The 228,685-nt window shown below is 66.7% G+C and overlaps 4 protein-coding genes across 6 annotated transcripts; 3 read left to right on the forward strand and 1 right to left on the reverse strand.

Moving 5' to 3' along the window:
- Positions 1 to 3,125: 3,125 nt before the first annotated feature.
- CD81 (CD81 molecule) lies at positions 3,126 to 14,428 on the forward strand. Its single transcript, XM_037517383.2, has 8 exons — positions 3,126 to 3,234; positions 10,016 to 10,130; positions 12,380 to 12,477; positions 12,979 to 13,053; positions 13,227 to 13,337; positions 13,469 to 13,573; positions 13,803 to 13,889; positions 13,980 to 14,428. Exons 1-8 carry the CDS (start codon positions 3,169 to 3,171, stop codon positions 14,040 to 14,042), a joined length of 720 nt encoding a protein of 239 aa, XP_037373280.1. The 5' UTR covers positions 3,126 to 3,168; the 3' UTR covers positions 14,043 to 14,428.
- Positions 14,429 to 15,082: 654 nt separating this feature from the next.
- On the forward strand, positions 15,083 to 17,360 carry TSSC4 (tumor suppressing subtransferable candidate 4). 3 transcript variants are annotated; one of them, XM_037517372.2, is made up of 2 exons: positions 15,083 to 15,263; positions 16,087 to 17,359. In XM_037517372.2, the coding sequence occupies exon 2, from the start codon at positions 16,109 to 16,111 to the stop codon at positions 17,105 to 17,107; it is 999 nt and encodes a 332-aa protein (XP_037373269.1). In that variant the 5' UTR covers positions 15,083 to 15,263; positions 16,087 to 16,108; the 3' UTR covers positions 17,108 to 17,359. The 3 variants fall into 3 exon arrangements, with proteins under 3 accessions (XP_037373269.1, XP_037373267.1, XP_037373268.1); XM_037517370.2 differs by lacking the exon at positions 15,083 to 15,263 and adding an exon at positions 15,728 to 15,746 and having other exon boundaries at positions 16,087 to 17,360; XM_037517371.2 differs by lacking the exon at positions 15,083 to 15,263 and adding an exon at positions 15,860 to 15,946.
- A 497-nt stretch (positions 17,361 to 17,857) lies between these two features.
- On the reverse strand, positions 17,858 to 28,378 carry TRPM5 (transient receptor potential cation channel subfamily M member 5). The gene is made up of 26 exons (XM_054697545.1): positions 28,349 to 28,378; positions 27,728 to 27,789; positions 27,433 to 27,559; positions 27,011 to 27,191; positions 26,684 to 26,850; positions 26,051 to 26,234; positions 25,209 to 25,273; positions 24,926 to 25,117; positions 24,660 to 24,762; positions 24,160 to 24,278; positions 23,540 to 23,860; positions 23,306 to 23,485; positions 23,082 to 23,205; positions 22,712 to 22,857; positions 22,359 to 22,471; positions 22,110 to 22,196; positions 21,763 to 22,021; positions 21,488 to 21,606; positions 21,251 to 21,383; positions 21,003 to 21,177; positions 20,007 to 20,160; positions 19,570 to 19,751; positions 19,285 to 19,417; positions 18,882 to 18,954; positions 18,474 to 18,540; positions 17,858 to 18,258 (listed from the first exon to the last, which is right to left on the reverse strand). The coding sequence occupies exons 1-26, from the start codon at positions 28,376 to 28,378 to the stop codon at positions 18,158 to 18,160; spliced, it is 3,597 nt and encodes a 1,198-aa protein (XP_054553520.1). The 3' UTR covers positions 17,858 to 18,157.
- Positions 28,379 to 36,584: 8,206 nt separating this feature from the next.
- KCNQ1 (potassium voltage-gated channel subfamily Q member 1) lies at positions 36,585 to 206,311 on the forward strand. The gene is made up of 16 exons (XM_037517354.2): positions 36,585 to 36,961; positions 48,266 to 48,356; positions 64,662 to 64,788; positions 65,063 to 65,141; positions 65,943 to 66,039; positions 66,215 to 66,355; positions 70,773 to 70,883; positions 71,052 to 71,147; positions 71,455 to 71,577; positions 72,272 to 72,416; positions 102,736 to 102,856; positions 159,200 to 159,275; positions 160,028 to 160,122; positions 160,802 to 160,848; positions 161,508 to 161,569; positions 205,312 to 206,311. The coding sequence occupies exons 1-16, from the start codon at positions 36,585 to 36,587 to the stop codon at positions 205,528 to 205,530; spliced, it is 2,007 nt and encodes a 668-aa protein (XP_037373251.1). The 3' UTR covers positions 205,531 to 206,311.
- The last annotated feature ends 22,374 nt before the right edge of the window (positions 206,312 to 228,685 follow it).

Consider the following 228,685-nt stretch of genomic DNA (forward strand, 5'->3'; position numbering starts at 1 on the left):
AGCAAGCTCTGAGGGAACGTGAGGGCTGGCCGCTGGCAGGACGCTGCCTCCGCCGAGACACAGGGCTGGGGGCTTGCCTGGCCGTCCCCGCCCGGGGTCTCCCCGCCCGGGCAGCGCCAGCCCACAGTCCCGCCGGGCCTGGCCTCCGGGGCTATCTCCAGGTGGCTTCGGCTATTGCGGGCTGGGCATTTCCAGGCGAAGGCCAGGGTGAGCGTGTGGCGAGGCGGTGGGGCTGGGGCGGCTGCCGCAGCGGGTCGCGGAGCAGGTCTCTGACCCGGACCACGTCCCTGTGCTTCCAGCTTTAATTTCTCTAACATGTTTTGCAGTTTTTGGTGCTCAGACCGTACACTTCTTTGGCTACATTGCCCCCCGCCCCACAACGTCTCTCGGCTGCCGGCACCACGGGGGGCGTCCTCGTTTCCGCGGGCAGTCAGCGCTCGCGCGCAGAGGCCAGGCCGGCCTCGCCCACTGCTTGGCGCCTGCCGGTTGCAGCCTGACCCTCCGGGGGTGGGATTCTCGGGGACTCCCGCATGCAAGGCCAGTCACTCGAGAGAGAGCTCACTTCTGCCTCCCACACACCCTGGGGTCTCCCTGTCCAGGGCGCAGCGAGTGGACCAGAGCAGGCCGGGTCCTCGGCCATGGTGGGCAGCAGTGGTTTGGGGGCGTCCTCTGTCAGGGAAGGCGGCATCCTCGTGCCGGGTGCGGGGGAGCTCTGGCCCTGCGGGAGGTGGGCTGCAGGGGGCGCTCTTTGCGGGTCTGGCCCTGGGGTCACACCTGCCTTTTCCCTGGGGGCAGCCCCAGGCCCTGCCGGGGGAGCTCTGCCGGCGGCTGCCTGTCATTTGCCAGGTCCTCGTTTGTTTCCGCAGGAAATCGAGGCAGGGGCAGGGCGGGGTTCGGCGATTTCCCCCCAACAGAATGTGTGAATATGTGCCCGTGATGGCATGAGTCACCGGCCCCTGGCCCCGCGCCTGGCCGCGAGGTCCGCCCCGCAGAAGAGGCGATGGCTCCTGCTGCCCAGGCCGGGCCCTGCAGCCGCCACCGCCCGCACCGCCCACTGCAGCGGGAAGCTGAGGACATCACGCGGGGGGCCCGGCCCAGCCCGGCTGAGCAGCGGCTGCCGTGCTGGTCTCCGTCGGCCTCCGTGCCGCGGGCAGGGCGTGGGGTGGGTCTCCCGTGGGGTCAGGGCTCCAGCCCCCTCCCGGCTCGCGCCAACGCAGCCCATCTGGGTGCCTGGCCTGAGCCCCAGAGCCGGACTGAAGCGCTGGTGTGCAGAGACAAGGCGCCTTTCACACGGCCCCGGCGCCCCCCTGCACCATTATGCGCTCGCTGCCCGCGGGGCCACGCCGCGTGGGCATGACTGGCCTGGGGGCGTCCGGGACGGGATTCCAGGTGGGGCGAGTATTCGGGTCACGACTCCGTCTGTGGCGCGCCCTCCGGGTCCACCCAGGGCTGGCCGGCTCCAAAGGCGGAGGGGGCGCGGCTGGGACACCCCCTCTTCCACCCTCACCCGGGGTCGGACTGCCCAGACCCCGGCCTCCCGGGGGCTCCGCAACGCAGGAGCCACGTCCTCTCCCAGCACGTCCGCCCCATCTCCCGTGGCGCCTGCCTGGCGCGAGGTCTGGCTGATCTGCTGCCGGGCTCCCGCACGGCCTCCCTGGCCCCAGGCGGGGGGCTGCTGGCCCAGACACGGCAGAGGTGGCTCCCGGTGCGAGCCCAGAGGTGCCGGCCCCAGAAGGGCGCGTTCCCCCGCGAGCCCCCGCTGTGCGGCCGCCCCGTGTGCGGTCAGCCTGGGAGCCAGGACTTCGCTCCCTGCGGTCTCCAGCTGCCCTGGCCCCGGCGTCTGGCCGCCCCACCCCACCCCACCCCACAGAGCACGCCTGGGCGGGAAATGTCCCTGTCACTGTGGACGCTGGGGAGCTGCAGGGCGCAGGGACCCCAGGACGCGTGGACACCCGTGTGCTCAGGCTGGAAGCCCGCTCTGCAGCTGGCCTTTCGTGGAGACCCTTCCGAGGACACAGGGGCCTTCGCTACGTTCATTCCAGCGCCACCGGGACACACACAGACGCGCCCGAGGCCTGCGGGGCTCTCGCACACGCGACACGGGGAGAGGCCCCCGCGCCGGCAGAGCACAGACCAGCCCAGGGTGGCGGCCGGGCGTGCGCTGTTGGGAAGAGCCACGACGGGACCCGGGTCCAGGCCGCCCGGCCATGCTCGGCGGCTCAGGATCGTGTTCCGGGCCTGCTGATCCGTGGGTCGGCGTCCGGCCCTCTCTGGGCGGCGCTCCTCCTGCGGCCACCCCACTAGCCCAGGCCCCAGGCCGCCCCACCCCACAGCCTCAGGAGGAGAGCGGGGCCGCGTGGTGCCCACCAGCACGGAGCGCGGCACGTGGAGGGCCTCCCGCCGCGGGTGGGGCCTCTGGACGCTCCCTGAGCAGCCGGGGCACCCCCTCAGCGACCTTTCCAAACAGGGGCCTTCTGCGAGGGGTTGCAGCCCCTTTTCTCCAGGCGGGGGCTTGGCTGCCCGGAATCAGGTGTTGTAGGATCTTGGGGGGTCTCTGACTCTGGGCCTCCTTGCCCACTGGGGTGTCTCCCCCGGTGAAGCGAGCGCTGGCGGGGGGCGGAGATGGCGGGGGTGGGGGGCCCTCCCCTCGCCCGCCTGTGACCGGCCGGGGCAGCCACGCCGGCACCGCCTCCTCCGGGAAGCCCTCCGGCGGCCCCAGGGGGAGGGAAGCCGGGAGCGCGCAGGTCTCCGGGAAGCCCGGGGCGGGCGGGCCTCAGGCCCTGCTCGGGCGCCTCCGGGGCTCCGGCCGCCGCGGGCTCGGGGGCGCGCGTGGTGCCAGACCAAGCCGGGCCTGCAGGTCCCGGGCGCGGCGGGTCGACACCCCGAGCGCTCGCGGGGCCCGGCCGCGGGGGGGGGGGCGGAGGGGCGGGCGGAGGGGCGGGCGGGGGCGGGGCGCGGCGGGGCGCGGGGCGGGGCGCGGCGCGGCGGGGGGCGGGGCGCGCGCCCTGTTATTAAGGCGCACGAGCGGGGCGCGCGCCGGCCAGAGAGCGAGCGCGCAGCGGCGACGAGGATCCCGAGCGCCCAGGCCCGACTCCCGCGCCGGCCCGGCCCGGCCTCGCCTCCGCGCCCCCCGCCGCGCCCCGCGCCCCCCGCGCCCCCCGCGCCGCCATGGGGGTGGAGGGCTGCACCAAGTGCATCAAGTACCTGCTCTTCGTCTTCAATTTCGTCTTCTGGGTGAGCCGGGCGGGGGGCGCCGGGCCGCGGAGCCGGGGGCCACCTGTGGGCGCGGGCGGGGCCGGGGCTCCCCGCGGGGGCGGGCCGGCTCGGGGCGTCTGCGCGCGGCCGGCGGGGCTCCGGGGCGCCGGGGATGGCGCCGACCCCGCTCTCCGCGCCCGGGGGGGCTCGGGCGGGGCTGCGGGCGCCCCGCCCCGTGAGCTCAGCGCCGGCGCCGGGGGCAGCCGCGGGCGGGGGGGCGCGTCCAGCGCGGGGACCGGCCCCCCCGGGTCCCGGGCCGCGCCGCCCCCCCGGCCAGGCTGCCCCCCACCCGCCCCGGGCCTGGGCGGCTCGGCGCCCCCCGAGCTGGCCGGAGACGTGGCCGGAGCCGCGGGGGGCCGGCCCTGGGCCCCCCCCGGGAAGAGCTGCCCCCCGCGGGCCATCGTGGCGCGCGGAGGCTCCGCTGGGCCGCGCGAGCGGGCCGGGCCGGGCCGGGCCGGCGGTGGGGCCGACCCGAGTCTCTCCTTTGTGTGCACATCCTGTCGGGGCGGCCGGGAGGGAGGGGCGGGCCCGGCCCGGCCCGGCCCGCGGGCCCAGAACCCTCCGAGCGCCCTCCTGGCCGCCCCGGCGCTCCCGGCCCGCGGGCCCCGGCGCTCCCGGCCCGGGTGCGCCCAGGTGGGCCCGGGAGGAAACTTTTAAAATGGCCCCCGCAGCAGGTGTGGGCTGGGGTGTCTCCATGTGGACCCGGCCCGGGCAGGGAGAGGGGCCCCGGCCCCCCAGCGGGACTGGCTGCGGGTGGGGGCAGCCCCCCGAGTGGGCCCTCGCCCGCCTGGCCCCCCCAGCCCAGCCCGCGGGTCCTGGGCCGCCCGCCTCGCTGCTGTGGCTTCCCCAGGGCCCTCTTTGCTGAGACTGGAGGACACATGTCCGCGCCCCCCTCCTCCGTCCCAGCCTGCGGGGGGCTCGGGGGCTCGAGCTCCGTACCTGGCCCAGCGAGCCCCCCGGGGCCCCGCGCCTGCCGGGCCAGCCCTGCCCTGCTGTGGGGGGACAGAGCTGAGCCGGGGAGGCCGAGGTTCCACCTGGGGACCCTTCTTGCCCGGTGCTGTGGGGCTGGCTAGACACCTGTCTTGGCGTCCCCCCTAAAGTGGGGGTCCTCCCCCCACGTTGGCAGCAGGAGTCCTTGCCGGATAGTGGGGTTCCAGCCCAAGCAACGGATGCTGGGCTGGGAGACGGGGGGCGAGGGCGGGCAGTGCCTTGGGAAGGGACTTTAAGCCCCTGGGAGGCTGCCCAGGGGCCTGGGGGCCGGGGTGGGGGAGGAGGGGGCCCCAGGGCACCCCGGCCACCAGGCAGAAAGGGGCACTGAGGGTGAGAGCCAGGAGGGAAGGTGGACGGTGGGGACTTGGAAACGGGACGTTTTGGCGAGCGAAGGGGCTTCTTGGCCGCTTCCAGCTCCCCAGGCCTGCCGGGGCTCCCCAGCTGTGCAGGAGGCAGTGGGGGGCGCTGGGCCTAGGACGGGCAGCAGGGGGCCGAGCCGGGGGCACTGATGCTGCCCCCGCGGAGGCGCGAGCATAGCTTCCGGGGGCAGCGGGGGCTCCCTGGACCCTGTGGCCTGGCTGGAGTGTGCGGGGCCTGGGCACCCGCCCCGCACCCTGGCGATGGCCCCCCAGCCCTTCCGAGGCTCCAGGCCTCGTGGCGGCCCCAGGCCGGCTCCTCTCCCGCCTCCAGGCGGCACATGACTGTCACCGGCCGGCTGTGCCGCTCCTCCCGGGGGCTCTGGGTGGGCTGGGCTCTCCTGGGCCTGGCATCAGGGGCGGGGAGGGGGGGCACACCCCTGGCGGTCAGGCTTTGGGGGACGGGCTGTCGGCCTAAGCCCAGAAGAGGAAGCTCCTGGTCTGGCCCCGCTGGGCCGGGGGCGTGGCAGCAACGAGCGGGGCCCTGGTGCTCCCTCCCCGCGGGCCCACCCCTCCCACCCCAGCTCTCTGCTCTTGGGGGTGAGGTCACCCCAGTCCCAGCTTCTAACTGCTTCCAAGTCCAGGCAGGGAGCTGAACCCACCCCCACGCCCTGGAGCCTGTTGGGGGAGAATCGATGCGGCTCAGAGTCCAGGCACACGGGGTGCAGACGTCACCTTTGCTCCGCCCTGCGTCCTGGAGAGGCCCAAGGGAGGGCGGGAAGCTGGGCTCGGGTTCATGGCCCTGGCACCCCAAGCCCTGGCTGGTCCCCTGTTGGCCCTCAGCGCCCTCCTGCTGAGACCTGCCCCTGGGCCAGTGAAGGGCCCGGCCTGGGGCCTCCCAGAGGCCCCCCACGCTGCCCGCATGCCGGGGCCCAGCCGAGCAGATTCCCACGAGACCCTTGGGGCCCTCCAGGCGGGTGCCAGGTGCTGGGGAGTCCCCATGAGTGAGTGGGCAGCGGGTCTCCCTTGTTAGCTGGACAGAGCAGTGACCTCGGGGGTCACCCCGAGGGCTCAGAGGCTGGGGGCTCCGTGGGGGAGCCCTGGGGCACGGCAGTGGGCTTCTCTGAGCCCTTGGGGGATCGGGGCTCCCCTCCCCGCCCCGTTACTGTGGCAACGACCCAGAGGAGGTGAAGAGCAGGAAGCAGCCGTGGTGGGGGGGGCGGGGTACCTGGGGCCGCCGGGCCAGGGCTCTCCCTGGGGACATGTGAGGGCGCTGGGTGCTGCGCCGGTGCCGGCCTGCACCTGTGCGCGGCTGAGCGCAGGTGGCGGGGCAGGTGGAGCCCGGGGTTCCAGGCGCTGGGGGGCTGGGGGGGGCAGCTTGGGTCGGCACTCCTTCCCGCCCGAGGCCGGAGCCCCCACGAAGCCGCTGGTCTGCGGGGTGGGGTTTCTGGGCCACAGCAGCTTTGGGAACCCCCCTGCAGCCCCACCCACCCTAAGCGCCCACACAGCTGCTCCCTGGGCGGGCCACACCCTCTGGAGTCCTTGCTCTGCCCGGAGTCACGGCCTGCCCCGCGGCTGTTACCAGGTCCCCTGGGTGATCAGGACCCTGAGGTCCCCCGAGACCCCAGGAGCAAGTGATGGAGCAGGCTGGGGTCCAGCGCCCGCCCCCCAACCGCTGTGGTCTGCAGCCGTGTGGTGTGACCGCAGGGCTCCCCCAGCCCGGGGCTGTGTGGAGAGCTGGTTCCAGGGCCAGGCCGGGGCCCGACCCTCCTGGGCCCTCCCTCTGCCCCACTCCTGCGCCCGCCACCTGCGGCTCCCTCCCCAGGGTGCCAGCCCCGGCGCTCACTGTGGAGGGCCTGGCCGCCTCGGGGAGCTGAGTGGGGAACCCCAGAGTGGCCCGCCCGCTCCCTGGGCCTGCTCACTCTCCCTCTGGGTGGGAAGAGACGCCCCCAGCCCCAGGGCGCAGAGAGGCGCATCCTCTGGTTCCTATTTTTAGTCGGGCCAGGCGGCTTCCTGAGGCTTCCTGAGGCTCGGAGGGCGGCTTCCGCTTCCTGGCTTCCCGGCAGGCGCCGGGGGTCTCTGCCCTCCCCGGCCCGCCCCCCTCCATGCTCCGGGGGTCACCGCAGGTGGTGGGGCGGCCGTCCCCCCAGAGGGCCTGCCAGGAGGGGCCGGGTGTCGAGGGGGGTGAACAAGAGCGTCGGCCTGCAGGGACCCGACCCCCCCCCAAGGTGTCTGCTCCCCGCTTCTCCCGCCCTGGGCACGCGTCCCGCCTCTGCCTCACGACCCTCCTGGGGTCTCAGGACCTCCGCCTGCCGGGCCCCGTGGGCACTTTCTGGCCAGGTTTCCCAGCAAGCGTGGGGGTGCCCCCTGCTGCCCCAGCCGCTTAGGGTCTGGACCGGACGCACCAGGCCTGGGCGGCCCCTGTGGAAAGGGGTGTGGACACACTGGTCGACTCTGCGCCTGTACTGAGGGGAGCCTCGGGGCGGCCTCTTGGCCAGCTGTGGGGGGTGGCCCGACCCACTGCCCCTTCGTGGGTGCTGCTGAGGGAGCCCCCAGGATGGGGGCCGGCACCGGAGAGCAGGCCTGCCTGGGCGTCCGCCTCTGTCCCTTGCAGGGGCTGGGGGCTTGGGAAGGGGAAGGGCGGCCCGGAGGGCAGCCTCCCCGCCTGGGGGCACCCCACCCCCCTCTTTAACCGACACTGTTATTTATTCATCCTCGGGAAAGAGGAAGACCGTGCAGTAGCGGACTCCTCCGCCGCCCCCCAGCCCGGCCAGGCGGGCCGTGCCCTGGCGTGCGGGGGTCCCCGGGGAGGGCCGGGTCCCCGCCGGCCACCCGCTTCCACGCTCCTGCTGCTGACAGGTGTTTCTGCAGGGCGAGCCTGCAGCACAGAAACCCCAGGCCGGGGCCACCGACCCCTGCGCCCCGCGGGCCCAGCCCTGCTCCCGCACCCGGGCCGCTGCCTCCCCCAGGCCTCGGGGCCGGACCCGGCCTCGGCTTTTGTGGCCCCTGAAGCCGCTGGCCGCAGGCCACCTGCCAGCCGGGCAGCGCGCCTCGTGGGAGCCCCGTGGGTGCCGCCGGCCCGGCGTGGTCCTGGGGCCCGGAAGAGGCATCACCCCATTTCGGCATCACCCCACTTCGGCCTTGCTGCTCCGAAGCCCAGTCCTCAGGGGCGTGGGGCGGGGTTTTAAGCAGCGTCGTGGGGGTTCGCTGGCGCGGGGAGTCGCGCACACTTGGCGTCACCGGGCACGGTTTGACGTAAGCAGACGCCTGTGACGCGGGGGCCACTGAAAGGACACCCCGAGGTGTGCCCGGGCCCGGGGTCCCGCCTTCTTCCCCTACCGGGATGGCGGCCTCTGCGGCCCGTCTGTCGGGGTCTGCGCGTCTCACCTCTAAGCAAGTGGGGTGGGAAGGTGCGGCCTCAGCTCGGAGGCTCCCCCCGCCAGCGCCCGCCTTCCCGGCGCCCCTTCCCTGCCCTGCCCTCCGCCGCTTCTGGGCCTCCCGCTCGCCCCGCGTCCCTTCCCGTCTCTGCCCCCCGGGGGCTGGTTTTGGCTTTGTTTGCTCCTGAGCTTAGTTCCCTTGTCGCCCGCAGACGCGGAAGACGTGCGGTGTTTGTCTTGCTCCTTCTGGTGCTTTTACCACCATTCCCTGGAGGGCCAGCCACGTCGCCCCCATTTCCTGGCTGCGTAGTATTCCCCGGGGGGTGCTCAGCCAGCTGCTCCCACCGGGGCCTCTCCAAGGAGGGCTGCGGGCGTGTGCGGCCCTGGGTGAGGACGCGCGTGGGGTGGGCGGTGGCGACGGGGGAGAGGTTCCACCGCCGAGTGTCCAGAGGGGCCCTCCATGTCCTCCAGGCCCCTCTCTGGGCAGCCTCGCGGGAAGGGGTCCGCGGGGTCCCGTGTCTGTGCTGCCATGGTAGGTGGGGGGCACTTCGGGGCTCCCTTGCCGTACATGGGGGACGTGTCTTTTCAAATCATTCACCCGCTTTTTAAACTGAGTTGTCTTGCTGAGATTTAAAGGATCTTCCGGAAGTTGGGGGAAGCCCTGGCCGCAGGCAGGGTTGGGCAGGGCCACCCTTCAGGGAACGGACTCGGGGTGACCACGGGTGGCCCAGGGAGGGTGCAGGCACCGCACTGCCCCGCCTTCCCCAGCCCCCCCAGATAGCATGGAACCAGCTGGCCTGCAGCCTGCCCTTGGCCTGGGGTGGGGCCGGCGCCCCTGCTAGGCCCTTGCGCCCCCGACAGGCTGTGCCCCAGCTCCGGGAGCCAGGGCAGCCGCAGCTCAGCGCACCCCTCGGCTGAGGACACACTGGCCGAGCAGGGTCTGTGGGCGGCTCTCAGGTCGCTTCTGACTTGCAGGAGGAAGCCTTGTTGCCACGGCAACCTGCAGCCGCGCCTCCCCAGGAGTGCAGATGGCAGCCAGCCCTCTGGGGCCACCGCCCTGCCCCCGCGGACCCAGGGGCCCCAGCCCCACCAAACAGAACGGGCTGGGAGGCCGGCCCCGCGCGCACCCGCCCCTCCAGACCCAAGCCCAGGTTGAACCTTTGCTGGGCTGCCGAGGCGCCTGCTCCAGGGCGAGGTGCCAGCAGCCAGAGGGCAGGGAGTGCTCAGCCACAGCTCCTCCCCACCCTTGCCCTGGGGTCAGTGGCTGGAGGGTCTCGGGGTTGCCGGGGCTTTCCCTGGAGACCCAGGGGCTGGGGCGAGCCCTCAGCTGCCCACCTGGACGACCTCCAGGGGCACGCAGGCCGGGTGCTGGGGGGGCCTGGCGCTGGCCGTCGCCTGGGTGCACCCGCAGGCCGCAGCACAGACTGTGATGCCCCACAGGCGTGCGAGAAGACTGCAGCCGGCCCCTGCGTGCCAGGCTCGGGCAGGCCCCGCCTGCAGCTCTACCGCCTCCACCGGGGGAGCGCCCCTCCAGGGCTCTGTCCCACAGCCCCCCTCTCTGTCCCTCCCTCCGCCAGCCCACTCAGGCCTGGGGCGCCCCCAGGTGGGCTCAGGAGTCTTGGGGACTCCGGGGCCGTCACGCCCCCGTGGGGCAGGGCCCAGTGCTCCCTGGGCCGTTGGGATCTGCTGTGGCGTCAGGCCAGCTCAGCTGCTGACCTTGAGCTTCAGATAAACAGGGAGCAGAACGCCCCCTGCAGCGGGGGCACTTGACCCGGGGAGGCGGTGGTGGTTCTGACATGCGCTCTTGGCCGGGGCTGGCACCATCCCTGGAGCGTCAGTGGAGCCGGCGGAGGGCCCCACCGAGCCTGTGCCCTGGGACCCCATGTGGCCACGTGGTCCCCTGGGTCCAGGCCTGTGGGGGCATCTGGGCCCAGGGCGGCAGAGTGGGTGCCCGTGAGTGCCCGGCTCCCCGCCTCCGCCTGCTGGTGTGGCCTGGCTCCCGCGCCGGCCCCTGGTCACGCCGCCCGCTCTCCCCAGCTGGCCGGAGGCGTGATCCTGGGAGTGGCCCTGTGGCTGCGCCATGACCCGAAGACCACCAACCTGCTGTACCTGGAGCTGGGGGACCGGCCCGCACCCAGCACTTTCTACGTGGGTGAGTGGCCTCGGGGCGCAGGGCAGGCGGTGACACCCTGGGTTGGGGGCCGGCAAGACCACCCTCAAGGAGTCTGGGCATGAGCTCAGGCCCCGGGGAGGCGGTCCAGGAGGGCTTTTAGGAGGAGGCAGGGTCTGAACTCCCTGGGCCTTGCTGAATACTGGGGTGGGAGGAAGGCTCTTTGGGCGCAGGGGGAGACCGAGCTCGAGAGCAGGTGGGGTCACCCGGGGCCCCCTCTGGAGGTGGCCGAGCACCTGCCTGGGTTGGGCTCCCAAGGACAGCTGGAACTCCTTGGGGCTCTGGCTGGTTGGGACCCCCCGAGGACCCACAGGGTGGGGCTTGGCAGCGAGCAGGGCAGGGAGCAGTGCCCAGGCCTGGTACTTTGGGGGAGGCTCCCTGGGAGGGGTGGGGCTGGGTGCCTGGGCAGCGGGACCCGCCTCCAAGGCAGCTGGAGCCCAGAGCCAGGGTGGGGGAGGGGGGCGGCGGCAGGGGCGGGGCCACGGACACCCCGGCTGAGTAGCCGCCTTATTAGGCGTCCTGTTTGCCTCTGGCTGCCAGCTCAGGGCTGGGAGCCGGGCTGGGAGCCGGGCTGGGGGTGGGCGGAGCAGCACCCTCCTCGGTGCCCCGGGCCTGGGAGAAGCTTGGCTGCTGGAGTGGGTTTGGCTCGGGGCACCCGGGGCTCTGACCCCTCTGCCTGTGGCTTGGCCGTGAGGGCAGGAGACTGGCAGCCCGTGGCTCGGGGGGTGGTTCCCCGCCAGCGTCCCTGAGGAGGCCCCACTTCCTGCTGCAGGTTCCCAGGCCCCCGACTGTGGGTTCTAGTAGGGGAGCAGCGTGACCTCGCTCACCCCTCACGCGGGTCCTGTCCCTTGGAAGCTGGGGGTCAGGACAAGGTGCCCTCCCAGGGGGCATGTCTCTCCCGGACTCCGCCCAGGGTCTCCTCCCCAGGGGTCCGCCTCGCGCCTTCTCGGGCCCGCGGTGGTGGTGGTGGGCGAGCCCCGGCAAGGCGGCTTGAGAGGGCCGTCGCCGAGGGTCCCCCGCGTGCGCAGAGGCAGGCCACCCGCCCCCAACTTGGGCTCTTGCTGCGCCTGCCCCGTGGGCAGGGCCGCTCTGGGCCTCCCAGCCTGGCCTCAGAGCTTCCTGCTGGGCCTGCCAGGGAGGCGGGGGCGCAGCTGTGAGCTCTGACAAGGGCGGTTTGTCCACACGGGGAAGGGGGGCGCGGAGCTGGGCTCGGCATCCCGGGCCAGCAGGCCCAAGGGCTCGAGCCCGAGCTGGCACGGGGGAGGTCGGGGCTGGGCCTGGAGGGTCACCTCGCTGAGCCTCACGTGGTGACCCGGTCAGGGCCCCCGCGGTGGGCCTCACCTCCAGGAGGGGTGGCAGGCCCAGCGGGAGGGTGGGCAGCCCTGGGCTTTTTCTGGGCCACTTATGCCCCTCCTGCCAGTCAGGCAGAGGCACCTGCCCTGGTACCCCGCCCTGGGCACTGCTTCCCGGCTGTGCGGAGGGGCTCGGGCTGCCTGCCGTGTTGCCTGCCGTGGTGACGGGGGTGGGCCCTCCGGTGGGCCCTCCCGCTGGCAGGAGCAGGGTGTGGGAGGCCCCTGGAGAGGCAGTCGGTGTGGCCCGTGGGCGCTGGACCCTACCTGGCGGGCTGTGGGCCCCTGAGAAGGGCCGCACAGTCAGGCCAGAGGCGGCTCCGGGCCCCGGTGACCCCTTGATCCTTGGTGGCCCTTCTGGCCTCCTGGGCAATGAGGCCTAGCCCCCCAGGGTGGCGGCCAGGACAGATGGACCCCCGGGGGCCGAGTCGGGCTGTCCGCGGCACTGCCGCCGTGTGCCCATCTGTCAGCAGGCTCCAGCCCCGGGTTGGGGTGTGGAAGCTGATTTAAGCCCATCTCCCCAACGGGGCAGCCCCACCAAACCAGAACAGCCTGTCTGACCCCCCGAGGGGGGACGCTGAGGTGGCACCGCCATCAGGGGCACGGCAGACTGCAGCTCCCAGGCCAGGCAGGGGGCCGAGAAGCTGTGGGGTCTCACCCGGGGTTGTCCAGGTGAGCGCCATTCTCTGTGCACCACTGGCCCCCCCTTCAGTAGTCAAGGAAATGGGTACAGAGAGGCAGCCACGTGGCCTGGGCTGGCCTGGCACCGGCCCCCCAGGCCCGGCCATGGCGTGTGCGTGGCAGGAGTGGGGGGCCCTTGGGAGAATCCGCCCGGGGTGCGGGTCCTGGCTGGGAGGTTCACGCGGCCCGCCCCTCCCGCAGGCATCTACATCCTCATCGCCGTGGGCGCCGTGATGATGTTCGTGGGCTTCCTGGGCTGCTACGGCGCCATCCAGGAGTCCCAGTGCCTGCTGGCCACGGTAGGTGGCGTCTGCGGGCTTGTGCCGGGTGGCAGCGTGGGGGGCGACTCAGGAGAGGTGCTGGGCAGCCTGCCTCGCCCACACAGGCTCAGCCGGGCACGCAGGGGGCCGCGCGTACATCCTTACGCCTAGTTCCGAGCCTCAGTTCCAAAGTTGCTTTTTTTCACTTCAAGAAACAAACCACAGACCTAATGGGGAAGGGGTCCCGGTACCAAGGCCGTGGGCGTTCCAGGCGGGTCTGTGCCCCGTGAGGGAGCCCCTGCCCCAGGGAGAGGGAGAAGGGCCTGCAGGGCCTGCGCGTTTTCCCACCAGAGCCCCTTACTCCTCCCCCCACTGGCCTCCGGCCCACCCACGGGGCCCTTGGGAATGTGGCCTGGCGCTGCGTGGTCTGGCCTTCCCGGCTGCCGGGCCGGCCTGGGCCTGGGGAAGCCCTGGGCCCGCTGCAGGCCCCCTGCCCTGCCTGACACCCCCTCGCTTTCCTTCCCCACACTCCCCTCCCAGTTCTTTGCCTGCCTGGTGATCCTCTTTGCCTGCGAAGTGGCTGCTGGCATCTGGGGCTTCGTCAACAAGGACCAGGTGAGCCTGGCTTGAGGGGGCGTCCGGCCTGGCGGTGGCAGGGGCACAGGCAGCCCCACCCACAGACTACAGGGTGTGCTGTGGGGTGAGGGTTGCCACGGAAGGTCTTGTGGGGCGGCGGCCCCCAGCCCTGAGGGCGCTCCGGCTTGCCCGCGTTTCACCCACTCCCACAGATCGCCAAGGACATGAAGCAGTTCTACGACCAGGCGGCGCAGCAGACCGTCGCGGAGGATGAAAACGCGGCCAACAAAGCCAAGGCGGTGGTGAAGACCTTCCACCAGACGGTGCGTGGGCCGGCGCCAAGGCACCCGCAGGGGCTTCCTGGGTGGGTCCCCACGGGCGGAGGGCAGGCCCGGCAGGTGTAACGGTCTCTGGGTGGCCCCTTCCAGCGCTGACCCCTGTCCTGTCCCTGCAGCTAAACTGCTGTGGCTCCTCCACGTTTTCCGCTGCGATTAACAACATGGTCAGGCCCAGCCTGTGCCCCGAGGGCATGAACATGGGCAGCTACAATCTCTTCAAGGTGCGTGGAGGGGGGTGGGTCGCGCCTCCACTCCCGGCTCAGGCGGCTGAGCACCCTGGGGGTCGCGGGCACTCGGGGTCCCCTGTGGGAGAGGCCACAGGCCACCATCCCTTCTCCACACTGGTTTTCAAACGGATGTGAGGCTAAACCTGGCCAGGCCCTGGGCTGTCCAGACTTGGGGGCGGGCGTAGAGGCAGGGAGGGCGCCCCTGATCGCCCTGGCGCTGCAGGAGGAGTGCCACCCGCGGATCGACGAGCTCTTCTCCAGGAAGCTGTACCTCATCGGCATCGCGGCCATCGTGGTGGCAGTGATCATGGTGAGCAGGTGGGGGCGCCGGGCGGGGGTGGGGGTGGGGCTGGGGACGGCGTCCGCCGCTGACCGGCCCTGCTGACCGGCCCGCCCGCAGATCTTCGAGATGATCCTGAGCATGGTGCTCTGCTGCGGCATCCGGAACAGCTCCGTGTACTGAGGCTGCGCCGCGACCCGGCCCCGGCCCCGGCCCGGGCGGCCCCACCCTCCGTGTATATAGATCCCGGTATTACTCCGCTGCGATTATTAGCCTTTTTACTTCTGAGTTTGTCCTTCAGGCCCCGTCACTTGGGGGGGCTGACGTCACTGGCCGGTGGCTCCGGATGGGCCTTGGGGCGTCCGGCGGGGCCTGGGCCGGGGATGCCGGGTCCAGCCTCCAAGTCCTGGCTCCTCCCCTGCGCCTCCAGGGAGCGCCCGGGCAGCTCCGCGCCTCCGTTCACCTGCCCTTCCTAACGCTCGCTGTCCACTGTCATCCACCCTGAAAGCCACTCAATAAAGGAGGAAACCAGGCATGCCAACCAGCCGCTGGCTCCCTGTGTCGCGGCACCGCCCGGGGAGGCTGCGGGGCGCGGGCCTGGCGTGTGGGGGGGCCCGGGAGGCGCCCGCCTTGCTGCAGGCAGGCCCGCGGCCACCCCCGGCCTCGCGGGGGGCGCCCTGCGCGGGACCGGGCGGCTCGCGGAGGACGGGCTGGGGGCGCCGCCTGCCCCAGAGTCGGGGGCTCTGCCCTGCCCGGGCGCCCGGCCCTACGCTGGACCCCGCTGGACAGGCCCGTGGGGCCCCTTGAGACGAGGGTCTGGCCGGATCCACGGCGGGGGCTCCGCGCAGAATCGCAGCCAGCCCTGCCTGGGGCGCGCGGGGCCCGGGCCCGGCCGCGGGGGACGGGCGCTCCCTGCGGGGCGGCCCCCCGCCCACTCGGAGGCGGAGCCCGCCCACTCGGAGGCGTCCCGCCGGGGCCAGCGGCTGGGCGGCCGCTTCCGGCCTGGGCCGGAAGTTCCGCGAGCAGCTCGGGGCCGCCGCGCGCGCGCGATGACGCACTTCCTGCCTGTGGCGGCCGCTGTCTCGCGGCTGCCGGCAGGTGGCGCTGGGACCGGAAACTCGGGGCTCGTCCTTAGGCGTCGAGCGGCCTGGGGGTCGCAGTGCGAGCTCCCCCCCTCGGTCAATCACGAATTCCTTTGGCAAAATAAAACCGCTTCGAGGGGCGGAGAGGGAGCGTGGGCGCGTGCGCGGGGGCTTTCCCGTCAAGCCGCGGGAGCGGTGGCGCAGGGCCTTGTGGGGGATGTAGTTCCCGAGCGCAGAGGCCGCGGGGCTCGCCGGGGAGGACTCGGTTTCCCAGCGGGCCGAGCGCGGCGCAAGATGGAGGCGGCCGTGCGGCGGCGAGCCGGTAGGTTTGTGTTGGGGGCGGACGGCGGCGGCCGCCTCTCGGGGCCCCAAGCCTCGGGCCCAGCTCAGGAGCCACCCCCGCCCGTCCAGACCGGGCGCCTCCGCGCGCTCCAGCGGGCGGGCCCCGGCCCCGGCCCGCCCGCCGCCCGGGCCGCTTCTCCCCGGTGGGAAAGACGGGGCGCCCCTGCTCCGGGGGAGCTGCCGGCCGTCTCCGCGGGCCGAGGGCCCCCCGCTCCCCGAGAGCGCGACCCCCAGGGGCCAAGGCCTGGGCTGCAGACCCCTCAGGCTCCCGCGGCGGCCCTGCGGCCGGGCGGGCGCCCGGGTCCTCGAGCTGCGGGTGCTCCGGACCCCCGGCCGGCCTGGCCCCCCGGAAGCGGAAGGGGGCGGAGGCGCGGGCTGCCCCGGGGCCGTGGCCCGGTCCTGCCGCGGCCCCCCGCGGCCCGCCCGCCCCCGCCGCCAGGAGCCGCCAGGACGCGTGGATGAGGTCGCGCCCCGGGGCCTGACCCGCGTGGGGGGTGGGGTGGGGGTCTTGGCGCTGCAGCCCCCCGCGGCCCCGGCGTCTGACCCCGTCCCTCCCTCCCCGCCGCAGCCCCCTGCCCTTGAGCTGCTGAACGCCGCGAGTGGGGCGCGCTGCTGGGCTGGGGCCGCCACACCTGCCTGTGCAGCGCCGCGGCCGGGACGGAGGTGAGAGGAGGGCCCGGGCCGGGCGCGCGTGGGGGAGCCGCGCCTCCCTGGGTCGGTCGCGGTTCTTGCCGCTCTCCTGCCTGCACGGCCGGGGGGTCTGCTCAGGGGGCTTGTTCTAAACGGGGGCTGGTCCTGTCTAGGTGCGGCGTGATCGAGGGACACATGGCGGAGACGGGGCCAAGCCAGCCCCCACCTGGCTTGCAGCAGGTCGAGCAAGGGACGGAGTACGACGCCCTGCCAAGCGACGCCGTCTCCCTCAGCGACTCTGACTCGGACCTCAGCTTGCCTGGCGGGGTTGAGCTGGAAGCTCTGTCCCCGGAGGGGCTGCCTGGGGATGCTCAGGAGGATTCAGACCCTGAAGAGCCGCCACCACCTCCCCAGGGCGCCCCCCCAGCCTCCGTCCAGCCCTTCCACCTGAGAGGCACGAGCCTCCCCTTCTCCCAGCGCAGCAGAAACATCTTTGACTGCTTGGAGGGGGCGGCCAAGCGGGCTCCGCCCTCCGTAGGCCAAGGTGGTCTGGGTGACCTGGGGGGCTTCCCATGGCCCCCTGCTCCCGCTAGCCAGCCTCCAGCTGGGGGCCTGGGCAGGGACAGTTTGACCCCCGCCCCCCGGAGGGGAGCCCCCGTCCCTGACTACGTGGCCCATCCTGAGCGCTGGACCAAGTACAGCCTGGACGACGTGGCTGAGGTTAGCGAGCAGAGCAACCAGGCCGCTGCCCTGGCCTTCCTGGGTGCGCAGAGCCTGGCTGCACCCCAAGACTACACGCCCTCCTTCAACCAAGATCCCTCCAGCTGTGGGGAGGGGAGAGTTGTCTTTAGCAAGCCAGCCCGAGCTGGCGAGGCCAGGTCTGAGAGAAAGCGGGTCCTGGGGAAGGCAGGAGAGCCAGGCAGGGACACCCCTGGCCACCCGGGAGCAGCGGGGGCCGAGGGCCCCGTGGAGTTGACCCACCTGGCTGCGCTTGGGAGCCCAGAGGCCGAGGACCCGAGTGGCCCCCAAGGGGGTCTGCAGGAGGCGAGCACACCGGAGGGGGCCGAGCAGGCTGGGGCCGTGGCGGGGCCCCCAGCGGTGGAGACTGTTGGCTTCCATGGCGCCAGGAAGCGGAGTAGAGGCCACTTCCGGAGCAGGAGCAGCCGCGCGGAGGACCCGGGTGCTGAGGGCTGAGGGGAGGTGGCCCTGCTGGCCTGGGGCCTTAGGGATGGGGTGTGGGCCTGCAGGCTGCCTGCCGGTGATGCTGGCAGTCCTGGCTTTGGCTGGCATGGTCTCCGGGTCAGGGCAGCCCCCGGATCCTGGTCCCCAGGAGCGGAGACCTGGCCAGGGCGCAGCCAGGGGCGCCAGAGGCCGGGTGGCCGCGCGGGAACAGTAAAGATGGCTGTGACTCTTCAGTTCCGTGTCTCTGTGGCTGGCCCCGTCTCTGCTCCCCGCCCGCCAGGCCCGGCCGCCCTGGCTCCGCGGCATGGCCGCCCTGGTAGAGCGGGCTTTGGGGCGGGGAGCGGTTTAGTCACCTGTGGTCATTACCCGAAGCTCTTGCTGGAGGCAGCGAGGCTGTTCTTCGGCCAAAGCAAGGGGTGGCGGCCTGGGACGGGCGCCACTGACGGGCCCCGGCCACGTGTGAGGGTGACTGGTGTCCCCGGACCTACCAAGCTGTGCGCAGAGCCACTGCGTGCCGGCGGCTGGCGGTCTGGTGCTCCAGCGCCCCGTCCCCCAGGGCAGGGCGCCGCGGCCACGGGGGCTCAGCTCGCCAGCAGCCCTGACCCTGGCCCCCGCTCCCTCCTGCTGCACGACCTGTCACGGCCACGGGCTGCGAACCAGGCCAGGTGCTGGGCCCGTGTCCCAGCCACGCAGGCCGAGCGGCCAGCAAGCACCCAGGGTGCGGCCCGCGTGCCCCCGGGCTCCCAGCCCCGGCGCAGCAGAAATAGCAACCACCAGTGTTTGGAAAAGATGCGTCTCTTAGGGGCGCAGGCCAGGGATGGGGTGGGGTCTCCAGGGGCCGCTGGCCCGAGGGGGTGTCTTCCAGGGGTTGCTCGGGAGGGCTCGTCGCACCTCCGGTGCTCATGAGGGGTCTGGGGGAGAGGTGCCCTGTGCTCGCCAGCCCAGGGGTTCCCAAGAAGGTGCCCACAGGGCAAGGAGGTTTCACATCCCGCAGGTCAGAGCCGTGCTCTCTTGCCCGCCCAGATCTGGGCTGGGGGCGCTTGGGCTGACAGTCCAAGGGGTTCAGGTGTCTAGGGGCACCTGGCCAGCTTCGGGGTGCTCCCTGATGCCAGCACCGTGGTGAGCAGAGGCCTGTAGGTTCCCAGCGCCAAAGTTGCCAGCGTCTGGTAGGGAGGGAACACCCCTTCTCAGCTGCTGCGGGGGCAGGTGGCCCAGCACAGGGGAGGGGTTTGGGGGCACCCTGTGGGGCCCGCCAGGCAGTGCTGGGGACGCCAAGTGGCTGTGTCTCACCCCTGACTGGGAAGGGGCTTTGCCCGAGGGCGGCCGCTCCAGGTGGGGGAGGAGCCCGGGGCAGGGGACACGGGACGCCCCCACTTACTCTGGTGGGCAACGCCCTGGGCCAGAGAGTCGGCCATGGAGGACAGGAGCACCGTGCAGTAGTTGACCTGGTGGGGAGCGGCGTCAGGGAAGCCCCCGGCCCCACACAGGGCCCAGCATGGCAGTGGGCACCCACCTGCCCCTCTGGGCAGTGACTCTGCACCCTGGGACCCCTCACACCCCTTGCCGGCCACAGCTCGAAGGAAGGGGCGGAGAGCCTCTGGAGGCGCGCCCCCCTCTACAGCAGCCCAGCCCTAGGAGGGTGCCCAGAGCCTGGAAGCCCCGTGGAGGGTACTGGGAGTCCAGTCCCCAGGGTCCCTCCCCAGGCTGCCCTCCTGTGGAGCCCAGCTAGAGCACCCCACTGCTGGGACGCGGGGCGGGGCTGTGGGGGAGCCGGAAGGGCGCCCACCTGTGACTCCAGCCGCCTGATGCGCTTGTCCTGCTCCCTCAGCCCCCCCAGGTACTTGGCCACGAAGTCCACCCTGCGGCAGAAACGCCTGCGTCCCTGGCTGCTGACGGCCGCGGGGTGCTCCCGCCTCGGGGAGTCTCCCGTTCTCATCCCATCGCCAGGGCCTTCCGCTCAGCCGGCCCCGTGGAGGCTGCCGGGGCGCCCGAGCCCGGGCTGCTCTCGCCTTTCCCAGCTCGGGACGTGGGCACAGGGCACTGGAGCCCCCCCGGGGGTGGGTCTCCCCAAACCCCGCCCACAGCCTGTTTCCCCAGCTCAGGCCCCGTGCCTGCAGAGAGGGCGCACCCCAGCTTTACGGCAGCGCGACCCCTCGGTGACGGGCAACCTGGAGGCCGCGGCCGCGCACCTGTGGGCCGCCTTGCGCAGCAGCTCGCCCTGGCTGTCCTTCCGCCGCGCCGCCAGCTTGCCCAGGAGCTCCTCCTTCTGCACGGCCTCCCACGCCGCCACCTTCTGCTCCAGCGGCGGGGGCAGCTCCCGCTCTGCGGGGACAAGGCCGCTGCCGGCTCGGCGGGAGCCCGCTGGGCCTCAGGGGGGGCCCCACCCCCGGGGAGCTCCCGCCGCCTATGGGCCACGGTGGACACGGTCTGGGGCGCCGGGGGCTCAGCCCCCCTCCCCGCCGCCCCGTCCTCACCCAGGCGCGCCCGCTTCTGCTGGACCCCCTTCCTGAAGGCCCGCTTGAGCACCAGGCTCAGGTGGCTGAGCAGGATGAAGGGCGGGGCCAGGGCGGGGCGCTCGTGGTACTCCACGATCAGGTGGTAGCGCTGGAACTTCCAGAACGTGTCTGCGTTGCCCTGCACCACCTGGAAGGTGTAGCTGGGGGCCGGGGCCTTCAGCACCCGCCCTTCTCCGGGACCTCACGCCACCCGATTCTGCACGGGGTGTGTCTGGAGGGGGGCTCACCCGTCGCGGCTTCCGCTCCCCACCTTCACGGACACGGGGCGACTGCCCGGGCAGCCCCCCCCACCCCTCGGCGTCGCCCCACTCGGGGCCAGGCCCCTCCCGCCAGGGGTGAGCAGCCTGGCAGCCCCTCCCCACCCCGGGCAGGCCCGCAGGGCAGCAGGCGGGCACCTGAACATGGCGATGAGCAGGTTCATGAGCAGCACGTTGGTGACCAGCAGGAAGGCCGCCAGCAGCAGGATGACCAGCCAGTTGGCGTAGAGGTTGGGGCAGGAGGGCGAGCCTTCCAGCAGCAGGGGGTGCACAGAGCAGTTCACGCGGGCCTCTGGGGAGGCAGAGCGAATGGGCTGGGGCGCCCCCGGCCCTGGGGTGGGGAGCTTGGTCCTGGGGCCACAGGGTTTAGAGGATCGTTTGGCCTCCAGCCTGAACACCCCCACCCTGGGGAGCCAGAGCCCTGGAAAACCCGTGGCTCTGCCTCATGAGCTCTGCCGCACGCTGTCCCCTGCGGCCACGGCTGGGCCAAACCCAGGCCCCTGGGAGTGAGGACAGGACCCTACCACCCCGCAGCAGGGGAGCCAGTGCCCGCCGTCATGGACACCGCGGGGCGGGGGGCCTGGATACCAGCGCCCTGGCATGGTGGACACAGCCCCCTCTGGGCCAGGCCACAGCCACTCCAGAGAGCCCACCCCTGGCGGGCCAGCACCCCAAAGGGCCGTGTGAGCTGCACAGCACGCTCCGTCCCTGCCCCTCACTGTGCTGCTCCCCATGCCCGACCCGCCCTGCCCCCACCCCCAGCGCGTGGGTCTGGTGGCCTGGAAAGTCCCTAGCCCGGGCCTGTCTGTCCGGTGGGGCCAGGGCCCCTGTGGGGTGACATGTGGAGGTCAGGCGCCAAGGGACCAGCTGGAAGGGCCCAGACCCCAGGCCCCAGGCAGGGATGGACAAGGGGCCCCCGTGTGCCTCTCCTGTCCGTCCGTCCGCCTGGCCCCCAAGCTCGGCCCCCCTCAGCCTCCCCAGCAGGCCAGCCCCACACGTGGCTCCCCCCTCCCCCACCCCGCCCCTGGGGCCAGCCCGGGTCTTCTCCCCTCAGCCAGCCCCGCACCAGGGCCTCGTGACTGCAGCCCTGCGCCTCGGGGTCCGCCCGAGTGCCCCACCCGCCCACGTGCTGACCGTCGATCTCGTCCAGGGGGATCTGCCCGAAGATCTGCAGGTAGGGCCGGTAGAGCACTCGGCGGAAGATCCACTCCAGCCGGCTGTCGTGCGGGTGCAGCAGCGCCTGGGTGGTCACGCCGTAGGCCACGAGCCACACGCTCAGGAAGAAGAGGAAGAAGAAGACATCCTTCATCTGCGGAGAGGCAGGCCCGCGGCGGGTCAGCGGGGGGCCAGCGGCGGGCCAGCGGGGGTGGCGGGGGCCTCACCATCCGCTCCACGATGATGATCTTGGGGCCCAGCTGCTTGTGGATAGCGAAGATGTGGATGAGCCGCAGCGTGAACACCATGAAGTCCATGGCCAGCACCGTGCGGCCCGCCTCGAAGGCCGAGGGCAGCATCCTGGGGAGGACGGAGGTGGCGCAGCTGCTGTGAGCAGGCGGGGCCCCGGCGCAGCGCAGGGGCCAGCCACGCCGGCCCGCGGCCTCCCCGCAGCCGGCCCGGACCTGCAGATGACGCCCGCGACGAAGAGGAAGATGGCCACCATGTCGCACTTGTTCCAGTTGTCCTCCACGTAGAGCGTGAACTTCTTCACCAGGTGCGTGTCCTCGTCCGTGAAGAAGCCCTGCCGGGCACGGCCAGAGCGCTGTCGGGGCCCCGCCTCCAGGGGCAGCCGCGGGCCCGGCGGGGTGGGGGTGGCGGGCAGGCAGGCAGTGGGGTGGGGCCAGGCAGGAGCTGGGGGCGGGCGGGGGGGGGCCAGCGAGCTGGGCCTGCCACTGACCTGCCGGATCTCCTCCAGCACCAGGGTGAAGACCCAGAAGTAGAGGGTGACCTCGGGCCCCGAGGGCCCCTGCGGAGGCGGCCTGAAGTCCAGCAGCAGCACGTAGGTGAACAGGAAGAGGAAGGCGAAGTACATGACCACGTTCCCCAGGAACACCGTCACGGGCGCGCCCCAGAACTTGCGCCAGCGGGTGAGCAGGAAGGCGGCCCGTGGACCCTGGGCACCCTGAGCCCCGGGCTCCCTGGCTGGCTCCTTCGTCCTGGACATGAGGGGGCCACAGCAGTGAGGCCAGCAGCCCGGCGCCCCAAAGCCTCCTCGCTGCCCGGGAGGCCAGCCCCGGCCCTCACCCCGGGTAGCAGAGCAGGCTTTTCTCTGTATCCAGACTGTCCAGCTCCTGCAGGTCCTCCGGGCCCGTCCTCAGCGGGGCCTCCTCGCTGCGAGCACAGGGACCCTCAGGACCCAGGGCTGGGCACCCGCTCACCCTGAGTCCCCGGCCAGCGACGGCACAGGCAGCCGGGGCTGAGCGCGCGGGCCCTGCGGACACAGGGTGCAGAGGCCCTGCCGCTGTGCAGGGAGCCCACGGCCCGGGGACGGACCTGAAGGTGATGAGGTTGGTGTAGATGAGGGCCGGGCAGAGGAAGGCACCCAGCAGTCGCAGAATGGGGGTGCCCGAGGCCATGTCCCCCCACCAGATCTTGGTCAGGAAGGCCTGGAATAAAGACACGATGCTGGCCTCCCACCTCCACACTGGTGCCTGCCTGGCACCTGCCTGTCCCAGCCTCCCCGTGGAGAAGGAGCTCCTGACGGGCAGGCTCTGGGCTCCGGGCTCCGGGGCCAGGCGGGGCTCTTCCGGGGGGGGGGGCTTTTCAGGAAGGAGCCTCTCTGGGCAGCAGGGGGAGGCCGCTGCTGTCCCCCGACCCCCGCAGCCTGCCCGGAGCCCACGGCTGACCTGCACCCCGTCGTGGGCAAAGAAGGCCTTGGTGTCGGCCTCGGTGGCCAGGTGCAGGCAGGTGGTCCTGCTCCAGCAGCGGTTGCGGCGCACCAGCAGGGCGAAGGCGCGGTCCTGGTTGTTGCTGTAGCACTCGGAGAAGAGGTCTGCAGGCGCATGGGCTAGGAGGCGCTGCCGGCCCACGCCCCGCCCGCCCGCCCGCCCTGCCCGGGGCCGGCAGCCCTGGGACCCTGCATGTCTGCCCGGCTCCCTCCACTGTGTCAGGCTGTGCGGCCTCTGCCCCTCCACCGTCCCGGCCGGTTCACACAGGCCTGCCTCTCTGCCCTGGGACTCGGCCCCTGGGGTCGCCTGGCGCCGCGCAGTGGCTCACCCAGGGCCAGCTGCTCGTACTTGGCCTGGCACAGGGCGCTGCCCGCCTGGACCTGCGTCTCCAGGTGGGACATCTCCTTGAGGATCTTGCAGGCAGCGAGCGCGGCAGCCACGCCCTCCTGGCCCTGGAAGTTCGGGGCTGAGGGGCCATGCCACCCCGCCCGCCCTCCTCGGGGTCCACCCAGAGCATGCCCCCCCGGCTTCCTGAGAGGGGGGCTTGCTCACCATGGCCCAGAAGTAGGTGGCCATCTCGTGGCGGCGCTGCAGCACGGCCCAGAGGAACAGGTCCCTCCAGGGGTTCTCGCTCTTCTGGCTCAGGTCCAGCAGCCACTTCTGGCCCGCGGGCCGCCTGGCTGGGCCCTTCTCCTGCAGGGCCGAGGCGTCAGGCCACCCAGCTCTGCGGTCCTCTGCCCCGAGCTCCTCACCTCCCATCCGCCGGCCCCACCACCCGCTGACCGCCTGGTAGAAGCCGCGGCAGGCGTCGTGCAGGAAGTCCTTGAGCAGGCGGGAGACCTCGTGCAGCGAGAAGGCGGGCTGCCCCGAGGGGGGCTCGCGGGGCTGCTGGGCGCCCAGGCCAGCCAGCGTCAGGCGGCCCTCCTCGTGCTTGCGCTGCAGCAGGTCGAAGAGCAGGCTCTTGGGGGGCACCGAGTGGTAGAGCTGCTGCAGCCGCCCGTAGGTCAGGAAGTCGGCCACGTCCGCGCCGTTGTCCACAAAAAGCCGCACGAACTCGGGCTTGTTGCTCACCAGCGCGTCCATCAGCACCTCCTCCAGGTGGCAGGACTGATGGGCGCCGCGCGCGCGAGCGGGAGAGATGGGGTGAGGGGGGCGCCCGAGGAGGGGTGGCAGCCGGAGACCCTCTGCCAGGGCCAGGCCCCTCACGCAGATGGCGCGGCAGAGCCCAGGCCCCGCCAAGCGGGTCAGCCGGTCCTGCCTGGCCCCGGGATGAGGGGGGTGCAAGGCCTCCCGGGCCCCACCCCCGCCTTATCCGGGCCAGAAAGGACCCCCAGCGGCCAACCACTGCCCGCCCTGCCCCGCGCTGGCCTGAGGGAGGCAGGATGCGGCCGCTGGCAGGTGGGCACCTTCCAGTCCACGTCCCCGTTGAAGAGCTCGCTCCTGGCAATGTCCACACGGTCCCAGGCCACGGCCAGCTTGAGCTCGTCCAGATAGTCCTGCGCCTCCTGGCTGTGGCTCTTGCAGGCTGTGGGCCGACAGCTGGTGGGCAGGTCCCCCAAAGTGGGGCTTCTAGAACTAGGCGCTGCCCTGGCCCCTGGGCGCCTGCCTCCAAGGGGGCAGCACAGGTGGAGCATTGGCAGGGCTGGTCAGTGTCCGGAGTCTGGAGCCGAGGCCAGGCCCTCCTGATGCGGGGAAGGGACACCGCAGGGCCCGTCTTCATGGTGGGGCCTGACCTCTGGGCCAGGACCACGCTGACACTGTTGGGTTTCCGGCCCAGAGAGCCTCCGCCCCTGTCCCCCACTCACCCAGTGGGGTGCCAAGCCCAGAAATGCCCACAGTGCAGCAGCACAACGCCCAGGCTGAGGACCCCCGGTGGCCACGCGTGCAGGGCCCTGTGGGTGCCCACCTTTCACCAGCGCCTTGAGGATGACGGTGTCCAGCTCCTCGGAGCCCTCCTGCTCAAAGTCGTACACCGTGAGCAGGTGCTGGTGGGAGGTGATCGTCTGCAGCTGGGGCCACGGGGCAGAGCTGTCACGTGCCGGCCGAGGGCCCCCGGCCCTCATACTTGGCCTGGGCGGGTGCCTCACGGCTCTGCCCCACGTCCCCCCGGCCAGGGACCCGCCACCCCTGGGCCAGGGAGGGGTGGGCCTCGCCGGTGGGAGGGGCTCCTACCAGCTCGGTCCAGCGCACGATGTCCACCCAGGAGAACTGCTCCCCAGGGAACTTCTCCCTAAACTGCTTCTCGGCCACCTGGGGCACCAGGAGGTGGGGCTGGCTCATCAGGGCGGCCAGCACGTCGGCGATGCCCCCTGAGCCCGCCAGGACCAGCCACGGCGCCGCGTGTGCCAAGGCCCTGGAGATCCTCTGCAGAGTCAGAGGGGAGGGGCAGCCCCGTCAGCACTGCCTGGGCCCCGTGGCCAGGGCGCCCGGCCCTCCCTCCCCGCCGCTCCCCTACCTCCAGGACGCTGGGGTCCCCGTTGACGAGCAGGCAGAGCACAGGGATCTCGATGCTGCCGGTGCCTGCGGACAGCGCCGTGAGCGCCCGTGTCCGCGAGCCGCGGCCCGAGACCCTCCTTGTGGGGCAGACGCTGGCCGGCAGGCGTTCCCGATAACCGTGGGTGCCCGCTGCGCGCGGGGCCCTGCTCACCCCGCTGCCGGCGATGAGGACGCCCCCGGTCCACGGCCCGAGACGGCCCCTCGTGGCTGAGTCAGCACCCAGCGGCCCCTTCACAGCCGCGCCCGGCCCAAGGCTCGTCCCGCCCCCGCTCTGCCCCCGCCCTGGAGGCCCTGGGACGCCAGAGGGTGACCGTCCGCCCCCCGGGAAGCCAAAAGTGAGAGCCGGGGGTTGCTGCGTGGGGGCCTGGGCTCGCAGCGCGGCGCCCCGAGTGCCGGGGGTCCTCGTGAGTCTCGGTCCCCGACCGCGCGCTGGGTGCTTTGGGCGGTTCCTGATGGTCAAGGGCACCGTGCGTTTCCCTGGTGCTTCCTGGCACCAGCGTCCGCCGGCCCGCGGGCCAGGCCCGTCCCGGGCAGCACTGCCCCCTGGTGGCAGCGCACTGCCTGGCGCCGTGCACCTGGCCACAGCCCACGAGCTCGTCTGGAAGCCGGAGCCGACGGCCAGAGGCTGGAGCGCGGGCTGGCGGACGGGCCCTGCGGGTGCTGGGTCACTGCCTGGCTCCCCGGGCGCCCCGCAGCTCAGCCCGTGGGTGCTTCTCCCAGAGCACGCTGCCTGCCCCCCGTCCGCCAGTGGCCCCCCCGCCCTGCCCACACGGTGCCCCTGCGCCCCCCAGGGCGCCTCACCCCCGTAGCTGGCCCTCTGCTCTGAGATGTGCTTCTCCAGCCTCAGGCGCAGCTCCGTGGCTCCGTCCCCCGCCCCGGGAGGCCCCGGCTCCACCAGGATGAAGTGGGAGTGGCTGTTGTCCAGAGGGCACAGGGGGCCCTGAATGCCGCCGTCGTCTGCGGGGTACTGGACGGGCCTGTCCTCCTGGACACCGCGCACACCGTGAGGCCCGCGCAGGCTCCCGCCAGGCCTGTTCCTGACCCCAGGTGAGGGCAGGGCTGGGCAGGTGCGGTGGGGCTGCAGGCGGCACGCTCTCCCGCGCGCCCGGCCGCTGCTGGCCTGGCCTTACACCCCGGGACGCGGGCGGGCTGGGCCCTGTGGACGCGCTGGCCGTCCCCGCCTGCCCCCTCCTGCCTCGCCTTTCCTCCCCCTCCCTCGCTGCCCTTCTCCCCCTCCCGCCTCCCCCCCTCCTGTGCCAGCCTCGCCCGGCTCCCTCCCCCTCCCCCTGGCCAGGCACAGGAGGGGGCCCCCTGAATGATGAGGGGCCAGTGGGTGCGGTGAGGTTGTGCTGGCCTTGGCGACAGCTCGTGGGCCCTTCCTGCCTCCTGGCCCTGTCCCCAGCCCCAGGCCGCGCTGCTCTCCGTGGACCTCACCTGGGCGGCGTCCAGAAGCTGGCGGTGCAAGACGTGGGGCAGCGAGGCCATGCCGACGGTCACCACGCGGGCCTTGGAGGACGTGCTGGCCAGCGAGTGGTCGCGGACGGCCTGGCCCACATGGCGTGCGAGGCCCACCCGGAGCGCACTGGTCAGGATCCAGGCCCCTGTGTGGGGGGGGGTCGCTGTGCCATGCTGGACCCCGCGGGTCTGTGGAGACCCCCCACCCCCAGTGTCGGAGTCCAGCTGCTCCCCCGAGGGAGGGGGCAGCCCTGGGCAGCGCCTTCGGTCACGAGCGAGGCGCCGTCACTCCGCGGGGGGGGGCACCTGTGCTCTGCGCTGCCTTCACCAGCCCCTTGCGCAGGACGTCCCGCAGCCAGGCCTTCATCGCGAAAGGCCGCTCCTCGCCCACCAGCGACACCACCAGGTTGGGGGCCGGCAGGTGCCACTCGGCCAGCAGGAGGTCAAAGAGCACAGCGGGGGCCACGCAGCTTGGCACCTTCACGAACTGCAGGGCGGGGCGGCGGGAGCCTCAAGCCCAGGGAGGGGCACGGGGCGCAGACCGCGGGCCGAGCGCAGGGTCCGAGGCTGCAGACCCTTCCCGCGCGCTCAGGTGGCCAGGCTGGGCTGCCCGTGCCGGGGCCCCTGTGAGGCGCGGGGACACTGGGAGGGACCTGGTGTTTGGGGAGCTGGGCTCTGCGTTCGGGGAGCTGGGCCGGGCTGGGCAGGCGGGGGCGGGGGGCGCCTACCTTGCCTCGCTTCTTCCCAGACGCGCCAAAGTCGATCTCGCCCCGGCACAGGCGCGGCCCCCACCCTGCGCCCGCCTCCCCGGGGCTGCGAGCGCCGGTGTCCCTGGCGGCCTGAGCGGGGCCCTCCCTGCAGGGGTGGCGGACCTGAGCCCGAGCTGGGGCTGCCAAGGGCATCAGCCCCGGTGCCTTCCCACCCGCCGCCAGCCCGGGCTCAGGCCTGTGCGGGCTCCAGGGTCTCCCACACAGCTGACCCCCTCCGGGGCGGGAGGGCTCCTCCGGCTGCGCCCCTACTCACCCCGCCCGGGCCTCGGGCTGGGCGCTCCCGTCGCCACTTCGGCGGCTATGGCCTGGGGCTCCCTGGAAATCCCAAGAGATGCAGAGGGGTCCTGTGGCCTCGACACGCCCCCCGCACCTGGCAGCCCAGGTGGGTGGCCCCAGGGCGGGCCACACGCAGGAGGGTGGCCAGCCTGAGCGGGTGCCCGCAGCTCAGCCCAAGGTGTGGTCCAGGGCCGCCCCTCCTTGCCCAGGCACCCAGGGATCTGGGGAGGGTGAGGGGCCTTGCCAGGTGGTCCTGAGAGCCAAAACATGCGCCCCAAGGCCCCCCACCAAGTCAGGGCTTCGCCCCCAGCCCAGCCCAGCCCAGCCACGCGCCCTCCCGCAGCTGCGCTCAGGCCCTGGGGCCCGGCGTGACAAGGGCTCAGTCAGGCCCCTCCAGCCCGCCGCGTGGTGCCAGCCCTGCAGGGTCTCCCCAACCTGACCCCCACCTCTCCTGCTCACCTGCTCCACTGCCCGCCTGGAGCCCACCTTCTTTTCTCTGCACCCTCACTGGGGGCTCACCTGCCCTGGCCCCAACCCCGAAGTTCTCTGTACAGCCCTCGCACCCCGTTCTGGGAGACTAGAGGGCCCGCGCCCTGACCTGGAAGCAGCCCACGCGCTTCACGGCCATCGTGCCCAAACAGGGGTGCCCAAGTCGCCCCGTTCTGCTGAGCTGTTTCCCCGGCTTCTCCCCAGTCAGGTCACCCCCGGGCGGCGTGCGACGCCACCCCAGCCCCTCGCGAGAGTGGGGCCCTTCGCAAAACCCTGCGAGGCTCCCCGCCCCTCCCAGGCCCTGTCTGTCCCCAGGGCGTGTGCCCGTCCCCCTGGCAGACGTGATGACGTTGGGGGGCCTGGCGACCAGCGTCTCACTAAGATGAGGGGGTCGGCCATGGGGAGGCGAGTCGGAGGCCGGGCGAGGTGGCCACAAGCCCGGGGTCCCTGCCCCAGAAGCCGGGAAGGCAGGACGGCTCCCCTACAGCCCGGAGGGAGCGGGGCCCACTGGGCTGGGCCCAGGACTTCGGCCTCAGGAGGGCGCAGTCCCTGCTCCTCTCAGGGCCACGACTCCCGGGAGGCTCTGGGGTCACCAGGAGCGCCGGCAGCCAGTGCATGTGGGCCTGGGGGGCCCCCAGCTCTGCAGAGCCGGGCCTGGGAGGGTGCGGCTGGGGCCCAGCCCTGGGGGGATGCAAATCCTCCTGCACCCCTGGGCAGGGCAGGGGCTGGGCCACAGAGGGGCCTTTGTTTCCCAGGAGCTGGTGGTGGTGGATGCTGTGGGGCCAGGCCTGGGTGGGGGCATGAGGGCTCTGGGGCGGCTCTACCCAGCCCCCCACCCATCGGCCCTGAGCACGGCAGGGGTCGCTCTGCCCCAGCCCGGCCCAGAAGCCCCACATCCCGGGGTCCAAGGGCCCTGCTCCCCCTGAGCCTCCTGGGGAGCCTCCTTCCTGTCTCGCCTGGCCTCTGCGCCCCCACGTGGGGCCCACGCGCCTGGCGGGGACGCCGGCCTCAGGCACACCTGCCAAGACCCTGCTTCCGAGCAAGCCACGGCGTGCACGGTGGGGCACCCTCCAGCCCCACAGTACAGGCTCGAGCTGGGCCCGTGGGAGTCCTGCTTGAGCGTGGGGCAGGCTGGCCCCCAACCCCCGCCACCAAGGCCCCACCCCACCCCTGGCTGCCCCTGGGATCACCCGACACATGGCTGGGCAGACCCCTGCCCACGCCCAAGTCCAGCCGCCCCGCCTGGGGAGGGTCTTGTGGCCCCACCCGATGCCCTCTCTCCGCTTGGCCCATGCCCCTCCCCTGCTTGAGGGACAGCCTCGCCTCCCCTAGGGCCACAGCATCCACCCCTCACCCATGCCCCGTCAGGCCCGGGCCCGCCCTGCTGCCCAGCCCGGGCAGAGGGACGTGGGGCACGGTGCCCAGATGCCAGGCAAATGGATGGGGGGGCATGCAAAGGCAGGATTTGCATGAACAGGTGTCTGGGCCTTAGCGCCCCTTGTTCCTGAAGGGGTTGGGGAGCCAGGCAAGGGGGAATCCCATCCCACAACTCCCAAGAGGAGAAACAGGCAGAATCTTCCGCCTCAGCCGCAAAGATGCAGGGGCTCTTGTTGGGGGCAGACGACCCCCCTCCCCCGCCGTGAGCATCCCAGCCGAGACCCTCCCAAGGGTGCCCAGCGAGTGCCCAGACTCCGCCAGCTCCTGCCCTGCGGGCGGTGGGGACCCGGTGGAGGGACAGGGGGCCCCACCGAGTCTCCCCGGCGCGCGGCAGGCGGAGTGGACACCAAGTGGGGTGTGGAAGACCCAGACGGGTTGTCCCCCACCAGCTTCCCAGCCCCACCCGCCTCTCCCGGCTGCTGGGGGAGCTGTCCCCACATCCGGGGCCCGGCCCTTGGGCCGGGCCACCCCAAGCACTGACCGGGGTGCCGGGGCCCAGGGCTAGCCCCTTGCCAAACAAGCCGTCACCGCGGGGGTGCAGCCCCCCACCACCCGGGAAGGCGGGGTCGGCACTCCGGTCAAGGAAAGCGAGGCCCAAGCCCCCGACTCCCGGCCACCTACCCTGCCCCGCGGTGGGGCACCTACCTGCCTGCTGTCTCCCCGGTACCCCGACATGAGGCTGCTGGCAGGGTGCAGGGTGCAGGTGTGCCCGCCGCCCAGCTCCTGGCCCGGCAGCCAGCTCCCTGGCCCCGCCCAGCGCCCGGCCCCTGCCGCCGCCCCGAGGCTCGCTGGCCCGTCTTACTGCCCCCTCCAGGTGCCAGAGCCCAGCGCTGGCCCGCTGACCAGCCGCCGTCTTGCTGACCAGCCGCCGTCTTGCTGTCCTGCCATCCGCGGGCTCTGCCTGGGAAGGGCTGGCCCCAGTGCGGGCAACTCCGCCGGGCGGGGGACCTGTGGGCAGAGGCGGCCCCCTTCCCTTCCAGGGTCCTGCTGCCACAGGCACTGCCCCCAGTGCTGCCTGTGGGGAGTGGCCGTCAGCGGTCACCCCCTGGCCAGGCCCGCGGGAGCGCCGCTCCTTCCTCGGGGCGGGTGGGCCGGGGCGCGCGGGCTCTCAGCGTCCGTCCGAAAGGCAGCCTCCGGGAGCGCGGCGCAGGGCCTGCTGGTCCTCGGTGAGCCCCTCCCCGGGAGACCCCAGAAGCCCCCCTCACAGCGGCCCCTTTGTCCCCTGAGCTCGGAGAGGGCAGGGGCTGCGCCGGGCTCCAGCTGTGAGACCCCAAGTCCGGCCTTCCTGTCACCAGAGGGCGCCCCGGGACTGCAGTGTGGCTGCCGGCGCAGCTGGAGGTGGGCACTGGAGGCCGGGCTCTGGGCCTGGGGAACCGAGCTTCCCCTGGGGCAGGAACCCCACAGAGCAGCAGGCCTGCGCCCCTGACACCTGCTTCCAAGCGGGGAGCGCATCTCGGGGGCCTGGGCAGAGGGTGGGAGCCCAGTCCCGCCGTGGCCAGGGCTCCATGGGCCGCTGAGAGCCCAGCTTAGGCCGGGCCCACCCCCCACCTAGGGCCTGGCCATGTGTGCACGCGTGGGGTGTGCGCGTGAGCACGCGCAGTGCGTGTGTGCACACGTAGGCTCTTGTCCTGCAGGTGCAGCCGGGGCAGGCGCTCCAGGATTCAGGCATCAGGCCCGCGGGGACCCGCCCCGCGGCTCTCCGTCCTTCCTCTTGGGCCCCTGTGGGCGGCCTCCCTGGGAGGCCAGACAGTCGCCCGCCCCGGCGAGGCCCAGAAGATGCGCTGGAGGTTTGTCAAGTTGGGGCACCTCGCGGCCCCGCCCCCGCCGGCTCCCCGTTGGGCCCGCACAGCCGCAGCGAGAGTAAAGCGGCCCGGGAGAGCGAGGGGCCGAGGACCCGCGTCCGGGACGTTCTGCCTCCAGTGGGTGATGAGGGAGACACGCGGGGAGCTGCCCTGCAGAAGGCTCGAGGACGGGCGCCCCGCCCAGAGTCCCTCCCGCCGACGTCCACCCGACCGTCCACTCCTCCTCCCGTCCACCCGCCCGCCCATCGCTGGTCTGCTCCCCGGCCCCGCGGCATGTTTGCTCCTCGGGCCACCCGCCCCCACCTCCCCCTCCCCCTCCCCAGCCCTCCCCCCCATCCTCCGCCCATCTGTCCACTCGCACAACGCACCCCCTGTCTGTCCGCCTGTCACCACCTGCCTGGCTGCCCATGGTCCATCCTCCCGCCGACCCCCGCGCCTTCGCTCCTCTCTCCACCCCCTCTCGCGGGCAGACTTCCGGGCCCCGGGCTCCCAGAGCCGCGTGCGTCAGTCCTGGCCCCGGAGCCGGCCGCTGGTCCGAGGGCGGCTCTTCCGCCAGGGGCAGCCGTGGGGGCAGTGGGCTGGGCCGGGCGCGGCGCCGCGGGCGTCTCTCGGGCGGCTTCTCCCTCGGGTGCCCGCGGCAGGGACCTGCCCCTGCTCCAGGGCCAGCCCACACCTTGGCGGAGCCAGGCTGGGAACTCAGGGGGCGCCCGGTGACCCCGGCGGGCAGACCGAGTCCCCCGCCTCCTCCTCGGCTCTCGCCCGGCGAGCTGGCGTCGTCGCCCGCAGCCTCCCGGGCAGCCCCGGCCTGGCCCCTCCAGGTCGGCCCCCGGGTCGGGTGCCCGCCGGGTGGAGCAGCGCGGTGGGTCCGGGGCAGAGGCCGGCGCGGGGGCCCAGGTGCCCGGCAGCAGCACCATCAAGGCGTGGGGGGCCCTGGCTGTGAAACTGCCCGCCCCGGCCTTGCAGGCCAGGGACAGGCCCCCAGCCCGTGCCCCACTCGCTAGCCTTTGAGTGGCTCAGGGGCCCCCGGGTCCTCGGCAAGGAGCAGCCTTATCAGGCACCCCCGAGCAGGCACAGCCCAGCCCCCTGGGGTGTGTGGAAGCCTCGGCCCCAAAGGGCCAGCTGAGCGCTGTGGGGGCAGGGGAGGAAGTGGGCACACGGGACCCAGCCCCCGCCTCAGCCTCGGGCCCCAGCTGGCTCAGAGCGCCCTGATCTCACGCATGCGCATCGCACAGGAAAGCAGGGGGCCCTGGTGTGTGTCAGGGTACACATTTTAGGGGGGATTCCCCCAGAGAGGGCCCCAGCCACACACCCGGCCGGCTGCGCTGTCTGAAGTGATTCAGGTCCTGCTTTGCAGGGAGTTGGCGCCAGTTCCCAGCAACGGTCCTGGGGGCGGCCCCCGCGGGAAGCTGCCCCACCCCGAGGGGGCTGCCCGGAGCCAGCAGGACTCGGGGTTCCGAGGCTGGTCCCCCAGCAGCTGCTCGGAAGGGAGGCTCAGCAGCCAGTGAGAAGGCCCGGGGAAGCCTGGGTGCTCGCGGGCTGAGCACACCTCCGTGTTGCCCCCAGTAGCCCCAAACCTGTGGACCTTTTGTTAGAGCCGAGGACTGAATGGAGCTTCGGGGCGGCGCGGGGCGTCCTACCAGAGGCTGCCGATGGGTATCGGGGACTTCCGAGAACGGGCGCGACGCGACACTGGGGGCCCCGTGTCAGATGACCTGACCTCAACTCAAGAAAACTCGGCCTCCCCTCTGGGCACCAGCCGGACCCTGGTGCTGGCTGGGGCTGGGGCTGGTGCTGGGGGCAGGGGTTGGGACTGGGGCCTGGGGGCGGGGAGGCTGGGGGACGGGCCTGGGGCAGGGGCTGAGGGAGACGGGGGTGTGGATATGATTCTGTGGACAGGGCTCAGCCACCACGCGAGCGTGTGGCGAGCCAGCTGGGTGGAAGCGGGGTGTCTGACCCTACTGTTGTCACCGCTGAGCACCCCAAATTCTCCATATCCCTGGCTCTACGGCTCCTTCTTCGAGAGGGGGCAGTCTGTGTACACGCACACTCACACGTGCACACTTGTGCAGGTGCAGTGCATGTGTGGGCCTGCACACGGCACCCTCGGCTGCGTGGCGCACACACAGTCCAGGCTCCTGGCGGTCACGGTGTGGGTCTTCACAGGTGGGGCGTGGGCTGTGCCCAGGCCAGGGGAGTCAGGGCGAGGGGACTGGGCCACAGGGGCGGGCGCTGCCTGGCTGGGCCTCTACCGAGGGGTGTTCAGCCCCCGCGGAGCCAAGGCCCTCGCTCGCCCGGCTCAGCCGGTGTGGGGCGACACCAGGACCCGCGGGCAGCCAAGGGACGTGCAGCCAAGCCAGTAGGGCCCCCCGGGCTCTGTCCTGGGCCCCTCACTTGGGGTACCTTGGGGTCATACCTGGGGGGGCTCCCTGGAGGGCAGGTCCCTGGGCCCCTCAGCCCTACTGTGTGCATCTGCTGGGAGGCCGCACACTCGCACGGCGCCAGGCTGCTGGCCGCTGGCGGGACGCTGGCTGGGGGCCGCCGCCTGCGGGGACGCCACCTGGGGCGCAGCGTGTGGGCGCTACCAGGTTAGCTGGAGGCCAGGGAGGGTCTCTGCGGGCCCGTCTCCCGTGGGGCCCTCGGTGAGCTCCCGCCCGGCCCGGCCCCCACTCTCCCGCCCCGTCACTGCCAGCTGCGGCCCCTGCAGACAGCTCCGTGGACATCCCGCCGTCACAGGAGGAGACGCCGCCATGGCCGCCCACGGCCTGCATGCGCTGGCCTCCCTTCTCCAGCCTCAGGCTCCCCGCGGGTCTGACCCTGCGTTCCCCCTCCTGCTGGCCCTGACCCACGGGAGGAGCCTGGGGCGGGCGCCGTTCTGATTCCAGGCTCTTCTGAGACCCGTCGGGGACAGCGAGGACTAAGGTGGGCAGGGCGGAGGCGTGGCCGGGTGGGCCGCCAGCTGGCTCCACGGGGCCCGGGTCTGACACATGAGGGAGGCGCCCCCCAAGCCCCCATGCTCCCCCTCGCCCAGCCCCTGCCTCTCTGGACCCCCAGCCCAGGGCAGGCAGGGGCCACACCCGGCGCTTTTTTTAAACTAATTTTCAAAGAACAAGCCCCGACGCCAACCGAGGACCACGAGGACTCAGCGGCGGCCGATCCAGTGGCTTCTCAGGACGTCCGTCCGCCGAGTCCTGGTCCCCGAGGCTGCGCTGCTGGGTCGGCCCTGCCGGGATGGGCCGTCCAGAGTCGCAGACAGCAAAGTGGCTTCGCTTGAGGACGCGCGGGCCGGCGGCGTTGGCGCTCATGTTCCCAGTTCAAGCCCAAGAAGTGGGAGCTGCCAGCGCCGTGCTTTTCTCTGGCACTGGAAACCCTGACCCCGAGGTCCTGCGTGGAGCTTCACGGACAGCGCGTGGAGCCTCGGGCGGCTCCTGGGGTCCCGGCTCACCCAGCGGGGAGGCCGTTCCGAGACCGTGGGCGGGGCGGCCTGAGAGCCCACCCCCACCTCGGGGTCAGCTTCTGGAAGGGAAGGCGCCAAGGGCTCCCGCAGGATGGCGCCCCTCACCCCAGGGCCCAGCAACCTGCCGGCAGCAGAGGCTGGACATCAGTGTGCTCTGGGCGGGGCGTGGTGTCCAGCGGGGCCCACTGCCCGCCCTGGCGCAGGCTGGGGTCCCTCCCGCGCGGGCCCAGCCCCCGCCCCGGGCTCGGCGCAGTGCCCGCCCTCCAGACGGACCTCACCCTCCCTCCGTGGAGTCCGCCTGCGCCGCACAGCGCTCCAGGCAGACTCGGGGCTCCACTTGCGGGTGCTGGGGGTGCAGCCAGCTTGCTGGTGGAATTGTGGGGCTCCCTCTCAGGATGCGTCCGTGCCCGGCGCGCAGAGCGGGAGGCCTGCTGCTGTGCCGCCCGCAGCTTCCTCCTGTCTGTCCTTTTCTGCGGCCCCTGCTGCCCCAGTGCCGGCTCCTGTGCACCCTCCTGCCTGGTGGTGGCTCAGGCCCAGCCAGGCCCAGCGCAGCCCCTGGAGAGGCTCTGGCCCTCCTTCCCCAGGCTCCTCAGCCTCTGCCAGAGCCTCCTGGGCCCACCCGGCCGGGACACGCCTCTCCACTCTGCCAGTCCCCACAGCCCAGGCGGTGCGCAGCTGCCAGCGAGGTTTGGGGTGTCAGGGGTGCAGGGCAAGGCTGGATTCCGTCCACCTTGGAGAGTGGCCCTCCCGGTGTGGGACACCTCAGCCAGCTCAGCCCCGTGCACCAGCAAGGCCTGGGGAGCTCTCCCTGCCCTGGTCCCGGGGGTGGCTGGGGCGATGCTCCAGGGGGCACCCTTTCTGTTTGCCCCCCACCTTCCACCCCCACGCTAGGTCAGCGCCGGGAGGCAGCCCGGAGCCGCACAGGCCGGCCCCTCGCTCACCTCCGTGGCCCGCCCCGTCCAGGGCCTCACCATGGGCCTTTGGGGGGACCGGACGCCCCCGTCCACACGCCCCAGGGGCAAGGCAGATCCGGTCCCCTAACCTGCCCGGGCAGCCCCGCCCCATGACCCGGGTCAAACGCGCCACCCGGCGCGCTGCCCACCCCCAGCGCCGCGTTCCCCGCCCACGCGCTCCTGGGTGGTTTCTGACCCGGACGCGCCGGGCACTCGCCGGGCACTCCCGGGCTCCGCCTGGGCCGGGGGCGCGCGGGTGTCCCGGGGAGCCCGCCCGCCCTCCCATCCCCGCACGTCTCAGGCTGGCGCGGGGCCGGCTCTTCCCTCCCTGCGCGGGGCACCAGGGGGGGCGGTGGGCTGGGCGCGCGCGGGTGCAGGTGGGGCCGGGCGGGCGCGCAGGTGGGCGCGCAGGTGGGCGCGCAGGTGGCCGCGGGCGGCCCCGGGGCGGGCGGGCGGCGCCGCAGGTGAGCCGGGTCGGGCCGGCCGGCTCGCAGCCCTGCGCCCGGGGCGCGCGGGTTGGTCCGGGGCTGGGCGTCCGGGGGCGGGGCGCGTCTCCCCGGGGACCTGCTCCGGGCCGCGGCCCCGCCCCCCGCGCCCGGGCGGGGCGGGCAGCGGCCCCCCGCGGCGGGGCTGGCAGCCGAGGCGCGCACTGCACCCCGGCGCCCGCCGTCGCCGCTCGGTCCCCGCGGCCCGCTGGCCATGGCCTCGGCCGCGCCCCCGCCCGGGGCCGAGAGGAAGCGCTGGGGCCTGGGCCGCCTGCCGGGCGCCCCGCGGGGCAGCGCGGGCCCCGCCAAGAAGTGCCCCTGCGCGCTGGAGCTGGACGAGGGCGGCGCGCCGGGCAGCGCGCTCTACGCGCCCGTCGCGCCCCCCGGCGTCCCGGGGCCCGCGCCCCCCGCGCCCCCCGCGCCCCCGGCCTTGGGCGACCCGGGCGCGCGGCCGCCGGTGAGCCTCGACCCGCGCGTCTCCATCTACAGCGCGCGGCGCCCGCTGCTCGCGCGCTCCCACCTCCAGGGCCGCGTCTACAACTTCCTGGAGCGGCCCTCGGGCTGGCGCTGCTTCGGCTACCACTTCGCCGTGTGAGTGCGGGCGCCCCACCTGCCGCCCGGCCCGCCCCCCGGCGCGCGCGGGCCAGGCCCAGGGCAGGCGCGGGGCCATGCGGGCCCACCCTGGAGGGACTCCTGGGAGGGGGAGGGGAGCGCCCCGCGCCTGCCCAGGCATGTGTGCCAGGAGGGAGGCCGCTGGCGAGGGGTGCCAGCCAGAAGTTGGCTCCACTCCTCGGGAGGGACGGTCCGGGTGCTAATCCTTCTGGGAAGCCGGTGTGCCCGGGGCGGGCCCTGGGGCGAGGGGGAGAATCCCCAGGAGGGCAGGGCCTGGGTCCTGCTGGCGCAGCAACCGCGCCCACCCTGGGCTCCCTGCAGGCCCGCCATGGGGCATCCCTGGTCAGCCCGGGCGGGACTGCCCTGCAGGCCGGCAGGGCCCGGGGCTTGCTGAGGGCCGGCCGGGCAGCCCGGATGCTCGTGCGGTCGTGCCGCGAACCGAGTTAGCCCGTGAAGACCTGGAGGACCAGCTTCCTGCCGTCCATCAGGGGAGGCAGGCCCGCGGGGGGCACCTGCCCCAGCCAGCCGGGCGCTGTGGCTGTGGCGCGTGCCCGAGCAGGGCAGGGCGCTGCCTTTGGTCAGGGCAGGGGCACGAGGAGGTCACCTCTAAGGCCGCCCCCACAGTCCTGCTTCCTGGCTGCCGGCCAGCGGCCTCGGTGTGGTGTGGCTGGGGGCTGCCGCCCGGCGGTGCACCCAGGGGTGGCCTCCTGTGTCCTGTAGTGGGTGCTGGTCCTTGCGCCGAGGCCAGCTGTGGCATCAGGGCCCTGATCCTCGCCGCGGAGCTCAGCCCCAGGGGACAGTGGCGTCTGGCCCTGCTGCCTGGGGCCTCCTCGTGGGGAGGAGAGGCGGCTGCTCCCTGTTGCTCCGCTGGGTGCAGTGGTCCTGGAGGGACTGGTCGTCCTCGCAGCGGGCAGTGTCGGGTCCCAAGCCCTGCAGGGGTCACGGCTCCCCCACCTCCTGGCCGGGTGTCTGAGGGGGCCCGAGCGGGGGTGGTCTGTGGGGTCCCTGCCTGGTCTCGGGGCGAGCCCCTGTGCAGTGGCCGGAGCAGCCGCCGAGGGCCCACCTGGCCACCTGCCTCCTCCTCCTCCTTGGGGGGCCTGCTGGGCCTCAGACTCCCAGAGATGCTCAAGGGTGGAAGAGGCCAGGTCCGGAGAAGGCCCTGCCCAGCCGCCCGAGCACCAGCGCCAGCCCTGGGGGCAGCCCAGGCGGCCGGCAGTGCCGCTGGGCCGGGGCGGAGGCGGCCGGGGTGCAGGCGGGCGGTGGCGGGCGCACTGGGCGCGAGGAAGGGGCCGGCCCGAGAGGAAGTCCCTGCTTGCGCCGCTGTTCTTCCTGCTCTGGCTGCCTGGCGCTCGGAAGTTTGCTCAGCGGAGCTGGCCGTCGCTTGGCTCCGGGGCTGGTGGGACAGCTGCGGGACAGGCCGACCGCGGCCGGGGCTGGAGCGGGGAGGGACGCGTCTCAGGGTGGGCGGCCGTGTGACCCGGGGGTGGACACCTGCCCGTCCCCCGTGCGGGGGGCCAGAGGCCGACCCTGGCCGGGGTGGGGGGCAGGCTGGCTGGGGCCCGGGAGGCTGCCCTCGGCCCCGCTGGCTCCTGGAGGTTGGCAGGGCCAGCTGTGGCGTCTCGCAGCCTCTCGAGGGCAGCTGGCCTCCAGGTGGGGACGGCACGGCCGCTGCCCGCAGCCCCTGGACGGGGCGGATGGTGTGCCCTGGCCCCGCAGTCGCTGCAAGCGCGCCCCAGCGCCGCCGTGGTGAGGCGGGCAGGGAGGCCAGCGGGCAGGCGTCCTCGTGACCCGAGGCCTGGCCGGGCTTCCGGCCGAGAAGTCGGGCCCGGCCCCGTGGTGGGTGACCCGCCGGCCTGCTCGCCAGGTCGCTGGGGAAGCAGCCAGGATATCCTGCTCCCTCCTCGTGGGGAACCCCGCTCTGGCCCTTCCTGTGCGCCGGGGTCAAGGAGCAGGACGCCCTGCCTGCTCCCGCTTCCTGCCCCCGTGCCCGCAGTCCTCTTCCGGGCCAGGCCGGGGCGAGGCAAGCGGGGGCGGGCCAGGGGCGAGGAGCAGGTGGGAGCGGGGCCAGGTACCCCTAGCAGCTCCGCCAGTCCTCAGGGGGCGGGAAGGAGGCTGCCCCCACCCCTGGCGAGGGGATCGTTACCGGAGCCCGAGGACCCCTCTCCTCCCCCCCAGGGGAGCCTCTGCCTTCCTCAGCGCCTCCTCCCTGCCCCCCACTGCACATCTGGCCCCGCAGCCCCCCTCCTGTGGGCCCCCCCCCGCCGCCGCTCCTCTGCCTCAGTTTCCCCCGCAGGTGCAGGGGCACAGTGCTGCCTCGGGGGCTGCGCAGACCCGCGCGTGGGTGCGGCTGAGAAGAGGGGCTGGGGGCCGGCCTGAGTGCAGCCCCCGCCCCGTGACCCCCTGCCTGGCTCCAGACCGCAGCGGCCGTGGGGCGCACCTGCTGGTTAATCATTGACGAGCGGGAGCAGCGGCCTTTGTCTGAAGCCTTTCAAAAGCGGGGCGGCCAGCGCGCAGGCCGCTTGCCGCCTCTGGCCTGGTGCTGCCGGCTGCCCCCAGGCTCAGGCCCTGCAGACCCGTCCGCCTGCTCCCCAGCCGTGGCTCCCGCTTCTCTGTGTCCCTTCCCTGAGCCTGGCCCCGCTCAGCCTGCTGCCCATGGACCCCTCACCACCACCCTACCCCGTCTTGCGCCCAGGGGGCCCAGGTGGAAGGGGCTCGGCCTGCTCAGTCTCCGCAGCGTGCACCCCTGTGGCGTCTGCACCCCTGTCCACGGCTCCTCTGGGACAGCCCGGCCTGCAGCCAGCGCCTCGGGGGCTGTGGGTGGGGGCGAACTTACTTCATGTGCCCCTGGGCGGCCAGCGTGCTGGGCGAGGCACCACCCACGAGGACCCCCAGCAGCCCTCTCGGTGGCCGGCTGGCGCGAGCCTGTGCGTGTCTTGGCCAGGGCCCGGGCTCGGGCAGTGCATATGGCCACTCAGGCCTCGAGGACCTGGGACTCCGTCCCCACAGGACGCAGCCTCCGCAGGGCCTGGCCTCCCTGTGCCCCCGGCCGCCACCCTCCCTGGCCCTCCTGGCTAGTCCTGAGGGGCTCTGGCCAGTCAGGATTTGGTGCTGGGCCTGGGGCTTCCCTGACACTGGGCATGCGAGGCCCAGAGTGGCCTGGCCCAAGCCTGAGGCCTCGGGTCTGACCTGGCTTCTTGAGGCCAGATGCGGCTGCTCTGGCCTGCAGCCTGGTCCGGGCCCCCGAGCCACAGGGGTTGGAGCCTGTGGCTGCCACCTTGGCCAGTGCTGGCCCCTGGGCAGAGGTGCTCTGGCCAAGGGGCAGTGGGCAGATAGACGGTGGACGGTGGGCACGTGGACAGGGGAGATGAAGGCCGCAGTGGTGGACGAGTGGGTGGTGGGTGGACAAGTGGCCGGGCGGGCAGGTGGGAGGGGCCGGGAGCGCCAGGGAGCCATGGACAGCTCAGTGGCTGAGGATCCCGCTGGCAGCTGCCGGGGGGGCCAGGGAAGGTGGCCCAGGGCCTTCGGAGTGTGGGGCCAGGAGGGTTTCAGGAGCCCTGTGCGTGTTCCTGGCTGCTCCCTGCCCTGGCACCTGCTGGGCAGTTGGCCTCGGTGTGCCAGGAGAGACCCGGCCCTATCTCACTGGCTGAGCAGGGTAGAACATGCCGTGAGCAGGCCCGGCCCGCAGCCAGCAGTGGGGCTGCTGCCCCCCCATATCCTGGATCGGGGCTCAAGGTCCTGCGTCAGCCCCATGAAGGCACGGCACCTCCCGGGCTGCGCTGGAATGTTCTGGCTGCCCTTGGCACGGGGTGGGGGCCTGGGCCTCACTGGCCTCATCCTGGGTGCTCTTATCAAGGCCTCTGCTGGGCCTGGGCCTCAAAGTTGGGCCGCCTTGGCGGGCGTCCACAGGCCTCCCGGCCTTTTCAGGGGGGTGCACATGGCCACTGCAGCTCCCCCGGTGCGGCCCCGGCCACACGGCCCTTGTCCCGGGGCCCCCCGGGGGCAGGGTCCGAACCCGGATTGGTGCCACTCCAGGCTCCGCGTAGTGACCCCCTGGGAGGGTGAGCCCACGGCTGGCAGCGGGGGGCTGCTTCCCAGGAAGTGCTCTGCAGTCTGCGGGGGGGACAGCAGGGGTGCTGGGGGGGGCGCCTGGCCCGGGACCCTGTTCCCAGGCGACTGGGTTTTATTTATTTAATGTGGGCTCAGGGCACGAGCTTGTCCCCGCAGCAGGCAGCACTGCTGAAAGTGGGCAACAAGACAGACTGGCCAGGGCGGCTTCAGGGAGGGAGGCCACGAGCAAGCGGGGTCCCCCTGCTCACCCCGGGGTGCGGTAGGGGTGGCAGGCAGGAAGTTTTTGGTTGTTTAATCATTTTTGAATGAAAATAAGCGATAAGGTCCCCGAGGGTCCTGGGCTGAGAAGGCCAGGTGGGGTGGTGCGTGTGCTGTGCCCCGTCCTGCCCCTCTCTGCAGGGGTCCACAGGCCGGGTCTGAGTCGGTGGGTGGGTCCTTGGGGTCACGCAGCTTGCTAATGCGGGGGACACGCACCCCCCTCACCCAGGGGTGTGGGCCCAGGGCTGCTGGTGGGGGCCAGGCGGCTGAGAAGGGCCCTCCCTCCCTCCCCAGGCCCCGTGAGCCTCCCGTCTGCCTGGATGCCCCTGGATGCCTGGGCCGAGCCAGGATGTGGGGCGTTGTGGGGACTGCGGCCAGCCACGCTGCTGTGCCTCCTCCCTCCGCACTGCGGCTTCCCAGCCCCCGGCCCGGCCTCTCCTGAGCCTCCCTGAGGCCACGGGCACACTGCCCTGCAGCTGGGCGCCTTCGGGGGCGGGCGGGGCGGCTCACGTGCGGTGCCCGGGGCTGGGAAGGTCATCTCCCGCTGGCAGGTTCTGGATCAGGGTGGTTCCTGGTGGCACCTGCCGGCTTGTAACCTGAGCTCCCCAGTCCTGGGATCACAGGGTGGGGGTGGGGGCCCTTTCCTCCCCGGGGGGCGCGTGGGCCGGCCCGCCTGTCCCTGGGATGGGGCCGGGTCCGCGGTGGGTGTCGGGGAGGCAGGTGCGGGGAGGCCGGTGCTGGCAGTGTCCCTCTGGCCCGGCCTCTCCCGCGCCGGGGGTGGGGCTCTCGCATGGACGTGGTGTGGGGGACAGCCCGAGGGCCTGGCTGGGTCCCGCTAGGTGTGGGGCAGCGCGGGGTCCTGAGAGCCCAGCCAGCGCCCAGCAGGCACCCGGCACGTGCTCCCGCTCCAGGGCTCAGCCCGCCTGTGCCCCCGGCCCCTTCGCAGAAGGTCTCAGTCCTCTTTATCGAGGGCCGATGGGCAGGAGGAAACGGCTGAGGTGTTTACAGCGCGGTCAGAGTGGGTTTGACACGCACAGACCTCCTGCACCACCCTAGCAAAGACAGGCAGACCCCGGAGCACCCCTGGAAAGCCGCCTTTCCACCCCCGGTCCCGTCTCCGTGGGTCTGTTTCGCAGACGTTTTTGATGGCGGTGCCCATGCTACGTCTGGGCCCTCAGCACGTTTGGGCTCGTTGCTTGTGTCAGTGCTCAGCCCCCTTTTCACCGCTGCGTAGTACTCCACCGGCCGACGGACCACGTGCACTCAGCCAGCCCCCCGGGGGGCATCCCCGCTGTGCCCACTTGGGTTCTTAAAGGAGGGCTGCGGGCGTCTGTGTAGACCTGTGTGAGGACACGCGTGGGGGTGGGGGGTGGGGACGGGGGAGAGGTTCCACTGTGGAGCCTTCAGGGGACCCGCCGTGGGGGTCTGTCCCCACATCCTCCGGGCCCCTCACTTGGCAGCATGGCTGGGGTGCAGTGCTGGGAGTCCCAAGTCCTGGGAGGTGCTGGGGCAAATGGGGGCACTTGCGGGGGGCACGGGACACTCGTGCGAGCTGCCTCTATGGAGCCCCTGCACAGCCCTGCGCCAACCTCGGTCACAGGTGGGGAAGCGAGGCAGGGCGCCCGGGAGCCCACCGCGGACTGAGTGTGTGCGCTGGCCCAGCGGGGCGCCAGCTTCCGGGACACTGAAGGGGCGACTGGATCCTGCCCCCCTGGAGATTCCACGGAGGCCGGCGCGGGGCGGGCAGTGCGGGCGAGGCCTGGTCGCTGCGGGCTGAGTCCCGCGCCTGGCGCAGAACAGGGGAAGCCCGTTTCCACGGAGGCCCCCGGGGGCTTCTTTCCTGTGCTGGGCCCTGTGGCTGGGCCGGAGGCTCCTCTCCCGCTGCAGCGCGTTCGCCGTGTCCCTCCGGCCGTTGGCAAAGGCCTGGGGAGGCGCTTTGACACTTTGCCAACGGCCCCTTTCTCCTGGGCTGTCGCTGCCCATGGGGTGCCCTTGCCAGCTGGCAACCTTGCCTGGTGATCTTGCCAGCTGGTGACCTTGGCGGCTGTGACCTTGCCAGCCCGTGCCCTTGCCTGCGCGGCTCCCGCGGCCGTTACCCGGGGCCTCTGCTTGGGCCCCCTGCACGGTGGCCGGCCCTCGGCAGGGCTTCCACCCGGTGGCCTCTGTGCATTGTCACTGGCCCTGTCACTTCATCTCAGCGCTCACACTGTCCCTGCCAGCCCCCCACGCCCCCCACGTCCCCCACGCCTTCCCGCTGCTCACTCCCCAAGCCCTGGTGCCAGCCCTGCCCCTGGCTGACGCGGCCGGGCGGTGCCGGGTGCAACCTCTGCCACAGCTGCCCCTGAGGCCTGCGCCGGCGCGGGGAGGCCGCGGGTGTGGGCTGGACTCCCCGAGTGTCCAAGCACGGCCGCCTCCCTCCTCTCGGCCCCGGCGGCCCCTCTGGAAACATCGGGGCTGAGCTGCTCGTCGGGCCCCTCCCAGTCTGGCACTGCCGACCTGGCCTCAGAGGACGCCTGGCGATGCCCCCTCCAGGCCCCGCTGACCTCTGACCTGTCGCCGGGCACTGTTCCCGCCGATGCAGCCGGGGCCTTGCGCCACGCCTGCCTGGGGCCTTTGCCCGCGCCCCTCGGCGTGGCTCCCTCGCCGTCCCCGGACAGCCCCTCCCCGCGCTATTTCTGCCCGACCGCCCTGGCCCCGCGGTGTCCGCCGGCCCGGGCAGGCTCCCGGCAGTGCTGCGGGGGGCGGCTGCAGGCAGCGGTGCACGTGCTGCGCTTGCTGGGGTGCCCGCTGCGTCCAGTTTCCAGGACTGTCCTCGGGGCCAGAGTGGCCCTACTGGGGACCCAGTGTTGCTGCCCCCCTGCCCCCGTCCCAGCCAGTCTCTCTCCTTGATGGACGGCGGGTGGCGGTGACGGGGGCATGCTCCTGTGCCCGGCCGCGCTGGGCAAAGTGCCGACCTGCCGGGCCAGAGCTGACCCGGAAGGCGGAGGCGGAAAGGAGCTGCAGGGGCCTGAGCGGTCTTGCGCGGCCTGGCAGGGCCCAGGGCCCAGCTGGTTCTCCGTGGAGCCAGCCACGGCCCCTGAGAGGGGCTCCGGCCACGGCCTGCCCTGCTGCTCCGCGCGGGGCCTCCCGCACCCTCGGTGCCCCTCACCTGGGCTCCCTGCCCCCTGGCCTCCCTGCATCTTGATCTCCCAGCACCCTGGGGTCCCCACCCGCTGGGGTCCCTGCCCCTGGGGCCCGACGGGGGAAGACAGGACTTGCGTCAAGAGGCCCCTGACCCACCCCAGCCCTGCCCACGTCCGCCGGCCTCTTCCTCCGCGCATGCAGGAGCCCCGGTGACGTCGCCCTGCCTGCAGGCCGGCTGGGAGGAAGCTGGGGGTGGGGGGGGCTCTGGCCTCTGGCCAGCTGCCGAAAGAGGAAGCGCACTTCCTGGAGGGCACAGCCTCCGAGGTCGTGGCCAAGTGGGCGAGACCCCGGTCTCGTCCCGGGCGGTGGCGGGAGGAGCCCTGAGGTGCCCGCCATGCGCTGGGCCATCCGGCCGGCGAGACCCTGTCCTCAGCCACCGCGCCCCAGCCAGCCTCCCGGGGCGCTCCCCCTCTGGGCCCCGCAGGAAGGGCACAGGGCAGCCCGGCCTGCGGGGACGTCCTGGGCGCTGCAGGTGCCGGGGCCAGGGCTGGAAGTGAAGGGGATGCGGAGGGGCTGGGAGAGAGGGTGAGCCACTGGGCTCCCACAGGAGACGCTGGTAGAGCTGGCGGCGGCGAGAAGACCGTGCTGCCCTCCGTGCGGGTCTTCAGGGAGCCCTAAGACGTGAGACCCCCTGCCCTCCTCTGGCCTGCCTGCCCCAGGGGACAGCCTGAGTCCCGTGGGGGCTCTGGATGGGCCACGGGCACCAGAAAGATGGGGATCCACTCCCCTCGCTGAGGAGAGAATGGGCAGGGCCCCTCGACGGCCCGCCAGGCCCTGAGCTCCCCGGGCAGGAGAATCAGGGGCCACGTGGGGGCTGCGGCTGGCCCCCACCAGGAGGTGGCAGGGCAGGCCCTGACGCCCAGCACTGGCCACGTACTTCTGGTGGCTGCCTGCAGGCGGGCCGGGGGCCAGGGCGGCCAGCGTGGTTGGGTCCCCCAGACGGCCCGTCTCCAGCAGCTCCGTCTCCCCAAGGCCTGGGGCTGGGCCCCTGCGTCTGAGCGTGCACGCCTGAGCTTCCACCGCATGCCGGCCCCGGGCCGCTGTCTCCCACACCCTCCCTGGGCGGCCGGCCCGGAGCGGAGAGGCGCCGGGGCAGGTGCCTGCGGCCGGACACATGCCGGTCCAGCTCTGCCCCGGGCACTGCTCCCCGGCCGCGATAAGAGGCCCGGCCAGGGTATATTTAGCAGGTGCCGGAGGACAGGCTGAAGCGCCCGGGACATCCACCCCGGGCTCGTCCTCCTGAGCAGGACGGGGAGGCCTCACCACGCTCCCCGCCGGACCTGGAAGCTGGGATGGGGGACCCTGGGCTGTGGGCTTCTCGGGGCGCTGGCACAGAGGGCGGCCCCCCAGACAGGGTGTGGGGTGCGAGGCTCAGCACGCGGGCAGCGAAGGGCGAGCACAGCCTGAGGGCCGGGGCTCCACGTCGGTGAGCCCCACCCATCGTTTCTTCGGGGTGACGTCCTGCCCAGGCGGCGGGCAGAGCGGCCCCAGCCCCGTCTCTCTGCCTCCCGCTGAAGCCGTCCCCTGGTGCACCCCCAGCCCCCGACGCACCCCCTCTCCGGCTCTGGCTGAGGACAGCTGGGTGAGTGGGGCCCCGGGCTCTGCCCTCCACCAGCTCCTTGTCGCACAGGACGGGGTCTGGGCGGGACCATCCCAGAGTCCTTGGCGCCGGCGAGTGGCCACCGGCTTCCCGGGTGCCCAGCTGCGTCCCCCTTCCGGGAGCTCACTAAAGCCCCCGCTGCCCCTGGCGGGCCCCCCATGCTGAGGCTGGGGAGCTCGGACGGCCACGCTCTCCCTGTGGCAAACTGCTCCGCTCTTGCTAACTCCCTCCCTCCTCTCGGCGCCCCCCAGGCCCGGGCCCACCCCGTGGCTCCCGGCACTCCCAGTCTGCACCCCACCCGCGCCCCCTGCCACCGGGCCGGCCCCGCCTCCCGCCGCCACCTGGCGCGCTGCGCTGCTGATGTCCGATAACAGCGTCCTGGGCCTGCGGTCACGCTCCCGCTGCACCCACGCCAGGGACAAGCAGGCCATTGTCCTGGGCAGAGCCGCCGCCCTCCCGCTGACACTCCCGAAGCCTGGGGGGCCGGGGCCTCTGGGGCAGCCGCCTCCCCGCCCACCCGCCCCCGCCCTGTGCAGAGAGCGGGTCGGGATTCCTGCTGTCCTTGGGCCTGGTCTCCCCACTCCTCGGCAGGGGACCTGGCAGGGGCAGGAGGAGGGCGCCGGCCTGCGTCAGCCCCCAGGGCAGGGTCCTATCTCTGCAGAGGCGCCTGCCCCCAGGACGGGGGAGGACGGAGCTGCTGTTCCGTGATGCCTGCAACGCCCAGGTCACATGACGCGGCAGCCAGGGCCGCTCCGGGTCCCTGGTGCCGTGTGGCCCGGCGTGTGGGGAGCTGACCCCGGCTGCTGCCCCACCCCTACCCCTGTCTGTGTGGGTCTCCTGGGCGGCTCTGGCGCAGAGGCCTGGACCCCCGCGAAGTGCCCTCTAGGCCGACCTGGCTGCAGGAGCGCCTTCCCGGGCCCGGCCCGCTCTCCCTTCCTCCGGGCCCAGGCGCCGTCGGGGTCTCCCGCAGCCCAGCCATTGTTCCCTGGGCAGGCGCAGGCCCCTGGCCCCCGGAATCCGGCCCTGAGCTGAGCCTTGCGCTGTCTGTGGCCAGTTCTGACCTCTCAGGGGGCCTCGCCCCAGGCACGAAGCCCCAGCGTCGGCCCACGTCCCGTTGCTGATAAGGCAGCGCTGGCAGCTTCCGCAGCAGGGCTGGGGCGGTGAGGCTCAGACGCAGGGCTGTGGGCTTGGAGGAGGTGGCCAGGCCCCCAGGCCCCAGACCCTCAGGCCCCAGATCCCCAGACCCCCAGGCCCCAGACCCCCAGGCCCCAGACCCTCAGGCCCCAGATCCCCAGACCCCCAGGCCCCAGACCCCCAGGCCCCAGACCCTCAGGCCCCAGATCCCCAGACCCCCAGGCCCCAGATCCCCAGACCCCCAGACCCCCAGGCCTCCAGACCCCCAGATCCTCAGGCCCAGCTTCTAGACTGACCCCAGGCAGGCCCATGGGATGGCCCAGAAGTGCTGCTGGGCTCTGTCATGGCCTCCGCTCGGGAGGCGGGAAGCAGGAGGGAATCGGCCGTTCTAGGCTGTCCTGGCTGTGGAGCCTGGAGGCCATGGCGCTGGGCAGTGCTGACAGCAGGGCCTGTACATGTGGGCCCAGGCCCAGGCCCGGACGAGGCCCCGTCCTCCCCGCGCGTGTGTGTGGGTGGGGGGTCGCTGATGTGTGGGGTACGTGGTCAGGGCTGCCCATGACGGTGGGGCCCGGCGTCTTGTGGCTGGCTGTGGTCGGGGCCGAGCGCAGGCAGGCCCTGGGGGAGTGGACCCCCAGCCCAGGACACCTGCTGACCACGTAGGTGGAAGTGACCAGGTGTCTCGTGGCACTGTAGGCAGCCTCAGAGGCCAGGTGAGGGTCCCCTGGTTGCAGTAATTTCTGGAACCTTCTGTAGAAGCAGCTTTCTTCAGCGCTGTCTGGTGGGCCCCAGGGGCCCCCATCTGAGCCGGGACCACCCACCATCTCAGAGAGAAACCCGCCCTGCCCACCTCAGCCCCTGCCCGGTGACCGGTCTGCTCTCTGTCCCAAGGACCCCTGGACGTTTCATAGGAACAGGCCCCTTGGCGGCCCCTGTGTCTGTTGTAGGCTCTGGGGGCGCCTGGCGTTCCTGGGCAGGCGGGCGCTCACCTGGACTGGCCGTGGGGGTGCTGGTGGCGGCTGACACGTGTCCCTGTCCTGCAGCTTCCTCATCGTCCTGGTGTGCCTCATCTTCAGTGTGCTGTCCACCATCGAGCAGTACACCGCGCTGGCCACGGGGACCCTCTTCTGGATGGTACGTAATGGCACGAGGGGCGTGCTCCGGGGTCCCCCTGTGGGCGGCAGTGCACAGGGTGTGGGAGGTGTGGGGACCCCCACTCTGCTCCGCGGTTGCTGGATGTGACTGTTGAGCGGGCAGGGCAGGGCGTGGAGCCTGGGGCTGGTAGTCCAGGAAGGCTTCCTGGAGGAGGGGGCTTCTGAATTGCACAGGAGGGAAGGGGGACGTGGGTGTGGTGGGCAGGGACCTGCCTGCACTGTGGCCCTGGGCTTGGTTGACTCGTGACAAGGGTTGTTGCCGGTACGGGCACCCCACAAGTGTGCCAATCCCCACGACCCCAGTCTCCAGCCCCCGCTGGCCCTTGCTCCAGCCCCCGCTGGCCCTTGCCCCCGCCTGACCATGCTCCTGACCGCCAGCTGGTCTGAGGACGGGGATTTTCCGCACCGGCGGCCCGGCTCCGCAGCCTGTCTGGCCCTGTACCCCGAGAGTGGGTTAGAGGACCCTTCTGGAGCCAGCAGTGAGCCCTTGGGGACCGGGCACTAGTCCCCAAGGCCCACAACCGCCTGTGGGTGTCTGAGGCGCCTGCATCTGGTCCCCGCCCAGCCTTCCATGGCCCTGCCAGGCCCTGCACCCGGTGGCCACCCGGGGCCACACTGCTAGGTCCTGTGGTCAGCTGGGTCTCCGTGAGGGGCTGGGCGGGGGACGCTGGCCGGGCACCCTGGGCCAAGGCAGGGCGCTGGTGATGTGCTGGCAGGGCTGCATCTCTGAGGTCCAGGCGCCACCTGGTGGCTGTTCCTGGCACTGCGGGGTCTTCTCCGAGAGAAAGCAGGGTTCAGCAGGAGCCTGGCGGGAGGGCCGGCCCTGCACCCTCTGTCCTGTGGGCACCCGCCCCCCCGCCCCCCGAGCCTGCCGTGGCCCCAGAGACCCGCACTGCTCCCTTCTCTCACGCCAGACTCCTCCTGTGTCCCTGGAACCTTTTCCGCACAGCCATTGTGGGAGGGAAGACTGGGGGCTCCCTAGATGGGGGGGTCTGGTCTCGTGCCTATCCCTGGCCAGGCTTCCTGGGGGCCGCATCCTTGTGACGCAACCCGGGGCCTTCTTTGTCCCCTTCACTCTGCTTCCACGATCTGGACGTCAGCCACAGGAGAGCGAAGTGGCCTCTGGTTTCTTCTGACCTTGGGGCTGACAGGACCTGGGGTCACCTCAGACCCTCTGCCACCTCCCCCAGGTTCCCTGACCTGCGACAGCCCCCTGTTGCCCGGGCCTTTGCCTGCCTGGTGAGCCACAGGTCCCGCTTCTCCTCCGACTGAGACCCAGCCTGCCATGCCCTGCCCCCTGCGTCCCCATCCCTGCCCCTGCTTGAGCCCCCCGAGGGCGGGGGTCGCTTGTCCCACACGGCCAGGGCAGGCGTGGACACCCCTCCCTCCCGCTGCTGCGCCCAGGGCTACCCTGGGACAATGCGGGTCTGGGCCTCAGTTTCTCCACCCGCACAGTGGTGGGGTGGGCAGGGTGGCCATGCCGGTGCCCGAGGACTCCCGCACTCCTTGGCCGCCCGCACTTGGGCCCTTTGAGGTGGGTTTGAGCTGGCTGGTGGGCTGCCGCTGGGCAGCCGAGGCCGTCGGGCCGGGTTGCACGGGAGGCAGGCGAGCCACCCGCCAGGGGGCAGCCTCGGGGCAGATGTCCCGGGCCAGGATGGAGACGTGGCCAGGTGGGGGGCGTGTTTGCCGGGCGTCGAGGGCTTCTGGGAGGAAGGGGTGCTCGGATGAGGGACGGGCAGTGAGGGCCATGGGGCGGCGGGTGCGGGCAGGGCCGACCGGGGCGGTTGGGCCGGGGTGAGGCCCAGGCTGGGCCCTGCTGGGTGGCGGCCGGCTGAGGCCACCAGGTGGCGCTGTCGTCAGCGAAATGTGGGCTCGGCTGGCGGGGGCCCAGGAGAGCCCCGAGCACTGCAGGGGGCCCCGGAGGGGCCAGGAGGGCTCGCGGGGCCTCTGAGCACAGACACGTAGGACGGTGGAAAAAAATGGAAAAAGCCATTCCGAGCAGTTTCCCGGAGCCCCGCGCCCCTGCCTTTCCCGAGCCCGCGGGGCTGGTGCCAGGAAGCGGCCTCCCCTCGGGGGCGGGGGGCCGGCCGGGGGGATCCGGCCGCCTGCGGGGCCCGGAAGGACTTTGGGCGGAACCTGAGCACCCCGCGGGTCGGGTCTGCGGCCCGGGCCCCCACACTGGAGTGCAGCTCTCCCGGGGCCGGTCGCTCCCGGGGCCCCCATTGGCTCGCTGGGCGTTCCTGAGCCCCGAGGCCACGTGTGCACGTGTGCGTGTGAGCGCGCGTCCGCCCTGTGCACACTGCCACGTGCGCGTGTGTGTTCCCGGCCGCCGCGGCCTCCCTGGTGGGCCATGTGCCCTCCGCGGCCGTGGGCACCTCTGGGCCCGCCCTGCCTGCCCAGGTGAGGGCCCGGCCTTGGCCTCTGAAATCACAGCTGTGCCCCCCAGTCCTACACAAAGGGGGCGCTGGGAAGCCACAGGATGGGCCGAGCACCCCGGGGGGATTGTCCTGCGATGCCTGTGGTTAATCCCGGAGCTGCCAGAGGCCTGGGGGATGAGGTCATCGCTGCGCTTCCTCCCGGCTGCTGGGGCTCCCGGGCCCCCGCCGGCTGGGCCCCCGCCCCATCCCCCAGCCGGCCCCGTGCTCCTAGACTCCCACCCACCTGCCGGTGGTGCCACTGGGCCCCCCTTCTGCAGAGCAAGGGCCGTGCTGTCTCCCCGCCCCGGCTCCGTCTGCGCCCCAGCACCCCAGTCCTGCACGCCCCGCTGCCCGTGGCCGCAGCCCCCCTGCCGTCGCCCACTGTTCCTGCTCCCCCCCCCCCCCCCGCCCTGCTCCTCTCGTGGTCGCCCCGGCAAGTCCTCCTCAGCCCTCAGCCCCGCAGGCGAACTCCTACACGCCCCACCAAACCCACGCCTGCCCGGTGCTCGCCCGGACCCCATCCCCTGGGCTGGACCGTGAGCCCCGACCTCTGACCCCAGGCCCTCGGCTCCCCAACCAGGGAGCCCTCCCGGCCTTGGGGCCACCTCGCGGCTTCCTCGCGGCGTGTCCCCGCAGCCTCACGCTCCCTCCGCCGCCCTCCCCACGTGCCGCTTTGCCAAGGGACAGTCCCGCGGGCCTCGCGGGCCCCAGCCCAGCCGGGGTGCAGCCCGAGGGCCCCGACCGGCAGAGCAGCCGCCTCCCCCCCAGGCAGCTGCTGCGGGACAGCTGACATTCCGTGCGGGCGGGAGCTGCACCGAGGGAATCCGGGCTGTAACCAGAACCTTCCGCGGGGGCGCCAGGCCCGGCGTGGAGGGGCCCTCGGTGACACGTGTACTGAACAAAGGCGGCCTGTGTGAGGCCCAGCTTGGCGCTGTCTCCTCAGGCCGGGCCAGCACGTCCTCAAGCTTGTCTACAACACGTTTGTGGGTGGTGTGTTGTGTGTGTGATGTGTGGTGTGGCGTGTGTGGTGTGGCGTGTGTGGTGTGGAGTGTGTGGTGTGGAGTGTGTGGTGTGGTGTGTGTGGTGTGGTGTGTGTGGTGTAGTGTGGTTTGTGTGGTATGTGTGCTGTGTGTGCTGTGGTGTGGCATGCTGTGTGTGGTGTGGCGTGTGTGGTGTGTGTGTGTGGTGTGTTGTGTGTGCTGTGTGTGGTGTGGTGTGCTGTGTATGCTGTGTGTGCTGTGTGTGGTATGTGTGGTGTGTGGTGTGTGTGGTGTGTGGTGTGGTGTGTATGGTGTGTGTGGTATGGTGTGGTGTGTGTGGTGTATGTGGTGTGCTGTGTGTGGTGTGGTGTGGTGTGTGTGTTGTGTGTGGTGTGCTGTGTGTGGTGTGCTGTGTGTGGTGTGGTGTGGTGTGTGTGGTGTGTGTGGTGTGGTGTGTATGGTGTGTGTGGTATGGTGTGGTGTATGTGGTGTGCTGTGTGTGGTGTGGTGTGGTGTGTGTGGTGTGTGTGATGTGGTGTGTATGGTGTGTGTGGTGTGTGTGGTGTGGTGTGTATGGTGTGTATGGTGTGTGTGGTGTGGTGTGTGTGGTGTGCTGTGTGTGGTGTGGTGTGGTGTGTGTGGTGTGTGTGGTGTGGTGTGTATGGTGTGTGTGGTATGTGTGGTGTGGTGTGTGTGGTGTGCTGTGTGTGGTGTGTATGGTGTGTGTGGTATGTGTGGTGTGCTGTGTGTGGTGTGGTGTGGTGTGTGTGGTGTGCTGTGTGGTGTGGTGTGGCGTGTGTGTGCATGTGGCGTGTGTGGTGTGTTGTGAGTGTGTGGTGTGTGGTGCGGGCGTGTGCGCTGTGCCGGGAACTGCAGGGCCTGAAACCTCCCCGAGCGGCATAAGCAGATCCCGTGTGGGGCCCGCTGAGGAGAGCTGGGCCGGGGCGCCTGCCCTCTGGGGGCTCCCGCCCTCCCCCCGGCGAGACGGAGACGGGGCGGCCCTGGACCGGGCCGAGGCGGGGGAGGCCGAGAGCAGGGCTGTGCCGCCCCTGCCCAGTGGAGCCGCCAGGTGGGCTCTGCCCGTCTCCAACGCGCCCCCTTCCCGGCCACGGGCTGTGGGGTGGCGGGGCGTTGGGGGCATCGGGGGCGCGGCGCCCCCAGGTATCTGGGGTGTCTGGGTGGTCTCTCGCTCTCCAACCCCCGGCCCCTCCTCTCCCCTTTTCTGAAATTGTGATGATTCGGCTCCAGGTAACCCGAGCCGCGGAAGGCTGGGGCGCGAGTGGTTGGGGACCCCCTGGGCCCGGGGTGGGCGCCCCTCTGGCCCTCGGAAGGCGGTGCCCGCGAGGTGCGCACGTGCCCGGGCCTCCCCCCACGCCTCCAGGGGCGGCCCCCCCGAGTCTGCAGCTCCCGCCAGGCCCCTGCTCTTTCCTCTCCCGCCCGCCGCAGCCCCCGGCCTGGCCGGGAACAAAAGTCAGACGCGGGAGGGGGGCCTGCGCTGCCGCGCCCCTCCAATCCAACGTGGCGGGATTAGGGCCGCGGCGCCCGCGGGACAGGTGCTTCCTTTATGCTTGGGGCGTCGCGGCCCCACGTTGCTGCCGCGCGGGGGTCTCGGGTGGGGGCGGCTGGCACATCTGACCCGGCCAGCTGGAGCGCCCGGGGCGCGGGCAGCAGCTGACATAACACGGCCCCAGCAGACCGCGCGGGGGTGGCACGGCTCTCGGCGCGGGGTCCTGGTGCGGGGATGTTGTGGGGAGAAGAGGATGGGCCGGGCGGGGGCTGGGCGGGCTCCCGGCTCTGGCAGCTGCCACCAGGGCCAGTGGCCCGGAGCAGTGCCCTGTGGGCAGGGCGGGGGCAGGCAGGTACGTGTTGCGTGGTTTGGAATCAGGTCTCTGCCCCCCAGGTCTCTGCCATGTGGAGGAAGGGGACTCGGTGCCCTGGGGAGTCAGGGGCTGCCCGTGCCCGGCCCCAGCCCCTGTGCCTGTGCGCAGCGCCTGCGCCCCTCAGCAGAGCTCAGAGCGGAGGGCAGCCCCTCTGCTCCCTGCCCCTTGTCCAAGGCCATGGTGGCGGGCGAGCGGGGCCTCGGGCAGGGGCCCACTGACCCCGGCCAGGGCTGCCTGGCCCGCTGCGGGAACTGGGCTGTGGGCACCCCGGAGCCAGACACCCCTGGCCCGGGGACCATGGCATGGGGCCCCGAATTTGTGTCTTCCAGTCAGCCCAACCACCCCAGGAAGCCTCCCTGAGCTGGGCCAGGCGGGGCCCCTGGTCACAGTGTGGGGAGCTGATGGGGAGGCGCCTGCGCCCAGGCTGAGAAGCGGCCAGCTCGGCGCCCGCGGGCTGGGGCAAGCCAGTCACGGGCCGCGGCGACGCGTCTGAGCAGGCGGGCCGGGCGACGGCTGCATCCAGTCAGGAGGGCCAGGGAGCCGGGCAAGGGTGGCCTGGGGTTCAGTCTCCTGAGGGCCGGGTCCCTCTGCAGGCCGCCGCCTGGGCCTGGCGGGAGGGTCAGGGCGCTGCGGCCTGCTTGGGGTGGGGACTGGGCCAGGGTCTGCCGCCCAGTTCTCGGTGTGCGCACACTGAGAGGCTCGTGGCCACTGCCGAAGTCTGGCCATCACCACAAAGCGCCCTGGCTGTGCTGTCGGGAGGGCCCAGGGCCCCCGTCAGGCCCGCTGAGATCCCCGAACACCCTCCTGTGCTCATAATGTCTCTCCTCATCTCAGCACAAAGCGCCTTTCAAGCACGGGGCCCGGCCCGCAGGCCCGCCCTCTTGTCTGGGAGTTCTCGTTCCTCCCGTCTGAAGCCTCAGGCCCTGGGTCCACCGCAGGCCCTGGGTAGCCGGGCCCCCAAGGGGCTCTGGGGGTAGCTGGCGCCTCAGGGGCCGTGTGCGGCAGGCCCGGGGCCTGCAGGGCTCCCCTCTTTGTGGTCTCAGGGGGGCCACCTGGGGGTGTGCGCTCCAAGACCCCCATGCCTAGGCACATGCAGACAGGCTGGGGGGCCCGGACCCCCAGTCCGACCCTTTCCAGGCCCCAGGCTCTTCACGTGTGATGTGCAGTGAGCCCGTGGCCCACGTGGCATGGAGAACCTCGGCCTGGAGCTGCGAGCCAGCATGGGAGGTGGTGGGTCATGGCCTCCTCCTTGGGGTGCAGAGAAGGTGGGGTGCTGGGCTGGGTGGGTTGGGGTCAGCGTCCTTGATGGGAGCCAGTGACCTTGAGCAGACTTTGGTTTCGGCATCGGAACATTCTGAAATCCACAGCAGACAGACAGACCTGGGTCTGCTGTGCCGCCGCCTCGACCTCCACGGGCACGGTGGCTGCGGCGTGTTGGCTCAGCTGACCCGGGTGCCACCGCGCTGGACGGGACTCAGCACACGCCGCTGGCTCCCGATGCGCCGTCACCTGCAAGTATCCTCCTGCCCTTGGGAACCCCTCCCACCCTTCCCGTGCACGGTGACCTTGACCACCTGTCAGTAAGGGTAGTTTGCATTTTCCGGAGCTTTCTTTCAGTGGAGTCACACACGGGTGTAGTTTCTGTCTGGCTCCGCTCCCTGCACATTGTTTTTTTGGGTTCATCCAGGCGTGTCAGTGTATCAGCATTCCACTCTTTTTCATGGCTGCGTAGTATTCCACTGGATCGCTGTGCCAGTCTCGGTTTCTTGCATGTCGCCTGCATTTGGATCGTTTCTGTTTGGAGCTACATTTGCGTCCAAGTCTCTGTGGGCACATGCTTGGGTGGGGGGTTGGATAACAAGACAGGTGTTTATTAACTATTTGAGAAACCCACAGACCATTCTCCAAAGCCACCGCACCAGGTTGCATTCCTGCCGCAAGTCCCCGCACCCCCCACATCCTCGTCGGCGTTGGGGGCGGTCGGCCTCTGCAGCCGCCCAAGCTGACCGTGTCCCTGTCGTGTCCTGACTGACGCGGCCGCCGCCTTCCCGTGCGCCCATTCCGAGGCCATGGAACTCCTCCGGGGAAGCGTCTTTTCGAATATCCCCCCCGGCCCCTTTAAAATGGAGCTGTTTGCCATTTTATGACTGAACTGCGAGTCGCCTTTATCACCTCCGAGGACAGGCACGCGCGTCTGACAAACAGCTCCCCGTCGGCGACTCACCTTCGGCAGGCTGAGCGCTCTCGGTTGCAGCGTCGTCAAATTTGTTGCTTTTTCTCTTTTTCCTTGTTCTGCCTTTGACGTTGCTTAGCACACCCCTGGCGACGGAACTTCCCTTCGCGTTTTCTTTTGGTGTGTTCGTGCTTCGGGTGGCTTCTGCCCTCTGGCCAAGCGCGGGCCGCGGCACGAAGCGCTTCCGGGAAGGCCCATCGTGCTCTGTTGCAACCCAGCTTGTCCTGGCGGTCAGGCCGGGGCTCGGCAGGGCCTGGGCTGCCGCCTGTCGGTGCGTCTGGGTGCCGGTGCCGCCATGCCCCGGCCATGCAGCGCCCGAGAGACCTCGAGGCCGAGCCGTGCGTCCTCGCTGTCCCGGTGGTTTTGTCTTTGCGCGTCCACGCGTTAGGGGCGACGGCCGGTTTTCACGAGGAGCCTCGTGGGATGGCGCTGGGGTGACCCTGACCCCGGAGGCCTCCTGGGGCCTCCGCCTCTCCGGGCCGCATCTCCCGCGCAGACGCGCACGCGTGTTGACCTGGTGCCCGTTCCCGGCGGGGCCGGTGGCGCGTCTTGGTGACGGATTCTGAGCGCGCGTGGCGGGCGCTGGGAGCCGTGGCGGGCTTGGCGCGTCGCGTCTGTCTTCCGTCCCGAGCCTGTCCCGACTCCGTTCCTGGTCCCGGGGGCTCCTGTGGGCCCCTGCGCTCCGCCTCGAGACGTGCCTCCCGAGGTGAGCAGCCGTCCCCCTGCGCCCGCACGCCGCTTCCCTTTCCCGCCCGGCTGCCATGCGGCTGGGCGAGCACCAGGGCCCACCCTGGTCGAGGGGTGTTGGGGAAGCAGGGGTCTGACTCAGGCGCTTCCTTTGCAGTCTGCGAGGGCAGCCGTGGTCTGGTGCCTGCCCCTTCTCACGACCCTGGGCACCTTTTTAAAAAGCATCCACATGCCGGAAGTTTCTGAGTTGGCTGCCGCCTCCCTGACTTGCTCCCCTCCGCCGGACCGCGGCCTTTGCGGGGCTGGCTGCTCCCCCAGGTGCGGGCCGGGGGCAGCGTGTCCACCTCGCAGCCTGGGTCTGGGCCCCTGCCCACCCCCTGCCCCGCCCGGCCCCTGGTCAGCAGTTTCCGTCCTGAGGCTCTGCCTTTTCCAGAACACCCTGTGAGGGACGTGGCCTGGCTCCTCTCCGGCTGCGGGCCTTTGAGCCTGGTCCACGCGGGCTGGCGCTCAGGCCTGTCTTCCCTTCCACTTGCGGCATAAGAGGTGCCGGGGTTTGTTTATCTGTTCACAGGCTGACGCTTCCAGGTCGGGGCTGTGGGCATGAAAGCGCCCAGATCACAGCACAGGGCCGGGGGGGGGGCATCCTGTCCCCGGAGCCCCCCAGCCGGGCAGGGGATGGGGATGGGGTGCCGGAGGGTGGGGAGCGTGATGAGGGGGCCCGGTCGGCAAACTGCTCTCCACCATCACTCTGTTCCTCGCTCCGGTCCCCGTTGGTGGTGTTTTGGGGGACCCACAGCTGCCTCCCCCCGCTGATGCCCAGGGCTGTGTGGCTCTTGCTCCCCTTCTTACCCCCTCGCCCCAGTGGCTGCCCGGCTGCCGCCTTCGCGGCCTTCGGGGGCTGCTCCGCCACGGGGGCCGACAGAGCGCGGCTGTTAGCTGGCTGCGGTCGGGTTGGCGTTTTGCAAATATTTTCTCCCCCTCTGTGGCTTCCCTCTCCTTTTCTTTCCCCCAGTATCTTCCAAAAGAGCATAAGTTTTTAATTTTAATGAAGTCCAACTTGAAGAAAGCCTTCCCCGTTAGCGTCCGTGCTTCCGCGCTCCGAGAGGCATTTGCTGATCCTCGGTCTCGGCGGACGTGGCGCAGCCCCCACGCCCCGCGCGCCCGGGGTCCCGCTGCAGAGTGCGCCCCTCGGCGGGCGGGCGACAGGTGCGCACAGACGCTGCCCCCTCGCCGCCCCGTGCCGCCCCCACCCCAAGGCCTCCCGGGGCACACGCAGGCCCGTCGCCCGTGGCGTGCCCTCTCGGAAGCGTGGCCAGCCCGGCCCCGCGCCTTCCGCGAGCCTCAGCACCAGCGCTGCCTCTGAGCGCCGCGGACTGTGGCCCCACGGCTGGAGCGGGGCTCCGAGGCGCCAGCCGCTCCTCCGGGCCGGGTTGCTCCGTCGCCTGCCCTCGGCCGTCTCGTTCTTGTGCAGACCCGGGAGGCGGGTGCCCCACACTGTCTGATGCTGGCAGCGCGCCTGGCCTTCCCTTCTCACTTCGGGTCGCGGCTGCTCGAGGGGCGCCTGGTCGCCCTGCTGCCACCCCTCCTGCTTCCTGAAGCCACGGGGGAGTGCAGAGTCCCGTGGGGTTTCCCGTGGGGGGGCTTGTTGCCCACCCGGAGGCAGGGCTCTCTCACCCGTCATCAGCGAGGGCCTTGCCGGACGCCCGGGGCTGGAGGGACACATGGGGCGTCCGGGCCGAGCGACTCACGAGCAGTGAGGCTTTGTTCAGTCCTGGGCGCCTCAGCTTCTTTTCTGACACCCCTAGTGTGGCCTCTGGAGGTGTCTGCCCCAGAGCGGGACTCTTGGATTTGGACGAAGGTGACCCTGGGTTGGGTGTTTTTCTGGGGTCGGGTATTGTCCCGGGTTGGGTGTTGTCCCGGGTTGGGTGTTGTCCCGGGTTGGGTGTTGTCCCGGGTTGGGTGTTGTTCCGGGTTGGGTGTTGTCCCGCGTTGGGTGTTGTCCCGCATTGGGTGTTGTCCCAGGTTGGGTGTTGTTCCGGGTTGGGTGTTGTCCCGGGTTGGGTGTTGTCCCGGGTTGGGTGTTGTCCCGGGTTGGGTGTTGTTCCGAGTTGGGTGTTGTCCCGGGGTTGGGTGCTGTTCTGGGGTCGGGTGTTGTCCCAGGTTGGGTGGTGTTCCAGGGTGGCTTTGGAAGGGCAGGGCCTCGGGCCAGGCACCAGCGGGCTCCATTCACATCTCTGGGCTCATGAATGTCGGCTCTGGGTAGCGTGGGTTGAAGCTGGGCTCCTGGCAGATAAAAATAACAGCCCCCACCCTCTGTCCCTCCTGCCGCAAGGCAGCCGCCGAGGGGTGGGACTTCTTTGGGGTTAACAGCCCTCAGCAGTGGGGTTGTGGGGCTGAAAATAGGCTCCATTTAACTGGCCCGTAGACCAAAATAGCGCGGCCTGGGAAGACAGGGCTTTGCTTTACATACGTGTGAACTGGCTGCTGGGCGCCGGGCGGCAGGCGGCGTCCCACCCCCGCCACAAATCACAGGGTGGCCAGCGGCCCTCCCACATGTGCGATTCACGGGTGCCCCCACCTCGAGGCCGCGTGGTGGGGTTTGGGGGGCTGGGGGCCTGCCTTTGGAGTTTGGAGCCTTAGCCCTGGACGCACCCCCAGGCCTTTGCTGGAAGCCCGGCCATCGCAAGCCTGCCCCCTCCATGCCCCTTCCCTACAGGGGCACACGGGACTCACCCCGCCCATGACCTCCTCTGCAAGGGCCTGATTCACGTCTCATCACATCAGGGCGGGGCTCCCCGTGTGGGCTGGGGGCACAGGGCCACTCCGATGAGGGCTGGGTGGGAGCTGAGGTCTGGCCAGGTGTGTGGCCCTCGTCTGATCTGCCTGTAGGGACAATGGCCCTCGGCAGCTGTGGTCACACGCTTGACGGCCCAGTGGCCTTGGCTGGCAGCACATGCAGCCAGGGGACGGCTGTGTGCCTGGGGGTGCCCGAGCTGGGTTGAGGACTAGAGAAGGCGGCAGTGGGGGACCCTCGGCCCCGTGAGGCCTTCTTCGCGCAGGCACGGGGGGTGGGGGCAGGAGGCCACATGGGCAGAGCTGCCGCTGTGGCCCCGTCTGCTCTTTCATCTATGACTCGGGGCCTCAGAGGGCCCTGGGGTGGGCGGGTCCACCCCGCTTGTGCTAGACTGCTCCCGATGGCAACGGGCCGGACCCCCACCCTTGGTACGGCCGTGAGCTGGCAGGAAGGAGGGCCATACCCGGGGGGCCGGGCTCACAGAGGTGAGCCAGTGGGCTGTGGCTGTGGGGTCTGGCATGGGGGGCGGGGCGCTGGGCTGGCCTCGGGGTGCTGCGCGTGACCAGGAGGAGTGCACAGGGCAGGGCGGATGGGCAGCTTCTCCTTCTACCTGCCCAGGAATGGCCTCACCCTGGGGAGGTGGCAGAGCCCAGGGCTGGCGGGGGGCGGAGCCCACGTGGGGCCCACAGCCAGACCCCCGTGGGGTGTTCACCCAGGCCGCTGGTGCCCACAATGCCCCACGCTGTCCTGGAGGCCCTCCCGGGAACCCCTTCTGGCCTGCCTGTAGCAGCCGGTGGCCAGGCCCTGCTGCTCCGGGCGCTGGTGGCGACAGCCTCATTTCCCATGCGCGGGAACAGGCCACAAGGAGCTTGTGATGTGCCCATCTCCCGGAGGAGCCAAGCCCCAAGGTGGGTGCCAATGGCAACGGCAGGCCAGGGGCCCTCGGGAGGCCACGTTGTGCTGTGGAGTGAGGCAGGAGGGCACAGGCAGGCCCTGGGGCAGGGCCTCCTTGGGCCCACAGCCCTGACTGTGCTCTGCCGGCAGGTGTCACCCACGTGGGCGGACATCACTCGGGAAGAGCAGGTAACAGCCAGGTCAATGCACACGGCACCTGCGGCTCACGTCGGCCTGATTCCAGGGGCCTCGGCCTCCGCCAGGTGCGCTGCTTCTCGGGGGGCCACCCTCGGCCTTCCCACGCTGGGAGAAGCCCAGCCCCGGCCCGGCTGCCTGGCCCCTCGGCGCGTCTGCCTCCCCTGCTGCAGGTGTCGGGTGGCGGTGAGCCCCGTGGCCGCCTCCTGACCTCAGCACACCCAGGTGGGGAGGACGTGGCCGCTCCAGCACCCCAGGCGCAGGCTCCATCTGTGGCGCGCGGGTCCCCGGAGGAGGCGCCTCATTAAGCCTCCTGAATCTTGTGTAACTGTATCGCCATGTGGCACCGGCAGCCTTGGGGGGTTACCTGGCCGCTCCCCCCGCTGTGGGTGGCGGCCTTTATTCTGAGGCTCAGCTCAGAAGCCTCTGATCCTGGGAAGGATTTGGCCCCGACGAAAATGGACCCAAGAATGTGCCAGGTGTGGGCTCAGCCCCCGTCCTGGCCCCAGACCCCACTCCCAGTCCCACGGGGCTCATGCCCCTTGCAGAGCTGTGGACTGAGGAGGAAGGTGGAGGCCTGCATGGAGCTGGCGAGGCCCTGGGGAGCAGGCGCCCCAAGCTTTGGCTGCAGGGAGGTGTGCTCAAAGGCGACCTGTGTGTCTCCTGAGCCCGGAAGACCACCCACCGGCTTTGCAGCGGCTCCCAGGGCTGTGGAGAAGGCCCCGGCAGGTCTGTGGCTCTGCCCCGCTGCCGCAAAGCCTGTAGGGCGGCCTGAGGTTTGCGTGTGACCTCGCGAGGCCGGGGCGCACAGGCCCGGGGTGGAGTATGGGGCCCTGTGCTGACCCGCACCCCACACCCTACACCTTGGGGGCAGGACTGTGGGACCCGAGGGTAGCAGCTGGGCAGAGGGCCCGCGGTGGGGGCGGGCGGGGCTGGCGAGCTGGGGTGGGCGGCAGCAGCTCTGTGGCCCAGCTGTGCCCAGCACATGTCGCCGGGCAGCCCGGGAGCCCTCACCCCGGCGCGCGGCTGGGAGCAGCTGGCCGCAGACCGGCCCCCGAACAAAGAGCACTTTGAGAGCTATGCCTGCTGCGGGCTTTCTGGCCAGCGGGCCCTCCAGGAGCGCCGGGACCAGCCCCTGGCCGTGGGGCCCCTGTGGAGGTGAGACAGCTGGCCGGGTCCCCAGCCGGCCCAGGCTTGGAGGAGCAAGGCCTCGGGGGTCTCTGCGCCTCTGGCCTCGTCAGCAGCAGGGCTGCCCCATGTCCCCCACCACTGAGGGCAGCCTTGGTGGCCTTGAAACGTAGGCCTTGAAGGCCGGCGTCTGGGGACAGGAGCGCCTGCGGAGGGACCCCAGCCCGGGTTCTGCAGGGGTCCGCATCCAGGATGGGGGTTGAGGGGGCTGAGCCTTTGCCCGTGGCGGCCCCCCTTGCCGGTGTGCCGGCCACCCCACTCCACACACGTCAGCACTTAATCCCCTGCAGTTAATCTTCCAACCTCTTTAAAATTAATTTTCCATTGGAAAAGAGCAGAGCCGGAAGGTCAGAGGCGCCCGGGGCAGCACGATAAGGGTCTGAGCCGGTCCCTTTCTTGTACAGCAAGAACCCCAAAACCTCTGCCATCCCACAGGCCGCTGGGCCGGGTGGGCGCCGCTGTCACGTGGGGCTGGGGCAGGGCACGGCCCGCTTTGGAGCGAGGAGATGGCGGCTGCGAGCTGGACCCACGGGCGGCGATTCCCCGGCCGATAAGCGGGACAGCAGATAAGCCGGCCTCTTGCGAAACCCGAGTCACCCGCAGCCTCCCCTCAGCAGCAAAGCCCTGACGGGCGCCCGCAAGCCCGACCTTTGTCTCCTCCCCCGGTGCCTGCAGGCCAGAGCCACTCCAAGTCGGGGGCTGGAGGGGGCAGGCCCCGGGGCAGGGCGCCCGCCTCTGTGACTTGTTCTCAGTAGCCGAGGGTCCTGCTGTGTTCCCGGCAGGGAGACCTCAGCCCCCTGGCGCGTGACCGTGCCCCTGCGTCCATGTCAGCACCCAGAACCTTCCGTGAGCGGCCCTGGGCCCCAGCTGGCGGGCCGGCCGGCCTTGAGGGGCTGGGGCTGGCGCCACAGGGCAGGGGTTGCCGAGGTCGAGGCCCGGCTTAATCCTGAGCTAACAGTGGCCCCTGGAGAGTGGAGCCGGCGGCTCAGGGACAACGGACTCAGGCCGCCGTCCTGCCCCGGCGGTCCAGCCCCGCCCTCCAGCCCGGGGGCGCTGGCTTGAGCTGTGCCCAGACTCATGGCCTGAAAAACTCGCCGCGTCAGCCATGTGTGCCGTGTCCAGGGCTCAGCCATCCCCAGGGCCCCCGCCCGAAGGGGACCCCCAGGAGCCCGCCTTTTCCTCGCAGCTGCCCCTCTTTAGTTAAAATTGCTGCAAAACGCAAGTGTTTGCGTCTTCCCACCTGAAGCTGTGCTCCTGCTAAACACCCACCCTGCCCCAGCCCCGCAGCCCCAGCCCCTCCCTGTCTGCGGATCTCGGGGGACACGGCCTGGTCCTCGGGTGCCGGCTGTTGGTGCCGCAGCGCCCTCCGGTCCTCCGTGCCGGACGGGGTGGGAGAACGTCCTTCCTGTCCAGCATGGAGCACTGGTGCCCGCGTGGGGGTGCCCCTCTGTGGCCCCTGGTGCCCCCGTTTTGGCTGCGGGAATATGGTGGAAGCCCTGGCCTTCAGCTGCTTGAGGTGTGCACTCCCAGAAGCGGGGTGCCGGGGAGGCGACTGTGCCTGGTGGCTTGAGGGGCGGCCGCCCCCTCCTGGGGCAGTGAGCCGCGCCTGCCCTGCCCTCTGGCCCCGTCCGGAGCCACCCAGGGGCGTGTGGCCGTGTCTCATCCCGTCTGCCTTTGGCCGTCGGGGCGTCTGCTCCGGAGAAACGCCTGCTCGGGTTTTTGCCCTTTTTTAATTGAGCGTCTGCTAGGAAATTTGTTTTAAAAAACAATCCCAAGTTGTGCAAACACCGCAGCACCTGAGGGGCTGAGCTGGGGGCCGAGGCTCTGCCCGCCGGGCCTGGCTCAGGGTTGCATTCACAGAACCCAAAATGTGCCCGAGTGAGGGGCAGTGCGCCCCGCGGCCGTGGACCTGCAGAGCCGGGCTGGAGGCCTCGGGGTACCCTCCAGGGGCCACCCACAGGCAGGCTCCTCGTCCAGGAAGGCACCAGCCCTCCAGCCTCCCTCCCGGCACCGTCCTCTCCTCTCTCTGAATCTAGGGGCCCCACATGAGCCGCCGCCACGCGTGTCCTTGTCTGGCTTAGCGGCGCCGCGAGTCCTCCGGGGCGGGCACCAGAGCCCTTTTCAGGGCTGAGTCATATTTCAGCCTGTGGTTGGCACCTTGGGGCCGCGTTCTCCTCGGGCCCTTGCGGTCCCAAGTGAATTTTAGGGTGGGCTTGTCTGATTCTGCAAAACGTTTCCCTGAGACCCAGGAGTGCGGGGAAGCGGCCTGGACAGCCGCTGCGAGTCCCTTAAACCCCGTCGGCGATGGTCTGCAGCTCTCGCCACCCAGACGCGCCTCTGAGCTACCCCTGGGGGTGGCATCTTGACGCGTGTGTGAGACTAATTTGTGCCTCCGCCCGCCCCTCTCTCCCCCTCTCTCCATCCCTTCACCCGCCGCCCGTCCGCCCGCTGTCCACCGCCAGTGTGACCCCGCAGCCCCTTGGTCCCGCCTGCCCCCACCTACCCCCAGGCTGGTGCTCAGAATGGCCTTTGGCGGAGGCCTGGGGTGTTGTTTCACAGCTGAAGTTTTAGGGTGACGTGAGTGGCGCCCTCTGGGTCCTCCTGCCTCCGGCTGCTGCCCGGCGCCCCTGCCTTGGGTGCTCCTTGCAGCGGGCCCCAGGGATGGCCACCAGCTGTCCACACCCTGCCCCAGGTCCCATGGTGGCACGTTGCATGAGCTGAAGGGCCAGTCCTCCCGAGCACGCGCGCCTGCCCCGCCGGCCTGGGCTCCAGGGCCTCAGCTGGAAGCGAGGCTGCCGTAGGCATCGCTGCTCAGGGCCGCACAGACCCGGCCTCGCCCCTGCGGCCTAGGGCCGGCGCCTTGGCCTCCCCGGTTGACCCAGGCAGGGGTTGTTGGATCAGGTGGATGTGCGGGGCCCGGCCTGGCCCGGCCGTATCTGGCCCAGCCATGTCTGGGGGCTGGTGGCGCTGGCCCGGCGGGCCTGGCGTGGGGTGAGTGTGCCCCCTGCTGCCCGCAGGAGATCGTGCTGGTGGTGTTCTTCGGGACGGAGTACGTGGTGCGCCTCTGGTCTGCAGGCTGCCGCAGCAAGTACGTGGGCCTCTGGGGGCGGCTGCGCTTTGCCCGGAAGCCCATCTCCATCATCGGTGAGTCCACTCGCCCCAGGGCCCAGGCGGGGCTTGGCAGGGCTAGAGGGGGCACCCGGATGACCACCAGGCTGCGGCCCCTGAGGACTGGGAGAACCCAGGCCTGGCCTTCCCACCTGCCCCTTGGCGTGGCGTGGGCTGGTCACTCCCCGGGAGGCCTGTGAGCCACATGGGGCCCCGCGCGTGCCTGAGTCCCGTGTGGGGCCGTGTCGGGCCTGACCGCCAGGCCCCTCCCAGCTCCCCGCCTGGCTGGTGACACTGTCCCCTCCCTCAGACCTCATTGTGGTCGTGGCCTCCATGGTTGTCCTCTGCGTGGGCTCCAAGGGGCAGGTGTTAGCCACCTCAGCCATCAGGTAGGTCCTGGGCTCTCCCGAGAGGGCGGGGGGGCAGTGTGTGTGCACTGGGCTGCTGAGCCAGGGCCAGGGTGCCGTGGGGGTGAGCCTTGGGACCTGGCCTGGCACCTGGGGAGCTGACCCTGCTCACTGGTAAACTGGCGTGACCCCGGAGTCGTCCTGCAGGTGCTGGCCCAGCCCTGACCTGTGCTTGAGGAGGGGGCTGGGCGGCAGTGTGGGGAGGGGTGGGTTGGAACCCAGGCTTTGAGGGGCTGCGCCGGAGAGGGATGAGCTGGGCGGGGTGCAGGCCAGTCAGGGGCAGGCCTGCGTGGGGTAAAGGTCTGGAGGTGCAGGCCAGTTGGGCGGCAGCCCTGGGCAGGGGGTAGGCCTGGGTGGGGGGCAGGCCTGGGGGTATGGGCAGGTAGGGGGGACAGGCCAGGTGGGCGGCAGGCCTGGGGGGCAGGCCTGGGCAGGGGAGGGGGCAGGCCGGGTGGGGGAGGAGACCAGCTGGGAGAGGCAGGCCTGGGGGGCAGGCCTGTGCAGGGGAGGGGGACAGGCCAGGGGTCAGGCCTGGGGGGCAGGCCTGTGCAGGGAGGGGGACAGGCCGGGCGGGGGACAGGCCAGGGGTCAGGCCTGGGGGGCAAGCCTGGGCAAGGGAGGGGGCAGGCTGGATGGGGAGGGCAGGTCAGGGGTCGGGCCTGGGGGCAGGCTGGGTGGGGGATAGGCCTGGGGGCAGGCCTGGGCAAGGGAGGGTGGAGGCCAGGGGTGCAAGCCGGGCGGGGGAGGGGGCAGGCCTCGGGGCTCAGCGCTGTCTCCTGCCAGGGGCATCCGCTTCCTGCAGATCCTGAGGATGCTGCACGTGGACCGCCAGGGCGGCACCTGGCGGCTCCTGGGCTCCGTGGTCTTCATCCACCGCCAGGTGGGTGCGGGCGCCCCGGGGTGGGGGTACAGCACGTGCGGGGTCAGGCTGCCTGTGCTGGGCCGGGACGGCGGCCGGGCACTGCTCCTGGGGAGCCCCGACTCTCGGGAGCCGGGGCGGGGGCCGGGGCCGGGGCCGGGGGCCAGGGCGTGACTGACCGCCTCCGCTCCCCCAGGAGCTGATCACCACCCTGTACATCGGCTTCCTGGGCCTCATCTTCTCCTCCTACTTCGTGTACCTGGCCGAGAAGGACGCCGTGAACGATTCGGGCCGCGTGGAGTTCGGCAGCTACGCGGACGCCCTGTGGTGGGGCGTGGTGAGTGCGGGTGGCGGCGGGGCCGGGGCTGGGCTGGCGAGCCCCAGGAGGCACGGTTACGCCCCGGGCTCTGCCGCCACGCTGTGAGGTTCCTCCCTGAGCTGGGCTTTGCCAGGGCCGTGCCCGGCTGGAGCCCCGGCTGCTCGGGCGGTGGGGAGGGCAGGGGCGTGGGGCTGCCTGGCGGAGGGTCTGCTGGTCCACAGTGTCCCCGCGCCCAGGAGCGGGCAAACAGGACACTGCAGCCTGGGCCGGGTGAAGGCACCGGCTCCGGTGCTGGGGACAGGCCCTGGCTGCGGGCTGGCCGCTGGCCTGCACAGTGGTGACCAGGCTGGGAGATGTGGGGCTGCTCTGGAAAGCGTGGGCTCCTCCCGGGCCCCGGGGTGTGCAGGACCCTGGCCGAGGTGGTGGGAGGCTCTGCAGGCCCGTCTTGCCTGCTGCGCGGAGCTGCCCCAGCTGGTCCGGTGGGTCCCAAAGCCCCTCTGTGGCTTCCCGGGCAGCTGTGTGCCCTGACTAGTCGCACCCCCGCCCCAGGAGGCGGGCCCACAGCAGGGGCTCCCAACGCTGGCAGAGTCGGTGTGTTTTCTGGAAGCTTCCAGCATGCCGGGCTGCTTAGGGAAAGCCAGGACACGCTGACCAGGCCCCTGTGGCAGGGGAGGCCTGGTTCTGGCTGCCTCTGCCTACCCTCCTCCTGACGGTGTGGTCCCCAACCCCCATGGGCAGGTTCTGGGGGGGCCTTAGCCACGCGGGGCTGGCTGTGGGCTGGGAGGGGTCCTAGTCCTGCGTGGCAGGAAGCGCATGGGTGCTGATGGGCTGGTGACCAGAGTGCCCGCATGGGCGCTGCCCGGCTGCCTCCCGGCTGGCGGGGTGCTCATGGCTGCTCGGCCCCCGCCCCCCCCCCCCTCCAACCGGGGCCCGCGGCGCTCCCACACCTGTGCAAACATCCGCCCGCCGGCCGGGAACACGGCCCCTTTGTGCCCGACTTGGCACCAGTGCCCCGGCCCTAGCCGTCAGCTGCAGCCCGCCTGGCCACGCGGGACTGGCCGGCCCAGCATTCCCGCCGGGCTCTGCGCCCCAGGGCCGCCAGGGGCCCCCCGCTGCCGGGCTCTGGGGCAAACAGCTTCCATTCATGGCCACGCTGCCCCTGCAGCTGTCGGGGTGGGGCTGTCCGGGGCCTGAGTTATGGGCTGTGCTCCTGGCTCAGCTCGGACAAACAGAGCTCAGAGCAGGCCGGGCGGCCCGACGGGGCTTTGCAGCCAGCTCGCCATTTGCCACTGTGGCTGGGCAGTTGTTTTCTGTCCCTCTCCTCGGCCCTGGCCGGCCCCTCCTCTGTCCGTCCCGCCGGGGTGGGGGGAAGCACCAGCCCCCCGCCTGCCCCCCGGGCAGACACGGGGGGCTGTACGTGCCGGGCTGTGCTGTGTGGGGCCCGTCGGGACCGAGGACTCAAACCAGAACATTCCTGACGTCCACTCTGCGTCGCCGGCCTGGCCCAGACTCCACATACCCCAACCCCGTCAGCACCGGGTGGGGCGGCTGGGAGCCAGGCCCATGTCTTCGAGGTGTGAGGGACGGGCCCGGGCAGGGTCTCGGGGGACGGTGCAGGGTGGCCCAAGTGCAGGCTCAGGCCCTGGCCTGTGGGTCTCAGCCCTGAAGAGCATCCGCCACGCCGGGGGCTCCGGGTGGGCTGGGCCTCCTCTCGGTCTCTTAAGGACACTTGTCCTTGGGCCTGAAGCCCACCCAGGACGTCTCCGCCCAGGCCCCAGCTCACACCACAGAGCCCTGCTTCAGAGGCTGGTATCTGAGGGGCACGGGTTTTGGGGGTCGCCGTGAGCCTGGGGTGTCCTGGGGCGGTCCGAGAGGCCTCCTTCTCCCCCAAGCCTCAGCATCCACACTGTCCGTGAAGGTGCTGGCCCGTGGCTGAGAGCCCAGAGGGGCAGGCGCCCCACTCAGGTGTGAGAGCCCTGCTCCCCAGCAGGGCGCCCCATGCCTGGCGGCTGAGGTGTTTGGGAGGATTTAAGACTGTTTTCTTCGCCCTTGGAACAGAACGCGTGTGTTTGTGCCGCAGTGTGAGCAGAGGGGGAGCCGCTCTGCTCAGGGCCCTGGGGCCCTAAGATCGGGCTTGAGGCTGTTTACCCCCCGTGTCTAAATTTAGAATTCCGAGCGAGGCTGGAAGGCTGTGCCTGTAGCTCAGCCGCCATCTAAAACAGTCTGAGTCCCGCTCTCAGCCGGCAATTCCTGGAGGTTCCGGCCTCCGGGGCTGCACCGCATCCTTCAGGGGCCAGGCCAGAGGGGTCTGGGGCTGGGGGTCTGTGTGGACATTTGCCTACTGTCCAGTGGGGCCAGTGTTGTGGCCTCATCTGAACTGGGGAAACCAGGGCCCCACAGGCCAGCCCCACCCGGCACTCAGACCCTACCAGTCCCCGGCTCTTCCTTGCCTGGAGTCGTGCGCAAAGCCTGGGTCTGTGCAGCTGAGAACCAGAGGTCTGCAGGGCGCCAGGCCGCCTGCTCCCTGGCCGCATCCACACCATCACCTTCAGGTGTGGGCTGAGAACTGTGGGCTCCTGAAATCCAGCCAGAGCGCCCTCCTCAGGAAGGGCTTTTACAGCAGGGTTTTGCAGTGTGCGTAGGAGTCCACGAGACAGGTCCACCTCCCTGTGCTGATCCTGACGGACTTCTTACGTGGACGGCAGGCACAGTGAGGCTGGAGCACAGCTCTTGTTTCCTCCGTGGCAGAGTTCAGGTTGTGTCAGGGAGCATGAGCCACAGGAGTCTCGGGTGACAGAACTTTTGGGTTGGCCCGGAGGAGAGAAGCCTGCAGGATCAGCCTCAGAACGTGCAGTGGGAGCAAGCGGGAGGGTGGAGAGTGCCCAGGAGCAGAGGGTGGAGCTGGCTGTGCTTGCCCGCTGCACCACTGACCAGCTGGCGGCCCTGGGCAGGTCACCGCCCTGTCCGGGACGTCTGTGGGTGGATTCCAGATGAACGCTTACTTCCACAGCCCGCGGGAGGGTCAGTGCAGGAGAACAGAGCTGGGGGCGCCCGTGCCTCTAGGGCCCTCAGCAGCCGCGCTTCCCTTGGCACTTCCCAAAGCCAGACTCCCGGCCTGCGGGCAGTGGTCCTACAAGCGAATTCAGCTAGTGCCGACGGCTGCCGCGGCCCAGTCACAGACCCCTGGTCTGGAGCACGCTGCTCCGGCGCCGGCTCCAGCCTCCAGCACCCTTCTGCGCCGTGGCCCCGTCGCGCCTGTGTTTGGGCCCCACCCCTGTCGCGCCTGTGTTTAGGTGCCTCCTGCTTTGACCCCGCGTCCTCGGAGCCAGCAGGGCCAAGCCGGGAGGGGTGCACGGAGGCAGGTGGCCGCGTGAAGTGCCGTGCAGGCTGGGGTCAGCTCTTTGGGCCAGGCCAGGCGGTGGCTGCATGGGCCTCAGCTTCCCATCTGTAAGTGGGGAGCCAGGGGGTCGCCCCGGGGCTCAGGCCGAGGGAGCTGGCCCCGGGGAGCGGGGCTGTTTGGTTCCCTCTGCAAGATCGTGGTTTCTTGTCGGCCGCCTGGCAGGAGTGTCCTGGCTGTCCCTGCGAAGGTCGCCACCCCCTTCCTCTGATGGGTGGCCACAAGTCTCCAGAGGGGCCGGACTGTGAGGGAGGCTGCAGGCTGACCACGTCCCCAGGAGAGCTGGGGCCCCCGCGGAGACCTGCCTCAGAGAGCAGAGTGAGGTGGCGGCTTCCCGCCTCTCAGGCCATGCGTGTGCGTGCGTGTGGGGCATGGTGTGTGCAGGTGCCTGGCGTGTGGACACGTGTGTGCGCGTCAGGGGCGCCACAGCTCCGCTGCACCCCGGGGGCGGTGGACACCCGCTCCTCCGTCCCCACGCGTCCCTGCCCGGCATTCGCGGCCTGGCTGGGGCGTGGGGTCTGGCTCGAGCCTCCGCGCCAGCCCCGCGCCAGGCTCCGGGGGCCATTCCCGAGCTGCTTATGCCTGTGAGTTTGGGGAAAGCCGACAGCTCGTGGGGCAGCGGGAGCGGCGGGCCACCATGCAGACCCGTGCGGGCTCGGCCGCCTGGGAGCAGGGCCTCAGGCAGCCTCACGCCCCAGCCCACCGCACGCCCCAGACGGCGCCCCCCGCCCCCCGAGAAGTCGCATCTGGTTTCCAGAAGAAAGGGCCGATGGGCCACCTGGGGGGAGGGGGCGTCAGGACGAGCGCGTGTCCACCCGGCTCTCGTCAAGGACCCCGGCCCGGAGCTCCCGCCTCCCGGGCGAGCGCGCCCTCGGTGGCCGGTGGCAGGCCTGGGGGGCAGGCGCCAGACTGGCCTGGCCGTGGTGCGCCCTGGCCACGTCCCCTGCGTGCCGTCTGGGGCTCCTGGCCCCGCTCCCCAGGGCCGTGGCTGACGCAGGGGCGGGTTCGGCCAGCTGACCGCGTCCCTCTGCCTCGCAGGTCACGGTCACCACCATCGGCTACGGGGACAAGGTGCCCCAGACGTGGGTGGGCAAGACCATCGCTTCCTGCTTCTCGGTCTTCGCCATCTCCTTCTTCGCGCTCCCCGCGGTAGGTGCCTGCGCCGCTGCCCCCGCCCCCTGGGCCTCTGCGCGCCGGGCATCGGGCGGGCAGGCGGAGCCGCAGCTGCTACTACTGACCGTGGGCTGCCCGCCCCCACCCCCCGCCTGCGTCCTCCCCGGCCGGCGTGGACGTAAGCCCTGGTCTCGCACCCTCCAGGGCATCCTGGGCTCCGGCTTCGCCCTGAAGGTCCAGCAGAAGCAGCGACAGAAGCACTTCAACCGGCAGATCCCGGCCGCGGCCTCGCTCATCCAGGTGATGGGATGGCGCCCCCGACCCGGTCACCCGCCTTCCGCAGGGCGGACCCTCCTGCCCACCGCAGCCAGCCCCAGGCCCCCGTGCAGGGGAGGGAGGCCCTGGGGCAGCAGGCGGCCGAGCCCTGGCCTGCTCTGGCCTGCGACCCCCGGCGCCCGGGGCACCATGGGCCCTTGAACACGAGTGGGGACGCAGACACAGCCGCGCGGAGGGCGGGGGAGGGGCCAGGCCTGCCTGGGCGGGGGCGCTGCGAGCTGGGTGGCCACAGCTGTCCGGGCGGCCACGGCTCACCCCCCTGTGGTTCCAGACGGCGTGGAGGTGCTACGCAGCCGAAAACCCCGACTCCTGCACCTGGAAGGTCTATGTCCGGAGGTCCCTGCGCAGCCACGCCCTGCTGTCCCCCAGTCCCAAGCCCAGGAAGTCCGTCATGGTAAGCAGGGCCGCCTGGCGGCGCGGGGCGGGGGCCCGGGCCCAGCAGCAATGCCCTGCGTTTCAGCTCGTGCGGCCCACATCGGGGCGCGGGCGGGGTCCCATCCCAGCTTGGGGACATGGAAGGAGCCCTCCCCGCCCGTCAGAGAGGCCGTCCAGACGCAGGCCAGGGTGGGCCAGGCTGGTCGACGGAGCGGCCCTTGGGAAGGCCTTGGTGTTGGGCCTCGGTGCCTGGCTCGGCCAGCCAGGGGAGGGTGGGGCCCGGGCCCAGCGCAGGGTCTCGAGATCCGTGTTAGAGGAGTGGGCAGGCCCAGACCAAGGTGGGGCAGGCCGGGGGCCCCACCCGTCCCAGTTTCCAGCCGTCTCTGGGGCCTTGGGCCGCAGCCTCCGACGGAACATTCTGGATCCAGCTCAGCCTGCTCCCTTGCATCCTCTAGGTCACCCCCTTGCCGGCCCGGCCCTGCTGCCCCCCCGCCCCGGGTTCCTGCCCGCTGGTTTCGCATGTTGGTCCGTGTGCTAGTTTCCACGCCCCCAGCTGCGAGGGGTCCAGGACCCCGGGCGCCCCACGCTGTGCAGCCTGCCCTGCCTGCCCAGGCCCCCGCGTCGCTGCCCAGGGCGCGGGTGCTGGGGGTGTCCTGGGCCAGCAGAGGCCCTGCGGGGGAGCTGGGACCGCCAATTTATCCTCTGGATTTTAGGTGAAGAAAAAAAAGTTCAAGCTGGACAAGGACAACGGGGTGAGTCCCGGGGAGAAGACCCTCACGATCCCGCACATCACGTGTGACCCCGCCTCGGAGGACCGGCGGCCCTTCCACCTCTCCGTGGACAGCTGCGACAGTCCTGGTGAGTGGCCGCACGGGCGCCGGGGCTCCGGGCCGAGGCTCTCAGGGTGGGGAGTGGGCAGTGCTGGGAGAGGCCCCCCACCAGCCCTGCGCAGCACCCTGTGGGTCCTGCCTTGTCAGCTGCCCCGCACTTCCTTGCTGGCTGAGGACAGCGGACACTGACCTCCACCGTGGGTCAGCTGGGTCTCTGCCCCTCCGTGTGGGTTTAGTGTCCTTCCTCCCGAAGCCGGCGCTCTGGCAGCGAAGGCCGTGGAAGTGCCAGCGTCCCTCCGTCTGAGGGCTTTGCCTCTGCTGGGCCGACGGTCTGATTGGGACAGTTGCGATGGGGCTTCCTCTGCCGAGCGGTGGTCGCCGGCCCCTGGCCCCAGCAGGACTGCCGTGCGGCCCCTCCCCCTCCGCGGGCTTGGACGACAGTGACGCGGGGGGACTGTCTTATCTCCCTGCTGACAGTCATGGGGCTTCCTGAATCTGAGGGTTCATGTCTTTCATCGCGTGGGGGAAACCAGCCTGAGCTGCGGTGCCCCCGAATTTTGGTAAGGATCGCATTGGATCTGTATGTTGCTTTAGGAGGGGCAGCCGTTTGACTCTATTAATTCTCCCAACCTGTGAACAAGGGATATCTTGTCATCTCCTTGTGTCTTGTTCTCTGTATTTTCATAGTGTCTACTGTTCAATTGCATAGATCTTTCATCTCCTTTGCTAAGTTTATTCCAAGCTATTTAATTTTTATGCAATTATAAAAGGAATTCTTCTCATTCATAATTTGCATGTCGGGATGTAGCCGATTACTGTGTGTTAATTTTGTGACCTGCCCCTTTACCGGACTCACTTACTGTTTCTAACAGATTGTCGGGGGGTGTTTTGGTTGTTCTGTATGTGTTACATTGTCTGCAGACAGTAGTGATTTCACGTCTTCTTTTCCAACCGGATTCCCTTTATTTCTTGTTGTCATGTGACTGGTCTGGCTAAGACTGCTCTTACCAAATTAAATAGGAGCAGTGCCGTGCGCACCCCTGCCTTCTTCCCGATCTTAACAGGAAAACTTGCCGTTTTCACCACCTGCCGTTGTTATGCTGAGGCGTAGTGTGCCTAGAGCCATTCGTGGGGAGTTTTCGTCATAAAGGAGTGCTGTGTCTCGTCGAATGCTTTCTCTCGTCCATCGATACGAACGCGGCGCTTGTCCTTTCGCTGCCGCGGTGCGTGAGGTTAATGGAGTTGCATCTGTGGTTGAACATAGCACCCCGTACCCCGGAGTGAATCCCACGTCGTCGTGGCACACGAGACTGTCAATGTGTTGTTGAATGTGGTTGGCGAGTATTTTGTTGAGAGCTTTTGTGTTTGTGTTCATCGGAGATGTCGTCTGTGCTTTCTGTGTGTGAGTGATCTCCCTTTTCTGTTTTGGCGAGAGGGTGATGTTGGCCTCATAAAGCACGCTAGTATGTGTCTCCTCTTCTTTGAAGGTTTGGTGGAATTCCCTTCTAAAGCCATCTGGTCCTGGACTTTTGGTTTGGGGGAGATTTTTTTATTACTGTTCCAATTTCCATAATTGTTATCTGTTTATACCTTCCCAGGTCAGCCATGGTGAACTGTACAGCTCCCAAATTGATCAATTTCTTCAAGATTTTCAGATCTATCCACATCCCGTTGTTCATAGTGGCCTCTTCATGATCTTTCGTATTTTTTTTTTAATTTTATTTTTTATATTCCCCATACAATTACAACCCCCTTATTTTGACCCCAAGCCCTCCTTTCCCCGCCCCCCACCCACCATAGACTGTCTCTGGTTCATAGTTGATTGTCGATTTTGATATTTTCTTTCTTATAGTTGTTCTTTTACCTGGTCCCTTATTTAGGTTTTCTAGATTCCTGCTATGAGTGAGACCATCCGGTATTTTTCTTTTTCTTTCTGGCTTATTTCGCTGAGCATGATCCCTTCCAGCGCCATCCATGTTGTTGCAAATGGCATGTGTTTATCTATTTTGAATGCTGAGTAATATTCCACGGTGTCTATGGACCACATCTTCTTGATCCAGTCATCTATTTTGGGGCATTTGGGTTGTTTCCAAAGCTTAGCTATTGTAAACAGTGCTGCTATAAACATAGGGGTGCAGGTGCTCTTTGGAATGGATGTTTCTGTGTCCTTTGGGTAAATACCTAGGAGTGGAATTGCTGGATCCTATGGAAGCTCCATGTTTAGTAGGTCCAGAAATCTCCACACAGCTCTCCACAGTGGTTGGACCAGTTTGCACTCCCACCAGCAGTGCAGGAGAGTTCCTTTTTCTCCACACCCTCGCCACCATTTGTTGTTGCTAGTTTTTTTTTAATATGTGCCATTCTCACTGGTGTGAGATGGTATCTCATGGTAGTTTTGATTTGCATTTCCCTGATGACAAGTGATGTTGAACATTTTTTTCATATGCCTGTTGGCCATTTGCATTTCCTCTTCAGAGAAGTTTCTTTTTAGCTCTTCTGCCCATTTTTTGACTGGATTATTTTCTTTGTTGTTGCTGAGTCTCATCAGCTCTTTGCAGATTTTTGTGATCAGTCCTTTATCATTAGTGTTGGGTGCAAAAATGTTCTCCCAGTTGGTGGGGTTTCTCTTTGTTTTTGTTATTGTCTCTTTTGCTGTGCAGAAGCTCTTTAATTTGATGTAGTCCCAGCTGTTTATCTTTGCCTTCACTATCACTGCTTTGGGTGATGTGTCTGTAAAGATGTCTTTGATGTGCAGATCACGTAGTGTTTCGCCTATATTTCCTTCTATATATTTTATGGTTTCAGGTCTTATGTCTAGTTCTTTAATCCATTTTGAGTTGATTTTTGTGTATGGTGTGAGGTAGTGGTCAAGCTTCATTCTTTTGCATGTAGCGACCCAGTTTTCCCAGCACCATTTATTGAACAAACTTTCTTTGCTCCAATGCATAGTCTTTGCTCCTTTGTCAAAGATTAGTTGACCATAAATCTGTGGGTTTATTTCTGGATTTTCTATTCGATTCCATTGGTCTGTGTGTCTGTTCTTGTTCCAATGCCATGAAGTTTTGATGATTATGGCTTTGTAGTAGAGTTTGAAGTCTGGGAGTGTGATGCCTCCATTCCCTTCTTTTTTTTTTTCAGGAGAGCTTTGGCTATTTGGGTTTTTTTGTGATTCCATATGAATTTCATCAATAATTGTTCTATTTCTTTGAAGAATGACATTGAAATTTTGATTGGAATAGCCTTGAATCTGTATATTGCTTTTGGTAGGATGGCCATTTTAATAATGTTTATTCTTCCAATCCATGAGCAGGGGATGTCTTTCCATTTCTTTGTGTCTTCTTCTATTTCTTTTAACAGTGTTTTATAGTTTTCTTTGTATAGGTCCTTTACCTCTTTTGTTAGATTTAGTCCCAAGTATTTGATTTTTTTTGTTTCAATAATAAAAGGGATGGTTTTGTTGATTTCTCCTTCAGATTTATTGTTGGTGTAGAGGAAGGCTACTGACTTTTGCATGTTGATTTTGTATCCTGCCACTTTACTGAACTGATTGATGAGTTGAATTAGTTTTTCTGTGGAGTTTTTGGGGTTCTCTATGTATATTATCAGATCCTTCGTATTTCTGTGGTATCTGTTGTGATTTATCCTCCTTCATTTTTTTTTAAGATTTATTTATTTATATAAGAACCGGAATACAGGGCAGATGCGTGGAAGGATGAGAGGATCCACCAGAGACAGAGTGGGGAACAGAACAGGCAGACTGAAGAAATACACCGCTGAGGGGAGCAGCGGGCGAGACAGGAGAGGTCTGCTGCATCATGTGGGTATCTAGCCAGCCGGCCGGGATCGAACCCGCACTGCAGAGGCTGCAGACATCTTCACAGCGCGGTACTCAACCACCTGTGCCACCAGGGAGGCCCTCCTCCTTCATTTCTAACTATATTTACAGAAGTTTTGTTTCTTCTTTCTTTGTGAACCTAAAGTTTTGTCCATTTTGTTTACCTTTTTCAGGGGACTGACTCTTGACCTCGCGGAGCTTTTGTATTGTCTTTCAGTTTCTATTCTATTATTTCCATTTTATTTTTCATCACATCCTTTCTCCTACTAAATTTTGGCTGTTTGTTCTTATCCTGTAGATTGCTCTGGCTGCAAACCATCTCTTGTCTCCTGACATAGGCCTGGGGTACGGCTACATCCCTCTGAGGGCTGCCCTGGGCACCCCAGGTTCCACTCGCCTGTGTGTCCATTTTCCTTCATCACCTGGTGTTTGTAAGGCCCTGCTTTGGCCTCCTCACTGACCTGGAGACTGCTGAGATGCTTGTTGTTCGAGCTCCACGTTTGGGGTTTTTTTCAGTTTTATGGTTGATTTCTTGTTTTATAGCAGCATGATCAGAAAGGATCCTCGGTATGATTTCAGTTGTCATCGGCTTATTGACCTTGATTTCTAGCTCAACAAGTGGTGTCTCCTGGGAGCATACCATGAGCATTGAGAAAAGTGCAAGTTTAGGGGTGTGTGAGCCCCACCGATCCAGCTTGTCAACTTGTCGTTCCCCTGTTCATTCTGTCTTGGGGTGACAGAATGGCTTATGTGGGGTGTCAGGTTGCCTGCGATGGCTGTGTCGTTACTGTCTCTCTTTAGTCCTACGAGTAGCTGCTTTATGTGTTTTGACGCTGTCATTTGGTGCATATGTTAATAAGTGTTACCTCTTCTTGTGTGAAGTCCCTAGTCTTTATATAATGTCCACCTCTGTCTCATTGTCTTTTGTAAGTGGAAATCTACTTTTTAATTTAAGAATAGCTGCATTTGCCTTTTGTCCCCTCTAACATTTGCTTGCAGAATTATCATCCAAATTTCTACTCCCAGCTGTGTCTTTAGAGCCAAACTGAGTTTCCTGTAGAAAACAAAATGTGGGATTTTGTTTTCTGATGCATCAAGCCACCCTCTACCTCTTAATTGGTCAGTTGAAGCCACCCACTTCAATGTCGTTATTGAAAGGATAGTATTTATTGTCCTTTTTGTTATTTTCATAGATTTTCGTGTTTTTGTCTTATCCCCTTGTGCTCTGACAGCTTCCTTTTGCGTGCTATACTGTGCGTGGGCTCCCTTTGCAGGGTGGGAAGTGTCTCTGGTATGGACTTTTGCCTTGAGATCACCCCGAGGAGTGTGTGTCCAGTTCCTGCCTGTGTCTAACTGGACGGATTGACCCCAACCCCACGGTCGGCGTTCTGCCTTCCCTCCTCTGCGCTGTGAGTCCTGGGTGGCTCGCTGCTTCTAGATAGGGTTTATTGTGTAAAGTCCCTTTAGTATTTCTTGCAGGGTCCGTTTAGCTGTGATGAATTCTTTTAATTTTTGCTTGCCTGTGAAGCTCTTCATCCCTTCTGTGTTCTGAATGATAGTCAGAAAAGCAAGACGAGGACGCCCTCGGGCTTGGAGCCCCTCGCTTCAGGCCTGCACGTGTACTTTGCTGCACGTTTTCAACCGAGAAACCACAGCTGCCTGTGCAGGGGCCGCGCTGGAGCTGGCTTTTCTCTGGCTGCGGGCGTACTCGTCCCTTAACAATACTTTCTAGCAGTTTAATTACAGTATGTCTTGGGGTGTGCCTTTGGATTTATTTTGTCTGGAATTCTTTGGGCCTCTTGGATCAAGACAGCAGCTTCCTGTCCCCAGTTGGGCAGATCCTCGGCAGTTACTCTTCGGCTGAGTCTTCCGCCCCTTTGTCTCATCTCCTCCGGGACCCTCCGCTGCGGACGGGCTGCTCTCAGCTTCTCGGAGAGGCTCTCAGCTCCTTTTGCTCTTAACTCTTTCTCGCCTCCACGGGTCTGTTTCCCTCTGCTCAAGCTCACTGATTCCACCAGCGTCTTGTCTTGCCCGTGGCTGAGCCCCTCCTGGATTTTGCAGTACAGCCCTAAGTTCCTTAAGCTCCTTCTCCATCCTTGGGGTCGTTCTCATCTCGTTGGATCGTTTTTTCTTTTGTCAAAAAAGAGTCTGCCCCTGGAAGGGGCAAGTGTGCAAGTGCCCCAGGGCTCAGGCGCGTCAGCTGAGAGGGGGTCTGCAGCCAGCCCCGCTCCGCCAGCTCCCCCGCGGGGCTTCCCCTGCAGTCTCGGGCTGACCCCGACGCCTCAGCTGTGGCCATGTCCCATGCTGCACCGCGGTCCCCAGGGGTGTGCCCAGAGCGGGGTGGCCTGGTTGCTGCAGTTTGCATGGCGGAGGGCTGAGCCCGAGTTGGTGAGGGGTGTGTGCTCCGGGCCCGAGCTCTCCTTGCCCCTCTATCCCGTCTCAGCGCTGTGGCCCTGAGGGGCTGCTGTCAGGGCAGGGCTGTGGCCAGGGCTGCTCCCAATGGCTCATTCCACAGTGTTAAGCCCCCCACCCCGAGTCCCCCATCATGCACCACAGGATCCACTGTTGCTGGAAACTCGCTTTGCTTCCGGTCAACTTTCTAAAAACTTCCCTTGAGCCACCTGCCCCGAAGTACACGCACTTTCATGTCTCTCTGATAATCTCCAGGGTGGAGTCATTGCTAGGGATGCGGTAACAAGTCTAGAAGCCAAGTGGCTGAAGCCGAAATGATTTGGGTTCTGTAGGCTGGAAGTGTGAGATCGGGGGTCAGCAGGCTGGGGCCTCCCGGGCTCCCCTTGGCTGGCCTGCACTGCCCTCCCCCGCCCCTCGCAGCAGGCCTCTGGCATCCCTGCGTCTCCTCCGAATGTCCTCCCGTAAGGACACCAGCCCTGGGCGAGGGGCCGCCCCAACGGCCTTATCGAAACACAGTCGCTTCTTCAAAGGCCGTAACTTCAAACACAGAAACAGCCGTGTTCCAAGCCGTGGGGCCGCGGGCTTCCATGGGGGAGTTTGGGGCACGGTCTGTGTCAGAGGAGCGGGCGCTCCTGGCTCACCCCAGTAGCCCGTGCCCCTCGAGGCTAAGCTGCCTGGCCTCCCCGCGCGGGACCCCCTTCCTGCAGCCCGGTGGGGCGAGGCTGCTCCCTGAGCCACCACAGGCCTGGGGGCGGCTCGACCTTTGTCACAGGGCGGTCGAGAGCATGGTGCCCCTGGCCCCCGGCACCAGCAGCCTCATTAGCGTGGCGGTAACCACCACGTACCCCCTGGGGCAACGTCGGCCCTCGAGAAGGGGCCCAAACTGACGCTCGGGAGGACTGTTTTTCTGGCCACGTGCTCGGAGACCCTTGCCGGCTACAGAAAATTTCAAGAATAAGGAGGAGGCGACCCAGCAGAGCCTGGCCTCATTGCTGGCCGATCGGCGCCGGCCCGGCCCGCACCCTGGGTGCTTCCCAGCCCCGGCGGCCGTGCTCCTAGCAGCCCTCGGCCCCAGAACATTGCTGCATTTCCTAAAAATAGAGAAGCTCCCTTTTAAAGCTTTAGCATGATTATGTAACTAAACACTGATCCAACCCTTTACCTAATCCACCATCTGCTGTCCTGTCCTGCCAGGGGACGTGGCCGCAGCCTCTCGGCATCCCCCTCCAGCGCAGATTCAGTCCAGGGCCAGCCCCGCCTCCCCCCGCGGGCCCCCTGCAGTCTGCGGGAAGCCCCCCCACTGCCCAGCACGGGTGCCTGGACTCTTCACCTTCGGTCTCAGACGGTCCATGCCGGCTGGGGGGGCCTGGCCCTGCCTGGTGACACGCTCACGCGTCTGGAAGGACTGGTCTCTCTCTAATTGGAGGGGGCTCACCCATGTGCCCGCGTGGCCCAGAGCTCAGCCCTGCTGCTGGGGTCCTGCAGAGCCAGGCCCGGCGGGGTGCTCGTGCCGCGGGCCTGTCCTCCTAGGCTTCTGGGCACGCAGAGCTGAGGACGCATGTGTGTGTATGCGCGCGTGGACGCACATGCACCGACGCACGGGCGCGCGGTCTACACCATGGGGTCTGGGGTGCTTTGTGACTCTGCCTGCTCCAGACGAAGGGCATGCAGCGTGGTCACGTGACAGTTACTAACTGGGCGCCTTTCAGTGCCTCAGCGTGGTTTCAGAACACCCTCGGTGAGGTGCGATTGACACCCCCAGATTCCTGCATTTTCAGTGTCGACTGGGTCAGCTCCCGACTGCCACAGCCACCACAGCCGGGGACTAGAAGGCCCCGCCCACCCCGGCCACTTGCCGCTCGGGGCCCAGCCACGGCGACGTCTCCGCCCACCCGACGGCCCGTGGCCCGTGGCGCGGCCGGGTCTCCCGCTGCTTCCCGCGCGCGTGTTTTGAGCAGCATCCACATTGTAGCACCCAGAGCGTCCCCTGCCTCGTCGCTGCAGAGCCCGGCACGGCTGGGCGAGAACACACTTTGCTGCCCTCTGCCAGCCGCGGGGCCTGCGGCTTCCGCCCCGGCTGTGGGGATCTGCCCCCGACACGCCCGGGCTGGGGGCCGCGCCCCTGCTGGCTCCGTGCGCCACCCTTGGAGGCACTGCCAGGCACGTGACTGGGGAGAAGGGGGGACCCCGCTGTGGGGCCCTCCCCCGTCGGGTCCACCTCCTGCCCCGCACAGGGCTGCGCTTTCCGCCCGCCCCTGGGCATCGGCTTGCGCCTCGGCCCGGCCTCTCCTCCGACCCACTGGGCTACGGCGGGCGACGGGCTGTCCTGCCGAGCCGCGCGGACATGTGCCCCGTGCAGACGTGTGTCCGATCAACCGCTTCCCCCCGCCTTTTTGCCACCCGGTAATCCTGATTGTTCCTGTTGGTTCCCAGCCCCGGGCTGCAGGGGAGAGAGTCAGCCGACTGTCTTCGTGGCCAGCATGTAACGCGCGCCGGCGCTTTTCCTGTGCGTCTCCCCGCGGAGGTCTGGCACCTCAGTCTTGACCCGCTTGGAATTTATCTTTGAATGTGGGTTTGTGAGCGATCCAGCTACTCCCCGGGGTATGCCTGAGCAGTTTCCCCGGCACCTTCGGGAGAGACACTGTCCTTCCCCATTTGGGGGCCATCGGTGCTTAGTCCCCGGTGCTGGTGCTGGTGTCCCCGGGTTTATGTCCGACAGCACACTGTTTGGAGTGTGTTGCTCTACCGTGGGGTTTGAAGTCAGGTAACAGGATGCTGCGTTACCCTCCTTCCTTCTCACGGCTGCATTTGCAAATCGAGGACTTTTGTGGTTCCATGTAAATTTCATTATTTTTTGTATCTTGGAAAAATATTGCTGGTATTTTGACGGGGACTTTGTCATTTCGGGCAGGATAGCCATTCCGGTCACAGCCGGCCTCCCCGCCCGCGAGCATGGGGGTCCTTCCTGCCCGTCAGGTCACCGTCAGAGTCCCTCGGTGCCTCCTTGCAGTCCTCATTGTACAGGGCTTTTACCTCCTTTGTGGATTCTGAGGTATTTGATTCTTTTTCGAAGCAGTTACGAATAGGGGCATTGTCTGAATTTCTTCAGCTTCTCGTTTGTTGTCTGTGTGTAAGAAGGTTGTGGATTTTGTATGTTGATTTTGTGGCCTCCCACTTTGCTGTATCCATTTGTCTCTAACAACCTTTTGATGGTGGCTTTGAGATCTTCTGTGTATGATCTGGAAACTACAGAACATAGAATCACCATCTGCAAACAGCGATGGCTTCACCTCTTTCTTTCTGACTTGCATCCCCGTCATTTCTCGTGTTTGTCTGATAGCTCCGGCCAGAACCTCGACCTGAGCTGACGTGCTGACCACAGGCACCCTCGTCTTGTTTCCCGCCGTAGGGGACGGCCGTGCGCCTTTCTGCAGCGGGTGTTCTACTGGCTGTCGGGTGACGCCCTTTATTGTGTTGAGGAAGGTTCGTTTTCCCACCTGGTTTAGAGTTTTCTCATAAACGGGTGTCTCATAAATGTGTCTTAAAAATGCTTTCTCTGCACCTACTGATATTGTATAATCTTTATCTTTAGGTCTGTTGCTGTGATTGACGTCTTCTTAATTGATGTGTATGAAACCATCCTTGCATCTCTGAAGTAAATCCCCTTGATCGTGCTGTATCACCCTCGGGGCGTCCTGTTCAGTGCAGTTCGCTGGTGTTTTGTTGTAAGTTTTTGGTCCACGTTCACCAGGGACGTCGGTCTGCGGCGTTCTGTGCTGTCTCTGGCGTCCGCGTTAGGGTGAGGTTGGCAGCGTGAAGCGTATGAGGGCGCAGTCCTCTTGTATTTTTAAAGACAGCGTGAGCAAGGCGAGCATTAGTTCTTTAAAATTTTGATAAAATTCATCTGGTTTGATAAAAGCCATCTGGTTCTGGGCTTTTGTTTTTGGGAGGAATTCTTGCTGCGGTTTCAATTTCCGCCCTTGTGATCAGTTTGTCCAACTCATTTGTTACTTTCTGGGGTCATTTTGTTGACTGCGTTGGCCTGGAAATTCATCTATTTCTTTAACATTATGGAATTTATTGGCATGTAGTTGTTCACAGGATCTCCTCTGCGTTCCTGCATGTCTGTTATTCCTCCTCATTCATTCGGATTCAATTTATTGTTTTTCCCCCTTTCTTAAAAGCTTCGCCAGAGGTTTATCTTCTCAAAGAACTGGCTCATTTTCAGTGATTTTTGATGTAGCCTGTCAATGTCTAGCTCGCTTATTTCTGCTGATTTTCATTTCCGTCCTTGTGCTGACCTTGGATCTTGTTCGATCCTCTTCTTCAAGATGCTTTAGGTGTAAATTGTTTACTTGGGGTCTTTCTGGCTTCTTCGAGGAGGCCTGCTCTGCAGCCGTCTTCTCCCTCGACTGCTTTCGCGGGGCCCACAGGGTCTGTCGCTGGCGTCATCGTTTCTCTTCACCTCAAGGTGCTTTCTAAATTCGGCCTTGAGTTCCTCTTCCGCCCCGTGGCTGTTCAGCAGCACGTTGTTCATTCTCCAGCTATTCATCCTTTTCCTGGTTTTTTCCTTATAGTTGATTTTTAATTTTATGGCATTATAGAGAAAATATGAGGCATAATTTCCATCTCTGTGGCTTTATCGACCATAGACCGTGCCCCAGCACATGTTCTGCTCCGTGTGCGCCTGAGGACGTGTGTCTGAGCAGTTTGGGGTACAGGGCTCTGTAGCTGCCCGTCCGCCCTGCCTGGTGACGCTCCCCATCTGCGGCTGCTGTTTCCCTAGTTATGCCCTCTCTTGGTGTGCCCTGGTCTCCCCGTTGTTGTGAGTGGGGGGGCTGTCACCCCCCGGGATTGCCGTGGCTACCAGGACCCCACTTGCACTCTGATGTCGTCCGAGGCTCCTCAGCACGCGTCGCTCGGTGCCTCTAAGAAGCGCTGTTCTTCTTGTTAGACCTTCGTTAGAATGTCAGGTCTGTCTCGAGCTTTTACTACCTTTCTGACCTGGCGGCCCCCTTCTTCGGCTATGCCCGCAGCCGACCTGGGTTTTGCCTGCGGGCCGCCTTGCAGCCCGAGGACGGGGTGCTTGTCTCTGTGGGGAGCTGGGCCCCCGCGGCAGCAGCCCCCCGGGCTCTGCTATGAAATCCACTGGGCGACTCTGCGGCTTCTGACCGGTGGGTTCAGGCCGCTCGTGTTTGGGGCGATTCCCGGGACTGAGCGCACGTCGCCATTTTGTTGTTGTTTGACTGTGGACTGGGTTTGCGTCTCTATTTTTGCAGGGCTTCCTGTCACGTTTCGTTCAAGCTCCGTTTCTGCTGTTTTATGGGGCACGGCCATTATTTCTTGTGTGAGGCGTCTGCGGAGGCCAGCAGAGGATGGCCTCTGGGTGACCCCTGGGCTGCCCGGCCCTGCCTTGCTCTGGGGGCCACACTGACCCTCCCCCTCATCCTCCAGGGTGGGGGACGCAGGCGTCTGATCTCCAGGCCCCTGTTCTGTGGCTTTGCAGTAACCCCCTAGGATTTCGTCCCGTGCGACTTGCTGCTGGCAAATTCCTTTCCTTTTTGCTTTTCACTGGAGCTCTTTACTCTCCCCTGTCCTGAATCCCGCCGTGTCAGGGGCCGGGGCCGGCCTTTCTCTTTGAGTGTCTTATCTCAATAGCCCTTCCAGGCCCTTCGAGCCTGGACTGTTTCTACCGAGGAGCCGGCTGGCCAGAGCACCCCAAGCCCCCCACTTTCCCTGCTGGTTTTCACATCCTGCCCTTGTCCTCGCTCTTCAGCCGCTCTGTTATAATGCGTTGGGTGTGTCTGTCTGGGTTTATTTGGTTTGGAGCTGCACGGGGCTCTTGGACACAGCATCTGATCCGCTTCCCAGGTTCAGATGGTTTTCCGTGACCGCTTCTCCGAGTGAATTCTCTGTACCTTCCTCTTCTCCTGCCGGGGCCCTGGTGCAGATGCTGTTCCTGTCAGCCGCTCCGGCTCCTACACTGTGTTGTCTTGTTTTTTCTCTACATTGTTCTACTGTGTTCCCCGGCAGGCTTTCGAGCTCACGACTCTCCGGGCTCCTGTTGCTCCGCCGTGGGGCCTGCCCCCGCCCGCCATTGTGTCTGCAGAGTCGGCTACAGTGTTTCTTAGCTCCGCTATTTCTAATCTAGCTGCTCATATTTCCCTTATCTTATCCTGTTGTTGTTTTATATCCTTGCTGTTCCTTGCATTCCAAGCGCTGCCAGCGCCCCGGCCCCGCGCGCCCACCACGCCCCACGGCTCCGGCTCCGCTGAGTCGGGGCCTCCCCAGGGGCCCTGCTCTGGCTTCGTGATGTTTCTCCCGTCGCCTTGTTTTTAACTTTTTATGGGTTTAGGTAGGGGTGGACTTTCAGGCTTGACTTTGCCTCTGTTGAAGGCCTCTGAGGACGAGTGCCCGCGGGGGCAGCGCTGTGCAAGAGGCCGGGCAGGGCACGCCGGGTGCCCGAGTTCCAGTTTGATCCTGGGTTTCTTTGTTTTGTTTCTGCCCTGAGGAGGGCGGCGAGGGGGCGGGCGTTTGGAATCCTAGGCCCGGGTTTCCAGCAGTAGCCGCTGTAAGGAGGCGCAGGTGTGCTGAGGAACAGGCCGCAGCTGTTGTGTCAGAGCCTCAGGCCGAGGCCCCGGGCCCTCCTGGGCCCACCCGCAGCTCCCCAACGACGGCCTCCGTCCTGGGTGCCCTGGGTGCCGCCCACACACCCCCCTACTCAGCGTAGTGCGGGGATCCTCGCGGCGTGCCAGGCAGGGGGGCTCGTCCCGGGCCCCCCTGCATCCCCCTGCAGGCTGGCGACTCTCCCCACAGCTTGCTCCCCGTTTGCACATCCTGTGAGTGAAACGTCTGTTCATGTCATCTGTCCTTTTTCCAATGGACTGAGTTTTAGGTCTCTGTGTATTCCAGGCGCGCCTTCGGTCAGACGTGTGGCTTGCAAGAATGTCCCGCCACTGCGAAGCTTTCCTCCCACCCTCACAGGGTCCTTCCCAGGGCAGAGGTCTCTCTCCCAGCAAAGCCCAGCATAGCCCCGTGTGGGTACACGTTAGGTGTCAGGCCTAAGGACGCCTGCCTGGCCCGACCCTACCTGTGTCCTCCTGTGCTTGTTTGTGATGACAGTTTTATTAAGTCACCATTCCCGGAGGCGACAGCGCTGAGGCTGACCCCTCAGACACCGGTGGGGCTGACCCGGTTCTGCACCGCCCCATCTGCCCCCGCCGTGTGCGCACCGTCTGAATCCTCTACCCCGTTCCTTTTCAAGAGCGGTCGAGACTGGCTGTCCTCGGTCACTTGAAAGTGACGGGGAATTGGAGAGTCAGCCTGTCAAGGAAGCCGGCGGGGCTCCGGGGAAGAAGCGTGTGTTCTGTTCACACACCAGTCCGGGGAGAACCGCCATCTTGGACCGTTGTCTTCCAACCCACGGATGTGGGGTGTCTTTTATTAACTTGATCTTCTTCTCTTTCCGTGATGTTTGTGATTTTCAGAGTGCAGATTTCACATTTCTGGTGTTATGTTTACTTCCGAGTATTTTTTTAACCATAAAATGGCATTGACCATGTGATCACCTTTAAGTGCCCAGGTGTGGCCTTAAGCACCCCCACCTGGGCCTCGTTCCTGCTTGTCTGCTCTGGGGGAGGTTTCTTCGCCTCCTGGCCTGGCAGGTGGCGTGTGTAGAGACACGGTGGCCTCTGCTCACTGGCCTGATAGCCTGCCATTGCCGAGCTCGCTTACAGTCCTTGTTTCTTTTATCCTTGCCTGGAGCTGGTCTGCGGAGGAAGGGCTAGTGGAGCCAGACAAGGGGGTCTTGAGGTTAGAATCTTTTCCTACAGGCAGCAGGTGGGGGAACCTGCCCCGAAGCCGTCAGCCCTCCACGCCAACAGGCACCACCTGGGCCTTGAGCTGCGGCGTGGGCCCGCTCGCCTGGGCAGCGCTAACCAGCTCCAGCCGCCTCCCTGCTCGCATCGCCTCTGAACACAAGCTTTGCTCGTGTCTTTCCAAACGGGGCCGTCTCCTCGATGGCTCACCTAAGGGCCCTGGCCAGGCTCCAGCTCGGCGCTGAGTAGCCGTGGTGAGCGGTCACCTTCGTCTTGCTCCTGATCTGCTCACTTGTCTTTGACCACGGAGCAGGGGTCAGCTGTGGCTACTGGCCAGGCGGCTGCACCCTGCTGAGGAGGCGCCTGCTCCTCCCAACTGGCGCCATTTGCATGTGGACGGCAGGTGAATCCTATGGAACGCGCCTGCGGATCTCGCGCGAGCCGTCCTGTGGGCGCGAGCACTGGGGCGCTCAGCCCCCGGGGCTTGGCCGCCTGCCTCCTCGGCTCGGCCCGCCTGACGCCCGCAGCGATGTCAGTGTCGGCGCCACCCCGACCTTGCGGGAGTGTCCGGCCGCCGCTCGGGAAGCGTCTTCGTACGAACCACTGGAGGAGCTGCCCAGGCTTGCGTGGCGCGTCCAGGTACGTGGCCCCGGAACTCAACTCTCGGCCGCAGGTCCCGCTTCCCGGGCTGGTGGCGTTCACGCTGCGGGCCGTCCGCTCCCCTGAGCCCCCTCCATCCCGGGGGCTCGTGTTTGCGTCCCGTTCGCCCCAACCCCGCCAGCGACTACTTCAGCTCTGCCCTTGAGAGGCCGAGACGGGAAGTGGGCGAGTGCGCGGGGTGTGCCGCCGCCTGACGTGACACCTGCGGGCCCCCCCTTGCTCCCCGTGGCTTCACGTTGCAGCCGCTGCTGTTTCCCGTGCTCAGGGCGGTGTGTGAGAACCAGCCTCCGTCGGGTCGTGTCAGTGCATCGGCAGCTTCTCTGCGGCGCGGGCTGGCACACGAGGCCTTGCTTGGTACAGGCAGGCCTGGTCCCTCCCAAGAGCTAGAGTGTGGGGCACGGGCACCCGCCCCGGGGGGGCACTCTGCACCCTTTATTTTTGCTTTATCGCCTGAGAGTTCGGTTGGCTCTTGGGGCCACTTGCTTTCTGCCCGGAAAACTCCTCTGACAGGGGTGTGTGCTGACAGGGACCCGAGGGCGTTTATGTGGGAACGCCTGGTGTTGCCTTCTTCCCGAGAGACGTCCTTCTGGCCGTAAGATCCTTCATTCATCTTCTTCTCTGATGCTTGGGGGTTACCCCGCTGCTTCCTGTGACACGGTTGGTGTTGATTTTGTGGACGACCCTCCTCGCTGCTCCTGATCTCCTTGTCTTTGGCACTTGCCGCGCTTGGCATGATGCCCCCAGCGGCGGGTCACTTTCCCTCTCTGCTGGCCAAGGACAGCTTTCGGCTGTCGTGTTACGTCTGTTAGGTGCAGGGTGGGTGGTTTTTGAAAATGACGCTCATCAAATTGAGGGCGTTTCCTTTTATTCTTGAGGGTTTTATCATGAAACCCTCAAGTGCGTTTGTCAAATGCATGTGTGGATCACTTGATGTGATTCCGTGGCTTTTATTATTCACGTATCAACATGGGGCATTGTATTGAGTGATGTGAGTACGGAGCCAGTTTTGCACCCCTAGAGTGAGCCCCGGTGGTGAGCACATGCCGTGTCCCCTAGACAGCCCAATTCTTTCAGCTAATATTTTCAAAGCCATTTTTTTTGCATGTTTATTCATGGGGGACGCTGGCTGGTTTAGGGGTACTGTCTTTGGCTTTGTCGTTAGGGAAAGTCCTTTGCGAGCTGTGCTTAGCAGCGAAGGCTTCCTCTCCTGCTTCTTGAGAGTGACTCGTTCTGCGAACGTCAGACTCAGCAGTGAGGGCATCGGGGCAGGGAGGCTGTTTCTTGGGAGTCTTTAAGTACCAAGTGGCTCCCTGACAGCAGAGGCCTGGAGGGCCCTTGCAGCCTGTGCTGCCTGCGGGTGGACTCACCTCCTCCCGGCTGCCAGGCTTGTTGGTGGCGCTGGCATGCCCCCGCCGCCCGGACACATCCGAGGTGCCACTAGCTCTGTGCCTGGGTATCGGTCGGTGATTTAGATACTGCATGGTCAGAGTGCTGCGTGGTCCTTCCTGCCAGGCCTGGAGGTCTCTGTGCGTTGCAGTGCACTGGGCCCTGGCACGGCCAGCATAGCTGGTGGGGCACCCACGGGTCCCCAGGTTCCTCTGCTCACGTGGCCATCGGTGGGGGTGCTCCCACCCGCGTCAGAGCTGTGGTTGGCCACTAACAATTTTTAATTGCAAACAAGGCTGTGCTGGGTAATCTCACACGTATTTTTTGGTGCATGCTGGAGGGGTGTCCCGATGGCCAATTCCCGGGCCACTAGGCAGTGTGGTGAAGCAGCCCCAACCCCCTGGCAGCAGCCCCAAGCCCCCCGGCAGCAGCCCCGCCGGCACCGGGGGGCCCCACACTGCCTCGCCGGAAGAGCAAGTGATAAAGATTTTGCATTCTTGTTGATCTGATAGGTTAAAAATGGCCTCTCGATATAGCTCTCGCTTACATATATCTTTGCACGAGTGACCCTGCAACCTTCAGCTCAGCTATTTTTGTACACCATTTCCTGGCCTGTGCGCCTCACGTTCCGCCTGTTTCCCATGGCCATCCTGCTCCTTTGCTCCCTCGATTTTAAAAGGTTTTGTGTTTTACATCCATGAGGCTTCTGCCGGGATACCCACTGTCAAGGCCCCTTCCGCGTTATTTCTCCTCACGTTTTGCTTGAGGAGCTTTTCTAGGAGAAGGGTTCAGTGTCTTCGCGCTGGGGTGTCCTGAGTTCGGTTTGTGTCGGAGTCTCGCCCGTTGGCGTCTGGGGGTGTTCTATCCAGGAAGGACCCGTCCGGCCTGCATGGGGGTAACGAGGACACCGATGAGTGCTTGGCGGTCGCCACGTTGCTTCTTAAAGCCATTGACGCGGAGGCGTCTTTAGGGTTTGGCATCAGCATCTGTGATGGACAGTGGTCCTTGGCTTCCTTTCGTGCTGTTGTTCTGTCCCGTTTGCTGTCAGTGCCACCTACGATCGCTTACAGAGCATGTCTGGAAAGTCGCCTTCGGTGTCTTTGCTCTGGACCAGCCGGTCGAGGGTCAGGGCTGCAGTCTGCAGGGTTCTGGGGGAGCCCCTGGCAGGGAGCTTGCATCCAGGGCCGCTCCTTGGTGGCTTTTCCTACATGCTATGGAAATTCGTGCAATTAAGCTTCCGTTTCTGAAATACATTTTACATAAACTGTATTTTGCAAAGCAGTTATCGCTTCATCTGGGGCTTGCGGGTGCTGTGCGTGACAGAATGCGGCGTGGGACCGTCCCAGCCCCTCCGCCGTGCATTCTCTGTCACCCTGCGACTCCCGGGCTTTCTCTTTTCTCCTGAATTAAATTGGACTGAGTATTTGGTTTGATTCTCTCCGAATACGCAGGATACTTCTTTGATCCATTTGATGTGTCTCGCCGTTCTGCCTCGTAATGTCTCCTCTTATCACTCCTATTTCCTTCCTGTGACTTCTTTAGATTTGTGCTTTGCCTGGCTTGTATATTTTCAGGTTGACCGACCTATTTAAAGCTTTACCTGTGTGCTCAGAGGGATCCTTCACTCTGCGGAGCCCCTGAAGGTGGCCGCCTGGGCCCCGGGGGCACACGTACCTCTGAGCTTCTTGGCCTCTGGGCCTGTCAGGGGCAGGTGGGGGCGCAGGCCTCCTCTTCCTGGCGCCTTCATGTCTCCGTGCCTCTCCAGCAGCTGGTTCACACTCCAGACCCGCTGTGAAATGTGGCCTTTAGTCGTGCACAGCGTCACCGTCTGTTCCACAGCGGCTTCTCCCACACCGGCGCCCATTTTCCTCGCAGCAGAATCCTAGCCCGGCCCCTTGGCGCTCACGGTTGCCCGGGCACCTTCACTTCCTAGTTCCCAGGCATCTCAGCCACTAACCCGCAGGCGTCTGGTCGTGTTCATCGTGTGGACACGCTTCCCTTCAAGGGGCGTGTTTTTTGCTCATGTCCTAGTCACATCATTGTTGTCTTCGGTCTTGCTGCTGCCTGTTACTGTCCTAGTGGTTTTGTCTCCGTAGTTTGTGGGTGCGCTTGGTTTCCTCATGACACATGGTGCGTATGAATGTTTACACGTCTCACTAGTGGTTTCCTTTTCACTCTTGTCGTGGTTTAATGCCCCTGGGCTTGCCACGAGGCGGCCAGGTTGGATTTCCATGGTACCACGGGGGTCCTTCAAGGAAAGAGGTCGTGTTGTAGTTGCGGGTATTTTCTTAGCTGCAGGCTTAAAGATCGTCTCTCCCTCTCTCTCTGGCCTTTATTTTCTCCTTTGGGGACTTGTCCAGGGGCCCCTGGGCCATCCTCACTTCATCGAGCCAGTCTGTTATCTTGTTTCATGCTTTTGTGTTTCTCTCATTAGCTCACGCATCTGTGGTCACATCTCCCCATTTCCGTCTGTGTCCCAGTGTTTTATTTGGCTCAGGGTTTTCACACCCCAATTGTCGCTCGAGGCTGTTTGCCTCAGTCTGTGCTGCTGACAGTCAGTCTCCCGTTTTGTGGTTGGTTTGTGGAGGAGGGTCTCATTACCAGAGATGTTTACATCCTCGGTTTTCATCTTTGCGGTGGCGTTGGGGCGTGGCCTGCTCCTGCGCCCCGTCAGGCTCCAGCTGCGAATGCCCCTGGGCCAGGTCTGCCCTTTGCAGGCAGTTTCTTTGCAATGCCAGGGGCGAGGGCGAGGGCATCCTTGTGTGTTTCCTTCTTCGCCAGAGCTCAAGGAGATAAACCCACGTCACCAAGCTGAGCCACCCCCCAGGCCCTTCACCCCCCTGGGGCCTTGGCCGCAGCCTCTGACGCGCCTTCTTCGTCCTGCTTCATGTTCTGGAGTGTGCTGGGGTGTGTGTCCTCTTTTAACGAGGTGAATTTCACGCGACAAGACCAAGCTGTTCTGAAGCCAGCACCTCAGGGCCTTGAGTGTGTCCGCACCGCTGCCCGCCACACGCACGTTCAACAGTCGGCTCCAAGTCCACGATTGTGTTTTCTGACAGTGTTTTGGTTTTAACTTTTATATTTAGGTTTTGGATCCATCTTGAGGTCATTTTTGCACGTGGTGGAGCGGGACCGGCCCTCCCTCTCTGCCTGCCGCCGTCTGCTTGCTTCAGCCTGACGGACGCCCGTGCCTGGGGTGGCCCCGCTGCAGGCGGGCTGGGCCCTGTGCCAGCCGCGGCTGCTGCCGTCTCATTGGCGTCGCCGCCGCAGCTCTGCGCGAGCCTCCACCCGGGGCGCCGGCGTCTTCCAACCTGCGCTGTGTCAGCATCACTGTAGCCATTCGAGGCCCGTGGCGCTCCCCAAGTACTTTCCGCATCAGCTTCTCCATTTCTGCACACGAGGCCACCTGAACCGGGTCACGGCGGCTCACGTGACCGCACCAAGTCTCCCGGCCGAGCGCGCACAGGCGCCCTCCGTCTGTCTGCGTTTTCATTTCTTCCAGCAGTTTCGTGGGTTTGGGCCCAGGCGTCCTTGGCCCCCTGGGCACCCCTGCTCCGGGGTCCTTTGGTCTTGAATGGAGTGGTAAAGGCTCTTCCTCTCCAGCGTGCTTGTTGCTCTTATCTAGACCCACAAGTGGTTTTTGCCTGTTGGCCAGATACCCGCAGCTTTGTAAAGCCGTTAGGTCGTGGAGGGCTTGCTTGTCTTTCTTTCTTTTCCCACTTTGGGGTTTTCTCCATGAAGGGCCATGTCGTCTGTAATAGTGGTCGTTTTCTGTATTCCTTTGCCATTTTGATACTTTTTATTTGCCTAGTTGGGGCTTAAACTTCGAGAACACTGTGGAGAATCCGCGGTGAAAGTGAGCATCCTCTGCTCCTGGTCCCCTCACCCCTGAAGCTCACTCTCCCGCCCCCGAGGGCGACGGTGGTGGTTTGCATCCGCGCGCTGCACCTTGAGGCCTCCCTCCCTGCTTTCCTGAGCCTGTTTCTCCCGGCAGGTTGGATTGTGTCGGGTTTCTTTTCTGTGTCAAGTGAGATGATTCTGTGACTGTGCGTTGCACTGGTTTTCCGTACCTGACCCTTCCATCCCCAAGAAGAGGGCACTTGGTCCCGTGTAGACGCCTGTGAACACGCTGCTGGGTCGGGCTGACTGGTGTCCTGTCGGGACAGTGGTCGTGGGTGTCTGTTTTGTGGCTTATTCGTCTGTCTTTGGTGTCGGGGTGGTGCGACCTCACAGAAAGCATTGCCAGCGCCCCCCTCCTGCTTTTGTTGGGGTCTGTGACGGGCTGGTGTGCATCCTTTACAGGCCTCGTGTATGTCACCAGTGAAATCATCAGCTCCTGAGCTGCTCCTCATTCGATGTCTGCGAACTAGCTCAGGCATTTAACTGGTTATAAGTTGTGTTCAGAATTTCTATTTCTTCTTGAGCCTGTGTTTTACCGTCTGCGTGTTAAGGCTTTAACCACGTCCTCTAGGATACGCTGATGTACAATTGTTCGTTTCTTGTAATTCTTTTGATTTCTGTAAGGTTGATGGTAATGTCCATACTGTCCTTGATGATGTCATTGACTCGCAAGTCGTCTAATTTGTCTCCATTCCAGCTAAAGACTTACTGATTTTTGTTGATCTTTTAAAAAATAACCCACTTTCGGTTTAGTGGATTCTATTGTTCTGGTCTCCTTCGTTTCTCTCTAGTTCCACATTTTGCTATTTCCTTCTTTTCGGTTTAGTTTGATTTTTTTTCTAGTTTCCTTCGTAACATAGCAACTTCCCACTGTAACTGCCCCCCGCGCCCTACTTTCTCTGCACCCCATCTGCTTTGGTATGTTGTGTTTTCATTTTCATTTGTCTGTATTTTCTAATTTCCCTCGTGATGTCTTCTTTTATCGATTTGTTTGTAAAGGCGTGTGATTTAATGTCCACATACGCGTTCATTTTCTAGGTTTCCTTCTATTACTGATTTCTTGCCTCTTTCTTGCCGCTTGGTTAGAGATGACACTGAAATACCCTGTGAGCGAGCGTGACAGCTTTCGTGGAGTATTCCCAGGGCACTCGACAGTGTCCTGCAGCTGCTGGGTCTAGGGTCCTTGTGTGTTCGTTAGGTCTAGATGGTTTATAGCGTTTTTCGGGTCTCCTGTGTCCTGGCAATGTCCTGTTTGGTTCTCTGTCCATTATCCAGTGTACAGTATTGAGCCTACAGCGATTATTGTAGAACCATTGATTCCTCCCGTTGTCGATGCTTGGATCCTGTGCTTTGGGGCTCTGTTTTATAATGTCGTAACTGTTACATCTTTTTTGATGAACTGGTTTAAAACCTTTTTTCGTTTTCTGTATTGGTAGCTATAGTCGCTCCAATTCTCTGTTGGTTACTGTTGGTTCGGAATATCATTTCTCATCCTTTGCTTTCAATGTCTCTGTGCTTGGGGAATCTAAAGTGATTCTCTTGTGGACAGGGTGGGACGGGTTATTTTTCAAAATCCATCCTGCCAATCTGTCTTTTGTTTGGAGAATTTAATCCATTTATATTTACAGTAATTCCTGATAAAGATGTGCTTTGGCCATTCTGATTTCTGTAGATTTTCTGTCCTTTTTGGTCCTCATTTTCCCTTCGCTGCCTTGTTTTGTGTTTAACTGAGTTCTGGGCCAGTGATTCTTTCTTCAGTTCCTTTGTATATTTTTCACCATGGAGGTTACATTTAATATCTTAAACTTAGGCCAAATTTGCTTCAACTGTATGCAGAAGTCAGCTCCACCCCTCGCGTTATCATCACAGATCATATTTCCATACATTGTACTCCCATCGCAGAGCGGTGTCATCACTGTGTCATCGCTGTTTATGCATCTGTCTTTTGAGTCGTATTGGAAAGAAAAGTCAAACTGAAGACACCACCGCTACCTTTATGCCTCCCGGGGCGGGGCAGCTACGTTCCGGGGACTCGCTTCCTCAGATGCTCTGGGTCGCTCTCCAGAGCTCGTTCCCGTCACCCTGGGGTGCTCTTAGCGGTGCCCATGGGGCAGGCTCGCTGGCAACAAACCTCTCGGCTGCTGTTTAAATGGGAGAGCCTTCATCTGTCCATCATTGTTGAAAGATATTTTGCTAGATGTGGAATTCTAGACCCGCTGCCCCCCGCTCCCTTCTGGCCTCCGAGCTTTCTGCCGAGAAACGTGTTCATCTTCTCAAATGCCCCTGACGTGGCGAGCGACTCCTCCCTCCTTTTTTAGTTCCGTCTTTGGCTCAGCAACATGACTGCCACGTGGCTCTGGAAGTTCACTGAGCCTCTGACAGCTTCGCATCCCTCTTTCATCAAATTGGGAGAATGTTGGGTGTTATTTCTCCACATAATCTCCTGCACCCCTCCCGCTTGCCGCTCCCCTCGGCAGCCCCATGGGGCCTGTGTGGGGCTGCCTGTTGGTGCCCCGGGCCCCAGGGGGCTGCTCTTCCTTTTGCTCCTACTCCTCAGACTGAGACTTCAGTTGCCCCAACTTCAAGTCCACTTGAAGATTTTTTCTTCTGTGGTTCTGACGCGCCAGTGGGGCCTCCAGTAGTCAGTGCTTCCACGTTCAGCCCGAGTTCATTCAATTCCTGTTTCTGACGCCAACCCGCTGGCGTCTCCTCCTGTCGTACCTCACGTTCCGGGTTACCTTTTGCTCTTTGGGCGTATTTGAGACAGTTGATTAGCTCAGGCTAAGGAGCTGACATACGGAAAATGTGTTTTGTCACTTACGATAAGAGACGCAGGCCAAAGTGTATGTGTGACTTTCACAAAGATGCGTGCACCTGCGTGCACAGCGGCCCACGCACAGCAGCCCAGCGTGTGGGTGCCCGAACACCCTGTGCAGGCGCTGGGCAGGGAAGGTGTGGTCTGGACCTGGCTCAATGCACTGCTTGTCAGCTATGTAAAAAGATGCTATTGCCTTTTGGGTCAATGTGGATGGAACTTGAGGTGATTCTAAGCAAAATAAGTTTGAAAGTGAGACAGTCACCAGATAATTTCAGTCATGTGGAAAATAAATAAAGCACACGGACACAAAACACAACAGAAATAACTTAGACTCAGGAAAATATGGTGGGTACCGGGGGCAAGAAGGGGTGTTTGATAATGTGGGTGGCTCTGAACTGACCCGGCGCGGGGGTGTAGACGCAGGCCTGCAGGTCGGCCCTTGAACCCTGTGCGGTGCTGGAAGCCAGTGGTTCATCGACGGCCTTTTATAGAAAGATCTAAGTGTACATCGAGTGGGCTCGGCATCCTCCTGAGGAAGCTTCTGGGTCTCCTGTGTGGACGGGCCTGCTGTGCTGTCTCTCTACACGCCTGCGGCTTTTTACGGAGAGCTGGGCCTGGCGCCCTGTCCAGCGCCCCGCATCACACCTCCCTCCCGGGCTTTCCCGGCAGTGACCATGGCTGAGGCCTTGGTGTCTTCGCTGCGGCTGAGACGTGCCTGCGTGGTCCGAGGGCCCTGCTCCCCTAGCTTGGTTCGTGGTATTTTCACCAAGTTTCCCTTGAGAGCCAGGGGCCTGAGCAGGAGGGGGGAAGAGCGAGGAAGCCCGGCCTCTGGGCTCTCTGGCTGGGGCCTCACGGTGGCCTCCGCCTGGGCTGGCCTGCCTCTGCAACCGATGCTTGTGCCCCGAGGGAAGGCGCCTTGAGGGGACACAGACCACTCGTGGGGATGCCCACCCAGGACCGGTGGGACCACACAGGGCCGGCGTTCCCCTTCAGGACCCCGAGCTGGGCGGGCAGTGCCGGTGTTCATGGGCTGCTGTGCCCCGACAGCCTCCTGGGCTCACCCGCTCTCTTGGCTCCCTGGACAGGGCTGGGTCCTCCTCGGCCCGTGGGGTCTGCTGCCCCACGGTGACCTGGGGCTGCGGGGCACAGCTGTCTCTGCACTTTGGGCTTTTATGCTTTCGGGGGAGGAGCAGGTGAGGACTGGAAGGGGGACAGGGGTGCCCGACTCACCCTCCAGAGGCCACAGGCTCTTACAGCGCCTTTTCCTAAGTGGCACGAAGCTGTGGGGGCACATGGCACCCGCTTTCTCGATGGCCCGCAGCTACCTGAGCCCTCAGCCTCTGTCCTGCCTCCTTTCTGCTGCCCTTCACCCAGCACCCACGGGAGCTCCTGAAATGTAAATGATCGGACCACTTCCCCTGCCCGGCTGGGGCCGCACCAGGCAGGCCTGGCCGCTGAGGAGTCGGGCGGACGGCGGGTTGTGGGCCGAGCCTCCTGGGGCCCCCCGGAGCTGGCGCGGGAGTACTGGAGGGCGTTCATCCTGCAGGGCTGAGGGACGCCCCTTGGGGTCGGCTCTGCGTCACCTCTGGCCAGGTGACCGCGGTCCGAGGTGGTCAGGGAGCCCCGGCGGCCTGTGCTAGCAGGGAACGTGAGTGCCGCGGGGTTGTGGGTGGGGCCGGCTGCCCAGTCCTTGCCAACTGGGCGCTGCGTTCTCTGCCTCTGCAGCCAGCGGTGCCCGCTCCGCACCTTGCTCCAGGGGACGGGCCTTTGCCGAGGATGCACATCTCGTGCCACATCCCCTCTCGCCACGGAGGGCTGACCAGCCGGGCTCCCGGGTGACCGCCCGAGGGTCACACTGGAGGACAGCTGCCCCCTCGGACCCCGGGCTCTCCTGCTGCCTCCCGCCGCCGCCGGCGGGGATGGCGGGGGTGGGGGGGCAGGCTGAGTTGGTCACTCTTGGCGTGGGTTGTTCACGGGACTGTATGGCCCGGGGGGGGCTCTGCTGTGTCCAGGCCCTGCTGGAGGAGCAGCAGGAGCCCCCACCCGGATCTGGCCGGCGGGCGGCTGGGAAGGGGCCTGTGTTTCTCAAGCCCGCGCCCCCAGGGCCTGGGGCGGACCCGGCAGATGTCTGGGCTCGGTGGCCAGGCCTGGAGCCGGATGCCGAGGCCGAGGCCTGCAACTCATTTCCCCACTGAGCACTCTGCGAACACCTGCGCGCGTTTCCAAGGCTGCTCCTCGCTGATTGCTTTGATTGTTGTGAGAAGTTCAGAACTGGCACGTTTCCGCGGGGCCGTGATGAAGGTGAAAGATTGCTCTTAATTAGATTAAAAACATTTTTTTCTTCCTCTGTAATTTCGCCTTGAAAATCAAGGCCACTTTTTTGTTTTCTTCATCCAGAAACTTTCCTCCCCACCTCTCCAGAGGTTTCTTGGGAATGTCCTGTGAGCTCAGCAATCGGAGAGGCCGGCGCGGAGCCCGGATTCCTGTGAATTAGTGTTTCCTGGGGCTGCTCCGGCTGCCGGGAACCTTCCCCCGAGCGGGGTCTTGGAGGCCCGGCCGGTCACTTCCTGGCCTTGCAGACCCGAGGGGTCGCCCAAGCCGTGTGGGCGGCCGTGCGGCCCTCCTGTTCCCGCGCTGTCCTGGCCAGCCCTGGCCTCTCGCGCCCCGCTCCCGCCCAGCACACTTTCCGTTCCCACTCAGACTTCAGTGCTGAAGCCGTGAGCCCCATTCCTGGGGCCTCGGGGTCCTGAGCCTTCGCCCTGAAGCTGTGCAAGGTCCAGTGTCCTCCTCAGGACTTGCCAGGATTCCCCAGGTGGCCATGACCATGCCCCCTCCCTGCGGCGCTCATGTCCAGTCTGTCCTGCTTCTCTGAAGCGGGGCTCAGGCTGGGCATCAGCTCTGGCAGTGGGGCCCCTCCCTGAGCCCCCCAGGTGCAGCAAGGGCTGTGAGAGGAGTTAGGGGCTCACGTGCCCGTGACTTCCCAGGGTATTGCCTTGGCCCAGTTCTTGCCTCCTCCCTGCCCCCATTTGTCACGCAGATTCCCGAAGAACCTCTTGGTGAGAGATGTTGGGGGCCCGACTCAGGGAAACTCAGCACAAAGGGGCAGCCCTGGGTCTGCACATCTGGGCCCAGCTGTCTCAGGCCAGCTGCACCCCAGGGGGACGTGCCCCTGCCCGTTCCCACTCTCCTCCGTGTGCTCTCCTGCCCCCTTAGGGGGCTTCCTCGGGGGGCATGGTGGCCGCCAGCTCAACAAACCCCCCAGAGCAGGCTGCCCCTCTCCGTAGCTACTGCAGAGTTGGGGGCGAGACTGGGGACCCCGACCCAAGGTCCAGCTGTGCTCACACCAGCCCGTGGCTCCGAAGCCCCAGGCCTGCACTGCTGGTCCCCCAGGGATGGCCTGAGTGTGGGGAAGGAGCAGCTTCCCTGGAAGGAAGATTCGAGAAGCTGTTCCCAGCAGCCAAGCCTGGCCGCCTGGCCGGGGAAAACAACAGGTGTCCAGCTCAGCAAGGTATTTCCTCTGCGGCCCGGGGCCAGCTGCAAATAAGCCTCTCACCCCTCTGCTCGCTGCTCCTGGCAGCTGTGGTGGGAATGGCCTCACACTGGCCGCCCGTGTCCCCGACTTCTCGCCTGGGAGTGAGACGCAGGTGGCGCGGCCGAGCTGGCGCGGGGTCTGCGAGTGGGCCGGGCAGCTGGCTGGGCCAGGCCGGGCCTGGCGATGTCACGCAGGGCCTGGCTGCAGCTGTCCGGATGCCTGGGAGGGGGTGCTGGATCTAGGGGGCTTTGGCAAATCCGCCAAGAGGGGGTGGATTTTGGGGGGGGGTGCGGGGAAGGGATTTGGACTGGGAAGGCCAGGGGCGGCGGGCTCAGGGAACAGCCTGCGTGCGGCCTCAGGGGTGGGCGGGGGCGGGTGGAGGGCAAGGTCCCTGGGCCGGGGACCGGTGCAGACCTGAAGCCCCGGTGCAGGCCAGGGGAGGGGCATCTTGGGGCCAGGCTGGCTCGGCCTTGGGTTACACCTGGGAGCAAGGGCAGGACTTTCATCAGTCACTGGGGGAGGGCCCAGGCCCCGCAGACTCCGGGGCAGAGGGCGCTGCGGGCCTGCGGGCGAGTGAGGGCGCCCTGGCCTGCTTGGGGTGGCCCCAGGCGTGACTTTCAGTCTTTCTGAAGGTCGACTGGCTCATCTGGGGACGGGGTCAAAGCTGCCGTCCACCGTGCTGCCGTGACAATGAAGTCGGGTCACTGTTGTGTAGAATATGGGGACACGGGCTTCGCCTGCTTGTGTTTTGGGGGCGAGACGGCAGGGCCGGGGCTGGGGGAGAGCCAGACGCTGCTGGGGGTGGGCAGGCTGCAGCGCCTGCTGCGGGGGCTCTCGGACACGGACATGCTCTGGTCCAGGGCGAGGGGGTAGGGCCATGGGCTGGAGGTCAGGCTCAGACCAGGGCCCTGCCCGGGGACAGAGGACAGGAAACAGGCCCCAGGGAAAGACGTGACAAGCTCCCACGGTCTGTCCACCCAGGGAGGCCGTCAGCATTTTGAGCCACTTCCTTCCAATCTTTCTTCTGTGCACACGTGTGTGCCTGTATGTGAATGCGTGTGCATATGGATGTGTCTCTGCGTGTGTCTGTGTGTTTAAGAAAATTAAAAATCGCCGTGGCGCGGGCGGCTGCCTGGGCGGGAAGTGCTGCTCTCCGGGGAGAGGGTGAGACTTGGCAGGCGGCCTGGCCAGCTGTGGGAGTCGCCACGCCAGAGGCCGCATTGGCCATCCCAGACCTCCCATTTTCCTAGAAAACAAAATTGTTTTGTTCTGCCCTGAAAACTGAGGCCCAGATTCTGGCCTCGGCAAGACAGAGACAGCCAAGGAATGAAAGAGGCAAAGCCAGGGCTCCTGGGAAAGAGGGAGTCCCTGCCACCGAGGCCGCACCCTCTCCCGGGCCTCCCGGGGCGTCCCAAGGGGCACCCGCCCTTCCGTGCGGCCGGGCCTGATGGCAGCTGCGGGCGGGCCGGCCGTCTCCCCGCGTCTCTGCTCAGCCTCTCAGCCCCTCAGAGCCCCGTGGGGGTGACAGGCCGCGGCTTGGGACGGGCCCTGGCCCCGCCCGGCCTGAAGGGGGCAGCGTGCCGCCGTGTCTGGGGCGCCCGCGCTGGGCTGGCGGAGGCTGCGGTGGGGGTGGGGAGGGGGAGCCGCCTGTCCTGCCTGCCGGCCTTTCTGAGGGATGGGCCCCGGGCCAGGATGGGGGCCGACCCCAGGTCTCGACCTGTGCTGCAGGGCCTCCCTTCTTCTCTGGACAAACAAGCCGTGGGGAGGCCTCTGCCCCCGCTGGGGCCGGTTGTCCCTGGGGTTAACCGGCCAGCACATTCCTGCCGGGCAGGGCCAGCCAGCCCAGGGTCGCGCAGCCAGCTGGGTGCACCTCCTCAGACCCCAACACCGGCCGGGCCTTTCCCGGGTGTGCGGCCCGGGCCTGGGGCTCTCGGCACCGCTCTGGAGCGTTTGGAGGCAGCCCCTGCACCGGGCCCGCCCCCACACATGTGGGGTCCGCAGACAGCCCCCGTGAGGGCCTGCGTGTGATGCGGCCATGGCCAGCCTCTCACAGTCAGAACCCCGTGTGCTGTGACGCCGGTCGGCCCGCCGTGGGGTCGCGCCGCTTCCTGCTGCGTCTTCCCTCTCCTGAGAAACGGGGGCTCACGTGTCCGTCCCGAGTGTCCGTGCAGTGGCCAGACAGTGCTGGTCATGGCAGCCTGTCTCAGCCAGAGTGTCCGGCCCAGCCGGAGCCGGCCACCATGCCACCCCTCCCCGCCGCTGTGCCGCCCCCACGCCCGAAGTAGGACACACACGCCATGGCCATCGGCCGAGCAGGCTCGGGAAGACAAGCCCCTCCCCAGCCGCTGGCCGCCGTGGGTCTGCACATGTCCCTGAAGTTTGCCTTTTCCAGGCCCCACGGGCAGGAACACGTGACACGCAGCTCCCCTCGCCGGCTGGCCAGAGCGTGAGCACCTGTCCACGCTGCGTGGACACGGCTGTCACTGGCCACCTGAGGGCCTGGGGCATCGTGCGTGGGGCCTGGGGTGTCGGCTTCAGTGCTCTCGGTGGCGTACCTGGGGGTGCTGGGCCACGTGGTCAGCGCGCGGCTTTGGGGGCAACAGCCTGCCTTCCACGGCTGCCCTGTTGTGGTTCCCGGGTGAGGGCGAGGGCCCGTCGTGTGCCCCCTCGGCAGGCCCAGTCGCCCAGCTCGGCTGCGTCCTGGTGAGGCCGCGGGCCCCCTGCCCAGGCAGGCTGGGACGTAGCCCCTCCATGGGCTCGCCTGTGCCGCCCTCCCAGCCTGCGCCAGGCACGAGACACGCATCCCTGACAGGCACAGGCGTGCGGCTGCCTCGCAGCACCGGGCTGGGCTCCCGCAGAGCCGATTTGTCCAGCCTCGATAGGCCCAAGTCCCGCTTCCCCGGCCAGCCCCAGCTACCGCGCCGCGAGGGCCACAGCCAGACCCGGCCGGCCGGTGCTTCGGGCCGCCCTCTGGCTCGTGGTCTACGTGTTTGCCGTGAGCTGGGGCAGCCTCCGTGTGCGTTTCCATCCTCTGGTGCCGGAAGATCTCCCAAGCGTGAGCCATCACGGTAGACGCCAGAACCTACATGCAAAACACACAGGTTCATGCGCTGACGAGACTCACTCGGAGGCTACCTCAGGGGGGGAGGCCTGTGTCAGCAGTGAGAGGCAGGCCCGCCGCGTGTAAAGGGAGAACACCCAGCACTAAGGACAAAGCCCAGAGCGCGCCTGGGAGAGGCCTACGCCCCACACGACAGCGTCACACCTTTTTAAAAATCCCTCAGAACCGACGGGATAAAGTGAGCCCAGGAAGAGGAGGGGGCTGCTCCCGGCACCCCAGCCCTAGGCCTCCGGCGTGGCCTCCCGGTACCCCAGGACCCTGCAGTGGCGCCCTGGCCAGCCTGCTCCCGGGGCAGCAGCTGTCTGTGGCAGGAGAGTCCCCTGCTGCGGGGGCAGCCCCCAGCCCCACGGAGGTCCCCGTGGAGACCGTGCTAGTGACGGGGTGGCATGGGGAGCCCCTGGGGCCTCACGCTGCTGACTGGGGAGAGGGGCCGAGGGGAGGCCCTTGAGCGCTTCGCGTGGGCCCACCTCATGAGCACCTGATTCTTTCAAAGCGAAGACTCTGAGAAGGACAGGCAGGACCAGCTGAAAGGCAGGCCTGACCCTGTTCTGGGGTGATGCCGGGCTGAGCAGGGGCCCTGGGGCTCGCCGGCTCCAGGGAGGGGCGGCGTCTGCGTGAGCAGCTGCGGGCCCTTGGGGGCGGCCGTCTCCCGCTCTGCTCTCCACCTGCGTGTCGTGGGTGAGCCGGGGCTGAGGCCCAAAAGGGTCACGGCTTCGGCCGTCCCGGCCCCGGGACCACAGTGCCCACCGACGCCCCCGCCCGAGGCTTCCCCCGCGGTGGGGAGCTCGGGGCGCAGGTCTGTCCCGCGGCCGCTCGGGGCCTTCACCGCCCAGCCCGAGCCTAACGGGTCCCCGCCTTGCCCACAGCAAAGAAGAGCCCCTCGCTGCTGGAGGTGAGCCCGGCCCCCTTCTCGAGAGCCAACAGCTTTGCCGAGGACCTGGACCTGGAGGGGGAGACGCTGCTGACCCCCATCACCCACGTGTCACAGTGAGTCCCACGCGGCCGGGAGAGGGGAGCGGGCACCTCCCTGCGGCCGGGAGCGTGACCCTGTTTGTTTGGACGTGTGGAGGCAGAGACCAGTGCTCCCCACGTGTGCCTGTGCTCGGGGTGTCTGTGCTCGCGCGCCGTCTGCCAGTGGCCACCGCTGGCCTTGGGCTCCTCAGGTGCAGGAAATGGCTGATTTTCCACGCCTCCCCTTGGGCCCCAGAGGCACAGCTGGCTGGACGCGGCCCCGCTCCTCACCGCACGCACGGCCACCGGCCCGGCCCACGTGGTTCGCCGGGACAAGGGTGGGGCAGGGCCTCCCTGCGGGGGTCCCGGGTGGTACGGACGGCGCCCTCCACTCCCAAGGCTTGCCCCCCGTCTGCCACGGGGCCGGGGTCTCCGGACTCCGTGGGGCCTGAGGTGGCCTGAACTGGGGCGCCGTTCAGCGTGAGGCCCTACGCCGATGGCTTTGGTGCCACCAGACAGGCTCAGCCCCTGTGACTGAGGCCCTGGGACCGCACGCACCCAGGGGCTGTCCAGGAGGGGCCTCCCTGCCCCCCAATGCTGGGCAGGCTGTGTGTGGGACGTGTCTGCAGCCCTGGGCGGTGGCTGGCAAGCCGGGCGACCCTGCCGCTGGACAGGCCTCCAGCCTGATCAGCGGGCGGGCAGCAGGGGCCCGGCTGGCTGGGGAGCGTGAGGGCTCACTGAAGGCTGAGAGTCTCGGGCAGCGTCGGGGCTGCAAGCCCCCCAGGTGGTCAGATCGGGGTGCTCTGCAGCTGGCATTGCGGGACACAGAGGTGGCAGTGCCTGCTGAGCGCGAGGCAGCCGAGTGCGGTCGGGAACCCAGCCCCGGGCAGGTCGGCACTGCGCGGTGTCCCCAGCCCGCCCCCGCCGCCCTCCCCTCCCAGCCAGGGCCTGCGCGGCCACCCTGTGGGCCCTGAGGCCCGCGAGACCCCACAGGGAGGCCCAGACAGGGGCGGGGAGAGTGGCCGAGGGGCCCGCTGCCTCCTCGGGGCCTGTGCATCCTGAGAGCTGCCCACACCGTGGGCTTCCGTAGGCCGGAGGCTGCCATCATGGACACTCATCCTCGCACTCCCTCAGGAGGAGAATGTCGGGCTGTGGCCTGGTGCATGCAGAGAGGCCCCTCGGCCCCGCTCCCACTTGACCGGGGCTGGCTGGAGACTCACCCCTGGGGGGGCTGCCCAGTGCGGGGTTCTGCGGGGCTCATGGGGACCGGGCAGGGGACTGGCGGTCTGGTCGGGGCCGGAGCCGGCGGGGGCTGGGCGGTCGCGTCCCACGGGCTGGGGTGCCGGCCGGGGGCGGGGGGCTCAGGGTGTGTGCGTGGCGCTCGCGGCCCCGAGTGTGAGCCCTCGGGGTGTGCCGGGGTCCCGAGGGGCAGGGCGGGTGGGAGCAGCGTGCAAGAACAGATCCATTTTTCTTCTGCATTTTACTGATGTTAAATGTATTACCACGTTGGGCTAGTTCCAGAATTCAAATTAAAAGCATAAATAAAGACACATTTTGTTTCCATCTCAAGCTCTCCCCGCCCGCAGGGCCCCAGGGAGGTGAGGTCACCGCAGCCGTGATTACGGGAAGGTCCCCGGGCTGGGGCGCAGCTCCTCTTTCCGGGGCCTGCTGGCCGTCGGAGGGGTGAGGGTGGGGTCGATGCAAACCGGCAGTCGTGGCTGAGCGGGGGCAGCGGCCCCCCCATGCAGCGTGGCCCCCAGCTCCGGGGGCCAGAGGGGGACCATGAAACTCAGGCTCCCTGTACCGGGGGGCCTCACCACTTTGCCATGGGGCTCCAGGGGCAAACGCAGCAGGGAGATTGGGCATCTGGGCAGAGTCGGGGGCCAGGGCAGGAGCCCCCTGCCCAGAGAAGCCAGGGAGAGTCCTGGGTTCCTGACCCGCCCGTCGCCCTGTGCCCCTCAGGGTCACCGGCAGGACAGTGGGCAGGGGCCGCCGCGTGAGCGTCCCCACCCTGGCACATGGCTCCCCAATGCATGCGCCTGTCACTCGACTTTGCTCTCCGGCACCCCAGGACGCCCCAGTGGAAAGGCCCGGAGGACGGCACCCCCCGCTCTGGGCTGGCCGCGGTGGAGGGGCTGGGGCACCCCGCGGGCGGCTGGCACGCAGGGCGGGGGCAGTGTCCGTGGGGCCCGGCGGCTGGGGAGCCTTCTCCCGGCGGCCATTTCTGTCCGTCCCCCGAGCTGCGGCGCGGGGCCCTCCCGGCGGGCTCGCCAAGATGAGCGCGAGGCCCTGCCGCCCTGCTGTCCCGGCATCCGGGGGAGGCCGGCCCCCTCCCGGGGAGCGCGGGCGGCGGCGGGGCACCCCTGTGAGCACGCTCCCAGCCCCCGCCTGACAGCGCAGGTCCCTGAGCAAAACCAGCCCCGTGCACGCTAATTAGAGTTTCCATGTCTCCGACTTTCTCCTGGACCCTGCAAAATCTCACGCCAAGACATTCGTGTTTCTCCTCCAGCGAGGCCGCTGTGGCCTGGCTTCCATCCACATCACTACTAATGTCTCCTGAATTCTGCGTCTGTCAGCGAGGCCGGGGCCAGCGCTGCGCCTTCGGGAAACGGGGGCAAATGTCACAGGCGCGGCCTCGAATCTGGGCTGTGGGCTGGGCGGGGGAGGGGGGCGCCCCCTCCAGCAGGGCTGGCTCTGCCCGGCGTTCTGGAGACCCCGGGGCCCTCTGGGGCTGCTCCCAGGGACCCCGTGGGGGAAGCAGAGAGGCCAGTACCCCGGGGACAGGGTGGGCTGGCCAGGACGGGGGAGACCAGCGCCCGGTGGCCCCAGAGCCCAGCCCACCTCTGTCTGCACGGGGTGCCGGTGGGGGTGGGGGGCTGCTTGAGGCGCAGGAGTCCCAGGCCCTGTGGGGGCCTCCCCGCCCCGCCAGCTCAAACCCGTCTCTGAAATGCACGGGGGATTAAATGTTCTCCTAATTAAATTAAAAGCGAGGCAGAGTGGCTCGGTGGGAAAGAGACGCGACTGGGAATCGGATGCCTTCAGCGGGGCTCCCGGCCCAGCTGCCAGCCAGCCCCCCAGAGGCCCCCTGCCTCTGGGACCCCCTCTTCCTCCAGCTGAGCCCGTGAGGACGCAGACAGCTTGCTGGGGCGGTGGAGGGGGGTGGGGTGCGGGCGATGCCCGGCCCTGGGTTCCCCGGCCCGGCCCCACGGGGCCGCCCGGTTGGAGGGGCAAGCCCTGGCCGTGGCACAGAGGCTGTCCCAGACGGCGCGGCTGCTGCGGAGACATTCCAGGCGGCCACGGGGCGTACAGCCCCCCAGTGCTCTGTCTGAACTGGGACAGGCTGAGCCCTGCGTGCGGCCCGAGGCCCATGTCCTCTGGGGGCAGTTCCCCTGCGCGCGGCCCCGGCTCTAAAGGCCTCCCGTGAGGGGCCCGGGCAGGCCGCGCTCGGTGGGAGGCCAGGGCACATGTGAACTGGAAGGCGGCCCGCGCCCTCCAGCACCCGCTGTCCGCCGCGCCCGGGGCCTGGGAGCAGGACCGCCGCTGCTGCCTGTGGGTCGCGTGGTCCTGGTATCTCTGCCGCCTGCTGGGGGCAGCCGAGGCGGAGCCCACGTGCTGACCGCGGCGGCCTCGGGCAGGTCCGCACAGCACAAGGTCCCCGTTTTCTATGATCCAGGGAGCCGGACGCGTCCTCTGTGGATACGCTACTGGTGTCAGGTCAGGCGCTCCGGAGACCCTGAGGTCACACAGCGTCCTGGCTCTTCCTCGGCTTCTCGGCCCGCCTTTCAGGGGTCTGCAGCCCACGTGGCCGGGGTCGAGGCACCTTCTCAGCACCCAGCTGCGTGCAGAGACCCCGCACCCTGTCCGGGAAGAGGGCCTCCCCAGCCCGCCAGGCCGCGCCCACCGCTGCGCCTGGGCGTCCTCTTGGCCATTCGCTGAGGGGGGACAGAGCACAGGCCGGACGGCAGGGGAGGCACCGCCCCATCTCCCTCCGCTCACACGCCGCTCCCCGAGGCCCCCTGCAGTTGGGGCACCCCCACCCAGGGTCCTCGGGGCGTCCCATAGCTCAAGCCTGGGGTTTCTGGGCAAGCGCCACCGCAGGAGATCCCAGCTCGCCTGGGGGTGCTGTCTACAGGGTGTGGGCAGGTCCTCTCTGAGCCTCAGTGACCCTAGGCCCTGGGGCCGGGGTGTGAGGTGGGAAACACCCGTGGGTATGGGGGACAGAGGAGAGACCAGTGGTCTGGTCTGCTGGCCATGCAGGTGCAGGCCCAGGGACCGGGCAGTGGGGCAGCTGTGGCAGCCAGCTGTCTGCCAGTGGATAAGCACTGACGTGTCCCGTCCACTAGCTGGTGCCCACCTCGCCTGTGACGTTTGCCTCCCAAGGGTGCTGGGCCTGTGGGCATGAGAGGCCCCGGGCGGGGAGGGGGCTTGGGGCTGCAGCCCCAGGCCCTGCAGGGGGAGCACCAAGAGGCCTATCCTGCAGGCGGCCTCTGGTGTGCCGGGCAGGAGCGCAGGCCGTGGGGGAGCCCAGCCCCAAAGACCCCCGGGCGATTTCCAGCCGCTTCGGCCCTGGGGTGCACCCCCCCCCCGTCTGTACTTGCTGGCTGCCCCAGGAGGGTCTGGACAGGGTCCCCCGCTGCAAGGGAGGGGCGTGGAGGCTGCCGTGCCGGGCCACCCAGCGGGCTCAGGAAGGGAAGGAATGTGACGGGGGCCGGGTGTGGCCGAGGAGCGCGAAGCCAGTTGTGGGTTTTTCTTGGGCCCGGCGAGATGTGAGCAGAGGTGGGGGCCCCTCTGGCTCAGCCCCTGCCACACACACTAGGGCCTTTCTTCAGCGTGCGGCTGCGGGCCTGGCGGCCAAGGACACTCTGGAAACCTGGATTCCACTCGCCGAGGCAGACGGCGGCTTCCTGCCGGGAAGGTGTGTGTGCACGGCCACTCGGCCGCACGGGCCCCCCGGGCCAGGCCAGGCCTGCGTGGGCTGCTCGGACAGGCGGGCTTGGCCCTGCCGGCCACGCCAGCACGCCCCTGAGCGTGAAAGCCAGCACGGCTCCTGGAAGAGCTCACAAGGTCTGCTCAGACCTCTCCTCGATCCCCTCCTTCTGAAGTTCACTCGTTAAAGGGGCGCGATCGCGCCTGGTGCCAGGCCGGCTTCCTGGAGCCCGGCCGCCGCCCCGGCTGTAAAAGCACTCGCCGGGCACCTCGGCTGCTGCGGGGCTGAAAAGCCCTTTGTGTGGCCCCGCCGCAGGCGTTCCAGCCTCCTCCTGGGCTCCCCGTGGCTTCGCCTCGCTTCCTCCCACAGCGGCTTCTGCCCGCCCGGCTTCCCTGCTGGCGGCGGGGCGGCCTCCCTGCGCCCCTTGGGGCTGGGGTACCGGGGCATGGGGGTCGCCAGCCCAGCCCGCTCCCCCAGCGGTGGGCCCCTGCGGCCACACGTGCGTCCCAGGGCACGGCGAACACTAAGTTCACCTGGAAGCAGAAAGGGTTGCATGCAGGCGCCCGTGTCTGGCAAGACCAGTTCTCTAGGGCCCGGCAGACCCTCTGTGCGGAGTGCGGAGACATGCTGCCAGGCCCTGCCCGCCCCGCCGCGGCTGCCGCCACATCCCCCGACGTGTCTCCATCTGCCCGCCGGAAGGCACATGGCTTCCTCCCACACCAAGGGCACATGCGTGTGCGCCTCGCACCAGGGCAGCCGCCACCATGCGCCGGTGCTCTCTGCACCCCGCCCTGCACCCCACCAGGACGGTGCCTGCCCACGGAGGGCCGCACTGGCACCAGCTCCACTTCAGGGGCCCTGGCGACCAGGCCACCTGGGAGAGGCTGGGGGGCTGGCAGGCAGCTCAGGGAGCAAGCTGCCCCCCACCCCGGGGGGCAGAGCCAGGAGGCCCGAGCCCAGGAGGCCACCAGCCAGAGGCCCCAGGGCAGCCCCTACAAAGAAAGCTGGCCAGGCTCTGAGCTGCAGGAAGCTTTTTCTGGGTACTCAGGCCCTGTGGCCAGTTCACAGGGAAGGCACCTGGTGTTCGGGGGCGTCCAGAGACCTCTGGTCCCCACTGTGCTGTGGGAACAAGCCCCCTCCGACGGCTGCATGGGGCCGGGGGCGCCCACCGCCTCTCAGAGCCCCTGAGCGCCGGGAGAGGCCGGGCCCCATGAGCAGCCCCCCACTCCACCGCCTCCCCCACCCCCAGGCCAGACGCGCCGTGCCGGGAGTGAATCACTGTAAAGACCCACACGTCTCCCCGAGCTGGGGTTTCTGGACGCTCAGGGGCTGAGGCTGAAGAATGTCCCCAGCAGATGAGGAGATTAGGCAGAGCTAAACCGGTTATCAATGGAGAGAAAATCAAGGCTGATGTCCAGATAAGTGTTTCAAAGAAAATGACAGGAGCCCGGGGCCCTGGGCTGAGGCATCTTCTGTGGGAGGCCCCTCCGAGGGGGCCGCCGGCGGGGGCTGGGGGGCGGTGCCGGCGGGTCCCCACAGCAGCCCCCCCACCCGCCCCCCGCACCGCTCCGTCCCTCTGTCCCCGAGGCGGCCAGTCAGGCGCCCGAGTCTACGGGAGACTCTCGTCTTCGTCACTGGGGTCACTTCTCGGGGGGGGTTCCCAGCGCACTTTGTTTTTCATGAAATTTCGGTCGCCATTTTAAGTGGATTCACTTCAAAAGGTCCACTCCCCGCCCCATCTCCAGCAGGATTAAGACATTTGTGCATGTTTTGATACCAGCAGATAAAGGCTGACCCATCCCGGCATTGCGACAGCCCCACAAGCAGGCCGGCGCCCCCGGACCAGGCCCGGCCGAGCCCGCCCTCCCCCAGCCCGGCCAGGCCGTGCGCCCCCGCTGCCCCCTCCCCCCTCCCGCCGCAGGCCGCAGCAGGTTTCAGCCTTGGCTGCCTGCCGGGAGGAGGTTTGCCGGGAGGAGGTTTGCCGGAGCCTCCATCTTCTTGCAGATGAGCTTTTGTCTCCCCAGGAATGCAGAGGTTGCCCTGTTCCGTGAGCCACCTCTCCACGCCCTCGAGCATCTTTCAAGATCTCCTCCTGCCGCTCTAGAGGACTCTGTCGGGTCCCAGCTCTTCGGTGGCCTTTCGCGTCCCGGAGTCTCTGCGCGGGGCTGTGGGCGCAGCTGTGGGGCTGTGACCGGGCGTCCTTGTCTTAGCGCGGAAGGCACGTCCTCATCCCGAGGTTTTTATCCCCAGAATTTGACACGTCGGCTCGTCCTCCCGCCTCACCCTGAGCCGCGCTTCTGTGGGCCAGGCAGGTCCCCGCGAGCACAGCGTGAGGGGCTTCGCGTCCAGCCGCTCTGAGCCGCCCCGGGCCTCCGTGTGGCTTCAGCCACGGCCGTCGCCGCTTCTAGCGCTCGCCAGTTGGTGTATTTCTGGCCTGTCCCTGGCTAGCTGGTGGCCCGGCGTCCCGCGTGGCTGCTGTCCTCGGAAGGCAGATGCAGCCTTGGGTGGACGGGACCCAAGTGCCCTGGGCCTGTGGCCAGGGCAGGGCCAGGGCAGGGGACACCCCCACACTGGGGTGGTCACACTGTCAGGGCCTCTCCGGAAAGCTGGACAGTCTGAGTGGAGACAACCAAACAGGCCGAATCCAGAAGGCAAGCCGCCCACACTCACCGTGGAGAAGGGCTCGCGGGGCCTGGGACCAGGCGGTGGGGCTGGCCTACACCGTGCGACTCGGGGAGACCTGGAGCCGCAGCCCCAGTCTGAATGCGGACTCCACCACGCCCACCTGCTGGCCTTGACCGAGGCCTGCACCCCAGTCTCAGTTCCCGTCTGTAAGGCAGGTCACGGGAGCGCCTCCCGGGGCTGTCAGAGATTTGGGGCACACGGAGCAAGGCCGACCACGGCACAGGGTTGCACGGGTAAAGCTGCATGGCCTCCACCGGACGCTGGCACGGAGCCCATGTTTCTGCGCCCCAGGCTGAGGCCTGACTGGCATGTGGGCTGTACACGGTCAGTCGTCCACTCTGGAGGGGGGAGAAGCAGGCTCCCGGGGGCCGGCAGCAGGCCGCTCACTGCCGGTGGGGGTGGTCATTTCACACGGACACAAGGGCCAGCCTCGGCCGCTCCGGAAACCGAGGAGCCGGGACGGCAGCCCTGGCCCCATTGCCAGCAGATGTGAGTGCGCCGCAGCCCCACTCGGGGCGCCCGCCCCTCTGGTCGGGCTATTCTGGACCCTCGTCTCCGTGGCCTCCCGCAGCATGTCCTGCCACGTCTGGCGGTCTCACTGTCCTCCGCATCCACCCGTGTTGTCACCGGCGGCAGGATCTCCTCCACGTGAAAAAATCCTTGTACAGCAGTTCTGTTTCTGAGCGTCAGTGCGGTTCGGGGCGCAGGCCCACCTGTCGGCTAGGACGGGGGGTCAGGAAGCCCGGGGTGCTCTGTGGAGGCCGGGTGGGTGGCTGCTCGGGAGAGGGCCTCACCGTCCCCTGCCACCCACCCAACTCTGTGACCCTCGTCACCACAAAGCACCCTGTGGGGGGCTCTCGGGCTGGCGGACACGGGCAAGGACGGCACTGGCGCTGCAGCTCGGCCTCCACGGCCTCACGCCTGGCTGGGAGGGGAGCTGGGTCGGCCTCCCTCCGCGCCTGGCCAGCAGGGCTCACCCTTGAAGCCGGGAAGGAACTTGCCTTTTGCTTCCTGGAGGTTTCTAGCTGTGCACCCCACTACCGCCCCCACCCCAGCTAAGAAGGGGACTCCCCAGGACTAGTGTGTGAGGGGTCAGCTCTCGGGGCTGAGGGACCTGGGTGATTCAGGCAGTGGCCGCCGCCCTGGCCCTCAGCTCCTTTGTCCCTGGCAGGACGTCTGAGCGTGCCTTCCATGGGACCCAGGGCGGCTGGGGCACAGACCCCGGCCTGTGGGTGGGGGTGGTCGTTTCACGGACAAGGACGTGTTACTCCCTGAGGCAACAGCCACCTCATTCCTGCGTCCCGGCCTCTAGGGGTACCTTGGGGGCCTGGCGCTGGGGCTACACAGGCCTCTGGGCAAAGAATGACCTTCAGTGAGGCCGGGCTTGCCCTTCACCTGAGCGGGCAGGGCGCTAAGTGCTGGACAAACCCCCGAGCGCCCGCCTGCCCGCCCCAGTGCCTGGCCGCACACTATCGCTGCAGGCCCAGGCGGGAGTCTAGGGTCCAGGGCCAGCGCGGGGTCACCGCGCCACCCCCAGCCTCGTGCTATCGCCGGGAAATGCCCCTCCCCTGGGTCAGGCCGCCGACCTGTGGGCCTCAGCCTGGCCAGAGACCCCGCCGCACCCGTCCTTAATGTGTAACCGTGTGTTTATTTGTGGTGGAGGCCGGGCTGGAGGCCTGCGCGCGGGGCCGGGGCCGCCTTGCTGGGGCTGTTATCTGCCGGCTAATCCGTGTGGAGCCCGCGCTGCAGCTCGGGAATGTTTGGTGAAGAGAAGTGAATGAATAAGCGAGGGGCTGTGCCCAGGGGCCAGCACAGCCCCGGCCCATCCTCCCAGGAGGCCTCGCCCGGGGTCGGGCGATGGGGGCGGGGTGGGGGGGTTCCCGTGCTCTCCCTGGAGTTTGCTCACCCCAGGCCTGGGCGGTCGGAGTCCAGAGCCTGCCAGCAGGGGTGCAGCCACAGAGGCCCTCTGCCCTGCAGCCGCCCACCCTCCTGCCGCCACGCGGGCGGACAGAGTCGGACGCGGGGATTTTCTGGACGCTCCGGGCCTTGCCTGGGCGGGGCTGGGTCAGTTTGGTGGGCCGGGAACAGACTTGGGAGCAGCCCTGACAGGAAGCGGGCGCCCGGGAGGCCCACGCTCTGGGGTCTCCCCGCCGGGCCCTCCAGCCCCCAGGCCACGGCTGCCCGCGCTCCCTCTGGGCGGGCGCCCGCTAGCCACGGCCTCCCCGAGCCCAGAGCCGACCCCCGGCGCCAGCCTGGCACCGGCGCTTTGTGCTGGGGCCGCCAGCAGGAGCAGGGTGGGCTGGCGCGTGGGCCAGGAGCTGCGGGCTCGCGGCCGGCTGGGGCCGGGTGTCCGTTGCCACGGCCGCCGGGGCTGGTCCCGGGCTCGGGCTAGTTGGGAAAGCGGAGGAAGCTGCGTATGCTTCCATCAAGGATGGTTTTCCTATTAAAACACGACTCGTTAAAACACAGGGCTTAGCTCAGAGTAAACATTTGGATCTGCTGAGGAGAAGCAGAGATTTATGCCTCGGAGCAAGACCCGGAGTCTCGCCCCAAGGCTGGCGGGGCCGCGCGGCCTTGTCCACCTGGGCCCGGCTCTGCCCTGGGAACCACCCTGGCCTCGCCGTCCCAGCGCTTCTGCTGGAAAGCCGGGCCGCCTCCGTCCCGCCACTTGAGCTCCGGGCGGGCCGTGACCTGGGCCTCTGCTGGCCGCGCTCACGGGCGCCCAAACCCAGCCCCTCTCCCTGGCCCCACACCCGCCGCCGCCCTCCCCGAGCCTCAGCACAAAAGATGGCCAGGGGCACGCTCGAGGCCTGCTTTTCCTCGCCGGACAGAACCCGACGGCTGCCTTTTGTCTCTCCCCACTCAGGCGCATTGCCCTGGCAACCCTGCCTCCCTCCATCCACCCAGCAGCTTCTCCTGCCCCTTCATCAAGACGCTGTCGGCGCAAATAAGCCATTCGCTGGCGTGGTCTCGGGAGCCTTTCGGGTGGCACTCAAGAGGCGCCCCCGGCGGGGCAACCAGCCTGGGATAGCAAGGCCCACGGGGCCTGGGTGGCTGGGCCAGGGGACGGCAGGCAGTGTGTTACCCACTGTCCCTGTACCCCCTCTGATGGCGCTGCCCTAAGGAAAGGGAGCCCATGTCCCAAGAGACAGAGCCCCACCTCTGTCCCTGCACCCCCTCCTCCAAGGGGCTCCCGGCGTGTGGGTGAGGGCAGGAGGCAAGCTCCAGGGCCCCTGTGGGCTGGTCCCCACGGACTCCTCAGCTCCCAGCAACATTCTCTTTCATCTGCAAGCGTGCGCCTTTGGCAGAGATTCTGTTCCAGAACTTTCTAGCCTAGTCTCCTCCTGCCCTCCTTTTCCAGTCCTAGGTGTAGGGAAAGCATAGCCGTGTCTTCCGGTGGCCCCGCAGTGGCCTACTAGCAGGAGGGTGCCCCGGCCCATCGGCACAGCCTCAGCCAGGTCACCAGCTGGCCGGGAGCTGGGGCTGCTGGGCCAGGCCTGGGAGGGGCCCTGCTGGGCCTCCTGGAGGGCTGGGGGGGGGGCCAGTTCTGCCCGCACCCGCAGGCTGCTCCTCTGGGTGGGGCCGCAGTGTCCCTGGCCCGCCAGCACCTGGGAACCCGCGCCCGCTGCCTCTAAGGTGCCACTGCTTTCCGCTCACAGCCTGCCTCTTGCCTTGGTCCTGCTATCAGCCCGGCCCATGGCCCCAGCTGTGGCCCCCTCCCCTGGACCACGCAGCCCAGACAGACCCACCCGACTCAGCCCGTCCCCGGCCTAACTCAATCCTGGTCGGGGGGTCTCAGCGGGAGAGCGTGTGCGCTCCTCCTGGTGGGGGAGCTGGGGTGCCACCCAGGCTCCAGGGGGCCGCACCCCAGGGAGTGCCCGGGGCATGTGGAGCCTGAGCCCACACTGCGGGGGGCATCTGACTCTAGCCCCAGCGTGTCCCCTGCGCAGTGCACCCCCTATGTGCCTGGGTGACCCCTGAAGGTGCCTGCTGCTTCCAGTTCGGCTGACAGAGGAGGGAGATGAGGGGCAGAGAGGACAGGTGACCTGCCGGGCACTGGGGCCAGAGTGGGCGGCCTGGAGCAGCTGCTGGGCCCCCTGGCGGGAGACGGCCTGGGGGAGGCCCAGCTGAGTTGGGGCTGGCCTCCAAGGAGGCCCTGCCCCCACCTGTGGGAGTCAGGGGCAGAGGGCTCCCTCTGGAAGGGCCCTGAAAGGGTGGCAGGGGCTTCTGGAGGACTGGGGTGCAGCTCCGCGCCCCAGCAGTGGCTCCGCAGCCCGGAGTGGGGGCTGGGCCTGCACCTGCACAGGAAAGCCGCTGGACCCTGGGCGGGGCGGGGGTGGGGCCGGGAGGTCGCCTGCTCTTCCCCTCTCCCCGGGCAGCTGGGCGGCCTTGGGGAGAACAGATAGCGCCCGCCCCCCCCCGACCCTGGGGCTTGAAGCCACTCGTGGGCTGGTGCCCCTTGGAGCTGAGGCCCTTCTGGTGGCCTTGGAAAGTGGGACCTGAGTGGGGGAAGGCGCCCCGCTGGGGAGAGCTGGAAGGAGGGGCTGCCTGCCCAAGAACATTCCGGAGCCCCTGGCCCTCAGCTCAGCTCCTGGGAGGGGCATCTGGGGGCCACCTGCCCTCCTGGCTCAGAGCCTGGCCCGCACTCTCAGAGGCACCCCACCAGCTGGGGCCGCAATGGGCTGTGAGGGGCCGGCCGGCGGGTGCCCTCTGGTCTCTCAGGAAGCTCTTCTGGGCAAGTCCCCAGCGGCCTGCGGGGCCAGGCCTGTGCCACCTGCTTTCAGGAAGCCCGAGGGGCATCTGGGAGTGGGCACAGGAGGGGGCCCGGCTGCCTTGGCCCCTGCTCGTCCAGGGAAGGCCTCCTGGACCCCAGGCTGCCCCGCCTGTCTCAGCCCCACCCCACCTGCCGCTCCTGGGGCCCAAGGGCCCCGAGGCTGTTGTCCGGTGAGCAGGGCCACGTGGAGGCCCCAGCCCAGAGGCGCCTGTGAGTGGGGCCACACCCGCCCACTCAGCCGGGCTTTTCAGGAGGTCAAAAGTGATGAAGCCAGGGCCAGCATGTTCTGTGTGTGCCCTGTGCCTGCACTGAAAGGCTGTCCCCCCTCCCTGAGAAAAGCAGGGGTCTTCCGGGGCGTGGGGTGGGCTGAGAAGAGGGCCCGGGGGCTGCGGTCCGACTGCATGTCAGGCGTGTGGGGTCCGGGAGGCGTTTTCATCCCAGTGGCTGAAGACGGGGTGCAGCCTTGGTGCACCAGGGGGTGCAGCCTGGCCGGGGCTCAGGTGGCGGAAGCAGCTCCCCACCCCCCACCCCCGCCCCCCAGCCTGGCTCCAGCTCCCAGGCAGCCACGGAGCTGGGAGTGGGCACTGCAGGCGTAGGAAGGCGCCGCTGTCCCATCTGGGTGTCTGGGCCAGGCCGCGGCTTACTGCCAGCGGTGAGGGCTCCCTGGAGTCGGGGCCTCCAGGCCTGGATGGAGGGCAGAGGCTTCGGGGTGAGGAGGGAGGCGGGCTGGGTGAGGGAGGGAGCAGGGCCTTTGTTCTAGATGCGCTTGGATTCCTGGTGACACTGTGGGTGGGGGCCTGCTGGGAGGGGCGCTGGCCTGGCCGCCTGTAAGAACTAGCTAAGGGGGGAGGGGAGGCCTGCACTTAGGCCCTAGGAGCCGCTGGAACTGCCCTCAGGAGGGCTGGCCAGGCCCAGGCATGGGGTCTGGGGTCCCCCCACCCTGTGCTCTGTTGTCTCAGCCGCTCAAGGCCACGTGCAGCTTGCTGGCTTTGTGTTGAGACTGGGGGTTCCATCCCCCCGGGGTTATGAAATAGCTGGGCAGGGACAGGGCCTCCCTGCAGGAGCCGATCCAGGCTCCCCCACCCCACACGTGCTGCGGGGGGGGAGGGTGTCTGTGGAGGCTCCAAGAGCAAAATGAGGCAAGAGGAGGTCTGCTTGGGGGGAAGGGTGCTTGGCCACAAGGGGGGCGGCAAGGGGGCAGACCCCCCAGCAGGGCCTTTGTCAGCCGGTAGCCGTCCACTGTCCACTGTGGACAGCCAGGACCAGCGCCTCTCTTCCCAGGTGGGCCGGGAGGACCCCTGGGCTGGCAACCCCCCTCCCCGTCTGGCTCCTCTCTGCCCCTTTGCTGACCCCCACTGGCCTGGTGGGCAACGCAGGGCTCCCCTGGACTTGGCCTCCACTGCCCCTCTGTCCCCAGTGCCCCTGGCTTCCCGAAACCCAAATGTACCCTAATGTTCCTGCGGAGCCACCGCTCCTCCCTGCACGGTCTCCACCCCGCTGAGCACACTTCCCCGCAAGGGCCTATGTGCCCGCTCCTGTGCCACCTCACCCATCACCACTGCCCGCTCGGCCCTCACTCTGCCATCGCAGGCCCCATTCTGCAGAGAACAGGCGAGGCCGGAGCCTCCAGACCACGTGGCTTTCTCCCCTCCACCGAGGGCCTCTGCTGCACCCCCATCCCCTAGAGTCCCTGGCACCAGACCCCTCGCACCCGCTGCAACCGGGCTGCGCCCTCTGCTCCTACTAACCCCGCCAGGGCTGGGGTTGGGGGCCCTGCTGATAGGTGCTGCCTGGTCCAGTCACCAGGTCCTCTTCTGGGAGGGCTGTGTGTCCAGCCCAGGGTCACCCGTGCGGCCACGGGGCTCAGCTGCCTTCTGCCTGCCCCACCGTGAGGCCCCCAGGAACCTGCAGGGCCGGTCTGCCTGCAGGGGAGTGGAGTGGAGCGCTGGGCCTGTGCCCAAGCGGGGGATGGCTTGTGTGCCCGGCGCTGGCCCCCCAGTGAGTCCCCATTCTGGGCCGCTAATTGCTACAATTAGTGGGAGAAAGGCCCATTAGATCGATTTCTCCTCCTGGCGGGACTGGCTGCGGGAGGGTGAGCCTATGCCCAGGGCTTTGGGAAGAGCAGATTCTTCCATAAATGAGGCCACATTTAAATTGCAAACAAGGGCCTCGCCCAGCCCTCCGAAAAGGCTTTAGTTCCCCAGAGGGAGGGGTGCGGAGCGGGTGGGTGCCGGCTGCCTTCAGGGACCCTGTCGAGCCAGGTCACCAGCTCAGAAGAGCTGGCGAAGGCGGTGGGGGCACGGGGCAGGAAGGTAGTGCCAGAGACCACCCCTACCCCACCAGTCCCTGAGCCCCGGGGCCTCAGGGCACGGAGCTGGTAGCCGGCCCCCTTGCTGGAGCCAGCCGGGTGCCTCTAGCTGGGACCAGCCGTAAGGGGCCCTGCTGCCTCGAAAGCCCTGGGGCAGCCTCCAGGCAGGGAGACTTGACCCCCACCCCACCCCTCCACCCCCTGGCCTGGGAAGGGGAGCCGTGCTCGGAATAGCCAGGCCTGGGCCGGGGTCTGGCTGAGAGGTGCGGCCTGTGGGCGTGGAGCGTGTCAGGATGTGGACCCCGCTCCCAGAAAGTCGAGGGCCAGAGCAGAGAGAGCTAGTCCCGAGCTAGTCTGGGGCAGTGGCGGTCAGCTGGGGTGCCCGGGGACACGTCCTCCCCCCAGGGTCCCGGTAAGGCGTGAGAAACCGGGTCTGGGGGTGTGCAGGGGCGTCGCACCAAGCCATCGGGGAGTCTCCCTGACCGCCGGCCTTTGGGGAGACATGGAGGGCGGGAGGGCCGGCGGGCAGGCGCGGTACAGGGCAAGCTGGGCAGAGGCGACTGGTGCCAGGGCCCAAAGGCCCTTGGCCGGCTGGAGAAATGGGAAGGAGGTCGGCGAGCAGGGCCGGGGGCTCGGGACAGCAGGGGCGGGCGGGGCTTGTGAAAGCTGATGGAATCTGGCATTTGAGTGGCGTTTCCTGGAGACGGGCCCCTGGGGGGTCTGGCGGGGGCGTGGGAGCGCGTCTCAGCCCATGCTGGCTCTGGGGCTCCTGGTGGCGGGGACATGGGGAAACCACAGCCCCGGTTCACGCAACGCTGTGGGCCTGGACGGGTCTGCGGGGGAGTGGCCATGCTCCCTCCCCTGCCCCCCAGTAATCCCGACTCTCCACCCTGTTCCTGCCGCCTCCACAGCTGCTCCCGGTGATTTATGACATGGTGTGTGCCTGTGCTGGGCGGCGGGCTTCCCGCGCCGGGGTGTGTAATTTTAATTTCAGTGCAAAGCTGTGCATGGAGCCAGTTCTGCCTGGCCTTTGGCACTCCGCCTTGGGGGTGCGTGCTGGTCTCCCAGCCCCCACGCCATGCACCCCACTCCACCCGCTGCTCTGGTGGTGCCTGCTCGGGGGGCCTGCCGGCTGCAGGCGCGGCCTCCTGCTCGAGACACAGCCCCTGTGCTGCCCTGTGCCCTGCAGGCTGCGCCGGCCACTGACCCGCTCCAGCTCCAGCTCCCCACAGCTGCCCGCGCCCGCCATCCCCCGCCCTTTGGGGTCCTCCCGGTCTGCACGTCCCTGGTGTGTCTCCGCCATCGCTCGTTACTCGTTTCCGTTTCGAGTCTCTCGTAAATTGTCGCCGGCGTGTAACTGGGCGCAGTTACGGGAGGGAGAGGGAAAAGGCCAGAAATTGTATCTTGGGGTGTGATGAAATAGTCTGACCTTTGCCACGAGGGATTTACTTAATAGAAACCCTGAATTTGTACATACTCAAGCTCCGAGGTTGTAGTCTTGAAATCTGGGCCTTCCAGGTCCCGGGGAGACCTCCCAGCCACGGGCAGGGGAATGGCCCTGCCCGTGCCACGAAGCTCTAAGCCACTGGGAGTGTCTCCCCGTAGGGGTCGCCTGGACCCTCATTCTACTCCCCGCCCCGGGGTTAATTTCCCCTGCATCCTCGCCTCACGAGCCCTGTCTGACTAGGCAGGGGGCCACCTCTGGGGTCTCTTGGCCTGTCCCCCCACCCCTAGTTCCGAGCCCAGGTGCCCGGGCGCAGGCCAGCTCTGTCTCCCTCAGGCGGAGCTCCCTCCGGGTCTGTGCGTCCCGCATGTGCATTTTGGAGACGGCAACTCTCAGCTGATGTAACCCTTGTTAGCTCTTGGGGGGGCTCAGAGATTTAAGCATCCGGAGAAGGGCACTCAGATTTAAACACTCTGCTCCTTTTCTCACCTTGGGGTTTGGGGTGCCCGGAGGGCACCTACATCTCGCCTCATCTTAAAGGGACAGATGCACTTTTGGTTTTTCTGTTAAGTTGCTAAGAAGTAAAGTTCAGGTTTACAGCTTGTCCGGGGCGGGACCCTGGCTGGAAGCTCGCCCGCCCGCCCGCCCGCCCGCGGTCATCGCGGCCTGCCCCTGCCCCTGCCCCTGCCGAGAGGCCACGTGGCCTTTGTCCCCTCCGATCTCCGTGTGGCAAGTTACACGGATGGTTTCTGATACTGGGTGGTCCCCGCGCCCCTGGGAAGGAACCCACTCGTTTCAGGTCTGTTTAGAGTGTGGCTGGGTTTGCCAGGGAGGCGCGGGGGGCTGCAGGCCAGGCCCGTCACAGTCTCCAGCACAGCTCACGTGAGTCTGGACACGCTCTGGTTGGCGATTTACAAAGATCCCCCCAGGTCCTGAAACAGACCTGCTTTCTGCTCAGCGAGTTTGGAAACACATTAAAATGGAGCCACAATCAAGCAACCCAATCCCCCCTGTTTTCCTTGCAAGTATCTGGAAAACAGGTGCAGGAATGGATCATCTGAGACACCATAGAAATCTGGTTAATCCCGCTTGCCTGCTCTCCTTCAGCGCCGCGGCCGGAGCGGGCCCGGCCCGGGCGGCCCGTGTGGGTGCGGGGCACGGCGAGCAGGCAGCAGCCCCTCCTGGGAGCCGCTGGAGCAGGCCGGCAGGGCAGGCGCCCCACAGTGTGTGGGTCCTCCTCGCCGCGCTTCCTCAGGCTCCGTCCAGGCTGCCCACGGGGGGCCGGTCCTGTCACCCGGGAGAGCACTGTCACCCCACGCTAGAAACTAGCGGCTTGTGAGGGGGGCACTCGGTGGTGTTGGAGCGGGAAAGGAAACACCCATTTCAACCACCACCTCCCACCCCCGGCTTGATCAAAACTGCTATTTCCTAGTCCCAGCCCCCATCTGGACCCCGATCCCCACCTCCAACTTGAGGGCCAGCCACCCTTTCATTCAGAATCCCCTCCCAACTGGAACCAGGACTTCAACTGCTGGTTCCAACCCGGAACCCCAAAAGCCAACCGCAAAAGCCAACCCCAAGCCAGAGCCACACCTTGGAATCCGTTCCCTGATTTGGGTCCCAACCCGGATTCAGAGCTTTGCCGGGACTTGGGTTCTGTTTGGGTCTCAGACTCTGGTGGGGGCTTGGATCAGACCAGCCCCAGGCCCCGAACTCGGAACCATCGGCGGACTCTGACCTTGCGGATCCCTCACCCCCAGACTCAGGACTTCTGGCAGACTCTGACCTCCGGCGGAACCCCAACCCGTACTCAGCACTGCCCGGCGCAGGCCGCCCTCGAACCCGAGCCCCACGCACAGCCGCCCCCGGCGCCGACCTAGCACCAGACCCGCGAGCCGGACTCGGAACCGCGCGGCGGACATCGGACCAGACCCCGCCGCAGGCCCGGGACTCAAGCATGGCGCGCGCCGACCTCGGACCAGATCCCGCCCGGGGCTCGGAACCGCGCTGGGGACTCGGAAGCGGAGCGGGGACGCGAAACCCCGATCCTCGCCTGGACCGCAGACCCGACTCCGCGCCCCGGCCCCGGCCCCGGCCGCAGCCGCAGCGCGCGCAACCGCGACTCCGAGCCCGGACTCCGAAGCCCGATCCCGGACCCCGAACCCCGATCCCCGATCCTGGACTCAGAAGCCCGATCCCGGACTCCGATCCGGACCCCGATCCCCGATCCCCGGACTCCGAAGCCCGATCCCGGACTCCGATCCGGACCCCGATCCCCGATCCTGGACTCAGAAGCCCGATCCCGGACTCCGATCCGGACCCCGATCCCCGATACCCGGACTCCGAAGCCCGATCCCGGACTCCGAGCCCGGACCCCGATCCCGGACTCCGATCCGGACCCCGATCCCCGGACTCCGAAGCCCAATCCCGGACTCCGAGCCCGGACCCCGATCCCGGACTCCGATCCGGACCCCGATCCCCGATCCCCGGACTCAGAAGCCCGATCCCGGACTCCGATCCGGACCCCGAACCCCGATCCGGACCCCGATCCCCAATCCCCGGACTCAGAAGCCCGATGCCGGACCCTGATCCCCGGACTCAGAAGCTCGAGCCCGGACTCCGAGCCCGGACCCCGATCCCGGACCCCCGGACTCAGAAGCCGGATCCCGGACCCCTGGGCTCAGAACCCCGATCCTGGACTCCGATCCTGAATCCCCGGACTCAGAAGCCCGATCCCGGACTCCGATCCGGACCCCGATCCCCGATCCCCGGACTCAGAAGCCGGATCCCGGACCCCTGGGCTCAGAACCCCGATCCTGGACTCCGATCCTGAATCCCCGGACTCAGAAGCCCGATCCCGGACTCCGATCCGGACCCCGATCCCCGATCCCCGGACTCAGAAGCCGGATCCCGGACCCCCGGGCTCAAACCCGGTCCGCGAGGCGCGGCGGACGCGCTGGCCGGGCCTGAGCCGCGGCCCGACCCCCGCGGCGCGAGCTCACCTGGTCCCGGCTGGGGCGCCCCTGGTCCCGGCTGGGGCGCCCCCGGGCCCGGAGCGGCGGCCGAGGGCGCGGGGCGCGGAGCGCGGGGCGGCGCGTCCGGCCGGCGGGCGACGGTCCTGCGAGTGGCCGCGGGGGCCGCGGGCCGGGACGTGGCGCCGCCGACTGGGCGGGCCGCGGGCTGGGCCGGGCGCGCCGGCCGCGGGGATTGGCCGGGCGCGCGGTGCCGCGGCGCCATTGGCGCAGGGCGCGGCCGGCCGGCGGGAGGGGGTGTCCGTCCCGCGCCACGTGCCGCGCCCCGCGCGCCCGCCCGCCCGCCAGGGCCCCGCGCCGCGCCCCACACCCCGGCCCGCGCCCCACACCCCGGCCCGCGCCCGGACCCCGACGCCGGGCAGCACCCCGTGGAGGCCGCGCCTCCGGGCTCCTCTCGGGCGCTGGCCGCGCGGCGCAGGCCCCCAGGGGGAACGCGGGGCCAGGGCCGTGCGCGCCGCTGCCCGCGCCACTCGGCCCTTGTCCAGGCCCCTGAGCGGCTGACCTGGGGCCACGCACCCCGCCCCTCGGGCACTGTGCAGGGACCGAGCCCCGTGGGGCGCGCCCACAACTCCTGTTGTGCGCTCCAGGACGCCTGCTGGGCGGCGCCAGGCCCGGACAGGCCGCCCGGGAAGGTTTCTGGAGTGTCCAGCAGGAGGTAGCGCCCAGGCTGGATCTCAGGTGGTCACCCTCCCACCTGGACCCCCTGCAGCCGCCCCCCTGCTTGTTAGCCCCCTGCCGGGAGGCTGGTCTGCATTTTGCCATCTGCACCCCTGGCCCTCGGCCTCCAGGCACTGTGAAGCACCCCCGGCCAGCACAGTCAGGAACCTCGTCCTTGGGGGTTCTCTGTCCACTGAGGATTCACCAGCAAGTCTGGGGCCAGTTTGGACCTTCCCTGCAAATTGCAAAGGACTTTGGAATGTCGGGCTCAGTGTGTTCTCAGCGGTTACACACGCACGCGCGCACACACCCAACCTAGGCCCGACTTCAAACACGGGAGGGGGGAGCGCGGAGTCAGCCAAGCCGGCCCCAGCCCTCACCCCAAGCACGCAAGCAGGCCCTGCGCCTCGGCTCCCTCGCCCTGAAATACGCAGACAGCGCCAGGGAGCCTCGTGGGGTCTTTCTGTTCCTTGTTGTCCAGGAGAGAGGGACACACGCGGCCCCTTCTCAGGCGAGGGCAGCTTCCTTTCTGACCATCCGATGGGTCCGCTTCCTGCCCCAGCCGGTGCGGGAGGCCAGGCCGCAGGCCTGGGTGGGTGATCTGAATGCAGGAGCTGACCCCACGTTCCCACCAGGCTGGGCCGTCTGGGGGCCTCTGCCGCCCCCAGAGCAGGTTGTAACCGGTGTGGTCCCCAGCACCCCCACCCTGCGCCAGGCGGTTCTGTTCCGCCGCCGTCTGTTCGAGCCCTTCATCATTTTATCTTGGACTTTGTTCTGTAAGCGAAGACTAAGGGGACCCTGGAGCGTCGGCTGGGGCCAGGGTCTGGGCTTGGGCCCGGCCCCCACACAGTCCCGCCACTGCCCTGCCCCCTGCCCGCCTCCCTCTCCCCCCGGCAGCTTGCCCCCTGCTCTGGTCTAGCACGCAGGGGCCAGGGTCCTGCCCAGACCCATCTCCCCCCCAGGGTTGCCTGCCTCGGAGGTGGAGGGGAGCCTGTGAGGACGGGTGAGCTCCACCCTCACTCACGCGCATGGGTGTTCCCCCTGGATGTTGAGCTTGGGGTGAAGAGCCCCCTAAGCCAAGCCCCTTTCGCAGCCACCACCCTCCTAGTGCGGAGCGGCAGGGGGTGCCCGATGGGGTTTTGTCTTAAAAAACGGGTCTTGACAATCCCGAAAATGGAGCTCGCTTGCTCTCGCGCCCAGCGCCTGGGCCCTGACCACGCTTGGGCCTTGACGGCGCCTGGGCCCTGACCGCGCCTGGGCCCTGACCGCGCCTGGGCCCTGACCGCGCCTGGGCGGCCCCGCGGCTGCGCCTGGCCCGCTGCTGTCCATTCTGCGGTCGCGGTGGTGGGAAGCTCGGCTCCAAGTCCCACGCGCCGAGTGCTCACCCCTCACCCCCTCACCGCACACGGGGCGCCGTCAATCAGTGAGAGGACCCCGCCGGCCCAGCACACCTGTTGTACCCCCCCTCCCCGCCTCTCCCCAAGTCCTTTGGGGGAGACGGGGAGGAAAACAGGCCAGACCAAGAGGGCTGTTGTCTCGTGGGGACGGGGGGCAGGCGCCACGTGGGTTGGCTGGAGGAGAAGCAGGCGGCGCCGTCAGGCGGGGTGGGGGCCCCCCCGGAGCTGGCCTTGGCACTGAATGGTGGAATTTGGGGAGGGGGTGGCGAGGGAGGCTCTCCTGGCCCATCACCTTCGCGGGTTCAGGCTTGGGGGGTGGGGCAGAGTGGGCACCTGGCCGCCTCCCGGGCCCAGTGACGGGCGGGTCTGCTTTATCTCACGGCCCTGGTGGGGGGGGCGACTCCGTGCTCCCTCCAGCACGAACATTTGGGGTTCAGAAGGTCCCCTCGCAGGCCTGTGTGCCGGGAGCGCACACGCACGCACACAGCTGAAGAGAATCAGGCTCGCAGGGCCACTGGCTTTTCTCTGATTCTGAGGTATTCGGGGTGGGGGCGGGGACGGGGAGGAAGCCGCTGAGCTAATTCTCCCGAGTTTGCCAGCACAGAAGTGCAGATGGGCCGAGCCCGCGGGTCGGGAACGCCAGCCCCTCCCGCTGCTGGGAGGAGGGGGGCGGGAGGCTCTCCACTGCTGGGAAGCAGCAGACCCTGGCGAGGGGCTCCCTGGACCCCAGGAGGCCCCTCCCCCACCCAGGCGCAGGGTGGAGCGGCTCAGCCCAGCCAGGTTCCAGCAGGGCCTCCGCCAGAGAGGCCCAGGCCACGTGGTCACTCCCCCATCCTCCCAGGAAAGGCCCCTCCCTGCTGCTCTTCAAGCAGCCAGGAGCATGAGGGGCCCAGGAGCCCCGGACAGCCCCGAGTGGCCAGTGCAGCGGGCAGGAGGCTGCTGGCACGGCCGACACGCGCTGTCCCCTGGTGCCCAGGCCCGGAGTCCTCCTCGGTGTCCTCGGGCACACACCCACTCAAGTGACCTGATGTGGGACCCAAATCAGGCCTGGAGCCCTGGGTCCTTGGCCAGTGGCCTTTCCCGGGCTGCAGGAGAGGGGGGCAGCCCAGCGCCCTCCAGGCCCCCCAGGAACTTGGAGCCTGCATCCCACCTGGGGCTCCCCCCATGGCTCTGGGCACCTCCACCCCTGGACAACTCCATCAGCCCCCCACGGGGTGGCTCTCATGTCCCTGCCGGAAGCTCTGCTCCCCTAGATCATCCTGTGTGTGCTCCCCACGTCTGAGGCCCACCCAGGAGGGTGGGCGTCGAGGCCTCAGGAGCAGGTCCAGCCCCAGGGAAGCTCTGGTTTGGGGGAGAGTGGAGGCAAGGATCAGGGCTCCCTTCTAGAAGGCTCACTGGCTGCTGAGTAGAGAGCTGAGCTGGGGAGAGGGGGCTTTGTAGAGACCACCCTTGCCCCGGGGGAGGGGGACAGATGGCAGCCTCGGGGGTGAGAGGTGGCGGGGACCTCGGGAGGAACTGCGGGTTCGCAGCGAGGCCGAGGAGGAGCCACAGCGGCCCCGGGATGATTTGGGGGGCAGGCTAACAGGGAGCTGGCCGCAGGACTCCAGAAACGCGTGCCCCCCTTGCCGCCCTGCACTAGGGGCACTGTCCTTCCCGGTGTTTGCCACCCAGGCCTAGGGTGCAGCGCAGTTACAGAAAAATCTTGGCCCCGCCCTGCTCCCCGACCGCAAGAGTGACCTGGGGTCGGGGGCGTGCACCAGGCACCCAGGCAGCGGGGGTGCGGGTCTTCCCCACGAGGGCCCGCCCCCCTGTGGGGTCAGCAGTCCTGTGCGGCCAGAAGGAGAGGGGGACCCGCCGCGTGGCCAGAGGGCCCATGTGGGGCAGATCCCCCTCCCACGGCGAGGCAGCTGTGCCATGTGTGCACGTGTGTGCGTGTGCACACGTGTACGTGTGTGCGGGCCTCGCGTGGCCCAGCGTGACCAGCCACCCCAGCTCTCCGGGCGTCCGCCGCGCGGGTCAGCCCAGCAGCTGTCTCCTGAGCACATGCTGGGGCCCTGGGTGGGCGCCAGGCCGGGGGCGGGGGCAGCAGGCTAGGCGGCCCGGCGGCGCCTGAAGAGCCCTCGACCCCACCCTTGGGGGCAGCTTCTTCCCACGGTGCCCAGCCTGCCCTCTGCCCCGAGCCGGGAGGCGGGGGTCCAGGCCCTTGAGCGCGGGGCCAGCCCTCAGCTGCCCGCGGCCACCTCTCCAGCTCTGGGAAAGGTCCCGGCGTCTGGGGCTTATAGGTTGTTTTGCAATATCGAGGCCCCTCAATCAATACCCGCAGTGAGGACAGATGTTGGGGCCCACCCAGCGGCGCTGCCTGGGGAGGGCGAGGCGCTGCCGGGCCCACCAGGAAGGGGTTGGCTGCGCAGGCCTCGCCCCAGGAGGGTTCTGGCTGAGCAGGCCCGGAGGCGGGGCGACTTGGATGGAAAAGACAGGAATGCGGAGAAGGGGCGACCCCCCTGGGCCACCCTGGTGTTAAGGTCTGTCTCGCAGGTCCCGAGACCCCTCCCTTCAAAAGATGTTGCTCAGGCCCCCTCCCCTTGAAGAGAGCCCGGGCGAGGCCAGAGGCAACTCCCACAACCGGGGTGCAGCTCCCTCTTCCCGCCCCGCGCCAACCCCCGAAGCCCCCAGGCTGTGGACACTCCAGCCCGCCTGTGGGGGCCAGGAGGCCTGGGGTTGAGGCCGCCTGCCCGTGGCCCCCAAGATGCGTGAGCCACCTGGAAGGGGCACAGAACCTGACCTGAGCCAGTGTCCAGCTGCCGTCATGACCCTCCAGGGGCAGCCAGAGGGCCTGTCTGCCCGGCCCAGCCTCTGGGCCCCAGGACAGAGGGCTCGGGACCGGCAGAGCATCTGCCCAGGCGTGCACGTCAGGACCCAAATTCACTTCTGGGCACAGGGCTCACGGCTGCACCCCCAGGGTGGTGTCCTCCTGGAGGGGCTGGCGTGCAGGGGAGGGCGTGGTGGGGCTTTGCCACCACCCCTCAGGTCAGGAGGTGCAGACAGCCGGGAGGGCAACCTGCTGACTGTATCAGGTGACGTTTCTCCCCCAGAGAACCCCCAAATCCAGTTCTTTGGGGTCTACCTGGGGCTTGAGGCAGTGCCGCCTCCCTGAGGCCAATGGCCGGGGCCCCCTCCCCAGGGCCCTTCTCGGCCATCCCAGCGGGGCCCGCATGGCTCCCGCTGCCCCTTGGAGGGCCAACCCCCCCCAATCCCAGGAAGCCAGGGTGTGTCCGGCGGGAGAGGCGGCGTGACAGAGGGGCCCCGAGCCCTCAGGGCTATGCCCCGACCTCCCCAACAGAGGACCAAGATTTGGGTCCCCGGGAATCCCTGTTGGGTTGCTTCACCCCATTAAGTGTTCTTTTACACAGACTTGGGGTGCATTGGTAGAGGGGGAGGGGGCTCCCTTGGCCCAGACTCAGCTCGGCAGCTGCCACGTGAGAGACCCTTTCTCAGCAAGCCCCTGTGCGGCCGGGGCTCGGGGCCAGATCGGGGTCTCGTCCTCCAGGCACGAGATCTCTGCCTGGCTCTGCGCCCCTTGGCATCTGTGCGGCCCGAGCCCCAGGGTGGGGGGCAGTGGGCGGCAGAGACCCGCGGGGCGCACAGCGGCTCTAGCCCTGGGTCCCAGCTCCCGGGTACACCGGGATGGCCCCCCGCACTGCGGGGAGCGGGGCCCGCGCCCTCCCCGGGCTCGCTGGCCGGTGCCCCCAGCCTCGGGGGACAGGCCGGGCAGGGAGGCCCCGCAGCCTCGGCGGCAGGGCGGCGGCCGGGGCCAAGGTGGGCTCACGTCCGCACGAGGCCCGGTCACCTTTCCCCGCTCGGAGCGGGATCTTTTTCTGGAAGCCTTGCTGGAAAATCTGAATCTTGTGAGCCATCAGCTGTTTATAATCAGAGCAGCATGTGTTTAAAGAGCCAAGGGGCCTTATAAACTCCGTGTGCAAATTACCTTCGGGGCTGCCTGCTCCACGCCCCCCCCCCCCCGCGGCTGCTCTGGCGAGGGGCTCCGTGCGCTGCTCAGAGTGAGCTGTAACCCCGATGTGGCGTGGGGTCTGTTTAGCTTTAGTCACGTCAGCCGGGCCCCGGAGCGTGGGAGCCTCCATCTCTGCTGTGCGGCTCCGGCCCCCCGCCCGCCCCCACCGAGGCCGCAGAGCCCCCCTCCGGGCCGGGCCTTCGTGAGCGGGGCCGACCTGGGGGCCGGGAGCCAGCCGGTGGGGCTGCGCCTCAGGCTGGGGCGGGGAGCGCCGGCCCCCTCCTCAGGCCAGAGTTGGGGGCTGCGGGGCGCGGCCCTCCCCGCTCCTCTGGGGGTGTGGGCTCCTCTTTTTTCCCGTGACGCCTCCCACGGACCGTACATTTGACCCGTGTAAAGCGTGTGATCCAGTGGGTCTTGGTTCCGAGTTGTGCAACTGTCCCGCGGTTCCAGAACGCTTTCAGCACCCCTCAAGGGGACCCCGCACCCCTCAGCCGTCACGCCCGCCCCCTGCCCCCAGGCAGCTGCAAATCTCCTTTCTGTCTCTCTGGATTTGTCTGTTCTGGACATTTCATGTAAACAGAATCACACTCGATGGTTCTCGCACGTCGGCTGAGGGGCTGCCCGGCTCGCCCACGGCAGGGAGGACGCGCGTGCTGCAGCACACCCCCCCCCACCGCCCCGCCCCGCCGGACACGGGCTGTTCTCAGCAAGGCCGAGTTGTCTTGGGCCCCGGCACTCGCCTTACGTGGTGTCTATCCCCGTTCTCTTGGGCATGTGCCCAGGAGTGTGGCTCCTGGGTCTGGGCAGTTGAGTCCCCCCGTGAGGGACGCAGCACAGGCTGACTTCTGAGCGTGCCCCTCCCTCGCTGTGCAGGCCTGGGTGTCCCCACCCCTGCCACACCTGCTCCTGGCGTGGCCTTCAGGCCCTGAGCTGCCGGGTGTGGCACCCACGGGGCTCACCCTATCCTCCCTGGTGGCTGTGTGCCTGTCCACCCCTTGACTGTGTCCCTCGAAGACAGGCCCACCCTCCAGGGTGTTAGCGGGGTTCTCTGCCTTTGTTACCGAGTAGAGTTCTTCTTACAGGACACGTACAAGCCTTCTCGTACATTTTCTCATTTTTGGACCCTCTTTCTTCATGGTGTTCTTGGACTCAAGAAATGTTTATTTTGCCAAAGTCCAGTTTATCTTTTTTTTTTTTAAATTTGCTACTTGTGTTTCTGGTGTCATAGGTGAATAACAGCGTGCAAACCCAAGGTCTTAGAGATTTGCCTCTGCTCTAGACATGATAACCTTAGCTCCTCAGTACAGGTTTTTGATCTGCCTGAGTGAGCTTTCACCTCTGGGGCGCGGTAGGTATCTAATCACTCCACAACATTCCTTGAAAGGACTGTTCTCTCCCCACTGGTTGGTCTGCAACACCCTTAAGAACCACAGGCCGGGGGCCTCCCGCGTGGCGCAGTGGGTTGAGCACACGCTGTGAAGCTGTCTGCAGCCTCTGCAGCGCCGGTTCAATTCCCAGCCAGCCAGGGAGATTCCCACATGGCATGGCAGACCTCTCCTGTTGCGCCCGCTGCTCCCCTGAAAAGTGTATTTTGTCAGTCTGTCTGTTCTGCTCCGTCTCTGGTGAATCCTCTCATCCTCCCATGCCTCTGGCCTCTACCCCAACTCTTGTATAAAAGTAAATAAATCTTAAAAAAAAAAAAAAAAAGAACCACAGGCCACTGATGTAAGGGTTCTCTCCGGGCTCTCGGTTCTACTCTGCGTTTCCTTGTGTCTGTCCTTACACCAGCACCAAGCTGTCCTCAGTGCTGCTGCTTGGTAGAAAGTTTAGAAGCCGGGAGATGTGAGTCTCCAGCTCAGTTCCTCTTTTTCAAGGATGCATTGACTGCTCTGCATCTCTTAACTTTGCATATAAATTTTAGGTTCATTTTGTCCATTTCTGCAAGAAAGTCCACTGACATCTGAGGGATTCACATTGAATCTGCAGGTCCTGACATTAAAGCTTCTGCTCCATGAACATGGTATGTCTCCCCGCTTGACTTGGGTCTCTTTCCATCTCCCTCTAGACTGCCTTGCGTTTCCCAAGTCGGGCTCTGGTGCCTCTTTGTGAGCCTGTAGGTCTGTGAGGTCGTCCGTCCTTCCTTTCCACCCTGTTCCTTCCCAGCCTCCCTGCCAGCTCCCCACCCTGGGCTCCAGTGCCGATGCATCTCAGCCTGCACTGCTGTCAGGTCCCACAGCCTGCACTCTGCCTGGGGGTGTGCACTCTGCTCCCCCCTCCCAGAGCTTCTACCTTGCTTGCCCCTTACATCTGCACTTTCCCGCCCAGGGAAGGTCTTTACGTGCCACCAAGTGTGAGTGACACTCCCAGGCTGCGTCTCCGCATAGCTGGGGTGGCCTCACCACCTTATCCAGCCTGTAGCCGAGGTAGGCACAGGGCAGAGAGGCCTCAGGAAGGTCTGTGGGAATAACAGGGCTGTTTCCTGGGCAAGTCACTTTATCAAAGGTCCCCATGATCCATAAACAGTCCTTGAATACCAAGTGAGGCCTCTTGGGACATTAATGCCAGGGAAACAGGACTTTGGCGGCTCACAGAAAGGAATTTGACCTTTCAGATTTCCTTGCAACACAGGGGTCTTGAAGCTAGTCAACAGCCCTAGAGCAGAGGGCCCCAGCACTTCTTCCGATGAGGGTGCCTTTGAGGGGAGCAGAGTCAGCTCATGACAAGCTTGCCTGGAGCCGGTGGACCCGGTGGTAGATGGTAGATGTCAGGGGCTGCTCAACTGCTCAGCTGTGCCCACCCCTTGGACAGGCCGGGCCAAAACACTTGGACCAAAATGGATCACTGCCAGCTGGTGTGGCCTGCCTCACTGGGCCTCCCCATCTGTAAAAGGGGAGGTATTCTCTGTGTCCCCTGCCCCACCCCCCCACCCCCAAAGCCAAGGAAGACACTGTCCCGATGGGTCACGGCCCGTGCGTCCTCTGGGAGCCGGCAGGGACTCGCGTGCCTGCTGTTGGGACCGTGATGCTGGTCGCTCGCTCACTCATCCCCATGCTCCATGTTTCTGTGAGTCTGCGGGGCCTGGGGGTCACCGTGTGGGGTGGACAGACTCCAGTGGGGAGCTGGAGCCCAGCTGGGCTGTCGCATCCTCGCCAGGCCAGGGCCTCCCGGGGTCCCTGTGCCATGACCGTGACCGTGGAAACTCGCTGGACTGGGGTGGGAGGCTGCAACCCCGAGCTGCATCCCACCTTATGAGAGTGGGTTGAGGCGCCTTGGGGGGCTCCTGTTCCTCTGGGAGCATACAGCTAGCGTGAGGGAGGGGCTCACCAGCCCATCCCCGCCACTTCTACTCGCACTTGCCTGCCTCTGATGGCCCAAGGACATGCGTTGCTCTAGGGAAACTCGGGTTGTGGCGTGGGGAAGTGGGGGGACTCCTGCCTGGCTTCCAGGGAGGCTGCTGCGAGGGCCAGGCCCCAGAAGGCCCAGTGGCGGGAGGGGCAGGCGTGCAGGGCCTGGAGGCACCACCGGGGTGGGGGCCGCGCTCAGGGGACCGTCAGGAAGCCCTTGCACGTGGGTGTTGGTGCCAGGGGAGGGTGGATGAGCCTGGGGTCTGGGGCCGCAGGAAACAGCCAGGCCCCCTCTTGGGAGGTGCTGCGTGGACAGAGCGGGAGCCTCGGCCAGCGGGCCTGCGTCCCGCCCCTCCTCCGCCTTCTGGAAGGTTCCCTAGATCTCATTGTTCGCTGCGCTCCATCGACCCTTCTGGGCTCGTCCTCTGCTGCTCGCCACAAAAACGCTGCAGTCATCTTTTCCGCTGTGGTTTTTATTGTTTTATTTTATTATTCCATCTACATGAGGTTGGGGAGAGCTGCAGAAACGGCTGCTTCTTGCCAGCTCCAGAACAGGCTGCAGCGGGTTGATAGATGGTCCCTAGGTCTCTCAGTGCACCCCCTCCCTCGAGCGGGGTCTCAGGAAGGCGCCCCTCACCCCTCCCGCCAGGCGGCCCTTGGGGGACTGCGGCCCGGGGTGCAGCTGGCCGGGCCTCCTCAGAGCCAAGGGAGGGTGACGCCTGGGGAGCCGGGCCCTCTTGGCTGCTGGTCAGACGATCCATCAAGCCCGGGGCCCGCACCGCGGGGTTCACGTGTGCGCGCACCCACCGCCGGCGCCTCGCGCGGCTGCGATATTGCTTCCAGATGAGCAGCCTGTGCCGAGCCCGGCCCTGCAGATGCACTGGCCTGGCGTGCGCTCAGCCCCCGGGCCCCGGCCCCTCTCCCTGCCCGCCGGTGTGGGGGAGGGGCGCCGGCCCCAGGCCCGCCCGCGGGGTCTCTGCAGCGGGGACACCAGGGCACCTGCGGGTCTCTGGGCCTGCGCTGGGGCCCTGAGCCTCCCCTGCCACCAGGGCGTGTGACGGTCATGGCAGGGCCCTGCCCGCGCCCAGGGGGGACACGGCCTGCACGCGGCCATCCCCCGAGACGAGGCAAACAGGGACATTCTGGGGTCCACACCTAGCTAGATAGACCTGGGCTCCCCGGCGTCCTCCCGGCTCCCGGTGGGGGGAGTGTGCTGCGGTGGCCACTGTCGCCAGCGGGGGCGAGGCCTGCCCTCCGTCTCCCCGAGCTGCCCGTTGTCCCCGGCCGGCGCCCTGGCTTGTGCTGCCGGAGGCTCTGGGAGCGGCGCGTGCCGGGTGGGCAGGTGTGGGCCTGTGGACGCTCCCGAGCCAGGCAGACCCCAGCACGGGCAGCGGCCAGCGGGTGGGGACCCAGGCGGGCTCGGGAAGCAGAGGGCGGCAGCGGCGCCGGGCAAGAGAGGCCTCCCGAGCACCCACGTTGGACCGGCCGCTCACCCACACGCCGCAGCCACCACCAGGGCACGGCGGCCGATGTCCTCACTCCCAGCGAGGTCAGTGGCCCGAGGGAGCCTCCCGGCTTGGCAGACATGCCGCCAGCTGCACAGCCAGGCTTGTCTGGGCCCAGCGCCCCAGGGCCCCTGGCCACACCCCAGGGGGCAGCTGGGAGAGGGCATCAGACAGCAGCAGCCCATGGGGGCCACATCTCCAGGCGACCCCGCTCTTGACCTTCCGTGATGCAGATAGATGGACGCGCCCGACTCCCCCTGTGGTGTCCAGGTCACCACGTGGCCTGTTGGGAGGAGCCACTTCATCGGGCCACAGTCCCCCAAGCCTCCCAGCTCCCCGTTCCCTCGGTGACCCTCAGAGCAGTGCCGTCCCTCACTGGACTTGCCAAGGGCGTCAAGACCCTCCGGTGCTCAGGAGAGAGGCCCCGACCCCTCAAAGCTTACACTTAAGCCATCGAGTGCCCCCGCCCCGGTGCCCAGGCACCTCGGGGGTTGCCAAGGCCTGCTGCATGTGGGCACACGTGAGTGGCTTTGCACATGCAGACACACTGCTGGTCAGCGGCCTTCTGCGGTCAGGCAAGCCCACACCGGCCTTGCCTGGGGACAGCTGAAGGCCGGAAGAGGCCCTGGCCTTGGGGGAGCCTCCCCAGGCAGAGACAGCCCCTCGAAGGCCACCTGGCTGCTCTCCCTCTGGGAGTGGGCCAGCCCCACCCCCACAGGGCGGTTAACCCCACCTGCTGCGCCCAGCTTCCATCTGGGCCTCCCTGGGCCGCCCACATTGGGGCACCTCCCTGGACATCAGGGCCCAAGAGGGACTCGCCCTGAAAATGGCAGCTGAAGCCCAGGCCGCCACTGGCCGCCCTCCTCTTGTGGGCTTGGCTTCCAGAACCCATGAGCCCAGCCTGGGGCGGGGGTGGGGGGCTGGCACCTCCAAGCCAGCAGGAAGCGTGCCCCGGGCTCACAGGACGTTCTCCCTCATTTTCCACATTCAGTGGGGTTCTGCTGGGCAGTAGGCTTTGCGGAAGGTGGACGCTGCATACACCCCAAAGTGATGGGACTGGGCCCAGGGAGCTGCGTGGGCCGGGGACTGTGCTTTCAAGTTCACGGAGAGTTAAACAGGCGGGAGCCCCCCCTACTCCCCGCCAGGTTGTGGCTCTGAATGGAGGGGACCAGCAGGCGGGCAGGGAGGCCCGGCAGGCAGCTCCCCCCTCCCCTTCCGAGGCCCAGCTGAAAGAAAGGCAGCACTTGGGGGGTTGAAAGGCTCCCTGCTGGGATCCGCTTGCAGGGGACCCCAACCCTTGGCTGCCTTTGTTCCTGGTCGCTAATAAGCCGACCCGACCCCCGCTGGGCGCTTTGAGGCCTGAGGCCCCCTGGGCGCCACCTCCCAGCCTGGCAAATCCGGACCCCCGCTGGCCAGGGTGCCCGGAGCTTCCCTTTGGGGCCAAGTGAGTGGAATTAGCAGCTTGTGTGGAGAAATATTTCTAGGGATTTACATTCCCTAGTCAAGAGTCTTCCGAAAGCTTTTCTCCAGGCCACAGGGTGGGGGGCGGGGGGCGCCCTACTGGGTCCCCGCAGCGGGGAGGCAGGCCCAGGTCACCTTTATGAGGACCCCACCCCCCTCTGCAACTCAAGATGCCCCCAACAATGCAGGCGCAGGCCTCGCTCCTGCAGCTGCCCAGCCTGGCCCGCCTCTCCCCGGCCCCTGCCCCCCGGCCTTCGTCTGTCCTCCAGAGCAGGGGCTCGTCTTGGGGGCCCTTGACCTGCCTTACTGCCCAGAACGCTGCATGGACCCGGGGCCCCTGGGGATACCCTCACCCCACACCACCCCCACGAGACAGGCCCCCAGAGCCGCCCGTCCACCTTCGCTGGCTGCTAGGGCCCCTCAGGCCTAGTGGTCAGGTCTTACGTGGATGGCCACTCCAGCGGGGAGCACACACCAGCCTTGGGGGTCCTGACCAGCATAGGGGGGGAGGCCCGCCTGGGGGAGTGGAGCCGGGTCCCAAGGGGTCCGACCCAGGGCTTCAGAGCCCACCACCCCCTGAGCTCCCAGCAGGTGACAGCGTGGGCTGGGGATGACCCTCAGCCCTGGGACAGCCTGTCCATGGAGGCGCCTGGCACGGGGGAGGGAGGCTCTGTGAGTTGGGGCGCAAGGCCCGAGGGGGCTGGAGTTGGGGCTACTGGGTCCTGGGGCTGACGGGGCCCCTGCAGAGCTGTGTGTGAGGCACGACCCAGGGCTCCCACCAGCAGCACCCCCAGACCCTTTAGAAGCCCCTCCCTCCAAACAGGGAGCCCCTTTGTCATCCCTTGAGGAGTGTGGGGGAGCCGTGGACTGGCCCTCTGCCCTGTCCTCACCACCCCCGCCCCCAGGGGTTGTCCAGGCCCGAGGGGAGGATGCATGCGCTCCTGGGGGGCACAGAGGAGCCAGCGAGCCAGGATTCTGAGTGGGGGCAGGTGCTCTGGGGTCAAGCCTGTCTCAGCGTGGAGCTGCCCCCGCCCTGTCCCATGCTGGCCACTGTGCCGCTCTGGCTGAGGTGCTGCGGGACCTGGTCGCCATGTGCCGGCCGTGACATGGAGCAGGGCAGCCTCCGTCGGGGGACGGATGCACCTGGAAACTCGCGCCATGTGGGGAGGGCAGCACCTGGCCCGGTGGGCGGCCCGGTGGGCACCCCGGTGGGCACCCCGGCCCAGCAGCCAGCCTGCCCAGTGGCCCACATGGGCTGGGCCCGCACTCTCCAGATGCTCAGTGTTGGGGGCTCCATGTCCTCTGCCCTCTGTGCCCTGTCGGGGTTGTGCAGTGGGGGCACCTGTCCTCCATCTGGGGCCTGGACCTGAGCTCCGAGGCAGAGGCCTGTGTGGACCTCGGGCAGAGGGAGCCCCCCTGCGTGCTCCCCGGCTTTCAGTTCTGGCCCCGAGCCCCAGCCCAGCCTTCTCCACCCAGTCCGATGCCCTCCCCCTGCCTGCGGTGCCCGGGGGCTCTGGTCCCGCCTAGTTCAGTCCTCGCAGGCGAGGGCCCAGGGAAGCGGGGTGCCGGCTTTAGAACCCCCCCCCCACCCCCGTGGCCAAGGTGCGGGGCTGTGGCCGGTCGTCTGGCGCCCTGGGCGCTCCTGGGCGGGCAGGTCAGGCGTGCTGTGAGCGCGAGGGCGGGAGGCCAGCCCCGCGGCTCGGATTCTGCTGAGCTCACTGAAACCCTAACCTTCGGGCTTCCCCACTAATTGGTGATAAGGTCTCGCCAAGAAAAACAGTGGAGAGACCCCTGGTTTCTCCAGGAATTCCAGAGCGCTGGGTTCACGCGGCGGGACGGGGCCGCAGGGCCAGGCTGCAGAGGCACCTCCGCGAGGCGAGGGGCGGGGCGGGGCGGCCACCTGCGTCGGAGGCCCAGGCGGGCCGCGGCCCATAGGTGGACGGGGCTGTCAGTGCCCTCGATGGAGGGACGTGGGCGGCTGTGACTTCCCCGCCCCAGGTTTGTGTGACGGAGAGGGGGTGGGGGTGCGGGCGACCGTGGAGGAGGCAAGTGGGCGGCTGGGCCTTTCGGGGGCAGCATCGCTTGATCTGCTTGCACCGCCGTCTTCCGTGTTGGCCTGAGCGCGAGCTGACTCCTGCAAAGGCGGGTCTGGGGCTTCAAGGCTCCGCGTGCCTCCCCCCGCCCCCCGGCCTGCCTCTCTCCTCATCGCTGGGCAGCCGTCCCCCAGCTGGGTGGAGGGGCCCTCGGCCCCAACTGCCTTCCTGAGGCTCACCGGAGTTCCCACGGACCCCCAGGTCCTTGCAGAGGCACCCGTGTCCCCCTAGCTCAGGGCTGCCCGGCTCTGCCCGAGAGGACAGCGGGCAGCAGGTCAGCCCGCAGAGGCGGCCCCGGGCTGGAGGTGCAGACCCCTCCTGGGTCCCGTCCCAGGTGCCCCTCCGCTGCACTGCCTTTAAGACACTCAAGGAAGGCCGGCGCCGCCTGGCCCTGGACTCGTGTCAGCTGTGAGGTCCAGCTCACACCTGCCAGCCAGAGCGTCTGCAGGGAGGGCGGCCCCCAGCAGGAGGGGCTAGGGCAGGGGAGGCCTCAAAAGCTCAGCAGCTGCAGTGCTGGGAGCCGGAGGCAGCTTGGACGCGGGGGCATCAGAACCCCTGCCAAGTCCTGGGGCAGCCAATGGCCTCGCTGAGCCGAGCCCCACCCCGCCCCAGTGGGTGGAAAGAAACGGGGGCGGCAGGTAGGCAGCAGTGGGCAAGGGTTGCACAGCTGCCTGGGAAGCAAAGGGGGCGGCTCGGAGCCGGCGCCGGTCCCTGGCGCAGATGTCAGTGAGCTGGTCACCTGGAGGGGGTGTGGTGACCCAAGGTGGGAGTCACAGCTGCCTGGGCCTGGCTGAGGCTGGCGTGGCCTGGAAGCCCCGGTGGGGGTCAGCCTCCTGCAGAGCTCGAGGCTGGAGAGGGCCGTGTGCCCAGGGCGGGACAGTGACCGGCACACGGGTAGGGGCATGGGCCACTGAGCTGGCAGGTGCTGCTCTTCCGCAAGAGGAGTCCCTCCCCTGTGGGTGCCAGGGGTCTCACAGTGGGGCGAGGGCCACCCCACAGCCCCTGGAGCCCTGGCCTTGCAGTTTCGTCCCCGTGGCTCGGGGCCCAAGCCTAGCCGCTGACCAGGCTCAAGGCTGTGGCTGCCCCGGCTCACCTCCACGCCCAGCGCCCGCCCTCCCCTCGCCTCTGCCTCCCCTTCCTGCCCTGGGCCTCAGCCCGGCCCTCCCCGCAGGCTGCAGCTGAGTCCCTCTGGGGCAGGCCTGGCTCTGGGACCGCGGCACCTTGGTGACCAGAGCTGGACCGGCCCCTGCCACCTCTTCCCGCACACCTCCCCACAGAGCGGGCCAGGAGAGGCCGCAGCCGGGGAAGAGTGTCTGCCTGCCGGGTGCCCCGGCCCTGCCACCCTCGAGGGCCGGCACTGCCGATGCTGTTGAACCGCCAGAAACTTAATCTATTATTACACAGAAACTCCTGTGAAGTCAGGGGTTTGAACTCCCCAGAAGTGTTTGCCTGATCGGGCCGATAGCAGAGTGATTAATGCCGGTGATAAGGTGTTGATTGGCTCGGGGGCTCGGGAGACACAGGGGCTGTTGTGCGTGCTGGGCTGGCGACTGCGCTCGCCGAACAATAGCCCGTTTATCCTCCGGCCTGCCTGCCACCCGCCCGCCCCCGCCGGGCGCAAAGGGCGCCTGGGCCAGGAACCGCGGAGCCGGCTCTCCTGGGGGAGAGGGCCCAGGGCACCCGGCAGGCCCCGGGCAGGCGCTGTCCGGCCTGGAAGGGGCGGGAGAAGGGGCTGCGTCCGCCTGCCGTCGCCGTGCGCTCTCCCGGCCCCAGGGCAGGGCACTGTGGTGACCAAACACCCAGGCCTCAGTGGCCACACCTGGAAAATGGGGCAATAAAGGGCCACCTGCAGAGCTGCGAGGGGTTGCACTAGTGAGACAGGCGCGTCTGATGGGCGAGCACCATGGGCCCCGGCGTGCAGGAGCCGACCTCAGCGCGGGGCTCAGCCACGCACGCGTGCTTGGAGGAGCAGGCAGGCCGGCTGGCGCGTCCCACCAGGCGGGGAGACTGAGGCTGGGGAGCTGCAAGAGGCTGCCACAGTGCCACCCTCTGCCTGACGGGGAGAGACCCGCCCAGAGCCCAGGTTGGGTGGAGGGGGCAGGCCCGGCCTGAGGCCCGGAGAGAGAGGAGAGCTGGATCTGGCTCCAGGGCTGTTTGGGACCAGGCCTCGGAGGTTGTGGACAAGAGCGGGAGGTTGTGCGGGCAGAGCCGGCCCCGGGTGCGCGGCTTCCCTGGCAAACGGGCAGATGCTGGTTTCCTGTTCCAGGCAAAAGCCGCCGCCGGGCAGCTAAATTCAGAACCTGAATGGGGGGGCCTGGTGGGGGACGAGAGGCAGGAGTGGGGCGGGGCTCCCCTCCTGTTTCCGGCAGGGTCTCTCATCACCCCACCCTCGGTAGGACCCTCAGCCCCTGCGCAGCCCCGCCGGGCAGAGGGGGTGGCCTCCCCGACGGGAGCAGCCCGTGCGTCCCCAGCTTGAGTGTGCTGACGCCGAGGGCAGCGGGGTGGGGGCGGCGAGAAAGGCCCCAGAGCCTCGTCCGCGGTGGGAACGCCAGGCCCCTCGGCTTCCCGTCCTGTCGGGTCTTCCCACCCTGGCTGCGGGTCAGCGGGCGCCCCTGCGAGGCCCCGCACCCGCCTGTCTGGCACAGCCAGCTTTCCTGGCAGGACAGTGGCTCCAGATGCTCCCCCGAGACCCGACCGCCCTCCCCAGTCCTCTGTGCCCTTCTCACCCCTGCCCAGCCCCTTCGGCCAGCCTCCTGTCCTCAAGGACCCACCTCAGATGAGACCCCCGAGGCCCCACACGGCCCGTCTTCCCAGGACCCGCAGTGCTGGGTCAGAGCTCCCAGTCAGAGCGCAGTCGCTGGGCAGCTCAGGGGAGAGAGGCCAGGGCCGGTCGGGGAGGCTTTGGGCTCTAAGCCCGGAGCCGGGTCCTCCTGTCCAGCATGCCTCCTGTGGTACCATCTCACCAGAAGCTTCTAGAAGCTCTTTTGGGGCCCCCTCTGTCTACCTGTCAGCCCTGGGTCCTCTGGTGAAGGCAGTTGGCGTGACTTGCTCAGTCACAGAGGGTCCAAGGGCTGCTGCGGACATCACAGCCAGGGCCACGGAGACTCAGCTGGAGCTCCGGGCCCAGAGCTGCCCGCACCTCCCCCAGGCACCCCTTCCACAGCCTCCTGGTGGTGCCACGCCTGCATGCTCGCGGGGTCACCTCTGCCCCTCAGCAGGGGCTGTCGCCCCAGCACAGCCCCATCCCAGAGCCGCCTCCGCTGGGGAGAGGGAAGGGCAGCGGCTGCAGCTCCGGCCGGGGCCAGACTGGGGCTGACTCGGGGACCACCCTAAGAGCACAGGCCATGGGCTCTGGCCCCCGCTTCATGGAACCGAAGGCCAGCCTTGGGGTCGGGCCCGCCCCGCGGGGTGCAGAGGTCGGGAGCTCCTGTGGCCAGGCCTCGGCTGGGGCCTGGTCCCTCCAGAGGGCCCAGTGCCCATGTAGAGCCGGGCTGGCCCTCGCCGCGCCTCGGGGAGGCTGGACTGGCCGTCTCCTCCCCCGTCCGCAGCCCTCGCCCTGGCCCCCAAGCTCCAGGGTGAAGCCACCCCGCGCCACCCCCCCCGACCCCAGGCTCCTGCGTCGGGCAACGGGACCCCAGGGCGCGGGCATCTGGCCTCGCTTCCCTCTTGCTTTGCCAGGGCCGCCTCTCGGACCTGGCTGGCACCCTCCCGGCCCGCGCCAGCGCCCAGAGCTGGTGTGGACAGAGACCGTTACAGCTGGGAGCGAGCGAGGGCCGGAGGCACCGGTTGCTTCCGACGGGGCCCGAGGGGCGTCTGACCTTCCCGGCCACGGGGCAGCCGTTGCGTGAGCTGGAACAATCGCCCCAGTGTGCGAGGCACAAGCGGCCTTTTCTTCCCCGCCAGGCCAGCGCGCACAGCTCCCAGCCTGGCTTCCCTTGAACAAACATATTTATTGTGGCCGCCACCAAGGGCCTCGCCTCACAGCCGGAGCCTGGGGCCCTGTCCCACCCACCGGGGCCTGGGGAGGGGACCCCTGCCCCAGCGGGCCCCTCCCCAGGCCCCAGCCGGCAGGCCCCCGTCGGCATGCCCGAGGCAGGGTGGCTCCAGTGCCCCCACCCTGCTGGACGGCCGCTGGCCTCCTGCAGGGCGCAGTGACCACCCACAGGCAGCCAGCCGGCCAGGAGCCAGGCCCTCGGGAGGGGCCGGAGCCAGCACACCCGAGCCCACCCTGCCCCAGAGCCAGCCTCGCCGCGCCTCGGTTTCCCCTCGCGCGCGGCCCTGGCCTCAGCTCAGGGCTGCCTTCCCGCCCCGCCCCGCGCACCACCTGGGGCTCGCAGGGGTCTCCCCGCAGCCCTCCCGGGCCCCCACCCTCTCCCCCGCGCCCGGATCTCCAGTGCTCAGCCTGCTGCCCACCCCGAGGCCAGCTCAGGTCCTCCCCTCGGGCCTCTCCGACAGCCCAGCAGCTGGGGGGCCCCCACGCGGGCCCCGTGCTGGCCGTGAGCACCCCAAAGGCCAGCACACATCCCCAACTCGCTGGCAGCCTCCTGGAGGAAGAGCTGGGAAACAAGGTGTCCTCGAGAGGGGGCCCAGGGAGGGATCCTGCTTCCCGGCCTCACCCCCAGCACCCTCGGCCCCGCCCGGCCTCCGCCCCCAGCCTGCACCTGCCCTGGGCCCCTCCTCGCCTGCCCCACCCGCAGAGACAGGGTGGCGCCAGGCGGGGTCATCCCCCGTGGGTGTCTGGGTCCTGGCCGAGGGGAGAGGAGGGTCAGCGGCCTCGGAGGGGTGGCCGCGGGGTCGGGGCCAGCGCCAGGCTGCCGGGTGGGGGGCAGCTGGGCCCGCCGAGTCAGCCTAGGACCCAGAGGAAGCAGTGGGCCTGAGAGGGGCTTTCCCAAGGGGTCCGGGCGGGCCCGGGCCGGGGCGCCCTTTGCGGGCCAGGCCTGCTTCTCCACCAGAACTTGGTTCTTGGACAGCACCTGCCCCCTCGAGCCTCAGTTTCCCTGGCGGGAAAGAGGGAGCCGCCCCTGCTGGGACCCTGTGCGAGTCCGAGCCCCAGGGCCTGGGCGAGCCCCAGGGGAGGACGGAGGGCGGCTCCCCCCAGGCCCCGTGCCTCCTGCCACCTCACGCACCCCTCTCCCCACCCGGACCTTTGGCCAAGGATACCAGCCCCACACCCCGCATCCAGCCCCCCAAACCCATGCAGGTCACCCTCTCCCTGCCGTGTGCGTGTCCAGCCCTGGGGGCGCCGGGGTGTCTGGGTCAGCCAGAGCTGGGCACCAGACGCAGCCGGCCCCGATGCAGACGCAGCGTCCTGTCTGCCTGGCCCCGGACCCCCAGGCCTCTCCGGGGCGTGGACGCACCCCCTCCCTGCGTCCTCTCCAGCCCTCTGTACATGTCTGCGTCCTGGCCCCTCCTCTTAGGGGGACACGGTCCTGGGGTCAGCCGCCTCGTGAAGACCCCTCTCCACGCACAGCCACACCTGGGCCGGGTGGAATGGGGTGCCTGGGGAAGGGACGAGGCAAGGGGTGACCCTGCCTGGGGTCGGGGCTTGTCTGGTCGGGGTGTGCGTGCGGGAGGCGCGGTGAGCTGCGGGCAGAAGGGGTGCCCAAGGCTGGTGGGGACCAGCCATCCCTGCCCTGGGGCCCCAGCCCGCATCTGGAGGAAGCCCTCATGCCGCCGGCTGGGGCAGTGGGCCTGGGACGTGCTGGACTCCACCGTCGGGATCAGGGATCCGTGGGGTGGAGGGTTACAGAGTCTGGGGCTCCTGGGGGCCGGGGTGTAGGGGAGCCGGTGTGGGTCTGGGTGGGATGGTGGCTGCAGCATCTGGAAGGCAGCAGGCCTCTGGGCTGGGGCCCTGGTCTGCACGCTGGGGGTAGTGGGCGGGACATCGTCACCACGGAGGACTTTGGCCATCCCCCACCCACTGCGCCGCCTGCAGACCCCACCCCGATCTCCCAACTGGACAGGCCGGGGGCAGCAGCCTGAGCCCACCCAGGGTGGGCACCGGTGCGTCCCAAAGGCAGCCCAAGCCAGGCTGGGACAGGCTGGGTCCCTGGAGGAGGACAGTCCCGGGGGCCAGGGAGGCCCCGGCTTGCCTCAGTTGTGCAGAGCAGGGAGCCGGGCGAGGAGGAAGGGGCGCAGCCCCCCGACCTGGAAGAGTGGCTCAGGCCTTGCGGGCCGGCCCACGCCTGACTCACGAGCCGAGAAATTCTTGGGTTTCAAACATCACCATATGAGCTGAATTTTATAGATTTTGAGAAGTGCTACTTGAAAATAAAAATCACCTCGTTATATTTACGATCCCGTCGTGAGCCCACGGCCCCGCTCGAGGCCTGGCCCCAGGGCCCCGGCGGATGGGGCTCGGCAAGGCCCTCGGACTCGGCGCCGCCCCATCCCAGGCCACAGCCCAGGCCACGGCTGGGAGGGAGGTGCCCTCTGGGGGGAGCAGACAGGCCCCTGCGGTCAGCGGTGGGGGGTGGGGGAAGACAGGTGGGGTGCAGGCAGCACTCAGAGGCTGCTTTCGGGGGGCAGCTGCGCAGTTGTGGGTGCTGGCGGCCGGGCGGGCCCCTCGCTGACGTGTCACTCACCAGGGGAACCCCGTGCAGACTGAGGGCCAGAGCCAGGTCAGGTGGCCACACAGGCCCAGCGTACCCCTCTCCCGGGCAGGGCCCTGCCCCCACCCGCCAGGCCCACAGCCCAAGTCCTGGGAGGCCGAGGAGTGCCCCATGCGGGCCCATCCCGGGGGCCTGGGCCTCCTCGGGGACACAGGACTCAGGCCGGAGGGACTGTGTGGCTGGGGGGCTGCTGTCCTCTCAGCAGACCATGCGCTGGGCGCCAGCCGCAGAGACGGTGGGAAATGGTCCTTCCCCGCCCCCCGACAGTCCGTCTCCCGTGGGAATCCAGAGCAGGCGGCCAAGTGGGCTGCGTGGGCCGGGCCGGGCCGTCCCGAGGCCGCAGGTGCCGTGTGGGCGCCACAGCTCATGGGTGGGGGGTCAGTCGGGCCACGGCTTGGAAAGGGGCCGCCCAGCCCTCAGCCACCCTGCGACCCTCCACGAGGACTTCCCTGTGGTCTCACTGTCCCGAGAAGCAGGGGTGACCACACGGGGGACGGGGCCTCTCTGCGCACCCCGTTCCTCGGACACGTGGCTCTGGCCGCTTCTGTCCCATGGGTGCTGGGCCGCCAGCAGCATTTCAAGGGCTCATGAAAACTCCCTCCACCTCTACCTGGGGAGCCTCGGGAGATGCAGCTGGGCCGGCTCCAGGGCTTCCCTAGGGCAGCTGTGGGGCGTCAGCCCCCCAGCCGGGCCCAAGCGGCCCGAGCGTTCAAGCCAGATCTGCACACTGCCCCCAGCCCCCTCACCCTCCGCGGAACGTGCCTGGCTGAGGTTGGGGCGGGCACAGGCCCATCCACTCGGCTGCGGGGGCACGGTGGGAGGTCTCCCCGGAATTGCAAGCGACAGCCCCAGCCCGCAGGACACACTCAGCCACTCCGAGGACCTGGCCCAGGCGCCGTGTCCAGGGGCCCCCCCAGTGTGGCTGGGAGGGTTCCCGCGGGAGGGACACAGCGGGGGCACGCAGCCCGGCCCGTGCCACGCCGCCTGGGCCTTCACAGCACCATGTGGTTTGCTGTGAAGCCAGTGGGGGCCTCAGGACACGCTTCCCCGGCCTGAGAGGGGCGGGACCTCGGGGGCTCCCGGCCGGGTGCTGGCCCCCCACTCCGGCTGTCTAAAGGCGCGAGATAAGGAAACAGTCCATTTCAAGGGCAACGTCAAGTAAGCAGGGTGCAGGCACCGGGGGGTGCAGTGCCAGTGCCGTGTGCCCGAGCCTGGCCTCGCCCCGGGCGGCACACCAGCCTTGAAGGCCCCGGCGGGCGCTGACCCACGGGTGCCCGCACAAGCGTCTGTGTGACACGACCCAGGACCAGCAGCTCAGCACAGCCCGACGGTGCCGTGCCCGGGTTGGGGAGGGGCCTGCATCTCCCTCGGCTGGGAGTTGAGGGTCCCGGGTGGAAGGCAGGACAGTACCCCCGAGCTGAGGGGGGGTGGGCTCTGCACCCCTACAGCCCTCCCATCTCCACCCACCCAGGCCCGAGCGCCCTCCAAGGCTGTGGCTTCTACCCCTGCAGCTCCACCATTATTGACAGAAAGTTCCAGAACATTCCACTGCGATGATCAGCCCATCACTGAGAGGCTCCTGGGTGGGGCAGCAGGCGAGCCCTGGGCAGCTGGGGCTGGGGCCCTTGCCGGGTCCCAGGCTTTCTCGGAGGCCCCTTCTCCTGCTCCGGGGCGAGGCCAGGGTGTGGAGGCCCCAGATGTGACCCCCCACCCCCCGCCAGCTGCTCCCCGCCCCCCAGAGGAGGCTCCCTCCCGCACTCCCGACACAGGGGTGCTTTGCTGGGTGCCGGGACCCCGGTTGGGTCTCTACATTAGAAGGGGCAAAAAGAAGGAAAAGAAGTTGTGAAAGCAAAAGGGGCTTCCTGCCCTGGCCGCTCTGGGGGTGTGCAGGCGGGTGGGGTGGGGGTCGCACAGGGCTGACGGCCCCCTGGCCCCCCCACAGCGGCGGGAGCCCAGGCCGCGCTGGCTGCCGTCACCCGGGGCCGGGCCGGGAGTGGCCGACGTGGCACGTGGGGCTGCGGCGGGCCAGGGGGGCCACGCCGCGGGGCGTCTGCCAGCTGTGCGGCCTCTCGCCACCGGTGTGAACACGGCCGGGGCCGGCGCTCCTGCTGCCCTTTCTTGGGCCGTTTGCGCTTCGCAGCTGAACCAGGCGAGGCGGGGCAGCGGGGCTGCCGGTGTTCACTGGGGCGAGGATGCGCCGCGTTTGTCCAGGCTCTGTCCTGCCCCATCCTCCGGGAGCTGGGCAGACAGGGCCCCCGGGCGGCCCGGGTGCCGGCGGGGCCAGCAGATGCGGGCCAAGCAAACCAAGCCCCGCCGGCCGGTCCGGCAAGGGGAGCGGGCGTGGGAAGCCCCACACCTGGGCCTGCAAGGCTGGGGTGCAGGAGGCGCCCCCGTCCCCAGCCATGGGGGCCCTGTGGGGGGCTCTTCTCTCTCCCCAGACCCCAGAGGGTCACTTTGCCCGGACCCAGCGGGAGGGCTCGCCCCTCCGCCAGCCTGACCGCGCAGCCGCACCTCACCCAGGCAGGGCACCGAGCAAGCAGGCCCAGGAGGACGTTTGGGTGGGAGGGGACTTCGGGATGGGGCTGGGCACCCTCACCGCCGCCTGTGCCCCCCGCTGTGCCCCGTGCGCGTGCTGCTGTAGTCTCTGAGTCTCTTGGCCTGCGCCGTGCTGCCCGCGCCGGGGAGGCCTGGTTCTGCTTGTGACTCTCCACTCAGGCATCCCGCAAGCCCGTGACCTCCAGGCCTCTGCCTCTCACTGCCAGACACCCCATCTGTGCCCCAGAGGGAGACTGGCCAGGGCATCCCCGGGGAGCACAACCCAGCCCGGCCCCATGGTCTGCTTGGGGCTCCATAGGCCGAGGTGCCCGAGGGGGGCAGCTGGCACCTGCCGCACGACCCACCTTCGCCCACCCAGTGCCAGGCTGGCTTCCTGGTGGCCCCAACCCAGGCACGCGCATGTGCACACGTGTGCAAGCTCCGCCGTGATCTGCACTCGCAGACTCTCTTCTGTCTGAGACAAGTCAGCGTTTTACTGTCATGACTTAGAGTGGGCGTGATAAGGGGATGGCTTGCGGCACTGACGTGACGTGCTGGCGTGGCGGCGCCTGCTGCTTCGTAATGCTCCTCCTGCTTGGGCCCACCCCACCGGCGCAGCCCACTGCCTCAGCCCGTGGGGCCTGGTGGGCACAGTTAAAGCTCACACCCCCATGAGCGCGACAGTACGGGCCACGGGGAGGGGTGCCAGCCTGATGCCAGCGAGACGTGGATTTCAGATCCCTGTGACAACTTGAGCAGCCACTTAGGGAAGATGGCGCTGCGGTGGACTGCGCTTCTGCAAAGAGCATTATAAGGGAGTCGATAAGGATTTTGGTGTTTTTTTTGGAGGGGCGGTGGCTGAAGTGCCTTTAAGTGGTCTTCCTACCTAAGCAGTAAAGGCCTAGCCATCCCAGACGGCACTTTCAGGGCATGGTGGTATAGGCAGAGCTGTGGAGCGGTACAGGCAGAGCCGCAGTGGCGTGCAGGGCTCGCCCTGGATGGACCGAGGACTTGGCAGAACGCGCTCATTGAGGTTCGAGGATGAGTGAGGATGGCTTCTGCCGTGTCGCCAGCTACCACCAAGCGCACAGCCAGACAGGCCGGTGGCCCCTGGCCATAGATGCCTGTGCAGGCCACATGGCCTCCGAAAGGAATGTTCCAGGTAGCCGGTCTTCCCGGCAGGGCAGGATGTTTCAGGGGAAATTGCGCAGGGTGGATGTTGCTGCGGGTGAGCCTGGGTGTGCCGATGGCCTTGGGGAGGGGTGCCGGCCTGAGGGCCTGTTCCTGCATGTTGCCGCCAACCTGGCCTCCCAGACCCGGGCTCCAGGGAGGCCAGGGCTCCTTGGCCCCTCAGCCACAGCTCTGGTTGAAACTGTTTACTAACCGCCCCAGCCCCTGGACAGTCCTGCTCTCCCGCACAGACCTGGGGTCTGGCCCCACAGAGACTCAGGAGGGCAGTGGGTGGTTTGGATGGAATTTCTGGGGCCAGTGGAGCCAGGACCCGGCCCTGCCTTGCATCATGTGCCCTGTCCTGGGCTTCGGTCACTTGCCCGTCCACCTCTGTGTGCTCCCTTGACCTCTGGCTTCATTCTCCTCCGGGGAGTGGCAGCTTCCCCACCTGCTTCCCGGCCTGACCCCACATGCCATCCTTGTAGCGCGCCGCGTCCCCATGTGTAGGGCGCCCTGGGAGTACAAACCTGGCGCCTGTCTACACGGGGTCTGCTGTCTGCAGCGCAGGCTGGGACCACACCGACCGCCCACCGGCTCCCGTGTCAGCACAGCGCTGGGCCCTCCCCTTCGCCGGGGTCTCCGGCTAACTTTGACTTTTCTGCCTGGAGCTTTTATTCTCCACCAGCTTTGCAGTTCACCTATTGAGCATTCTTAGGTGTGATGCAAAGTTGGCCTGGCGTGGATTTACAGATTAAATGTGAGGAAAAGTAAAGTCCCGTCCACCCTCGTTCCCAGGTGCCCTGTGTCCACTCGGCTCTGGAGCTGGCCCCGCCATCTGCAGGTGATCTGCGGGGCTCATCTCTGGGGGCTACTTCAGTCTTCCCCTCCAGGGCTCACTGGGGGCTTATTTTTTCAAAGAGTCTATTGCTGGGGCCTCCCCTGGTGGTGCAGGTGGTTGCGCGCCGTGCTGTGAAGCTGTCCGCAGCCTCTGCAGTGCTGGTTCGATCCCGGCTGGCCGGCGAGGGTCCCTCATGGCGCGGCAGACCTCTCCTGTCTTCGCCCGCTGCTCTCCTCAGCAGTGTGTTTCGTAGTCTGCCTGTTCTGTTCCCCGCTCTGTCTCTGGTGAATCCTCTCACCCTCCCGCACATCTGGCCTGTACCCCAGTTCTTGTATAAATAAATAAAACTTAAAAAAAAAAGTCATTGCTGGAGCAGAGATGTGCCATGGATGAGAACAGGTCATTCTTCATATTGGTCCCAATACCCTGCGGAGCTTGCTAGTTTCCTAAGTGGATGATCTTGCCCACTGTAAATGATGGGGGCTTCATCCTCTCTCCCCAATTCTCACATCTGCTTCTTTCTTTTCTTTGATCCTGGGGGGCTTTCAAGATCTACCCTACATGGTGGGGGTGGTGGGCATCCTGGTCTCATTCCGGGTCCTGATGGAAACTCGTTTTCCGCCTCTCCACAGACTGGATTATCTGCCCCAGGTTCTGATCTGTAAACTTTGCTGAGTTAAGGAAGTTCCTTTTTAATCTTTAAAATTTAAAATTTTCACTGTAAGGTTTTGCACCTTCTCCAGTGCTTCCTGTACTGACAGGGATGGCCAGATGATTTTTCCCTGGAGGGGAGAATCACTGGTAGAATTCAGGATTGAACTATCTTTGCATTTCTGGCATAAACCTTGCTTGTGTTTTTTAATACGTTGTAGGGTTTGGCTAAATAATGTTTTGTTTAGGATTTTTACATCCACATTCATAAGTGAAATGGGTCTGTTGTTCTATTTTCTTATGGTTTTCTTGCATGGCTTCAGAATCGAATTCACTAGCCTGTTAAAAATGCCCTGAAAATGTTATTCTTTGTCCGTTTTCTGGGATAATGTATGTAAGAAAAAATTTTTTGTCTTAGGTGTTTGGTGAAACTTTGGTAGAGGTCGCCTGCAAAGCCCAAGTGTTGGGGGTGGGGGGTCTCTTGCACTCTGGCTCCTAGAACACCAAGTTATTAAGTCCTCTCATTCTGCTAGTACCAATTTTGACAACTTACCCAGTTCTAGAAATAATTTTTTTCACCTGGGTTTTCAACTTTATTTGCTCACAGAGATATCCATGAGACTTTCGTTTTGTTACTTTTCCATTTCTGTTCCATTTCTCATCACTTGAGCAATAATTTCACCAGCATCTCTGACCAGTCTACTTCCTCCATCAACCCTTTTGCCAAAGCAGACTCCCAGAGTCCCTCTATTTTGCTCATCTTTGCCAAAGGGTCGTATATGGTAACCACCACCTGGCTTATATGACCAATGAGCTAAGCAGAAGAAGGAGCATAGTTCTGGCTCACACAGTTCATATGAAATCCACATCTGAATGTGCAGAAGTGAGTCTCATCGGCCTCAGTCACACTCATTATCTGCTGTCTGTCTGCTGCTGCGTGGCAATCACCTCTCCGTTAGGATGGACTTGTGGGTCTTGGGGAAGAAGAGTGTGGAGGTGAAGGGTCCTTCCTGTCCATCAGGAAGGTGCCTGCTGTTGACAGGACTTCTCCCTGTGACCATGACCTTGATGGTCCTGCCAAGTCAGCACTTGTCAGTTTCACAGCTGCAAAGTTGCTCCCCCTGCTTTCCAAATTATCTCCTAGGGCTGTCAGAGGTGGACTCTGGGGCCCCGGGTCATCCGGTTGACCCCATGAGCCCTGGGTGGGCAGGTTCAGGAAGGACCTCCTGGATAATGAGGGCCCCCCGCCCGTTGCTGGGAGGGGTGGCTGCATGGGTGGACAGTGCCAGCCAGACGTGGGAATCCACACATGGTCCCTTCTCAGCGCGGGGGGTGGGGTCCCCGGGCCCTGCGGGTCCTGGGGACGCTTTCACTGGGCACATCTGAGCCCGGCCCGGCCCCTGGTGGAAATGCAAATCTGATTAGTCTGGCATTGAGCCCGTCTTAAAAGTATTAACAGAGCCTTAAACTGTGCTGTTGGATGGGGATGAAGAAACGCCTTAGAAAGAAATTACCGGATGGTGACAAAGCCCCAATTTATTAGTCTTCTCCAATGGGGGCTGTGCAAAGGACGTTAATTACTTTAATGGGACTTATTTTGCTTCGTTGCCCAAAGTAATTGGTTTATTAACCTCTCCTTTCCTTTGGGGGGGAGGGCGGCGAGCTGGTGGTGGCCCCGGGAGAGGCTGGCCCGGCACTACCCTCTGCCCAGCGAGCCGGCCTGCAGCAGCCCAGCCCCCACCCAGACCCCAGGCCCCAGGCGGGCCCCTCTGTTGGGCCAGGCACTGTGTGTTTCAGCAATGGGCTCCGGGCCCCAGGAAAGCCAGGCCCCGAGAAGTGGCTGGCGTGTGCCCCGTGAGAGGTGCTTTGCAGGGGTGGGGGCTGCCGGGGCACGCTTCCTGCACAAGGTCTGCGGCCGGCTGGAGAGGGCAAGATGGGCAGAAGGGGAAGTGGAGGGCAGCGGGCCGGCGGGGGTGCAGTCCCGGGAATGGCGAGGGGCAGACTGGGCTGGAGGCCAGCGAGCAGCCAGCCTGGGAGCGACTTCCCCAGGTCTCCAGATAGCAGTGATTACGCTGCATTTCCAAACAGCCCCCAGCCAGGAGCCCTGTGCGGCTCTCAGAACAGGCCCACCCCCACTGCGCGGGCCTGCGGGCTGAGAGCAGGGTCTGGTCGGCCAAAGTCCACCCACCGGCCCTCCAGCGGGTGAAAGGCCAGGTCCTGACCAGAACAGCCTGACCCCTCCTGAGAAAGGCGGGGATGGGGCTGCTTCTCCCACACTGTGGGTGAGGGGCACAGAAAGTGATCCCAGGAGCGTGGCCCCTGCTCATGGCTCAGCCTGGGGGCTCCAGGCAACCTGCTTGTCCCACAGGGCTCCTGAGTGTCCCCCGGGGGGGCTGACCTGAGGACTGTGGGGCTTCAGGCCTTTGGCCCCCGCGTGGCAGCCCTGGACAGACAGGTGAAGCCTCAGTGTGCTGGGGGAGGCCCTGATCACCCCTCCCGCTGGGCCAGGGCCACCAGCCTGACAACAGGAAAGGGCAGGGTGCTGGCCAGTGCGTGGGGGCCCCGAGCAGCCTGAAATCTGAGATCTCCAGCCCCCCACAGGTGGGGGCACGATGCCCAGAGAGTCCAATGAGGCCCCGGAGGCAGCCGAGGACCCTCTGCGAGACCCCCCCACTGGCCACCCCACAGCAGGTCTGGCTAGGCCCTGGTGCCCCTCCCTGGACCTCAGGGTCATCTGTCACCTGAGAGGGACATTCCAATCTCCCTGCGCTGGGCTGGGAGGCGCCGTGTGGGGGTGGGGGGGTCAGGCCCTGGGGCACCCACCTCTCCTCCCCACGCCCTTCCTGGGGTTTAGTCACGAACCTTCTGCTGCACCAGACGTGAGCCGTTTGGGGGCGGGCGGGGAGGCCTGCCTGGGAAGTCCCTGCTGTGCTTCTTGGAGTAAAAGTGGCTCATGGGATCTGGCGCCCCTGGCCAAGGGGACCGGGGCCTCAGGGGGCCCCGACAGGCCCACCTCGCTCCCTGGCACCATCACGCCTGTCCTCCGGTAGCCTGCAGGAAGGAGGGTGGACGCCATGATTCTCGGGGGTGCAGGCTCTGCAAAGACAGAACCGCCCCTCACCAGCTGAAGCCCCTAGGGCGCGGGGTTTAGAGGGGGGACGCTAGGAGTGAGGCGCCTCTGCTCTGGACAGGGAAGCCTGAGCAGAGGCCTGTGGGCAGTGTCCCCACAGGTCAGCTCCGAGTCTCATGTCTAGGCCAGAAATGGGAGCACGGCAGGCAGGGGCCTTCCGGCTGTCACTCTGCCCCTCCGGCCCCAGCTTTCTCATGTGTGGGGGTACAGGAAGGGGGGCCAGAAGGCGTGGGCAGCGCCAAGGGCGGGAGGGCCAGAGTGGGCATGGAGGGCAGCCCAAGGTGGCGGCTGTGGGGAAGTTGAGGCAGGCCATGTGTCCCGGGCAGCGTGGGCCCTGGGCCAGGACCGTGGCTGCAGGCTCGAGGGTGGCCTGGCAGATGAAAGAATCCGTGGGGCCCCCTGGCAGTGGGGACACTTAAGAGCGTGCAGGGCCCACCCTCAGCACCACAGCAGCACCTGCAAGGGGCTGGGGCCTTTGTAAGTCCTCGCCAGCTCCAGCCGGCAGAAGGGAAGCCCCAGTGGCCAGGGCCCAGGCCGCCTCCTCCCTCTGGCATCCAGGGCCCGGCAGAATCTTCGGTGGCCGACCCCCAGGCCTCCCCCAGTTTGGGGTGTGAGGGGTCCGGCCCGTGGGCCCCCAGTCTTGCCCTCTCGGGCCGGGGGCTGGGCGGGTGTGTGCTTCGGAGGCTTTCAGAAGGAAATGTTCACAAATCGCTTTTCTAGACAAAAACTGGTAAGAAGCCCATGTAATTCCTCCTAGACGCGGGGGTTTTCTCTCCCCTGTCTTAATCAACATCCCGGTAAGTCAGTCGCCGAGCCCATTACTGGGGGCTCCTGGTCTCCCGGGGCTGCCGGCAAAATGGGGCCCTGCTCTTTCGCTGAAAACACTTTTCTTGTTTTCCTTCCCCGGCGCTGGAAGGTGGCCAGCTCGCCAGTTCCATTAACTTAATGAGGGCTGACAGTGTGCCGCAAACGTCCTCATAATCTCCCCAGGATTTAAACGGGGTCCGCCTGGCCGGCGCACACCCCAACCTCGCCGGCGCGCTCCCTGTCTGCCCGCCCAGCCCCTCCCGGGAGGAGCCGACAGCGCGTGTTTCTCCCCCGCTCCCGACCCGCTGGCAGCACAGCCGGGCTGCCCAGACCTTGGCCGTGTCCTGTCAGGGTCACCGCGCTTCCCACCCCCAGAGGGGCCCCGCCTGGGGGCAGCGGGGGAGGAGGTGGGGGGCGGGGGGGGGGGTGGAGGGGAGCCCCGCGCGCTCCTGGGCTCACGTCCGTCCACGGGCCGCGTCCTCCACAGCACCAGGAATTTGCTGGAAGCAGCAGAGGCCCGGCAGGGGAAACGGTGTGGGTCTCTGACATGCTCGTCCCCACCCCCACGCCCGAAGAGAGTCCAGGGCGGCGGGAGGAAATGGCCGCCGAGGCGGGGGAGAGGCCGGGGCCCGGGGCAGGGGTCTCCAGGGCCAGGAAAGGGAGGATGCAGCCGCCGTGGGACACGGGTGGGGGTGCAAGCGCCGGGGCTTTGGGAAGAACTTCACAAGCCACTTTGCTCCCCCCTCCCCCCACACGCTTTCCCTCGGGAAAGGACTTGAGCCTGGCTTGACATGGGGGGCCGAGGCCCCAGGGCTGCCGCCGGGCCAGCCCCTCCCGCAGACAGGCTGGCCCCCTCTCCGCAACGCCTGCTCCCCCGCCTGAGCACCTCTGGGTGTGAGCTGTCTCTGGCGGGTCCCTGGGGCGACGGCAGGGGCAGGTGGGGGCTCGGGGAGGCCGGGGGCAGGCCTCCAGGTCAGGTGCTCGGCCCCCAAACCACCCTAAAGTGCAGAGCGTGGCCCCTCGGAGCCCGAAGTGGGCCCCGGGGCTCTTGCTACCACTGGCAAGATTGTCCACACGGACGGTGCCCCTGAAAGCGGCTTTGGGCCCCATATTCGAGTTTCCGAGGCCCAACGCCAGCTCAGGCGGGGCCCAGCGTCCGCCTTCCTTGGCGGGGGCCCACACCTCCACACCCCCGGGCCACGCCAAGCAGGACACGGGAATGAAGCACGACGCTCAGCATTTGGGGTGACAGGCGGCATCTGGGCTCGGGCCGGGCAGGAGGCTCACCGGCCTTGCTGGGTGCAGGAGGGGGTTTGGCCCTGCTGTGGGGGGGTGGCCCATGGGGGCGTGACGTGGCCCCAGTCGTGGCAGGGCCGTGGGGAAGGGGCGGCAGAGGCTCACGCTCTCCGCCTCAGCCCTGCTGGGCCCAGGGGAGGTGGCGCCCCCCCGCCCCTGCCCCCACCCCCCAGAACATCAGCGGCTTCGCAGACACGGCCGGACGGGCTGGCCAGAGCCGTCCCAACAGCCGGCGCGGCCTCACAGCACTATTTCTGTCTAATAAAGTTGCCTGACTCGGCCCCAGACGTCCCTCCACCCCTTCCCCGGAGCGGAGGCTGGGGCTGCCCCGGGGGGTGGCGAGAGTGGGGAGAGCAGACTGTGGGCACCCAGGCCGACCAGTGCAGGCGGGCAGTGCGTGGCCACAGAGCCGGGCAGGAAGGCCTGGCAGCACCCCTCCCCCACAGGCGCCGTTGCGGGCAGCTGGCCAGGCTCCGGCCCCCACCCCTCAAGCCAGCGGCCTAAGAAATACTGAGGGTCCAGGACTGGGGTGGACCCTGCTGTGGGGGCCTAGGGAGGCCTCGGGTGCCCACGATCACCGACTTTGCAGCCTGGGCCCCCACCCCTCTCCGCACCCGTCTCTGCGAGGTGGGGTGCAGCTGCTCCCAGGGGTGTGCAGGGCTGGAAAGGCCTGGAACAGCACTGCCACCCACGCCGAGGTGCTGGGGCGAGGCCTGGGAGAGACAGACGAGCCGGGGGGTGGGGGTGGGGGCGCCTGTGTGCAGGGGGCGCCGCCAGCCCGGCAGGTGAAGCCGGCAGGAGTTTGGTTTCCAAAAGGAGGAAATTCTTTGGGCCCAAGTGTCGGAAACAGGCACTAGGCCGAGGAGGAAGACAGTGGTTTCCTCCGCCGGGGGCTGGAGGTCTGGGGAAACTTCCTCCTTTCAGGCTCGCCCGCTCCAGGGAGTGTTTCTCAGCTGCTCGTTGCCCCCCGCCCCCCGCCGTGGGGCCTGGGAGACTCCGTGGACACCAGGCCGGCCCGGCTCCCTGGCGCTGAGGCCCCCCGGGGAGGCCCAGGGTGGGCAGGTCCTCTGCCTTCCCGCCACAGGGCAAAGAGCACATCGCCACGCCGAGAGCCTGGCCCGAGCGTCCGCCTCCCAGGGTCAGGGTCAGCCCCGCCGCCCCCACGCACCCGCCCCAGGCCCCTCCTCTGGAGAGGACGCCGAGAGCCCCAAAGCCGGGCACCTACTAGGCAGGACAGCAGGCGCCGGGGTGCCCGGAGGCTGCAAACTGCCGCGGCCCTGGCTCCTAGGACAGAGCCGCAGGCTGGTCAGCACGGCCGCCCGGCTGCAGAGGGGACACGACTGTGCTGAACAGCAAGGACGCGCTTCTGCTTTCTATTTGCAGCATTTCTGCTCGGTGCTTATTTTTCCCTGTCTTCTGCTAATTTGGGGTTTAACTTGCTCTTCACTTTCTAGTGTCTTAAAGTAGAAGCTCAGACTGCTGGGGAGACCCTTCCCTGACAGCTGTGCGCCCCCCCAGCGCTGCCCCAGCTGCTCCTGCAAGTCCCGGCGATACCGAGATTTCGTTTCCCGTCCAGTTTGAGATATTTGTGCAAAATTGAGAGAATCTATTCCTGGAAAGTTGGGCAGAATTGGAGATAAAGCCCTCTGGACGTGGCCTGCTGGACGACGCCTGCTTCCGGCGCCAGCGCTCTCAGCGGTGGCGGCTTTACCCAAACGCTTGCTCTCGTGTGCCCGGCGTGGGGCGTGGGGCGTGCCCGGCCCGCTCGGCCTTCCAGAGCTGCTGGCGTCTGGTGGCTGAGAATATGCTTCCATCATCTTTCTAACCCCTTCGCAGTATTTCCTTATTTTCCTTCATGACTTTCTTACTTGCATCTTCTCTCTTCTCAGTCACTCTTGCCAGAGCTTTGTCTATCTCGTTTGATTTTTTATTAAGACTTTTTAAAGACGGTTTAAATAAAAGGAAAGGTGTCATCGCTCTAGATGAGAGACCTAATATTATAAAACTGTCTCCTCATGTCTCCCGGCTAGATTCATTATAATTCCAATAAAACCCCAGCAGTTTTTTTTTTTTTCATTAAACTTTATTCATTTCTACAGATGAATAAGGAGCCTCGGCTAACCAAGGCCCTCTTGAGAAGGTGAAGAGAGGCCTTTTCTTGATCCAGCAGGCGTGGAAGAGGCTGTCGTGAGGATGGGCGAATAGACAATTAGCTCAAGGCAGGAACAGAGAGCCTAGAAGCACCTGCACGGGTGCAGGGGCTCAGGTGTGTCAAGGCGGTGCTGCTGGGGCAGGTGAGCCCCATAGGAGAAGGGGAAGGGGCCCCTCCTCACACCTCAGACAGGAATCGACTCCCGGTGGGCCTAGGGATTAAAAGTCCACTGTGCGCCTTATGTCGCTTCGTAAATAATCCCGGTCAGCGAGTACCGCCCGCACCTCGCCCTAGTCTTGTTAGGTGAGCCGCAAAAGCGGGCGGAGAAAGACACTGGCAACTTGCTCTTCTGAAACAGGAGCCCCTGTGCGTCGGGAGACGCCCGACAGGCAGCGAGGTCATCACCCACGGCTTCCTGCGCCCTCTGGGCTGCGTCCCGAGGCCCGAGACGCCGTTCACTGGAACAGGAAACCCCCAATCCGAGCCGGGGTACGCCCGTGGCCGCACATCTCTTCAAGTTCCTGTGGTTCTAGGCGTTTGCTGGCGGGTTCCTCAGGCGGCTCACCCCAGGGTGCCAAAAGCCGGGCCCACAGCCCCCAGCCGCTGCCCGTCGGGGCGTCTGGCTCCAGTCCGTCTGTTCTCGGCCCTTCATTTGCTCACAAGTATTTTAGAATCCACTGGGAAACTTCCCCTAAAAGCATTAAAAGGGCCGGGAAGGTGATGAGAACCGCGTTTACCGCACACGGCGAGACGGGCGTCCCAGACCCTGCGCCCCAGCGGGGCTAGGGCTGCTCCCCATTCCCCCGGGGCTCAGGCGGGCCCGGCCCGGCGCTGCCCCTGGGGCTCCACTGCGCCAGTCACCAGCTGCCCGAATGGACATGCCTTGTGAGCACCGCCGTAACCCGGCCATCCACGGGCCACAGGATGGCCTCTGCACGCGAGGTCACCCGCAGGGAGCGCCAGGGTGGCGCCTGCCGGGCACCATCAGCCCTTGGTTTCCTTCCCTTCCCTCCATGCTGGCAGAAGCTTTTGGGGATGGGCCAACGGCAGCCCGCCGTGCGCCCCAGCACAGGAGGAAAGTGTGACATCTCCGGTGACAACCCCGTGACGTCCCTTGTGATGTGACGACCCCTGTGACGGCCGCTGCCCGCCCAGAGCCGGCTTCCTCGGCCCGTGTCTGTTTTCCGTGCTGGAGCGTCCTCGCTCCTTGTCCCTGGAGGCTGTGCTCTGTGATGAGCGGGTCTTGGGCTCAGCGGGCTTTTCTCTGCATCTTTCGTGCTGATTATACGTTTCTTCTCACGTACTCTATTGCTGTGGTGGCGTGTGCCTGGTCCTCAGGGTGAAATCAACCTTGAGCGATGGACGGACGCCCCGTCCTTCCTAAGCCCTGGCTGAGGGCGGCCCCGGGTACGGCCCCATCGGGCTCTGTGGCTGTCGGGGGACGGGCGCCTGTGGCTGTTCTCCCTCCAAATGGCCTCCTCGGGTTCTGCTATCAAAGTTAGGTCGCCCCACCGAAACTATGAGACGATTTGTATGAAGTTGGGATTTTTTCCTTCCCTAAATGTTTAGGATGATCTACTGCTGAGGTCGTGTCGACGTAAAAGATTTGGAGCGAGGAGATCGTTCAGATTCCAAATTTAATTCGTTAATTTTGGGTGATTTATATTCTTTCCTTCACCTTGTGTCTGCTTTTGTATAAGGGGTTTTAAAAGAAATAGGTCTTTTGTACCTCAACTGTCTCTCCCTCTGTGCATGTTCCCCAGGGGTGCAGTGGGGTGTCCGGGCCGCACAGACACCCAGCAGCTCGTCCCTGGCGTGCCTCAGTTGTGCCAGGCGCTGTGCACCACAGGACGGCCATCGTGCTGTCCGTCTCCTGGGAGAAGCCGCTGTCCGCCTTGGCGTGGCGGCCACGTCATCTTCAGCTCGTTGGGCTGCGCTCTTACCTGGGTCGCTCTTGCTGTCCGCCTTCTCGGGACTTAATTTGCGATTTTTTGAACTTCTTGCGGCAGACGCCAGCCTCTCCTCCTCCGAGCCACGCCAGCCATCACCCGTCCTGCGTGCTTTCTCACGGTCCCTCAGCACGTGCTGTGCTGTGAGGCTTGACTTTTTTTTGTGAGTCAGTGAAAAAGATCTTCCAATTCTGATTGGATTTCTTCTTCGACCCCTGAGTTACTTACGTTATTTAATTTCCAACACATTTCGGGCTTGGCTGGCTGTCTCTCTCTCTGGTCCCTAGCTTCGTTTCGCTGTGGTCCGGACATGCACGGAGGGTTTCATTTCTTTCACGTGTGATGGAATTTGCTCTTGCAGCCCTGCGAGAGGTCCCTTTGGGAAAACGTCCAGCGTGGGTTTAGAAAGCATTCCCAGTCGCCGGGAGGCGTAGCGGCAGCCGCTGCGAGTGTCGGGGAGACTCGTGTTTGTCACGTTTGTCCCTCTCTGCGTCCTGGTTGCCTCTCGAGCAGTTGCCAGCAGAGGTCAATTCAAATATGCAACAGCTGTGAATCCAGGCCTTTATCTTTTAGCTCTGCCGGTTTTACTTTATGTGTTTTAAGGTCTTGTTTTTTGGTGCATACAGGTTTAGAATTGAGCCATGAAATTTCCCTCTGTCACTAGCCATGCTTGAAGTCCATGTTGTCTGTTTCAATTTACCTAAACCTGCTTTCTTTGGTCTACAACATTTATCTTTTTCTATCCTTTCATTGCCAACCTTTCAATATTGTTAAATCTGGAGTAGATCTGGGGCCTCCCTGGTGGTGCAGGGGCTCAAGTCTCAGCACTGTCACCAGGCACAGCGGCCTGGATTCATTCCCCGGCCAGGGAGCTACCCACAGGGCACAGCAGACCTCTCCTGTCTCCCCACTGCTCCCCTCAGCAGTGTGTCTCAGTGAACTCGCCTGTTCTGTTCCCCACTGTCTCTGCAACCCTGCACCTCTGGCCTGCACCCCAGTTATTGTACAAAATAAATAAGCAAATATTTTTTAAAAAGAAAAGAAATAGGCCCAGCTTCTCTGGCCTCCGCTCCCTCAGAGCCAGGCCCCTGGGCCGCTCCGCAGGGGGTCAGAGATGTAGCTGGCGTCCCTGGTGTGGAGGTGCAGAGCCCCCATGGCTGCACGAGGGGTGCTTGCTCCCAGCCTTGTCTCCACACACAGCAAGTGTCCCTGCTTGCTGGTGCCCCCGGGGCGGCCTCCTACGTGGCGCCTCTCCTGGTCCCGCAGGCCCAGGCTCCCATGGCTGCCTGCCTGCAGGCCGTGGAAGGCCCCCCTGGCCGGGGCCGTGGGCACCGCCGTTCACACCCTTTCCCTGCTGTGCTGCTGTGGACCCCACAGACCCCGGAGTCTGCTATGAGTCAGGGTGCAGTCATCCTAGAGCTGGGACCTGGACTCCCACCCCACTTTTGAGCAACAAGCAGGGCCAGGCCCTAACGTCACCCGGCCCCTAAGAAGCGCCTCACCCCTGTGGCCTGAGGGCTGCGCCCTGGGGGCGGGGTGGGGCAGCCCACTCCGCTGGGCTGGGCAACCGCAGGTGGTGCTCATACCCTGTCCTCCCCGCGCAGGCTGCGGGAGCACCACCGGGCCGCCATCAAGGTTATCAGGCGCATGCAGTACTTTGTGGCCAAGAAGAAATTCCAGGTGAGTCCTGCGCAGATCCTCCTGCCCTGGCCCTCCCAGAAAGCCTGCGGCCCTCAGCGAGGCTGCGGGTCTCCGTCCCAGCCGCCCAGACAGCAGATGCCACACTGCCCCGGGAAGGCCTCGCTGCCCTCGACAGCAGCCCCCGCGGGGCTCGGCCCTCCGCCTGCCCCGGGACCCAGCTGGGAGCCGGGACCCCCGCCTCTCCTGCCCTGACTGGAAGGCAGCCCGGGGGGTCATGTGCCCTTCTGCTCGCCATCAGCACCTCACGGGCCGGGTGCCCTGCCCCTCCAGACGGGTGGGGGGGTCCATCTGCGAGGCCCACGGCTGCGGCCCTGTGAGCCCGCCCACCCCCAGCTCCAGGCCGTGAGGGCTTTCCCGGGCGGACACGGGCCTCCTGGGGCAGCTGCTGGGGGCAGAACCGCAGGCTCCAGATAGCCCCACCCTGGGCGTCCTGGGCGACTCCCCGCTCGGGACCACAGTTGCCTGAGGACGGGCATTAGGGACTCAGCTTCTGGGGTGATGCCCCCACTCTAGCGCAGGCATGAAAGCCACCTGCTGGCTTGGGGAGCCCTGTACCCCATCCAGGCTGCGGGGCCCCTTTTCTGCCTCAGGGCACAGGCCAGAGCCCTTCCGGGACTTGGGGGGAAGACTGGCCAGGCCGCCCCGGGTCGTGCGTGAGCCCACGATGGCGCGAGGCGCGCATGTCCATGTCCCCATGGCGGGCTCCGGGGTGACGCGTCCTCCCACCGCAGCAAGCGCGGAAGCCCTACGACGTGCGGGACGTCATCGAGCAGTACTCCCAGGGCCACCTCAGCCTGATGGTGCGCATCAAGGAGCTGCAGAGGAGGTGGGCAGGCGCGGGGCACGGGGGGCAGGAGGGCGGGGGGCGGGCCGGGCGTGCCAATGGGCGGGTAGAGGACGGGAGAGAAGCAGCACCAGCCCCAGAGCCTTGGGACCCCCTGAAGCCCACCCCCCGCCCACTAGCCAGGATCCCCCTGGCCCCAGAAGACAGCCACTGGGGCCCACCCATGGGTGCCCCCACCTTTGTAGCAGAGCCCTGACCTCTGGGAGCCTGGAGGGCGGCATGCCTCAGGACAGTGGTGGGCCAGCCTGGACCCCCGCTCATGTGTCCCGGGCTGCCCCTTTGGGGCTGTGCCCATCTGACCCCTGAGGCTGGTGCTGTTCCCGGCTGACCCACATGCAGGGGTCCCACGGGCCGGGTGACCTGGCCTCACCAGAACAGGTCTGCCTCTCCCCCCGTGGGCGCTGGAGATGCGGCCATGGGACACTGGGTGACTGCAGGCCCCGCCCCCACACCCTGCTGCCACCCTGGCCCATCACCCAGGCCAGCGTCTCGGGAGCTACTGAGCATGGCCCCTGGAGAACACAGGCCCCGGGGCCTCAGTGCAGGACCAGGGGGTGGGGGGGAGCCCCCAGAGGGGTGCCAGCCAGTTGGCCCACCGCGTCGCCAGGGCACGCGAGGCGCGGGCTGCGTGTGAGCGGTCTGGTCCCTCCCTCTCTCCCAGGCTGGACCAGTCCATCGGGAAGCCGTCCCTCTTCATCGCCGTGTCAGGTGGGTCTGCAGTCGGCACCCCGGGCTGGCCGGCCCTGCTCCGGCACCCCCTTGTTCCTCAGAAGGGCCTCACTTGCAACAGGACCCAGGAGGAGCAGGGACCTGGGACCCCACCGGGTGGAGCGGAAGTCCCAGTGTGTGCCGTGACCCCTGAGTGCGTTTAGCTAGCAAACTCCCAGGCCCCCGAGCCCTGGGTGTCACCCATCCTGGGGAGGAGGGGAACCGAGGAGTAGGGCTGTAGAGGAGTAGGTGAGTGGCCAGCCCGGAACACAGGCTGCCCGGCTCTGGGGGCACCCTCCCTCGCTCCTCCGGCCCAGACTGTGGGGGACCCTGGGCGGCCAGGCCAGCCAGCGCCTCGGGGTGCGAAGTGCCTGAGTCAGGCCAGATGCCAGGCCAGCGCTGCCCAGGGCAGGATGTCGGGGTCCCACCTGTCCTGTCCCAGAGCCTGGGTCTGGTGCAGGGATAGCCGGGCCGGCCGTGTTGGCAGCACCCGGTCCCCCTGCCCCCGGCCCCGGAGCTCTAAAGCCGTCCTCGAAGTTCAGGCCTTTGGCCGCTCAGCTCCTCGGCCCTCGACCCCTCTCCCCGACCCAGCCAGGGTCAGCTGCCCGCCCCTCCCCACTGCCAGCACGCCGGCCTGACTCTGATGCTCTGACCCCCAGAAAAGAGCAAGGACCGCGGCAGCAACTCCATCGGCGCCCGCCTGAACCGGGTGGAAGACAAGGTAGGGCCGGCGCGTGCTCCCCGTGGGGTCCTGTTCCCGGCCAGGGCTCCGCAGTGGCGCTCTCGCGGCGTGCGGGGGGTGAGGGCATCTGCTTCCCTCCCTCGCTCGCGCCTGGGCTGCACACCCGGGTATCCCCAAGACAGGGCTCACGTCCACCACCCTGGCCGCCCAGCCTGGCCACCTCTGACTCGGCCCACCCGGTGCTGCAGCCCCTGAGCCCGGTGCGCTGGGTCACCGGTGCTGCTCACGGTGGCTCGGCTCTGCCAGCCAGGGGAGGGGCGCTGGGCCCAGGGCCCTCCACATGGGGTCCCGCCCCGGGGGCTGGTGGTGGAGGCCCGGCCGCCTGAGGGGTGAGGCCGGGTCCTCTGGCGGGCCTGGGCCGTGCGGCAGGCCCAGGGCAGGACGACCCCTCCCAGCCTCCCAGAGTGGAGCCAGACCACCCGGCCGAGCGGCCCCAGGCGGCGGGCGGGCCTGCCTTTGAAGTCGGGTGGCTTGCAGCAGGCTGTTATCTTGCGAGCAGCGTCCACTACATGGGCTTTATCTGGAGGGGCTAAGAGGCTAAAAATAGAGGCATTTCGGTGGGCAGGGAGTGCGACTCGGTTTCCCGGCAACGCCTGGCTCGGCCCCTTCCACCCCTGCAGCTGGGCAGGCGGCAGGGGCAGCGACGTGCGTCCTTCTCTCGACTCTCCCCCCGCGTGGCCGCAGGGCACAGACCCGCCAGTGGGCTCAGGCGGCCAGCGGGGAGCCGCCATCCAGGTACCTACTGGGCCCTTGCCTGGGCCTGGCCGTGGGCCACACGACGCCCATGCCTTGGGGTGCCGGGGCTGTCAGCTCAGGCCTGGGCCGGCTGGAGCCGCATCTTCTCCAGCCTGAGCCCTGGTGGCCGATGCCCACCCAGAGACAGAGACCCCAGTGCCTCTCACTCTGCCGTCAGGACCAGAGGCTAAAGACTGGCATGCCTGTGAGGGGCAGCACCCGGCGGCAGGCCCCTGTGGGTGGCCACCCAGCATGCGAGCGCCCCCCTCCCGGGCCGCATTTGCCGAGCGGCTCTCACCACTGGCAGGAATCGGGGCTGGGCCCAGGGCATGCTCCTGCCCCTGCCGCCGGGAGAGCCGTGCCCCACAGGCCCATGTCCAGGTGTGCTGGCCCCTCCTCGGGGGGCCCTCCTCGGGCCCGGCCCTTCTGTCCTGCTGTTTTGGGCCGTCCCCTCCACTGCCTGCTGCCAGTGGGACTGCAGTCCTCAGGGCCCCGGCCCAGAGCCTCGGTCCTTTGGGGCGACCATGAGGCGCAGGCAAGGTCCCTGCAGCAGTGCCCCCTCTCCCGCTATGCGGCTGGACCCCAGAAGCCTGCTGGGACCTAGAACGAGGACCCGTGCGGTGGGCTGCGGTGGGGCTGGCGCTGGCCTTGGGGGCGCAGAGTTACATGCCACGTTCCTTCAGATCTGAGGAGCACAGGGAGTGTTTCCAGAGCCCCTGGCCCCCAGGGGCAAGGCTGGGGAGCAAAGCCAGGGTTGAACCCCACAAGTGCCCGAGTCCCCGCTGCCAGGCCCTGCCCAGCCACATCTGGGTTTCGGGGGTTCCGGGTCCTAGGTGTGGGGCACTAGGCAGGCACCAGGCCGTACTGTGCTCACCCCCTGCCAGGGCCTCCCGGGGAGCAGAGCCCTCGACCCCTGACCTCAGCCCCAGCTGCCTGTCCAGGCGTCGTGGAGCCGAGCTGGCCAGAGAGCGACCCTCCCCCGCCACTGCCAGTGCCCCCCTGGGAAACAGAGCCTGGGAAAGGGCTTCTTGGGGCCCAGAGGGCACCGTGGCACATCCTGGGCCCCGCTCGGTCACAGTTATCACCACGGCCATCAGGACCATAAACAGCCAGCACCGCCCTGCTGGGCAGGACTGAGCCTGGGACAGGAAGTCCGGCAGCTGCCTGTGCTTAGGGGCCCCACAGGCCCCCGCCCAGCCAGAGCCCCTGATCTTCCCAGCTCCTCCAGGATGGCCTCACCCCCCCCAACCCCCGCCTGCCGTTTGCTGGGCCAGCCAGGCCCTACACTGCCAGATGCCGCCTGGCCGGCCCACCCAGCGCGGCCGGGGAGGACAGTGGGCCACGGCCCAGCCGCCGGGGGTGCGTCCTCGGAGGGTGAGGGCCTGGGCGGCGCCGCAGGGTGCTCTGGGGAGGGCAGCGGAGCTAGTGTGGCATGCCTCGGTTCCACCATAAGAAGACCCTCCTTCCGTGTCAGGCCTGGGCAGCCCCACTGGCCCGAGTCTGGGGCCTCCGCACAGCCCTACCTGGCAGGGGGTGCCTGTGTGTCCCCTCAGAGCCCCCCCCCCCGGCTGCCCCTCTGCCCAGGGCTCCTCGCACCTGCTCCCCAGCCTGCCTCACTGCAGGGGTGTGGGGAGAAGCTTCCCACGACAGCCGGGCCCCCACAGGCTCCCCTCCAGATGTGGAGACTCAAGACCCGCCCCAGCCTGGCTCTAGCTGGGAAGGGAGTGACATCAGCCACTCCCTGCTTTGCCTCAGAAGCTCCTGGTCCTGGGGTGGGGCTCGCAGGTGGGGACTGGACAGGGAGGCTGAGGGCTGCCGGAGGTCGCACAGCTGGTTCGGTGGAGAGGGCGCTCAGGAGGCCCGGAAGGTGGGGGGAGAGGAGACAGCCCTCCAGCCCTCAGCCTGTACATGAGGCGGGTGGGGGCCAGGGGGCTGCCTGCCCAGCCGCGGCCGGGTCCCTGCTCCCGTGCCTGCTGGAGGACAACCCGCCTCGCTCCGTGCTCTCAGCTGGTGCCAGGACCAGCGCAGTGTGTCGGTGTGGCTCAGGCTGTGCTCCTGCTGCTGCTGCCGCCGCGGTGGGCACAGCGGGCGGCGGGTCTCTCTGCTGTTTTGGCCGGAAACGCTCATGGCTCAGAACTGGACACAGGAAGGTCCTGGGTTTCCAGACCCCACATCAGCAGGCGTGGGTGGGAAAGTCAACTCCTCCCACCTGACACTCCTTCCAGACCTAGCCAGGCACCCCTTCCTCCTAGACTAGAGGCCCCCAGCCCAGGATGCCCCCCGCCAACCTCCCCAGCTCCCCCTGCCTAGCATACACGGGCCCTTCCCATGGGGCTTGTCTGCCCCAGCTCCTGCTCTGTCTTCGTCCCAGAGGGTTCCTCCACTGGGACCCCAAGGCACCCCCACCCCGACAGTATCCCCACCCACCCCCCAGAGCGACCTCGACGCCACCCACCCTCTGCCGTCCAGCCCTCTCCCTCCCTGCCGGGCCCAGGCCTTTTTCATCTCCTGCTTCGGTTATTTTTCCAGCCGCCTCTGTGGGCCCCACCTGTCCCCCCTGCTCACCAGTCCTTCACGTCGTATATTATTTATTTCACTGCCGAAATCTGCTGGCTAATATTTTGTTCTAAATCGGCAACTTGAGTGGTTGTGGGACTATTTGAATTTTCTATTTCTTCTTGGGTCAGTTTTGGTAAGTTGTACCCTCTAGGAATTTGGACTTTTCAACTTCGTTTTCCAATTCGCTGGCATTTGTGATCATTTTGCTGTCTGTGTCATCAGTAGTTAGCTTTTTATTACCAACATTATCTGTGTCTCCACTTTTTACCTTCTCCCCTCTATTTCCTTAGCCCAGGTGTGTGGTTTCTGTAGCTTTTTAGGTTGGATCATTCATTTTTAGACTTTCCAAATTTCTAAAATGTGCACTTAAGGCTATAAATTTTTCATCTAAATACCAGTCCAACCTAAGTTTTGAGGGATCCCTTTCACTGACGTGTTCACACGCTTCTTTTTCTAATCTCCATGTGAGCTCGCGCTCGCCCTCGGAGCCTTTCAGCAGTGGGATTTCAGTCATCATTATAATTGCGAGAACTTTCTAATGTTATTACCATGTTGCCTGAGAACAATCCTTTGGAACCCCTTGAGCTATATCCTCTAGCACAGCATGTGATCCAATTCTGCAAATGTACCTGCCGTATGGAAAACCACGTGAGTCAATCCCCCGGTTGCAAAGGCTCTGTGGCCTCAGAGTCAGCCAACAGCGCGTGGAAAATGCTTGTGGTGACCTTAACCCTGCAACAGTTGTGTCTGTGCTGAGCACAGCAGACTTCCTCCTTGGCATAGTCCCTAAACAGGTGGTGTACAGCTAACAAAGCATGTACGTGTGTTAGGTGTGAAGTAATTGAGAGGTGATTTAAGGTAGCAGGAGGATGGGTATAGGTTGCTGTGAATACTGTGCCGGTTTACATATGGACTCGAACATCTGTGGAGCTTGCTGCCCACTGGGGGGGTCCTGGGTCAGAGGGTGACTGTTCTCTGCGGCGTTAGCTTTATTTTTACCTACCTGTTTTGTGTCTTGGACTCCATAAACCCCCACAGGTCTAGACATGCCCTTCGGGCGTGTTGTACACTAAGTGGTCTTTATGCGTGTCCTCCTCACACCACTCGGTCCTGACGCCCTCTCTGCAGAGTGCCTGTGGTGTGACCAGGCCACATGCTCTTGGTCCACTTGCCAGCCAACGGGTCTTTGGATTGTCCCCGATTCTGGGCTACTGTAGAAAGTGCTGTTGTGAGCTTTTATGTGCGAGTCTTTGTAGATAAGATAGTTCTTCATCTCTCATGGTTGGGCCCCTAAGTGGAGTTGATGGGTCTTAGGATAACTTTCTGCATATCTTCCCAAAAGCTCCCCAACTGTTTCCAAAGGTCAGGCGCCGTGTTGCTTTCCTGCCAGTGCTGTGTGGAGGTCCCCATCTCCACATCTGTGCAAATGCAAGGGCCGGTGGGTCCTTGCAGGGCCAGGTGGTGGAGCATGTGCAGCGGCATCTCGGGGGCTTGGCTTGCATCCCCAGCCACTGGCAATGTTGACTGCCTCCCCGTGCTCGTTGGCCGCGCATGGTCCTCTGGCAAAATGTTTATTCGCCCACTTTGTGTGACTGCTGAGGAAGCGATGTCTGCACGTTCTGGATCCATGCCCTGTGTTTGCTGGATGCCCTGCAGCCGTGTCCTCCCGTTCTGTGGCTCTTTCCTTTCCTGTGTCATGTCTTTTAAACGCAGACACTGAAGTGAGGCTCGGAGTCTTTCTGGTGGGCTCGAGCCTCAGAGTTGTCTCTGAGACCTAGAGTGTGTGGGGTCTTTGCCTCATCCAAGTTCATGATCATTTTTCCTATTTTTCTTCTTCAAGTGTTAGAATTTTTGTAGCTAACTCTTACCTTTAGGGCTGTGGTTTACTTTGAGTTACTTTTAGTGTGTGCTGTGAGATAAAAGATCAAGCTAAGTTTTGTTTGCATTGGGATGCCCAGGTGCCAACTCTATTTGTTGAAAAGATTATTTTCTCCCATTCATGGCACCTTCATCAAAGAGCAATTGAGCATAAATGTTTGAGTTTATTCTGGATTCTGTTGATCTAGGTGCCTGTCTTTAAACTTACATTATGCTGTCCGGATTAATGAAGCCACATTGTAAAGTTGGAAATCAGGTAGTATAAGTCTTCCAAGTTTGCTCTTTTTCAAATTGCTTTGCCCATTCTATGAATTTTCACTCCACGTTTAGAATCAGGTTGTCACTTTCTACCCAAAAAAAGCCCGCTGGACTCTTGGTAGGAATTGCGTTAAGTACATAGATCCACTTGGAGACAATTGACATCTTAATGCTTTTGATTAAACCTTCCAATCCATGAGCAGGGTAGATCCTTCCATTTATTTGATCTACTTGAATTTCTTCCAGGGATGTTTTGTAGTTTTCAATGCACAAATCCTGTACATCTTTCACTAAATTTACGCCTCAATATTTCATTATTGTTGATGCTATTATTAATGGAATCGTTTTCTTAAGAAATGCAATTAACTTTCTTATATCAAGCTTTGTAAACTGTGACATCATCATTAATTTTGATAGATTTCATCGTCGCTGATTCCTTGGGAGCCTCTCAGGATGGTGTCGTGTGTGAATAAAGCCGATTTTCCTCCTGCCTTCCCATCTGGATGCCTTTAACTTTTCCCCCTTAATTACACAGACTTGGCTTCCACCAAAAATTGTTGACTAGAAGTGGCTGGAGAAGGTCTTAATGGGAAAAGCACGTGGCCACTCCATGTGCGGTTGGCTGTGGGGTTCCCGTAGATGCTCTTCGTGAGGGTGAGGAGGTTTCATTCCTCGGGTGTGGAAAACTCTTGCCACGAACGGCGTGGGGCAGTCTCAAGTGCCCGTTCTGCATCTACTGAGATGATCATAGACTTGTTATCACTCATTCTATTAATATGGTGTAATAAACTGACTAACCAGCCTTTCATTTCCTATTTGATCAATGTGTAAAATCTTTTTAATGTGTTATGGTTTGGTTGGTTACTATTTTGTTAGGATTGCTCACGTCTGGGTAGGAGCAAAGGGGGAGGGTGGCCCAAGGACTATGGTGGAAGATTATTTGTGCTTTTGTGGTGTGAGAACATACATTTGAGGAGGTGTGAACCTATACCTGGAAACACACACACACGGTGTTGTAAATCTCGTCAATAAACATAATTTTTAAAAGAATGCTTATCTCTAGGGCCTCCCTGGGTGGCGCAGGGGTTGAGCGCTGGGCCGCGAGGCTGCCCACAGCCTCTGCAGTGCTGGTTTGTTCCCTGCCGCCGGCGAGGGTCCCACAAAAAAAAAAAAAGAAAGAAAGAAAGAATGCTTATCTCTAGAATCATGAAGAATATTGTTCTGGATGGTTCTTGTGATTTTTTCTGATTTTGGTGTCAGATTTTTTTCATTCTTTTTAGTCCTGTATGTACATTTTAGGTGTTCTCTTTGAACACCATGTGGCTCTTTGTATTTTTTAAAATTATTTAATATGGTTACACTTAATATAATATCTAATATATTTAGATTTATTGCTAACAGTATATTTTATGCTTTTCATTTATAGTACATTTTAAAAATATTTGCCTTGACCGCTTTCTTGCCTCTTGCTAGAGTGATGGTGAGTTCTCATTCCAGTTTTCTCTCTACTGGTTTTGAAGTTTCGCATCCCGTTGTCATTCCAGAGAGGCCAACCTAGAACGTGTTATTTGGGTACATAGCAGACTCTTCACCATTTATGAAATAAGTTAAGAACCTTAGGACACATTAGCTTCAATCACTCTCCCGATGAATCGTGCAGGCATTGTTGTTGCTCAGTTGTTAGTTTTAACCCACAAATTCTTGGTGGTGTTTTTCGCAGGTGGTGTGTGTTTAAACTTACCCATCTTTTGGCCTCTTTTGTCACTGATCATTTATTTCTCATCTCAGATCTTACATCTGGGATCACTTTTTTCTGACTCATTAGGATTTCCTTCAGTGGAAAATAAACTCTAATTTTATTTGTCTTTTAAATGACTGTTTTACTGTTGTCCTTTAAAAATATTTCCACTAGGTATAAAATTCTAGACCCTGGGTTACCAAAATTATTTTCTCTTAGCACCCAGTGGCCTCTGTTTGTACAGAGATGAGGGTGAATCATGATTCCTTGGAAGGCCCTCTGTCTTTTCTCTCTGGCTGCTTTTGAGATCTTTCCTTTCACTCCAATGTTCTGCTTTTTCACTGTGATGTGATCATAGGAAATTCCTTCCATTTGTTCTGCTGGGAACTCAGCCAGTTTCCTAGCCTGTGGCTTGGGGTCTGGCTTCAGTCCTGGGTTACTCTCCCCCATTATCTTTCCTCAGGTTTTGCATTGGCCCCTTATCTCCTTCTAGAACCAGTTCCCCTCTCGGTCGCCCCCAGGTCGTCTGACCTCTTTTTTCTTTTATCACTTTGAACTATGCTCTGGATAATGCTCAGTTTTCCAGTTCACTAATTGTTTCTTCAACTGTGTCTAACCAACTGTTAAACCTGTCCAGTGAAATCTAAATTTCAATTATAATTTTTCTGTTTTGGGAAATTCTATTTGATTCTTTTGTCTGACACATCATGTTTAGAGTATCTTCCTCTTCATTTGCATATTCCAACTTTTTTTAAAATCTTGAATTACATTGAATATGGCTTTTTTCTATGCCATTTCTGTTACTTCTGGTATCTGAAGTCCTTGTGAGTCTGCTTCTCTGTTTTTCCTGCTGGCTCTCAATCATGGTGTTTCATTTCCTTTGAGGGTTTGTTTTATTATAATTGTAAGCTCATATATCTTAAAATTTATCTGTGGGAATTTTTGAGGCCTAGTGTGAAGCCAAGGTCCTTCGGGAGGACCCATGTTTACCTCTCCCTTTGCTGCACCCCAGGGAGTACCACCAGCCTGGACTTTAAATTCCAGCCTCAGAGTTTTCCAGACCACCCAGGTGGTGTGAATTTGCGCTTCTGAGCTGAGTGTGGTCCAGCTGTGGATGTGGCTTCTCAGTGTAGATATTATTCCCCTCCACTTAGCAGGGGGGGCAGTTTTCTTTACCATCTTTTCAGGGAGGGGCTTATTTCTCCTTGATCCTCACACTGACAGAGGGTCTCCAGGCCTCCGACCCACAGCAAGGACGGAATCCCACTAGCGGAGGGGGTGGTTCTGAGGCCAACTCGGTCAGGCGCCCCTGGACAGAGGCCGGCAAACCGTGGCCGTGGACCAGAGCTGGCCCTCGAGTGCTTTTGCATGTCAGTCAAAGACGTGCAGCAGAGACTGCATGCGTGACCCATGGTGGCCATCTGGCCATGCCTTCAGAGGGAAGTGTCACCCCGATCTAGGCCCATGGCGACCAATAGAAATGCTTTGTGAGCCCAGGCACAGCTGACATTTTATATTTTGAGGATATGAAAGACTGGTTAAGGAACTACAATAATATATTTTATTTACCCAGTAGCCTGGAAAGGCTATCTCCCCAACATACAGCCACCAAGCTGTGTTTCAATGCCACCCCGATTTGGAAGCTGAGTTTTCATAAACGTTACAGTTGAAAAAGGAGATTCTCACGCCTGAGTCATTCCAAGCATCCTTGCCTGTTCTCCCACAGCTGGATCAGGGTCTGTGTGCAGGCTGGAATTAACGAGGGTCAGTCCTGCCGGGCCACGGGGGCCGCCTTGAGACCTTAGACAGGCACCAGGGTCCCTGCATTGGACAGGGCCAGCGTCCAGAGCCGGCGGCCTCCCCTACCCGGGACGCGCTTGCAGACCCCTCCTGGGCTCCCATGCCCCAGAATCCTTGCCCCGTCGCCCCTCTGAGCCTGCAGAGTGTCCACATTTTTCTCCCACCAGCCTCCGCTCCCCGCTGCTTCAGCTGGGTGACGCCAGGGACTGTCACACAGAGGGAGGCATGAGTCCAGGCCTCGGGGCACCCAGAGCCTTGGCACTGCCGCCCCCACCCCTCCTCCACTCCCTCTGCCCAACCCCTCAACCTCCCTCTGTCCCCCAACTTTCATCTGCGCCAGCCCTGCTCTCTGCTGCTTGTGAGCTGCTCTTGAGTGACAGGTCCGTAAACAGGGGCTGCGCGGGGCTCCCCCTGATCAAAGGCTCCCTTCAGAGTCATCATTAGCTGCTATTCTGGGAACCGGTTATTTTAAGGTTAGTGTATTTTTTCTGTCCCGAGGAGTCGTCTCGGTGGATGGTGGAGTCCTGAGGCTCTGGTGCTTCGCTGCGCCCGCACAGGCCCTGTTTTGTGCAGGGCTTTGGAGATAAACCCACGATGAAAGTGGCGCTTGATGCCGGCACGGCAACCACCCTGGAGGAGGTGGGCACGGGTGCCCTGCAAGTGCAGGGCCAGCGGGCGGGCGCCCAACATGCTCACGGCCGTCTTCTGGGGGGACATTCTCCCTCCAGACTGGCAAGCGCTCGTGCCCTCGGCGGGTGCAGAAATGGGCATCTGGACGTGCAGCTGATGGGGAGGTGGGTTCCCGTGACTGCTGTCCTGGACAGGGACCAGGAACATGGTCACCACTGAAACGCGCCTGCCCCCGCCGGTCACCCGCCCTGGAAGGGAGAGCCCTGGCGTGAGGGCGAGAAAGCAGGAGCCCCGTGCTGCTGAGGGGAGAGGGGCTGGCCGAGGACGCCCAGCAGCAGGATGTGCTCCCCAGGCAAAGTCACACGAGCCGGACGGGAGCCCCAGAGCGGGAGGGGTGCCCCAGAGCTGGAAACCTAAGATGCCAGAAGCTGCAACCCTGTTGCCACCAGCCCTGCCCCAAGTCGGGGTTTGGGGGGCAGAGTGCATCGGGCAGCCACTCTGGCCTCTCATCACGGGAGCTCCAGGTGCTGCTGGCAGCACCTTCATGTTGCAGGTGTCAGGCGGCGGCGAGGCCACTGCCACCCCAGCCCCCCAGCCTCCTGCCCAGGATGCCCCCCAGAGGGCCTGCCCCCAGGCCCTGGGCACCCCTGCACCCCGGGCAGGCCAGCGCCTCCATCCTCAGTCTGAGCCTTCCCCCCTCGGCCTTCCTGCTGCCAAGACAACCAGGGCCCGGGCGCCACGTCTACTCCCTCATGGGACAGGCCAGCTCCCTAATCGCTGGGCCCAGTTTACAGGCGCTGGGGCCCTGCCCCTGCGGCCGCCATCCTCCATGGGGCAGCGCCCCACTTGGGCTTGGACAGCCTGTGACCTCAGGCCCCTCGAGTTCAGCTTTGGTTCAGAGGACAGACCAGGCCTCCCCTGCCTCTTGGGGGCCAGCGGCCGGGCTTCAGCCTGTGCCCCCAGCTCGTGGTCGCTGTCCATGCTTAGCCCTCCACAGTCTGAGGGGAGGATGTCGGGGTCCAGGCAGGGACCCCCAGGCAGAGGCCGGGGCACGGGCAGCGGTGAGCTCCAGAGTGGGGGGGCCCCGCCGCTGCAGGGCTTGGGAGCGGGCCGGGTGGGCCTGCCCTGGGAAGGGGGTCAGGGCCAGTCGGGAGCTCGGCTCTGCCCTCCCCACCAAGGAGGCCTCTCTCCTGAATGACTCTATTTATAGGCCTCAGATTGGACCAGAAAGGAAATTTACATTTTTGAAAAGTTTAGCTCAGATCTGCGTCCAGGTCCCGGCTGTCTCCTCCAGAGACACGGGCAGGGGAGGAGGGGCAGGCCCGGCCGGGGTGCAGGGGCGTCCGTGCCGTGACACCAAGGCCCCGGGCGGGGGACAGCGGGCAGCCGTCTGGGGGGCCAGGCACGAGGGCGGCCGGAGCCTGGCTTTGCGGCGAATCCTGCCCAGCCGCCTTGGCCGACCTCAGAAAAACATGTATTTTGATCAAAATGGGCCCTTTTTGAGACACGTCCCCCGCAGGTCGGGACGCAGGCAGCGGCCAAGTCCCACCAAAAATAGACGTCCCGGGCGAGGCAGGGCCACGGCCGCCCCGGGGAGGGGGCCAGACCCGAGAGGCGCCCGTCCGGCCCCGCAGGCCCATCGCCGGGGCGGCGGCCCGTCCAGCACCAGGGCCGGGGTGCGGCACCCGAGGACATGGGGGGTTGCGGCCCCCACCCGGGGCCCAGCGGCAGGTGGCTGATGCAGGCCCCGGCCACGGCCACACTGGGCGGGCAGCGCCGCCTCCACCCGCTCGGGCCCCGCGTCCATGCTGCGCCCCATCTCCCTTTGGGCCTGGGTGTCCACAAAATGGCCGATGGAGCCGTGAAGCCGGCAGGCCAGCGCCCGTCCGCGGAGCCGCTGCTGCTTCTCTGGCCGCGTGGACAGCCTCTCGCTGGCCGGGTTCCGAGGGCTCCCGAGGCAGATGGAAATTTTGTGGATTCAACACGGGGCTGAGGCTCGCCGGGCTGTTTGGGTTGGCAGCCCCCGGCCTCCCCACCCGCCCCCATCCGCCGCTCCCGCCCTCGCCCGGCGTCCACTCACGCCCCCGCGACCCCTCTCCCGCTCGGACCTCGAGGGGGGTGTGAGCTGGCCCAGAGCGGGTGGCTGGCCCCCCATCCTGCCCCTCCTGGGCCCCCCTCAGTGAGGGCACCCCCTGACCTCAGATGGGAGCCTGGGGGCCGCGGCTAGGGTCCAGCACCCAGAAAGTGCCCAGTACCTGGGCCCGCCGAGGGGCCTGCTCCCTGGAAGGCCAGAGGGCGGCTGGGGCTGCTCACAGGGCCGCCCCCCATGTCCCACGGGGTCTGGGCCTCAAGAGGAGCCGGGAGGACCCCGGCTGGGGAAGGGCACCGGGCAAGGGCGCGGCCGGGGCACAGAGCGTCCGGAGGGGCAGTGGGGCAGTCGGGGGGCGGCCACTGGCAGCTACTGGAGGGCTGGAGGGGTCCCTTGGAGGGAAGCTGGGGTCCTGGGGCCCGGAGGGCTGCGACGCAACTCCCGCTTCAGCTGCTCCTTGGGCCAGCTGAGAACAGCTCGGGGGACCGTGACCGCAGGGGGCCTGGTGCCCGTTCCCTGCCCCTCCCCCTGCCCCCACACAGGCTGGTCAGCTTGCACGGCCCCTCTGTTCCCCGCCGGCCCCGAGCCACACGTCGGGCCTCTCACATAAAGAGTTATCTGTGTGGGCAGTGGGGTGGCCGCCCGCCGGCCGCCTGCACAGGGCGCTCTGTCCAGCAGGCCCACTGCCCCTCCCGGGGCCTGTGGACACCCCGCCAACCACCAGCACCCACCCCAGGCGGGTGGTGAGGCCTGGCCCAGGTGCCGGCTCCAGGGCAGCCATCAGCCCAAACTCCAGGGTGCGGCCGGAGATGGGGTGTTGACGAGGCGACTGGCGGCCCGGCCACGGCTGCAGATGGGGTTCGGTCTAGGGGCGCTGGGCAGGGCCTGCAGCGACACACACGGGGCCTGAGTCTCAAGGCTCCATGACGTGACCACCAGCCAGGTGCGGACCCCGCTATGGGGCCCCATGGGGCTGTGCTCGCTGCCACCCCCGACGTCCGCTGGCCGCGGGCTGGGCAGGCGGGCTGAGGGACGTGGGCATCTGGCGGGGGGGCCGGGGGGCTGCTTTCCTGGAGGGATGATGGGGCAGGCGAGTCAGGTCCCAGCTGCCTTCTACACGAGCTGGTGACAGAAAGGGTGAAGGAGTGAGAGGGAGGGGCCCGGAAATGGGGGTTCAAATGGCAGCGGGGGGGCCGGCGCCCAGAGCAGGAGGCCCCTGGACTGTGAGGGCGAGACCCAGGGTGGGCGTCCTCGCAGACTGGAGGGAGCCTGAGGCTCTGCCTTCCCAGGGAGGCTTCCTGGGGGTGGAGACGGGTCCTCGGCTGACCCTCCCCAGGGCCAGGTAACCAAAGCAGGTTGGACTCAGGCTCTGAAGCTGGGGGAGAAGGGAGGGGGCCTGGGGCTGAGGGGCCTGGCGGCCCCATCACCCCACCTGTCCGACAGCTGCCACCCCAGTCCTCCTGCCCCCTCTTCCAGGCGGTTCCCTATGAAGAGGAACGGCCCCCACCCTTGGGCCACAGACCGCATCGTCTGTCCCACTGTCCTCGGTGCCCCCCTTGTGCACGGGCGGGGCTGTCGGCAGCTGGTCCTGAGCAAGCCCCTGCCTTGTTCCATGGCCCCCCGAGTTCTGTCCCTACAGGGGGCCTTCCCCCTCACAGCCCTGCTCCTACTCGGGGCCAGGGGACCAGGGGCCAGGAGGGGGGAGGCCCGCAGGTCGCCCTCCCTTCCCTGTGTTTCCCGCTTCCGTGCTCAGCCCCCGCCGTCAGAGGAGACGCTCCCTGAACCGGGCTGCGTCGGGGCCCTGGGCCTCAAGGTGGCTGCTCCCCCTGCTCAGCCCTCGGGGCCTCCTGCCTCAGAGCCCGGCCCCAAAAGGGGCCCACGGGGGCAGGCGGCGGGAAGCGCCCTCCCCAGCAGGCCCTGTCCCCTGCCCGTCCCCCACAGCCCGTGGTCGTGACGTCCCTGCCCGCACACCTGACAGATGTGCCGGTGACAGCGCGGTGGGCAGGCCGCGCCGCCCCGTGCCAGCACAGGCAGCCTTTATCCCAGCCATAAATGGTCTCTGTGTGGAGGGAGCAGGCCTGTCCCGGGCCTAACCCCCAAGGGCCAGGGAGCGAAACTGGATCCGTGGGGAGGCTTTACAACCTACGGGCCAGTGGCAAGTGGTGGCAACGCATCCCCACGGGGCCACAATGGGGCATTGTTCGGGCTTCACCTGGGCTGTCTCCAGCATCCCAGGATTTACGAGGCCTCTGCCCGCGGTGCCTGGCGGCCGGTACGGCAGGCCCAGGGAGGCCCTGCAAGGACGGGCATCCGGCAGCGTCTGGCCAGCCCCCACCTTGGTGGGGGGGGTGCGCAGCCCAGGATGAGGTGCCGAGCAGCTCACGGCCCCAGTCAGGCCCAGGTCCAGCTGGTTTGCCACGGGCCCCTGAAGCCCCCTCCAGCCCTGGGCGCCTCAGCTTTCTCCCTGGCCGCCTGCCGCTGCCCACCCTCGGCCCTCACTCTGGGGCCTGTGTCCTGGCCTGGGCACAGCTGACCAGCCCCTGGCCACAGCAAGCCCAGCTCCCTTCCTACCTTCCTCAGCACCAGCCTGTGCCCACGGTGCCTTTGCCCTCAGAAGCCCATCCCAGGAGGCTGCTGTGCCCGGCTCAAGGGTCTCCCAGGGGCTTCCAGGCCAGCCCACAGCTCCCCGTGGCAGTGGACACAACCTCTGGCCAGGCCTGTCCCACCCTCTCTCCCCACAAGGGACCCACTCTTCTGTGTGCCCCACCCCCCACCACGAGCAGCCTCTTCCTCCCGCGTGCCCGCCATGGCCAGCGACGGCAGCAGCCCCTGTCAGCGGCTCCATCCCCCATGTCCCCGTCAGAGGGGGCTTGGCGACAGCACCTCAGTCCCACCTGCGGACCCACTCGTGGCCAGCAGCCCGAGGGACCAGCCCGTGCCGGGGTAACTGTGCCGGGGCCATCCCAGCCTCCTGGGGCACCCTGGCCGGTCTGGGTCACCTTAACAACAGCGTGAGGGGGCGCAGGGGAGCCCCGGGCCTTTTATACTAATTCATTGGAAACGGCAAAATTATGCGGCGTTCCCTAAAAAAAATGCCCGCTCTATTTCCTCATTAACATAATTGCAAACAGAACGAATCTTTCTTGATTTCACGTAAACAACAGCTTGAAATAGTTTATAATCCTTGCAGGTATCAAATTAAGTTCTTACTTATGGTCTGGAAATTAATTACCCTTGCAGCGAGACAAATGTGAAAACTGTGTATTTTTGACAAGAAAATTAAGCAGCTATTGGGGAAAATGTAACTTAATCGTCGCAGAGAAAATTGTTTATAAATTGGTCGCGTTGTTTGAACTCCCGCCCCTGCGCCCGAGGCCTGGAGGGTGGTGCGCGTGCATCTGCCTGATTTGGGGCTGGTTTGGGTCGATTATGGGGGTGGCAGCGGGGGATTGGCCAGAGGGGCCGGGCGCAGGCGGGAAGGAGGGAGTTGCCAGAGCACCCCAGGGAGGAAGCAGGGGGCAGGTGGGCGGGGTGCACACCCTGGTGCGAGCCCCGGATGGTGGGTCCCTCGGGAGCCCAGGGAAGGAGAGCAGGCTCTGGTGGGCAGCGGCCTGGCATCCGTGGCGGCGAGGGGCGCAGAGCGAGGGCCAAAGCCAGAGGCAGGTGGCTACACCTGGGGGTGTCGAAGTCGGCCGGAGAGGCTGAGCCTGCCCTTAGCACCTCCAGCGTACCTGCTGCGGGCGCACGCGTGCGGGGGCCCTGTGTGTGTCCACAGGGCCGCGTCCAGGTGTTGGGGTGTGCGTTCAGGCTGTTTCCACCCTCTCTCCCTCTCAGCAAACCTCCCCTACACGCTTCCCCCGATCTGTGTTTTATTTTCCAGAAGCGGAATTTCTGGGTCAGCGTCAGGAGAAATAATAAGAATTTTCAGTGGTCAGAGCTGTGCGGAGGGGAGGCCAGCAGGGCCTGGCTCGACGTTGCAGGCCGCCTGGGGGCACAGGGGCTGCGGGGTGTGTGCGCAGAGGGGGTAGGGTCTGGGCTGAGCCGCACGTCCTGCCCCACCTCTCACCTACTCCCAGAACCCACTGTGGGGGGCCCCTGGGCCCTGGCAGGGCGGCTGAGGGCAGGTGGGGGCTTCTGGACCCCACACACTGCTTGGCCTCTGTGCCTCGGTTTCCCCAGCCCTGGTGTGGAGTGGCTTGCAGGGCGGGGCCGTGCGCCTCACACCCTGCTCAGCCCGACAGCACCTGCTGCCCCGACTTTCCCCTTGGGGGGCACAGGGTAGTGTGGCCATGTGGGCATTGGGCAGGCTAGCGTGGCACCAGCAGAGCAAGGCTCTGACAGAGGTGGGTCCCGGCCCCAGTCTTGCCGCCCGAGGGGTTGCGGGGAGGGAAGGGGCTCTGGGTGAGCTCTGCGGCTAGAAGGGGATTTGCTAGCAGGCCGCCTCCCAGTGGAGGGGTGAGGTGCCTGGTCAGCGAGCTGGACGGTCAGCTGGGGAGGTGCCATCCTGGGTCCCCTGCAGTCGGCTCTTGTGACCGACAGCCCCGCGGCCACGCCCGGGTGTCCCCAGGTTTCAGTCCCGCATGCGTGTGTGTGTCCTCCTGGCCCAGCAAGCAGGCCCTCCACACCCTCAGCATGGGCTGTGCAGGCCTGGCCGCCCTGGGCCTTCCAGACTGGTCAGGAGGAGGTGCACAGGACCACCCCGAGCCCGCGCCTGGCCACCATCCAGGAGCCGAAGGGCAGCATTTGTCCCCAGGGCACTGCGGTGTCTGGCAGGCTGAGAGGGGCCACAGCTGGTGGGGCCCAGACCCCACACTGGGGACCAGAGCAGCCTGTGGGAGGATCTGGGGTGCCCTGTGTGCCCCTAATTGCACAGCTTTACCACAGAGGCTGCACCCACAAATCCTGAAGACAGGCCTGGAGGAGAGTTGCTTGTTGGGGGACTTTCCCCAGCCGGGCAGGAGCTCTTGGGGCCCATGTGCTGTGGGTGGGAGCAGAGCGGTGCACCCTCCCCCCTCCCCGCTGCGGGCAGTGCTGGTCCGCGCAGGGCAAAGGGGGTGGGCGCGACGGGAGACGGTCTGTGTGCTGGGCTGAGGAGGGGGCTCGGAGCCGCTCGCCGGGATCCGGGCATACACGCCCGGGCCTGCCCCTCCGCAGCACTGCCCCAGCCCCTCTCCCTGCCCGCCTGCCCCGGCCTGCCCACCAAGTCTGGGGCTAGTGCCCACCGCCCGCAGCCTGCCCCCCACCGGCGCCGGGACCGCCACCTGCCCAGACTGGCCCAGGACTCCAGGGGCCTCCCTCCGCCCGTCCCCTCGGTCGTGCTGTCCTCCTGTCCCGGCCTCCCCTGCCCTCTCACCCCAGCTCGTCCCCACGAGCCTCCACTGCCACCCCCAGTGTGGCCTCACCAGTTCCACCACAGCCAGCCCAGTGTGGGCAGGAGGGGCAGGGGGCGAGTGGGTGAGCCTGGGGCGCAAGGACCCAGAGCTGCTCCTGGCCCCGGGGGACTCCCCGGGCCAAAGGTGCTGGGCACCCCCAGCACACAGACCCCCAGGTCACTCTGCAGGGCGGGGAGACTGAGGCCCGGCGCCTCTGCCGCCTGCTGAAGCCAGAGAGTCCACCCGAGCTGGTCGGTCCTAACTGCACCGCAGCCGGAAGGCCCGGCAGGGGAGGAGGTGCCGGCGGGAGCGCAAGACCCACCGGCCCATCTCCCTCCGTGCCGCGGGGCGCCCCCGGCCCTGGTCCCAGGGCTGGTCCAGGGTGGCTGCATGGCCATGGGGCAGGAACGCGCCCCAGCGCGGGGTCCGGAGCCGGCGTGTGAGGGCCGGGGACAGGACGCGTGTCTCAGAAGGTGACCCCATCGCCAGGCGACGCGGGACTAGTCAGGCTAGGAAAAGCCGTACACGTGGGGGCCTTGGGGGATAGGGGGCTCCCCTGTGGGCGGCAGGCACCTGGCCTCACCACACCCCAAAGGAGCTCTGCCCTGTCCAGGCTGGCCCTGGCCACAGCGGGGTGGGGTGTGGAAGGTGGCTCTGCCCGGGCCCCGGGAGCCTGGCCTACCTGCCGCTGTGAGCCCTCAGGGCCCCAGGGCTCGGGTTGGGGGGGCTGCACCCGCCGACAGGGCAGGGTCTCAGGTCACTAGCCCGCAGTCTCCCCTGCACCCCACCTCCTGCTCCAGGATGTGAGCAGTCGCCCCCCTGGGCACATCTGGCGGGGAGCTGCCCCCCAGGTGCTCCCCAAGTCCTCTTGTGGCTCCGGGTCAGCCTGGCCAGCAGCGCCTGCGAGGCCTTCGGCTGCTCCGGCCTGGGCACAGCGGGCCATTTGGGGTGGGTCTGAGGGGCGTCCAGGCGGGCGTGCCCCGGGGGCTCGGCGGGGAGGCCGGGCGGGGGCGGGCAGCGGCCAGCCCCTCTCTGGGGCCTCGGGCGCCCGACGGGGCCGCCCGCAGCATGTCCTCGTCGCACAGTGAAGTGAAGGCGGCGGTTCCGGGGCAGTTTTCAAATTGCCGCTCTCACCCGCGCACGTCTGCTCGTTTCTCTCCGGGGGAAACGCAGGTTCTTTATTGTAACGCGCTTCGGGCAAAACAGCTCAGCGACCCCTTCAGAGAAGGCCTGGGCTCCGCCGCCCCCGGGTCCCTCGGAGCCCGCTGCCCGGGCGCCCGGCCTCGCGCCGCGCCCGCTCGCTCGTGAGACGCCCCCGCTTGGGCGTCCGGGGCCGGCGGAGGCCGGCCAGGACCTCTGCTCACGAAGGAGCGGGCCGGTGCCGCCGGGGCCTCCTGCCGCCCCTCCGGGCTGCAGGCCAAGGCGGCGTCATGAGGTAACTGCACAAACAGTCCTGCCTGAAAAATATGCTTTTGTTTCACTAATAAATCTCTTCTCGGAACACTCCCGCAGGCGGGCGCCCCCGGGCCCCCCGAGGCCCGGCCTTCCCACCCGCACCCTGCGCGGGCCCCTTCCGGGCAGGGCCTCCTGGCCCCGGCCTCCCGGAGCACCCCTGCCTCCCTCCCCCACTTCCCGTGCCGCCCCCGCCCCCCACTTTCCCGCGCTGCTCTCCTCCCTCACTTCCTCCCGAGACTGGCCTCTCGCTGCCCCTTTTCCCGCCTCCTGAGCTCCCAACAGCCCCTGCCCTCCCCACCCCTCGGGGAGCCCCGGGCCCGCACCCGGGAGGGCTGCGGCCCGAGGCCCAGGGCACAGAGCGGCGCCCGGCACAGAGGGCAGCTCACGCCGGCTCTGAGGGCCGGGAAAGGGGCCGGCGCACCTCCTGAGCCAGCTTAGCCGGTGCCCCCGCCGGCCCCCAAGTGACCCCAGAAGCAGCGGCCAGGCTGGGACAGGACACAGCAGGGTCCACGCTCAGGGCGGGCTGTGGTGGGCACCCTGGAGCCTGAGCCCCAGCACCCCCAGCCCCTCTCGGGCCCTCCAGCTCTCCCACACAGATCTCCCCTCCCTCCACACCACCCCCGGCCACGTGGCCCCGGTGCCTCCCGCCACCCCCTGCCCCATCCCGAAGCCCCTCCTTGCTCATCCTCCCTCGGCCCCCTGACCTGCCAGCAGTGCCACGAGGGCCCATAGAGAGGCTGTGCTCGGCCCTTGGAGCCCGGGGCTCTGCACCCTCAAGCAGGAGGCAGGGAGGCCGGCTCCGGGCCCGTGGCCAGGATTACCTGGAGCCCCGTCTGCTCAGCACCTGGCCCGGCGCCCGGCACGTGGCAAGGGGGAAGCGCCCGCCTCCGCCCTCTGTGGGCACCGCTGCGGGCTGGTCTTCCCCACCCACTGCCGAGCGCAGCCCAGCGTCGATGGCACCGCTTGGGCAATGAGACCAGGGGCCGCTGCTGACCCCGCTCCCAGCCCCAGGGCACCCCGAGTGCCTGCTGTGTCCCTAGCAGTGGGTGCACTGGGGGTGCCAGGGGACAGGACGTGGTCCCGGATCATGGCGCTGCCCCCGTCAGGAATTCACCAAGTACTTCCAGAGCTGGGTGGTCCCTGTGGAAAAGGGCAGGCACGTGACGGGGAGCCAGGGTGGCCAGAGGAGACCTCCGCCGGCGGGGGACACTGAAAATAGCCCTCAGGGCTGCTCTTAATAGGCCTCATGGCAGAGTTGTCCAGAGAGGAAGGCAAAAGGGGTGCCCTGAGCACTGTCTGCGGCCTTTTCCAATGGACGCGTCTATGTAGATGGATGGACTTTGTTGTCGTTGTATTTGAATTTGTAGAAAATTCCGGCAGTACAGTAAGCGCTGACATGAAAGTAAACATTTCCATGACCTCGGTCCTCCCTGAGGCTGTCCCTGGTGTCCCAGAGATACCCATCGTTAGCCTGAGGGGAGCGGCGTTCCGGACAAAGCTACACAAGGGTAGGGGAAAGGTGGAGTCTCCAGTGGATGAATGAACAGATGGATACGTGGTTGCGAGAGGGAGCAAGGAAGGGGCGCGTGGCTGGACGGGTGGATGGATGGATGGTGGTGGACGGTGGATGAGTAGATGGATGGACGGTGGATGAGTAGATGGACGGACGGTGGATGAGTAGATGGACGGACGGTGGATGAGTAGATGGACGGACGGTGGATGAGTAGATGGATGGAGAGTGGATGACAAGATGGATGGACGATGGATGAGTAGATGGACGGACGGTGGATGAGTAGATGGACGGACGGTGGATGAGTAGATGGATGGAGAGTGGATGACAAGATGGATGGACGGTGGATGAGTAGATGGACGGACGGTGGATGAGTAGATGGATGGACGGTGGATGAGTAGATGGACGGACGGTGGATGAGTAGGTGGATGGACGGTGGATGAGTAGATGGACGGACGGTGGATAAGTAGATGGACGGACGGTGGATGAGTAGATGGACGGACGGTGGATGAGTAGATGGACAGACGGTGGATGAGTAGATGGACGGACGGTGGATGAGTAGATGGATGGAGAGTGGATGACAAGATGGACAGACGGTGGATGAGTAGATGGACGGACGGTGGATGAGTAGATGGACGGACAGTGGATGAGTAGATGGACGGACGGTGGATGAGTAGATGGACGGACGGTGGATGAGTAGATGGACGGACGGTGGATGAGTAGATGGACGGACGGTGGATGAGTAGATGGACGGACGGTGGATGAGTAGATGGACGGACGGTGGATGAGTAGATGGACGGAGAGTGGATGACAAGATGGACGGACGGTGGATGAGTAGATGGACGGACGGTGGATGAGTAGATGGACGGACGGTGGATGAGTAGGTGGACGGACGGTGGATGAGTAGGTGGATGGACGGTGGATGAGTAGATGGACGGACGGTGGATGAGTAGATGGACGGAGGGTGGATGGTTGGAGGATGGAGGGTGGACGGGTGGATGGATCATGGATGGTTGGATGGGTGGGTGTGTGGATGGGTGGTGGTGGTGGTGGATGGATGGGTGGGTGGGTGGATAAATGAGCAGAGAGATACGGGGACGTGGCATAGAAGCACCGGGGAAGAGAGAGTGGGTGGCTGGAGAGGTGGAGGGGTGGGTGATGGCGGAGGGACACGTGTGTGGACAGGTGGTTTTGTGGGGGGAGCAGGTGCACGCGTGGACAAGTAAGCAGACTCACCACCCGAAACGGGTATAAATACAATACGATACTGAAATTTTTAAATGATTCATTTTTCTCGACAACTGCCCAAAGAAAAAGGGAAACGAGAAATTGCTGAAGTCAGATAAATGTTTCTTCACCAAAAGAGAAGTTCACTTCCAAACGTCACTTAACGTGCAGGGGGTAAATATCATAAAATGTGGGAAGTCGGAGTCATTGTGGGGTTTTGTGGTCTCCCCTCCGCCTCATGTGGTGTCGTGTGATGCCGCAATGCTCCCCGCCGACTTCCTGCCCCCAGGACGTGGCTGTGCTAGGGCTGGGACTGTGACGGCCCCTGGGTCACACAGCCCAGAGGCCCTGCCTCCCGCCGCGGGTTTGTCGCAGTTCTGTGTGAGGATTGGGATTCACCATGGTCCTTTCTGCGCAGGTTTCAGCTCTTTGTTTTGGTTTTGATTAACCTTTTGATGGATTGTATTTCAAAGAACTGATTCTAGAGAGTTCCGCAGTCCTGCTTCGCTGCTATTCTCCTTCCCTGGCATTCATTGTCTGCCTTCATCCTCTCATCTGAGTGCCCAGATTTTCAGGGCACTGAGGGTCCCTGCAAGTCAAAGTCCCTCCTGCAAGTCTCCTTGGTCCTGCCTGCAGGCCCCTGGAGCTGTCCCTGCGGCTGCTGCAACGTAGACGTGTTCTTCAGACCTTCTGCTTGGCTGAATCTTGGGTTCACCGTGGTGATGACCCAGGCTGGACTCACTGCTCCCTCGACCTCACGTTGCCCTTAGTGTGTGCTTCCTCCATTCTCTGGGGAAGCCTCAGGAGCCTCCTCAGAAGAAGTGTGTGCAAGGGGAGCATCCCGAGCCCTCACGCATCTGAAAATGTCTATTCGGCTGGCGAGCCTGTTGCTAATTTAACTGGGTATAGAATTCCAGCTGGAAGCATTTTCCCCCAGCGCTGGGAGACCTTGCTCCAAGACCTGCGGCCCCCAGGCCTGCTGGGGAGAAGCCCCGTGCCTTGTGCCCCTGCCCTTCTCAGTGGTCATTCTCTCGTCTCTCTCCTGGAAGTCTCTAGGCGTGACCTTCTAGCCGCTAGTCTGAAATTCCCAGTGAAATTCCATTGCGGGTGACCCTGGTCATTGCTGTGCGGGACACTTGGTGGAAACTTGAGGACTTCAGCTCCAGAAAATTGTGTCCCTTCTTGTCATTTCTGTCCTCTTATTACCCCTTTTGCCTCATTCTAGCATTCCTTCTCATGAGGGCGAAACTCTTTTTACTGCAACTTGTTCTCTTCTGTGTCTAGGGTCTCATCCTCAGCTCGATCTCTTCCGAGTTCTCTGCTGCTCTGTAGACAGCTGTTCGTAACGGCCACAGCATTGTCTTGTCCTCCAGCGTTGGCTGGACATCGTGTCCTTCCCTGTGGGTCGGGGCACTCCTGGGAGTCCTTGCGGAGGTGCGTCTCTCTCTCTCCAGGGCTGCTCGGATCCTGAGCTGTCTGCCGTCAGCCTGGCCTCGCTCATCTTCAGGCGTTTTCACGGGTCACTTGGGGTGTGAGCAGGGGGGCTTGCCGATGTCCAGGAGGTGTTAACAGTGATGGGGTTACCAGTGGGCACTAATGTCCCCTGTGTCCCACACTGATCTGTGCCCCCTGGCATGGCAGGGCACAGGACAGAGACACCCCCATCTCTGCCCTCACCAGTCCTGCCCCTCTGGTGCTGCAGACCTCCGGCTCACCCCACACGGGTTCCCAGCTTCCCAGCCTGGCATCGGGCAAGCCCTCAAAGGCCTCATGCCCGCCTGGCCTCGGCTCTGCTCCAGCCTGGTGGTCACCAGCCATCTCCCCGCCCTCCCGTGCCCTCTGGACCCATCCTTGCCTGCGTGCCCTTCTGGTCTCCATAGCCACCCTCTGCATGGAGCCCTCCCGTGAAGGTTCTGGGTCAGAATCCGTCCCCTGTGCCGGCTCTGGTGGCCCCGGCCTCCAGGCTGTGTGACCCAAGGGCCCTGTCACGGTCCCAACCCTGACACAGCCATGTTCTGGGGGCAGCATCTCCCAGATCACGTCCGGAGTAAACCCGAGCCTGGGACTCACTCTGGGAATTGTCTGGGTCCCTGTCCGTATCCCCAAGCACAGTCCCTTGGCACTGGGCATGCTCTGGAGCAGGGCATGGGTTAGTTGGACAACAGCTGGGCTTTTCCACCCAAGGCCTGGACAAGGCCATGCGTGGTGCCCACGTCTCGTTGGGACTCGTGGCCTGAATTCCCAGCAGAGCCAGGGCGTGGGCAGCCGTCTGCTGGGCACGCATCCAGCCATGGGCTGGGCCGTCCTGCGTGAGTGTGGTGCCGGCGCAGGGGACAGCATGGCACAGGTGGGAGGGAGCAGAGGCAGCAAGGGGGGCGGCCGCGCCTCATGTGGACTCTGATCCAGAAATCAGACCCCAGGGTCCCAGCACCCTCGGGGGAGGCTGCCCGCAGGTCCTGTCTCCATCCAGCTGAGATCAAGCAGACCGGCCGGGGCCCTGGGGTTCTGTGGGGCGAGTGGGGACCAGGCTGGGTGACCGCAGGCCAGAGTCCCCGGTGAGAAGTCATGGGGGGACCTTAACCATCTAGCGGCCTTGGGCAACACCCCCAACCACCACAGTTTGTGGGGCTCAGTTTTCAGGTGTTGGCCTCCCCCCAGCTTGCTCCAGACCCCAGATACCAGGCCCGTGGCATGGCCACGTCCCACTGGCCACACCCCCATGTGCACCTGGTCGGCGGGTGGTGGGGGCAGGATGACATCCCTCAGAGCGGTCCAGATTCTCGGTTCTCTCCTCTCCTCCTGCGCCTGCGGGGCCTCAGGGCGGGCAGAGGGGCCAGTTGTTCCCGCCCTCCCGCGCGGGCCGTGGTGCTGGTGCCCGCTGCCCGCCTCATGCTGGCCAGGGCGGATGGCGACAGCTTCCTGCTGCCCACGTGGCCACCCCCTTCCAGCTCTGGCAGTGGGTGTGGGACTAGCAGGGTGCAGGGGCGCCTTTGTGCTCACACGCAGGCGCCTGCCCGAGCGGGCCGGGGGCGCAGCAGTGAACCTCAGCCCCCTCCTTGCAGCCTCTGCCAGGGGTGGAAGGGCACTTCTGGCCGATGGGAACAGCATGTACGAAGGCAGAGTTCACTCCCAAAGACCAGGCCTGCCCCACCCCCGGGGGCACCCCGCTTCTACTCTCCCCTACATTCCTGTCCCCACACGGCAGCCAGAGGCTCCTTCAAACATAAGCCAGATCGCATGCTCCGGCTCGCGCCCTCGGGGCTCCCTCCTCGCTGGGATTAGATCCAGGTGCCCTGCCAAGCTCCGGCCTCGCACCTGCCCCCAGCGTCACCTTCCCAGAGCGCCTGCACACCCCCATCCTTCTGGGGGTCTCTTCTCAAGGCCTGGGCCCTGCGTGAAGGTGCCTTGGCCACCAGGGCCAGGTCGCCACACTGCTCTGTGCCTGTCTGGCCTGCTGTCCCTCCCCTCACCCCCTCCGGCCTCTGCCCGGCGCCCTGCCCCGCCTCCGACCGCCAACCTGGGCTGGGGCGTCTGCTCTGGGGCCCCAGAAGGTGGACGCACCCCCCACCCCCAGCAGGGCCACGCTGGGGCAAGCCTGGCTCCTGGCAGGCGGGGCGGCCTCGCTGCTGCTCTGGGGACTGAAGGGGCTTGGCACGGACCGGGCCCTGGACCCCGCACCCTGCACTGCCGTGGCCTGGAGACTCAGGGCGCAGCAGGCATCCGGGCGGCTCAGTGGGCTGAGGGCCCATAGGTCCCACGCCCCACCCAGCCCAGCCCAGGCCCTCCAGTGCCCTGCGTTGCCTCTGGGGTCACCCAGGGACCCCGGGCTCACGAGGACAAAGACCGGCCTGCCCCGGGCCCACCCTCACCGCCAGCCCCGACCCTGAGACCCACCCAGACGCGTCCCCTCCCCCACTGTGCCAGGCCCAGGCCCGGCCACGCTGACGCTCGCTGGCCGTGACCCCTATGATCTGGGCCGCCTGGCGGTGCCCCCCACCCCGCTCAGAGGGCCGGGGCTCGGCGACAAGAGGAGGAATCTTCTTGTTGTTGCCACGAGAGACACGAGGCAGCTGCTCCGCCCCAGGGACAACGGGGCGCACGTGGGGGTGGGGAGAGGGTCAGTGATGGACAGAGAGATGGGCGGGTGGATGGCTGGGAGCATGGCTGGGCGGGAGGGTAGATGGGCGCCGAGTGGGTGGCGGAGGGAGCTGTGCAGGGGGAGGGAGGGCGTGAACAGTGATGTGCGGATGAAGGGCCCCCGGCCAGAGCAGGGCGTCCCGGGTTGGCGGGCGCCCCACGTCCCCTCGCCGCCTTCCTCTCCGTCCAGCTGCCTCTGGCCAGGACAGAGCACGGCCCACCCGCCAAGCCTGGGCCTTGAGCAGTTCCCTTCCAGCCCCGCCATGCGCGTGAGAAGAAGCCCCCCGCCCCGGGCCACCTGCCCTGCTGTCTCTCCAAGGGCCCAAGACACCCCAGCTTGAAGTGCGGCCCCCGAGCCCTACCCCACGCCTGCAACCCCACGTGGCAGAGGTGCCAGGAGGCCTGAGACCCTCCCAGAAGAGGGGTGCACGGAGAGGGGTGTTGAATGGGTGGGGTCCCTGCTGTGGTGAGGGGTGGGGGAAGGCGAGGGCCGCAGAGGCCCTTCCTGCCCACCGGCCCTGGGATCCTGGCTCCGAGGGGCAGCCCTCACTGAGGCAGGCGGTGGGGGGGTCCCCAGGCTGTGTCCAACAGCTGCTGGGGCCACTGAGTCACCGCACACCTGTTGGGGCAGGAGGGTCAGGCCAGCTGGACGCGGCCCCTGGCGGGAGGGCCTCGGCATGGCCCGCGTGTGCACCCGGCCCTGCTGGATGAGCACAGACAGCTGGCGGCCTGGACTCGGGGAGCCCAGCCGAGGGAGCCCCCACAGGCCCAGGCCACGGTATGTGGCCATGGCTGGACCCAAAGGTGGTGAAAGGTCACTTGAGCCTGGCAAGCAGGCTCCCCCCACACCAGCACGCCCCACAGGCCGTGGCCGCTCGTCTGATGGGGGCTGAGGTCAGGCACCATGATGGGCCTCCAGTGCCCTGTGCACCCCAGTTCTAGTCTGGACACCTCAGGGGGCTCCGCAGAGTCCTGGACCTGTCGGCTCAAAGGTGGTAGGCGGGGCTGGTGGCGCTGGGAGGAGCCCAGGCCAGGGCGTCGCTGCGAGGCCAGGGACCTCGAAGGAGCCTCCACCCCAGGGTGCTCCTCAGGGCTCCAACCACGGGTCCTGGTCCGGGGTCCGAGGAGCGCGAGACTCAGAGCCAGTGCCCTGTGCCCGGACGTCATGACCATCAGTTGTGCTGGGGTCCGTGCTCGGGCCCTGACCTCACTGGACTCGGCTCCTGGCAGCCTCCAGGCCCCCGTGTGCAGAGCCTGTGTCCCCGCGTGGATTTGCATTCCCTGGAGATCACGTGATCTCAGCAGGGACGGCTCCTCACCCCTGCTGCCCTCCTGCCCCGGCGCCCAGAGCCCTCACGCACACTGCGCTTGGTGGGCACACCAGGGCCGCCTTTGCTATGGAAAGGGGGGCCTGAAAGCCTGGTCCCCCCAAGCCGAGCGGGGGCTGCCGGGGGCTCTGCCTCTGTGGCCGGGGGGCCAGGAAGCCCCAGGCCCTTCTACACCCGCCGCCGCACAAACACCCAACTTGGCTCTGCCCCCGTGCGACCCTCCTCCCTCCAGTTGTTGCCCTCCAGCTGCCGTGCCCCAACCCCCGCCCACCTGTCGGACCCGCCGTCCAGCTGCCGGAGCCCCCACCCCAGGCCCCGGCTCTCAGCTGCCAGCCAGCCCCCACCACTCCCTCCCAGCAGGTGTGCCCACAACTGCCGGGGCCGGCGGGGTCTTGCGCCCTCCCGCTGCCCGCCAGGACTGTGTGCGTGGGGGTGGGACCGGCCACTTGGCCCTCGGGAAGACAGGTGGCCTGAGGCCCTGGCACCCCACCCTGCAGAGCCCCTCTGCCATGCTCCGCCCAGCCAGGCCCAGTCAGGCCTCTCCCGCGCTGTTGGAAGGACGAAGCCCCCACTGCCAGGGACTCCACTGGGGGCCAGGAATGTCCTCCCCACTCAGACCCTCGGTAGCGCCCCCTCCCACCGCAACGCCTCTGAGCCCCGAGCATGCTCCTGGCTCCTGTTAGGAACCCCTCCCGCGGCTTCTGCCCGTCTTCCTTGAACGCCAACTAGGCGTCCGCATGGTGCCCGTGCTGTGGGGGGCAGGATGCGTGGCTCCGTGGGCCCGGTGGGTGTGGGTCACCGTGGGTACGTGGTAGAGGCACCTGGTGGGGCTCCCGGTGAGGCACCCCAGCCCTTTTGCCAGAACCCCCGTCTGTGTCCCTGAGACCACCCGGGATCTCACCTGAACAGCAGCCTACACCTGTCGGGGGACGAGGCTCAACCTGGGAAGGCCTGCGCCCAGCCCCCCAGCCTCTGCTCTCTGGACAGGGGAGGCCGGGAGGTCGGGGTCGCCACCGGCCACCTCCCATCCCCTCTGCCCACACTCTGCGTGCCCGTCCACCCTGGGATCACCTTGAAATTATCTAGTACAGTGAGTCTTCAGTTTAATGGACGTAAAAGTACGTAACGTAAAGACATCGTCATGCAGCGCGCCCTGCACCTGTGGCAGTTCCTCCCGTTTCATTCCCAAACCTTTTTGCTTGGTGAAAGCTTATTTTCGGCTCTTCAAACATCCGGTATTTGGTTCGCTCGATCCATTCTATTTCCATAGAGTGTTTGTGTTACCAAGACTGTCCTTTATCTGTCTTCCTGCCCCAGCCGTCTCTTTCTAGCTTCTCAGGTTGAAAACTAGCACGTTGTTTTCTCATCCTTTCTAGAGCCGCTATAAATATTCCTCTGAACGCCCTCTTGGCAGCACCCCAGGTTTTGCTACGTGGTACGTGGATGGTGAATGTTCTAAGCGAATTTAATTTCCGCTTGGTTTTTCACCGAGGAGTTATTTCGAACCACCTGACTTCTGCAAACTCCCCGGCGCCGGGCTCGTCTCTCTTCAGCGCTCACTTTCTATTTGATTTCGCGGTATCATCTTTTTCGTCCTGGAGGTCTAATCCTTTCGGAATCAGCTCCCTGCTTTGGAGACGAACAGGGCCATTTTGTGACCTCTCTGTGTGTGTGGAGTCACAGAGCCTTTTCTGGAAAGCTGAACTTCTTCGCTGGCCCGGCAGCTCCCCTCTGTCCTTACAGGACGGGCTGGCTGGTCTTCCCACGGTGATGCGTCCGTCCCCGGCGGTGCTGGGGCTCCCGGTGATCTCGTTGCTCTCTTTATACACAGGCTTTGTCTGATTCGCCTCCTCTCTGCAGCCTGGGCCCTCACAGGCCGGGCATCGCGTGCTCCCTCAGGTCCGCGCCGCAGAACCGAGCACTCCTGGTCTCAGCCAGCTGCTCCACCTGCGCCCCCCACCCCTCGCCCCGTCTTCTCTCCCCGTGGAAGCTGCTCTGTCTGTTCTGGAAGCTTCAGCCTCCACGTTACTGCCCTCCGCCTCCTGGTCATGCCGCATCATGGGGGAGCCCCTAAGTTCAGCCCCCACTCCCAGCTCACCACTGCGCAGGCCTAGTCTGCTCCTCGGCCCTCTTCTGGAAGTTTCTTTTGCCATTGGGTCTTTCACCACCTGTCCTTTCGCGGACACCGGCGCCTATCTCTAAGAACAGTGATTCAGTTGACCCCCCCCCAAGCTACCCCTCGGTGTGAGTTCATTACTCAGCCATGAGGCTCGTCCCATGGGGTGGGGGGGCTCATTAAATGTTTGGTGACGCCGCATCTTAGGAGCGAGGTTCTAAGGGTGACTACAAAATGAGCTCAGGAGTCTGGGGCTCCATCCGCCCTCGTGCAAAGGCCCTTCGCAGGACAGGACCGTGGCAAGGACAGGGTGCTGGGCAGGGTGGGGAGGGGGGATGGGCACTCTGTGCCGTCAGTCTTCGCTTCCAGCCCCAGCGGAGGTTCAGGAAAGGCTCCTGGTGGTGCCGCCGTGTGTCCCGAGTCACTGCTCTGGCTGGGGAGTCGGGACGCCCGCAGGAGCCGGCTGGGTGGGCCCAGATGGGGTGGGAGGTCATCCGGACTGAGTTGGAGCAAAGGAGGGCAGCGTGGGGCTGAGGAGACGCCAGAGGGACGGCGCTGGGGGGCCCGGCCTCCGCAGAGCCCCGCGAGCAGGACCGTGACATCACTGCCTTGTCACCCACAGGCCGCTTGTCCCTCTTGCCTCTCAAGGCCAGCACGGCCATCTCAGGACGTTGAGGTAGGCCCTGCCGCTCCCGGAAGTCCTCACAATCCCTCAGAGGTGCCACCTGCGACACCCACCGCCTTTCCCGGCTAGTGTCCCCTAAAGGGCACTTCCTCTGGGAAGTCCCATGACTCCCCGCTGGACCCGCACCCCTGCCTGCCAGCACGGCGGGCGCATGGCCAGGAGACAGCCAGAGGCGGACACGCCAGCCTGGCAGAGGCAACCAGGGGTGCGAGCTGGACCTCACTCTGGACCGTCCAGGGACCCAGGCTTCCCAGGGGTCAGGTCCAGAGGACGGTGCGGAAGGAGACAGGTCAGCGAGGAGAGGTGCTGTCACGCTCCTGGCTCTGAGGGGAGAGAGGGGGCACAGGCCAAGTAGCGCAGGTGCCCATAGAAGCCAGGAAAGGCCAGAAACCTCCACCCCTAGAGCCCCTAAAGGAGGACAGCCTGCCGACATGCTGACGGGCAGGGTCCCCGCCCTGCAGGGAGAGAAGGGAGTCGGCACCTGTCCGAGTTGGCGGAGGCTGGCCCAGCAGCACAGGGCATCCCAGGAGCATCCGCCCCAACCCAGGCCCAGCCCCAGCCCCAGCAGGGGCTATGCCCCCAGGGCCGCCTCCTGGAGGGGACCCCTGCCGGGTGCTGTGAAGAGAGCCTGGGGCTTGTCACAGAGCAGGGGAGCCGGGGAAGGTGGCCCCAGGGTGCACCCTGTGATCTGAACACCTGGGCCAAGCGGGAGGATGGCAGGATGGCGAGAGCCCTCCAGAAGGCGGCACGTGCAAAGGCCCCGAGGCGGGAAGGGACAGTCTGGCTGTGGATCTGAGCAGAAGCAGAGACCCAGCAAGGGCCCAGGGAGGGAGCAGGGGCATGAGGGGGCAGCCATGCCGGCCGAACGTTGAGGGGGTCAGCGGGACTCTGTTCTGCGTGTGGTGGTGTTCCCCCGAGGACGTGAGGCAAAAGAACAATATGGGGACAGTGGCATTTATCAGATCACGCTGAAATTCAAGAAGATAATGTGGCCACTAGCCAGGACAGAGTGCAGTGAAAAGGAATCAACGAGAGAACCAGGAAGACCTCCTGGAATTGGAAAATATGCTGCTGAACACAAAGATTCGGTACAAGATGGAAGAAAATCTCCCAGAAAGTGAAAAAAGACGGAGAGATGGAAACTAAGGAAGAGCAGCCAAGCAGCACGGAGCCGCGTCCAAGGAGCTCCACGTGCAGACGCTGCAGAGGGGAGACGCGGCCGAGAGGCGTGGAAACAGGAGCGGCGAGCCCTGGGCTGGGGGCGAGCGGCCACCGGAGGCCCGGAGCGCTCGTCACGCGCTCAGTGGACTCGGGCCGCGTGCGGCCTCACAGAGCAGGGACAGACGCCCTCACAGTCCTGGAGGAAGACAGTTCTATACCCAGCCAGGGCGTCCCAGGGCGGCTGTGCGGGCGCTCACACTCGGGTGCTGAGGCCTGCCCTGCACTGGCAATCCCACAGCGGTGGGAACGTGCTCCTGTGAAACGTGGGAGCAAACGTGGGCAGAAGCAGCAGGGCTGGGGAGAGCAGGGGCCACCCCGGGTCTCCCGGCAGGGGCAGGGGCTCAGGACGGCCCGCCCATCCGCCAGGGGCTCCGAAAGAGCAGCGGGTCACCCTGAGGACGGCTGCAGGGAGGGGGGAGCCGCCAGCCCCAGGACTCTGAGCGCAGGGCGTGGGCTCAATGGCGAAGGCGGGAGGGCAGCTTGGGGAGCTGGGCAGGGAGTGAGCAAGAGAACAGTCAGCTCCGTGAGGGAGATGCGTGCAGGTGTCTGTGGCTGATACCAGAGCGTCTGGGGAGCGGCCGTGACGCTTGCCAGGGGCTGGCAAAGGGGCCCCACGGGAGCTGCCCTGTGAGGGCCCGGGCCCGGGTCCGGGGCGGTCTCTTCATGAGCTGTGCAGTGAGTACAGCCGTGGGTCACACTCACGCGCACATACCCACACGAGCACGCCGCTTACATGGTGGCATGAGCACTCACACGCGCACACTTGCACCTGTGTGTGGACATTCCCGCTTGTGCATACACACGCATGTGCACACCATCACACTCGCACAATGCATGCCCACAGCGTGAGCACTCACACATGAGCGTGATGAGCTCCGCCACAAGAACCGCCCTTGGGCTGCAACTGAGGCAGGCAACCAGGAAGGTGGGGAGGCCTCGAGGGGCTCCCCAGGTCCTCAGACGGGGTAACAGGACCAGCAAGGGAAGAAGGGGTGGCTGCCAGAGACCTCGAAGGGCATCAGCAGGCAAGATCCCCAGGCTCTGGCTCAGCCACATGGGGACACCCACTGAGAAGTGGCCGAGCATGGCAGGATCCTCTGAGGGGCTGACGTGGGGATGCCCGCTTGCAGTTGGGGTGTGAGGTTGTTGGGGAGCAGTCGGCAAGGAGATGGCGCCTGAAGAAGGGTGTGGGAAAGTCACCTGAGCAGACAGTGGGGGAAACGCGCGCCCATGCTGGCCCCTGGAGGTGAGCAGACACCAGCTGTGCTGGGGTGGCGGCTTCAAGAAGGGCATGGTGCCCTCAGGGGACGGGGCGGGAGTGAGGCCGGGGAAGTCCCGCTGGATTTGGCCACACAGAGCCCTGATCACACTCGGCGCCGTGTCCTCTGACCCCAAGACCCACCGCTGACCGGGACCTGGGACCAGAGGAGGCAGGGATCCTGTGCTCCTCGTCTGTGCTCTGCTCGCCCTCGGGCCTGGTGTGGCCAGGCAGTGGGCATTTGGGGAGGGCCCGCAGGGAGCAGTCTCAATGTGGGGACTGGGGTGCAGGTGCGGCTTCACCTCCGCCTGAGCCTGAGGCAGAGGCCAGGGGCGCAGGCCGAGCAGCATCATGCCCAGAGGCTGCCACATGGGAGGCTGGCTCCTGGGGCGTAGCCAAGGCCAGGCGTGGGCTGCCGGCCCGCCCCGATGGAGGGGGAGACAGGGACACGTCAAGTCCTCCGCCGCCTCCACAGCCTCCTTCCAGGGAAATAGGCGTCTCCAGCAGGAGGGCTCCAGGGGCCAGGGTGTGAGGAAGCGGCGCTGAGGGCCTGAGCCGCAGCCACCCACTTGCCGGTGAGCCTTTGGCACCCGCTGCCGGGGCCCCGCCCCCAGTGCCAGAGGCAGCCACGGGTGCTGACTTCAAGCGTCCTCTGGTGCCTGCTGGGCACCGCACGCAGGCGGCTCAGGGTGAGGGACTGCCCGCCAGGCAGCCGCGTGCTGGGGCCATGGACGGTGACCAGAGAGTTCTCTGCCGTGGGCAGGGGCATCTCCCAGGGTGGTTAGTCACTCACACCCCGGTATGAATGAGTTTCTCCGGGCCATGCCCACTGAGGACGGGACCTCGGTGGCCTCCCTTGGGGGACTGGGGCGAGGGGGCCCAGCAGAGAGGGGGCAGGGCAGCTACTTCCCACAGCTGCTTCCCCTGCTCCCTGGGCCCCCGGGAGGCCCTCCCTCAGACCCATCCCCACCCCACCCGGCCCCTCCTGCCCCCGTGCCCTCTCCCCGAGGCCTCACCCTCCCTCCCCGCCATCCTGGAAACGATTTTGTTGTCTGCAGAGATCATGTGTAACTGCCTGTGAGTTATAAGTCTCCGGAGCAAGCAGCCTGTTACCTAACCAGGCCTGGCTCATGCCAATGTCTTGAGTAATTATTGGGGGGCGGGGGGCCGCCCAGCCCGCAGCAGAACCTCTCCGAGGGAGTGCTATTGTTTTTCATGTCAGCTGCATTTTAAGGCTACATTTCACGTCAGCTGTGACTTGGAAGGAAGGAGGCTGGGCCTTTGAAAAATGAAGAAATGGAGACAGGGTGGTGGAGGGTGAGCAGCTTAACCCTTTGGGCTCCCGGAGCTCCCCAGCTTCCTGGGGTTGCCTGACATCGCAGTCTCGTCGGGGACCAGAGCCTGTGGCCAGGCCCAGCGCGGCCGCCACTTGGCAGCTCTGATGGAAACCGCCGTGCGGTTCGTACAGTCACGGAAACTCGGGCGGGCAGCCGGCCGTGCTGGGGGTGCGCACCAGGCCGGCCTCAGGCCCTCCTCCCCCAGCGCTGCTCCTCGCGAGTCTCCCCCCAACGCATCTGCAGCTGAGCCACGACAGGGAAGTGTCCCTGCCCGCTCTGGCCCACCCAGCCCGGCCGAGGGGCAGAGCAGAGCATGCTGACCTGGGCCCAGGCCCGCCCCCACCAGCACACACCTACTGTGTGCCGGCCCTGGGAGCTGAGAGGCCCAGGAGAGGCCCTGGAGCTCCTGGGGGCGGGAGCGGGTCATGGAGCCCCCGGAAATGGGGATGAGCCGGCAGGAAAGTGGGCTGGTGGGACACGGTATTTCCGAGGAGGTGCTGCTAGGGTGGCAACTGCAGGGGCAGCAGTGGACAGGCACCCAAAAGCTGCTCTCAGCCCTCTCCAGGCCTCGTAGTGCTGATTCTTGGCCTGGCCCAGGCAGGGGCCCCAGGGGTGGGGGCAGCTCAAGCAGGAGGAGCGCCCAGGAGGGTGGGGGCGCAGGAGCCGAGTGCTTCAGCCAGGATGGACCAACCTCCTGGGAGGAGGCTGTGTGAGGTCAGGACAGAAGACGGTGTGGAGGGGCCACCGGGAGCAGTGGGGCCCACGTGAGGAGCTGAAGGCACAGGGCAGCAGAGGAAGGCGTGCGGTGCCCACCCTGTGAACTCAGCTAAGGAACGTAAAGGTGTTGACAAGGTTAAGGGCCCCGCTCAGCAAGGCCTGAGGACCAGGAAGGAAACAAGCAGACACCGAACCGCAGCGACCTAACTGGAATCTGGGGAGCGGGAGGGCCCTGATGGCTGACCTGGAGAGGCCATGCTAGTTCTAGCCAGAACCCCCGCAGGCTTGGGCCTGGGGGCCATATCCTCACAGCGGTGACTCGGGGAGGACACTGCAGGAGGAGATTAAGATCTCCCCAGGTGTCTGCACAGCCCATGTAGCCAGATACTTGCCCCCCAGCCCACCCCACACACGCACCACCAAACAGGAGACTTAGCTCTCAGAGACAGTGAACCCGAGAGATTCAGAATTTGGGGACCTCAGGGATGTTATGATGAAGGGGGATTGTGTGAATGCAGCTGTGCTAAAAAGCAAGACTCAGAATGCCTCCATCAGGGATATAATTTCAGGATACCAGCAACGAAGGGGGCGTTCTAAGCAACCACAGAGAAAAAGTAAGCCACAAACCAAGAATAATAAATCCAAATGGCATCAGACTCTCAGCAGCAACGAAGGAAGCTAGCACAACTGGAGACATGCCCTCAGACTCCTGAGTGAAAAACACTATTTCCAACGTGGAGCGCGATAAAGACATTGTCAGACGCACAGTTAAGTCTAGGCCCCCAGTTGCCTTTTCTCAGAGAGTTACTTGAGAATATGTTCCAGCAAATAGAAAGAGGACCGAGAGAGAAACATAGGATCCAAGAATGGCCTGAGTCTAACCCCCCGACCCCCACAAAAAAAGTCCCAATATTATGGGGGGAAACAGGTTCTGGGATAACATCTCTCCCCAGGCCTGGAGGGCAGCTCGTGCTTTTAGGACCCAGGAAGAAACTTCAAGGAAAAAAAAAAATAATGCTGATAAATTGATGCTGTTCTGGACAGGATGAGAAGTTTTCCAACCCTGGCAACATTCAAGAGTAAATAATGGTTTGAAACTTAGTGACAGATACTTAGGAACTAAGCAAAACATAAAGGCAACTCTTAACTCCAGGGAAAACAGTAAGTTGTAATGTAGAGCACATAACTCAGCTGAAAGCATTTAAATGATGCTAGAAAGAGGTGCATATTGTTTGCATAAAATGCAAATGGTAGATCTTTAGCCTAGCATTACAGTCGCTTCAGAAGGACGGGAGTGGCAGGGAGGCCAAGAGTCTTGATCGCTCATCTTCCTTCAGCAGTCGCCGCACAGTCTGAAATGGCAAAAACAAGGAAGAGCAGCATAAGCTTGTGATTTAGAAATACCAAGGTGAAGTCATGAGACAGCTGAGTGTTGAGGGATTGCCTCTGGGGTATGGAATGGGGGGGTGGGGAAGGCGGAAGCTATAGCGCCCTTCAAATGTATTTGCTTGTTCATGGTGAGAAAACTCCAGAAGGGAGGGAATGAGAACACATGAGAACGGGGAGCTGTGACAACACCCTGGGCAGGTGAAGAGAGTCAGTTGGGCTTGCCCAGCTCCGGCGGGAAGGGTGAGGGCAGGCCCTGGGTTTGGAAAAGCAGGTAGGCCTCCACGCTGCAGATGTGAGGCTGGCTGCACCACCCTAGACTGGGGCCCCCGGGGTGGTAAGGGGACTGCGTCTGCAGAGAAGGGAGGGCTCAGGGGTGGGCACTATGACTTAGGGGGACCGAGCCAGCCTGGCTCCTCCAGTGGGTACCAAAGAGGCCCTCCAAGGCACTGCTGGGGGCCTGCAGGCTGAGCCGGTGCTCCTGGAGGCTGCTGGCCACGCCCCGACTGACCCGCATGGCCCCCCACCCCAGCCCCAGCATCCCTCGGTCTCTTCCTCCCGGCCCCAGGAGCAGGAAGGGCGGGCTGGGCGCCACAGGATGGGCCTGAGTCTCTCATCAGCTCACAGGGTCAGCCCAGGCCAGGAGGCCCCCAGCCTACCCCGGTTCTCCTTCCTGGGTGGAGGCCCCCGCCCTTCCACTCACCTTCCGAGTATTGTGGGCCTTCCTGGGACCTATTTGGTCACCTTCAGGCCTCTAGTCCCTGGAGGACATTCCCCTCTGGCCACAAAGCCACACACCTGGGGTCGGGGGGCAGGCTTCCTGAGGTTACCAGGGGCTGCAGAGGCTGCAGGGAGCGGGCGAGCGGTGCAGGCCTGTGGAGGCGGGGCTGTCCCCGCTGGGAGCTAGGGGTGGCCATGGCCGGGCCGGCGGTGGGGGAGCACCGCTCTTTGATGTTGCACTTCGACCTGGTCTTGCCCCCCTAGCAGGTCACCTGCAGGTTCCTGCCCGCAGCACAGACCTCTGCTCACAGGCTGGGGCCACAGGGCCTGCTGGCTGACCAGGGCTGCAGACAGGGCCTCCCGCGGTGGGGGGAGGGGGGCGGGGGCGGCTGGGGCACCTCAGATCCCGTGGCCACTGGCCTAGCAGCACGGGACGCCCCAGGGCCTCTGCGGGGCAGAGCCCTTGCAGGGCCCCTGGAGCACCACACGGCAGGGCAGAGAGGGGCCCTCATGCCCCCAGATGGCAGGGAGGCCCATGGGTTTCCAGAGAAGACCAGAGACCTGGGTGACAGGGTCGAGCTCGAGCCTTCGGTGTGAGCCACCGAGGCCGGTGGGACCCTGCAGCTCCAGAGACTGACCCCAAGGAGACCCCGTGTCTAGAGAGTCTCCCGCCGGCCCCTGCCATGAGGACTCCCTGCCAGGGAGGGTGGGGGAGGCAGAGGCAGCTGCCTGGCCCCCTCCCCTGGAGCATCTGGATCAGGGGGTCATCTGAGCCCCTGCGTTCACAGCGCCCTCCCCCCCAGTGACCGTGAGCGTCTGCCAGCCACCAGCCCACGTCACAGGAGAGAACATGGTCACGGCAGGCAGGCTTGACGCTGGAATCGCGACTGAAGGCCAGTCTCAGGCCTAGTGTGACCAGGCCTGGCTTGTGCCCAGCCACGGAGGGGGGACAGAGGCCACAGTCAGGAAGGTGGACAGGGGAGCTAGGCAGGTCTGGAATGCGGGCCGGCCTGGGAAGGAGGGGTGCGGGGCGGGGGGCGCCTGCCAAATATGTCCAGATGTGGCTGGAGCGCTCAGGGCCTGGCCTGGAGCCCCAGCGACTTCCTGCCCGCCCACCCTGCGCTCCACCTCCTCACCCAGACAGCCAGGGGAGGGGGAGGGGAGCACAGCCAGGGCTCGGCACCCCGTGGGGGTGGACAGAGACCTCAGCGCCCCGCTGGCACGGGCACCTGCGTGGCTGACGACGGCCACATGTGAAACGGGCGGGTGGTGGGAGGACCCGGGCCCAGGGACATGAGAGCGGGGCCAGCCCCCACCGCCGGGCCCTGAGGGCCGGGGGTCTGAGAGGGGAGGGGGCGCTGGGCAGGGCTCAGCCGCTGCCCGGGGAGGGCTTCGTGTTGGGGCCAGGCCCCCCTTGAGCTCATGGGCTCCCCAGCCCAAGCTGTCCCCGCAGAGGAGGGGCCCATCGTGGGGCTTCTGAGCGGGTCCTGGGCCTCCCCATGGGGGAGGTGCCCTGGTGACCCCGGGAAGGTGGCCGGGGAAGGGCTCAGTGCCGTTGCCAGTCAGCCTGGCCTGAGGCGCCCTCCTGGGCTCCTCCGGGTGCCAGTAAAGGGGCTGGATCCAGACCCCAGGACTGGGGTGAACTGCGGTTACCTCTGGCCCCGAGTGTCTACGTGACAGTCTGGGCTCCCTTGCTGCGGACACCCCACCTTCCTGGTGCCTGTGGCTCTTGTGCTGACTTGTTTTCTGTCCTGCCCACCCTCATCTGGACCCGAGAGCCCCAGGCCCAGCCTCCAGCCGGGTCCCAGCTTCGGGGAGGCGGGATTCAGGGCTCCTGTTCTGGGAGCATGAACCAGAGCTGGGGGATGGGGCAGCGCAGTCCTGGCCGGGTGTAGGCCAGGGCTGGGGGCCGGTGCTGGGGGCCAGGGCCGGGGGCTGCCCACCCATCTGGGTCAGCCGCAGCTGCAGCCCGGCCCTGGCCGCCTGAGTCACGTGTCTGTCTCCAGGCCAGGACTAAGGCGGGAGAAGCCGAGACTGGAGGCCTGGCACCTGCACAGCAGGCGCAACCCCAGGCCGGGGTGGCCGGCCTGCACCCCAGCACTTCCTGGGTCCCGGTCCCCCTACCACCTCTGGACTCTGCTCCAAGAGGCAGCCCCATGCCCTGCTTCCCGGTGGGGCCCAGCAGGGCTCGGCTAGAAGCTGGTGCACGCACACGCGGGCCGGCCCTGGCCTGGGGGCATGGAGCGGCGTCCACTCCCTCTGTTCTAGGTACAGGTACCGGGCACCAGGCCAGTTGCCTTTAGGAGCTGACCGCCTGGGCTGGACAGGACAGAAAACAAGTCAGCACAAGAGCCACGGGCACCAGGAGGGTGGGGTGTCCGCAGCATGGGGCCCGGACCGTCACGTAGACACTCGGGGGCAGAGGTGGCCGCAGATCACGGGGGAGGGCGGCCCGCACAGCGGCAGGCACAAAGGGCTGCGGCCTGGACTGGCGGGGGTGGCCAGCGGGGCGGACATGGGGGCCACAGGGCAGCTGCCGGGATGCCAGCAGGGCTCTGAGGGTGTGGGGAGGTCCTGGCCTCATTTGCCCTCTCCTGGAGCCCCAGGGGCCATGGGCAAGCAGAGGGAGACTTCTAGGGCTCCGGGATGTGCTGGGGCTCTGCCAGAGCAGCGGCTGCAGGGATGGGGAGTCTCCAGCTCCCTGTGGGCTTGCTGGGCCCTCGGCCACTACTGTCCCCCCACTGCCACTCCGGCACTCTGCCTGCCAGTCCAGGCCTCTGTGGGCAGGTATTCCCCTGTGGACCGCAGGTGACCGCTAGGCCCTGAACCCCACCTGCCTCGCTGTGTTGGGTGCCTCCGTGATTGGATCAGAGATGTGTAAGGGAAAGGAGTCGGGGTGACCTCAGGCCTCTGCTGACCATTGACTGGGAGGGGGACGATGGAGGAGCAGGCTGGGAGAGCAGGGTCCAGGAGCACCCCAAGACCTGCCAGTGAGCAGCTCAGCAAAACCAGGTTTGGACTGGAGGCCTCAGGCAGGACTCGGCTGGACAAGAGGCCGCGAGAGGGATGGGGGGGTCACCAAGGAGCATGGCAGAGTAGGACTGAGGCCAGCCCGGCCGTTTATAGGCTAGCAAGATGGGGGACCCCAGAGTTGAGAGAGCAGGGTGCAGGCGTCCCCCGCCAGTCCAGGCCGCAGCCCTTTGTGCCTGCCGCTGTGCGGGCCGCCCTCCCCCGTGAACTGCGGCCACCTCTGCCCCCGAGTGTCTACGTGACGGTCCGGGCCCCTTGCTGCGGACACCCCACCCTCCTGGTGCCCGTGGCTCTTGTGCTGACTTGTTTTCTGTCCTGTCCAGCCCAGGCGGTCAGCTCCTAAAGGCAGCTGGCCTGGTGCCCGGTACCCGTACCTAGAACAGAGGGAGTGGACGCCGCTCTGTGCCCCCAGGCCAGGGCCGGCCCGCGTGTGAGGAGACAGCCCGGACGCCTGCACTCAGCTGCCCGCCCTGCGGGGCCCGCAGGGGCCGGTGCCTGCAGAGGGCGGGGGGAGCACCTCTGCTTGAGGAAGCACCCAGGGAGGGGGACCTTTCCTGGAAATGTTTTTAGGGCGAACGTTCCCAACGAGCACGCACCCCGCAAAGCCGCGTCGACAAGCTCGTTCCAAAGAGCCATGAACAGGCTGCGGGCGCAGAGGTCGGGCGTGGGCCCCGGCCACTCGGCGTGTGCTCACGGGCGTCCACAGCGGGGACTGAGCCAGGGTCCCAAGGAAGGACAGGCTCCCGGGCCGAGCAGGGAAACCGGGGGGCTGAGAGGCCGGGGCGAAAACGAAGACGCGGCCAACGCTGGGGGCGCAGAGGCGGCCAGAGCAGGGCCCAGAAGCCACGGGAGCCCTCGGGCTGGCTCCTCCCTGAGCCCCAGGCCTGGGGGAGCCCAATCGTGGACACAGGAGCCTCTGTCCCTGACGTCGGGGACCCCCCAAGGCTGTTGGGCAACCACTGCCCCTCCCCATGGGGCGGACAGAGGCCCAGCATCTCCTGCACCGAGGGGGCCCTGCGTGGCCTGGCAGGGCCTCTGCTCTCACAGACGGTGCAGCACGTGAATGGGGGGCCCGCGGGCAGGGGGAGTGGGCAGAGGGCACACCCTGGCATCAACAGCCGGGAAGGACAGAGGGGTCGGGACAGGGTGCAAGCAGCGGGGCATCCTGAGGCAGCGACAGTGTGGCCATCCTGTGGGGCAGGGTTGGCGGTGGCCACAGTGGACACAGCCCCCATTCCAGGAGGCTCTTGGGGCTGGGCGGGGCCTGCCTTCATCCCGCAGCGGTGGAGGCTGCAGGGTCGCGCAGGCAGGGCTGAGGTGGGCGCACACGGGAGGGCTGGCGGGCAGTGAGCCGGCCTGAGGGACGCTGCTGGCGGCTCGGGGCTCCTGGACTTGGGCCTGGGGGAGGGCCCCAGAGCGTGGGCTGTGGAGCGGCCAGGCCAGAGCGCCAGTGGCCTGTGGAATGATGGCCGCGTGCCTGCCCACCTGCCCCATCACTGGGTGCAGGTCGCCGCCGGCCAGGCCGGGCTGGGCTGATCCAGTCCCGCTGCATGCGCTCCACCCTGTGTCCCCGGCCTCTATGCCCCGGGCTCCCTGAGGGGCAGCGTGGCGGCGGGGGGAATCAAATGCGGTGGGGCCCCCATCTGCTTCTAGCACCTTTTCCAGCCTGCCCCACATTCCTACTCGCCTGGCCCCAGCAGGGCGGCCCCTGGGCAGGGCACAGGGCTCCCGACGTGGGTAGGACATGCAGCTGTCCCCCTCAACCTCACAGGCGGGAGCCCCAAAGGTCCAGCCCGAGCCCCTGTCCTGGGCCCGTGTCCTGCCGTCCTGCAGGGGCTGTGGGCAGCACCCTGCCTCTGTGCCCACTAGCCCACTGCCCCCAGCCCTGATGTCCACACAGAGCAGCTGCAGGGGCACTTGAGGCACCGGTGTGGTTGTCCACCCAAGTCGGGGGTGACCGCTGCGGGAGCAGGCCCTGAGCACCACGGGGTGCCCACATGCACCCCCAGAGCTCCCACGAGTGTGGGGCGGGGCAGCAAGTCAGGACAGGGGTGCTTTGCACACTCTGGGGCACCTTGGGGTGGCCCCCAGACAGACGGGGTGCCCGCCCCAGGCTCTGGACACAGGGGCGGCCTCATGTCTGAGGGGTGGGTGCGACCTGAGCGGGGGCGGCACTGGCATAGCAGGACCAACCCTGGGGCACCCGCCAGGCTGGCAGACCGCAGAGGCCTGGAGCCGAGTGCCTGAGGGGCAGGAGGAGGGCGCCTCCGAGGCCAGGGCCGGCCGGGGTGAGGGGCAGCCACGCGCCTGGCTTGCGTGTTGAAGGTCCCCGTGGGCGGCACATGCAGGGCGGGGCTGGCATGCCGCTGCCACTGTGCCAGCGGAGAGAGCGGCGAGCATAGGGTTGCCTCGGCAGAGCGTGGAGCGTGGGGCAGCCAGGTGGGGACGCAGGCAGGGGCAGCCACCGATGCGGGCTGATGGGGGCACTGCCGTCTGCCAATCACGGCTCAGTCCTCAAAGTCCACGAGCTGGGGCGGCGAGGCTCCCCGCAAGCTCCGTGCTAGAGGGGCGGCTCTGGGGGGGCTTTGAAGAGTGGCTGGGGCCTGGACGGGCCTGCCAGAGCACTCCAGCCTGGGGGGTCCCCTCTGGGCAGCCAGAGGGGGACCTGGGCCCCCATCATGAGCCTACCCTGCAGGCCATGTCCAAACGCATCTGGGGGCAGGGCGGCTGGAGCATCCTGGTGACCCTGTGACCCCAGAGGGGACTGGGCTCTCCTGAGAGGAGGCAGCTGCGGCCCACTGCCCACCGCCGCCAGCCCGGCCGGACACCCGGCGCACGTGGCAGGGCCAAGGCAGGTCCAGACCGGGACAAGGGCCCAGCAGGTCCTGCAGAAATCTCCCTTGAAAGGCTCTTTTTCAAGATTTTTTGAAAACAAATTCACAAGCACATCAAGCGGCCGCGGCCGCCTCTTCTCCGGCGAGGGCCAGTCTGGTGAGTTCCAAGGTGCGCTTGGGACTGGCCGAGAAGGGCGAGGGCCACGGCCTCTCAGGCAGCTTCAGAATCGCCCTTCGGCGCCTGCTCCCACCCCCATGGCTGGCCAGGTGCGCCGCAAGCAGCTCTCGCCGCGGGCAGCCGGGACCGGCCCTTCTCCACCCGCGTCCACGGCCCCTGCCCCGCCAGGCCCGCTCTCTAGACCGTGCCCTGGAGAGGCCGCGGGACCCCTCCACCCCCGCACACCTGGGGGCCCGGCCCATGCCCCAGCGTGGAGCCACGGCTCCTCCCGCGACGTGTTGGTGCCGATACCCACGGGGACCGTCCAGGCCAGGACACCCGCCCGCCCGGGGCTGCTCGCGCGTGTCACCCGGTCCTCCGGGCGGGAGCCGCCGGGGCTGAGGGGCTGGGAGCGACAGGACGTGCCCTGTCCCCTCGCCTCTGAGCTCAGCCCCACCACGCTCCTGCCAGCTCCCCAGCAGCTGGCACCCCGGCGGCCCTGCCAGCATGGCCCCGGGCAGGGCTGAGCGAGGCCTCTCCTTGAGCCTCAGGGTGTGCGTGGGGTGGGTGTGGGCCGGGTTGGGCCTTCCAGGTGATCAGCCACAAGCTGGAGCCTTAGGCACCTGGTCACGGCCCCTGCTCGTGTCATCCACAGCCACCCCGTCCCCTCCGGCTCGACGCCCACTCTCGGGGGGAGGGGTGATTGACCCCGCGCCTGCCCACCTGGGGATCCCGGCAAACTGGGCTTTAGCCACACGGGGCTGTGGCCACTTCCCCCAGCATCTCCGAGGGCCATCCCGCCAGCACCCAGCCCCCCAGTCCTGGAAGAGGGGCCAGGGTTCTGGGCACAGATGCCATCACCGCCTGTGTATCTGGAGGGTGCCCGGCCTGCTGGCTCTGCCTGCTGTGCCCCCCGCAATGGACACTGCTGACCCCCTGCCCTGTGGCCGCCCTGTGCCTGCCCTGCCCTTATCGGTGACCATCTCTCCTCCCCTCCTCCACCGGCTCGAGTTTTTCTGGTGCTCCGGGTGCTGGGGGTGGGGGACGCAATAGTTGTTTTGTCTGTTGGCTCTCAGGGGAGGCCCCCCTGGGCACCAGGGGCCACACGTCAGCCCAGACCCTGGCTCATGCCAGACCCCCTCCTGACTGACCTCCTGGTGGGACGGCGCCCAGGGCCCGGGGACCCTGCACCTGCTCAGAGAGCTCGCCGGCCTTCCCCCCACCCCCGTCACCAGCCCTTCCCCCAGGCCATCCGCAGCCTCTGCTGGACCTGCTGTCCAGGGTCAGCTGCCCCTCTGGCCTCTCGGGGCCGCCCGGGTGCTCAGCACAGCGAGTCCCTTGCTAAGTACGAGGTAGGGCCGGTGACCTAGGAGACCTCAGGGGGGCCTGGGGCCCAGCACCCAGGCTTGGCTAGGCAGGTGGTGCTTCCACCCCTGTGAGGGACCAGCCCTGGCAGAGGGAGGAGCCCCACCAGGCCACGGGGGATTGGGGGGCGTGGCCCATCCCCCGACCGCGGTCCGCTCACCCTCTGCTTGCCCCCACAGGTGACGCAGCTGGACCAAAGGCTGGTGCTCATCACCGACATGCTGCACCAGCTGCTGGCCTTCCACCAGGACCCCCTGGCCGGCCGGACCCCAAGTGGGGCGGGGACCCCTGCACTCCAGCCCGGCTCCAACCACCCCGGGCTCTGCCTGCCCAGCAACGCTCTGCCCACCTACGAACAGCTGACCGTGCCCCACCGGGGCCCCGATGAGGGGTCCTGATGGCGCTGGGCTGGGGCCTGAGGGGGCACCCCACCCCCACCCACCAGGCCGGGACCACCTCCTCGCGGCCAAGGGGGTAGCCTCCGCCCCAGGCCGCCACGCCAGTGCTGGGCGTGCCGAGGCTGCCCCTCTGGCACGTGGGCACTGGAACTTGGCCAGGTGTAGGGCCTGCTCGGCGCTCAGGCAGTGGCCCCCTGCATGGCTCGTGGAGTCAGGCTGTCCCCCGGAGCTAGCTGCCCCGGGCACTGGGCCCATCCCACGTGTGGACACCTGGGTACAGCCTGGGTGCCCCCAGACGCAAGTCCAGCATGTGGGCAGCGGCAGGGCAGGCCCAGTCCGGGCTGGATAAAGGCAGCCCGTGCTCCAGGCCGCCAGACTCCCCAGCACCTCCGCTCTCGGGAGATGCCAACGACTGTCGGCACGCAGGCTGGTGAGGCGGCTGTGGACGCCAATGGGGCCAGGGGGAGCACTGTCCCCAGAACTCCCCTGGGGATCCCCCAGCAAAAGGGGGTGCACAGGCCCCACCTTGGACGACAGCATCTCCTTCCCATCCTGGAGAGAAGAGGCCCGGCTCTGCCCGCCGCCCGCCTCCACCGCCTGCCTGGCCCGAACAGCCGGATGGGGCTCGGCCGTGCCACACCTCTGCCACCAGCCGCGGGCCGGGCTCTCGGGCCTCGCCACAGAAATCGGGATAATCGTAGTGATCGGGACCTGTTCTAGTGAGATTCACGGGGTGACTGATTTCGCTTCCGCGGTCTTTTCCTAATAAACACGGACTCACAGGGTGAGCGGGTGCTGCTCTGGCCACCGTGGGGGTCCGCGCTGCCCATCTCCAGGGTCCACGTCCCCTCCCAGGACTCCCTCCCTCTGCATCCAGGTCGGGGAGAAGCCCCTTGAGCCGGGTGCTGGGAACGGGGTCTCTCCAGGGTGGCAGGGGCACCGTGGGGCCTGCCCCGTCCTGCCCTGGCCAGCACAGCCACAGGGCTCCACCCGTGCCCCGACCCCAGCAGGCCACCGGTGCAGACACCACCCATCTCAGCTAGAATGTTCTGCGCCCCCCAAAACTCGCTGCACAAGGCAGGCCTCAGGCCGTGACCCCTCAGGCAGCAGAGGTGGCCTGGGAGCCGTCAGCCCTGACAAGCCACCCTGTGCTCACGCCACCTCCAGACCCACCTGGGCTGCTGCCCAAGCCTGGCACCCACTGACACCCAGTGTGGTGCCTCCATGTGTGCCGGCGCCCCCGGCTTCACTTCCCGCCAGTGACACGGTGCCCCTCGGCCCACCCAACCCCAACCAAGCCCCCACTCCGCTCACTGGCACAGGCAGCCAGGGGTGCGAGTCGCGACCACACCTCACATTTCGGGGCTGCTTCCCAGCTTTGCCCACTCCAAGCCCAGCCCAAGCCCCCAGGCCGGGCACCCCGAGTGAGTGACCCCCAGTCCCTGTGGGAGGCCAGCCCTGGGTCCCACCTTTGCTAAGGCCTGCGGGGTGTGCCCCTGCCCCAGCCTGGCTCCCACCTGGGGCCTTGGCACCGAGTGCGTGCGGGAGGGGGAGGGGCGGCCCCAGCAGGGGGCGGGGCAGGAGCAACAATTACTGGAAAGGCAGAAGCTGTTGTTTCCTTGTTGGGTAAATATTTGTGGAACCCCAGGAAGCGGCTGGCTGCAGAGCAGGGCCCTGCGTGACGCCCCCTCCCGCCCGGCACCCCGGCCCAGCCAGCGAGCCCTCTGGGCCGGCCGCCCCGCGCCCGCGGCCTTTGTCTCCCGTCTCATGGCCTCTGCACGCAGCGCCGGAGCGCGTCATCCTGGACGGGCCATTGGGGCCCTCTCGGGTGTGAAATGCAATTTACCTGAAATAAAGCCCAATCGTGGAATTAGCTAATTAAAGCCGGCGGTGGAGGCTGGGCCGGCCGGCGGGCGCTCCGAGCCGCCCGGTGCCCGGCCTGAGGGGCAGATGGCGCCCAGCCGCCGCGCGGCCGCATTCCTTCACTCTGTCCGGATAACTGACTTAGACGGCACACGGCCATCTGGTGTGTGACACGTCCTGTGCGCCCCGACAATGGCCCGGCAGACCCCTCCGGGAGAGGGCCGTTGCCCGGGCAACGCTGGCATGTGCAGCGGGCCCATGCGCGCCCCTCCCCCGCCCTCACGGCCTTTGTGGGCCTCCCCGGCCGCCTGACTGCTCGCGCTGGCCCTGTCCGCGAGTGTGTCCACAGCCCGGCCTTTGTCTCCCACCCGGCTCCCGATCTGAGGTCCCAGCGTCCAGTGGGTGCCGGAGCAGCTGCTGGAGGCCAGGGTGGGGCGGCTGGGGACCCTCTGGGGAGCCGGCAGGCACCTCTGGGGAGCCGGGCTCCGCCGCAGGGGTGGGCCTCTGAGGCTGTGTCTGCCCACCCTGAGGTGTCCCGTCCCGGAGCCAGGCCCTCGCCTCCATCCCTGACCTGCCTGTGAAACTGGGAGAGCAGGGCGTGCACGGGCCGGGGAGAGGGTGCTGGAGACCGGGTCCAGGTCGGCACACAGTAGGTGCCTAATAAAGGCCTCCAGACAAACTGCCCAGTGGTGCCTGGTTCTGGGCACTTCCGCTCCATTGCACCCCCTGCCTGGCCCAAGTGAACTCTGGGGCACCTGCCGCCTCTCCTGGGCCTGCCTCAAGCCCCGCCCTGGAGCCAGAGCGAGCCACCCCCAACCCCCACTGCCTTCGCTGCCCCCACGGCCCAGGCCCCCATGTCCCGGGCCCAGCGGTGAGGCCTGTGAGCTGCACCCCAGCCCTTGACACCCCCACACGGCTTCTCCCTACACCCACACCTGGCCCTGGCTGCCAGCAGGCACAGCCCCCGCCAGGTGGGGCACCCTGGAGAGCTGGGCCCCAGGGGCGTCTGGTTCAAGGCCTGCCCCACCAGGTGCCCAGGCAGCACCCGTCACATCAAACACCAAGGGCATGGCACAAGCCTAGAGCAGACAGTGCCATGGACAGTGCCATACCCAGCACCCCGAAGGAGGTGTCGGCGGCACTGTGACAGAGTGGGGCGGGCAGGTGTGACAGTGGGGCAGCCCCACATCTGTCCCAGCCTGTCCACCCGTGCAGAGCGGGTGTCCTGCACCCCCAGCCAGCCCCCAGTTTGGGGCCCCTTCCTCGCTCACCGGGGACCTGCCTCCCCACACCCCTCTCCCTAGGGCCTGTCTCTGGCCCCTGCACCCCCCTGGGTTCCTGCCGCCCCCACCCTCGCTCAGCTCCACCCGCCCTGGGGGCCTGGGAGCGGGTGAGCTGAAACCGGCCTGACTCGGGTCAGCAGGTCCCGGCAGCTGGGCCCGGAGCGTGCTGTGGCAGCCGAGGCTCGACAAACAGCCTCCGTTCCCACTGACCTCTGAGTGCCAGGCCCCTCTGGGAACCGCCAGCCCCCAGCCCTTCCCGACCCCCCTGTGCAGTGGGGCCTGGCGGCACAGGGGCCCACGTGCTGACCTCCGACCTTGCAAACAAGCTGCTGTTTTTTCACCTGCTCAAGGAGCGGGGCGAGGGCACTCAGCCCTGGCCGTGTGGATGGCTAAAGATGAGGTCCTGGCCAGTCATGGGTGGCGCCACCACCCACCTGCGGCCCCGCTGAGGTCACGGCACAAGCCACTCCCACCCAGACCGCTGGTGCTGGTTGGGGCCCCCCCAAACCCCAGGCCCCTTTCCCTCAGTTGCCTCTGTGCCCTCCTGGGCCACCCCCAGCATCCCAACGAGACACCCAAGGGGGTTGGATGGGGCCTGCCTATGCCCCCACTGCCAAGGTGGAGGAGGCTGGACCCCCAGACCCTGCCTCCTGGCCTCCCGCCCCAGAGGGCCCACGGGAGCCTGGTCCCAGCGCCCTTCCCCGGCTGGAGTCCAGGCTGAGGGCTCACAGGCGTCCACCTGAGACTCCTCCATGGGCTGCACCCGCTGCCTCCCGGGCGTGGACAGGGCGGGGTGCTGAGACCAAAGCCTGTCATTCAGCGCGTCCCCCCAGGACGCTGGAAGCCCCACACCCCGCCAGCGTCCAGTCCTTGGGGCAGGTGGCCTTTCTGAGCAGGTGTGGGCCTTCCCGTAGCCCAAGCCGGCAGGTCAGAGGGGCTCTCGGGGACGCGGAGAGATGCGTGGCGGTGCAGCGCAGGGGCCCAGGCTGGGGCTGGCTAGAGGGGAGCGGCCCTTCTTGGATGGGGTCACCTGGCAGGGCCAGGTCAGCGGCAGAGCCCCGACCTCTCGGGGCTGCAGGCCTCGCAGCTCCCGCCTCACAGAGCCCGGGCAGGGCGCCGAGGGCAAGGTCAGCAGCGGCCTGCGCGGCGGCTCCCCGCTCAGCAGACAGCACAGCAGTGCCCCCCGGCCGGCATCTCTCTTCCAGGGGGCCACGCCCTCTCAGCCCCCCGCGAGGGCACACGTCGCTCTGGGGGTTCTCCTGGCACAGCCAGTGGCGGCCACGTGGCCATGGGGTGAGCAGCCCCCGCCAGGCGGAGCCGAGATGCCCTAGGCCGGGAGCCTGGCCACCCCCGAGACAGCCTGGGCAGCCGTCACATCATACCCCTAGGCTCGGGGCCGGGGCGCAGCGCACTCACCCCCAGGCCAGCCCTCAACCCAGCCCCTGGCCGGACAATGGCAGTGACAGGCCAGAGATGGATGGGCAGCTGGGAAGAGGAGGCCCGCCAGGAGAGGCCCCCCGGGGTGCTGGGGTGCAGGCAGACAGGCCCCGCGCATTGGAGGGACGGTCGGGCTTCTCTGGGCCCCTGGAGAGGCTCTCTGGAGAGGGGCAGTCAGGACAGGGGGTGGTGACAAGAAGCCATTTCTTAATCAGATATCCTCGCTCATCTGCAGGACCCAGTGGACAACTGACCGGCCAGGGAGGTGTGAGGCCCGAGGGCTTCGCCCCGCCCGCCACTCAGTTTTGACCTCATGCCAGGCGGCCTCCTGTCCACTCTCCGTGGGGTCTCCTGAGGACCCAGGTGGCCCTAAACCACCCAGTTCGGGCAGCAGATCAGGGCCACTCCTGGGAGGAGACCTCGTTAGCACAGGCTCTGAGAGCCACCCCTTACAGAGGGGAAACTGAGGCACAGGGAGCCGTGCAATACCGGGGAGCCCCTCGGTGCCTGGGAGTGCCAGGCCTGCAGTGGGCAGACCCAGCCCAGGCTTCCCAGGCCCCTATGTGCCCGACGTTCTTCCGTGACTTTCCAAAGCAGACGTGAAACGCTGTTGCTGTGTTCCCAGACGCCCCAAGGCCGCAGCTAGGAGAAGAGTGGCCTTTCCCCACCCCACCCCGGGGCTCCTGTGAGCCCACCCTCACCTGCCCGATTAGATCCACCAGTGAAGTCCCTCCTGGGCCAGAGATGGCCCCACGGTGTCACCCCACCCACCCCCTGCAGCCACAGGCTGCGCCTTCCAGAGGGACATCCACACCTTCGGGTGTAGACACCCACACCTGGGCCTGGGTCCTGCCCTTGCCGCCCGTGGGAAGGCACCCCAAGGACCCCCAGCCTCCAGGTCACAGGCTATGGCCTGGGGGCTCCTCCTCCAACCCAGCCAACAGGCACCGCTGGGCACACCCTGGGGCCTGGCTACAGGTGACCACCGGAACGAGTGAATAAATGACTCAACCATGTCCAGGGGTCACAGTCACCTGCCCTTGACCGCCAGGATGAGCCGGCAGACCCTCCCCACCCAGAGCACCTTAGAGCCGGGAGGGCCGCCCGCCCTCACCTCCTGCAGGTGAGGTACCGGCACCCACTGCCCCTCTCCAGCCTCCCCTGCCACCGCCTCAGGGAGACGCAGGCAGGGCCGTGCCCTGAAAACGCAGCCACAAAACCCCACGTGCGTCCAAGCGACTTTGGTTACCGCACCCGGCTGGCCCGGCCTCCCGTGGGCCCTGCCAAGGCCTGGCACGCCGGCCCTGCCACCCTCTCCCTGCCAGCCAGCCTACGGGCCCGAGGGCACCAGCAGACTGCTTCCCCGCGGCCAGCTCAGCCCCGCTCCCCCGGGAAAAGGCCTCATTGTTCCCTCGGCCCCCGCCTGGCTCCGCGGCACCAGGCTCTGGGCCGCAGGACCACGTGCAGCCGCACCAGCTCCAGGAAACCGAACCCCAGCGGCAGATGACAGCCGCGCGCAGGACAGAGCAGCCATTCAGCCCGCGGCAGCCGCCGGGCCCAACCTGGCGTCCGCCTCCCCCACCTGGGCTCCCCACACCGTGTGCTGCCCATACCGCCCGCCAGGAGCCCCGCCTGGGACGGAGGGCCCAGACACCCCTCCCTCGGTGCCCAGAAGGGTGTGCGGGTGGAGAAGAGGGCAGAGACCCTGCCCCAGCTCCAGGGCTCCCGGACAGCAGCAGCGGTGTGGGCCCGGGGCATCCCGGCCAGAGCTAAGGGCGACGGGCCACGCCTGTCAGGCAAGTGTCCGGGCCCTCCCTTGATGGGTGCGGCCCCCGGCCCGGCATCCTGCCTATGAGGACAGAGCTGGGTGGCCCAGCGGGTCTGGCTCCCCGGCCCCTGCCCGGGCCCTCCCAGGGCTCCCGCAGAGGCAGCAGACGGAGAAGGCGGCCCGGAGCCGGCCCACTGCACGGACGGGGCCCAGGCAGTCTCGCAGAGACCCCACGAGCGCGCCCTCGCACACAGCGCTGCCCGCCCCGCCCCCGCACAGCAGCTGGAGCGCCCGGTCTGACGAGGGTGCCGAGACCACTGCCATAGGCAGCCCCACCACTCTGCCTCCCGTGACCCCCTCCCCGACTCACTTCCTGCCGTTGGGCCCACTCTGCGGCCTCCGGACCCCTGGGGGAGCGGCCCAGCCCAGGCTGGACACCCCGGGCAGCAGGAAGCCAACTCGCTGCAGCAGAGTTGGCCTCAGGCCGCGGGCAGGTCTGTCTCCACCCGGACTGGCCGCTGGAGGGTCACAGGACGTGGGGTGTGGGGCAGCCGGGAGGTGGAGGGGCTCTGGCCACCCGCACAGCAGCCAGTTCTAAGTCCTCGGTCCCCTGTGCTCCCCCTTAAGCCTGGGGCTCAGCCAGGACTCAGGCTGGTGCCTGGCTAGAGGCAGCGCGGGTCTCAAAGGCCGGGCATGAGTCACTAACTACCACTCAGCTCTTCAGCCAGGCAGCCCACGCTGATGTACACGGCCCCCCACGGAAGCCACGCCTGGAGACCAGGCAGGACGGGGCTGCCGCCACCCTGTTCCTCCCGTTACCATGCCTGGCAAGGCCACTGCCTCCTCCACTGCCCACCAAGTGTGCCCTGCCCCCACCCCGCCCCGTCTCCATTCAGCAAACCCCTGGCCACCCACCAAAACCCAGACAACCAGTACCTGCAGCGCGGCAGCCAGGCGAGGGAAGTCAGGGGCCTCCGTCCCCAGGCTCAGGCGCGCACGCTCACACACGCCCCCGCCGTGCTCCAGGTGCCATCAGGCCCGCGCGCCTACGCCCACGCCCCCAGCGCCTCCTGTATTAGCACAATCAAAGCCGCAGGTGAGGGGTGTAGAGGCCGCAGCGTAACAGCCCGGCTGGTTCACTGGTCCTGCAGCCCCATCCCGTACAGTCTTCCCGAAGAGCCAGCCAGGCACCCCTCATAGCACTTGGCCCCCACAGCAGCCCCTTGCAACTGCCCCCCACCCCAGACGCAGGCAGCACCTACTGCACGCCCACAGGGAAAACCCTCAGGGGTCACCTAGGAAAGGCCCAGCTCCAGCAAGCCAGCTGGGTTGGGTTGCGGCCTCCTGCAGAACGCAGCCCAGTGAGCCTCGTTCGTTTCCAAAGAACACCTGAGTGCCTATTGGCCCCACGTGCTGCACCACACCGCCCCGCACCCCTTTGGGCAGAGCCGAGCGCTCTTCCCCATTTACACTAACGGAGAAGGTCCACCTGAGCTCAGACGGCACCAGGACACAGGCCTCAGCCCCACGTCACGTACACGGCCCACGCATGAGGCCAAGGGTCCCTCCGCCACACCACAGATGGGAGCACTGCTGCCCTCGGGATGGCTGATAGCCAAGGCCCCCAGCCACAGTCCAGGTGTGGATTTCCACATACCCACACCCTCCCTGTCTGGACACCTCTGCCCACGAGGCAGGGTTAAACACTGGACTCTGGGCCACCAAATCCCACGAAAATCACTTGGTCAACTAATTTTCACTCAAGTGTTATTGGCTACGTGTAGGGTAAAGAAAATATCAGGCTTTTCTGCCCTTCCGCCATCAGGATAGATGATGGATCCTTGTCCTGAACGCAGGCCTGATGGCGGCACCTGGAATAGGGTGTGGGCCTAGGGAGATGGGAGTCACCTGGGCTGAGACTGGGCTTTTAAGGGCGGCGTCACGGGGACGCCAGCAGCAGCAGCAGAAGCCGAAGCCAAAAGAGAAGCCGAGAAGCAGCAGAATGAACGCTAGAGAGCCCAGATAGAGTGAAGACTTGCTGGGGGCTGGGAGGCCTGCACCCCTGCCCGCCATATGCCTGGTGAACCCCAATAAAAAAACCTGCAAAACTACTGAGGACTCTGACTCCTCCTTTACCCAGTCTGCATGGGATCAGGAAACTTGCACTGTGGCCAGTCCTGCCTTTACACTACGCAACTTTCAGCTTGTTCGCTGACTGTTTCCACGCCTCACACAAGGAGCCTGGGAAGACCTCCTCTGGGCCCCAACGCAAATTTCTGGGTAGATTCTAGACGTTCTTGCCTCTGCTGAGGAGAGATATTTGCGGGCCCCTTTAAGTCCAAGAGTCTCACTGTCACAACTTTGCACACAAACCCCGCCGTCCGGCCTCCTCCTCCCGCTTCACCCTGAGCAGGCTCCCAGGCCCCAAGCCCCCCGGCTGACCCCAGATGGGCTGTCGGCCCCCTCCCCTCCCTCTGCCTCTGTCAATGTGTAACCCGGGCCTTCCTCCTCCAGGAAGCTTCCCCCAACCCCACAGGCTGGGCAGGATCCTTGGGGAATGACCCCTTCGGTTACGCCAGGAGCTGATGCTGGAGAAGGGATGGCGCCCACGGTGGACGTGGCTCTGACCCCAGCACTGTTGTAGAGCAGCCCCGATACTGAACGGGTTCCTGGCTGTGGGTCCTCACCCGTGCGTTAAAGGGACTTATGAATACTCCACGGCAGACACACACAGAAGGTTCATAAAAGGTTTATTGACAAGGGAAAAGGAATTGAGGAAAATGGACAACTCAGGGAGAAAACAGGGAAATAAAGTCTTTCATGCGTCCTACCCGATCCGCCGACCTGGAAACCCAAAGTCACTCTCCGAGCTGGCCGGACGCGGCGAGCCGGCGGGGAGCCAAAATGGGGGACCCCCCAAAGCCCACGGGTCTGGCTTTATCCCTACCTGGCTGCTGAACCCCACCCTCAGGTCCCAGCCACCTTCCCTTGGGTGGGGATGGGATGTGGAGTTCCCAGAGCCTTTGGCTTTGGCCTGGGGTGGGGGTGGGGTCCACCCAGCCTGTATGGGATCAGCTTCGGGACATCCTGTTCCCCCTAACACCACCAAGACTCCCATTTGTCCACCTGGAGAAACTGAGGCCCAAAGATGGCCACACACAGTCCTCTGTGCCTCACACCGCCCCAGGCCTTTGGGGCGTCCAGAGTTTCAGCTCTGCTGGTCAGTCCAGGGTGACACAGAGGGTCGCTGAGGGGGCGGCTGTCTTGGGTCTCTGTCCTCTTCTGCCTCGGGCCTGCCCCGGCCCCACGCGCCCCTCGCGGGAGTCCTGGAGGCGCACCCCCGCCGCCACCCTCGCGCCACCCCGGGGAGGCCTCCCGCGCAGGGAGCCCTCGGGGAGCCCGCCGGCCACGGCTGCCCACATCTAAGGTCCACGGCACCTCGAAGTCACCCTGCTGCAGTCTCAAGGATGTGGGCGTGGAGGGGCAGGGACTTTCCAGGTGCCCGTGCGCCCGTTCGAGCGCGCGCCGGGCAGAGCTGCCCCCGCCGCTGCCAGGCCCGCGGGCGCGGGCGCGGGCGGCTCGGGCCGGGGTCTCGGGGTCTCGGGGTCTCGGGGTCTCCGGGGCTCGGGCCGGGCCTGGGCGCGCGGGCCGCGGCCGGCGGGCGGGCGGGGCGGGGTCGGGGTCGGGGGTCCGGCGAGCTTTAATGCGCGGACAAAGCCTCATTTGCAGGTCAATGCGCGGCACGCTCGCCGCTCCCGCGCCCGCCCTTTGTCCGGCGCCGCGGCCCGCGCCAGATGGCCGCGCGGAGGCTAATTCCAGGCGCCCCCGCCCCCCGCGCTTAATTGCGCCTTTGCAGATGGGCCGCGGGTGTGCGCTTCATGCAGATGAGCGGCCGCCCTCGCGCTGCGGAGCCGCGGGGGGCGGGGGCCCCCCAGCGCGCCGCCGGGCACGAGCGGGCACCCAGCGGGCCGGCCGGGAGCCGCGCTTTTCTCCTTTCATTTCTCCGAAATGGGATCTTAAGTGATTCTGAATGAAAACAAATTGGCCCGCTTTCTTCTCCAAACAGACGCGCGCGGCGGGGGCCGGCGGCGGGGCGCGGGGTGGCCCCGGGACCCCCGCCCCGCTGGGCGCTCGCACCCGCCGGCCGCCGCGCGGACGGGGGGGCCCGGGAAGTCCCGGCCGCGAGGGCCGCCCGCCGAAGCCCCGGGCCTCTGGGGCACCCAGCATGGGCCCCCGGCCCAGCGTCGGCCAGAAACAGATGCCAGGCCGGGCTGGGCACAGGCCAGGGCAGGGCGGCCCAACGTCGGGGTCCCCTGGCCCCCTGCACTTTCTCCCAGCAGGAGCCAGGCCCCCCACCCAGGCCTCTGTCCCCATGAGCCAGGAAGAACCGGGGAAGCCCAGCGGGAGCCCAGGGGACACCCCGGGGCCCTGGCAGCAGGAGGGCCGGGGTGGGGGTGGGGCGGCACCAGGAGGGGGGAACGGATGAAGGAGAGAATGACGAGAAGGTCCCTTTGTCACCATCCGGACCTGAGCCACCCGCGGACACCGGTGCCCTCAGAGTGGCCGGACACGCCCAGCAGCAGGGAGAGGCCGCCCGCGCCGGCCAGAGCAGCTTCGGAAGGCGCCACCCGCCTGCCCCGGATTCTGCTCAGGCAAAGCGGGCTCTGAGGTTCACCAGCCTCATCGAGGCCCCCCTGAACCTCCTCGTAGAGGTGGCCTCAGGACCCGGAGCGGGGCCGCGTGCCCAGTGCCCCTGCCTCCTCCAGCTGGGCGCCCGGTGCCCAGCACAGATCCGCCTCCGGTCAGGACTCCTCGCTGTCCGGGGCATCACGGGGCTCCCGCCGGCTCCAGGCCGAAACCAGAGGGCACAGCCCACCCTTGATGCCCGCCTGAGGCCAGGCTCCGTTCCGGCACAGCAGCGGGCCGTGGGCAGGGGTGGCTGGGGAAATGTACCAGCAGCTCGTCCGTGGAAGGTTCCGTCACGGGGTGGAAGCTGTTTCCTGTGGCTGTGGGCTGCAGCGGGGCCCGCAGCCCCTCTCATTCTTCCCAGGAACAGTTCAAAGGGGATTGTGCACCCACTGGAGACAAGAGCCGCTTGTTCCTAGCCCCTGCCGTCACCCCACGAACCTGCTGGACAGGGCGGTGGGCAGCCCGGCCGCACCACCCTGGGCCCTCGGCTCGCACCTGAGCACTGTCACGGTGCGGTCCACGGCCACACCCCAAACCTGCCAGCCAGGGAGACTGCCCGTCCCGCATGGGCACGGTCCAGCGCTGGCGGGGTGTCTCTCCGGAGCCTGCGGAACCTGTCTCCGGAGACAGATGCTTGGAGGTGCCCAGGCCGGGCAGGTGGACGTTCCTTGCATGCCTTAAAATATATACTTCGGACCTGAAGAGCAAGTGCTGGTCTCAAATTGGGGAACGCCCCAAATTGCCCCCCTGTGTTTGTCTCCAAGCAGAAGAATCTATCTGGGGCAAATTTTACTTTCTTTTTCGCACATTTCTGTATTGTTTGCATTTTTCCTCAGGCGTGTGTGCTGCTTCTCCAACCCGGAAAACAGACTATTTCCACTGGGGGACGTGAAGCAGATAATAAAACACCAGGACCGTGCCAGGCGGGGGACCTGGGGGTGGGCAGCAAGGCCCCAGGCTGCCCTTTGCCTGTGGGGCCCGGCCCGGCCCCGGGGTCCAGCGGCAGACCCCTGATCAGGGGGGGCCTCCCCGGAGGGAGTCCCAGGGGCGCCTCGGTGACTGAGCCCCCTGGACAGACGCCAGGGCAGCCTACCTCATGCCAGACCCGCTCGGGCCCACTCCCGGCTCCAGCAAATCCCAGCGCATATTGTTGTTATTATTCTGAGATGACGTGACATTTTTTAAATGCCTGGAGTGTTTTTGCAGCCATTTTCATTAGCTCCTTCTCACTCGGCCCCAGAGGCAGGTCGGCGTTTTCCCTGCCACGAAGCCGCAGAGTCAGGGCTCAGAGAGGCCAAGTCACCTGCGTGAGTCACACAGCAAGAGTGGTGTGTCAGGAAGGGGCGGGGGTGTCGGGGCTTCGGCCCGGGGGACCCCAGAGCCGTGGAGTCGAGTCAGTGCTCGCCAGGCTGGTTGGGATTTAAGAACTGTGGGGTGCAGGTGGTGCTAGGGGAGAAGGAGAGAGAAGAGCCGTGACAAGAGCCAGACACGGAGCCCCAGAGGCCCAGCCGGCGGCCGGGAGGCGGCTCGGGCACAGCTCGGGCACAGCTCGGGCACAGCAGCCGCCGAGCGGCCCAGGGAGACACGTGGGCCGGCCTCCCGGACCGGGCCTGGGTTCCGAAGCTGCCTCGGTTGTCAGTGCGTTTCTGGGCTCTCCTCCCAGGAGAAAACCCAGCCCTGGGCGGGGGGTGGAGGTGAGCCTGGAAAATACGGGTTTCCAGATGCCGCGTGAGGCCTCCGTGAGATGGGGGGGCCTGGAGCCCACACTAGTCGTGAACCTCAGTCCCCAAGCCCTGACCGCAGCCCACCGGCCACGCAGCACCGGGGTGAACTCTGGGTGGGGCTGGATCTGGAGCAAGGACGCTGAAAGCGGCGGTCGCGTGCGAACGAGCCCACGAGGGCGGGTCCCGGTCCTCGCACCGTCCCCTGGGAGGGGGGTCGGGACACGGCACACAGGGAGAGCCCCGAGGACACGGGAGAGACACGTCCACACCGGGAGAGGCCCGAGGCCCCTGCCCTCCCGGCCCTGCTGCAGCCAGGACCCCGGGGAGGGACAGCTCCACATGGGCTCTGCCACAGCGTCGGACGTCCACCCGCCGCCCAGACCCAGCGGCCGGCGTGGAGAGCCCCGGCCCGGGCCTCCAGAGCCCCAGCCTCGCCCGCTCTCACACACCCCGGCTCTATGAATTCAGCTCCCCCTGAAGCTGGTTCCATTAGAATAATCCTCCTAGCACCCACAGATGGGGCGGGCAAGTGGGGGGGTCCCCAAAAGTGCTCTTTAGCCATGCCAAGGCAGAAGGGCAGGCGTGGAGCACGGCCCTGCCCCTCCCGCTAACTGGGGCCTCGGGGTCTGGGGAGGTCAGGGCCCTGGAGAGTCAGGCCCACTGGAGGGGCCTCCCTCCCTCCCTGCGCCCGCCCCCCGCCCTCCCTGGGACTCAGGGCTCTCAGGCTTCATTAACAGCCTCATCCAGTCCAGCTGGAGTCAGCTGATTAGCCCATTCTGGGGGCCCCGGGAGTCCCCCCATCTATCTTCTCACCCACACATGTTCAATTAAATGTGCTTTTGTGCCCAGGAGGCCGGGACGTGGCGGTTCTCGCCGTTCTCCGGGTCTCTTTATGTCCTCGAAACCCAAGTCAGTCCCCAAGTTTCAGAAAACACCCTCGTGGGCTGAGCGGGCCAGAGGAAAGAAAAACACAGAACAAAAGCAGAGAAACAAAAGGGGTGCCGGCCTGCTCGCAGGGCCGGCGACGCCGCGGGACACCCCCATCGTGCGCGTGGGGGGCGCCGGGCTGCAGGCCGGCCGGGCAGCGATGCAGATGCCCCTTTCCCCTCAGATTCGAATATTTAAAACCTCAGCTGTACGTGCCGCCCTGTCACGGCAGCGCGGGCGACGCGGAAGCCTCGGGCTGCAGTTCCTCTAGCCCCGAGTCCTGGGGGGAGGGGAATAATCCTTTTATTCAGACATTTGGCTTAAAAGAATAACAAGGAGAAAAAGCTGGAACGTAATTGCATTGCACGGGAGGCAGAGATCTCTCTCCCTCCCTCTCTCTCTCTCTCTAACGAGCTTTCTCCTTTTCCTTCCTCAAAGAAGGAGGCTCTCGGCCAGAGGCTATTTTCTTGGTTGCGAACCAGTGGCGTTTCCGTCCACTATTGTCCCCACTGCCACCCGCCCCCACGGGGTTTTCGTAGCTGGCCGGGCTGCCGCTGCCTCATCCGCTCGCTCCTCCTTCAGGAAACTCCGTGGCAGGCCTACTGTGCGCCCCGCGCCCCCCGACGCCCGCCCCAGCGCCCTCTGGTTCCTGCCGTGGGGGCACAGGAGGGGACTGATGCCCGCGCGGAGCTGTCTCCGGGCCCTCGGGGAGTCCTCCATCCTTCCTCCCTGGTCTCCTTTGTGTCCCCGGGGCCCAGAGCGCCCCAGCAGGCTTCAGGGCAGCAGAGGGAGGGGGCGCCGCAGTGGCTGCTGCTGAGTCTCGCTCTGGCCACGGCTCCCAGCGGACCCGGCTGTTCTTCAATATTTAAAGAGCTCCCTGGGCATTCGGGGGACTCCCGGACACGACTCTCTGTGATGTCTGGGATGCGTGCGCGGTGGGGACATCTGTCCTCTGTACCTAATAAAGTCGCCTCGACTCAGAATGAACTCCTCGGCGCCCTTTGAATCCAGGCGCACATATGGTTGGTAATTAGCTGGCTATCTCTTGGAGTTAAATGATTTTTTTTCTCACCCCCTTCGCATCCATAATAGACGCGAACAGAGCTGGGATTGTTCCCTGTTGCGGGACATTCTGCGCCTGAATGCGCGGGGGCTGCTGTGTCGTCGCCGAGTTGCCATATGGCTGCGCGGCGCCGGGAAGAAAGGGCCCCTGTGTGTGCGAGCGCGGCGTGGCCGCGCGGGCCGTGCCAGCCGGCGGGGCGGCGGTGCCCGACGGCGCCGGAGGAGCGGCCCCCGGGCTGCGGGCGCACCGTGGGGCGCGGCCCCGGCGGCGCGCAGGGCGGGCGCCCGGCGCCCCCCGCGCGGGCCCGGCTCCCTTGGAGGACGGGAGGGCGCGCGCACGGACGGACGCCCCGACGGGCACCGGGGCGCGGAGGGAGGGATGGCCGGCGCCGCCCCGGGGTCCTCGCGCCCGTGCAGGCCGCGGGCCGCGGCGGGGGCCGGCACTGCGGCTGCAGCAGCCCCATTGTGAGGCCTGCGAGACAATGGGCTGCCCGAGGAGGCACCTGCTCGCCTGAAAGGCCCATAAATCGCCGCCTCGTCCAGCTGCCTTCCCGCCCCTCCCCGCGGACCGGCGAGCCCAGCGCTCCCGCCCTGCGCGCATCCGCCGTCAGGCAGGCCGGCCGGGCTCCCTCCTGCCCGCAGCAGCTGCCCTGCCCCGCCGGCCTCCTGCACACCCACCCTGGGCTCCCCGCGGTGGGGTCGTGGGCTGCGGGGGGCCCCCGGGGCGCCGGGCGCCCACCCCGCGCCTGCCGGGCCCCGCCGCCGCGCACCCTCCCGGCGCCTGCCTCTGCCGGCTCAGGGGCTCACTCCGGCGCCTTTGAACCAGATTCTTGAACTTTTGAACCCCAGTTGTTACTGTGGCTGCTGTTTATAATGTCGGGAGCAGGACCAGGCCCCCCAGGGCTCCCCCACCGCCCGCCCGGGGACAGAGGCCGCCTGGCAGGGAGGGGAGCGCGGGCTGGAGACTTCCCGTGAGGCTCACCAGCCCCCAGCGCTGGGCAGACACCCCGCCTGCCCCCACCCCGGCCCCCTCCAGGTCCTGGGGGCCAGACCAGGGCCCCTCACTTCCTCCCCATTTCCTCTCTCGCAGACAGGGCTGGGGCCTCAGCCGGAGGGCAGCCGCGCTCCTCGTGCTGCCGCGGGCGCCGCCTCAACTTCCCCCTGAAGCGGAGCCGGCAGGCCCGGTGGGGCGGGTCTCTCCCAGGCGCCCGCACCCAGGCCTGGGGTGGGCACGTCTGACCCCTGACCCGCCGCGGGCGTGCCAGCCTCCGTCTCCCCGCGGGTTGTCCTAAATGTCCTCTGTTCTCGCCTGCCACGCTCTCTCTGCGCGGGTGGGGGCCATGGCAGAGATAGGCAGGAAGTGGTCAAGCCCCCCCGGGGCTGACATGCCACCTGGGCACCCCCAGACGCAGCAGCCGGTCTCACCTTGGGCACAGCCCCGGAAGCCGGGGAGGAAGGCCTGCTCCAAGTAGCCACGCTCAGGTGGCCTGGACCTGGGGGCGCGGCCCTGTCGCCCCACCGGGAGCCGGGGCAGCTGTCCCCGGCTCGGACAGACCTGCCGCTCTGCGGGGGTCTTGGGTCAGCCCGCGCGTCCAGCGGGGCCCTCCCGGCTCTGTGGCCGCGCCCGCCCGGTCTGGTGGCCTCCGTGTCACCCTGGTGGACGTGGCACTCTGGGCCGCTCCCGAGGCCAGCGGGCCTCCAAGTGGGGTCTCCTGCCTGCAGCAGGGAGGGCGCTCGCCCCCACCCCGGCGCCCTCATTTAATTCTCGATTCGACGATCTCAGCCATCGCTTATCACCCCGCCTCCCTAATAAAAGGCCTCCGTTTCCAGCTCCCTCTCTTCTCCCTGACACGTTAGAAGAATGTTTTCCTTTTCCTTTGATGTCTTTTACAAGTTGCATCTCATTTCCTGCTTGGGCATTTCTGACCTCGAGTGACTTCCAGGCTGCGTGGCTGGGCCCCCGCCCCGCCCCGACGCCAGCGGGTCCTCCCAGGGCCCGGCCAGCGCCATTTCCTCCCACCTTCCCCACCTTCCTCCCGGGCCTCCGAGACCAAGTTCCCCAGGGAGGCCCCGTCCTCCGAGCAGCACCAGAGGCCTCCTGCAGGCCGGGCCCTCCTGTGCGCCCGCTCGGCGCCGGCTCCCCTGCCTCCTTGGGGCGAGCTGCCTGGCGGGGGGGCCCTGAGGAGCCCAGTGCCGGCAGCCTGAGCACAAAGAGGTCTGTCCGGTGCCTGAGGCTGGTGGCGCTGAGGGACCCCACAGACCAGGGGGCCCCCAAAGCAGCAGGTGGAAACTGAAAACCCAAAATGAGCCCCTGAGAAGAAAACCCACAAAGCCCCTTTCCTCCCCTCTCCTTCCCTCGCCCCCACCCCCCAGCCTTCCCTGTCCGGCTGAGGCACATGCTCTGGGCTCCAGCGCCATCCAAACTCGGGGGGCATCTCAGAGCAGGCTCAGAACTGGGCGTTGGGACCAGGCACAGCCCTTCCCCTGTAAGGTGGGAGGACCCTGCGGCTTCCAGGCAGTGGAGGCGGATGACGGGGGTCCGCACGCGAGCAGAGAGGGGAGAGTGATGGGGCTTGTCTGTCTCCGCCCCTCCCCCAGGCGCCCCACCCGGGAGCCAGGCTGTGGCGGGGCTGCAGGGGGGCAGCCTCCCCACGGGGTGGCCCTCCTGGAGCACTCCTGGGGGGCTCTGCATGACCCCCGGAGCCCCCGTCAGTGGGGAGCCCCAGGTGCAGGACCTGGCCCCTGGCTGCGGCCCCACCCACCGGCTGTGGGAGTCGAGTGATGACCACGTGACCGCAACACAAAAAGCCCCCAGGGCCCCAGTGGGGGGCTCCCCCACTAGACAGCCAATTAAGGTCCTGGCAAGCCTGGATCCAGGAGGGCCGTGGGCGTGGGGTCAGCGCCGGGAGCAGAGGGGCTGAACAAACAAAAGAGACAGCTTGCAAACCACGGTCAGCTCCGGAGACCCAGAGAACATTCCAGCTGGATGGCCCTTGCCCTTGATACGGTCCTCCAGAGACAGGTGGGGAGGGTGCCTTCGCCTCATTAGAGCGGGTCCCCGCCAGGAGAGACCGGTGGGGGCACCCTGCAGGGCAGGGGAGACAGCCAGCAAGCAGCAGGGGCGTCACAAACCCCCCACCCCCACCAGCGAGCTGTCTGGCCAGGGCCCCTGCCGGGGCTCCCACGAGCCCCTCTCTAGGTGAGCCAGAGGCCACCACCCTCCCAACCCCGCTGGCAGCTCCCGGGGTCCCCACTCCTCGCCCATCCACTGAGACACTCCGAGGAGGGCACAGCACCCCGGGGCGCGGCACCGGGCTGGCCACAGACACACGCGGTCTCCCGCGGAGGGCGGCGGCGCGGGTGCAGACGCGGGCAGCACATGCGCCTGGAGAGCGTGACCCCACTCTCGCCGCTGACCTGCCTCCCGCGGGGCTGTGCGCTCCCACCCTGGCTGCTTTGCCATTCACCAAGGCCGGCGCCTCCCAAGAGGCTCGGCAAAGCTGCGACGCTGTCGGCCTGGACCCCCCCAGGAGCGCACCCCGAGCATGAGCAGCTGGGCGCAGGAGGAGCAAGGGGGGCGCCCGCTGACCCCGCGGGCTCTCGCAAGCGCGGGCGGCGAGGCCGGGTGGGAGGCGAGGCAGGTCTGTGGTTTTCAGAGCCCGGGGCCTTCCCGACGGCCGGCCGCCTTCTCGTGGCATCCGCGGGAGGCCCAGCCTTCCGGGGCAGCTCCTGGCCGTGGACTGAAGTCACAGAACCGCTCGGCCCCGGCCCGTCACGGGGACCCCAGGCCAGTGCCCGGCGCCCGCGGGAGGAGGCTCCAGGCTCTGGGGGGCTGCCGAGGGAGGCCCGGGGCCTGGAAGCAAGCGGATCAGAAGTTGGGGAGAGAAACAGATTGGCGCGCGGGCGGCCCGGGCTGGCGGCGGGTACCGGAGCCTCTGGAGCGGCTCTGCTGTGTCAGGTTGGAGAACGAGTTTCTCAGAGGAGCTGCAGGTGATACTGTTGCCTCGCTGGGGCTTCAAGCTGCTACAAAGTTAACAGCAGCGGAGTCAGGCTGCGAGCGCAGTGCGGGACTTGTGCTGGTGTGAGTCTCTGCAGCGAGTGCCCAGGAAGGCGCCAGAGGCAGCACACCGCGGACCCCGGCCCCGAGATGGGGGGCAGGCCCTCCCTGGGCCCCCTGGCCCTGCTGAAGCCCGCGGACGCTCTCCGCTCAGCGCAAGAAGGGCTTCTCCGTGGCCTGAGGAGGAAGACTCTTGCTCTGAATGTCGGTCACAGCTGTGTGTCCAGACGCGGCGGGCACCAGGGAGCAGCGGAAGGGCCCGGCTGGGTGGCCTGGGCTCTGGGAGCAGCAGAGTTGGGTGCCCGCCCCAGGGCCCTGGGGTCTTGGGGACACACCTGCTGGGTGGGGGAGTAGAGGGGGGCTCCCCCACCTCCTGGGCTCCCTGCTCCCTCAAGCTTCCTTCAGGACACGCCGGGAACCCCAGCTGTCATGCCAGCAGGGAGCTCAAGCAGCCCCGAGGCGCTGCAGAGAGGACTCGGCCTGCAGCCGCCTCATCAGCCACCTGAGCTGACACCCCTAAAGCAGGACAGAGCTCCCCGGATTCCTGACAAGTAGCCCTGCGGCTGCAGACCCAACCCTGGTCAATCGCGGAGCACAGGGAGCCTCCTGACTGGCGGGAGAGATGGGAACAGGTGGCCTCAAGCCAGCCTCGGCGCGCCACAGTGGGCCGGTGGATGAGGGGACGCGACGCGCCTGGGGCAGGAAGGACACGCAGGGCGCTCAGGTCAGAGCAGAGCGGCTTCTCCCGGCCTCTGAGCCGCCGGAGGCGTTAGCATCGTCGTTCCAAGGGATGCCACCTGCGCCAGGACAGCGTCCCGGCCTCCGGGCCCTCAGGATGCCGGCCGGGCACACAGCTCAGCGTCTGAGAGCGAGGCCCATGCCCAGCCCAGATCATTTTCCGTCTTCACCCAGGAAAAAATATGATGAATTACTAGACACCTGTGTGTGCGTGTGCGTGCGGAAGTCCGCGTGTGTCTCCGTGCATCTGTGCGAATGTGTGTGTGTGTCTGTGCGTGTCTGTGCGTGTTTGTGTGTGTGTGTGTGTGTGTGTTTCACACACGTGCAGCAGCTCAGGGCTCACCCCGGCTGGTGAGAAGTTGGAGGAGGGAGAGGCCGAGCTGGGACGCAGATGCAACAATGGTCTCAGCCGACCCCGGGGGTCTGCAGGAGGAGCGTCCTGGACGCCAAGAGCCTGGAGCGTTCTCTGCCGCGGCCCAAAATTAGGAGCAACCAAGAGGCCCTTGTGGAGGTGGATGGACAAAGACCGGCTCCGTCCAGACCACGGCAGGGGTCTGTGCTCGGAGGGGCGAGAGGCCAGGCCCGAGGAACAGGACGGCCCGCGAGCTCCCGAGCGAGGGGCCAGGCTGAAGGGCTGCCCGCTGTGTGACCATGACCCTGGCACCTTCTGGAAAAGGCTAGCGATGGAGACGGGGGCGGGCACTGGTGGCCCGGGAGGAGGGCGGGTCAGGCGGGGGAGCAGGGGCGTGAGGTAAGGGCAGCACTCTGCGCGGCAGACCCCACGCCACAGGCAAGGCCGCAGACCCAGATAGGAAACACAGGCTTGCGTTCAGCGTGACGAACACGCACAGATTTGAGGCGCCAGCGCTGCTGGGCGGGGCCGGCGGGCCTGGGTGCGCCTGGCGCCTTGTGGCTCCTGGTCGGGCTGTCTCAGGCATTTCTCACCACGGCACAGGGGCCCGGGGCCCTCGGCAGGGCTGCTGAGAGGCCTCAGCTCGCATCCTGGTGTCCACGCGGCCAGCGAGGAGCAGCATTCAGGGCGGGAATGGCCAAACTCCCACTTCCCCCAGCGCGGAGCCTCCAACCTTCGGCCTCCCCCATCCCCGGCAGAGAGAGGCCTGCATTCCACGGCGCAAGACCAGGGGCCTCAGGCCTCCTGTGCCTGCTCGCCGCCGGGACACCCGGGCCCCTCCTCACCGCCCCCCCTCCCAATATCCCTACAGCCCCCCCGTCCACTAGCCCCTTGACAGCGCGGGCTCGGGACCTTGGCACTGCTGGTCCTTCTGCGGGGCTGTCCCTCCCGGACACTCCCCCAGCTCCATGTCCCTGGGGGTGGGGGCTGGAGGGGACCCCCTGGCTGACCTGCTGTGAACAGCACCCCTGACCCAGGGCTCAGCTTTGCCTCCCTCATACTGGTCACCTGTGCCAGCCGCTTAGCAGGGATTTTTCCACCACCTCCCCCTGCTGAGGCAGCTCGGTGGCAGGAAACACGCCCCACCCCGCTGGCAGGGTCTCTGGCTTGCTGGGGCCCCATGGCCGTGGGGGCCCCTGACTGTCCCTGCTTCTCTGTCCAGCCCCCAGCCTCAGCTTCTCTAGCCCGAAGAGCTCCCCACTGCCTGCAGAAAAGACCCAGCCTCTGACCCCAGCCCGTCAGGCCCAGGGGACCCCCAGGAGAGAACGGGGAAGAGAGGCCCACTGGCACCCCCCGAACCCCCTCTTGGACTGAACAACAACTGCTCCAGCGCTGCTCCGGCACCAACCAGCGCCAGGCTGGTGAGGCCCTGACTCCGGGGGAGCAACCCAGGCCCTAAGCCCCTCTCCTGCCCCTCGGGGCCCTCTAGTTCTGCCTCCCTCACAGCCTGTTCCTCCCTCAGCCTGCAGCCCCGTCCATCCCACGGCCTCCCAGGGTCCTCTGGAAGCCTCCCTGGCGGCTGGGGAAGTGCCCGCCAGCCCAGGGCCGCACCTCCGCAGCCCCTGCCCCTGCTTCGTGGGTCTGTGGGTCAGCAGCAGCCCCTCGTGTGCCCGTCCCAGGGCGCATGTGAAAACCCCGGGGAAGCAGCATCCAAGCCGTGTGTGCCAGGTGGCCGCACCCCGCCACCCTGGGAGACCGGGCTCCTCCCTGGCCCTCCAAGCGCAGCACTCTGGACCCACACACCCCAGGCCCAAATCCGTGGGCCCCACCAAGTCGGGGCCGGTCCTTGGGCAGGTCACTCCCGGCCTCAGCTCCTCTTGAGGCACGTGGGGGGCCCATGGGGGCACATGGGGGGCCCACCAGCACTGCCCGCATCGTGGGCCCGTGGCAGGCCGCCCCGGTGGTCCCTCTCTTCATCATCTTCGCCATCAGCATCGGTATCCTCCTGGGTCTGGGCCGCTGGGTCCGACACCCCCAGGACTGTGGGCAGACCACCCCACGTGTTTGCCTGGGGCTCCAGCGAGGCCTGGGGGGCTCAGCACGCTCTGTGTCCCACTTCAACAACGGGCCGGCAGCCGCCACGCCGGGCTGTCCTCACGGGGCCGTAGGACAGGACCCCGCAGGCGGGAAACACACCCACAGAAGGGACGGCTGGCCCCGGAGACCCAGTGCTCCTGCCTGTAGACGCCACCCCTGGGTGTCAGCTCCGGCGGTGGGGGGGCAGCACCCCTCACTTGGGCTGCTTTTGAACAAGCCCCCCGTGAGAGACACCAGGAGCAGCTATAGGTGGGCCGCACTCGGGTCCTGGGGGGAGCTGCCTGAGTGGCAGAGGCTGCTGTGGGGGGCCCTGTGCAGTGGGGGCTGGGGGTGGGGGTGCCCCCCAGCCCCGCTCTGTCCTGGCAAGGGTTTGTACTTCAAGCAGAGTGGCGCGCGCTCCCAGCCAGCTCTGGCCTGGGCTGCCCCCTCCCCCAGCCAGGCCGTCCCGGGCCTGATCACACAGGCCCAGCTGGAGGGTCCCCCGCCATGGAGAGGTTGGGGTCTCGGGGGTCTGACTGGGCCCGGCTCTTGGTTCCCGGGGCGCTGCCCCCACCGCTGGCCGGGCCTCAGCATCCCCGCCCGCTCTGGGCGCTGGGGGAGGTGAGTCCACTGCGTGTCTGTGCGGCTCCGGAGGCCAGGACTGGGCGGCACCCCGGAGCTGGGCCTGCACAAGACACCCGTCCTCCACTTCCCGGGCCCATGGCACACACACACACACACACACACACACACACAGACACAAATGCACACGCGCACACGCGAGCGCAGGCCCTTGCTGTTTCACATCACCCTTTCCAGTGCAGCCAGTTTTCAAAGGTTTATGGGTCACCTATGAAAACGTGAACCTCCCCTTCAGGAGGAGGAGGGAACCTCTGAAACCAGGCGGTGGTGGGTGTTGTGCGATGTGCGGGACGGCCTTGAGCCCTTGCTGGTTGGAGCTCATCCCCCACCCCACAAGGCCCAAGGGGGCCTCCCCTCCCCCAGCCCCCACAGGCCTGAGGGCCGCCCCTCCCCCACCACAGGCACCGACTAGGTGGTGAACACATCAGGGGTCCTTTGTCCCCATCCCAGGGGGCCCCTGACCTCCAAACTGGGGACCCTGGAGCAGCTGGGGCTCCGTTGTGGGGCCGAAAAGTATGTGAAGTTCGGGTGAGGGGG

This window comes from Talpa occidentalis, unplaced genomic scaffold (genome assembly GCF_014898055.3).
Source record: "Talpa occidentalis isolate TD23 unplaced genomic scaffold, MPIMG_talOcc4v2.1 talOcc4.17, whole genome shotgun sequence".
NCBI classification, from domain to species: domain Eukaryota; kingdom Metazoa; phylum Chordata; class Mammalia; order Eulipotyphla; family Talpidae; genus Talpa; species Talpa occidentalis.

Coding starts and splice junctions, on each gene's coding strand:
- CD81 (XM_037517383.2), top strand. CDS start 3,169: ATGGGGGTGGAGGGCTGCACCAAGTGCATCAAGTACCTGCTCTTCGTC. Junction 3,235..10,015: donor TCTTCAATTTCGTCTTCTGG/GTGAGCCGGGCG, acceptor CGCTCTCCCCAG/CTGGCCGGAGGCGTGATCCT. Junction 10,131..12,379: donor ACCCAGCACTTTCTACGTGG/GTGAGTGGCCTC, acceptor CCCCTCCCGCAG/GCATCTACATCCTCATCGCC.
- TRPM5 (XM_054697545.1), bottom strand. CDS start 28,378: ATGGCCGTGAAGCGCGTGGGCTGCTTCCAG. Junction 24,763..24,925: donor TCGTGCGCTGGACCGAGCTG/GTAGGAGCCCCT, acceptor CCGTGGCCCCAG/CTGCAGACGATCACCTCCCA. Junction 23,861..24,159: donor ACGGGGACGTGGACTGGAAG/GTGCCCACCTGC, acceptor GGCGCCCATCAG/TCCTGCCACCTGGAGGAGGT.
- KCNQ1 (XM_037517354.2), top strand. CDS start 36,585: ATGGCCTCGGCCGCGCCCCCGCCCGGGGCCGAGAGGAAGCGCTGGGGC. Junction 66,356..70,772: donor ACGCCCTGTGGTGGGGCGTG/GTGAGTGCGGGT, acceptor TCTGCCTCGCAG/GTCACGGTCACCACCATCGG. Junction 71,578..72,271: donor AGCCCAGGAAGTCCGTCATG/GTAAGCAGGGCC, acceptor TCTGGATTTTAG/GTGAAGAAAAAAAAGTTCAA.